The sequence below is a fragment of the Capra hircus genome, chromosome 29 (genome assembly GCF_001704415.2).
Source record: "Capra hircus breed San Clemente chromosome 29, ASM170441v1, whole genome shotgun sequence".
Taxonomy (NCBI): Eukaryota; Metazoa; Chordata; class Mammalia; order Artiodactyla; family Bovidae; genus Capra; species Capra hircus.
In genome coordinates, this window is record NC_030836.1 from 884,634 (window position 1) to 1,172,991 (window position 288,358).

The 288,358-nt window shown below is 40.8% G+C and overlaps 1 protein-coding gene across 4 annotated transcripts; it reads right to left on the reverse strand.

Annotated features, from left to right (window-relative positions):
• Window positions 23,145-148,798, reverse strand: DEUP1 (deuterosome assembly protein 1). Of its 4 annotated transcripts, XM_018043563.1 has the most exons (15): window positions 148,687-148,798; window positions 147,346-147,419; window positions 122,441-122,612; window positions 120,427-120,522; window positions 114,162-114,296; window positions 107,433-107,546; window positions 104,322-104,564; window positions 94,098-94,243; window positions 86,907-87,012; window positions 79,731-79,928; window positions 77,625-77,711; window positions 54,467-54,490; window positions 50,968-51,119; window positions 45,269-45,383; window positions 23,145-24,108 (listed from the first exon to the last, which is right to left on the reverse strand). In XM_018043563.1, the coding sequence occupies exons 2-15, from the start codon at window positions 147,390-147,392 to the stop codon at window positions 23,932-23,934; spliced, it is 1,812 nt and encodes a 603-aa protein (XP_017899052.1). In that variant the 5' UTR covers window positions 147,393-147,419; window positions 148,687-148,798; the 3' UTR covers window positions 23,145-23,931. The 4 variants fall into 4 exon arrangements, with proteins under 4 accessions (XP_017899052.1, XP_017899054.1, XP_017899055.1 ...); XM_018043565.1 differs by lacking the exon at window positions 79,731-79,928; XM_018043564.1 differs by lacking the exons at window positions 23,145-24,108; window positions 45,269-45,383 and adding an exon at window positions 50,384-50,529.

Here is a 288,358-nt window from a genome sequence, read left to right on the forward strand (position 1 = left end):
ATATAATGATCATGGATATGTATATTGCTGCCAATATAGCATCAAAATATATAAAGCAAGTGACTACAATCAACTAGAAAGAGATCAACAGTTTTAGTTGGAGATTTTTAAGTGGATAGATCAAAAGCTGAAAAAAACAAAGATACAGATTTGAATTACAATATTAACAAACTTAATCTAGTAGATAAATATAGATCTTTTCATTCAAGAGAGAATAATCAGTTTTTAAGAGCACACATGGGACAGAAATAAAAATTAGCTTAAAAATTTTCAAAAACAATGAAAAAAAGACTCAGAGATTCAAGAATTATAACAATTTAAAGCAAGATTAAACATAAAGAAGACCACACTTAGATATCTCAAGGTCAGATTTGTAAATAAGGTAGCCGTTGAAAGGTAAGAGAGTATAAATTTTTTCTTGAATGATCATAGCACATACATAAACAAAGGAAACAGTCATATACAGGAAGTTATTTTAAAACATTAGTGGAAAGACCACGTGTCATGTAAAATATGATGAAGAAAGCAAGACCAAATAGCTGTCATGTATGTAAATGTAAATGGTCCCAACACACTTAAAGAAAAAGACTCAAACTGGATTGTAAGGAAAATCCAAGTATACGCTATATAAAAAAAGATACACCTTGAAGTGATTCAGAACACCTGATGGGCAAAAAGTATGATATATCAATGATACATGTGGAAATAATGCCATTCAAGGAGTGTTGAGAGGAACGTTTACAGCTTTAAATACTTATATCTGTAATCATGAAAAAATGACATTGTCAGAGAAACAAAAGGGAGGCAGTGTTTACAGCCTCACTGTTCCAGGTGAATCGTAGCGAAAACCTAAGAGAAAGGACACATGGTGATGAAGTGTATAATTCACATGAAGATACAAAATTATAGACATGTGGAAAATCACATTTTTCTCAATAAAAATTACAGGAACTACAAAGGGTGGTAGAAGCCTATTAGTATTAATAAGTGGAGACTTCAGTTCACCATTTTCAGCTCATGACTGGGCAAGTAAATAAAAAATAAGGATTTAGAAGACCCAAACCACATAATAAAATATCAATAAATCTGACATATCAAATTCTGTCTGTAAAAACAGAGGCTGTCTTTTCAAGTTCCAGAAACATTTACAAAATTTATGTATCTTTGTCTACTTCCTGTAAATGATGAGCTCTGAGATGACCAGTAAAGAGCTCTGAACAAGCGAAAGAACGCAGTGCACAAGAGGGAAAAAACTAAATGGTTGATAAGGCCACGAGGGGAAAGGCACATCTTTATAAACAGAGGCATTCCTGTTCAAATAAAAGAATACCGTTTTACCTGTCAAACTGGCAAAACACACAAAATAACATGCTCTGAATCCTTGCTTTGTATATATAAATGCATACCCAGATACTGTGTCAACTCTGCGAAAGGTCAAGCAGAACAGATAACACGGACGGTTCTTCCCGGTTCCTGGTCTTCTCATGCAAGCGTCCAAGGTGAGCCCTGCCCCCGCGGAGACGTCCTGGCTGCGTTAGGTCCGGTTCTCACTGCCCCTTTCCTTCATCAGGGGGCCCCAGGCAGGACGGCGTGTTCCCCCGTAGGCTCACAGCTGTGCGCGTGTGTGCTTAGCTGCTGTCGTGTCTGATTCTTTATGACCCCATGGGCTGTAGCCCGCCCGTTTCCTCTGTCCATGGGATTCTCCAGGCAAGAACACTGGAGTAGGTTGCCATTTCCTACTGCAGAGGATCTTCCCAACCCTGGGACTGAACCTGAGTCTCCTGTGTCTCCTGCTCTGCAGGTGGATTCTTTGCCTGCTGAGCCACTGGGGAAGCCCAGGCCCACCGCTGGGGACCACCCGTTTCTGAAGAGCCCCCAGGAACTCCCTGCTGAGCTGCCCTCACCCAGCATGTGGAGTCTGGAGCTCTGCCCCAAGGCAGTGTGTCCCCTGCGCTGGCGTTTAGCCTGTTACTGGCATGTCAGGTTGCTACATGGAACTCAGAGCACATTTTCACAAATCCATAAAGGTACGTATTAGATGGTTAGATTTCCAGACCACCCCACAAAGAAACTATTTGAATTTCAGAAACTTAAAGCCAAAAGACCCATTTATAGACATTACTGGTGCAATCTCCTGCCTCCTCCTGGAACACCCTGATCCATTCTGATGAAGTATCTACGATTAGGAGGGCAGACAGCTGGGGAGGATGGGCCCCCAATCCTGGCATAATATTGACAAAACAAAAAGCAGGAGAAAAAAGGAGTTTGAAGAAGATGCCACATCCAAATACTTCCTCCTTCAAGTTAGGCTTGGGATTTGACTTCCCACCTTCTAGCCTAACCATATCTGGTGAAGAGAACTAATCTCAGCTATATCTAGAATGATCATTTGAGTCCATGTTCTTGACATAACTATGGGGCTGGGGGCAAGAATGATGACAAACTAAGACAGAAATTAACACACACACACAGAGAATGATGAAAAACCGAGACAGAAACGCACGCGCGCGTGCACACACACACACACACACACACACACAGAATGATGAGAAACCGAGACAGAAACGCATGCGTGCACACACACACACACACACACACACACACACGCAAAGACTGATGAGAAACCGAGACAGAAATGAACACACACACACACACACACAGTGATGACAAGCCCACGTGCCATGTTAAACCCTTCCTGCCATTTTAATTCCTCATGTGTTGGCAGATTATGATGATTTAAATGAAGACCTCTGGTTACTGATGGTGAGTCAAACACATGCTCTCTCCTGATGATAAGACAACAGTGAGGGAAAAAAAGAACTTCATCCCAGGATGAAGACAAAGTGAGCAGCTTCCCGCCCCCCCCCATATCTAGCACCCAGAATGTGTCAAGGAAGATGGAAAAGTAAAGTGTCTTATCCATGTAATTTAATAGACCCAGGAGAAAAGACCTAAGGACACGAATATTGTCAAAGAGTGATCTACTTGGGATTAACCTTCAGCAGAGCCCTTGGTCGGTAAGCTCCACAAAGCCTCACCCATGAGCACAGAGCTTTCTAGCACCCTACCCTTAGCACAGAGCTTTCTAGCACCCTACCCTTAAATGTAATCAGCTAAGGATCGTAATGCGTTGTTTTTTTTTTTTTTTTCAGCTGTGCCTCATGACTTGAGGAAATCTTAGCTCCCTGACTAGGGATTGAACCTGGGCCACAGCAGTGAAAGCACTGAGTCCCAACCACTGGACTGTCAGGGAATTCCCCACAATACAATTTTTAAAAAGAGAGGCCAATATAAATAATTACAGTGTGATACAAAGGAAACTGAGACCACAGTGAATGAATAATGATTATTGGAGCAAAGATTTTCTAATATGAATGTGAATATAGATACTTTGTGCCTGCATGCATGCTCAATTTTGTGTCTGACTTTTTGGAAGCCCATGGACTGTAGCCTGCCAGGCTCCTCTTTCTATGGAATTTTCCCAGGAACCCTATTGGAGTGGGTTGTCATTTCCTCCCCTAGGGGATCTTCCCAACCCAGGGATAGAACCTGTGTCGCCTGCATTGGCAGGCCAATTCTTTACCACTGAGCTACCTGGGAAGCCCTCACAGATGCTTTAATGGTGTTAATTGTGTGTGTGTGCCGCACAGTGGACAAAACAGAGATTGAAATGGAAACACTGAGAAAGTGAACACCAGTCTATGCAATTCAAACAAAACTCTTGTTCAAAGAATGATCATATTTACATAACCCACACCAGAGTTGAATAAAACACACACTTGTGTCCATGATGCAGTGAAAATCCAGGAGGTGGAAAAACAGGGGCAGCATATACCTGGAGAAGGTGAGCGTGTGATACTGATATGAGAGCAATGATAAGAGAAAGAGGATTTTGAAGATTCTAAAACCAGAGGGGTTACATATCTGCTGGTCTTATCCCCTTCAGGTTAGGTTGGGAATGGCCGCTTGCCATCTAGAAAAGCACTGCGTAATTATAAAAGCTAATAAAGACACATTTTAAGACCTCTAATTGTGTCCAGATCTCTCTACAGGTTTGACATCTAAGATGCCACTGAATGAACGTATAGTGTTTCTTGTTGTTTGCATTAAGCTGTATAAACTACTACAGCCTGTGGGCCAAATTCAGCCTACCACCTGTTTTTGAACAGACGGAGAGCTAGGAATAGCTACTTTTTAAAAACTAAGCCTTCTATTTTGAGATTATGTCAGATTCAAGGCAGTTGTGAGAAGTCATGCAGAGCGATCCTGTGCTCCCTCTCCCTCGCTCTGCCCAGGACTGACTTCAGACCCGTAGGACAAGGACCTAGCTCAGCTGGGATACTGACGTTGGCATGGTCCTGACGCAGAACAGAGGCCACAGGGTGCTCTGCCCCCTCTAGCGACTCCCACTTCCCTCTCGCCCTCACCGTCCCCACTGTCCCACAGCAACTGCTAACCGGGTCTCCGTTTCTGTGATCTTGTCACATCTGTTATTTTTCTATATAACAAAAATGTAGCCATTTGTGGTTGACTTTTCTGCTCAACGTAATTCTTTGGAGTGTCCTCTGGGTTGTCTTTGAATCAATTGTTTGCTCGTTTTTTAATTGCTGAGTGGTTATTTCATGATATTGATGTACCCTGTACCCGTTTCCCCATTTTTAATTATTCACGTGTTGAAGGACATCTGTGTTGTTTCCACTTTGGGGCTGTTATATATAAAGCTGCTATGAACATTCATGTATAGCTCTTTGTGTGAGAATATAAGTCCTTCTCTGGGATAAACACCAAAGAGTGCAATCGCTGGATCCTATGGTGGCTGCCAAACTGTTTTCCAGAGTCACAGTCCCACTTTACATTCCTACCAGCGATGCGATCCAGTTTCTGTGTGCTCTTGCCAGCATTTTGCGTCGTCGCTGTTTTAAAATTTTACCTATTCTGATAGATCTGTAGTGATATCTTATTGTGATTTTAATTTGCATTTCCCTAATGACTAATCATGTTGAACATCTTTTTGTATGTTTATTTGCAACCTGTATATTCCCTTCAGTGAATGTGTCTTCATATCTTTTACTCATACTCTAATTGGATTGTTTATTTTTTAACCTATTTTTCTGTTGAGTTTTGAGTTATTTGTACACACTCCAGATGCTAGTTCTTCTCTGGATATGTGGTTTGCAAATACTTTCTCCTGGTGGTAACTTTTTTCATTCTCCTATAAGAGCCCTTAGGGCTTCACAGGTGGCTCAGCAGTTAGACCTGCCTCCCAATGCAGGAGACTTGGGTTCAATCCCTGGATCAGGAAGATCTCTTAAAGAAGAAAACGACAGCCCCAAGCATGCTGCACCCTACGTCAGACATGGACTGGCGATTCAATTCTTACATGACAGTATACATGACCCAGAGAGATGTTGTGGGGAGGGAGGTGGGAGGGGTGTTCATGTTTGGGAACACATGTAAGAATTAAACATTTTAAAATTAAAAAAATAAAAAAAAATTTAAAAAAAAAAAAAAAAGAAGAAAACGACAACCCACTCCAGTATTCTTGCCTGGGAAATCCCGTGGACAGAGGAGCCTGGTGGGCTACAGTCCATGGGATCACAGAAGAGTCAGACACGACTTAGCGACTAAACAACAAAAAAACAGGGCCCTTAGCAGATCAAAAGTTTTTAATCTTTGATGACTTCCAATTTATCAGTTTTCCCTTGTATGGAACATTCTTTTCTTTCACATCAAAGAACTCTTGGCTTAGCCCTAGGTCTAGGGTTTTTTCCTCATAGATTTTTCCGATGTTTTTGTTCTAAAATGTTATAGCTTTACATTTAAGTCCATGCTCCATTTTTGTATAATTAATTTTATAATTTTTTAATTGCCAAAAATAATTATTGTATAAAGCCTGACAAATTCTCTTAGTTTTCCTTCACCCAAGAATATCTTGACTTCATTTTCTGAAGGACCTTTTCACTGTATAAGAGGTTCTTGGTTAACAGTTCTTTTCTTTCAGCCCTCAAAAATACTGTGCCATTTACTTCCGGTCTCCATGGTTTCTGATTAGACATTCGCTTTAATTAAAATTGTTTTCTCTTTATAGTTAAGGTGTTTTCTATTGCTGCTTTCAAGACTTTTTTGTTTTCAGTTTTCAGATGTTTGTAATACAGGCTTTCCCAGTTATCTAAAAGTAGAGAGTTCCTATGAACATTTTATATGCTGAAATGGTGTAAAGCAAAGAGGCAATTTTTTTTCATAAAAGCAAAAATTTTCTTCAGATTGCTTTCAGTTAGTGAAAACAGGTATAATGTAGGTCTTCTGTAGAAGTGAAGTGGTTTAAAGCAAATTTTTGAAAAGCAGGCAAAATCTGTGTGTAACAATACAGATTTCTTGGGTTTACCCTGTGGGCTTGCACAGACCCTCGGGAGGTTCACAGGCAGATCTTTGAGAACTTTCCAGTACTGCCCTCTCCCCGCTGTCCTTCCCAGAGCCCAGACGCAGCTCTTAGGTCCCTGTTATAGCGTCACATGTTCCTGAGAGCTGGTAGATTTTATTTATTCTATTATAATTTTATTCTATATTGGAGTATAGTTAATTAACAATGTTGCATTTGTTTTAGGTGTACAGCAAAGTGATTCAGCTCTACATATACATGTAGCTATTTTTTTTTTCAAATTCTTTCCCATTTAAATTGTTACATGATATTGAGCAGAGTTCTCTATGCTATAAAATAGGTCCTTGTTGGTTATCTATTTTAAATATAGCAGTTTGTACAAGTCAATCCAAGACTCACAGTCTATCCTTCCCCAACCTACCCTTCCTTCCTGGTAACCACAAGTTTGTTCTCTAAGTCTGTGAGCCTGTTTCCCCTTTGTAAATAAGTGCATTTGCTTCATTTTTTTTTTTTTTTTAGATTCCACATATAAGCAATATCATATGATATTTGTCTTTCTCTGACTTACTTCACTTAGTATGGTTATCTCCAGGTTCATCCATGTTGCTGAAAAGGCATTATTTCTTTCATTTTAATGGCTAAGTAAAATTCCATTGTATGTATGTACCAAATCTTCTTTACCCATTCATTTGTCAATGGACATTTAGGATGCTTCCATGTCTTGGTCATTGTAAACAGCACTGAAATGAACATCGGGGCATGCGTCCTTTCAAACTATGTTTTTCTCCAGATATATGCCCAGGAGTAGGATTGCTGATTATACAGCAGCTCCATTTTTAGTTTCTTAAGGAACTTCCATCTTTTTTTTCATAGTGGCTGCAGTAATTTACATTCCCACCACCAGTGTAGGAGGGTTCCCTTTTCTCTGTACCCTCTCCAGCATTTATTGTGTGTAGATTTTTTGATGACAGACATTCTGGCTGGTGTGAGGTAATATCTCAATGCAGTTTTGATTTGCATCTCTCTAATTTTAAATGTTGCTAAGCATCTTTTCATGTACTTTTTGGCCATCTGATGTCTTCCTTGAATATATGTCTACTTAGGTCTTCTGCCCATTTTTTGATTGGGTTTTTTGTTTTTTCATGTATAGAGCCCCATGGGCTGTTTGTAAATTTTGGAGACTAATCCTTTGTTGTTCAAATCATTTGCAAATATTTTCTCCCAGTCTCTGGGTTGTCTTTTCATTTTGTTTATGGTTTCCTTAGCTGTGCAAAAGCTTTTGAATTTATTTAGGTTTCACTTGTTTGTTTGTTTTTATTTTTTTATGGAAGGATAATTGCTTTACAGAATTTTGTTGTTTTCTGTCAAATTTCAATATGAATCAGCCCTAGGTATACATATATCCCCTTCCTCTGGAACCTCCCTCCCCTTTCCCTCCCTATCCCACCCCTCTAGGTTGATACAGAGCCTCTGTTTGAGTTTCCTGTCCCATACAGCAAATTCCCGTTGGCTATCTATTTTACACATGGTAATGTAAGTTTCCATGTTACTCTTTGCATTCTATTTATTTATTTTAGCTGGTAGATTTTAATTATCATTCTGTTTTTTCTGATTTCCAGGTTAATGGTAGTAGTGCTCAGTGACTCTTTGCGACCCCCATGATCACATAGCCCACCAGGCTCCTCTGTCCTTGGGATTTCCCAGGCAAGAATCCTGGAGTGGGTTGCCATTTCCTTCTCCAGGGGATCTTCCTGACCCAGGGATCGAACCTGCGTCTCTGTGTCTCCTGTGTCGGGTTCTTTGCCCCTGTGCCGCCTGGGAAGCCCAGTTCAATCTGGGTAGTCTCTGCTGTTCACTGATTGTTTCTTCCATCTCCTCCATTATGCTTGAGCTCCTCCACTGAGTTTTGATTTGATATTGTATTTTTCAATTCTGAGATTTCCACTCAGTTTTACTTTGCATCTTCTATTTCTTTGCTGAAACTTTCCATATTTTCATTTTCCCCCATTATGTTTCTGACTGCTTGCTGAATCATTTTATGATGGTAGCTTGAAACCTTTGTGGGCTCATTCTGACATCCATGTCACCTCAGTTTCCTGCACTGTCTTTCCTCATTCAAGCTGAGGTCATCCTGGTTCTTGGTATGACAAGTGAGTTTGAATATTTGGGGCATTTTATTCTGAGATTCTGGATCTTATCTAAGTTTTATATTTTGGAAGGCCTATTCTGACAGTGTCAGGTGGGGCATAGCAGCATTCCTGCAGATGGTAGTGGAAACCCCGGTTCTTGACTCAGCTTTTGCTGATGCCCAGGAAAGGGGCTCCTCATTACTGCTGGATGGGGGGAGTTCTGGCCCCCAGTAGTCTGTACTGATACCACCCTGGCTGAGAGGGGTGGGGTGCCCCATTGCTGCTTCCTCCATAGACTCGATCCCCACTGTGGGGCAAAGGAGGAGGACCTCATTACCCCTCAGCGGTGGTTAACATCCCGCCTGTCCTCTAGACCTCACTGACGCCGCAGTGGAGAGGGGAACGGATGCCTTGCTGCCTCCCCTGCTCTCCGCGCATTAGACTCCCCAGTGGGACTGCTGGGCTGATGCCTCCTCCTCTCCTGGCAGGGATGAAAGCGCTGCTGTCTTGCTGCCCTGCTCAGCCTTCCAGACACCACAGGGTTGGGATTGAGGCTGGAAATCTAGGTGCTCTGTCCACCTTTGCTGGTGTGGTTGGGGAGGGGCTACAGGTCGTGGTGTTTGAATGAGTGCTGTTGTCTAAAAGGTCTCTGCTTTGCTCTGCTGCCCCTTGCTCTGTCTTCTGTGGAGAGACAGCAGGCTCGGCTGTTTTTTTGTTTGCTTGTTTGGGCCCTTTGCTCTTTCAAGGTTGTCAGCTTTTTCAGCTCCAAGTAAGTGTTCGCCTTGGCTCCTGTATCAAAAGTGTCATAAACTGGGTGGCTTAAACCCAGACCCAAAATTTGGAGTGCCTTACACAACTAGCATAGTGTCTTCAATGAAATAAGTGCTTTTTCTCTAAAATGAAGCTGTTATGTTTGGCCATTAAGTCCTTTATTTCCTTAAATACTCATATTTTTAATATTCACAATAGTGACTAAAACTAAATTTTCTAAGCTCTGAGACTGTTCTTGACTCACATTCATTTTTGTAAACCACCATATTGAAATATGATTGATATATAAAAACTCTGTATGTTTAATGTATACAACTGGCTGCATCTGGAGATATGTAGACACCTGTGGCTCAGTGGTTAAAAACCTTCCTGCCAGTGCAGGAAATGTGGGTCCGGTCGGGAAGATCCCCTGGAGAAGGAAACGGCAACCCACTCCAGTATTCCTGCCTGGAAAATTCCATGGACAGAGGAGACTGGTGGGCTACAGTCCATGGGGTCACAAAGAGTCAGACATGACTTAGTGACTAAACAGCAACAGACAACAACAGTGATACATCTGTGAAACCACCTATGCCATTAATATTTCTGTCACCTCTAAAAGTTTTCTCCCTCTCTGTTTATTATTATTTTCAGAGCTTCATGTGTGTGTATATATGTAAGTATGTATATGTTGTTTACATATACATACATGTACACACACACACATGTATACATGTTTATTCTCCTAAGATTTTCTTGGGTGCAACTCTTGTTAATATAAAAACTTTTGGTTCAAAACTAAACTTTTTATGGAGCAACTGAAGCCAAAGAGCTGTTTTAGTTTGGTTACTTTTATTCATCAAAGTCATTTGGGAATGACTCATCAAATAATTTATCTCAGTCAAGAGATATGTTTGGGATTTGTAATGGTTTGAAATCAAACAGTACTGACTTTTGGAAGATTTTCCTAAAGCTGATGAATATGAGGAATTTCAAAGCTGTTCTTGTTTTCAGAAACAAACAACAACAACAAAGAAATCATACCAAAATGGGAAGAATGTTACTCAGTTACTCAGCTCTTTTCTGTTTTACTGCTTTAATGTATAAAATTTTCTGATAGAGGTCTGTTGTGTGCACCTTAAATACAACATATACAGTCCATGGGATTCTCTAGGCCAGAATACTGGAGTGGGTAGCCTTTCCCTTCTCCAGGGGATCTTCCCAATCCAGAGATCGAACCCTAAACTTGGAGGACTAGGGCTTCCACAAATAAATAAGGTTGTTTTTAGTGGTGACCCTGGTGGGTGGGGGCAACTTTAAGAAGCCCTATGTCTGTTTTGAGGCAGTGTGGCCTGGTAGAAGCAGCATGGACTTTGCAATCCCACCGACTGGTCAATTTCCAGATATCTGACATTGAGAGAAATCACTCAGCCTTTTAAGTTCAAAATAAAGCAGGCCTTATTCTTACTTTGTGGAGAAGGAAATGGCAGCCCACTCCAGTACTCTTGCCTGGAAAATCCCATGGATGGAGGAGCCTGGTAAGCTACAGTCCATGGGGTTGCGAAGAGTTGGACACGACTGAGCTACTTCACTTTCACTTTTCACTTTTGTGCATTGGAGAAGGAAATGGCAACCCACTCCAGTGTTCTTGCCTGGAGAATCCCAGGGAAGGGGGAGCCCGGTGGGCTGCCGTCTATGGGGCTGCACAGAGTCAGACACGACTGAAGTGACTTAGCAGCAGCAGCAGCCTTCTTACTTTGACGGATGATTATAAAGATTACATTGAACATAAAAATCAACAATCATCAAAAATGACTCAAGAAGAAATAGAAGACTGGAATAGATCTGTAAAAAGGAAAAACATTGATTTAGTAATTAAAATGTTCCCACAAAAAGCCCAGGCCTAGATTGTGGCACTAGTGCACTCGCATCAGATAACTGAAGAAGCAGTGCTAGTCCTTTACAAACTACCGGAAAAGAGAAGAGTAAGGGAAACTTACCAGTTTGTTTCATAATATAACTGATACCAAAGCCAGAAAAGATACGATGAGAAAACTGTAAACCATTGTTGCTTATGAATATAGACAAAGAAATCCTCAACAAAAGGTTAGGAAACTGAATCCAGCAAACATGTGAAAAAAATACTTCATGATCAAGTAGAATTTATCCTAAGAATGCAAAATTGGTTCATCCTAAAAGCAAGTTTATAGAGTGGTTTAGTTGCTAAATTGTGTCTGACTCTTGTAACCCTGTGGACTATAGCTCACTGGGCTCCTCTGTCCATGGAATTCTCTAGACAAGAATACTGGAGTGGGTAGCCTTTCCCTTCTCCAGGGGATCTTCCTGACCTAGGGATAGAACCCAGGTCTCCTACAGTGCAGGCAGATTCTTTACCAACTGAACCACCAGGGAAGCCCAGTATACTATATTAATAAAGAACAAAAACCACATGATCACCTCAATAGATTAAAAAGAAAAAGCATTTGACAAAATCTAATATCCAGTCATAAAAGCTTTCAACAAACCAGGAATAGATGGGAACTTCCTTAATCTAATAAAAAGCATATACAAAAAAAGAAAAGAAAAGAAAAGAAAAAAGCCTACAGCTAACATCATGGTTAATGGTAAAAGGAGAAATGTTTTTCATAAGCTCAGGAAAAAGGCAAACAATTTGCTTTCACTACTTCAAGCTGGAGTACTGGAGTTTCTAGCGAGTGCAATCAGGTAAGAAAAAGAAAGAAAATGCATCCAGAATGGAAAGGAAGAAGTACAAGCTATCTTTATTTAATGACAATATGATGCTTATGTAGAAAATTTTAAGAAACCACACTCAGAGTAAATAAGCTCAGCAGGGTCACAGATGGTAAAATTAATGCACAGAAATCAACTGTATTTCTATGTAATAGCAATGAATAATACAATAACAGAATTAAAACAATTTCATTCACAATAGTATCAGAGAGAATAAAGTGCTTAGGAATAAATATAAGAAAAGAACTCAAGACTTACACCTTGAAAACTGTACAGTATTTCTAAGAGAAACTAAAGAAGATCAGACGCAGCAGTTAAGAATCCACCTGCCAATGCAGGAGACGCAGGAGAAGCAGGTTTGATTCCTGGGCACGAAGATTCCCCTGGAGGAGGCAGTGGCAACCCACTTCTGTATTCTTGCCTGGGAAATCCCATGGACAGAGGAGCCTGGTGGGCTACAGCCATAGGGTCACAAAGAATGGGACACAACTGAGTACGCGTGGAAATAAATGGAGAGGTATTTTATGTTCACTGATTGATTGGATGACTCAATTATTAAGCTGGTAATTCTCCATAAATTTGGAGAGAATTGTCATTTTAATCCCTATCAAAAATTCCAGCAGGATATTTTTCCGGGGGGGGGGTGGTTAGTGGGTAAAAACTAAAAAGCTAACAAGCTAATCCTAAAACTTACCTGGAAATACAGAAGGCCCCAAATAGCAAAAGTAATCTTATAAGCTGGAGGATTTACACTTCCCAATATCAAAAGATACTACAAAGCAATAATTAAGACTATGTGGTGCTGGCCTAAGAATAAACCCATAGATCAATGGAAAAGAAGAGTCTAGAAATAAGGCCTTACATTTATATTCAGTTGATTTTTCAGCAAAACGTACCAAGACAATTCAATAGGGTAAAGAATAGTCTTTTCAACAAATGGTGCTGAGACAGTGGGATATCCATCTGCATGTAAAAAAAATGAATCTAGACCCTTACACTATACAAGAATGTTAAATCAAATTGGATCATAAACCTGGTGTAAAACCTAAAACTATAAAACCTTTAGAAGAAAATGTAGGAGAAAATATTTGTGATGTTGAGTGGGGCAAATATTTCTTAGATATGATACCAAAAATACAATCCTTTATGGAAAAAATTGATGAATTGTACTACATCAAAATTAAGAACTTCAGTGCTTCAAAGGACACCATTAAGAAAATGAAAACAGAAGCCACAGACTAGGAAAAAATACATGCAAATCATATACGTGATAAAGGACTTGTATCCAAAATATATAAAGAATTCTTATAACTCAGTAAAAGGAGAATTGATTATAACTTGGCAAAAGGTTTGAAAAGATGTGTCACCAAAAAAGATATATGAATGCTCAATAAACCCACAAAAGAGGCTCATATGATTAGTCATAGGGAAATGCAAATTAAAACTAGCCTGAAATACCACTTCACACACTTGTGAAATGGCTGTCACCAAAAAGATAGAGGATATGGAGAAATTGGAACTCTTAGACCTTGCTGGTAAGAAAATGGTGTAGCTACTTAGGAAAATACTTTGATAGAATTTCTCTTAAAAGTTAAATATACATTTACCATGTGAATCAGAAATTCTACTCATAGGAATGTACTCAATAAAAACAAGACATACCCACACACAGGCCTGTATGTAAGTGTTCTTAATAGCTTCATTCATAACAGCCCCAAACTGGAAACAACTCAAATGGCCTTCAACTAGTGAAACAGTAGTTAAAGAAAACATGATTTGTTAATACAACAGAAAACAACTCCTCGACAATGAAAAGAACAAAATATCAATACATGCTACCCTATGAACCACAAAAATATACCAAATGAAAGAAACCAGATGTAAAAACCCACAGAGTATCTGAGTGCATTTATATGAAATGTCCAGGTAAATCATACAGATAGAAAGTAGTTTAGTGGCTGCCTGGGCTGGGCCTGGGAAGGGGTGATGGCAAGCGGGCACTAGGGATCTTCTGAGAGATGATGGGAATGCTCTAACACTGGTTTGTGGTGATGTTTGCACAACTTCATAAATTTAGTAAAAATCATAGAGTTGTAGCCTTGAAATGGATGAATTTTATGGTATGTAAATTATTAATAGAACTGATAATGAGTAAAATGAGCTTATATTAGACAGGTTGGCACATGGTCCTCAATAAATGATAGTCTTATTCTTTCAGGATGTATTTCATCTTCTGAGCTCAGAGCTGATGCCTCCAGAGGCTGGGGATGGTAAATGCTCACAACTAGCATTTACTGACAGAATGTGGTCCACTAGAGAAGGGAATGGCAAACCACTTCAGTACTCTTGCCTTGAGAACCCCCATGAACAGTATGAAAAGGCAAAATGATAGGATACTGAAAGAGGAACTCCCCAGGTCAGTAGGTACCCAACATGCTACTGGAGATCAGTGGAGAAATAACTCCAGAAAGAATGATGGGATGGAGCCAAAGCAAAAACAATACCCAGCTGTGGATGTAACTGGTGATAGAAGCAAGGTCCGATGCTGTAAAGAGCAATATTGCATAGGAACCTGGAATGTCAGGTCCATGAATCAAGGCAAATTGGAAGTGGTCAAACAGGAGATGGCAAGAGTGAACGTCGACATTCTAGGAATCAGCAAACTAAAATAGACTGGAATGGGTGAATTTAGCTCAGATGACCATTATATCTACTACTGTGGGCAGGAATCCCTCAGAAGAAATGGAGTAGCCATCATGGTCAACAAAAGAGTCTGAAATGCAGTACTTGGATGCAATCTCAAAAACGACAGAATGATCTCTGTTCATTTCCAAGGCAAACAATTCAATATCAGAGTAATCCAAGTTTATGCCCCAACCAGTAACGCTGAAGAAGCTGAAGTTGAATGGTACTATGAAGACCTATAAGACCTTTTAGAACTAACACCCAAAAAAGATGTCCTTTTCATTGTAAGGGGCTGGAATGCAAAAGCAGGAAGTCAAGAAACACCTGGAGTAACCGGCAACTTTGGCCTTGGAATGCGGAATGAAGCAGGGCAAAGACTAATAGAGTTTTGCCAAGAAAATGCATTGGTCATAGCAAACACCCTCTTCCAACAACACAAGAGAAGACTCTACACGTGGACATCACCAGATGGTCAACACCGATATCAGATTGATTATATTCTCTGCAGCCAAAGATGGAGAAACTCTATACAGTCAAGAAAAACAAGACCAGGAGCTGACTGTGGCTCAGATCATGAACTCCTTATTACCAAATTCAGACTTAAATTGAAGAAAGTAGGGAAAACTGCTAGACCATTCAGGTATGACCTAAATCAAATCCCTTATGATTATACAGTGGAAGTGATAAATAGATTTAAGGGCCTAGATCTGATAACTAGAGTGCCTGATGAACTATGGAATGAGGTTCGTGACACTGTACAGGAGACAGGGATCAAGACCATCCCCATGGAAAAGAAATGCAAAAAAGCAAAATGGCTGTCTGGGGAGGCCTTACAAATAGCTGTGAAAAGAAGAGAGGTGAAAAGCAAAGGAGAAAAGGAAAGATATAAGCATCTGAATGCAGAGTTCCAAAGAGTAGCAAAAAGAGATAAGAAAGCCTTCTTCAGTGATCAATGCAAAGACATAGAGGAAAAGAACAGAATGGGAAAGACTAGAGATCTCTTCAGGAAAATTAGAGATACCAAGGGAACATTTCATGCAAAGATGGGCTCGATAAAGGACAGAAATGGTATGGACCTAACAGAAGCAGAAGAGATTAAGAAGAGGTGGCAACAATACACAGAACTGTACAAAAAAGATCTTCATGACCAAGATAATCATGATAGTGTGATCACTCATCTAGAGCCAGACATCCTGGAATGTGAAGTCAAGTGGGCCTTAGAAAGCATCACTACGAACAAAGCTAGTGGAGCTGATGGAATTCCAGTTGAGCTATTTCAAATCCTGAAAGATGATGCTGTGAAAGTGCTGTATTCAATATGTCAGCAAATTTGGAAAACTCAGCAGTGGCCACAGGACTGGAAAAGGTCAGTTTTCATTCCAATCCCAAAGAAACGCAATGCCAAAAAATGCTCAAACTATCACACAATTGCACTCATCTCACATGCTGGTAAAGTAATGCTCAAAATTCTCCATACTAGGCTTCAGCAATACATAAACCATGAACTTCCTGATGTTCAAGCTGGTTTTAGAAAAGGCAGAGGAACCAGAGATCAAATTGCCAACGTCTGCTGGATCATGGAAAAAGCAAGAGAGTTCCAGAAAAACATCTATTTCTGCTTTATTGACTATGCCAAAGCCTTTGACTGTGTGGATCACAATAAACTGTGGAATACTCTGAAAGAGATGGGAATACCAGACCTCCTGACCTGCTTCTTGAGAAATCTGTATGCATGTCAGGAAGCAACAGTTAGAACTGGACATGAAACAACAGACTGGTTTCAAATAGGAAAAGGATTATGTCAAGGCTATATATTGTCACCCTGCTTATTTAACTTATATTTAGAGTACATCATGAGAAATGCTGAACTGGAAGAAACACAAGCTGTAATCAAGATTTATGGGAGAAATATCAATAACTTCAGATATGCTGATGACACCACACCTGCCAAAGGATGACACCACATCATTTGGCAGGATGTGAAGAGGAACGAAAGAGCCTCTTGATGAAAGTGAAAGAGGAGAGTGAAAAAGTTGGCTTAAAGCTCAACATTCAGAGAACGAAGATCATGGCATCTTGTCCCATCACTTCATGGGAAATAGATGGGGAAACAGTGGAAACAGTGTCAGACTTTATTTTTTGGGCTCCAAAATCACTGCAGATGGTGACTGCAGCCATGAAATTAAAAGACGCTTACTCCCTGGAAGAAAAGTTATGACCAACCTAGATAGCATATTCAAAAGCAGAGACATTACTTTGCCAACTAAAGTCCGTCTGGTCAAGGCTGTGGTTTTTCCTGTGGTCATGTATGGATGTGAGATTTGGACTGTGAAGAAGGCTGAGTGCCAAAGAATTGATGCTTTTGAACTGTGGTGTTGGAGAAGACTCTTGAGAGTCCCTTGGACTGCAACGAGATCCAACCAATACATTCTGAAGGAGATCAGCCCTGGGATTTCTTTGGAAGGAATGATGCTAAAGCTGAAACTCCAGTACTTCGGCCACCTCATGTGAAGAATTGACTCATTGGAAAAGACTCTGATGCTGGGAGGGATTGGGGGCAGGAGGAGAAGGGGACGACAGAGGATGAAATGGCTGAATGGCATCACTGACTCGATGGACATGAGTCTGAGTGAACTTCGGGAGTTGGTGATGGACAGGGAGGCCTGTCGTGCTGCGACTCATGGGGTCACAAAGAGTCGGACACAACTGAGTGACTGGACTGAACTGAACTGAGCATTTACTGAGTACTCACCCTTGTAGCCTGGAGGATCCCATGGACAGAGGAGCCTGGAGGGCTACAGTCCATGGGGTCGCAGAGAGTTGTACACGACTAACTGACTAATACTCTTCCAAACTCTGTGCTACCAGCCTTCTTTAAGAATTCTCATAACAGTTCTCTGACACAGGTGGTAGTATGATGCCTGTTCTATAGGAAAGGAAATGGAAGGTTCGTTAAGGTCATGAGGTTGTGGCATGGCGAATCCCCTGTGTCCAGCACATCTAACCTGGCCAAACGTCCCGGGACCCTTTCAGTTCTGTTCAGTTCAGTTCACTCAGTCGTGTTTGACTCTTTGCGACCCCATGAATAGCAGCACGCCAGGCCTCCTTGTCCATCACTATCTCCTGGAGTTCACTGAAACTCACGTCCATTGAGTCGGTGATGCTATCCAGCCATCTCATCCTCTGTCGTCCCCTTTTCCTCCTGCCCTCTATTCCTCCCAGCATCAGAGTCTCTTCCAATGACTCACTCTTCGCATGAGGTGGCCAAAGTACTGGAGTTTCAGCTTCATCATCATTCCTTCCAAAGAACACCCAGGACTGATCTCCTTTAGAGTGGAATGGTTGGATCTCCTTGCAGTCCAAGGGACTCTCAAGAGTCTTCTCCAACACCACAGTTCAAAAGCATCAATTCTTCAGCACTCAGCTTTCTTCACAGTCCAACTCTCACATCCATACATAACCCTGGAAAAACCATAGCCTTGACTAAACGGACCTTTGTTGGCAAAGTAATGTCTCTGCTTTTGAATATGCTATCTAGGTTGGTCATAACTTTTCGTTCAAGGAGTAAGTGTCTTTTAATTTCATGGCTGCAGTCACCATCTGCAGTGATTTTGGAGCCCAAAAAGATAAAGTCTGACACCGTTTCCACTGTTTCCCCATCTATTTCCCATGAAGTGATGGGACCAGATGCCATGATCTTCGTTTTCTGAATGTTGAGCTTTAAGCCAACTTTTTCAGTCTCCTCTTTTACTTTCATCAAGAGGCTTTTTAGTTCCTCTTCACTAAGACCTAAGAATTTCTAGTCTGCTCGTGGGGCCGGCTAGGTGGTTAGAAGCATGTTCTTTGTTCTATACTCGGTCCTGCTGAAACCGTTGCTGTCTGAGGCCTGCTCTTCCAGGTTACCAGGCAGTTCTGCTCTGCAATGAGATTGTTGCTCACCGTAACAGTAATTGCCTGATTGGCCCTGACTCATGTTTCTCCTCGCCACAGGACTGTGACTATGACCCCTCTCTTTTTACGAGGTCAAATTCTGTTTTTAGTGAAGTACAGTTGATTTTGGTGGGCTGCAGCCCCTTGGGTCACAGAGAGTCAGACCCAGCTGAGTGACTGAGCAGACACGCACACACACAGCTGATTTTCAGTGTTACCTCAGTTTCAGATTCTTCTCTAGGTTATTACAAGATATTGAACTCGGCTCCCTATGATATACAGTCGGTTCCTGTTTATTTATAGTAGTGGGTATCTGTTAATCCCAAACTAATGTATCCCTCCACTGCCTTCCCCTTATGGTAAGCATGTGTTTGTTTTCCATGTCTGTGAGCCTTTTTTGTTTTGTAAATAAGTTCATTTGTACCATATTTTTAGGTTCCACATAAAAATGATACAGTATTTGTCTTTCTCTGACTTACTTCACTTGGTATGATAGTCTCTAGGTTCAACCATGTCACTGCAAATGGCATTCTTTCTTTTTTTATGCCTGAATAGTATTCCATTGTGTGTGTGTGTGTGTGTGTGTGTGTGTGTGTATAAAACACATCTTTTGGCCCATTCATTTTTGATGAACATTTAGGTAGCTTCCATGTCTTTGCTATTACAGGGCTGCTATGAACACTGGGGTGCGTATATCTTTCTGAATTAAGAGTTTTTGTCTTGTCTTTTCTGTATATATGCCCAGGAGTAAGACTGCTGAATCATATGATAACTCTATTTTTCGTTTTTTAAGGAACCTCCATACTTTTCTGTATAGTGGCTGCACCAATTTACCCTCCCACTAACAGTGTAGGAGGTTTTCTGCTTCTCCATAGCTTCTCCAGTATTTATTATTTGTAGATTTTTAAATGATGGCCATTCTGACAGGTGTGAGGTGGTACCTCATCGTGGTTTTGATTTGCATTTCTCTAATAATCTGTGATGTTGAGCATCTTTTCACGTGCCTGTTGGTCATTTGTATGTCTTCTTTGGAGAAATTCTGTTTAGGTCTTCTGTTTGTTTTTGATGGGGCTGTTTGTGGTTTGTTGTTGTTGCTGAGCTGTATGAGCCGCTGCGACCCCTCTTGACTCGTGTTGGAGGATGGTGATGTGTGGTGGGGAGCCTCTCAACACTGCTCACTGGGTTTCTGTGACTCAGGCCAGTGCTTCTGCCTCACGCCTGCCTTGGGAGTCCCTGAAGTTCACATTTCCTCAGGCTTTTCCCTCAGCCCATCGTCCATCCATTACCATCCTTAGGCCACAGTGCATCCTCTCTGTGGAAGAGCCTTTCATCAGTTTGGAATGGTTTATCCTTTAGGGTTCAGCTCTGGGTGATGCTCCAGGCTACAGGTTAGAGAGTGAGACAGTTTCAGGTGCTCACTGGGCCCAAATCCCTCTCACATTAACTACTGCATTCCTGGGATTCTAATGGTTCCTTTTGTTCTTCATTGGACTCCTATTAGACATTAGTTAAGACATGTAAAAGGAGTATGTAGACGCTCAGCTGGTCCTGTGTGAGGGTGGACATGAGTCAAATCTCCCACACCCACCAACATTCAGACAAATTCACAGTGTTGTGCTCTTTTCTGTAGCTGGCAGTCTGACGTGGCTAGGAGTTTGTCTTGTATCTAAACTGCCTCAAACTTCCTCCGCTTTTTGCCTTTGCGTTCCCATGTCTGGATTCATTGCACCCATTAATCACTACTTCTCAAATACCTGCCATGACCAAGACCTGTGCTGGGTGCACCGAGGAGGCAGAGAAGCCCTGCTGCTGCTGCTGCTGCTAAGTCGCTTCAGTCGTGTCTGACTCTGCGCGACCCCATAGACAGCAGCCCACCAGGCTCCGCCGTCCCCGGGATTCTCCAGGCAAGAACACTGGAGTGGGTTGCCATTTCCTTTTCCAATGCATGAAAGTGAAAGTGAAAGTGAAGTCACTCAGTCGTTAGCAACCCCACGGACTGCAGCCTACCAGGCTCCTCCGTCCATGGGATTTTCCAGGCAAGAGTACTGGAGTGGGGTGCCACTGCCTTCTCTGAGAGAAGCCCTAATGCTCCTCTTTTCCAGGGGCTTTCAGGCCAGTTGGAGAGACTGGAGGCACACGTGTAAGGAGAAATTGTACATTCCCTGAGCAAATGGGATGGGAAGAGGATAACCCCACAGCACGGAGTCAAGTTAACCATGGCTGAGACAGCGCAGGGATCCAGACAAACCCACCGCAGGGCAGGCCTCTGTTTGGGGAGCGAGATGCCGAGAGACGCTCTCCCACAGCGGCCGGCAGCGTCTCAGGACTGTCCTCCGCTGAGCCAGAGCAGTGCTGCAGACATGATCCAGAGTTGGCTATCATGGTAACGGAAACATGGGTGTTATCTGTTTTCCCAGCAGCCCTCACTCCCTCAAATTTGCTCAATTCTCAAACCAGTTTGCTCTTGGATAATTAAAAATAAGGGCTTCCCAGGTGGCTCAGTGGTAAAGAATCCACCTGCAATGCAGGAGACATGGGTTTGGTTCCTGGGTCGGAAAGATCCCCTGGAGAAGGAAATGGCAACCCACTCCAGTATCCTTGCCTGGAGAATCCCATGGACAGAGGAGCCTGACGGGCTACAGTCCCTGGGGTCACAAAGAGTCTGATGTGACTGAAGACGTATGCACAATCACTTAAGATGTAAAAATATATATTTGGATCATTACCAGGCCAAAGTTAACTCAAGTTCCACCTCCTCTTTGGAGGTGATTCCCAGCATTAGACGGCCTGATGAGTCTTCCTCAGACGGCCTGTGGCCCTCCTCCTCCTCCCTCCATCATGTTGTAGCTCAATCATGGGCTAAATAGACTTTTTTTTTATATTGGTTTAGCCTTTTCCTTTTTTTAGTTTTTAAATTTATTTTTTAATTGAAGGATAATTGCTTTACAGAATTTTGTCAGTGTCGTACAAAGGAGGTTATAACCACTCTTTGCTGATGTAATAACAGGACCTCTGCTTTTTGTTCACTCCCTCCCACAGCAACACCTGGGGCAATTGTGGCCTCCTGGATCTGGCGAGGGGGGAGGGGAAGAGGAGGGGGAGAGGGAGGAGGAGGGGAGGAGCAGCAGGCAGGCCTCACTCCTCTCCTTTCAATGTTCAACCAGAGCTGCTTGCTTTTTATCTCAACCATATATGTGTTGGGCCTCAGCCTATAATTTCTTTTGAATGTTGAAACCACTGTTTTAAGAAACTGAGTATGAAGAGGAAAGCTGAAATAGTGATTTAAAAGAAGCTTGCTTTGTAAAGCAACTGCACTCCAATAAAAAACAAACAAAAAACAAAGGCAAAGAAAGAAGTTTGCTTGTGGACTTGACAAAATGATCCGGAGAGGCAAGTGTACTGTCAGTCCTGGACATAGTCCATGTTCACGCTCTCTTGACTCTGGTGTGTGTGCGTGTGCGTGTGCGTGTGTGTGTGTGCGCGCACGCACTCAGTCATGTCCAACTCTCTTGTGACCCCCTAGACTGTGGGCTCCTCTGTCCATGGGGCTTCCCAGGCAAGAATGCTGGAGCAGGTTGCCATTTCCTTCTCCAGGGGATCTTTTCAACCCAGGGATCAAATCCTGAGACTCCTGCACTGCAGGCAGATTTTTTATCACTGAGCCCCACTGGAAGCCCCTTGACTTGGTTAGATTTTAAGATAATCGTCATCCAGATCTTTGTTTCCACATGCAGTTTCCAATCACATGTTAACCCTGAAGAGAATGAAGTGCATTCAGACGTAGCATGTTTTAAATTTTTGCATTGTTTGTATTTGCATTAGGGATATAAAGGTTTTAGAATTTGTCCATGGACTGTTCTTTTCCTAAACACAAATTTTCTTGCATCTTCTAAAGATAATGTTTCCCATCTTCTAAAGATAACACTGAAAAATATCCTTTGTGTCCAGGATAGAAATCAACTAAGTAGTTTAAGGAATGATAACTTGGGTTGTTTTCCTCATGTGAAACTTTGTACCCACCGATGTTCTGTCACGAAACGTGGTTTCCGTGGACACAGTGCTACTCACCACTTGCGTGCTCACAAGAGGCAGTGCTGGAAAGTGGTAAAAGCCAGAGCCGGTAGTCAGAGGCTGGCATTTCTCTCTTACTCACCATGATTCTAGTAAGTACTTAACAGCTTGAGTCCTAGGAACAAGGATACTAGCCTTGCTGACTTCCCAGGCTTGTCCTGGGTAGAAATAAATAATTCTCTGTGAAGCCTTTTTGCAAATATCAAGAGCTCTACAAATCCACGTGGCTGTGTCACTGAAGTGAACAGGGCTCTTCATTTCCCATGGCAATGACACTCATCTAAAGGACATCGTGACTTATCTCTCTGCATGTGGAGATTCAGTTTCCTCAAAGAGAAAAATAACACTATACAAGCTGTAGGGCTTACCTGGAATAATGACACAGGGATTTTTCATAATCTTTATATAAACGTCATTTTTAAAGAAAGAAAAATGAATTATCACTCTTGTTTATTTGTAACTTGAGTTTTATTGTTCGCTACCATGCTATTACTCTTCTATACAGACTTGGCATTTGCATTTTAAGTCCAAAGAATGTCTCATTTCTTTATTATATTTAAAACAGAGGTATTACAAAGGAGAAAGTAACAGTGATGCTTTCTATTTTATGTCCATGAAGTAATTAGTACATGAAGCATTAATCTTTGGCACATGTTTTAAGCATGCAGACAGTATGTGCCACATCTTTTTGCGTTAAAACAGAAAGACATTACAAAGATGAATGCAGAAACAGTAAGCTCTATGTTTTTTTCTAAAAGAAATTTTAGGATATTTACATAGTTTAAAATACTTAATATTTTTCATTTAAAAAAATCCTTGAATTTTCAAACCTAGTACAATGGAGCTGCACTTCCTGTGTTTATTCTTAGAATATCATGCAGCCCTTTCCCTCATCATGTGTTGTTACAGAGGAAATGGGTTCCCGTACACATTAAAGTGGGGAAAAGCTGCAATATTTAATTCCAAACAATTCCTTAGACTGGAGGGAACAAGTCTCTTTTGGAGTAGTCATGTTTATTTTACGGTAACTTTGTAGCTAAACAATTTATTATGTTAATACAGAAATACAAAGAGCTTTATCAAACAAAATACTTACTATTTTCTAGCTGCCTTACAGAAATGATTTACTCAAGAAAACAGAACAAAATTTCTCAGTTTCATTAATCAGCTGTGTAAATATTTTGCCAGAGCTTTGTTTTCCTGGGGTGGGGGAAGCAAATAAAAACGTTTAAAAGCTCATATGTGTCTACTGTGTTTTAGCTTGGTGTATTTATTAAGAGTAAATTCTGTGTGTCTTTGCAGTTCATCAATATGTGTATTGAGAAGTTTTTCAAGTTCTTTTGCTCGCTTCTCCTCCTCCAGAAGGAAATGCTGTGTAGCCAGAGAAGCCGGGAAGGATGTATCTGGGGGAGACTAAAGAGAGAAGAGAAAGTTAGATGAGTAACACAAGGGCTTTTACAAGCTTCGTGATTCTTGGCATGCGTCACCCCTGACAAGCTGCCAAACGCTGCAGCTCTTAATGAAAAATATATCTTAAGCTGAACTCTCTACACCAGTGTAATGTAGTCACTGCTAATGAAGTCCTCAAGGAACAAATTTAAAAACTGGCTTAAAAAGGGGGCTAATGGCTGCATGCAGTTAGCCAGATGAGGCGGGATAAAAGCATGATGTTTGGTAGGAGGGTCTGTCCAGTTGCAGCTGAGATCACCTCAGTGATGAGTGCCGGGTTGCACCCTTCATGTGGTGTGGAAGTGCTTAGTTACCTGTGATCTGTCTAGTGCTTATTTACACACACACACACACAATGTGTGACTGAGGAATAAAGAGCAATGATAGATAATTTTACAGTGCTTTGTTCAAAATTAATGTTTTAGGTTAATTAAAAAAAATAAGTTGGGGAAATTTTTACTTTTGTTTTTTAGTTCTGCAGCACCCCCAGACTCTTCTTCAACTTTTGTTTTATTAGAAGAATGGGATTTTTATAAAGCCTAAGAAGAATCCACGATCGGAACACAGTCCCCAAGCCTGGTCTCTGGCAGAGGCGTACGGACTGGGGCGGAGGACGGTGGCGTGCAGCCAACTCATGGGGCAGCCCCAGCGCAGCTGCCGGGCCAGGTACCACTTCTTCACTCAAAGAGAATATGACAGTCTGTGGGGCGTGGGACACTGCTGTTGATCTGGCAAATACATTCTTTTTAATACTCAGTAAGGAGGAAGGTCAGAAGTAGCTGGCATTCTTCTGGGACAGACAACATCCACGTTCTCACCCCAGCATGATGTTTTATGCTAATGGTGCTGTCATAACATACTCTGGAGGAGCCTGGATCAGCTGCACTTTCCAAAGACGCAGATACAGTAACACAAGCATCATGCTAAGACATGAGCAAGAATCGGTCAGCATGCTGAAGGCTTGGAAAGACAGAGGTACTTCAGAGAGTTAAGAGGGAAACCCCAGAAGCAATTCAGGGCTTGACACTCTGTTTGTAGGTGTCTGGAGATATGGAGCATGTCAGGACATCTTTTAAGGACAAATTAATGTACCTTGTACTTCTTATCAGTATGAAAGAAGCATAAAGCTTGGCAGGTCTCTTCAAGTTTTGGAGGCAGCATCTTCCACTCTGGGGAGGAATAAACTGAATCATTTATTATGTGACACAGAAGGCTGTTTTGTTTGTTTTTAAGAAGGGCCCAGAGCAAGAAAGGGCTCTGCAGTCAGCTGGGAGTGGGGCACAAGCTGTCTTGCTACTTGGGTGAAATGGCTTAGCAGATTTCATACTAGAAGTTGTGGTAGAGAAAAACGGTGGTAGGCGCTTTGTGAAGCCTCTGGCAAGTTTCAAAGGGGAAGCTGTATTACAATCCCTTCAGCCAGGCCATCTGCAGCAGAACATTGTATACTATTTGCAAGACAGTTCCTGTCATGCTCATGAGCCTTGGTTGAGACAGAGCATCTAAGACGCAGACAGGATGACTTGACCTAGCCTCTGATTTGGCTATTCCAATAGAATTATGCATGGGTCCACTAACACTGTCTCCCTTTACCCAGGTTCTTCTAGCTACTATTCCTGTTGAATGTCTGATCTGCTTGCAATAGAGACCAAAGCTGAGCTCCTGAGATAGCACCATCCCTCAAGGAGATCAACCAGACTCTTGGTGGTCCCTCAATCCTTGGAAAGGGCACAAAGGGCAATAAGCCATCCTTAATGGAACTGATGTGTATCCTACAGTCTGCATCTCCTGCCCGCAGGCCTTGGCCAGCACCACTGTCTAAGGGCTCACAGAGTAACTGATTGATCGACCTGAGATCCTGACTAATAATAAACAAACCTACTTTACAGCAGAGAAGTATGGCAGTGAGGACATGATCAGGTGTCCATTGGTTCCACCACATATGGCATATTTGTCTTCAGAGGGTGCTAACCTGACAGGCTTCCTCAAGGCATAGCTGAGGCGTTAGCGTGTCAACCATATCCTATGAGCATGGCAGCCATTCTTCAGGACATGGTGTGGACTTTAAACCAATGGCTGTCACAGGCTACTGCGTTTGTAACAGTGATCTGGGAACAGAAGGAGGACGTAGGAACGGCTTCATGCTCTGTTCACCCTCTTGGAGAATTTGTACCTTCTCTCTCTGTCTTTAGGCTCTCTTGGTCTACAGATCTTCGGTGTCAGAGAAGGAAAGCCTCTCACCAAGTGAGACCGTGGAGTCTCCCAAACTTAAAGCTTTGGCAGCATCTAGTCACAGGACTCTTCATGCTGACAGGTTGGAGGCACAGAAAAGAGGTGTGATACCGGCAGAGGCACCTGACCCCGAGCATCATCAGGGCTGAGACCGTCACTACACGGGGGCAGTGAAGACTACGTCTGGGACTCAGGTAATCCATGGAGGGGCTCTTTCAGTGCTTTAATGTCTAGTTTTAAGTACAGGTGCCAAACCACATCCTGCTAAGGGCATAGGAACCAGGGGCTTACCCCACAAGGCCAGCCATCTGGACCAACAGGCGTGTAGGTTGAGGGGGAAGGGAATCTAGAGAGGGTGAGGAGACTATGAGTGTCAGTTAAGTCCTAGAGATGGCATCAAGGGCTACTGGTTATTCCACTGACCCTCCTCCTGTAAGTTTTCCCAGAAATTATGACCAGTCAGAATCTTGGAGAAGCTAGGCCTGAATGGAATGAACAATGTGAAGAGAACATGGATCTGAGTGGTTCAAGCAGGGGACCATAATGGATGCTGCCCATGTCTACCCAGACCCCATCACCAGGCTGCACATCTATCTCCCAGCTGCCCTGGGTTTTGGCTGCTAACAGCTCACAGGTGGCCCCTTCTCTGAAGATCTGCCCGTGGCTGAACTGGAGCCTCCTGCCTCACCTGGGAAGTTGCAACCCCCCCTCTTCTCAGGGGCAGTGACTGATTGACATGGGGATACAAAACACCAGCGGGGAAGATGGTGGAGTAGACAGGCCCTGAGCTCACCTCCTCTCACAGGCATATCAGAATCACAACTGTCTGCAGAGCAACTATCATAGAAAAAGACTGGAATCTATCAGGAAAGATCTACAATGAACGACAGAAGAAGGAACCACAATAAGACAAGTAGGAAGAGTGGATCCATGATATGGTGAAATCTCACACCCCCTAGGGAGGCGGCTCACACATGGGAGAATAATTAAACTGTAGAGGTTCTCCCACAGCAGAGTCCTGAGCGCCACACCGAGCTCCCCAGCACAGGTTACAGCACTGGGAAGAGGAGCCTCCAGAGCATTTGGCTTTGAAGGCCATCAGGGCTTAATTGCAGGAGCCCCACAGGACTAGGGGAAAAAGACTTCACTCTTAAAGGGCTCACACAAAATCTCATGTATAAGAGGACCCAAGGCAAGAGCAGTAATTTGATAGGAGCCTAACTTCCTGATGTTCAAGCTGGTTTTAGAAAAGGCAGAGGAACCAGAGATCAAATTGCCAACATCCGCTGGATCATGGAAAAAGCAAGAGAGGTCCAGAAAAACATCTATTTCTGCTTTAGTGACTATGCCAAAGCCTGGCACTATGCAGATCACAACAAACTCTGGAAAATTCTGAAAGAGATGGAATACCAAACCACCTGACTTGCCTCTTGAGAAATCTGTATGCAGGTCAGGAAGCAACAGTTAGAACTGGACATGGAACAACGGACTGGTTCCAAATAGGAAAAGGAGTACGTCAAGGCTGTATATTGTCAGCCTGCTTATTTAACTCATATATGCAGAGTACACCATGAGAAATGCTGGACTGGAAGAAACACACACTGGAATCAAGATTTCCAGGAGAAATATCAATAACCTCAGATATGCAGATGACACCACCCTTATGGCAGAAAGTGAAGAGAAACTAAAAAGCCTCTTGATGAAAGTAAAAGAGGAGAGTGAAAAAGTTGGCTTAAAGCTCAACATTCAGAAAACGAAGATCATGGCATCCGGTCCCATCACTTCATGGGAAATAGATGGGGAAACAGTGGAAACAGTGTCAGACTTTAGTTTTTTGGGCTCCAAAATCACTGCAGTTGGTGACTGCAGCCATGAAATTAAAAGATGCTTACTCCTTGGAAGAAAAGTTATGACCAACCCAGATAGCATATTGAAAAGCAGAGACATTAGTTTGCTGACTAAGGTCCACCTAGTCAAGGCTATGGTTTTTCCAGTAGTCATGTATGGATGTGAGAGTTGGACTGTGAAGAAAGCTGAGCGCTGAAGAATTGATGCTTTTGAACTGTGGTGTTGGAGAAGACTCTTGAGATGCCTTGGACTGCAAGGAGATCCAACCAGTCCATTCTGAAAGAGATCAACCCTGGGGTTTCTTTGGAAGGAATGATGCTAAAGCTGAAACTCCAGTACTTTGGCCACCTCATGGGAAGAGCTGACTCATTGGAAAAGACTCTGATGCTAGGAGGGATTGCAGGCAGGAGGAGAAGGGGACAACCGAGAATGAGATGGCGGGATGGCATCACTGACTTGATGGACATGAATCTGAATGAACTCTGGGTTTGGTGATGGACAGGGAGGCCTGGCGTGCTGCGATTCATGGGGTCACAAAGAGTCGGACACGACTGAGCGACTGAACTGAACTGAACTGGGGCAGATCTACCTGGTGGCCTTGGAGAGTCTCCTGGAGAGGCAGGGAATGGCTGCAGCTCACCCTGGGGACAAAGACACCAGTGTCAGACATATTGGGGAATATTCAACTGCACGAACGCTCTTGGCAGCTGGCATCTTGGATCATCAGCGCCAAGACCTGGCCCCACCTAACAGCCTGCATGTGACAGTGCTGGGACACTTCAGGCAAAATAACTAAGTGGGGGAAACACAGCCCTCCCCATCAGCAGACAAGCTTCCTAAAGGCTAAAGGGCACACAGCCCCCTGTGGATACACCTAGACAGGGCCTGGACCACCAGAGGGCCAGGACCCAGCTCTACCTACCAGTGGGCAGGCATCAGCCTCTCTTTTTAGACAGCCTGCACAAACCTCTAGACCAGCCTCATCCACCAGGGAGCAGACACCAGAAGCAAGAAAACTATAATCTTGTAAGGCACGCCAGACCTTCTTGAGACTAGCTGGCCCTGGCCCTGACCACTAGCAGGCTAACACAACCTCCAGACACCTTAGTCCCCATACTCAACGGTATCATGAACTGCCTCCCCGACAATGATCTGAAATGAGCTCTGGGATCCCTGGGCCCTGCATCCAGACTCCAGGAACCAGGTCTGCCTGACAGTAGGCAGGCACTAATGCCAGGATCTGGCTTTACCTGCCAGTGAGTGGGCAAAAGCCTTAGTCTTTGGGACCCTGATCCTGCCCACCAGTGAGCCGGCACTAGCCCCAGCCTCCTTAGGATTCCATAACCAGGCACTTCATCACCATGCCCCACTGAACAGCAGCCAGCAAAGTCTGCACAAGACAGGGTCTGGCAACCATCCAGACTAGGGACCGACCAAGCTTCCTGGACACCCACACACCCTGCTGGACCCAAGCAGCCCTCTCAGGGGGAACCTCTAGCTTGGGTGACAACAGGGGAGTGCACTGCTTGGGGCAATACGATGCCTTCTCCAAGGTCAAGCAATGTTAACTGATCTGCTGTATGTATTAAAATACAAATAGCAACTTAGACAAAATGAGCTGGCGGAGGAGTACATTCCAAATGAAGGAATAAGATACATCTTTATAAGAAGAGCTAAGTGATGTGGAGATAGGCAATCTACCCAAGAAAGAGTTCAGAGTAATGATCATAAAGATACTCAAAGAACTCTGGAGAAGCATGGATGCACAGAGTGAGAAATTAGAAATTAAGAGTTAGAAGCTATAAGTAACAACCAAGCAGAGATGAGTAATACAACAACTCAAATGAAAAAATACACTACAAGCAATCAATAACAGAATAAAAATGATTCAAAAGAATGGATCACTGAGCTAGAAGACAGAGTAATGGAAATCACTGCTGTTGAACAGAAAACAGAATTAAAAGAAATGAGGACAGTGTAACAGACTTCTGGGACAATATCAAGTACACTAATATTTGCATTAAAGAAGTCCCAGGAGGAGAAGAGACAAAAGGGACCCAAGAAGATATCTGGAGATAATAGCTGAAAACCTCCCAAACCTGGGAAAGGAAATAGCTACCCATGTCCAGGAAGTACAGAGACTCCCAAACAGGATTAACCCACAGAGCAACACACGAAGACACACAGTAATCAAAATGAAAAAATTACCGAGAGAACACTAAAATCAGTAAGGGAAAAGCAAGAAATAAAATGCAAGGGAATTGCCAAGAGGCTATGAGCTGATTTTTGCAGCACAAACTCTGCAGTTCAGAAGGGAGTGGCAAGATAATATTTAAAGTGATGAAAGGGAAAAGCCTACAACCAAGAACATTCTGCCCAGCAAGGCTCTCATTCAGATTTGATGGAGAGATAAAAAACTCTGTAGACAAACAGAGGCTAAGAGAATTCAGCACCACCAAAGCAGCTTTACAAATATTAAAGGAACTTCTTTAGGCGAAAAAGGCCACAACTAGAAACAAGAAAATTATGGGAGGAAAAATCTCTCTAGTAAAGGAAAACATAAAATAAAGGTAGGAAATCATCCACACACAAAGCTAGCAGGGAGGTTAAAGGACAAAAGTAGTAAAATCATGTATTTCTACAATAAACAGTTAAGAGATACACAGAACAATTAGATATACACACAAAATATGCTAATACACACAAAAAAGAAAAAGGAATCTGGTCATAACAGTAAAGATAGTGATCAAATCATAAAAAATAAAGGAAATAAAAGACCTACAAAAATAAATCCAAAACAACTAACAAAATGGCATTGAGTACACACATATCAATAATCACCTTAAATATAAATGAACTAAATGCTCCAACCAAAACACACAGACTGTCTGAATGGATCAAAAGATCCAAGATCAAAAGACTGGCATATTGCTTCCTATAAGAGACCCATTTCAGATCTGGAGACACATACAAACTAAAAGTGGGGGGGATGGAAAAAGATTCTATGCAAAAGGAACTCAAAAGAAAGACAGACTTGCAATACTTATATCAGACAAAATAGACTTTAAAATAAAGACTGTTACAAGAGGCAAGGATACTACATAATGATTAAAGGATCAATCAAAGAAGAAGATATAACAACTGTTAATACATATGCACCCAACATAGAAGCATCTCAATATATAAGGCAGATGCCAACAGACATAAAAGGAGAAATTGACAGTAATACAATCTTCCAACAACACAAAAGCAAACTCTATACATGGACATCACCAGATAGGCAACACTGAAATCATATTGATTATATTCTTTGCAGCCAAAGATAGAGAAGCTCTATACAGTCAGCATAAACAAGACCGGGAGCTGACTGTGGCTCAGATCATGAACTCCTTATTGTCAGATTCAGACTTAAATTGAAGAAAGTAGGGAAAACCACTAGACCATTCAGGTATGACCTAAATCAAATCCGTTATAACTATACAGTGGAAATGAGAAATAGATTTAAGGGACTAGATATGATAGACAGAGTGCCTGATGAACTATGGACGGAGGTTTGTGACATTGTACAGGAGATAGGAATCAAGACAATCCCCAAGAAAAAGAAATGCGAAAAAGCAAAATGGCTATCTGAGGAGGCCTTACAAATTGCTGTGAAAAGAAGGGAAATGAAAAGCAAAGGAGAAAAGGAAAGATATACCCATTTGAATGCAGAGTTCCAAAGAATAGCAAGGAGAGATAAGAAAGCCTTCCTCAGTGATCAGTGCAAAGAAATAGAGGAAAACAATAGAATGGGAAAGACTAGAGATCTCCAAGAAAATTAGAGATATCAAGGGAACATTTCATGCAAAGATGGGCTCGATAAAGGACAGAAATGGTATGGACCTAACAGAAGCAGAAGAGATTAAGAAGAGGTGGCCAGAATACACAGAAGGACTGTACAAAAAAGATATTCACAACCCAGATAATTATGATGGTGTGATAACTCACACTCACCTAGAGCCAGACATCCTGGAATGTGAAGTCAAATGGGCCTTATGAAGCATCACTACAAACAAAGCTAGTGGAGGTGATGGAATTCCAGTTGAGCTGTTTCAAATCCTGAAAGATGATGACGTGAAAGCGCTATATTCAATATGTCAGCAAATTTTGAAAACTCAGCAGTGGCCACAGGACTGGAAAAGGTGAGTTTTCATTTCAATCCCAAAGAAAGGCAATGCCAAAGAATGCTCAAACTACTGCTCAAAATTCTCCACGCCAGGCCTCAGCAATACGTGAACTTGCAGATGTTCAAGCTGGTTTTAGAAAAGGCAGAGGAACCAGAGATCAAATTGCCAACATCTGCTGAATCACTGAAAAAGCAAGAGAGTTCCAGAAAAACATCTATTTCTGCTTTAGTGACTATGCCAAAACCTGGCACTATGCAGATCACAACAAACTCTGGAAAATTCTGAAAGAGGTGGGAATACCAGGCCACCTGACCTGCCTCTTAAGAAACCTGTATGCATGTCAGGAAGCAACAGTTAGAACTGGACATGGAACAACAGACTGGTTCCAAGTAGGAAAAGGAGTATGTCAAGGCTGTATATTGTCAGCCTGCTTATTTAACGTATATGCAGAGTACATCATGAGAAATGCTGGGTTGGAAGAAGCACAAGCTGGAATCAAGACTGCCGGGAGAAATATCAATAACCTCAGATATGCAGATGACACCACCCTTATGGCAGAACGTGAAGAACTAAAGAGCCTCTTGATGAAAGTGAAAGAGGAGAGTGAAAAAATTGGCTTAAAGCTCAACATTCAGAAAACTAAGATCATGGCATCCGGTCCCATCACTTCATGGGAAATAGATGGGGAAACAGTGGAAACAGTGGCTGACTTTATTTTTTTGGGCTCCAGAATCACTGTAGATGGTGATTGCAGCCATGAAATTAAAAGATGCTTACTCCTTGGAAGGAGAGTTATGACCAACCTAGATAGCATATTCAAAAGCAGAGCCATTACTTTGCCAACAAAGGTCCATCTAGTCAAGGCTAAGATTTTTCCAGTAGTCATGTATGGATGTGGGAGTTGGACTGTAACATAAGCTGAGCACCAAAGAATTGACGCTTTTGAACTGTGGCATTGGAGAAGACTCTTGAGAGTGCCTTGGACTGCAAGGAGATCCAACCAGTCCATCCTAAAGGAGATCAGTCCTGGGTATTCATTGGAAGGACTGATGCTGAAGGTGAAACTCCAATACTTTGGCCACCTGATGTGAAGAGGTGACTCATTTGAAAAGGCCCTGATGCTGGGAAAGATTGAGGGCAGGAGGAGAAAGGGACAACAGAGGGTGAGGTAGTTGGATGGCATCACCGACTCAATGGACCTGGGTTTGGGAGGACTCCGGGAGTTGGTGATGGACAGGGAGGCCTGGTGTGCTGCAGTTCATGGGGCTGCAAAGAGTCAGACACGACTGAGCGACTGGACTCAACTGAACTGACAATAATAGTGGGGCACTTTAACACCCCACTTACCTCAATGGACAAATTGTCCATACATAAAATCAATAAACACAGGTCTTACATACCACATTAGACCACATGAACTCAACTGATATTTTTGGACATTCCTTCCAAAAGCAGCAGAATACAGATTCTCTTGAAGTACACATGGAACATTCTCCAGGACAGATCACATGCTAGGCTGAAAAAGAAGCTTGATAAATTTAAGAAAACTGAAATCATGTCATGCATCTTTTCTGATCACAACACTATAAGACTAGAAATAACTATAAGAAAAAATTTGCAACAAACACAAAAATGTACAGGCTAAACAATAGGCTATTCAACAACCACTGAAGAAATCAGAGGAAATCAAAAAATACTAGAGACAAATGAAAATGCAAACGTGACAATCCAAAAACTTATGGGATGCAGCAAAAACAGTTCTAACAGGGACTTTTACAGCAATACAACCTTGCCTCAGAAATAAGCAACTCAACCTTACACCAAAAGCAGCTAGAGAAAGAAGAACAAAGTAAAAGTTAGAATAAGGAAAGAAATCATCAAGATCAGAGCAGAATTAAATGAAATAGAGGCTAAAAAACAACAGAAAAGATCAATGAAGATAAAATCCGGTTCTTTGAAAAAATATAATTAATAAACTTTATAGCCAGACTCATCAACAGAAAAAAAGAAAGAGCCCAACTCTTAGAAATGAAAAAGAAAAAGATACAAACAATACCACAAAAATACAAAGAACCATAAGAGACTATTAACAAGCAATTATATGCCAATAAAATGGAAAACCTAGAAAAAATTCTTAGAAAGGTACCATCTCTCAAGACTGAATGAGGAAGAAACAGAAGACACGAATAGACCAATTACAAGTACTGAAATTAAATCAGTAATTTTAAAGCTTCCAATAAATCAAAGTCCAGGACCAAATGGCTTCACCGGTAAATTCTACCAAACATTTAGGGAAGAATTAAGACCTATCCTTCTGAAACTGTTCCCCAAAAATTACAGAGGAAGGAACACTTCTGAACTCATTCTATGAGGCCACCATCACCCTGATACCAAAACCAGACAAAGATATCACAGAAAAAAAACAAAACTACAGGCCAATATCACTGATGAACTTATATGCAAAAATCCTCAACAAAACACTAGCAAACCAACTCCAGCAATATTCCACCATCAAGTAAGATTCATACCAGGGATACAAGAATTTTTCAATACATTCAAATCAACCAATGTGATTTACCACATTAACAAATTGAAGAATAAAAACCATATGATCATCCCAATAGATGCAGAAGGAGCTTTTGATAAAATTCAACATTCATCTATGATAAAAAGTCTCCAGAAAGTGAAAGAAACCTAAATGTCATAAGGGGCATACATGACAACCCCCCAGCTAACATCATACTAAATGCTGAGAAGCTGGAAGCATTCCCTGTAAGATCAGGAACAAGACAAGGATGTTCACTCTTGTCACATTTATGCAACATGGTTTTAGAAGTCCTAGCCACAGCAATGAGACAAAAAAAAAAAAAAAAAAGAAATAAAAGATTCCAAATTGGAAAGAAGTAAAACTGTCACTGTTTGTAGATGACATGACACTATACATAGGAAATCCTTCAGATGCTACCAGTAGACTAGAGCTCATTAATGAATTTCATAAGGTTTTAGGATATGAAATTAATATACAGAAATCTGTTGCATTTCTATGTATTAACAATGAAATATAAGAAAAAATTAAGGAAATAATCATATTTACTATCACATCAAAAAGAATAAACTACCTAGGAATAAACCTGCCTAAGGAGGCAAAAGAACTAGACTCCAAAAACTATAAGACAATAATGAAAGAATTGAAGATCACACAAACAGATGGAGAGATATACCATGTTCTTAGATTGGAAGAATGAACATTGTTAAAATTACCATACTACCCAAGGCAATCTACCAATTCAATGCAATTCCTATCAAGTTACTAATAGTGTTTTTGACATAACTAGAACAAAGAATTTTTAAAATTTGCATGGAAACACAAAAGTCTCCAAATAGCCAAAACAATCTTGAGAAAGAAGAATGGGGCTGGAGGAATCATACTCCCTATGAAGCTACCGTAATTAAGGCAGTATGGTACTGGCACAAAGACAGACACATAAATCAATGGAACGATAGAAAGCCCAGAAATAAATCCATACATTTATGATCAGTTAATCTATGACAAAGGAGGCAATAATATACAATGGATAAAAGATAGCCTCTTCATGATGCTAGGAAAACTAGACAGCTATAGGTAAAAGACTGAAATTAGAAGATTCTCTATCACTATATACAAAAATTAAAAATGGTTTAAAGATCTAAATGTAAAACCAGATACTATAAAACTCCTATAGGAAAACATAGGCAGAATACTCTACGAAATAAATTGCAACAATATCTTTTTGGATATATCTCCTAAAGCAATGGAACAAAAGAAAAAATAAATAAGTGGGACCTAATAAACCTTAAAAGCTTTCTCAGGAAAGGAAACAATGAAGAAAACGGAAATACAGCCTACAGAATGGGGGAAGATATTTGCAAGCAATGTGACCAACAAAGCCCTAATTTCTAAAATATCCAAACTACTTATACAGCTCAATGACAAAACAAACAAAAAATCAAAGCAAAAAATGAGTAGAAGACCTAGATAGACTTTTCTCCAAAGAAGACATACAGATGGTCACAAGCACACGAAGAGATGCTCAATATAGCTAATTATTTGTTGTTGTTTAGTTGTTAGGTCATGTAGATCTTTTTGTGACCCCATAGACTGCACTGCTAATTATTAGAGAAATGCAAATCAAAACTACAGTGAGGTACTACCTCACACAGGTCATAATGGCCATCAACAAAAAGTCTACAAATAATAAATGCTGGAGAGGGTGTGGAGAAAAGGGAACCGTCCTACACTGTTGGTGGGAATGTAACGGCGCAGCCATTGTGGAGAATAGTATTGAGGTTCCTTAAAAAACTAAAAGCAGGGTTACTATCTGATCTAGCAGTCCCATTCTTGGACATATATCTGGAAAAGATGAAAACTCTAATTTATAAAGACATATGCACCCCAGTGTTTATAGCAGCACTATAACAGTTTATAACAGTCAATACATAGAAGCAACCTAAGTAATGAATAGATAAAGAATATGTGTCATGTATCTACATACATACACACATAACACACGCAACGGAATACTACTCAGGCATAAAAAAGAATGAAATAATTCAATCTGTAGCAACATGGATGGATCTAGAGATTATCATACTAAGTGATGTAAGTCAGACAAAGACAGATGTTATATGTCACTTATTACTGAAATCTTTAAAAAAATGACATAAATGAATTCACTCAGAGCAGAAATAGACTCACAGACATAGAAAACAAACTTATGGTTATCAAAGAGGAAAGTGGGGGAGGGATAAATTGGGAATTTGGGATTAACAGATACAGACTACTTGTACAAAATAAACAACAACGACCTACTGTTTAGCACAGGGAACTATATTCAATATCTTGTAATAACCTATAATGGAAAAGAATCTAAAAAAAATAGACATGCATATATAACTGAATTACTCTGCGGTTCACTGGAAACACTGTAAATCAATATACTTCAATAGAAAACAAACAAACCCACACTGGCCAAACTTCTTATCTCCAGGGGAACCAACTCTTTTGTACAAGCCATGTTCCAAGCTCCTGGTGAGACCAGACTAAACTAATCTCTAATTAAGATCTCATCCTTATATAGCCTTCTTCCCCTCCCCTAGCCTGCTTCCCTCATTCCTTCAACTGAGAATACTCCCTTAGTAAACCACTTTTACAAGAATCTTCATCTCAGGTTCTAGGAAACCTGACTTCAGACCGATCAGTTCCTAGATTCTGCCTCGAGTGACTGGATGACATCAATGCTAGTTATGGAGGGACAAAGGAAAGACAGTAAAAGAGGCCCATTGAGGGTAATGTCTTAGTTACTTTTGATCTCCCAGATTCTAGCACAGGTATGCTTTCAATAACTTTTTGAATTAATATATTAATGAAGGAATATATTCAACTCTGAATAATGCTGAGTTAGAGGTGACTTGGGACACAGATTGTCAAGTAGACAGTGGGATATATCAGTCCTGATTTCAGAAGACAGGTGTGGACCAGAGCGGTGTATTTGGAAGTTATAGGTAATAATTAAAGCTGTGACTCTGATTGAAATCATCCAAGACCTGAAAATAAAAGAAGAGGAAGAAATGGAAAACTGGAATCTTGGGGAACACTTCAGTTTAGGCATCCACTCCCACGGTCACATTCTTGACACTGTCATCAGTGATAACTGCATTACTTACTAATAGAGATTTTATGTAACCCACCGAGTATGCTTCCAACTGACTTAGTCTGGTATTCTCACTCTCTCATATCTCTCTTTTCTAACTCTGCTCACATTCCATATCCATCATGACAGCCATTCAGCAACTTGTCCCTCCCTTTATTCTAGCTCCATGCTAGACACATGGTAAAACTTCAGGCCTAATTAAAACTGCTTGCACCAAGCATGTACCTGAGCGGTTGAATGCTGGGCAAGTGAATGGAGGGGAAATTACATCACACAGGGACTAGCATCACTTAAAATTCATGAGCACAAATTCACATGGTTAGTTAGCACTGCCTGGCTGTTCTGCACTTCCCTAGTGTGCTCACTTTCTTAATCACGGCCACGCAGCCTTGCCTGTTTCTCAGGACCTTCATCCCTCCGTGCCACTCGCACTTAGGGCCGTATTTTAGGCCACACTGTTTCAGAGACCCTTCCTTCTACCCACACTGTAGATTTTATTCCTTCTTACCTTCTCAATGACCTTGCTTCTATAAATAAACTTCACCCCTTGGGTCCCACTCCACCTCTTTCACCACCAGATGTTCCTCCTTCTTTGAAGATTCCCCCTGGAGCACTAAACATTATGGTCCAAGGCTTTGTCTTGGGACAGCATCTCCACTTCCACTCTTCTAAGTATTATCATCTAGTCTGACAGATTTAAGTATCAGCCTCGTGCTGATTAAAATGCCCCTTTTTAATTTCCAGCTCTGGTCTATTCCTTGAACACCAGATTCATATATCCTACTGCTTAAATTGCACGTTTAGTAAACACTTCAGTTTAAATGTCTAACCTGGAATTAATGAATTTTCTCTACTAACACTGCTCCTTCCTAGTCTTCCACATCAGAGACTGGTGCTACTATGTACCTGAGACTCAAGCAGAGATCCTTCGAGTCATCTCTGAGTCTTTTCTTTCCACCGCCAATCCACTGTCAAGTCTCATTTGCTCTCCAAAATATTTCCTGGACCCAGCACTCCTGGCTCTGCCTCCACTGTCACCAAGCCAGCAGTACCATCTCTTGCTTCGACTACTGAAGTCGCCTGACAGTTGCTCTCTCCACTTCTGCCTCTGCCCATCTATAATTTATTTGGCAGTCAAACGGATCTTCAAAAAAATTTAAAAGCAGATTATATTCTCTACCATTTGCAACGTTCTCATGGTTTCCCACTGCTTTAAAATAAACTCCCAATTGCTTCCTATGGCCACTGTCTCTACAGACCTGGAGTTCTCCTGCCTATCTCTCTGTCCCTATTTCATTACACACTTCTTAGCTCCAGACCACACACTTCCCCTTTTCTGGTTCTCAAACTTAATAAACTTTGTTTTGCCAAACAGATTTGACCCGGTCATTCCATCTGCCCAAAACTCTCTACTTCCAGATTTTTGTAAGGCTGGATCCTTTTTTGTTATTTAAGTTTCAACCTAAATGTTCCCTTCTCAGTAACCATTTTCCTAGCCACTTAACCTAAAGTCTTCCCCCACACTGTCATCACTTCCTATCACATCATTTGCTATCTTTTCATCAATTTTTATAGTATTTATAACTTTTTGATTTTTTGTTTCTAGTCATTAACTATTCCCTCTTTTTTGAGGTAAAATTTATATAAAGTAAGACTAACCATCTCAAAATGAACAATTTAGTGTGGATTTAGTATAGTCACAGTGTATTAAAACCACAACTCTATCTAGTTTCAAAGCATTTTCATCATCCCCAAAGGAAGCTGTACCCATCAAGCCTTGCTCCCTGGCTTTCCCATCCTCTTATACTCCTGGCAACCACCAACCTGCAATCTGTTTTAATCAATTTACCTGTTATGGGCATTTTTATGCAATATATAACCTTTTGTGCCTGGTTTCCTTCAGGTAGCATGATATTATCCAGGTTCATCCACGTTACAGCATGTATCAGCACTTCTCTCCTTTTCACGACTGAATACTATTCCACTGTGTATACACACCACTCTTTGTTTATCCATTCACCCACTGATGGAGTTCCCCTCTTTTTTCACCAGACTGTAGACTTGTCTGTCTCATCAATGAGTGTTTAGAACAGAACCTGCCATGTAGTGAGTGCTCAATACATGTTCACTCCATCAGTGACTGAGTGAATGATAAACACTAGTGGTTGAGGGACAGGTATACCGAGGGAGAACCTTGGAAGCAGACTGGGAAAGAGTGATCGGAAAGGCAACGGGACAATCAGCGGAGAATAGTGTCTTAGAAGTCAGAGAACGTGATATCAAGAGAAAAAGACTAAGGAAGATGAGTTCTTTAAACTGTCTATTTAATTAACAACGAGGATGTCATTGGTGGTCCGAGCAGGAAAAGCACCGATGCGGAATAAAGAATGCAACAGTGGGTGGAAGTCACTGGACTCAGAATGGCAGTCTGGGCCATGTCTTTCAGGAGCCTCCAGAGCTGCCATCACAGCCAAAGTTCCCTGTGCCCAGACCTACAACAGTAGAGAATTTTCTTTGCTGGATGACTCTGTAGTCATGAGCTCCTCAAGTAACAATGCAGAATTTTAGAGGTGGAAAGAAATCCAGCGTTCATTAAGTTATACAATAGACGCTCTTGCATGTCTTTTTTGTGCCTACTAGTGCCAGACATTATTTTAGGCGCTAGGGTTAAAACAGCAAACAAAAATAGAAAAAATCCTACTTTAATGGAGCTTAATTTCTAGAGGAAGGAGGCAAACAAAATGTTATAATTAAGTGCTATGGATAAAACAAAAAAAATAGAATATGATGAGGGAGGTGCTACTGTTCCTCAGGTGTTTCTGATGAGGTGATATTGAAGCAGAAACTAATCATCCTAAAGTCACCTGATATTAGAACAGTGAAGTCACATCACATGCATGCTCGGTCATGTCCGACTCTTCGCAACCCCATGGTCTGTAGCTCTTCTGTCCAGGGAATTTTTTCAGGCAAGAATACTGAAGTAAGTTGCAATGAAGGCTTTAGCAATTTATCACTTTTTTCCCCCCTCTTGCTGGGTTGGAGTATGTGTTTACTTTGGAGTCCTTAAAGAGAGAAGTTTTGTTGATACAGAACTTGCTAAGTCCTCTTGGAGGTTCCCTTAGCTTCAGTGAGGAAGTTTATTTACTTTATTGTTCTGGAATTTTATTCTGTTCAGATAATTTTGACATTTTATGTTGAGATGAAACAGTGGCTCAGTTGTGTCCGACTCTTTGCAACCCCATGAACCACAGCATGCCAGGCCTCCCTGTCCATCACCAACTCCTGGAGTCCACCCAAACCCATGTCCATTGAGTTGGTGACGCGATCCAACCATCTCATCCTCTGTCGTCCCCTTCTCCTCATGCCTTCAGTCTTTCTAGCATCAGAGTCTTCTCAAATGAGTCAGCTTTTCGCATCAGGTGGCCAAAGTACTGGAGTTTCAGCTTCAACATCAGTTCTTCCAATGAACACTCAGGACTGATCTCCTTTAGGATGAACTGGTTGAGATCTCGAAAACTTCCAGAGTTGATGGTTTTAAGTCTTCCTTTTCCACAACAGCTTAAATTTTACTACCAGCCTCTCCCAAAGCAGCTGACAGATTTCAGAAAGGCAGAGAAGTGTTCATGGCATGCCTCAACCAGCTCAAACATTTTCTGTTTTTTGTTGTTGTTATTGTTGTTTATTTTTATCACTTGTACCCAATATTGGTATATCATGGACAGGCAGTGAAAAATTACATAATATACTTTGAATACAAGTGAAGGTAACTGCAAGAGCATTACTAGTTTCTCAGATAAAAAACCTACGTATCTTTAAAATATGTGATTATGTTCAATAAATCAAATCACAAGGTAGAATATTTTAGCAAAGAACTGGAAACTAAAAAAAAAATTCAAATGAAAATTCAAGAACAGAAAAAAAAAATTTAACTTACAGTATGAGGCCACTTCCTCAAGGCTCTTTATACACAGAAAACAACACAGGAAAGAGAACAGGGAATGCAGAATTTAAAACCTTTCCCACCTGTTTTACCAGGACAGCTTAATTGGGTACCAAAGCTTGACAAGGATAACAGTGAAACATTACAGGCTAATGTCTCTCATGAACATAAAGCAAAACTCTAAACCAATATGAACAGATCAAATCCAGTGATTGAATGTGGTTTATTCTAAGAATTCCAAGGTTGGGTTAACAATCTAACATGAAAAAAAAAATGCCACATTAACAGATCAAAGGAGAAATTATATGGTCATTTCAACAGCACAGGAAAAAGCAATTGATAAATTCAATACTAACTTGTGAAAACAAATTTAGCAACCTAGGAATAAAAGGAACTTCCTAATCTTTTAATAAGAAACCTGTAAAATATTTACAGCAAATATTATGCACAACGGTGGCATATTGAATGTTTTCCCTTTGCCACTGAAAATGAGAGAAAGATGCTGGCCATATCACTTCTACTGCTTTACATTTACTAGAGGTCCTTGTGTACAATAAGGCAAGAAAAAGAAAAAACAGGTATAAATATTTGAAAGTAAGAAGTCTGCTGCTGCTGCTGCTAAGTCGGCTTCAGTCGTGTCCAACTCTGTGCAACCCCATAGACAGCAGCCCACCAGGCTCCTCCATCCCTGGGATGCTCCAGGCAAGAACACTGGAGTGAGTTGCCATTTCCTTCTCCAATGCATGAAAGTGAAAAGTGAAAGTGAAGTCGCTCAGTCGTGTCCGACTTTTAGCGACCCCATGGACTGCAGCCTACCAGGCTCCTCCATCCATGGGATTTTCCAGGCAAGAGTACTGGAGTGGGGTGCCATTGCCTTCTCTGAAAGTAGGAAGTCTAGCTATCATTATTTTGATTCTGAGCATAGAAAATCCAAAAGAATCTATAGAACTGGGAAACACTGTGCTTAGTCACTCAGTTGTGGCTGACTCTTTGCATTCCTATGGACTGTAGCCTGCCAGGCTCCTTTGTCCATGAGGATTCTCTAGGCAGGAATATTGGAGTGGGTTGCCATGCCCTCCTCCAGGGGATCTTCCTCACCCAGGGATCGAACGCAGGTCTCCTGCATTGCAGGTGGATTCTTTACCGTCCAAGCCACCAGGGAATTTTGATTCTAAGTAGAGAAAATCCAAAAGAATCTATAGAATTGGAAAGCATATATAAATCAAATTGAATATTTCCATGGGAAATGGGACTGAGGTTGTTCCTTGCACCATATGCAAAAATTGATTCCAGGTCTATACTTAAGTAAAAAAAAAAAAAGAGAGACAGAGAGAGCCAAAGCTTCTAAACGATAACATAGATACTATTTTTATAACTTTGGGACAGGCAAAAGTTGTAAATAAGACACCCAAAATATCAAGCATAAAGAAAAATATTTATAAGTATGAACACATTAAAATTAGGAACTTCTGGTTATCAAAACATTCTTTTAAGTGAGAAGGCAAGTATGAATGGGAGAAGATATTTGCAATCCCTATAACCTGTAACCACCAAAGGGTTTAAATCTAGAATATACAAAGAACTCCCATAAATCAATAAGACAATTCAATCGAAAATTAGACAAGCAAATCAAATAGATATCAAATATCAAAATAGTCAATAAATTTATAAAAAGGCACTCACCTCATTAGTCTCCAGGAAATAAGAATTAAAGTCACAATAAGATGTTACTATCCACTGACCAGGGGCTTCCCAGGTGGCGTTAGTGGTAAAGAACCTGCCTGTCAAATGCAGGAGATAGAGACCCCGATTCAATCCCTGGGTCAGGAAGATCCCCCGGAGGAGGGCATGGCAACCCACTGCAGTATTCTTGCCTGGAGAATCCCATGGACAGAGGAGCCTGCTGGGTTACAGTCCATGGGGTCACAAAGAGTCAGACACGACTGAAGCGACTTAGCATGCATGCATGCACCCACTGACCATAAAATTAAGGCCAATAACAGTTAAAAACTGTTGGAAAGAATACAGAAGAGGAGAATACTCATACACTACTTGTAGGGCTGTGAACTGACTCAAACAGGAAGAGAGCTTGACAGTACCTGCTAAAGCTGACCTTGTGCATATTCCATGACCTAGCAACTCTGAGTGAGGTGGTTCAGTGGTAAAGAATCCACCTGCCAATGTAGGAGACATTGGTTTGATCCCTGGGTCAGGAAGATCCCCTGGAGAAGGAAATGGCAACCCACTCCTGTATTCTAGCCTGGGAAATCCCATGCACAGAAGAGCCTGCCAGGCTATAGTCCATGGACTTGCAAAGACACAACTTAGCAACTAAACAACAACAATGACCTAGCAATTCCATTCTTAGGTATAGATCCGATGGAAACGTGTGCACATGTGCACCAAAGGACACTGACAAGAATGCTCTTAGGAAAAGTATTTGTAATCACCTCTGAGCAGGAAATAATTCAAATGTGCGTCAATAGTGGAATGGATAAATCATATCATTATGGATAATGGTGTCATTATATATGGTATTTATATATAGTGTAATACTAATACAGAAACAAAAATGGATAAACTACAGCCAACAATATCGATAATGACTCTCATCAAACAGTGTTGAAACAATGGTGGGAGAAAGAATCCATACAAGAGAACACATGCAGCGTGATACCATTTATCTAAAATTTACAAATGGCTACAACCAAGCTGACCTTAAAGGTCAGGACAGTGGCTATCTTGGGAGCAGGCTGGAGTGACTGCAAGGGCGTGGGAAGGGGGCCTCTGGACTACTAACGCTCTGTTCATCGCCTGGGCGGCAGCTGCACTGCCCTGCTGCCCTTCAATAATGCATCAAGCTGTCCAATCCTGATTTGTGCATCTTTCTGTATGTGTGTCAGAGTCGGTAAGAGAGATTTTTTTTAAACAGTCACAAAAAGATCACTTGCAGCTCTTTAAGATATACAGATCTTTGAGGCTCACGGAATGTCCAGAAGTGACTTGCATATTTAAACGTCACCAGTAATTTCAGCCTGTACTTGAGGAGAAATACTTCACAAAACATTATGGATGCTTTTCCTTCTATAGATAGTCACAGCTGAATTACTTGCAGACCCATCTTGGAGTCTTATTCAAAGAGCAATATATATTTTTTTAAACTACTGTGTACACATCAGTAACATCAGTATCAGTGTAGGAGTATTCACTCCATAAAGGAAAAAAATGGTAACCAATAATCAGCAACTCACCATGGGGAATACCTCATCATCACTAACCAAAGGACTGGCTATTTCTTTGGTTTGAAATGGCAAAGATGGCAATGGAGGTGTTGCACTTCTGTTTGGCTCACGATCGTGGTTAAATCTAAAAGAGAAGGACTAGTTGTCATTATTGCTACCAAGGACACCTGTTTATTTATGGAGCTAAGAATTTAAATTTCTCCAATTTCTAACTGTGAGGAAAGCACAACAAAATATTTGGGCTTGTTATCTGGGTATTTCTTTGAAAATAATTTTGCTGACAATTTCTATTCCACTTAAAAGACTTAGAATAATTAATAATGAAGCAGGAAACTTTCATAATTGTTAAAAATATTCTGCCATTCTTATTGCCTATATTGTTTCTCTTTCTGTGTTTTACTGTTTTGTCTCTTTGCTATTTAATTAAATAACATTAAGCCAGTTTGAGAAAAATTTTTAAACAGCTAACACAGCTGCCCTTGACAATTCTAAATAGATACTCTTTTTCTATTCTCATTTTACTTAACCTCACTGGCTTTCTTAACATAATTGTTGTTCTCTTTTTTTCACACTAGAATAAGTCTCTGTACAATAATAATAATTCTAATTTATGTAGAGCTTAATAATTTATAGTATATTTACAATTTACATTATCTCCTAAACTCCTCCACACTTAGTTGTATGACCTTGAGCAACAGGTAACTATATTTACCTGTAACTTTAATTTTTTCATTTATAAAAAAGGGTTGTTACAAGAATTGAACTCCACAGTTTGATGAAAAGCACAGTATAGAATTTGTTGTTTGTGCCAAAATATAGGGTAGAAGATTAGACTGAATAAAATACCAGTGGGATTTTAAACTTTGGTGTGCTGACTAAACAAATGAATAATAAAATAAACAAACCAACTTACCCTAAAATTTTACACAAAAAGGTCCTAACAGTATGGGCTGTTTGGAGCTAAATAAGTATCTTCTCTGAACATTAATTCATGAAAATGGGGTTTAATCAAAATCATCAAAGACCATGGAAATATAAAAATCCTTTCAATTTAAAGTTACTTATTTTTACTAACAATTCAAATTCTTTAAAGGTATTGATTAACCATTTTCAAAGTCTTCATATTTTAACTTTACACAGTTTAAAAAATTTACATTGTTTTTTCTGTTCTTATCCAAAGACTATCTACCTATATAGACTTCTTTTATTATGCAAACATTTTCAAAGCTATGCATACAAATAGCAATAAAAGTTAAGTGAGGCATCTGTAAACTAGTACATAAAAACAAACAAAACATGCTTTCCATTTTTACTTTCTTGAAATAGATCTTTTTTTTTAAATCCATTCTTCCAAACCATAATTACCATGGAAACAGAACAGCAAATTAAACTGAAATAACATGGCTTATGATGTGCAAAATAAAATGAAACATCCCACAATTCAAATAGAATTATAACAAATGCCTTGTACATCTGCATAGAATATTCAGTTGAACCTTTTAATCTGAATGAGTCCATCTATACTTCAAAGCACAGTAGAAAAAAATAAGATAATTATAGAAACGGTTCAAGAAATATACATCCCTCTGTAATCTCAATTATACAGAGATTTCAGGGAAAGTATTATTTGCCCTAAATTATCTAAATAATTACCTCAATTATCCATTTTGCTTTGGATGTATAGATACAACTTTATGGTCCTAATTACTAAAATTTATATATGAACATTTTCTTTATTGTAAGATCAATAAAGTGTGCAGAGAATGAAAGGAAAGACTACATTATAAAGCAAAGCACTTTTGTTTTAAATCATCTTTATATGACAGAAAAGTTCTTCTTCTAGAATACAGCTATTCAAATACCTCATAAAACCACCTTGCAAAAAAAATGCTAAGTATATCAATTTAAAACCTATCTTAAAAACTATTTCAGAAAGCTTTTGCTACCATCTCACAAGCTGGTCTGTTCAGTTAGCTCTTCCATAGACCCTATGGCAAGGCCTCTCCTTGCTTTGCCAGGAGGGCAGGAGCAGGCGTCTTTGTTGGAGAGAGCGCTACCCAACTCGAGCTGGCTTGAGGGCTGGGCCAACAGCACAGTTTACAGAGCCATCCGTCTACACAGCCATTCCTGGCCCTGCACTGAGTTTACAAGCCTCCCTGGGCTACATACAGCGTACCGTCTTCAGCATGAAAGGGGATCCCTTCACAAACTAAGCTGATTGACCACTTCTGGCCTCCCCTTCTAACACTCCACATAACACGCCTCATTCTATGCACCTTATTAACATGCCTTATTCCTAGCCTGGAACTCTTCAGGCTACTGTGTTTTTCTCTCCTGAGCGAGACCTGGTGCAAAATTGACTCAGCTTACTTTTTTGCTTCTAAATAAATAACTATCCATTCCTTGACAAGGGATCCTGTAGAGTGATTATGACAAACCTGACTCTGTGGTGTTTTAGTATTAGAAACTTTAACTTGCTGACTAGATCTGAAGCAATTTTATTGATTAGCTTGTGATTACCAATATCTTTCCAGTACATGATATAATTCTTAAAGCCATATATTCAGTTTTAAGTATGAACTGTATATAGAGATAAAACTCCATCATACACTACAAAACTGATTTGCCATTAAAATTAGTTATATTTAATAGTTCTGGATACCACTATTCTAAGTTAGCTTGCAAATGATCCTTAAACTTCAAAACTCTAACTTAATTCTAAAAACACTGAAAACATTGACTACCTCATTGCTAGATTCAGTCTCATCTCACTCACTAGTGTTGTTTGTGCGTTTCTGGTCCCATCACACCACTTGCAGGATCTCAGCTCCCTGACCAGGGACTGAACCTGGGCCACAGCAGTGACAGCCTGGAATCCTGACCATTAGGCCACCAAGGAACTCCATTAAGTCTTTTAAAGTGCTGAATAACTTTTTATTGGAAAAGAAATCCTTTGAAATATCCTAAAATGCTTCACATTTTAAGTGGATGAGCACAAAAATCTTATCACTTCTAACAGGAGTGAAAAGCAACAAAAACCGAGTTAACTTCCAAGTAGACAAAAGATTATTTTAATAATATATTATACAAATCTTCCTCAGTCACAAGCAAGAAGAGGTTAAAAATTAGACTACAGACTTTAAAATATTGTGGAACACTATGTTCCTATACCTTTATCTAAAAGCTTTTTCCTTTCTAAAATACTTTAATAAGACCTTATTGTATTAGCCATTGATATGTAAATATGACTGTATGTTTTTTTGATTATTTTCTTCCCAATAAATACATACAGCTTTTAGTATTTGAGTTCACTGAGCTGTGCTGTGAGAAGGAAAGGACATTGCCTTTTTCACTTGCTAAAATTAATAGATATGAGCTTTACAGTTCTCTACCAGTGAGTTCACAGTGTCCTTGCCTCTCAACAATTCTTTCCCCATAGTGGGTTTTACATGGTACTAATTTATTCAGAACATTTGAAATGCTGTTTCTTTTAGAAATCAGGTCACTGGAGAACATTGAAATCAGACAAGCCATTAAAGCAAATTTAATGAAACTTTCAACAAATGAGACTGGCAGGACAACAGGGCTCTGCGGTGGGGACAGTCGCCCAAGCTGCTTATTAAGACAGCCTCCTGCTGGGCGTTCCGCCTCTTACACTGCTCCAGGTCCCATGCTGCCTGCTTTCTGTTAGGCACTCTTAACACATTCCGTACTGCCCAAGCAATCCAAACAATACAAACACTGTTTACAGACAGTGAAAGGCAGAGAAACTGTCTTTCTGTTTAAAGAAGAACATCTAGTACCTTCACCTAAGGCTTTCCAAGTTATTCCCAACAAGCAAGAATAGGAAACAGTGTTAATCCCCCTCTGCATTAACAGGGGCGCCATACAGACCAGTGGCTGGAGAAGACACGGCGAAGACCCTTCACAACATCGCTGCAGTGCTGTTTTTCTCTTACAGAGAGAAAACCACATACAGGGGGTGGGGATGTGACCCATGGAGAAATGAATCCATGGGGAGAGAAGGGTGTTGTAAAGGGTTTATTCTATATTAGAAATTATATTCTTACTGCCAAATCAAGGTTAGATTTTCTGGACAGATTTTCAGTTACCCTGGCCAGTCAACATGGGGACACCCAGCACGGAGCTGCCCTCTGGCTGGGGCGCACGCCCCTCATCCTCTCCACATCCCTTTTGGACTCTTGCTGCACCTCCCCGAACATACCACCTTACCGACCGAGGAAGCACCCCTGTGGAGCAGCAGCAGGCTTCTCTCCTTCCCTCCCCTGACCACCTGAAGAGCTATTAGTTCAGCACTCCTGAGTGCTTGCTGTTTCTAACACTGGGTTAGAACGTATCCTTCCGGCACACACAGGGCTAGGGTGCTGAGAGTGGAGAGGATGTTTAGCACGAGGATGCTAAGCAGACGTTATCGAGTACGGCCCCTGGACTTACAGACTGTCTACCTGTAGCACTGGGCTACTTAGGGAGCCGGGCATCACCCTTCCCCAGCAGCACTATCTTTAGCGGAAATGTCAGATTCAGCCATTTGTTTATCCTCCAAAATATACTTTTTAGGTACTGGGAGTTGGAGAAGTATCAATATTATTGTAAATATTAACAATTTTGTTAGAATAATAATATCAATGATAATGTCTAACATTTAGGGAATTATACATTTTACAAAGAAATAGGTTTTCTCCTATAATCCTCAGAAAACCCTTATAATTATTTCCCTACTTGTCAGATGGGAAAATAAAGGTTAAATATTTGAATTCCCCAAAGCTGTAAATATTAATTATCTGTATGTGAAATTTTCATGCTAAGTATTACGAACTTTTAAACAAAAGTTGTATTGATGTTAGGTCTAGACCTATTGATTCACCATTTCTCAGCACCATGGAATGTTAATAAACCTGATATCAAATAAGTTTGGGGAATATTGCACACCATACCTGTTCCTGGAAACTCACAAAGTAACTAGCACATTAACGGCTTTGCAAAATCCTGTAGAAAAGAAATTTGTTTGTTTTGCTGAGCATTTTCCCAGGACTGGAAAATGGTGAAAGAACTCCAGAGACAGTTCTGACTCCAAACATATTTTATTAAAGTTGAAGAAATTACTCAAATGTTAAGGCTGATATGTTTACTTAAATTTTGAAGCAAGACATTTTAAAAAGCCTGGGGATAATGTGGGCAGCAGGTATTGGTTTTCCACGTGCTCCTCTCCACTCAGAGAAGACCCCTCTCTCACACCCACAGGTTCTCTCCTGTGAAAAGACCACAGTCTGTCACCACTGCTGCAGCGTCAGTAAAAAGTGTACAGATACCTGGAGTTAAGCCAGACATGCTACCTGCCTGCACTCTGACATAAAAAACGAAGACTACTTTTGTATACTCTGTATGCCACGTCAGGTTCTAAGAAAGTTCTGAACTGACAAAAATTCATTTTAACAGTCTACTCATTTCACTGTTATCCTTTGAAAGCTACTGAGACCATAGAATTTCATGTATCAGAGTATCTAGACTATTGACTTGTCCCCATAAACAAATTTTAAGCAGCTGAAGGGAAAGTGTATAAAATTACAATTTGATTATATAAAAACAAATTTCACTTGAATGTTTGTACATTTATATCCTTATATAAGTAGAGCTGGCATACCCATCTTCATTTTTACCCCACTTTTATTTGGCTTTGATAGGCGTACCTTCCTGCTTCTTCATAGGTATTTTGATTAGCCCATGTTGATTTTCCACTGGCATGAAGTTTTGCAAGATCACTTCGGAGCCTTTCATTCTCGTACTCCAGTTTGTTAATAGATGTGTGCCTTGAATGTTCCCTGTTAGTGAAGTCTACACTCTAGAGAATAAAATAAACTATCATTGAAAAAGTTGTTACTTACAAGAGATGCATATTTTCTGTGCATTTGGACACATGTTGGAAAGACCCTTTCATGTAAGTCGAGTCATGTGACTTTATTCCTGTGTACCTCCTAAATGTCTCTCTTCACCTCCCACCTTCTCACAACACAGGTCCTCAGTGACAGCTGCCACTGAACACATCACAGTGAAGGGGATGCGCATGCTCCAGCACAGAAAAGGCTCACTGCATGAGTTACTGTTCTCCGTAGCTAAAACAAATTGCTAGATTTAAGACTTTCTGTGTTAATAGGGTATGCCTTCTAGTGCTGATTAGTAATGGAACCAGAATTAACATATCTTTTAATTTTAAAAGATTTTTTTCCACATTAAAATAATATATGTCATTATAGAAAATCACATATCAACCCCTCACTGTTGGGTGATATGGAAAATTATATATTAAATCAATAAGATGGCAGTCTGATTCTGGGCCATTCTATACCAAGATCACTAGATCCTGGATGAGACTGTGCCAATAACACAGTCTTGAGCAATGCAGCATCATGAAAAAGTTTTATTGTCTGGTATGGGCAAGCCAATGGCTAATGTCATAAAAGAATAAGAAACATATTTAAATCATAACATGAAAAATTTAGAGCAAGATTAAAGATTTCTGATGCTATCTTAATTAAATGCTGTAAGAAGTTTCTTAGGGACAGTCTAAACTTTTTTTCTCCCAACATTTTAAAAAACAGGATATATTCTGACATGAAAACTCATGAAAATGCTTTAAATAACCCCATGAAGTCCTTTATAATAGAACTATGATTTGAATACCCATGAATTATGCTGATTAAACAACAGTTCTCTGCTTTCAGAAGAGTAATATTTTAGTACAAAAAGCATAACATGAGTAAAATATCTTTTTGAAGCTCCAATTTTCTATATTTAAAAGCTCATAAGACTATAGATGATTATGGCTTAGAATTGTCATTTTTTAAGTTTCTAAATTTAAGGCTTTGAGTGCCATTGCATATGGGCTGGCATGTGATAAAGTCACTCAAAAATTTCTGACTAAATTGCATGTTTAAAATTATTCATATACTATATTAATATTAATATTGATAAATTAGAATAGAAATATATATATTAAAGCATTAAAAGTGCTTACCTGTTTTATGTTTTGCTTCAGAGGCCAAATCTGTTCATTAAAACTTGTTTACTGCCTAATTATTATGTATGTGTGTTAGCCGCTCAGTAGTGTCCGACTCTTTGAGATCCCATGGAGTGTAGCCCACCAGGCTCCTCCGTCCATGGGATTCTCCAGGCAAGAATACTGGAGTGGGTGGCCATTCCCTTCTCCAGGGGATCTTCCCAACCCAGGGATCGAAACTAGGTCTCCCACATTGTGGGCAGATTCTTCACCGTCTGCGCCACCTATACTATCCTTTTACAGAAGTTTATAAATCTTTAGGAAGGTCTACTTTTGAAGGGAAAAAAATGCTCCAGGAGGTCAAACGTTCTCAAAACAATATTGGCCAATGTGACCTTTGGGAAAGAAGGGTCATTCAAGGTACTTCTCTGCTTGTTAGGCCCTTGCCTTTAGTATATGTTAACTTCGCTCATTTGAGACATACTAGTACAGATAAAAATGTAATCTATAATCTGCTTTAAAGGAGACAGGATTGCATATTCTAAAATTTGACCCCATTTGTGATAAATATAAAGAAGGTAGACCTAATATGATTTTCCTCTTCAAAGGAGAACACTCATGGGCAGATCTGTTTGAAAAACAATCTTGGAAAAGATTCAAAATTTTCTCCTAAAAAGACATCACCTAGTCAAAATATATAACTCTTGATAGTCTGCTGCTCTGCTACAATTTCATTCAAAAATTTTCTATAAAATTAGATTTCACCTGTGACTTTTTTGTCCAGTGTTGGTTTGAAGTATTTAAGAATGATAATAATGATTTTTTTAAAAACCCACAATTTTCTAAATGTACCATAATTAAGTAAGTATTGTAAGTATGATCTGAAAGAATTAAATAGGTAATGGATTTATACAATTTGTATTTAAAAACATTTTCCATTTTCCTGGATAGCATTTTTGGTGCTCTCTCATTTCATTTTTTCCTAAATACTTTCCAATGATTTCAAAAATATATTCTCTAGTAGGCAATGATTAAACTTTACCTATGTATTGTTGATGGGTTCTTTTTACAGGCCCAGTCAATTTCTTATTTCCTACCCCCCCAAATTTTAAGGTTTCATAGTTTTAACTGACTTTTCTTCTTGAAATGGCGAAACTTCATGGTGCCTGTTTACCTGAGCACACAGCTGGGTTACTGAACTGTCTGAATGATGGTATTTTATAAGAGTACTTTTTCTCTTAAATAATAGTTAGACTAAAAAAGTATCTCTATAGAAGGGCTGACTTTAATCACGTTTTAAGGTTAGTATATTAATTTATAGCATGTAAATGAATGTTTCAGATGCTTAAAGTTAGTCACATAGTCGAGTCCAACTCTTTGTGATCCCAAGGACTGTAGCCTGCCAGGCTCCTCTGTCCATGGGGATTCTCCGGGCAAGAATACTGGAGGGGATAGCCATTCCTTCTCCAGGGGATCTTCTTAACCCAGGGATCAAAACTGGGTCTCCTGCATTGCAGGCAGATTCTTTACCAACTGAGTCACTAGGGAAGTCCTTTAGATGCTTATGAGGATACTAATTTTTTATGCTGTTATTTTATTTAGCAAACTGTATGGATAGTGAAAGGCCAATTAGTCTTAAAAATTACTGTAAGTTCTGAGTTCTGACTAAATCTAATTTTATAACACCTTCCCTAAGTGGAAGAAAATTTAACAAATACAAATATATATATATATATATATAAGTCTAAGTAAATATGGAATCACAAAAAAGCCTATGATGATAAACTTGATTCTTTGTTAATTACCCAGGAGCAGAATAAAGATAAACCCCTCACTTTTCTCTACATAGTCGAGCTTTTTTTTTCTTACATTTTTCAAAGCAACAAAGAAACACCAAAAAATATCCAAATAAACCAAAAACCTCTTGCTAATTCTGGTCTTAAGTATGTCACTGAGGCCAGAGTAAAACTTACACGCCAGGCGGTTAGTCCCATTAGTAACTTCTCCAAAGGAAAATGGGGGCTGCCACAGCCCCAGGTATGCAGTAGGTGAAGGACTGAAAGCAAGACGGCTGCTTCTGCTGCTGGGTGGGCGTGAGCTTTCAACATTTTCTCCCTGGGCATAAATGGTCAGGGAGCTTCACACTTCAGCAGAAAAGTTATCAGAGCTCTAGTAATTCAGAAATGACCTACCTTTATATCAGTAACTCCACTTGTCTAGGAAGGAAAAAATAATTGTTATTTTAATACTATAGAAATACTACATATTTTAGAAGACTTAAAAATAATGATGTAAATATTATAGTTTTTATTGCCTGAGGTAAAATTTCAGCACAGATTATTTAATTATATGTTTACTTATTCATTCCAATTATTTTAGAGAGAATTAACTATCTAATTATGGGATTTTAACACATAACTGATATGAATTTTCTTTATGAAATCTTTAAACTAATAAGTGGTAAATAAATGACATAACAGATTATGAAAGCTTAAAAGAGACAAGAGTCATACGGAACTCTTTTTTATTATTCAGTAGACACTTGAGATTTTTCTCTTTGGGCAATGGCTTGACTATGTCAGTTAGCAAAGTTAATTCCAAATCTTCACATACAAAAAATGGAGAGCAGTTATAAAATCAACTTCCTAAAAGGGGGGAGTGTGTTCAAGATGGCATAGCATGGCACAGTAGGAAGACCCTGAACTCACCTGTTCCAGGGGCAAACCATAACTCCTTACACAGCAACTACCTGTGGGAACAACCTGAAGACTAGCAGAGAAGATTTTATGTGTCTAAAGTTATAAAGAAGGAACCATAATGAGATGAGTAGAACGGGGACTAAGAAGGGTGTAGTCAGAATCACATCCCTGGATCAGCAACTTTCAAACTGAAAGAATATCACAATTGCAGAGGTCCTCCCCAGGCAGCAAGGGATCTGAACCCCGCATCAGGCTCCCTAGCTTGGGGGTGTTGTACTGGGAAGATAAGCCTGTAAGATGTCTGGCTTTGAAAACTAGCAGGCCTTACCTTTGAGAAAGCCAAAGGGCTACAGGGAACAGAGACTCTACTCTTAAAGAACACACACAAAATTTCTCATGCTCTGAGTCTCAGCACAGAGGCAGCAGTTTTGAAAGGAGCCTACTTGCTCATCTTGGAGTCTCCTGGAGAGGGGAAGGGCAACTAGGATTCCCCTGGGGATGGAGGTACTGGTGGCAACCATTCTCGGGAGCTTATTCTACCATATGGACACCAGCACTGACAAGCACCATTTTGGAGACCTCCCTTTAACCTCTTTGTGCCAGAGGTTACCGGCCCACCAGCTGGTTGGCACCAGTCCCAGGACTTCATAGACTGCACACTCAGCTGTACCAGGATCCGGCCCCACCCACTAGAGGGTTGGCACCAGCCTTGGGCTTCACAGGCCCCATGATCAGCTATGCTGGGATCCAGCCCCACCCACCAGTGGGAAAGCAGCCAATACATGAGGCAGTGCTGGCAGCCACCTTTGCAAGGGGTCAGCCCTGCCAACGAGCATGCCCACAGTAGCTGGCCATGCCACAAGAGAAGGGTTTACATAGCCTACTCATGAGGCAACCCAAGAGCATCTGACTCCAGTGAACACAGGGAGTGCTTTGCTGAGCCCCATAGGATGTCTCCAACACAAGGCCACTTCTCCAAAATCAGAAATCATAACCAGACTACTTAGTATGAAGAAATAAAAAAGAAAATTGGGAAAATGAGGTGAGAGAGGTATAAATCCGTATGAAGAAGATGTAGGATGAGCAATCTACCCAGTGAAGAGTTAGAGGCAATGATGTTACGGATGTTCAGTGTACTCAGGAGAAAAATGGACGGACACAACAATAAGTTTAACAAAGAGAAAACACAAAGAAGAACCAAAAAAGAGCTTAATAATACAACAACTGAAATTAAAAAAACACATTACAAAGAATAAACAGTAGATTATATGATAGAAAAGAAGAGACCAGTGAACCAGAAGATAGAGTAGTGGAAACTACCCAAGAAGAGTTCATGCTGATCCTTTTCAAACTATTCCAAAATACTGAAGAGGATGGACTGCTTCTGAACTCACTCTAGGAGACCAGTATCAACATGATGCGAAAACCAGACAAAGACACCACGAAAAACAGTAACAGGTCAATATCACTGCTGAACACAGATGCAGGAGTTCCAACAAAATGTCGGCAAATCAAGCTTAGCAACACATTGAAGAGACTATACACTGTTATGTGGTTCAACAGCCACAAATCAACCAATGTGACATACCACATTAAAAAATTGAAGAATAAAAGCTATATGATCATCACAATAGATATAGGGAAAGGTTTTGACAAAATTTAACATCCATTTATGATAAAAGTTCTCCAGAAAGTGGGCATAGAGGGAACATGTCTCAACATAATAGACACCCTATATGACAAACACATAGCCAACATCATATTCAGCAGTGAAAAGCTGAAAACAGTTTCTCTAAGATTAGGATCAAGACAAGGATACTCTTTCCACTTACTTAATAGTACTATAAGTCCTAGCCACAGTAATGAGACAAGAAAAAGAAATAAAGAGATTTCAAACTGGAAAGGAAGAAGTAAAACGATCCATGTTTGTAGATGACATGAAACTATATAGAAAATCCTCAAGATGCCACCAAAAAACTATTAGACATAATAAATTGATTCAGTAAAGTTGTGGGATACAAAATTAATATACAGAAATCTTTTACATTCCTATATACTAACAATGAACTAGAAAGAGAAATTAGGAAAACAACCCTATTTACAATCACATTAAAATAATAAAATGCCTAAGAATAAATCTACATAAGGAGGTAAAAGACATATACCTGGACAATTATAAGACACTGATGAAAGAAACTGAAGATATCACAAACAAATGGAAAGATATGCTGTACTTATAAATTAGGAGAATCAATATTTTAAAACTGACCATACTCCCCAAGGCAATCGGCACACTCAATGCAATCCTTATCAAAATATCAATTGTATTTTTCATAGAACTAGCAGAAATAATTCTAAAATTTGTTCAAAAACACAAAAGACCTTGAATAACCAAAAAATATTGAGAAAGGATAAAAAAGCTGGATGTTTCAGGCCTCTCTGAGTTTAGACTGTTCTACAAAGCAAAAGGAAGAGTGGGCAGCAGAGGGTGAGATGGTTTGATAGTACCATCAACCCAATGGACATGAGTTTGAGCAAACTCAAGGAGACAATGGAGGACAGAGGACCCTGGCTTGCTACAGTCCATGAGGTTGCAAAGAGTCAGACATGACAACAAGAACAAAGCTACTCTAGCTGAAACAGTATGGCACTGGGGCAGAAACAGGACACTGACCAATGGGACAGACTGCAGCATCCAGAAGTAAATCCACACTTACCTGGCCAATTGATTTATGACAAAGGAGGCAAGAATATGCAATGGGAGAAACACAGCCTCTTCAGTAAACCTCTTCAGTAACCTCTTCAGGAAAATGGACAGCTACATGCAGAAGAATCAAACTAGACTACTCTCACACCATGCACAAAATAAACATAGGATGGATTAAAGACTTTTGTGTAAGGGCTTCCCTGGCAGTCCAGTGGTTAAAAATGGCAGGCCCACCTGCCAATGCAGGGGACACGCGTTCGGTCCCTGGTCTGGGAAGATTCCCAGACAACCCGTGTGTATCTTGGGACAAGATTCCACATATCTTGGGACAACAAAGCCTGTGGGCCACAATGACTGAGCCCGCACACCTAGAGTCCATGCTCTGCAACAGAAGAAGCCCACACACCACTACTGAAGAGCAGCCCCCGCCCGCCACAACTAGAGGAACCATGCGTAGCAATGAAGACCCAGCACAGCCAAAAATAAGTAAATAAACCTTTAAAAAGGACTTAAATCTAAGACCGGAAACCGAAGAACTCCTAGAAGGACACATAGTATACTTATCAGCACTGGTCTCAGTAACAGTTTTTTGGATCTGTCTCCTTAGGTAAGAATAAAAAGGCAAAAATAAACAAATGTGCTTGCATCAAACTAAAAAGTGGTTGCACAGAGAAGGAAACTATAAACAAAATAAAAAGGCAGCTTAACGAATGGGAGAAGATATTTGCAAATGATACCTCTGATGAAGGCTTAATATCCAAAATATAAAAGAACTGATACAACTCAACATAAAAAAAACTCACTAAAAATAAATAGAGGATATGAACAGACGTTTTTTCCAGTGAAGACATACGGATGACCAATGAAAGGATGCTCAATACTAATCAGAAAAGTAAAGCAAAACCGCAATGCGACCATTTTATACTTGTTAGAAAGGCTATCATAGAAAAGACAGTAATTACCAGTGTTGGTGAAGAGGTGGAGAAAAGCAGTGCTTGTGCCTTACTGGTGGGAATATAAATAGTACAGTTTCTACAGGAAAAACTACCCAGTTTCCTCAAAAACTTAACAATAGAACTGTTATATGATTTAGCAATTTCACATCTGTGTATTTATCTAAAGGAAACAAAAAGACTAACTTGAAAAGATACATATACCCCAATGTTCACTGAAGCATTATTTTCAACACCTGAGATATGGAAGCAACCTAAGTGTCCAACAAAAGACAAATGAATAAAAAAATGATATGGTATATATATACAAAGGAATATTACTCAGCCACAATAAAAAAATGAAATCTTGCTATTTGGGGCAACATGGATGAATCTAGAGGCTATCATGCTATGTGAAATTAGCCAGACTGAGAAGGACAAATATCATATAATCTCACTTATATGTGGAATCTAAAAAAAAACTAAACAGACTCAAGGATACAGAGGACAAACTGATAGCTGCCAGAGGCTGTTGGGGATAGGTAAAACAAGTGAAGGGGATTTAGGGTACAAACCTCCAGGTATAAAATAAATAAGCAATCATATGCACTATACAGCATATGGAATATGGTCAATAAAACTGAAATAACTTTATATGGGACAGATGGTTACTAAACTAATGTGGTGATCATTTCATAATACACATAAATGTTAAATCACTATGAGGTACACCTGAAACCAACACAATATTTTATGACAAGTAAATTTCAATTAAAAACACCTTCCTAGGCTTCTCTGGTGGCTCAGTGGCAAAGAGTCCACCTGTCAATGCAGGTGACATGGGTTTGGTCCCTGATCTGGGAGACCCCACGTGCCACAGGGCAGCTAAACCTGTGTGCCACAGCTACCGAGGCTGTGCCCCAGAGCCCGGGAGCCACAGCCACTGAGCCCGCGCGCCCTGAGCCCTGCAGCAGAGGACGCTGCAGTGAGACGTCTGCTCACCACAACCTGAGAAAGAGCCTGCACAGCGATGAAGACCCAGCACTGCCAAAGTAAATAAGCAAAACTACAGTAAAATGTTTTTAAAACACCTTCCTATACCAAGGATAATCCTCATAAACTATAAATGATTAAGTGCTACTTTAATAAGCATCACGTTGAAGGCTATAACATGGCATTCCATTTTATGACAGCCCATTAAGCAACCTTTAGACATATGTATTATGTATGTATATGTGTGTGCTAGTGTAAAAGTTCTACAGAGATAATCAAATATCAAAAAGTGACTCTGCCTTTATTGAAAATACAATAAAACTGAGTAGACTAAAGTGACATGCATGAAAGATAGTAAATAACATAGATATGATATAATTTATGTGTTAAATTATACTGCACCAAGTAGGAACCCAAATGTTTTTTGAATCAATCAATGTCAACAACTACTGGGACTGAGATCATGTAGGAAGTGAGATAAGACAAAGCTTTGGTTAACTTTTTAATTAGCAGTGGTTTCCTTGATAACGTATTCATGTCTCTTAGACAACAGGTAAGTCCCACAGATCCACAGGTATTCACTGAGCCTTGTGTATGTGTGTGAGTGCTCAGCTGCCCAGTCATGTCTGACTCTTTGGGACCCCATGGACTGTAGCCCACTAGGCTGCTCTGTGCATGGAATTTTCCAGGCAAAAACACTAGAATGGGTTACCATTTCCTACTTTCGGGTATATTTCCGACCCAGGGATGGGACCCAGGTCTCCTGCATTGCAGGCAGATTCTTTACTGTCTGAGCCACCAGGGAAGCCCCCATTGAGTCGTATACTATACCAAGTCTTATATGAAGAAAAAACATGAAATACAACCCCTTTCTCCCACAAGAAATATGACAGAGACAAACATACCCATAATAAAAAATAAAAGAAGACAATTCAAAACTGAGTGCCGAATTGTTATAACGAACACTGCTACAGAAAGTCAAAGAAAGGAAAACTAACTGGACCCCAGAGTAATGGTAGATGAATTCAAGGAGGAGATAAAATCTAATCTAGTCCCTTAAGCGACTGGTGGGATTGAATAAAGAAAGAGGTATTTCTTTACTTTGGTAAAGGAAAAGCACTCAGGTGGAAAACAAATGGACTGATGCATTCACTCATTCATTTGTTCATTTACTCATCAAACAAAATATTTTTCAGTGCCTTCCATACTCAGGCACTATATTAAGTGTTGAGGCACAGTGGCAAACTAGGACCATAACCTGTGAGCCTACTGGTAAGGGGATGGGTGGCTTACAAAAAACAGGCAATTGTAATACTGTGGGATGACAGATGCTAAGGAAAGGATGCTATGATGGCTTTGAGGAGTGACACTTAACAGAGGAAAATCAGAGCAGATTTTGGTATAGCATAAAATCTATGCAGATAGACTTGAAACATTAATAGGACACGCCATGTGAAGGAGGGAAAGGGAATTTTTTGGTAGAAGGAAAAGCATGTGCCAAGGTCAGGAAGTAAGAAAGAGCATGAGAAATGAGAATCACATACACAGACTGAGAATAAGCTGTTCCAGCTGTAGTGGAGGCTTTGTGTAGGTCTCCACAGGGAAACAGAGCAGGTGACCCAGGTTAAGGAAGCCTGGGATGTGAAGAGTTCTGACCTCCTGTGGGAAACTGAGCACATGTTCCACCAGGAAAGGTGACATTAGGAAAGCACACCTGGCGTGGAAAATGGACAATGTGGAAGCCATTCCGAAGAGAGAACCAGAAGCCATTCTATGATGCAGAAGAGAGAAGCTGCAGGTGCCTCTATCCTTCAAGGGGAAGCACTCAGCCAGAGTAGAGAACCAAGGACGAAATGCGGGGGCTGAGTAGGGGCAGCGATGGAAGGGCGGGGATCAGTGACAAGAACAGAAGGGGCAGGACCATGGGGTCTGACAGTCAACACTACGCATAGGGAGCTATCCGAGCCAGTCACAAGCTGTATGATCTTGGGCAAGTTACTCTAAAACTGAAAGATCTCATTTCTTTTTCTGTGGGGATAATAGTTCCTATCCCCAGCCCACCCCCCCCCCCAACACAGTATAAGGACATAGACATTAATGTATGAAAAGTATTTGGCAGACAGCAAGGCATATAGTAAACACGCAATGACCAGCAGCTCTTTGTTGTTACAAAATTCTACCAGTCTCCTTGACTTTCTGTCTCTTGTCTGCACATTATATTACCTTGTCTCCTCAGCCACTCAGTCATGTCTGATTCTTTGCGACCCAATGAACTGCAATCTGCCAGGCTCCTCTGTCCATGCAATTTTCCATTCAAGAATACTGGAGTGGGTTGTCATTTCCTTCCCCAGGGGATCTTCCTAACCCAGGAAATGAACCCACATCTCTTGGGTCTACTGAACTGGCAGGTGGATTCCTTACCACTGTAGCACCTGCATTATATCACCTTATCATGACTCCTTCCCACCACTGTCTGTCTGGCTAACTGTTCCTCAGAAGCCTTTTCTGATCCCAATACAGCATCAGGTAACCTCCACACAGCCCCTGCACTCCACAATCTCCTATCACTCTAGCATAACCATCCAGTTAGTTGTTTATATCCACTAATGTATGTTTATAGACACTAACGTTAATCTCCATGAGTTCAAGGATCTAGTCTGACTCATAATCCTAGCATTCTGCTAGACATATATCAGACATTCAACAAATAATTATAGAGTGAATGAAAACATTCTGTGCTGACTGTGGCATGTGACAAACGCAGAAAGGAGAATCTAGAAATTAACCCACCACGTGTAGGTCAACTAATCTTTAAAAAGGGCACCAAAAACAATGGGGAATGGGTGTTGTCTTTAATAATTGTTGTTGGAGAACTAGATATTCACAAGAACACAAGTAAAACTAGACCTCTATCCTAGACTACTCAAAATCTGACTCAAAATAGATGAAAGGCTTAAATGGAAGATCTGAAACTGTCACACTCCTAGAAGAAAACATGGGGAAATAGCTACTTAGCATTGCCCCTCGCAATGATCTTTTGGATATAACACCAAGGCACAGGCAACAAAAGCAAAAACAGACAAGTGGGATTACAACAAACTAAAAAGTTCTTTCACAGCAAAGGAAACCAATTAACAGAGTGAAGAGGCAATCTGTGGAATGGGAGAAAATATTTGTCAACTATATATCTAATAAGGGGTTAATTTCCACATTATATAACAAACACATATAACTTAACAGCAAAAATACAAACAACACAATTACAAATTGGGCAAAGGGCCTAAACAGATGTTTTTCTAAAGAAGACACACAGATGGCCACAGACACATGAGAAAGCTACCAACGTCACTAATCACCAAGGAAATGCTGACTGAAACCACAGTGAGGCACCACCTCAGACCTGCCAGGATGGTCTGCATCCAAATGGCGAAAGATAACAAGCGTTGGTGAGAATCTGGAGAAAAGCGAGCTCTCGCACACCACTGATGGGAATGAAGCTAGAGAAGCCACTGCGGGAAACAGCATGTGGGCTGCTGAAGGAATTAAACGCAGAGCCACCACGCTGAGCCAGCAGTCCCACATCCGGGCATGCATCAAAAGGAGACGGAACCAGTGTTTCAAGACATGTCTGCACTCCAGTGTGCTCACTGCAGTACTGTTCACCATAGCCAAGACGTGGAAAGTGTCCCTCAGTGGATGAGCAGGTAGAGGAAAGTCCACATACTACTACTCAGCCATAAAAGAAGGAAATCCTGCCACTTACGACAACATGGATGAACCCGGAGGACATTAGGTTAAGTGACATAATCCAGACAGAGAAAAGCAAATACTGTATGTTTGCACTTGTATCTGGAATTTTTAAAAAAGTCAAACCGACAGAAGCAGAAGGTAGAATGGTGGTTGTCAGGGGCAGTCTGGGTGGGGGGTTGGGGAGTGGAATGAGCAGATGTTGAACAAAAAAATGCCAACTTTCATTTATAAGATGAAGAAACCCACCACAGCCACGCACTACAACTAGAGAATAGCCCCCACTTGCCACAACTAGAGAAAGCCCGCAGACCGCAACAGAGACCCACAGCAGCCAAGAAACAGATAAACATATATACAATTTTTTAAAAAGGTATCAGACAAAGTGCAACAAAATAAAACAAACCAGGAAGAGGAAATTAATAAAAGGTAGCAATAATGAAATTAGGAAAGAGGAAATAATAAAGTCAATACTTTTAAATACTAATAAGCAATGCCTTTGTGTGCCAGACTTAAAAAAAGAGAGAGAGCTAAACTATACATGCTTAGAAATAAGAAAGAAAACATAAATACAGAATCTGGAAAGATGCAAAGAACTCTAGGATATTGCTAACTTTGGTAACAAGGAAACATTTGGAATGGGTAAAGTTTTTTTCCCAAGCAAAATAAGAATCACCAAAACAACCTAAGAACAAGTGAAATCTGAATATACCAAGTACCATAGAAGAGAACGGAAAGGTAACTGAGATCTGCCCACGAGACTTCAGCTACACATACATGTACACAGTTCAGTTCAGTTCACTCAGTCGTGTCCGACTCTTGGCAATCCCATGGACTGCAGCAGGCCAGGCCTCCCTGTCCATCACCAACTGCTGGAGCTTGCTCAAACTCATGCCCACTGACTCAGTGATACCTTCCAACCATCTCATCCTCTGTCATCCCCTTCTCCTCCTGCCTTCAATCTTTCCCAGCATTAGGGGCTTTTCCAGTGAGACAGTTCTTCCCGTCAGGTGGCCAAAGTATTGGAGTTTCAGCTTCATCATCAGTCCTTCCAGTGAATATTCAGGTCTGATTTCCTTTAGGATGGACTGGCTGGGTCTCCTTCCTGTCCAAGGGACTCTCAAGAGTCTTCTCCAACACCACAGTTCAAAAGCATCAATTCTTTAGTACTCAGCCTCCTTTATAGTCCAACTCTCATATCCATACATGACTACTGGAAAAACCATAGCTTTGACTAGACAGACCTTTGTTGGCAAAGTAATGTCTCTGCTTTTTAATATGCTGTCTAGGTTGGTCATAACTTTTCTTCCAAGAAGCAAGCGTCTTTTAATTTCATGGCTGCAGTCACCATGATTTTGGAACCCCTCAAAATAAAGTCTGTCACCGTTTCTAAGTTCCACATCTGTTTGCCACAAAGTGATGGGACTGGATGCCATGATCTTAGTTTTCTGAATGTTGAGTTTTAGGACAACTTTTTTACTCTCTTCTCTTTCACTTCCATCAAGAGACTCTTCTTCACTTTCTGCCATAAGGGTGGTTTCATCTGCATTTCTGAGGTTATTGATATTTCTCCCGGCAGCCTTAATTACAGCTTGTACTTCATCCAGCCCAGCATTTCTCATGATGTATTCTGCATAGAAGTTAAATAAGCAGGGTGACAATATAGTCTTGACGTACTCCTTTCCCAATTTGGAACCAGTCTGTGGTTCCATGTCCAGTTCTAACTGTTGCTTCCTGACCTGTATACGGTTTTCTCAAGAGGCAGGTCAGGTAGTCTGATATGCCCATCTCTTGAAGAATTTTCCACAGTTTATTGTGATCCACACAGTCAAAGGCTTTGGCATAGACAATAAAGCAGAAGTAAATGTTTTTCTGGAACTCTCTAGCTTTTTTGATGATCCAACAGATGTCGGCAATTTGATCTCTGGTTCCTCTGCCTTTTCTAAATCCAGCTTGAACAGTGAACTGAGAAGTTCACTGTCCACGTACTATTGAAGCCTTGCTTGGAGAATTTTGAGTATTACTTTACTAGCATGTAAGATGAGTACAATTGTGCAGTAGTTTGAACTTTCTTTGGCATTGCCTTTCTTTGGGATTGCAATGAAAACAGACCTTTTCCAGTCCTGTGGCCACTGCTGAGTTTTCCAAATTTGCTGGCTTATTGAGTGCAGCACTTTAACAGCATCAACTTTTAGGATTTGAAATAGCTCAACTGTAATTCATCACCGCCACTATCTTTGCTCGTAGTGATGCTTCCTAAGGACCACTTGACTTTGCATTCCAGGATGTCTGGCTCTAGGTAGGTGATCACACTATTGTGGTTATCTGGGTCATGAAGATCTTTGTGTATTGTTGCTACCTCTTCTTAATATCTTCTGCTTCTCTTAGGTCCCTACCATTTCTGTCCTTTATTGAGCCCATTTTTCCATGAAATGTTCCCTTGGTATCTCTAATTTTCTTGAAGCGATCTCTAGTCTTTCCCATTCTATTGTTTTCCTCTATTTCTTTGCACTGATCACTGAGGAAGGCTTTCTTATCTCTCCTTGCTATTCTTTGGAACTCTGCATTCAAATGGGTATATCTTTCCTTTTCTCCTTTGTCTTTTGCTTCTCTTCTTTTTTCAGCTATTTGTAAGTCCTCCTCAGAAAACCATTTTGCCTTTTTGCATTTCTTCTTCTTGGGGATGGTTTTGATCACCGCCTCCTGTACAATGTTATGAATCTCAGTCCATAGTTCTTCAGGCACTCTATAAGATCTAATCCATTGAATCTATTTGTCACTTCCACTGTATAATCGTAAGGGATCTGATTCAGGTCATACCTGAATGGTCTAGTGGTTTTCCGTACTTTCTTCAATTTAAATCCGAGTTTGGTTCATGATCTGAGCCACAGTCAGCTCCTGGTCTTGTTTTTGCTGACTGTATAGAACTTCTCCATCTCTGGCTGCAAAAAAAATTTAATCAATTTGATTTCAGTATTGACCATTTGGTGATGTCCATGTGTAGTCTTTTCTTGTGTTGTTGGAAGAGGGTGTTTGCTATGACCAGTGCGTTCTCTTGGCGAAACTCTATTAGCCTTTGCCCTGCTTTATTCTGTACTCCAAGGCCAGGTTTGCCTCTTACTCCAGGTATCTCTTGACTTCCTACTTTTGCATTCCATTCCCCTATAATAAAAGGACATCTTTTTTTGGTGTTAGTTCTAGAAGGTCTTGTAGGTCTTCATAGAACCTTTCAACTTCAGCTTCTTTAGCATTACTGGTTGGGGCACAGACTTGGATTACTGTGATATTGAATGGTTTGGCTTGGAAACGAACAGAGATCATTCTGTCGTTTTTGAGATTGCATCCAAGTACTGCATTTTGGACTCTTGTTGACGATGCTGCCAACTCCATTTCTTTCAAGGGATTCTTGTCCACAATAGTAGATATAAGGGTCATCTGAGTTAAATTCTCCCATTCCAGTCTATCTTAGTTCACTGATTCCTAAAATGTTGATGTTCACTCTTGGCATCTCCTGTTTGACCTCTTCCAATTTACCTTGATCCAGGAACCTAACATTTCAGGTTCCCATGCAATATTGTTCTTTATAGCATTGGACTTTACTTCCATCACCAACTTCCACATCAACAACTGGGTGTTGTTTTTGCTTTGGGTCTGTCTCTTCATTCTTTCTGTAGTTATTTCTCCACTCTTCTCCAGTAACTTATTGGGCACCTACTGACCTGGGGAGCTCATCTTTCAGTGTCATATCTTTTTGCCTTTTGATACTGTTCATGGGGTTCTTAAGAAAAGAATACTTCAGTGGTTTGCCATTCCCTTCTCCAGTGGACCATGTTTTGTCAGAACTCTCCACCATGACCTGTCCGTCTTGAGTGACCCTACACGGCATGGGTCATAGTTTCATTGAGTTGGACAAGGTTGTGGTCCATGTAATCAGACTGACTAGTTTTCTGTGATTGTGGTTTTTATTCTGTCTTCCCTCTGATGGAGAAGGATAGGAGGCTTATGGAAGCTTCTTGATGGGAGAGACTGACTGAGGGGGAAACTGAGTCTTGTCCTGATGGGCAGGGCCATGCTCAGTAAATCTGTAATCCAATTTTCTGTTGATGGGCAGGACTGTGTTCGCTCCCTGTTGTTTGACCTGAGCCCAAACTATGATGGAGGTAATGAAGAAAATGGCAACCTCCTTCAAATGGTCCCAAGCACACACTGCTGCACTCAGTGCCCCCAACCCTGCAGCAGGCCACCGATGACCCATGCCTCTGCCTCAGACTCTCAGACACTCACGGGCAAGTCTGGCTCAGTCTCTTGTGGGGTCACTGCTCCTTTCTCCTGGGTCCTGGTTTGCACAAAGTTTTGTTTGTGCCCTGCTAGAGTCTGTTTCCCTAGTCCTGTGTAAGTTCTGGTGGCTCTGTGGTGGGGTTATTGGTGACCTCCTCCAAGAGGGCTTATGCCACACCCAGGTCTGCTACACACAGAGACCCTGCCCCTGCGGCAGGCCATTGACAATCCATACTTCCGCAGGAGACACTCAAACACGCAAAGGCAGGTCTGGCTCAGTCTCTGCAGGGTCTTGTGGTGGTCACGAGGTTTTGTTTGAGCCTTCCGAGCATCTGTGGTGGGTTGGAGTTTGATTGTATACTTGATTTCATCCCTCCAACCATATTGGTGGTACTTCTCCTTTGCCCTTGGATGTGGGGTATCTTTTTTTGGTGGGATCCAACATTCTCCTGTCCATGGTTGTTCAAAAGTGAGTTGTAAAGAAAATGAGCACACGTCCTTCTATTCCGCCATCTTGGAGTGGTATCTATCTATCTATATATACACATTCTCCTTTATAGTCGTTTCCATTTTGGTTTATCTTCACTGGTTCAATATCAAGATGGTTTCATAGCTAAGTTCCCTCTAACCTTTAAAGACCTGTAATTCCAATATTATTTAAACTATGGCCGACCACTCATAAATATGGAAAACTCCTTATTTATGTTAGAAAGCCAACATTACTGTATAACAAGCTGGTAAAAAGAGAACTATATACAAATCTCATTTATATACACAGATCTTAATTTCTAAATAAAATATTACCACATAGAAGTCAGTAATATATTAAAACTGTTAAGAGTATGACTGTTATATGTTGAAGTCCCAGCCATTATTAATACCTTAGAATGTGATCTTATTTGTAAATAGGATCTTTACAGAGGTAACCAAATAAAGAATGAGGTCATTAAGGTGGACTCTAACCCAATATGACAGGGATTCTATAAAAAGGGGAAATTTGGACGCCAGAACAGACATACATAGAGGGAAGACGGTACGAAGAGACAAAGAGAAAGAAGGAAAGCTGGCCGTGTGAAGACAGGGCATTGGAGCAATACGTGCACAAGCCAAGGACTGACAGAGTGTTGGCAAATCACTAGAGGCTGTAAAGAGGCAAGCGTGAGTTCTCCCCCAAAGATTTCAGAGGGAGCACAGTCCTACTGAGACTTCCCTGGTGGCTCAGAGGGTAAAGCATCTGCCTACAATGCGAGAGACCCAGAAAGATCCTCTGGAGAAGGAACAGGCAACCCACTCCAGTACTCTTGCCTGGAAAACACCATGGATGGAGGACCGTAGTAGGCTACAGTCCATGGCGTTGCAAAGAATTAGACATGACTAAGCCAAAGTACTGGACTTTTAGCTTTAGCATCATTCCTTCCAAAGAACTCCCAGGGCTGATCTCCTTCAGAATGGACTGGTTGGATCTCCTTGCAGTCCAAGGGACTCTCAAGAGTCTTCTCCAGCACCACAGTTCCAAAGCATCAATTCTTTGGCGCTCAGCCTTCTTCACAGTCCAACTCTCACATCCATACATGACCACAGGAAAAACCATAGCCTTGACTAGACGGATCTTAGTCGGCAAAGTAATGTCTCTGCTTTTGAATATGCTGTCTAGGTTGGTCATAACTTTTCTTCCAAGGAGTAAGCAAAGAGTTGGACACAACTGAGCGACTGAACTGAACTGAACTGAAGCTACTCATGGGAAATAGATGGGGAAACAGTGGAAACAGTGTCAGACTTTATTCTTTGGGACTCTAAAATCACTGCAGATGGTGACTGCAGCCATGAAATTAAAAGACGCTTACTCCTTGGAAGAAAAGTTATGACCAACCTAGATACCATTTTCAAAAGCAGAGACATTACTTTGTCGACTAAGGTCCGTCTAGTCAAGGCTATGGTTTTTCCTGTGGTCATGTATGGGTGTGAGTTGGACTGTGAAGAAGGCTGAGTGCCGAAGAATTGATGCCTTTGAACTGTGGTGTTGGAGAAGACTCTTGAGAGTCCCTTGGAATGCAAGGAGATCCAACCAGTCCATTCTGAAGGAGATCAGCCCTGGGATTTCTTTGGAAGGAATGATGCTGAAGCTGAAACTCCAGTACTTTGGCCACCTCATGCAAAGAGTTGACTCATTGGAAAAGACTCTGATGCTGGGAGGGATTAGGGCAGGAGGAGAAGGGAACGACAGAGGATGAGATAGCTGGATGGCATCACTGACTTGATGGACGTGAGTCTGAGTGAACTCCGGGAGATGGTGATGGACAGGGAGGCCTGGCGTGCTGCGATTCATGGGGTTGCAAAGAGTTGGACACGACTGAGTGACTGAACTGAACTGAACTAAAGCTATTTTACTTTCTTTTTCTTTTCATAGTCCTATCAACACCTTGATTTTAGACTTCAAGCTTCCAGAACTATACTACAGTAAGTTTCTATTGTCTTCAGATACTCAGTTTGTGGCAGTGCGTTATGACACCACTCAAAAATGAATATAATAATCAAAAAGGTTTATTCCAGGAATTTAAAGGTGGATCAATATCAGGAAATCTATCAATCACAGTGTATTACACATCAGAAAACTAATGGACAAAAACTACATGATGTCATGTATGTTGAAAGGGCATTTGATAAAACAGAAGCAAATCTTTAAAACTCTAAGTAATTTCAGGAATAGAAAGACATAATAAAGACCATAAATCAAGAATATTATCCTAAATAGTAAAACTCCAAAATCAGAAATTAGACAAATTTGCCAATAATCACTATGATTACTTAATATTCTCTTGGAAATTTCAGCAAGTTCTATATGACACTAATTACTGGTATGAACAGTAGAAGAGATACAACTATTTTTGTTGATACAACTGCATATGTCAAAACACTTAAGGACCTCTAGTAAAAAGCCTACTAGAATTAAAAGATAGTTTGACTTTTTTTCTATATTTACAGTAAGTTTTTGGATATGGAAAAAGGAAAATATTCCACTTACAATAGTGACAGGAACTATAAAATACTTGAGAATAAGTTTAAAAAGAAAGGCACAGAAATTATATGAAGAAAACTGTAAGGTCTTATTGAAAAGCATAAAATAAGAGGTGAAAAAATAGAAAGCCATGCCATATTACTGGATAGGGAAATTTACTTTTATAGAAATGCCAATTCTTTCAAAGATAATATATAAGCTTAATTCAATTCCAAATAGAATCCAACAGGAAATTATCAGGAGAAACTGGATTAATTGAGCCTAACATTTATTATAAAAATCTTTAACTGGATTCCTATTTTATATTACATGCAAAAGTGTAATTCAAATGATTTAAAGATTTAGATGAAAATTATAAAAATCTTTGAAGAAATTATACATATTGTCCAGAAGTTAGAAGAACCATGTTACACAAGGAAGGAAATTCAGGAGCTATAAACAAAAAATTGTACATGTTTGACAAATAAAAGTTTAAAACATTTCATATGACAGATATAAAAGTTAGAAACAACAAATTAGAAAAATGCTGTTATAAACTGACAAGAAAAAAAGAAAGCCCCAATAAAATGAGCTTAAGCTTTGCCCAAGAAAAATGATCAAAAAATATAACTAAGTCATAGTATATTGCCAATAAATATGCAAAAATATGCCCTCTGCAGTCAGGGAAATGTAAATTAAAAGACTATTGATAAATCACTTTACACCCATCAAGTGAGCAAAAATTTAAAAGAGCAATAACACCTATTGCCAGTAAGGATGAAAGAAAAGGTTACTCTCTTACAGAGATGGTAGAAATATGACTTGACAATAAACATTTTAAAATTAAAAGATACATATCCTATGAATCAGCAATTGCATTCTCAGGAAGCTATTCCAAGATGTTTTTCACAGTATTGTATATCTGTGTAAAAATCTAGAGATAGATAGAGTTGTTAATTATGAATGAATTACAGTTAACCCCTGAACAACATGAGTTTGAACTGTGTGGATTTGTACACGGGTTTTTTCATTTTTCCTAAATATGCACTACAGCACTACACATCTGCAATTGGTTGAATCCTCAGATATGGAGGAAGGCTGGCTGTAAAGTTAGCTTCAGACTTTTGACTGCATGGAGTCAGTACCACTAACCCCAACTGTAATTCTAGAAAAATAGCTGAATTTTTTCATGAAAATCATGGGATATTCTTAAGCTACTATATATAACCAGATAAGACCTAAACCTGCTGACTTAGAAGGCTTAACAAAGGATATAAGACACAGAGGTGTACAAAATGCAATCTATTTTTTAAAAAAGTTAAAACCCCTGAATAGGTATATGACTACACACACACACACACACACACACACACACACACACACACATGAAAAAACATAAAACGATGCATACCGAAGAGTTAACATGTTATCTAATGGATTGGTTATGAGGTGGCTGGAGAAATGGAGGGAAGGGGAGAAACAAGAAAAAGAGTGACAACACTCAATAAAATCACTGGTATATGAGTTATGCTTCAATTCATTAAAATGTATATGTATTTTACATGAGTATATATGTTTTTTTCTGAAAAATTAAGAAAAATGAAAGATGTTTCTCTACTGACTTGTAGAGATATCCATGATATATAGTCAAAAGGCAGTTTAGAATAATGCATATATTGTTGCTATTGTAATCATCTAATCCCTTAGTCGTGTGTTCCTGTCATCATCTAATCACTTGGTCTATCTCTTTTGCGACCCCATGGACTGTAGCCTGAGAGGCTCCTCTGTCCATGGGATTCTCCAGGCAAGAATACTGGAGTGGGGGAGGGCAAGGGTGGGATGATTTGGGAGAATGGCATTGAAACATGTATAATATCATATGTGAAACGAATCGCCAGTCCAGGTTCGATGCATGATACAGGATGCTCGGGGCTGGTGCACTGGGATGGCCTAGAGGGATGGTATAGGAAGGGAGGTGGGAGGGGGGTTCAGGATGGGGAACACGTGTACACCCATAGCGGATTCATGTTGATGTATGGCAAAACCAATATAATATTGTAAAATAAAAAAAAATAATAAAATTTGAGTAAACCATAAAAAAAAAAAAAGAATACCGGAGTGAGTGCTATGCCCTCCTCCAGGGGATCTTCCCAGCCCAGAGATCAGACCTGAGTCTCCTGCATCTCCTGCACTGGCAGGCGGGGTCCTTACCACTGAGCCACCAGGGAAGGCCCAGTGTAAATGCTATGCATGTATTTCTGTGAAAGAACACTCAACCCATCCCATCTAAGTGTTTGCACAAGCAAGGAAAACGTTTTATAGAATGCAATACAGTAGTTGGTTAGCATTGAGGATCTCTGGAGTCCAAACTGGGATTGGGGATGGACACAGGGATAATTAGCAGCTTCTCTACACATCTTTCTGTGTTTTATTGCTTGAAAAATTGAAAACAAATAAGCAAATAGAGCCAAATGCCGACAGCAGTCAGAGTGAAGTGGCTTAGTGGGGGCTGTAATGAAGCAGAATGCACAACTACAGACATTCAGACTGAGATTATGAAAAATAACACAAAAACCACTTTTTTTGAGAGAAAGAGAGAAGAAAGACATAGATGAAGGCAGAAACCAATTTAACTTTTTTGTGTATGCAATTTAGGAAAAACAGTCCTTGCATCACATAGACTTTCTGGAACAGACAGGGGAATCCCACATCCCTTATTTTTATCTATACTCCAATGGGGCTTCCCTGGTGGCTCAGGCGGTAAAGATTCTGCCTGCAGTGAGGGAGACCTGGATTTGATCCCTGGGTTGGGAAGATCCCCTGGAGGAGGGCATGGCAACCCACTCCAGTATTCCTGCCCGGAGAATCCCCATGGACAGAGGAGCCTGGTGAGGTACAGTCCATGGGGTCCAAACAGTCAGACACAACTGAGTGACTAAGCATAGCACAGCACATACTCCAATCACAGGATCCATAACAAAGTGCAAAGAAGAATGCAGAAAGCTTCCAGAGTGATTCTATTCTTTGAGGCTAGATTGTGGACTATTAGGAGAATTAAGAACATGCTATCACAGAAATACAGTATCATCACAGAACTCTTTGATGCAAATTGTAGTGATATTTTTTGCATCTATCTCCGGAAGCACAACAAATAAAAGCAAAAATAAACAAATGTGACCTAATTAAAAGGAAAATCCTTGGAAGAAAAGTTATGACCAACCTAGATACCATTTTCAAAAGCAGAGACATTACTTTGTCGACTAAGGTCCATCTAGTCAAGGCTATGGTTTTACCTGTGGTCATGTATGGGTGTAAGAGTTGGACTATGAAGAAGGCTGAGCGCTGAAGAATTGATGCTTTTGAACTGTGGTATTGGAGAAGACTCTTGAGAGTCCCTTGGACTGCAAGGAGATCCAACCAGTCCATTCTGAAGGAGATCAGCCCTGGGATTTCTTTGGAAGGAATGATGCTAAAGCTGAAGCTCCAGTACTTTGGCCACCTCATGCAAAGAGTTGACTCATTGGAAAAGACTCTGATGCTGGGAAGGATTGGGGGCAGGAGGAGAAGGGGACGACAGAGGATGAGACGGCTGGATGGCATCACGGACTCGATGAACGTGAGTCTGAGTGAACTCCGGGAGATGGTGATGGACAGGGAGGCCTGGCGTGCTGCAATTCATGGGGTCGCAAAGAGTCGGACACGACTGAGCACTGAACTGAACTGAATGACAAACTGAAAAGACAACCTACTGCCAGCAAATCTGGAAAACTCAGCAGTGACCACAGGACTGGAAAAGGTCAGTTTTCATTCCAATCCCAAAGAAAGGCAATGCCAAAGAATGCTCAAACTACCACACAATTGCACTCATCTCACACGCTAGAGTAAAGAAATGCTCAAAATTCTCCAAGCCAGGCTTTAGCAATATGTGAACCATGAACTTCCAGATGTTCAAGCTGGTTTTAGAAAAGGTAGAGGAACCTACCTTTTCTAAGGCAGAGATCAAATTGCCAACATCCGCTGATCATCGAAAAAGCAAGAGAGTTCTAGAAAAACATCTATTTCTGCTTCATTGACTATGCCAAAGCCTTTGACTGTGTGGATCACAATAAACTGTGGAAAATTCTGAAAGAGATGGGCATACCAGACCACCTGACCTGCCTCTTGAGAAACCTATATGCAGGTCAGGAAGCAACAGTTAGAATTGGACACGGAACAACAGACTGGTTCCAAATAGGAAAAGGAGTACGTCAAAGCTGTATATTGTCACCCTGCTTATTTAACTTCTATGCAGAGTACATCATGAGAAATGCTGGGCTGGAAGAACCACAAGCTGGAATCAAGACTGCCGGGAGATATATCAATAATCTCAGATATACAGATGACACCACCCTTATGGCAGAAAGTGAAGAGGAACTAAAAAGCCTCTTGATGAAACTGAAAGAGCAGAGTGAAAAAGTTGGCTTAAAGCTCAACATTCGGAAAACGAAGATCATGGTATCTGGTCCCATCACTTCATGGGAAATAGATGGGGAAACAGTGGAAACAGTGTCAGACTTTATTTTTGGGGACTCCAAAATCACTGCAGATGGTGACTGCAGCCATGAAATTAAAAGATGCTTACTCCTTGGAAGGAAAGTTATGACCAACCTAGATTAGCATATTCAAAAGCAGAGACATTACTTTGCCAACAAAGGTCTGTCTATTCAAGGCTATGGTTTTTCCAGTAGTCATGTATGAATGAGAGAGTTGGACTGTGAAGAAAGCTGAGCTCCGAAGAATTGACGCTTTTGAACTGTGGTGTTGGAGAAGACTCTTGAGAATCCCTTGGACTGCAAGGAGATCCAACCAGTCCATTCTGAAGGAGATCAGTCCTGGGTGTTCTTTGGAAGGACTGATGCTGAAGCTGAAACTCCAATACTTTGGCCACCTGATGCAAAGAGTTGACTCATTGCAAAAGACTCTGATGCTGGGAGAGATTGGGGGCAGGAGGAGAAGGGGATGACAGAGGATGAGATGGCTGGATGGCATCACCAACTCGAGGAACATGAGTCTGAGTGAACTCTAGGAGTTGGTGATGGACAAGAAGGCCTGGCGTGCTGCAATTTATGGGGTCACAAAGAATAGGACATGACTGCGCGACTGAACTGACTGACTGAACGCAAGGAAATATTTGCAAATGATATGATCAATAGGGGTTAATATCAATAGTATGTAAACATCTCATACACTCAACATCAAAGAAACAAACAACCCGATTAAAAAAATAGATAAACTGAATAGATATTTTCCAAGGAGAACATTCAGGTGGCTAACAGGCACAAGAGATATTGCTCAACATTCTTAATCATCAGAGAAATGCAAATTGAAACCACAATGAGATGATCACCTCACACCTGTCAGAATGGCTATCATCAAAAAGAATACAAATAACCAAGCTGGTGAGAACATGGAGAAAACGAAATCCTCATACAGTTGATGGGAATGCAAATTGATGCAGCCACTGTGGAAAACAGTAAAGAAGTTTCTCAAAAAACTTAAGATAGAACTATCTTACGACCCAGCAATTTCACTCACGGGTATATAAATATCTGAAAAAAACAAAAACATGGTTCAAAAAGATATAAACACCCCAGTGTTCATAGCAACATTATTTACAGTTGATAAGATATGGAAGTAACCTAAGTGTCCATCAACAGATGAACAGATAACGATGGTGTGGTACATACACACACACACACACACACACACACACAATGGAATACTACTTAGCCATAAAAAGAATGAAATTTTGTCATGCGCAACAACATGGATGGACTTGAAGGGTATTATGCCAAGAGAAATAGGTCAGAGAAAGACAAATACTGTATGACACCCTTCTATGTATAATATAAAAAATATAACAAACAGTGAACATAACAAAAAAGAGATTCACAGGTATAGAGAGAGCAGGAGGGAATTAAGAGGTATAAATTATTATGTATAAAATAAATTATGAGGATATATTGTACAACACAGGGAATATAGCCAATATTTTATAATAACTATAAATAGAGAATAACCTTAAAAATTGTGAGTCACTAAGTAGTATACCTGTAACTTACATAATATTGTAAACCAGCTATACTTCAATTAAAAATTCAAAAATAAAAATACTGACAAAGAAAGAAAGACAGTATCCTGACTTAAGAAAGGACCATGGAGAATGCCTAATCCAACTTCATCACTTTACAGTGAGGAACCAGAGGCCAGGTTAAGCAATCACCTTACTTGGATCCCCTGAATTCCCTGCATTGGCAGAAAATTATTTTATATCAGAATTTTTACTCAAAACAAATAAATGATAAACAAGTAACTATGATATTTTATTAGTTCAATAAATAAACGTTCTCCTATTTCACACATAAAAGACCAAACCTCAACTGTTGTATTAAACAACTGAAAAGAAAGGCACACAACCTGTGTAAGTCGTCTTGTGTAAGCCTGTAAAGGCACCGGTTAAAAACCACAAGGTCAGCCCTCAATCGTTCACTGATCCATTCTTCTTAAGACTGTGCCCCTGACGCTGGGAGGCACTGGTGACACGTTAATAAGGCACCACTCGGTCCTTGTTCCCCATCTGGGGGGGAGTGACAAGCTATGAGACAAATCGGCCCAAGTGCGGCTGGAGCTACCTGTCCTGACCGGAGTCTCAGGGGCAGGGCATCAAGCGGAGCTGACGGGAGTCGGGCCATGCGGGGTGTAGGGGTCCAGATGAAAGGCAAGGACAGTAATATATATTTGAGGAAATAATTTGAATTGAGCCCAATTCAAGAAAAGAACAAGGAGAAAATCAGAAATTCAAATGGTCCAGCCTGCAGATAAAAGTAAATTCCATCCAAGTACGAGATACTTTGTCAGCCCGACTCCTGCACGCCTGACAGGCGGGAGGCGTTCAGTAAACAGTATCTGGCCAAGGAGGAAGCCCTCTGTTCAAGCTACTGAGCGGCGTCAGCACATTACCATGTACCGTCCGGGGTCCAGGTCTCCCATCATGCCTTTCAGGTGTGTGTTTTCAGTCCTGACAGCTTTGTACCTCGTATCCAACATCTGAAAGGAGATTAGTAGTTAAAGTGAATGTAAAATTCATAATAAGAGCCCACAATTCTATGAAAATTAATTTTACTTTGTTAATATAAATATTTTCTAAGAGTAGCAAAGGGATACACTTAGGCAGGCTCATCATAAATCGGGTGTTCTCATTCAGTTCTCTGATCTTCCACGGGACCCACTGCACCCTCCTTTCCTGGTTGCTGCCAAATTTAAAAAAACTATACTGATTGGTTACCCTTTCCCATTCCCAAATTCAATTTCTCACTTCTGTTTTTTTATGGTATGCAAATTATCACCAGAAAAAATCACAATTTTAAAAACATGCTTGAATAACACTGTCCATTAAGTTTCTTCATTACCTGATTAATTTTTACAACATGCAAACATGATTTCATGTTGTTTTGTTCTTCCTGATACTCCTGCCAAATTTCCTTCTTTTTTTTGTGACTACTGCATTTTGTCTCCTAATTTATTTTCTCCCTAATTTCTTCTACTTGACAGTACTTAGACACAGCATCTGCCCTTTTATTTATCTAGGGCTCATTTCTACATAAAGCACTTTCCTTAAAAAGATTTACTTTTGTAAATTACAAAATATATTCTCCTTGACAAAAGTCTAAAAATATAGAAGAGTATAAAGGTTAAAATGAAAACCATTCATAATCCAACCACCTTGATCACTTGCTGCTGCTGCTGCTGCTAAGTAGCTTTAGTCGTGTCCGACTCTGTGCGACCCCAGAGACGGCAGCCCACCAGGCTCCACCGTCCCTGGGATTCTCCAGGCAAGAACACTGGAGTGGGTTGCCATTTCCTTCTCTAATGCATGAAAGTGAAAAGTGAAAGGGAAGTCGCTCAGTCGTGTCTGACCCTCAGTGACCCAATGGACTGCAGCCTTCTAGGCTCCTCCATCCATGGGATTTTCCACTGTTAACACCTGTAAAATATCATTTCCTATACAGTGCAGCCAATGCTATCATCCCATCTATGTAATTTTCCTGCGTATTTTACAGGTTAATCACAGTTTAAGGCTTATAAGAGGGCAAAGCCAGAATATTTTCTTATTTTTACAATACATCGGATTTAAATAGCCCTGTTGTTGACTTTTTGCATGGACTGTAGCCCACCAGGTTCCTCTGTCCATGGAATTCTCAAGGGAAGAATACTGGAGTGGGTTGCCATTCCCTTCTCCAGGGGATCTTCCCGACCCAGGGATCAAACCTGGGTCTCTCGCATTGCAGGCAGATTCTTTACCATCTGAGCCACCAGGGAAGCCCCAGTAATTGTCATAGATCTAGAAAATTATTGAATGGTGCTCTCAAAAACTATATTTGGGGTAATGGACAGAGGAGCCTGGTGGGCTACAGTGCATAGGGTCGCAAAGAATTGGACACAACTAAACGACTAAACCACCACCGCCACCACAGGATTGAGGGAATTTCAAAATAAATAGGAGGGGAGGGAAGAAGGAAGGGAAGACTTAGAAGTCACTTGCAGTATCTGAACAGTAGGATGTTATAATTGCTGTTTTTTCCCCATGAACCATGCTATATGCATTAAGTGAATATTCCGTGTATATGAGCTAATCTTCATTTTCAATATCCATTTTTCAAAATTCTAAAATAAAGATATGAAATGGGAATGAGAAGTGTCCACGAAAAGCTGGAGCAAAAGCCCTTTTTAAGTTAAAAATGTTAATTGACGAGAACTAAGGAAAACAAATTCAGGAAGCAATCTGACTACTGCATGCTGCTGCTGTTGGGGGTGATCGCATGGGTCATAAGAAAACGATAGTCCGAGATTTACAGAAATTACCACGTGCTGTCACTTGCTTCCCTGGTTTCTGGTTGATGACACTTTGCGCTATCTCACCAAGGTGTTATGTGACTCCACAAGGCATTTCTGTGCTGCTAGACTCAGAAACCATAGAAGAAATAGAACGCTTTCCGTAATCAGTACGGAAGGTGACTCTGCACTGAACAAAGGTGACCTGGACAGGCACTCCTGCCCCCTGCATACCTGTTGTTTCGATAGCATTTTCTCTTTTATCTCTAGCTCCATTTTTAACTGTCTTTCCAGAAGGGCAGCTTTCTTCATGACAGTTGCTATAGTGATCTCCTTCTGATGAAGCTCCTGTGTTAGGTCAGAGATTTCATTCCTCATTCTTTCCTGCTCAGAGCTGTGGTACTCTTCCTCCTGATAGAGATGACTTCTTATCTGCAGCAGAGAAGGCAGCTGAAAGGGTTCACTGGCCATATGCTGTCTTTCTATCCTACCTTAAACTTAGGCAGACCCCACCTTACCCCTCTTTTCTGATCAATGCTGAATTTAAAAGATACTTACAATAACGATTCATTTACATTTTCCTTCCACTTTCAAAATTTCTTTTTCACTTCTACTTCCTATTGTATACAAGTCATCACCAACTACTAATACCACTTTGATGACTACTTTGACAGGAAGGTGGGGAATGTATTATCTAGCACTTTCCCCCTAGCTTCACTGATGTATACTTGGTATATGAAAAACTGCACACAGTTCATGGATAAAATCTGGTGAGTTTGGACATAGACATAATAATCATTACAGTTGTCTTTAAAAGTTTCTCTGTGTCCCTTTGTGGTTTTATGAATAATTTTGTGTGTGTGGTAAGAACACTTTTCTACCTTTCTAACAAATCTTTATCTGTACTGTTGACTGTTGCACTGTGTTGTGCAGCAGATGTGGAACTTACTTGTCTTGTATAACTTACTTTATACCCATTAAACCATCACTCTGGGCTTGGTGCCATGGAAGAGTGCTGGACCTTCCACCCAGAGACTGACAAACCAGTTCTTAGGGAGAAAAAAGTTGGCTCAGAGAAGGGACTTGCTCAAAGTCATAAAGCTATTAACTGGAACAACGAGGTATAGAACTTAGGACTGTTGGCTCTAAATTCCGTGCTTTTTTTTTTTTTTTGGACTAAATTGTGCTGTACTATTTGTGACTGAACACTGTGTGTTTCAGAATCATGTTATAATAAATTTCAAACTTCATGTGTTCATGAAAAAGCACCACCCACTTTTCTTAGCCTGTGGAATCTCATATTCTTAACCTCCCATGGTAGAAACTGCTGGGTCACCCTGGACTCCTCCCCTCCCTCATCCTCCCAAATCAAGTCAGGTAGGAAACATGGTCCTTCTGTTTCAGCCTCTCCTAAGTCCTGCCTCTGCTCTCCATTGCTACTACCTCTGTCTTAGTTCAGCCTCCTCTCATCTGCCTAGAAATCATCTGCACTCCTGTGGACCACAGGCTTCCAGGCTCCTCTGTCCATGGAATTTCCCAGGCAAGAACACTGGAGTGGGTTGCCATTTCCTTCTCCAGGGGGTTTTCCCGACCCAGGGATCAAATCCATGTCTCTTGCATCTCCTGCATTGCAGGCAGATTGTTTACCACTGAGCCATCTGGGAGGCCCTCAGAAATCCTTCACCATTTCTAATTCACTGTCTCTGATTCTTGAGGTTCTGAGATAAAGTACATAATTACTGCTCTCAAAAAAAAGAAAATCACAGTCCATTAGGGGAAGAAGGAAAATAAACAGTTACAACCGAGCGCAGCAACCAGTACCAGCAGCCTGTGGTGGAGCAGTGCTTACTCCAGCCGGTGGGCGTCAGGATAGGTCCCAGAGGAAGGGGCTTGGGACTGACATTGAGGGGTGAACAGAAGCCCAAGGGAAGAGAGAGGTGGGGATGGGCTCCCAGGCAACGAGGGCAGCGAAGGAAAGGGGTCAGAGGGAGGGGCACGCTCGGTGAGCCAGAAGCAGCCTGACGAGGCTGGACTCAGTGCGCTGTGAGAAGTAAGGCTGCAGGTTAAGCAGGGGCCATGCACAAAGAGATTTATATGAATTTACACCAGGGAACTTCCTTCAAAAACTTTTTTTCATTTCTTCTTTAAAAATTTCAAGACATAATCTCTAAAAGATTAAGAGTGTGCTCTCTCTCTTCAAACATAACCAGAATAATGTCTTAAAGATATTAACAACTCTTCAATATCATATAATACTCAGCCAGTATCAAATTTATATTTGTATTAGAGGTGTGATAAATGTTTTTCAAATTTATTTGTTTGAATAGAGATCTAAATGTGGTGCACGTATTGAGACCAGCTCCTATATTTTTAAAGCCTCTCTTTGTGCCTGCGTGCGTGTGTTCTCTAAATACTCTACATACATCATTTTACTTAATCCCCACAATCTCTATTTTCCAGATTAGATGGAAAATCAACATATGTAACTGTTCATAAGTCACATTCCTGGTAACAGGCAGTCCGATTACACTGTGCTATGTAACTTGTCTGAGTGGAGCCCTGGAATGTGGTTCCCACATTGGAAAAAAGCCAGAGTGGGATGACCTAACATGGAAAATACTTAGGTCGGAAAGGCAGGTGGTCCAGCTTCAGGCTTCATACCACCAATCTCTCACCTGGATCTATTCTTTACACTAACATTTTTAGAATTTCAGAGTTGGATGTAACCTTGGAAATCATGTGGTCTAACTCCATCATTTAAAAAAATAAATGAAAAAACAAAAAAAAGACTCTCAGGGAAGGAACTGGCTGGGTCTAAATTACCCAATCGTAAGAGCAGAAGCATAGACTAGGAGGCTGAAGTACAAGCATGCTCGTCCCAGGACAGTATTACACATCTTGTTTTGTCTCCCATCTCCTCTCTCCAATTTTTTTCCTTACAATTTATCTGATGAACACTGGGGTTGTTCTATAATGTGTCTCAATTGGATTTTATGAGCATCCTTCGGATGTAGAATACACTGAAGAACTATACAAAAAAGATCTTCATGACCCAGATAACCACGATGGTGTGATCACTCACCTAGAGTCAGACATCCTAGATTGTGAAGTCAAGTGGGCCTTAGGAAGCATCACTACGAACAAAGCTAGTGGAGGTGATGGAATGCCAGTTGAGCTATTTCAAACACTAAAAGATGATGCTGTTAAAATGCTGCCCTCAATATGCCAGCTAATTTGGAAAACTCAACAGGGGCCACAGGACTGGAAAAGGTCAGTTTTCATTCCAATCCCAAAGAAAGGCAATGCAAGAATGTTCAAACTACTGCACAATTGCACTCATCTCACACACTAGCAAAGTAATGCTCAAAATTCTCCAAGCAAGGCTTCTACAGTACATGAACAGTGAACTTCCAGATGTTCAAGCTGGATTTAGAAAGGGCAGAGGAACCAGAGATCAAATTGCCAACATCCGCTGGATCATCAAAAAAGCTAGAGAGTTACAGAGAAACATTAACTTCTGCTTTATTGACTATGCCAAAGCCTTCGACTGTGTGGATCATAATAAACTGTGGAAAATTCTTAAAGTAATGGGAATACCAGATCACCTGACCTGCCTCCTGAGAAATCTGTATGCAGGTCAAGAAGCAACAATTAGAACCGGACATGGAACAACAGACTGGTTTCAAATTGGTAAAGGAGTACATTAAGGCTGTATATTGTCATCCTGTTTATTTAACTTTTATGCAGAGCACATCAAGTGAAATATCACGTTGCATTAAGCACAAGCTGGAATCATGATTGCCGGGAGAAATATCAATAATCTCAGATACGCAGATGACACCACCTTTATGGCAGAATGTGAAGAAGAACGAAAGAGCCTCTTGATGAAAGAGAATGAGGAGAGTGAAAAAGTTAGCTTAAAGCTAAACATTCAGAAAACTAAGATTATGGTATCTGGTCCTATCACTTCATGGCAAATAGATGGGGAAACAATGGAAACAGTGACAGACTTTATTTTTGGGGCTCCAGATCACCGCAGATGGTGACTGCAGCCATGAAATTAACAGACGCTTACTCATTGGAAGAAAAGCTATGACCAACCTAGACAGCATATTAAAAAGCTGAGACATTACTTTTCTGACAAAGGTTCATCTAGTCAAAGCTATGGTTTTTCTAGTAGTCATGTATGGATGTGAGAGTTGGACTATTAAGAAAGCTGAGCACTGAAGAACTGATGCTTTTGAACTGTGGTGTTGGAGAAGACTCTTGAGAGTCCCTTGGACTGCAAGGAGATCCAACCAGTCCATCCTAAAGGAAATTAGTCCTGAATATTCATTGGAAGGACTGATGTTGAAGCTGAAACTCCAATACTTGACTACCTGATGCGAAGAACTGACTCTTTAGAAAAGACCCTGATGCTGAGAAAGATGGAACGCAGGAGGAGAAGGAGACGACAGAGGATGAAACAGTTGGATGGCATCACTGACTCCATGGACATCAGCTTGAGTAAGCTCCAGGAGATGTTTACGGACAGGGAAGCCTGGCGTACTGCAGTCCAGGGGGTCACAAAGAGTCAGACACGACTGAGCAAATGAACTGAACTGAACTGATGTAGCTTAACATGTTCTTAAAATAGCACTTCTAAAATGTGGGGAAGAATGAATATACTATCATGAAGAAGGAGTAAGGTTTTTTTTTATTATTTTCACAACATTTAGATATTAAAGCATGTTATAATGCAAAACTCTTTAAATGAGTTTAATTTACCTAGCTCTAAATGAGTTTCAGCTTTATTAAAACTGTCAATTTTATCACAAAGTGACTAAAAATCATTCTATATTGAAAAAAGAGAAAAATAAAATACTTGCAAGAGTCATAATATATGGCTATTGTTGGTTTTATTATAGAATGAAATGCTCTCTCCAAACACTTCCTGGAAACTATAGCTATTTATACACAATTTATTTGCTAGCTTTTCTGCACAGCAATGTGTCATCTAGAGGTCTCCCAGAGCCTGTGCAGAGATTTGTGCCTGGCATTCTCTCCCTCCATATCAAAACTAGGCAGAACCAGTAGATTCCATCTGTCACTAAGCTGTATTACTCTACCTAAATCTATAAGGTTAAGAACAGTATAACTATACTTTGGGAGGCTTTAATCAACCTTTTATCATAAGGTATTCACTGGAGTCTCCAGTAAAGAATAGTTTTACAAATATTTTAAAATATCAGTAAAATCAGTTCCAGGAGATTATGTGAAAAACATAAGAAAAATGTTCATTAATTCATAACAACTTTTTTATAATTAATAGTTGCCTCATAGTCAATTTTTCAGGAGATGGGACTTGTCTTTTACATTATTGTATTTCCTCAGAAATAAGCAGAATAGCACTAGTCCTGAAGTGAAGTGAAAGTCACTCAGTCATGTCCGGCTCTTTTCGAGCCCATGTCGTCCATGGAATTTTCTAGGCCAGAATACTGGAGGGGGCAGCCTTCTCCTACCAACCCAGGGATCAAACCCACATTTGATCCCTAAGGTCTCCTGCATTGTTGGTGGATTCTTTACCAGCTGAACCACCAGGGATCCTACTAGATACTCAATAAATGTTTGTTGAATTTATACAAACAACAGAATTTATGACCCTATACAATTATGGGAGCCCTCAGCGTTAATATTGATCTGGTTGCTAAATATTTCTTCTCCCTCACTGTGTTTAGGCACTGGGCACTGGATGATAATTCAAAGCCATGCCCAGGTTTTTCCTACTTTTAACTATTGTTTAGACTATACAATGATGAATATGCTGTGTAATCCTTAAACCTAAAGAATAGGGAAGTGAGCAGCAGCCACGATAAACTTATGGGGAAAAAAAGCTACTTTGGAATTTTACTAGAGGAAGAAGAGAAGGTAATTTTTTGTAGGAGAGTTGAAACCCACAGGGTCTTCCAGGGCAGTGTCCAGGTCTTATCCATGTTCCCAGCTGCTGGCAAAGTACTTGCCACATGTTCAGTGTAACCAACAGAAACAGCAGCGAACATCTATTAGGCGCTTCCCCTGAGCTAGGGAGGCCATGTTCTAAGCACTTAACTTGCATTATTTTCTGGATTTTAACTTAAAGGAAGAGTATGAACTCTAGAGCCAGATTGCCTGGATTCAGATCTGGCCTCTGCCACTTAAGAGCTATAATATTGGTGGAAATTACTGACCTTCTCTGTGGTTTAGTTTCCTTAAATATAAAACAGGATAGTATTAGTACCTACTTTATCAGATGGGAGGGCTTCCCTGGTAGCTCAGCTGGTAAAGAATCTGCCTGCAATGCAGAAGACCCAAGTTCAATTCCTGGGTTGGGAAGATCCCCTGGAGAAGGGAATGGTTACCCACTCCAGTATTCTGGCCTGGAGAATTCCATGGACTGTTTAGTCCATGGGCTCACAAAAAGTCGGACATGACTGAGCGACTTTCACTTTATCAGATGGTTGTGAGGAATGTAAGAATTAGGTTTTGCTAAGCCCTTAGAACAGCTTTTGGCACATGGCAAGAACAACTTAATGTTAGTTGCTCAGTTGTGTCCAGCTCTTTGCACCTCCGTGGACCAGGGCTCCCCGGGCTCCTCATTCCATGGAATTCTCCAGGCGAGAACCCTGGAGTGGATAGCCATTCCTTGCTTCAGGGGATCTTCCTGACCTAGAGATCGAACCAGAGTCGCCTGCATTGCAAGCAGATTCTTTACCCTCTGAGCCACCAGGGAAGTCCAAGAGTTGTTTAAGTAGCAGCTAGTATTAGCTCATTTACTCCTCATCATGACCTTATGAAGTGAACTGAAGTGAAATCAAAGTCGCTAAGTCATGTCTGACTCTTTGTGACCCCATGGACTATACAGTCTATGGAATTCTCCAGGCCAGAACACTGGAGTAGATAGCCTTTCCCTTCTCCAGAGGATCTCCTCAAACCAGGAATGGAACCCAGGTCTCCTGCATTGCAGGCGGATTCTTTGCCAGCTGAGCCACCAGGGAAGCCCATGGCCTTATGAGGCGGGACTAATTAGTCCAGCCCCACCCTGGAAGCAGGACCTCGAGCGGCCAGCATAGGCAGCCTCCTCGCCTATGCGCCTGGCATGCGGCTGAGTGCCCGGCCGAGCCATCGCTCTTGCCGCCAGCTGCCTCTCACGCAGCCTCCGCCCTCTGCCTGTCATGAGCAGCGTCCCAGCAGCACTGGTGGGTGACCTGAGTCTGTGCTCCCCACAGCTGCGTACTGAGAAGTGTCAGAATTAGCAGCTTGGTAGGTTATTGTCTTAGGAGAAAATACATCAATAGCAGGGGGAAGAAGGGAGTGAGAGGGAAGAATTTTTTCCCCTTTGAATTCAAAGATTTCAGATCTGCCTGGAAGAATGGAGCTCCTTATTTGCCATACCTTGTCCAACTCTTTTTCATGATCTGGTTGATCTGGGGTCACCGAAAATAGCTCTTTCCTTTTTTTTTCTGATTCTTTAATAGATGGTGAATAAGATGATTCAAGTCTACAAATTAAAATGAATAAAAATTAAACTTGATAAATTGTTATGATTACATTGTTAATTTAGGCCACCGTAGGCTGCAGAGACAGATTATTAATCTGCTGGAGACATTTCTAGTTACACACATGGAAAGTTCTAATACACTCAGGTCCCATAAGTATTTCCATGTTTAACTGAGTGCAAATAATAGTGTTAGTGAAAATAAAACACTGTAATTAATATGGAATTTCAATTATACATTAAATATTGGCTGAATACTCAATTTGCATATGTAGATAAGATTTTTATATAAGAAGAAAAAGACTGTTTCATATAATAAAATAGCTTGGGAGCCAGTATAAAAAAGGAAATACACCTGACCTGCTTCTACATTGTGGAAAGGAGCTATGTCAGGATATGTCCGAGGGGAGCAGCTACTCCATAAAAGTGATCCAAAATCATTAAATCTGACAGTCTACCCAGAGAAAGCTCAAATAGTCTATTCTTCAGCTGCTCAATTTATAAAATGGAATAGCAACCACATATGGGCACTAGAGAGGAAAGGCAGGGACTAGTATGAAAAGTACACTTTCCACAGGAAATCTGGAGAACTAGAAACAGGTAATGTTCATGTCCACATCAGGGAGAGTAGTAAAATAAAAAATCATTGAAACATGAAAAATAAAGATAACCATGCTGCCAAAGAACTAAACAGACATTTCTTCCAAGAAGACATGCAGATGGCTAACAAACACATGAAAAGATGCTCAACATCACTCATTATCAGAGAAATGCAAATCAAAACCACAACAAGGTACTGTCTCACACTGGTCAGAATAGCTACTATCAAAAAGTCTACAAACAATAACTGCTGGAGAGGGTGCAGAGGAAAAGGAACCCTCTTACACTGTTGGTGGGAATGCAAACTAGTACAGCCACTATGGAGAACAGTGTGGAGATTCCTTAAAAAACTGGAAATAGAACTGCCATATGATTCCCATTCTGTCATTTTCCTCTATTTCTTTGCATTGATCGCTGAGGAAGGCTTTCTTATCTCTTCTTGCTCTTCTTTGGAACTCTGCATTCAGATGCTTATATCTTTCCTTTTTTTCCTTGCTTTTTGCTTCTCTTCTTTTCACAGCTATTTGTAAGGCCTCCCCAGACAGCCATTTTTATATTTCTTTTCCATGGGGATGGTCTTGATCCCTGTCTCCTGTACAATGTCACGAACCTCCATCTATAGTCATCAGACACTCTATCATATCTAGTCTCTTAAATCTATTTCTCACTTCCACTGTATAATCATAAGGGATTTGATTTAGGTCATACCTGAATGGTCTAGTGGTTTTCCCTACTTTGTTCAATTTCAGTCTGAATTTGGCAATAAGGAGCTCATGATCTGAGCCACAGTCAGCTCCTGGTCTTGTTTTTGTTGACTGTATAGAGCTTCTCCATCTTCGGCTGCAAAGAATATAATCAATCTGATTTCGGTGTACCATCTGGTGATGTCCATGTGTAGAGTCTTCTCTTGTGTTTTTGGAAGAGGGTGTTTGCTATGACCAATGCAGTTTTCTTGGTCAAACTCTATTAGCCTTTGCCCTGCTTCATTCTGTATTCCAAGGCCAAATTTGCCTGTTACTCCACGTGTTTCTCGACTTCCTACTTTTGCATTCCAGCCCGCTATAATGAAAAGGACATCTTTTTTGGGTGTTAGTTCTAAAAGGTCTTGTAGGTCTTCATAGAACCGTTCAGCTTCAGCTTCTTCAGCTTTACTGGTTGGAGAATAGGCTTGGATTGCTGAAAGGAAATAGAGGAAAACAACAGAGTGGGAAAGATTAGAGATCTCTTCAAGAAAATCAGAGGTAACAAGGAAACACTTCATACAAAGATGGGCTCGATAAAGGACAGAAATGGTATGGACCTAACAGAAGCAGAAGAGATTAAGAAGAGGTGGCAAAAATACACAGGAGAACTGTACAAAACAGATCCGCATGACCAAGATAATCATGATGGTATGATCACTCACCTAGAGCAAGACATCCTGGAATGTGAAGTCAAGTGGCCTTAGAAAGCATCGCTACGAACAGAGCTAGTGGAGGTGATGGAATTCCAGTTGCGCTGTTTCAAATCCTGAAAGATGATGCTGTGAAAGCGCTGCACTCAATATGCCAGCAAATTTGGAAAACTCAGCAGGGGCCATAGGACTGGAAAAGGTCAGTTTTCATTCCAACCCCAAAGAAAGGCAATGCCAAAGAATGCTCAAACCACCGCACAATTGTACTCATCTCACATGCTAGTGAAGTAATGCTCAAAATTCTCCAAGCCAGGCTTCAGCAATACACTTCCAGATGTTCAAGCTGGTTTAAGAAAAGGCAGAGGAACCAGAGATCAAACTGCCAACATTCGCTGGATCATCAAAAACAGTAAGAGAGTTCCAGAAAAACATCTATTTCTGCATTATTGACTATGCCAAAGCCTTTGACTGTGCAGATCACAATAAACTGCGGAAAATTCTGAAAGAGACGGGAATACCAGACCACCTGACCTGCCTCTTGAGAAACCTGTATGCAGGTCAGGAAGTAACAGTTAGAACTGGACATGGAACTACAAACTGGTTGCAAATCGGAAAAGGAGTACGTCAAGGCTGTATATTGTCACCCTGCTTATTTAACTTATATGCAGAGTACATCATGAGAAACGCTGGGCTGGAAGAAGCACAAGCTGGAATCAAGATTGCCGGGAGAAATATGATAACCTCAGATATGCAGATGACACCACCCTTATGGCAGAAAGTGAAGAGGAACTAAAAAGCCTCTTGATGAAAGTGAGAGAGGAGAGTGAAAAAGTTGGCTTAAAGCTCAACATTCAGAAAACGAAGATCATAGCATCTGGTCCCATCACTTCATGGCAAATAGATGGGGAAACAGTGGAAACAGTGTCAGACTTTATTTCGGGGGCTCCAAAATCACTGCAGATGGTGACTGCAGCCATGAAATGAAAAGATGCTTACTCCTTGGAAGGAAAGTTATGACCAACCTAGATAGCATATTGAAAAGCAGAGACATTACTTTGCCGACTAAGTTCCATTTAGTCAAGGCTATGGTTTTTCCATTGGTCATATATGAATGTGAGAGTTGGACTGTGAAGAAAGCTGAGCGCCGAAGAATTGATGCTTTTGAACTGTGGTGCTGGAGAAGACTCTTGAGAGTCCCTTTGGACTGCAAGGAGATCCAACCAGTCCATTCTGAAGGAGATCAGCCCTGGGTATTCTTTGGAAGGAATGATGCTAAAGCTGAAACTCCAGTACTTTGGCCACCTCATGCGAAGAGTTGACTCATTGGAAAAGACTCTTATGCTGCAAAGGATTGGGGGCAGGAGGAGAAGGGGACGAAATGATGAGATGGCTGGATGGCATCACTGACTCGATGGATGTGAGTCTGAGTGAACTCCGGGAGTTGGTGATGGACAAGGAGGCCTGGTGTGCTGTGATTTATGGGGTCGCAAAGAGTTGGACACGACTGAGTGACTGAACTGAACTGACTGATGATCCAGCAATCCCACTGCTGGGCATACACACCGAGGAGACCAGAATTGAAAGAGACACATGTAACCCAATGTTCATCGCAACACTGTTTACAATAGCCAGGACTGGAAGCAACCTAGATAGCCATCGGAAGATGAATGGATAAGAAAGTTGTGGTATATATGCACAATGTAATATTACTCAGCCATTAAAAAGAATGCATTTGAATCAGTTCTAATGAGGTGGATGAAACTGGAGCTTATTATACAGAGTGAAACAAGTCAGAGAGAAAAACACTGATGTGGTATACTAACACATATATAGGGAATTTAGAAAGATGGTAACAATGACCCTATATGTGAGACAGCAAAAGAGACACAGATGTAAAGAACAGTCTTTTGGACTCTGGGAGAAGGTGAGGGTGGGATGATTTGAGAGTGCTGAAACGTGTATATTATCATATGTGAAGCGGATCACTGGTCCAGGTTCGATGCATGAGACAGGGCGCTCAGGGCTGGTGCACTGGGATGACCCTGAGGGATAGAATGGGGAGGGAGGTGCGACGGGGGTTCTGGATGGGGAACACATGTACACCTGTGGCTGATTCATGTCAATGTTTGGCAAAAGCCACTACTATATTGTAAGGTAATAAGCCTCCAATTAAAATAAATAAATTAATTAAAAAAAACTTTTTAAAAATAAAGATAACCATGCAAGAAACATAGCATGCTTTGCACTATTGCTGGGCTAACCTGATAGTGTCTGGGGTTTTGAGGAATGTACCTACCTGTAACTGAGCATGATTTTAGATTTCCAAAGAGCTTTTAAAATAGTTCCACAAATCAGAAACTTAAGCCACACATACAAACAAAGCAAAATCTGAGAGACGAGAGAAATAACTAATGAAAAGATGGAAAATAAAGGGCTCTTTTAAAATGTATAAATTATACATGTATCCATTCTCCCCCATACTCCCCTCCCATTCAGGCAGAGTTCCTGTCCTATACAGTAGAATCTTGTTGGCTATCCATTTTAATATAGCAGAGTGTATATAGATACATGTTTATGTATGGCTGAGTCCCTTTCCTGTCCACCTGAAACTATCACAATATTGTTAGCTGGCTACACTCCAATATAAAATAAAAAGTTTAAAAAATTAGAGGTATAAATTAATAGTGATATCCTTGAGGTGCATGTGTCTGGACTAGACTACTTTTTTTTTTGGTTATCAAACATACATGTTAACTCTGTAGAAAACAGAGTTTATCAGAGTATATATACTGCTATAAGTTGTCATCTAGGAAAAACCACTGTTAGCATTTTTTGTGTATACTGTCTTTTTTGTCTATGCATATGTGTATAAACACATGTTTCCCATACCATTAGCATGTACTGTACACACTACTTTTCAGGCCCCTTTTGTTTCCCCTCAGTAATATATTGTGAGCATTTTATCCAATATTCTCCTAAAACATTATTTTAGGATCAATCTTAAATTTGTCTTCTTTACTATGATTTTAAAATGGTGAAAAATGAAATTTCCTATTTTTAATTCTTTCTAAGCAATTCAGGGAGTGGAATGCTGAACTGAATGGTAAAAACCTCATAATGATCTTAAATTTCAGTGAGTGAGTGGAACAAACATCAAGCTTCAATGTGGACAAGCTCAAGAAGAAAATAATAATCATGTTAACATAAAGACATAAAGGAACTGTCATTTATCGTGTAAGAAGGGAAGGTAGGAATTATTTTTAATAACTCTCAGAACATCTCAGCCCAAGATGCTTCTATAAGTAAAGAAAAGAAAAAGCTAACAAAATCTTGGCATTAATGAGAAAAGTTTTGAAAATAAATAAAAACATTACAATGCTACTGTTATAAAACTATTGTGTGTTTACACTCAGTAGCCTTGGCTGCTTCACCCTAATACAACTGTAAAAAAGAAACAGAATTAAAAAAAAAAAAAAAGAGGACAGAATCATGTTCAAATGAAAACAAACTAAAAGGATTAGAAATTTTCAATGGGAAAGATGAAGGCTGAGAAGACTATGCCCGAAGTCTAAAATACAATAGAAGCTGTTAAAAGGTAAATACCTATTTTTCATCAAATCTCAGAATACTAGAACTGAAGACTATCTCCAAATGAGAAAGATGTAGTTTGGAGACCAAAATATATACCAGCTTAAATAGAAAATGGTAAGCAGGCATAAGTATTGGCCAAACATGCAAATAACTACAAGATTTTAGATTAAATCATATATTCAAGGAATATTGGCCATGTCTGGAATTAAAAATTGACTGTGTGAGATAGAGCTCCAGAGAAAATACCTACAATGCTCTTCATAAACCAAAGCTAGACCTGGGCTGAATGGTTTGCTCTTCTAGGAAATTTCTTATGTCTTTAGGCATATACATTCCATATGTGAAGACATTTTTCACCAACTCACCACACCGGAACAGTGTCTTGCACATAATATATTTCCAGTGGATTTATTAATGATCAGTGGTGATGACATACAGCTTGTATATCTGACCACTCTAAAGCTCATACTGGCTAATATGCATTCTACCACTATTGGTTAGATGGACAAGAGATTACTTTGGGGAATATTAATTTGCCATTTGAAACCTCAAAGGAAAGCTAGCAGGCCCTACAGCTTTGAAAAAATAATGCTTCCCTTGGTGGCTCAGATAGTAAAGAGCCTGCCTGCAATGTGGGAGACCCCAGTTCGATCGCTGGGTCAGGGAGATCCCCTGGAGGAGGGCATGGCAACCCACTCCAGTACTCTCACCTGGAGAATCCCATGGTCAGAGGAGCCTGGTGGGCTACAGTCTATGGGGTCACAAGGAGTTGAACATGACTGAGCAACTAACACTTTAAAACAATGTAATCATCTTTCACTAAATATCTATCATCGTTTGGCTATTCAGTTTCTGAAGTCCTATCACTGATCTGGCATTAGCCTTCAGATGTGAGAAGGACTCAAGGTCTACTGAGAACTGGAAGAGCAGGGAGTAGTTAGAACAGTCTTATTCACAAACATAAACATTTAATAATCCTTAGCAGTACCATTTCCTTTGTGGTTACATGGTACATAATTCCTGACTTTAAAAGAGGAAACAACATCTGCTCTAACAAAACTCTTAATGGAACTGACAAGGTGATGAGTTTGGAGGCCAAAATAAATAAAACATTTATAAGTGAAAAGTTGAAGCTTAAGGCCATCAACATAAAAACATTTGAAAAACATGTAGTAAATCTTATTTATAAACACTGATAATTAAATATTAGCTCTATACTATTATTCATACAATATTCTGAAGAATAAAAGTTCTAAGAAAGTCTTTGACTTCATAAGTATCCATAATATCAGAACATGCTATAATATTCCAGGTAAGTAAAAACATTGATTTTAAAGATAAAATAATCACTACTTTTATTTTTAATATCTAATATTACTTAATAATTAATAGCATAATAATATAAAACAGACTTTTAATTCCAATTTCAAACATAAAACTCTCAAAATACTTAAGCATAATGTTTTGAACAGTTCTTCTCAGGTTGCTGAATATAACAATATACCTTTTCTTGTTTTCTTGAGTACTTTGGGACTCTCCTAGTTTTAACAGTTCTCTGTGCAACTGCAATCGTTCCATTTCTATAATTCTCAAGAGATCATCACGTGACTGTAACTCACTTTTCACTTCTGAGAGTCCTGCTTCCATGGCCTAAATAAAAACATCAAAAATTTTCAATGCTCACATTTGGATATCATGATGTATGCAATACATTTTAAAATATTTAATATCTATGAAGCATCCTAATTTCAAATGACCTGATACCTAGTCCTTTGCTGGCTCAGTCTTACAGAATTTCATTCATTTATTCAACAAATATTTACTGAGCTCTTAATTCTGCTCAGCGCTGAGGATACAGACACAGGATCTGTCCTCATGAGCTCATAGTCTAGTGATAAAGAATCATCCACATAGGTCCATACTATATGAAAGAGGGAAACATAAAAGCATGAGTACCAATGCATAAAATTTGGATTAATGCAAATAATTGTGAATGGCCAAGAAAAACCTAATTTCAAACCTGGCCAACAATGTGAATTATAAACTGTGGTCTATGGTTCCATTATTGCCCAACAGTAGCCCAACTTTAGCTGGTAACTAGAAACACCAGCAATCCTGTGAGCCCCGTGTTTTATTTGGATAATAGCAGAGGCTTGAGAAACTTTAGAAGCTGTTGGGAAGGATCCAGCTGGGACAGAGAAGGGTTAATACTGATGGTGTCATGGTGGGTGAGAAGGTGGGTGAGGTGGGTCCCAAAGCACAAGTGAAAGAACTGCCAAAAGGAAAAGAGTCCCACTGCCCTTTCAACAGGAAAGAAGGAAGGAAGATGGAAAGGAGACAACTTCTTGGGAAGGGGGGGCTAGGAGAGGGGCTATCTGTTGGCTTGTATTTCCCTTGTGAAAGACAAAGGCAATGCCAGTGGAAGGAGAGGTGGAAGTGGGTTTGGGAAGGGAACTTCTGAAAGTGACGAAGGTTCGAGATGGTCTGCAGTGAATCAGTCATCAAATCCATTGCCATTTTTCTGTTCAGTTCAGTGGTTCAGTCGTGTCGGACTCTTTGCAACCCCATGAATCGCAGAACGCCAGGCCTCCCTGTCCATCACCAACTCCTGGAGTTTACTCAAACTCATGTCCATCGAGTCCGTGATGCCATCCAACCATCTCATCCTCGGTCGTCCCCTTCTCCTCCTGCCCCCAATCCCTCCTAGTTTCAGAGTCTTTTCCAATGAGTCAACTCTTCACATGAGGTAGCCAAAGTATTGGAGTTTCAGCTTTAGCATCATTCCTTCCAAAGAACACCCAGGACCGATTTCCTTTAGAATGGACTGGTTGGATCTCCTTGCAGTCTAGGGGACTCTCAGGAGTCTTCTCCAACACCAAAGTTCAAAAGCATCAATTCTTCGGTGCTCAGCTTTCTTCACAGTCCAATTCTCACATCCATACATGACCACTGGAGAAACCATAGCCTTGACTAAATGGACCTTAGTCGGCAAAGTAATATCTCTGCTTTTCAATATGCTACCTAGGTTGGTCATAACTTTCCTTTCAAGGAGTAAGCGTCTTTTAATTTCATGGCTGCAGTCACCATCTGCAGTGATTTTAGAGCCCCGCAAAATAAAGTCTGACACTGTTTCCACTGTTTCCCATCTATTTCCCATAAAGTGATGGGACCAGATGCCATGATCTTCGTTTTCTGAATGCTGGACCTCATGTATTGCATGGACTTGGTAGCTGGAGAAAACAGACCGGTAGCTTATTGGTAAAGATTGGGGCAGGGCTGCTTTTTGGGCACTGCTAATAAAGACGCTTACTCCTTTGAAGTAAAGTTAGGACCAATCTAGACAGTATATTGAAAAAGCAGAGACATTAGTTTGTCAACAAAGGTCTGTCTAGTCAAGGCTATGGTTTTCCCAGTGGTCATGTATGGATGTGAGAGCTGGACTATAAAGAAAGCTGAGCGTCAAAGAATTGATGCTTTTGAACTGTGGTGTTGGAGAATACTCTTGAGAGTCCCTTGGACTGCAAGGAGATCCAACCAGTCCATCCTAAAGGAGATCAGTCTTGGGTGTTCATTGGAAGGACTGATGCTGACGCTTAAACTCCAATACTTTGGCCCCCTGGTGTTAAGAACTGACTCATTTGAAAGACACTGATGCTGGGAAAGATTGAGGGTAGGAGGAGAAGGGGACGACAGAGGATGAGATGGTTGGATGGCATCACCGACTCGATGGACATGGGTCTGAGTGGACCCCAGGAGTTGGTGATGGACAGGGAGGCGGCGATGGACAGGGAGGCCTGGCGTGCTGTGGTTCATGCAGTCGCAAAGAGTCGGAAATGACTGAGCAACTGAACTGAACTGAATAAAGACCATAAAAAACACTATTGATATCTTCAAAAGGTCATTTTTAATAATTCTTTATACATCAATAACATTCATTCAAATATAACCCATATATCATAATATTCACCCACTTAAAGTGTACAGTTGAGTGGATTCGAGCATATTCACAAAGTTGTGCAAGTATCATCACAGCTTAATTCCAGACTATTTTCATCACAATCGCATTAGCAACCACGCCTCATTTTCCCTTCCTTCTCACCCCCAGAAACCACTAATGGATGTTTTGTCTCTATGGAATTACCTATTCTGCACAATTTAGACAAATAGAATCATACAATATGCGGCCTTTTCGTGACTGGTTTCTTTCTCTTGTTATAATGCTTTCAAGGTTCATCCATGTTGTAGCATGTAAAGTACTTCATTCCTTTTATTGGCTAATAATTCTTAACTGTATAGATATACCATTTTGTTTGTTCATAAGCTGATAGACATTTGGATGTTTCATCTTTTTACTATTATGAATAATGCTGTTATGAAATTCATGTATAAGCTTTCATGTGGATATATGTCTTCTTATTCTTATTCAAAATTTCACAGCTTAGAATTATAATTGTCTAGAGAGTATAGGACATATGAGGTCCCATATAAATATTTTTTTAAAACCAAAGTCTTAAATATAATATATTGTTTTCCAGGAGACCTAGAGATATTCCTAGCCCCAGATATTTCTAGCTGATTTGGAAATAAGTAGGAAAATATATTCAAATAGATGATTTAATAAACTTCCTGTCTCAAACAGTGCAGATTTTTCAGATGAGATACAATTCCAAAATAAACAAAAGAAATATGAAATAAGAGATTAACAAACAGACATATAAACTTTAGGCCTTAGGAAGCATCACTATGAACAAAGCTAGTGGAGGTGATGGAATTTCAGTTGAGCTATTTCAAATCCTGAAAGATGATGCTGTGAAAGTGCTGTACTCTATATGCCAGCAAATTTGGAAAACTCAGCAGTGGCCACAGGACTGGAAAAGGTCAGTTTTCATTCCAACCCCAAAGAAAGGCAACACCAAAGAATGCTCAAACTACCGCACAATTGTACTCATCTCACACGCTAGTAAAGTAATGCTCAAAATTCTCCAAGTCAGACCTCAGCCATGGTTATTTAACCATGAACTTCCTGATGTTCAAGATGGTTTGAGAAAAGGCAGAGGAACCAGAGATCAAATTGCCAATATCCGCTGGATCGTCAAAAAAGCAAGAGAGTTCCAGAAAAACATCTATTTCTGCATTATTGACTATGCCAAAGCCTTGACTGTGTGGATCACAATAAACTGTGGAAAATTTTGAAAGAGATGGGAATACCAGACCATCTGACCTGCCTCTTGAGAAACCTGTATGCAGGTCAGGAAGCAACAGTTAGAACTGGACATGGAACAACAGACTGGTTCCAAATAGGAAAAAGAGTTTGTCAAGGCTGTATATTGTCACCCTGCTTATTTAACTTATATGCAGAGTACATGATGAGAAACGCCAGGCTGGAAGAAGCACAAGCTGGAATCAAGATTGCTGGAAGAAATATCAATAACCTCAGATATGCAGATGACACCACCCTTATGGCAGAAAGTGAGGAAGAACTAAAGAGCCTCTTGATGAAAGTGAAAGAGGAGAGTGAAAAAGTTGGCCTAAAGCTCAACATTCAGAAAACGAAGATCATGGCATCTGGTCCCATCACTTCATGACAAATAGATAGGGAAACAGTGGAAACAGTGGCTGACTTTATTTTGGGGGGCTCCTAAATCACTGCAGATGGTGACTGCAGCCATGAAATTAAAAGACGCTTACTCCTTGGAAGGAAAGTTATGACCAACCTAGACAGCATATTCAAAAGCAGAGACATTACTTTGCCAACAGAGGTCTGTCTAGTCAAGGCTATGGTTTTTCCAGTGGTCATGTATGGACAAGAGTGCTGGACTATAAAGAAAGCTGAGCACCGAAAAACTGATGCTTTTGAACTGTGGTGTTGGAGAAGACTCTTGAGAGTCCCTTGGACTGCAAGAAGATCCAACCAGTCCATCCTAAGGGAGATCAATCCTGGGTGTTCATTGGAAGGACTGATGTTGAAGCTGAAACTCCAGTACTTTGGCCACCTGACGCGAAGAGCTGACTCATTTGAAAAGACCCTGATGTTGGGAAAGATTGAGGACAGGAGGAGAAGGGGACGACAGAGGATCAGATGGTTGGATGGTAACACTGACTCAGTGGATATGAGTTTGGGTGGACTCCGGGAGTTGGTTATGGACAGGGAGGCCTGGCGTGCTGTGGTTCATGGGGTCACAAAGAGTCGGACATGATTGAGCAACTGAACTGAACTGAACTGAAATAAAGTTTATGTGGATGTCATGCATTACTTTACCCAAATTAAGATATTCTCTGGGCTTCCTGCATTGCAAATTTGCCACCAGGGAGCAATCGAACATGAAACTGCATGTAGAGGAGTGGGCCTGCCTTCCTTGGGGAAGAGGGGTCACAAGAGGGTTCTAACTCCAGAACAGCAAAATGTAGTATCACCATGGGTGAGAACTGATAAAAATTCTGTAAAATCTGATAATAATGGAGTCTATTTATGTACTGTCATTAGACAATAATACCTAAAAGCATGACATTTGGAGATATCATTAAGGGATAAAAGGCTTATTTGTGATCCAGCGACACAGATAAGAGAAGCTAAAACTGAAACTTACAATAAATAATGATTTGACATGTTTTTCTAACATGTAGGAATATATGAAAGTTTTTAATTGACAGCCTTATGTAAATTTACTATAGAGTATAAGAAAAGAAGCTTTACTGATATTGATAAATTGAGTTGCTTTTTTGACTTACGTAATTTGAATTTAAAGTCAATAGTACAGAGTTGACACAAAAATTGGGGATTTCACTTAGATGTAGTTTTAAAATTTGCATGCTTTTGTATAAAAAGTCAAATCAGTTATTTGCCAATGTGGATGCAAATATTCAGGAAAATGATTATTTGGTACTTGATTCAGTTATTGGAACACTGTCAAGTTTATTTGGGACAACTTGTGTGTGTATGCAAGTCTAAAATTTTAACTGTAAATTTTATAAAGTCTAAAGACAGATCAGGTATTCCCAGTGATACTTAATATCCAAATTGAGATGTGCTACAAGTGTAACACAGACACTGGATTTTGAAGGCTAATTATTAAAAGAAATGTAAAATATCTCATTAAAATTTTTTTGACATTGATTGTATGTTGAAATGATAACACTTTGGATATGTGTTGTGCTGAATAAAATTTATTACTATTATATATTAATTTTACCCATTTCTTATGATGTTTTTTAATATGGTTACTAGTAAAGTTTAAATTACATTTGTGTCTTATATTTCTATAGGACTGTGTGGCTCTAATACCTTAATGACACATTAACGAGCAAACAAAAACAGGTCATATTTTTTGGTATACCTATTAGAAAAAATACAGAACAATTTATTTGTGCCATTGACTACCAAAGGGAAATAGTGCACACTTTCAAAATGTGACTGTAGTGCAACACAGAAAATCAATATATGTAATGGAATAGATGTGTCTGCTGACACATTTCAAGGTTGTAGAAAAACAAGTGAGAAGATGTGATTCTGTGAAAATTCAGATGCAGCTGGCATTAAAGTGTGTTGTAAACAAAAGAGAATTTTATATACAATAAGTGACAGTAATTCAGGCTGAAACGGTTGTCTTTTTAAATGTATGTGCAAGATGTGGAGCACTAACATATGACAGTTTTGCAAAAAGAGACGAGAAACTTGTTTCTAAAAACATGCACTGGTTATAATGATCATTCACCTCTAATTATTCCCATTTGGTAAAACATAATTTTTGTAAAACAAGTTTAAGGCCCATCTGTTTAGTTATAAAATTTTTAGACATCTTGAAGGTTTTGAAGCAAATTATTTCTCAAAAGTCTTTTCATTAGAACTATAACACTTTTTTATGTGTGAAACTTAATCCAGAATAATTTGAATTGTTTTTTTAAGCAAGTGAATCCCTTGTAAAGTATAAAATGGAGATGTTTAAATTTACTAATGATCCTAGATCCAAGGATAAATAAATTAGTTTTTACATGAACAAAAATCTGTAAAACTAATTTTGGGAAACTTTCTCATAGAAATTGGTGGATTATAAATGAATAAATTCCAGTCACAGTAAAATTTATCATTAACTCTGGAAAATATCACAAATATACTTACAGAATTACTGGTGAAGTCTATGAGAAAAATAACATTTTAAAATTTAAAGCCAGGTTTCTCAGCCTCAGCAAAATTTACAATTTGGTCTGCATAATTCTTTGTTGTGGGGTTTATCTTGTGCATTGTGAGACTGTTTAGATGTTTAGCAACAACCCAGACCTCTACCCACTAAATGCCAATAACACCCCTCTTCTCTGTAGTGATAACCAAAAATGTATTCAAGCATTGCCAATTATCACTGGCGAAGCAAAATCACCTCAGTAGAGGATCACTGATCTAAAGGAACATCTGCTTCCCTGGTGGCTCATGGCTGAGATGGTTAAGAATCTTCCTGCAATGCAGGAGACCTGGGTTCGATCCCAGGGTCAGGAAGATCCCCAGGAGAAGGGAATGGCAACCCACTCCAGTATTCTTGCCTGGGGAATCCCATGGACAGAGGAGCCTGGCAGGCTACAGCCCATGGGATTTCAAAGAGGCAAACACGACTGAGCAACTAACACTTTTGTTTCAGAACAGTTAGGCAATTAAGATAGTTATATTTATAAACTTTAGTATAAGTATCAATCAAAATATTTTATAATTATATTGACTTCTATGAGTAGTTGGGTTTTTATTTTGTTGGTATATATTTAGGAATGTTAATAAATTAAATACATTAATAAATATTTACAAGGAAAAGTCAAAGTGGGTGACATGGACTTTCATTTTTTTTAAAATTTTATTGTTGGAATATAATTGCCTTATAATGCTGTTAGTTTCTGCTGTATAACAACATGAATCAGCTATATGTATACATAGAGCCCCTCCCTCTTGAGCCTCTCTCCCAGCCACCCCCATCCCGTCCGTCCAGATCCTCACAGCGCCGAGCTGAGCTCCCTGAGCTACACAGCAGCTTCCCACCAGCTGTTTATCTTATACGTGGTACTGTATATACGGCAACATTCCTCTCCCAGTCTGTCCCACCCTCCCTTTCCCCTGCGGGGTCCAGGAGTTCGTTCTCTACATCTGTGTCTCTATTGCTAACGTGGACCTTCCTTAGCCCAGACAACCTACAGAGCCTTCTCAGGAGTACAGGTAAGCCCCCCACTCCAACCCTGCAAGTCTGTAAAGATCTTGAGTGAGGGATGAGTCATGGGTTAGAAGGGTCAATCAATATGACAGTCGTGCTGAAGGATGGATACCATGGCCTTGGCCATCAGGAGGTTCACGTCCTCTACCTCCCGGTGATGTGTTCACTCTCAGGCTGCACTTTCTCACTTGTGCACAGGAGCCCGGGTGTGACAGGGTGAGCAGCACAGGCTTATGGTGCTTGTGCAGAGAGAGCAGGGGTTGTGATCTGGACCGGGAATGTTAATTTATTAATGCTTCTCAGTGCACACACCTCCTCCATTTGCAGTCTTCTTTAACAAGATTCTTCAGTGTACTTCTTGGAAAAGTATAAAAGATGAAGTTCTGAGAAGGAGAAAAGTGCGGCTGATGAAGGAAAGCATTACAGAGAAAGTCAGTCACGCTGCCGTGAAAGGGGAACAGAACCTCTTCCTAGAATACTGGGTAAGAATAGGGATTACTATTCCACATGTGAGCCAAGAACCCAAAGCCGAGTCTGCATCTATAAAAGACAATGTTCTTGGGCTGTAATAAGTCCGAAAAGAACTCTTTGGGGGGAGATTAAAAGGAATTAATGTTCTTAAAGAATCAGGATCTCACTAAAAGGTAGAACCAAGCTTCATAACTAGAGCTAGGGAAGAAATATGTTTCAGGCAAACCAATGAAAACAGAACAAAATAGGTCAGAGTAGAAAACAGATTCCTAGGGACCAGAGCCAAAAACACCTCAAGAAGGGGCAAAGAGAAGTCCTCAGTCTGAGCAGGATAACCTGAAACAAGGGGAGAATATTCAGGTAATACCCAGAAAAACAATTTCATTTATCGACTGTGTCCCTGGTGCAGGATCCAACCAGTGCAAAGACAGCTGCTGCTGCTGCTGCTAAGTCACTTCAGTCATGTCCAACTCTGTGCGACGCCATAGACGGAAGCCCACCAGGCTCCCCCATCCCTGGGCCATTTCCTCCTCCAGTGCATGAAAGTGAAAAGTAAAAGTGAAGTCGCTCAGTCGTGTCTGACTCCTAGCGGCTCCTCCATTCATGGGATTTTCCAGGCAAGAGTACTGAAGTGGGGTGCCATTGCCTTCTCTGACAAAGACAGCTACAAAGATGTAAATATAAGTTGCCTTTAATGCAGGGCCAGAGGTGTGACCAGTGGCTCCTACCCTGGGAGATGAAGGGGAAGCAGGCCCCGAGGTGAAGGGGAGCCCGTGAGAACTGCATGAACCGCAAACCCAGCTCTGCCAGCACTGCGGGGCTGACGGTGAGCTGAACACCAGACGAGCCCTAGACCAGAAGAGGAGGTGCTCGTCTCATTCACCTTCTAGAGAAGCCAGAGAAAACAGCATCAATGTCTTTTCTGTTTCTAGAAACTGTGAGTTCCTCAGCATTTAGTAGTTGTGGTTTAGCTTGGCTCACCTGTTTACGTCTTTCTCCCGCGCATTAGAATAACACCCCTCCTCCAATGGAGCTGGAGTTAGGGGTGGGGAGCTTCTCTGAGAAATGCCACAGGGCTGGAGAAGCTGGGAGTCTGTGTTCTGACAGAAGACGGATGTAGAGAAAGAAGGGCAAGGATGAGGCCCACGTGTCATCTCACAGAGTGTCATCTCACAGCGCGGCAGGAGGAGGGAGGCAGCTGACCCAACACTGAGAAATGGCCCTGGAAGAAGAGCCTGAGGCGGAGTATCTTAGAGAAGCGCTCAGGTGGTGACCTGGGGCCGCGATCACCACCTGGGGAGGAAGAGAGACTCAGAAATGGGCTGACACCGAGGAATCGGTAGAAAGAGGCTGAAGATTTGCAGGAGGGAGGTCTGATGGAGACTGGGAGAGAAAACCATTGAACGTCTCAAGTGACTGGGACAGCCATGAATATCAAGTACACACTTAGGCAAGAAGTTGGTGATGAAGAATTTTAACGAATGCTACATAACCTTCTTAGTGGTTCCAAGAGAGAGACCAAAAAAAAAAAAAAGAAATATATTTGAGTTAAAAAAATTAATCCTTGGAAAAACCATTGATCATATCTATTAATATGGAGTCACCTAAAAAAACAAAACTCTGGGCTACCATTTGGTAAACCGTTATGATAAACCTAACAGTGATAAATCACAGGGAACAATCTGCATGCCTTTCACCGAGGTGATTAGGGTCAAACCCTTATGGTTTCCTGAGAGTCAGAGGCACAAGGGTCAGAGAACAAACACTGGGTTCAGAGGGTGTGCAGTGGCTAAAGAGCCACGGCGTTTAGGAACAGAGGTCTGTGAGAGATCCCTGTCCCACTGCGCTGGTAATCACTACTGCATTGCTGAAGATCCCAAGAGCACCTAGCGGGGGACAGTACTCACAGGATCACTAAATTCACTCACCAAGTAGGAATTACTTATTAAGAGGAAATGTGAACTGAACTTACATGTGTAATAAAAAAATTAGCTTTCTAATCCATATACCTGTTGAATCATCATTTGTATAACACAAGGGCAGTATCAGTTGAAAAATAAATAAATCTTTACCTGGCACTGTCTTTGGTACATTTTCAGTTCTTGTAAAAGCTTCTGATTTTCATCTTGTAACTTATTCCTGCTTAGCGCTATTTCACTCACAGCTGATTTTAATTTTTCAATAATGAATTCATCTCTTTCACTGGTTTCACAAGTGGAATCCGGTTCACATACCAGCCGCGGAATTTCAGGGCTGCTGTCTTCTATGCTCTGTTTCTTACCATTTAGCTGAGTGTGGTAACTTTGTGCCTGTTTCTGAGAAATTTGAAACCTGTGTCAGTTAAGTGGGGAATATCTAAGCTTATATATAAAGTTCAAGAGTGACAGAAAAAATTTGGAAAAAATCTTTAAATATATTATTAGATAATGAAGCTCTGTCCTTCATAATTCAGACTTCTATTTATTCTAAAACCTCAATTTCAGATGGCATAAAGAGAAGTCATATTTCTATAATCTCAGAGCAAAGATGCAGAGTAGGGTAGAGGGCTTTGAGTAGGAAATGCTTATTCAGCAAAAAATAAAATACAGAAGATATGAAAACGGGGAAAAAAGTATGGATGTAATTATGCAATAGTTGAAAATGTCTCTATGACCAAAAATAAACAAACAAATCTGGATTGTAGAAAAAAGGTGTCAACACATATAACAACACATGTAATTCCCAAAGCACAAAAACTTCTACACATCATAAGAAAAAGACAAAGATCAGAAAAGAAAAGTGGGCAAAGTTTGTGCACAGGCAATTCACAGAACAGGAAATGAAAAAGGCTAAGAAACACATGAAGAGATGCTCGACCTCACACACAGCCAGAGAAACATAAAGCAAATCGAGCCAACATAACCATCAGCATCTCAAGCTGGTAGAAATCAAAAGACTGATATTCCATATTGGCAAGACAGGAACAGTCTTTGACTGTTCATGAATTGTAAATTGCTATAATTTTTTTTATAAAACATTTGATAATATTTATTAGAAATTTGAATGAACACACCCTTTGGCTCAACAAACACTTCTAAGATTTTTATTTAACAAAATGAGAGTATTGGTATTACAGATGTTTATACAAGGACACTTGTTACAATACTGTGTGACAGCAGAAAACTGGGAACAACCTGAGTGTTCATTAATAAAGAAATGTTTGAAAGAATTATGGTATATCTACTATATACTGTGGTGTATATGATATATATATATCAAATACTATGAAATATAATTAAGCCGTGACTCAAAAGGCTATGCATAGCTTATTAAGTGAAAAAGCAAAATTTTAAAAAGAAACATATATAATTTCCATGCAAACAGATTTTCATATGTGAACAAACAAAAGAAAAATTATGTGAAGATAAACACCTAGTTGTTTACAGTGTTTGTATTAAATGGATAAGAATGGAGTAGAGGATGAGGTTAGCAATTTTGTCAGATTATTTTGTGGTGTTGAATTCAGGGAACATGTATAACATATTGAAGTAACTTAAAGAAAGAATGAAAAGGAAGTATATACGAAACAAACAAAACAGTGTCTTCACTTCAGTTCAGTTCAGTCACTCAGTCGTGTCCAACTCTTTGCGATCCCATGAATTGCAGCACGCCAGGAATACCAGAGCACCTGACCTGCCTCTTGAGAAACCTGTATGCAGGTCAGGAAGCAACAGTTAGAACTGAATATGGAACAACAGACTGGTTCCAAATAGGAAAAAGAGTACGTCAAGGCTGTATATAGTCACCGGCTTATTTAACTTATATGTAGAGTACATCATGAGAAACGCTGCGCTGGAAGAACCACAAGCTGGAATCAAGATTGCCGGGGGAAATATCAATAACCTCAGATATGCAGATGACACCACCCTTATGGCAGAAAGTGAAGAGGAGCTAAAAAGCCTCTTGATGAAAGTGAAAGAGGAGAGCGAAAAGTTGGCTGAAAGCTCAACATTCAGAAAACGAAGATCTTGGCATCTGGTCGCATCACTTCATGGGAAATAGATGGGGAAACAGTGGAAACAGTGTCAGACTTTATTTTTTTGGGCTCCAAAATCACTGCAGATGGTGATTGTAGCCATGAAATTAAAAGACGCTTATTCCTTGGAAGGAAAGTTATGACCAACCTAGATAGCATATTCAAAAGCAGAGACATTACTTTGCCAACAAAGGTCCATCTAGTCAAGGCTATGGTTTTCCCGGTGGTCATGTATGGATGTGAGAGTTGGAATATAAAGAAAGATGAGCACCGAAGAATTGATGCTTTTGAACTGTGGTGTTGGAGAAGACTCTTGAGAGTCTTTTGGACTGCAAGGAGATCCAACCAGTTCATTCTGAAGGAGATCAGCCCTGGGATTTCTTTGGAGGGAATGATGCTAAAGCTGAAACTCCAGTACTCTGGCCACTTCATCTGAAGAGCTGACTCACTGGAAAAGACTCTGATGCTGGGAGAGATTGGGGGCAGGAGGAGAAGGGGACGACAGAGGATGAGATGGCTGGATGGCATCACCGACTCGATGGACGTGAATCTGAGTGAACTCCAGGAATTGGTGATGGACAGGGAGGCCTGGCGTGCTGCGATGCATGGGGTCGCAAATAGTCGGACACGACTGAGCGACTGAACTGAACTGAGGCCTCCCTGTCCATTCTCTCCTGTCTCAAAATACCTCCCTTCTTAAGGTCCACGCTTCGTTCCACCCCTGCTGGAGGATGTTTTCTGACTATCTCAGTTCAAATTTTTCTCTTATTCCTGTTACCTCAAAAAGGATTTGAATTCTTTCCATTTACTTGTCATTAACTATTTTCGACCTGTACCTGTATTATCTCTGTGTCTAGACTGTAAAGTGCTAGGGGGCAGGGACCAAGCCTTCTTTAAATTAAATGACTTGCCCACAGGCATGCAAAACACGCTGTATCCTGACATAATAACAATGGAGACTTAATAGCACCACCGTCTGGGACATAAAAAGTCATTAAGGATATTTCATGCACCTGTAACTCTTCCTAGCGTTGGACCTACTCTGGTTATTTTCCGTTGCTTGGTATTTCTATCTGTAGAAAGGTTACATGCTGAATGGTGAAAAGAGTAACAGTGTTTAACCTCTAATTTATTCTAACTTAGTATTAGACAGTATTAGAAAACGTACCTGAAATTGATTACACTTCTCAGATAATATTTTTTGTTGAGCATCTAAAGAAACCAGATGAGTCTGATACAGTATCTCTTGCTTGTCCCATTCTCTTGACTTTGCTCTAAATTCCTTTAATAGAGAAATAGAAGCTAAAAAATGATTCATTTTAAAACACAATAAATAAGACCTTTCATTTGCACCTTTGTTCTGAGAAAAAAGTATGGAACTTAATCTGCATTTTTTTTAAAAATAAGGATTTTGTTAAGAAATTTTTTCTTGTAACAAATACTTGTTACTAATAATGGAGTTTCAAACAATTCTTTGCATCAACCATTTCTTCCTTTTATTTCCTAAGCTGACACCAGAAGGTTTTTTTTCCTTTCTTTATACTCAGTCAACAAACCTGCTACCTTGCGTGTGAGGGGTGGGGCTTGGGCTAATTCAGTGACTTTGTCCCCTGTGGCTTTCAGCGGAAGCCAAGAGCAATCTGTTCTCAAAAATGGAGGCACCGTCTCAGGCCTCCCTTCATTTCAGTTCAGTTGCTCAGTCATGTCCAACTCTTTGTAACCCCATGAACCACAGCACACCAGGCCTCCCTGTCCATCACCAACTCCTGGAGTCCACCCAAACCCACGTCCATTGACTTGGTGATGTCATCCAACCATCTCATCCTCTGTCGTCCCCTTCTCCTCCTGCCCTCAATCTTTCCCAGCATCAGGGTCTTTTCAAATGAGTCAGCTCTTTGCATCAGGTGGCCAAAGTACTGGAGTTTCAGCTTCAGCATCATTACTTCCAATGAATATTCAGGACTGATCTCCTTTAGAATGGACTGGTTGGATCTCCTTGCAGTCCAAGGGACTCTCAAGAGTCTTCTCCAACACCACAGTTCAAATCCGTCAATTCTTTGGCGTTCAGTTTTCTTCACAGTCCAACTCTCACATCCATACATGACCACTGGAAAAACTATAGCCTTGACTAGACGACCTTTGTTGGCAAAGTAATGTCTCTGCTTTTTCAATATGCTGTCGAGGTTGGTCATAACTTTTCTTCCAAGGAGTAAGCATCTTTTAATTTCATGGCTGCGATCACCATCTGCAGTGATTTAGGAGCCCCCCAAAATAAAGTCTGTCACTGTTTCCACTGTTTCCCCCATCTATTTGCCATGAAGTGATGGGACCGGATGCCGTGATCTTAGTTTTCTGAATGTTGAGCTTTAAGCCAACTTTTTCACTCTCCTCTTTCACTTTCATCAACAGGCTCTTTAGTTATTCCTCACTTTCTACTATAAGGATGGTGTCATCTGCATATCTGAGTTTATTGATATTTCTCCCGGCAATCTTGATTCCTGCCTGTGCTTCTTCAGCCCAGCGTTTCTCATGATGTACTCTGTATATAAGTTAAATAAGCAGGCTGAGAACATATAGCCTTGACGCACTCTTTTTCCTACTTGGAACCAGTCTGTTGTTCCATGTCCAGTTCTAACTGTTGCTTCCTGACCTGCATATAGGTTTCTCAAGAGGCAGGTCAGGTGGTCTGGTATTCCCATCTCTTGAAGAATTTTCCACAGTTTATTATGATCCACACAATCAAAGGTTTTGGCATAGTCACTAAAGCAGAAATAGGTGTTTTTCTGGAACTCTCTTGCTTTTTCCATGATCCAGCAGATGTTGGCAATTTGATCTCTGGTTCCTCTGCCTTTTCTACAACCAGCTTGAACATCTGGAAGCTCACAGTTCATGTATTGCTGAAGCCTGGCTTGGATAATTATAAGCATTACTTAGGCGGAACCAACTGGGCTGAGCTGGGAAAGAGGTGACACTCAGTTCTTCACGCTTTTGCTCAAGTTGTGTCTTCATGGAGAATGATTATCTGTTCACAGATTTACAAGACAAAGGGATGTGGCTTTGGGGACCCTGAAGAAAACTTCACAGCTTCAGGCTTCCCTGGTGGCTCAGCTGGTAAAGAATCAGCCTGCAATGTGGGAGACGTGGGTTCAGTCCCTGGGTTGGGAAGATCCCCTGGAGAAGGGCATGGCTATCCACTCCAGGATTCTTGTCTGGCAAATTCCATGGACTGTATGGTCCATGGGGTTGCAAAGAGTTAGAAACGACTGAGCAACTTTCACTTTCTCTGTTTTGCCTACGGCTGGCCATTATATCTTCTCTTTCTGTCCAGGCTGTAAGCAACTTAAGACTAAGTACTACCAATATCACTACTTTTGTATAGCTCACAGTGCCTGACAAAGTGACAGGCACCACTTAGATTTCTTGAATGTACAAAGAAAAGCACAGTATTAGTATTTCCAGAAATGTAAACATTTCTCACTAAATTTTGCAAAGAAAATAACACAGCTGGAAAAAAACTCTATAGCTACTGAGTCTATATGAGATATTACTGAATATAGATATATGGCATGAACATATTGATGTCTCCAATCATCAATTCAGTAGCATTAAGCATCTAGTGTCCAGCAGGTACTGTGGAAAGAGGAGGATTTAAAAATAATACATGTTTAAAAGAAACAAATTTTTGAAAGAAAAAAAAAAAAACAAAGAACAAGGACTGAGGGCTTCCCAGGTGGCTCACTGGTAGAGAATCTGCCTGCTGATACAGGAGATCCAGGAGATGCGGGTTTGATCCCTAGGTTAGGAAGATTCCCTGGAGGAGGGCGCTGGCAACCTACTCCAGTAGTCCTGCCTGGAGAATCCCATGGAGAGAGGAGCCTGGAGGGCTACAGTCCCTGGGGTCACAAAGAGTCAGACACGACTGAGCACACATGCACCTAATCAAGTAGGGAAATGTACCTGTAAACAAATGATCTTACAGTACTAGTACAATAACAGTGCCACAAAAAAGTCATTCAGATGATGCCACCATTATCTCAGCCATTTCCAATAATACATCAAATTGGAAAACAGTTCACTTGAACTATTTTGAGAGATTGGTGGTATTCCAAAGACGGCTGAAATGGCTGGATTGGCTATGCAGGAAAATAAATAGACTAATAGAGAGAATGAAAGCTATATCTTGTTTAAGATGAGAATACGGCATTTCACATTTTCTACAGAGTAACGATTTTAAAGAATTTCGGGGGAAATCTTCATTTTATAAATCCACAAGCTCCCAAATAATCACTGAGGGAAGACTTCAGTACTAAATTAGTAGGCTTTTATAGTAATTAGAAGTGACCTGAAATTGAGTGGTGATAATAAAGTTGGAAACAAAGATCATGGCATCTGGTCCCATCACTTCATGGGAAATAGATGGGGAAACAGCAGAAACAGTGTTAGACTTTATTTTTTGGGCTCCAAAATCACTGCAGATGGTGACTGCAGCCATGAAATTGAAAGACGCTCACTCTTTGGAAGAAAAGTTATGACCAACCTAGATAGCATATTCAAAAGCAGAGATATTACTTTGCCAACAAAGGTCTGTCTAGTCAAGGCTATGGTTTTTCCATTGGTCATGTATGGATGTGAGAGTTGGACTATAAAGAAAGCTGAGTGCTGAAGAATTGATGCTTTTGAACTGTGGTGTTGGAGAAAACTCTTAAGAGTCCCTTGGACTGCAAGGAGATCCAACCAGTCCATTCTGAAGGAGATCAGCCCTGGGATTTCTTTGGAAGTAATGATGCTGAAGCTGAAACTCCAGTACTTCAGCCACCTCATGTGAAGAGTTGACTCAATGGAAAAGACTCTAATGTTGGGAGGGGTTGGGGGCAGGAGAAGGGGATGACAGAGGATGAGATGGCTGGATGGCATCACTGACTTGATGGACATGAGTCTGAGTGAACTCCAGGAGTTGGTGATGGACAGGGAGGCCTGGCGTGCTGTGATTCATGGGGTCGCAAATAGTTGGACACGACTGAGCGACTGAACTGAAAGGAACTGAATAAAGTTGGAGAAATATAGATAGACTCTGTTTTAAATGTGTAATAATACCCTGATAGACTATATGTATTAAGATAAATGGAGACAGTTCATTTAAAGTAACTGACTTTGATTTTGACATTTGACAGTTTTAAATAAGGTACATGAAAACAAGGTCTTCAGAAATAGTGACAATTTTACAAAACTAATTTAAAAAATAGGTTAACATTTCAAATCAATACAAGGTGGATTATCAGTTCAGTTCAGTTCAGTTGCTCAGTTGTGTCGTTGTGAGTGCATCAGAGGCATTAAAATCAGTTTATAGCAGAAGTTACATTGTTAAATATATATTTTAGTCCCTCTACTAAATCTTGAAAGGTAGAATGAACATTTCTTTAGTGATTACTACAGGTCAGGGACTCTATGAACCTTCATTTGTAAGATAGTTTTAACTTTTTCTTATAAAAATTTTCTTACTTATATAAAAGCAGATAGTAAAACAAACTCCCATGTACCCTTCACCCAGTTTAACTCCTGTCAAATCAGACCATTTGTATCTCATCTCTGCCTTTTTCACTGAAGTATTTTACGGCAACTTTCAGACCTCATGTGTTTTTACCCCAGATGCTTCAGAGAGCATCTAAACACACATACACAAACATATTTTCCTCTTCCATACCACAATGTCACTTATAAGATAATCTTAGCCCCCATTTATTGGTGAAAAATGTAATCTCTGCGAGGTCATCAGCTTGTCCAAAGGTCACAGGGCAAATAAGAGAGACAGTCAGGCCCTATTTTAAGTTGTAAACTGTCAAGTTCTTTCACTGGAGCAAGCTGTTTCCCACTGTTCAAACACTGTATCAGTGTATTAAATGTTTGTCCCAAAGGAGAAACATGCTTAGATGTAGGCTAAAACTAGAACAGTCCATCTCCTACACATTAATTTTTCAGCTGCCTCTAAACAAAGACAGGTACATGAAGTGTTTCCTTTATGATACAGATGAAACTATATTGACATATTATGCTTAAAAAAATTTTGTATAAATACAAATATATCACATATTTGCTACTAATTTTCCCTATAATTTCAGAGGTACATTTTACATATTTAGATCTCTAAATGTAAAGTGTGTACACTGTTGGAACAATTTATATGAAAGTAGTTCTCCCACTAATCCCCATGAGAAGTCAATCAAATGAAGAGTCAGTGATTTAACAGCATTTTCAGTGAAAGCCTATGTATATTATATCACAATCTTTGGGCATTTTCTGTGAGACCAGAATATTCTAAAAATCAGTCTAGTTACACCATTGCAAGAGGCAGGAAGTTATACACAGTGCATTTTCCTAGAGGGTCATCCTTACTTAGTGGTAGTAATTTTATATTTTTAAAAATATATGTTCCTTATGTAGTACAATATAAAATTTACAGGAATTTAAAAACTAAAACCAAACAGTTTCAACAAAATTCTTGCAATAGGCTAGTTTTAGGGCTGTGGTTCCAGTTTTTTTTTTGTTTTTTTTTTCCTGCTCTGAAAAATATTTTGGAGGAAAAGTTTGAGAAGGGTAGTCAATTGAAGAGTTAGATGACAAAGATAAAGAAGTATAAAACAGGACAATGGCAGTTAGGAGGAAGACAGAGATAAGAGGCATTAGATACAGAAAAGGGGCAAATCTGGGCTGGAATAGGAGTAAGAAAGGAACAGATCAAAGATTCCTAAGAGGTTTCTACCTGGGTGATTGAGACGCACAGTCAGTGAAGTCAAAGTTGCTCAGTCGTGTCCGACTCTGCAGGCCCATGGAATTCTCCAGGCCAAAATACTGGAGTGGGTGGCTCTTCCCTTCTCCAGGGGATCTTCCCAACCCAGGGACTGAACCCAGGTCTCCTGCATTGCAGGTTGATTCTTTACCATCTGAGCCACCAGGGAGTCCAAGAATATTGGAGTGGATAGCCTATCCCTTCTCCAGTGGATCTTCCTGACCCAGGAACTGAACTGGGGTCTCCTGCACTGCAGGCAGATTCTTTACCAGCTGAGCTATCAGGGACATAGAGAGCCATTAACTATGAACAAAGCAGAAAAAACTGAAATCACTGGCTGGCTGTGGGGAGAAACCATTGTTTAGGGCTTGAGAACACTGGAGGGGGAAAAAATGAGTGGAATAACATGATAGGGGTCAATTTGAGGTCAATTAGAAAACAATAATTGAGCCACAGTGGGAATTTAGCTAAGGTTAGAAAAGGAACCCACAGTAGACTCTATCTGCTGTTACGTGGCCAGTAGCAGGAATGCACAAGCGCACAAGGAGGAAAAATAGCGTATTTATTTTTTCCAAGGTTAGAAAGTTAAGGGGATTGAAATAAGTGTTTCTATGACATGGTTAACCTTTTCAGGGACTGAGATTTTAGGAGTTCTGGGTGACACAGGGTCACTGTATTGGAGTGAAACTACCTCTTTAAAGAAAAGATCCTGAAACTTCAAGCTGTGTTCTGAAAATTGCTACGAGTCCTCATCAGGACTTAAGCACCTATAGTTAAATAGCCATTAAAAGATTTATTAGACACTCACTTTAACTGACCCCAGGGATGTCCTTCAATTTCACTCAACAGCTGCAGTTTCTTTGAACAATTTTTTGCTCTCCAAAACGCTGATATGTATAAAAGATGTATAAATCAAAGTGATGTTTTAATTCACTAAGTGCCTGAAGGAGGGTGCACTAAGAAAATATCTTCAATGGAAAGCAGGTTTCTAATGGTGCTTTGTTACCACAGTGGTACACGCCACTGTGCATTCTGGAGACAAATAGCCCTCAACAACAACGACAAAAACCAATCTTAATACATATAGGGATAAACTAAGACAATAGAGCTTACCTCTAATTTCTGGTTCAAATTGTTCAGTTCAAGGGGCATTTCTTCTTTGAGGTGTGGTACTTCTTTTCGTCGAAATTTATTTTGTTTCATCTGGTGTAATCTCAGTTTTTCAAAGCTATTAGTTAGTTTGGAAAACTGTAAATAATAGAGAATGCTAACATTTTACTATCGGTTATTTCTAACTTGATTTCATGATAGTTCTCTTGCATACCTCTTTCAAAATTTAAGGCATGATTAGGAAATGAAGTAAAGCTTAAATATTCCAATTAGAGAAGATAGAACTAGTTATTAAAACTAAATTGTTGAAGCTGAACACAATTCAGCTTTCAAGTAAATTTGGAACTTCATTGACTGCACAGTTTAACAACAGTCCACTTGATAATACGTTTTGTTCAGTTTTATCTTAACCATATATAGAAAAGCTCACAATTTAAAACGACCACGTTTTTTTTCTTACTTTTATTTAGTGCCATCTTGTGTTCACAATTTTAATTTCAGTAACTCAATCTGTAAAATGACCAACTTACACTTCTTTTAAGGAAATGGAGGACTTAACAGAAAAAATACAAACATACTTATGTTGATGTAAGTTTAAATAAAATTAAATATAAAACTTGATATAATCTTTCTCTTATCAGTAATTGTTATAACTTAGACTGTAATTTTTTTCTCTTATTCTGCCTTCATATAATAGATTAAAAGCAGCATGGTCTGTCAACATCTGTTAGGAAATTTCTAAATAACTTAACAAAATTTGTTTTTCTTTTTTCTTTTGAAATAAATATAGATTCACAAGAAGCTGCAAAGATATTACAGAGAGATTCTGGGTTCTCTCTACCCAGTTTCCCCCAATATTTACATCTTATTGAATTTTGTACAGTGTCAGACTCAGGAAATTGATGTCAGTACAGTATGTGATCAATGTATCAATAGTTCACTCCTTTTTATTGCTCAGTATAATACCATGGTATAGATGTAACCACAGTTTGTTTGACCATTCACATATTGAGATATTTTTGGTTGTTTCCAGTTTTTTACTATTACAAAGAAAGCTATGAACAGTTGTGTCTATTTTATATCTGACAGTAATATAGTCATTTCAGCTTCCTTTTTCTTTCTCACACAGTTTTTAAAATGGAGATACAATTCACCTACCATAAAATTTAGAGTATTACTTCATTGGTTTTTAGGATATTCAGTTGGGTAACCGTCACACTATCTAATTTCAGAATACTTTCATCATCTCCAAAGGAAACCCTGCATGTATTAGCAGTGACTACACATCTCAGAGCCTAACGCGTCTGCCTGGAATGCAGGAGGCCCAGGTTCGATCCCTGGGTCAGGAAGATCCCCTGGAGAAGGAAATGGCAACCCACTCCAGTACTCTTGCCTGGAGAATCCCACGGAGGGAGGAGCGTGGTAGGTTACAGTCCATGGGGTCGCAAAGAGTCGGACATGACTGAGCGACTTCACTTTCACACAGTTCCTCCTTCTTCAAGGCCCTAGAAACAACTAATCTCTGTTTCTATAGAGTTACCTATTCTGATCATTTCATATAATGGAATCATACAATATGCAATCCTTCGTGTCTGGTTTCCTAAAAGCATAATGCTTTTAAGGTTCATCCATGCTGTAGCTTGGGTCAATATTTCATTCCTTTTAATGGCGGAACAATACTTCATTGCATGGATATACCATGCTTTGTTTATTCATTCATCAGTTGATGGACATGTAGATTGTTTCCACTTTTTCAGTATTATGGGGAAATGCTGCTATGAACATTTGTGTAGAAGATTTTGTGTGGATGTAGGTTTTTATTTCTCTTGGTTATATATACCTGGGAGTAGAATAGCTGAAACTAGAAACTGAAGTGTAGAAACTGTAAGTTTAACTTTTTAATGAACTGCCAGACAGTTTTCCAAAGTGGCTGCACCATGTTCCCCTTTTCAGTGGTGATGTATAGGGCTCCAGTTTCTCCATATCCTTACCAATGCTTGCTTTTAGCCATCATTTGACTACAGCAATTAGCAGGTGTGAAGGGGTATCTCATTATGGTTTTGATTTGCATTTCCCTAATGACTAATGACATTTAGCACTTTTTCACATGGTTATTTCGCCATTATACATCTCCTTTGGAGAAATGCCTATTTATACCTATGCCCATTTTAAAACTTGGTCATTTGTCTTTTTTTATTGACTACTAACAGTTTTTTTTTTAAAATTCTAGATATGAGTACCTTATTAAATATATGATTTTCAAATGTTTTCTCCCACTTTGTGAGTTGTCTTTTTGTTGTTGTTGTTTTTGGTGTGTTTTGAAGCACAAAGGTTGTTAACATTTTGATGAAATCAAGTTTATCTAATTTTTCTTATACTTTTAGTACTAAATCTAAGAAACTGTCCCTAACCCAAAACCATGAGGATTTACTCCTATGTTTTCTTCTAAGAGTTTTACCGATCTAGTTTTTTACATTTAGGTCTTTGATTCGTTTTGTGTTATTTTTTGTCTATGGTTTAGGTAAGGGCCCAATCTAGTTCTTTTTCGTGTGGATATCCAATTGTCCTGTCACTGTTTGTTGAAAAGACTATTCCTTTTCCACTGAATTATTTTTGGACTACTTCTGCTTTCTTTTGATTAGTATTTGCAGGGTATATTTTTTGTATTTTTTTCTATCTTTTTACTTTCAACTTACATACGCAGTTATATTTGAAGCGAGTTCCTAGAACAAAGCATACAGTGAGTGATATATCTTTTATTTACTCCACAAATCTCTTTTAACTAGTATATTTAGACCATTTTCATTTAATGTAATTATTGTTATATTAGCGTTTAAGCCTGACTTTGTTTCACGTTTGTTGCCTAGTTGTTGGCTTATCTGTTTTAGCTTTCCTATCTTCCTCTGGGTTCTTTGAACATTTTTTAAAATGTCATTTTGATGTATCTATAGTATTTCTGAATGTATTTATTTGTTTAGCTTTTTTTAGTTATTGCTCTAGGTATAAGATTATACATACATAGCTTATTACAGTCTACTGGTATTGACATTTTACCAGTTCAAGTGAAGTTTAGAATCTTAGTTCTCTTTGCCAAGACCCATTTCTGACATCTCTATCTTCATTATTTTCTCAGTATACATTAAGAACCACTTTATCATTATAATTTTTGCTTCAGTTGTAAAAAAATTTAGAAAACTCAGGAGAAGTAAACTCTACTGCATTTATCCATGCTTTCACTTTTCCAATTTTTTCTTATCATTTCCTTTTTACCAAGGAGAAATTCCTTTAGCTATTCTTTTAGGGTAGATCTACTGGTAACAAAACCTGTTTGTCATTGTCCAGTCGCTAAGTCATATCCGACTCTTTGCGACCCCATGAACTGCAGCATGCCAGGTTTCCCTGTCTTTCACTATCTCCTTGAGTTTGCTCAAACTCATGTCCATTGAGTCAGTGATGTCATCCAACCAGCTCAGCCTCTGTTGCCCCTTCTCCTCTTGCCCGCAGTCTTTCCCAGCATCAGTGTCTTCTCCAATGAGTCAGCTCTTTGCATCAGGTGGCCAAAGTATTGGAGCTTCAGCTGCAGTATCAGTCCTTCCAATGAATATTCAGGGTTAATTTCCTTTAGGATGGATTGGTCGGATCTCCTTGCAGTCCAAGGGACTCTCAAGAGTCTTCTCCAACACCACAGTTCAAAAGCATCAATTCTTCAGTGCTCAGCTTTCTTTGTAGCCCAACTTTCACATTCATACATGACCACTGGAAAAACCATAGCCTTGACTAGACAGACCTTTGTTGGTAAAGTAATGTTTCTGCTTTTCAACGTGCTGTCTAGGTTGTCTTGGTTGCTTTTTAACATGCTGTTCAGATTGGGTAATTTCTATTGTGATACGTTCAAGTTCACTCATTGTGTATGTCTTCTATCCTCTCTGTTCTGCTTTTGAACCCATCTATTGAATTTTTTAGTTTGGTTATTGTATTTTTAAGTTTTAAAATTTCTAGCTGCTTGTTCTTTATAGTTTTGTTTGCTAAAACATTCTAATTTAATTTGTTTCAAGCATGTTTGTAATGGCTCATTGAAGCATTTTTATAACAGCTACTTTAAACTCCTTGTCAGGTAATTCTAACATCTATATCAACTCATTGTTTGTGTTTAATTGACTTTTCTCATTCAAGTTGAGATCTTCCTTGTTTTTGCTATGATGAGTGAGTTTTTTTTTTAATTGAAACCACTTTGGGATATTGTGATGTGACTCCAGAGTTTATAGAAATCCTGTGTTTTAGCAGTCCTCTTCTGACAATGCTCCAGCAGGGAAATGTGCAATGGCGCCTCATTGCTGCCTTGCGGTAGTGAAAGTCTGTCTTCACTTGGCCTCAGCTGGTAACTGGGAGGAGGTCGGTGTTCCTCGTTACTGCTGAGCGGGAGTGGGAGCTCAGGACCCGCACCTCTTCCACGGGCACCACGTTGAGCGAAGGGGCACAGATGCCACATGACTGCTTCTCACACGGCCTTCAACGGCACCGTGGTGAGGGAAGGAACCCGGTTACCACGGAGGGGCTGAATGTCCAGACCCTTGTTAGGCTTCCCCAGACGCCGCTGCAGAGAGAAGGACGCCACACCACCGCAGAGGCGCAGGGAAGCCCAGGTTCCGCTACGGCCGCCCCGACGCCACGGGCTGCGTTTCCACTCAGTCTGCTCCGACTCCCCGGAGGCTGGGGCCCGGACTACCTCATTACAGAAGGCGAGGGCGCAGCCGAGGCTGTCTGCTGGGTCTCTGCTGGTGAAGTGGGTTTGCAGCTATGGTCCTTTTCTGTGCCCTTTGGCTACAGTCAGCAGTTATTATCAAAAAGCGTTTAATCTTGGTAGGCTGTCTTTCTTCAGGTCTTTCCATTGCAAGGCAGAGGCTTTCTTCCTCTTTTGGTTTGTTTGTGCCCACTGGAGAGTCAGGCCTGCTGGCTTCTCTGTTATCCAGTCTATGATATAAGAGGCCAAAAGAAATTCCAGGAACTCAATACCATGTTTGCCTTGGGACCCAAGGTCCTAGTTGGTCTGTCTTTCCTCTCCACTTCTCAGTCTTACGCTGTTTTATAAATAACGTCCAGGATTTCTAGTTGCATTTAGCAGGAGGAACAGGGGAAAGTGCATTCACTCCACCCTTCCAGAAGAATAAATCTCAAATGCATATAATATAATTATAGTTTTATAATTTTAGAAGGAAAAGAAAACACACCATTTTAAAAAAGGAAGCAATTTCAAAAGAAAGTTTTGCCAGAGTTTTTTAAGGCAAAATGTGGTAAAACATATCCTTAAGGTATTTTAGGAAAATGAGGTTGTGAAGAGAATGAATAAATGAAGAATTTCAAAGAAGGAAGCAGTAGAGTAAACTAGCAGCAACAAAAGCACATTTGCCACAAGGTATCATTTTCTGGTTAGAAAAAATGACATCAGTTCAGTTCAGTTCAGTTCATTTCAGTTGCTCAGTCATATCCAACTCTTTGCGCCCCCATGAATCACAGCACACCAGGCCTCCCTGTCCATCATCAACTCCTGGAGTTCACTCAAACTCATGTCCATCGAGTCGGTGATGCCATCCAGCCATTTCATTCTCTGTTGTCTCCTTCTCCTCCTGCCCCCAATCCCTCCCAGCATCATAGTCTTTTCTAATTAGTCAACTCTTTGCATGAGGTGGCCAAAGTACTGGAGCTTCAGCCTCAGCATCAGTCCTTCCAAAGAACACCCAGGACTGATCTCCTTTAGAATGGACTGGTTGGATCTCCTTGCAGTCCAAGGGACTCTCAAGAGTCTTCTCCAACACCACAGTTCAAAAGCATCAATTCTTTGGTGCTCAGCTTTCTTCACAGTCCAACTCTCACATCCATACATGACCACTGGAAAAACCATAGCCTTGACCAGACAGATCTTTGTTGGCAAAGTAATGTCTCTGCTTTTCAATATGGTACCTAGGTTGGTCATAACTTTCCTTCCAAGGAGTAAGCGTCTTTTATTTTCATGGCTGCAATCACCATCTGCAGTGATTTTGGAGCCCCCCAAAATAAAGTCAGCCACTGTTTCCACTGTTTCCCCATCTCTTTGTCATGAAGTGATGGGACCAGATGCCATGATCTTCGTTTTCTGAATGTTGAGCTTTAGGCCAACTTTTTCACTCTCCTCTTTCACTTTCATCAAGAGGCTCTTTAACAAAATTAACACAATTTTATAGGTCAAAACACATATCAAAACATGATATTAAATTGTAATGAGTTTCCTTACTTGAGCTTTCAGGGTTTGTAGTTGTCCTTCATAATTTTGAGTCATTGCTAAGTTACATTTTTCCAAACTGTCCAACTTCTGTCGAAGTAACCCCACCTGCATTAAGAATAAAATTTAATTTTTCTAAATTTTGCCTGACAAAATCTTAGAATAGTTATTAATAATTAAACTCACAAAAACCAGATGCTGCTAGGGCTATTCCACTGGGTACACTTTAGGACAGTATGGTATGGATGTCGAGCCTTCTTACTGGCACATTAAAGCAAGATTTAAAATCTACTTCGCATTGTCTTTTTGGGAGAGTTATGTCATCACTTTTGGGCAGAAACCCTGCCAACACGTTTCAGCCTTTATTTTAGGCTCTGCTGCCTTCAACGGGAGCTCGGTTTTAGTGGTGTTATGGAATAATTGTTACCTTTTTTAAAAAATAAAAACTAACAAATTGAAGAGAAAAATAGGACTTCCCTGGTGGTGTGGTGGGTAAGAATCCACCAGCCAATGCAGGGAACATGGGTTCGACTCCTGGTCTGGAAAAATTCCACGTGCTGCAGAGTAACTAAACCCCTGGGCCACAACTACTGAGCCCATACTCGAGACCCCAGGCTCTGCAATTACTAAAGCCCGTGGGCCTAGGGGCTGTGCCCTGCAACAGGAGCAGACACCACAATGAGTAACTGCAGAGCCTCATGCTGCAGTTACTGAAGCCCATGGGCTAGGGGCTGTGCCCTGCAACAGGAGCAGACACCACAATGAGAAGCCGGTGCAGCCAAGAGTAGCCCCTGCTCACCACAGCTAGAAATAGCCCCGGAGCAGCAAAAAAGACCCAGCAGAGTAAAAAATATAAAAAGAAAAAAATGTCTAAGAGGAGTTCATAGGGATTTGGCTTACAGAATTTGTCTGCTTAAACAGCATGTGAGGGTTCTGTTTGCACATCTGGGTTGTGACAGGACCAAAAGTCAGAAAGTAGCCCCTTGCATGTGCAGTCTCATGACCTGCCTCTACTGATAACCACGTTAACTGGGCCAAACAACAACACAGTTAACCAAGACAAGAAGTTAAGTTCCACTGAGTCCAGCAGAGGTAGAAAAACAGCTGCGGAACAAGTTGACTGTTGACGTTTTAGTTATTAGCATATGATCAGTAAACCTGCCTTATGCCTGGTCCCAAAGAAAATTCACAGACATGAAAGTCCATGTCAGGTGAAGCGTATGACTTTGCTGAACTCTGCAGCAGGCGCGAGAGCACTCAGACATCCCTCTAGCTTCACCAGCTTGGCTGCAAGCGGACTCCCTGGGACCAGGACGCTCCTCCTGGGTGGTGCATGTGCTCAGTCACTCAGTCAGGTCTGACTCTTTGCAACTCTATGGACTGTATGTAGCCCGCCAGGCTCCTCTGTCCATGGGATTCTCTAGGCAAGAATACTGGAGTGGGTTGCCATTTTCTATTCCAGGGGATCCTCCCAGCCCAGGGATCAAACCTGCGTCTCTTGTGTCTCGTGCGTTGGCAGGCAGGTTCTGTATCACTGAGCCATGTGGACACCCAGGCATACATATACCCCCCTCCCTGAACTCTCTTCTTTCTTGACCTACAATCAAGGCTTTATCTGTCCCCTTCTTTTAGTCAAGACTTTTTAGCAGGTGAGAAAAGGCAAATGATCCTGAACTCTGTCTGCTCCAAAGGCACAGCTCTGATGGCTACTTTGTTTCTGTAGCAACAAAAGCAGTGACATCCTTGCTTGAAAACAGTATTTCACATACATGTCAAATGTTTACTTTCCTAGACAGCATCTACTGGACTCTGTCTGCATCGACAAATTACTATAGGTTTAGGCTCTGCTTGCCACTTATTTGATAGAACACGTACATTTAGCACACTGTGACAGAATTTCAGGGCATTTCAAGCTATTGCTGATGCCTATACAAAATATGTGTAATGAAAAATACATTCTGATGGAACTAGCACTATTTATAACAGTCTGAGGAATGCACAATTTAGAAACACAGCTCCGCAGTACCTCTTGACCTTTCTGTTCCAGACACGTCTGTGCATTTGCCAACTCTTGATCCCGAAGATCTAATCGTGTCTCCAGAGCCCGCATCTTCCTTTCCCAGTCCAATTTTTTGTTGTTTACCATGATGTCAATTTGCTCCATTAATTCCTGGAGCTCTGCCTCACAAGGAGAAGCTCTGGCAATTGTAGAAGAGTGAAATATATTTTAAAAGACTGAAATGTGAGAACAAGAAAGCTTATGATTTTGCTTTGAATATCTTGATCATTATTTTCTCAAAATTTTCAATTATTTAAATAGGAAGAATTCTGAAAACTAGAGGCTAACATTTTAAATTAAAACTAAAAGCTAATTTCAGAGCTAACAGAGTATATACTTCTCACTGGTATTTTAAAAAGCAAAGCTGTGCCATAATATAATGCATTATATTATATATAGTTATATATATTATATATACAGTTATAATCTGCATTTTTCTTCCTATGTATCACGTGGATTACATCAGAAATAAGGCCACAGGAAATAAAGTTAATTTGAAGAATTGATGCTTTTGAACTGTGGTGTTGGAGAAGACTCTTGAGAGTCCCTTGGACTGCAAGGAGATCCAACCAGTCCACTCTAAAAGAGACCAGTCCCGGGTGTTCATTGGAAGGACTCATGCTGAGGCTGAAACTCCAATACTTTGGCCACCTCATGCGAAGAATTGACCCATTGGAAAAGACCCTGATGTTGGGAGGGATTGGGGGCAGGAGGAGAAGGGGATGACAGAGGATGAGATGGCTGGATGGCATCACTGACTCGATGCACATGAATTTGGGTGAACTCCAGGAGTTGGTGATGGATAAGGAGGCCTGGTGTGCTGTGATTCATGGGGTCGCAAAGAGTTGGACAAGACTGAGTGACTGAACTGAACTGAACTGAAAAATAATAAATTTTAGAGTGGGTTAATTTGAGGAAAATTCTAATTATAACAAATAATCCCAGGGAATTTGCTTGTGGTCCAGTGGTTAAGAATCCATCTTGCAATGCAGGGGATGCGAGTGCAATCCCTGGTCTGGGAACTAAGATCTCACATACAGCAGGGCTACTAAGCCCACGAATCACAACTACTGAGACTTCATGGTGCAACTAAGACCTAATGCAGCCAAAAACAAACACATAAATATTTAAAAAATAATTCCATCCTCTTACAGGTACATATACATATGCCTATGTGCTTATCATAACCTGAGCAGGTCTGATGGCAGGCTAAGTGGGGCTTCACAGGGCCTGCCAGGGGCTGAGGAACAGACCCAGGCGAGGCAGGACCAGGTTCACAGGCACCTGGGCTACACTGCTGCTCCTTCAGGACAGAAGCCTGATGCCACCTGGCCGGTGATGTCTGCTGGAAGAAAGCTGATTGGGCAGATGTGGGCAGAGTAAGATAAGATTTTAGACTGCAGATATTAGCCAGAAAAGTAGGAATAGTTGGTCCTAGGAAGGTCTATGGTGTTTGAAACAGGACCCTTGGTGCAAACTAGCATTATGGAGGCTGAGAGTTGCTGAGTTGTGTGTGCTCCCGGGGCAGGGCTCTCCTTCCGAGAAGCGCAGCACTCCCCGAGGACCTGGTGTCAGTTCACTCATTCAGTCCAGATGAGCAGGTAGACATTGAGGTCCCAGGCTTCAGCTTAAGGCACGCACAAACGTCCAGGTTAGAGAAGCAAGTTGCTTCATTATCCATCTGTTCAGTGGTGATGGGGTTTCTGATGTACTTGTAGCTGAGAGGAAGGCAGGAGAGGTAAGTGTAAAATGACACCATTTCCTCCATCTACTTTCACTGAATGAGAATTTTAGGGCTAATTAAGGATCATTTAGCATTAAAAAAAAAACTGAAGCCCAGACCCATTGAAGTCACACACTGATTAATGGAAGAGCCAGAACTAGATCCTAGACAGCCGCTTCTAAATTAAGTGCCTTCCTGTATCCACAGCAAAAGACAGGGTTTTTTTCTTCTTCCTCTCTCTGTTTAGTTATGGCTTTGTTTGTAACGCAACGTGCAAAGCTGACATCTTCCATTCTCTCTACTAAAGTGTTGAGGACAGAGGAGGTAAGGAGCGCTGGCAGCAGGGCTGGTGGACTCATTTTGTTACTATTGCAGTTACTGCATGGTCTACATTAATAACATCTTCATGTTTTGAATAAGAACTTCCTTGACAAATGTAGTGCCAATGAGCTCTGTTGTGATACGGTTCGAAATAGGTACATGAACTCAAAGGACTCAGAACTTCTAGAATCCCTTTCTAAAATACCCAGAGTCAACCTGAACAAGGGATGTCCCTTTGACTGGCTTATTCAACAGCCTTCATACCAGTTGTGACACCAGAGCGGTTTTAAGTACAAAAATGCATCCTGAAGTCATCCACTATTCCTGGGCTAAGGCCCAAAGGCTCTCAGTTTTGACTTAAAACCTAAAACCAGTCTGAGGAGAGGAATTACTATTTCGTCTATGAATAACCTGACTGGATTTTAATTGGAATTCTGATGTGGGGAAAAAGAACAGAACAAAAAGAATGGTTTTCACACCATTTTCTTTTTCATAACAACATGTATCAGCTTTACTGTAAACACAATTGGTTTCTTTTTTCTGCTGGTGTAAACTCTGAAGGGAAGGGGCTCTGTCAGTCTTGCTCATCAACACCTCACCCAGCTGAGCACAGTGCCGTAGTACATGGCAGGTGCTCAGTGAATCTCTGAGTCAACAAACAAGTGTTCTCCATTACTATCTCCTGGGCATTCAGGAGCGAGCCACGCCTGTGGAAGGAAACACAGGCCCAAAGAAGAACGAGGCATTGCTATGAGCCACTCAACCAATACTGTGAAATAAATGAATGGAGGGCTTACTTCCTGGGTATGACTATGCTATACAAAAGTAAGAATATTAGACTTCAGGGTGGGAGGACTTTTACGAGTCATCTAGCTCAACGACCCACTCGGTGTTTGCATACCTTGCACAGATTGGAGAGAATCGTCTATCACACCCCCACTGATCAGATTCAGCAAGTCTAGGACAGACACCAGGTTCTGCACTGGTAACAAAGGCATCAAGTACATGCCCTTTGGTGCTGGTTAGCCGCTAAGTCGTGTCCAACTCTGGCGACCCCATGGACTGTAGCCCATCAGGCTCCTCTGTCCATGGGATTTCCCAGGCAAGAATACTGGAGTGGGTTGTTATTTCCTTCTTTAGGGGATCTTCCCCACCCAGGGATCAGACCCCTGTCACCCTCATTGCAGAACGTCTCTGGCATTGCAGGCGGATTTGTTAACATTAAGCCACCAGGGAAGCCCCCTCAGTACCAATATTTGCTCCTAAATCTAGTGAACTTTAAAATAAAAGACAAAAGACTTAGTTTAGCCTCCTTCATTATCTGGACACTGACATTTGTATCTTCATTTCTTTCTTTAGCTAAATGCTGACACTACGCTAACTACTCTGCTGTACTTCTTCTCATGAATCTTCACAATATCCCATAAAGCAGATTGAGGAGCTGAAGGAGGAAAAAAAAAAAAAACATTTCTCTAAGCCTTTCAGCACTGGAGACTGGGTGGATTGTGTCTAATACACTACATAAGAGAAGTAAACCCTTGCCCTAACTATTGGGTTTATCTGTGGGAGAAATTCACAAGCGCCAGATTCTGAGAAAGGCTAGAGGTCTAAATGCATTAAGCCAGAAAGGAAGGGGCACACTGAGACTTGTAGGGTAACACACCAGTCTGAGGAGCCTAGAGTTAAAAAATCAGGACATCATTACTTGGAGACGGAGAGCAAAATAGAAAGCTGATGATATAAACGGAGGAAGTGGGGCAAGTGTGTCAGGGAGGAATGGCAGGGGGATGGATGTGGAGAGAGGCACTCAGAGAAACAGGAGCTGGGGTAGGACTCATGGACATGCCTGTCACTCCAGAGTCCTTTAACAGTGGCTGAGGGGCTGGTTCTTATAAGGCAGAACTTAATCAGACAGATAGCTATGGTGACATATGATTTGTTATTAACCCAGGATAATTTTAAAAGTGAAAGGGTAGCTATTAATTATTATTTCAGGACAACAGATACAAACAGCGACAGTTCTAGGCAAGCTGAAATGTAGGGCTAGTCCACCCACCAACAAGTGGGAAAGCAGAAGTGGATATCAGGTTGCTTATTTAAAAAAAGAGAGAGCTTAGTTCAGGACACGAGAGATATCTGACAGAGATGGATTTTTAGCTTGGGAGAGAGAAGAGGGGATTTGGCTTAAAAGACAAACATAGAAGTCACCATGGAGAAAGGGGAGAGGGGAAAGGAAGCATAAGAAAGAATAAAGAGGAGACTGCCTCATGCATCATGGATGAGCCTAAGAAAATGAGTTTCCAAAAATCTGATGGGCAATCCTATCAGGTTAACTTTTCAAAAATGTTTCAATAAAACTCATTTTTAAACTGTATTAACATATTATTTGTCTTAGGTAGATTACTATTATTTAACTGTACTATTATATAATGGTACAATATATTCGAAGTAGTGAAGGAAAAAATTTTCAATAAAGAAAACTAACTGGCAGAGTTATCATTCATAAAAGACACAGAGTTTTCCAGAAAAGCTAAAGGAATTCATCACCATTAAACTGACCTGACAGGAAATGTTAAAGGAAATTCTTTAAGCTGAAAAGAAAGGGTACTGATCACTAACAAGTACACATCTGAAATAATAAATCTCACTGGAAAGGTAAATATATAGTAAAGGTAGTGGGTTAATCACTTATAAAGCTAGCATGAAGATTTAAAAACACAAACCATAAAAATATGATTTTGATAATTAAGGGATAGACAAGATGAAAAAATGTGAACTGTGACATCAAAAACATGAAATGCAGCCGAGGGAAGAGTATGAAGGTTAAGCTTTAGAGTGGTACCAAACTTAAGTTATTTACAACTTTATATCAACTGTTACAGATATAAATTGTTAATATGCAAACCTCATGGTAACCACAAAGCAAAAAAACTACAGTAAATACATAAAAGGTAAAGAAATATAAGCATACCGCTAAACCTAGATGGCATATTCAAAAGCAGACACATCACTTTGCCAACAAAGGTCCATCTAGTCAAGGCTATGGTTTTTCCAATAGTCATCTATGGATGTGAGAGTTGGACTGTGAAGAAAGCTGAGCACCAAAGAACTGATGCTTTTGAACTGTGGTGTTGAAGAAGACTCTTGAGAGTCCCTTGGACAGCAAGAAGATCCAACCAGTCCATTCTGAAGGAGATCAGCCCTAGGTGTTCTTCGGAAGGAATGATGCTAAAGCTGAAGCTCCAGTACTTTGGCCACCTCATGCAAAGAGTTGACTCATTGGAAAAGACTCTGATGCTGGGAGGGATTGGGGGCAGGAGGAGAAGGGGACGACAGAGGATGACATGGCTGGATGGCATCACTGACTCGATGGACATGAGTTTGAGTGAACTCCGGAAGTTGGTGATGGACAGGGAGGCCTGGCGTGCTGCAGTTCATGGAGTCGCAAAGAGTTGGACACAGCTGAGCCACTGAACTGAACTGAAAGAAAGTCATCAAATCAAAAAAGGAAAAGAGCAAAAGAAGAAGAAAGGAACAGACAGGAAACACAAAAACAGCCAGAAAACTATTAACAAAATGACAGTATATGCACAGCTATCAATAATTACTTTAAATGCAAATGGACTAAATTCTCTTATCCAAAGACACAGAGTGAAGAGAAAAAGAAAGAGTGGAGAAAAAAAGACACAGAGTGGATGAATAGATAAGAAAATAAGACCCATCTACACGCTGCCTACAAGAGACTCACTTTGGATGTAAGGACACACATAGACTGAGAGTGAAGGGATGGAAAAAGAGATCTCATGCAAATGGAAACTACAAAAAAAAAAAAGTTGGAATAGCTGTATTTTTATCAGACAAAATAGACTTCAAAACAAAGACTGTAACAAGAGACAAAGGAGGGCATTATATAATGATAAAGACATCAACCCAACAAGAAGTTGTAATGTTTGTAAATATTTACACAGCCAACAAAGGAGCATCTAACTAAAGCAAATATCAACAGATCTAAAGGAGAAATTGACAGCAACAACAGCAGGAGACTATAATACTCTACATTTATATCAACGGATACACAGGACAGATAATCACCTAAAACACATCAGCTTTTAACAACATTTGAGATCACAAATATTTATAAAACACTCAATCCAAAAGCAACAGAAATGCATTCTTCTCAATATTTCCCAAGCTATATTATATGTTAGGCCACAGAACAAGCTCACTACATTTAAAGAGACTGAAATCACATCAAGCAGCTTTTCTGACCACAGTGGTATGAAACTCAAAATTTATTACACAAGGAAAACTGGAAAATTCACAAATATGTGGACATTATACTATACAAGATGCTACTTGACAGTCAAAGGTTCAAAGAAGACATAAAAAGAGAAATTTTAAAAAAATTACCTTGAGACAAACAAAAATGGATTATGTAACACACCAAACTTTATGGGATGCAGCAAAAGTAGTTCTAAGAAGGAAGTTTACTGTGATAAATACTTAGCTTCAAGAAACAACAAGGCTCAAATAAATAGTCTAACTTTACACCTCAAGGAACTAGAGAAAAAAAAACTAGAAAAAATAAAATAAAAAGATTAGAGCAGAAATAAGTAAAATAAGGGTTAAAAGACAGTAAGTAAATAAGATCAATGAAACTAAGAGCTGGTTCTTTGAAAAGATAAATAAAATTGGCAAACCTCTAGTTAGATTCACCAACAAAAAGGAGAGGGACTCAAATAAAATCAGAAATGAAAGAGGAGCTATTACAACAGGAATTACAACAGATATTGTGAAGTGAAGTGAGTGAAAGTCGCTCAGTCGTGTCCAACTCTTTGCGACCATGGACTATACAGTCCATGGAGTTCTCCAGGCCAGAATATTGGAGTGGGTAGCCTTTCCCTTCTCCAGGGGATCTTCCCAACTTAGGGATCGAACTCAGCTCTCCCATGTTGCAGTCAGATTCTTTCCCAGCTGAGCCACAAGAGAAGCCCAATAACAGATATTATACAGAAATAAATAGATCATAAGAGACTACTATGAACAATTATAAATTAGCAAATTGGACAACCTAGATGAAATAGATAAATTCCTAGAAACATACAATCTACCAAGACTGAATCATAATGAAATAAAAAAGCTAAACGGACTGACTGCTAATAAGGAGACTGGATCAGTAATCCAAAACCTCCCAACAAACAAGAGTCTGGAACCAGACTGCTTCACTGGTGACATTTACCAAACAGTCAAAGAATACCATCATTCTCAAACTCTTAAAAAATAAAAGGACGGAACTCTTCCAAACTCATTTATGAAGCCAGCATTACCCTGGTACTGAAACCAGGTAAGAATGCCACAAGAAAATAAAATTACCTGGTGAACGCAGATGCAAAAATCCTCAACAAAACATTAACTTCAACAGGCATACACTGTGATCAGCGAGATGCAAGGATGGTTCAATAGCCACAGACCAGTCATTGTGACATGTCACATAGACAAAATAAAGGACAAAAATCATGTGATCATCTCAATAGACAGATGCAGAAAAAGCATTTGACAGCATTTGACAAAATTCAACATCCATTTATGAAAAAAATCCCTCAACAAAGTGGGTATAGAGGGAACATACAAAAGTACTTCAACGTAGTAAAGGCCACATATGATAAGCCTACATCATGCTCAAAGGTGAAAAACTGAAATATTTTCCTCTAAGATCAGGAATGGAAGTCCTAGCCAGAGCAATTAGGCAAGAAAGAGAAATAAAAGGCATCCAAATTGGAAAAGAAGAAGTAAAACTATTACTATATTCATATGACATAATATGTTTATGTGTGTGTATATATATATATGTATATATATATATATATATATATATAAAACCCTAAAGACTACATCAAAAACTAACAAATTTGGTAAAGTTGCAGTATGCAACATCAATACACAAGAACTTGCTTATTTAAATAAACTAATAATGAAATATTAGAAAGAGAAGTAAACAATTCCATTTATGATTACATCAAAAAGAAGAAAATACCTAGCAATAAATTTATCAAGGAGGTGGAAGATCTGTATATTTTAAACTATAAAACATTAAAGAAATTGAAAACAATACAAATAAATGGACAGATATCCCATGCTCACAAATTGGAAGGATGAATATTGTTAAAATGGCCATACCACCCAAATCAATCTACAGATGTAATGCAATCCCTATCAAAATCCCCATACCTATGGAATTTTTCACATAAATAGGACAAATAATCCTAAAATGTATATAGAACCATAAGAGACCCCTTAAATAGCTAAGTCAGTCTTGAGAAAGAATAAAATTGAAGGTATCATACTCTCAAATTTCAAAGTATGTTACAAGCAATAATAATTTAAACAGTATGATATTCACAGGAAAGCAGACACACAGATCAATGGAACAAAATAGAGAGCCCAGAAATAAACCCACATATATATGGTCAAAGAATGGGGAGAGAACAGTCTTTTCAATAAATGGTGTTGGGAAAATTGGAGAGCCACATGCAAAAGATTGAAACTGGACCAACACTGTAACACCATGAACAAAAATCAACTTAAAATGAATTAAAGACTTGGGTGTAACACCTGAAACCATAAAGTTCCTAAAAGAAAACATAGGTGGTAAAGCTCCTTGACATATGCCTTGATGATGATTTTTGGAATCTCACACCAAATGCAAAAATAAACAAATGGGGCTACAACAAACTAGAAAGTTTCTGTATTGCAAAGGAAATCAACAAAAGAAAAAGGGAGGAAATATTTGCAAATACTCAAAATAAATCAAGAACTCAGACAACTTAATACACAAAAAGTGATTAAAAAATGAGAAGATCTGAATAGACACTTTTCCAAAAACAGACATACAGATGCCCAAAAGACACATGAAAAGATGCTCTACATCATTAGTCATTAAACATAATGCAAATTAAAAACATAATGAGATGATCACCTCATGTGCTAGAATGGCTACTATCCAAAAGACTAGAAATAAAAAGTACTGACAAGGATATGGAGAAAAGAACCCTTGCATACTGTTGGTGGAAATGTAAATTGGTACAGTTTCTACGGAAGACAGTATGAGGTTTCCTCAAAAAATTAGAAATAGAACTATCATACAATTTAGCAATTCTATTTCTGGCCATTTATCTGAGGAAAATGACAATACTAAATTGAAAAGATACACACATCCTCATGTTCATGAAAACATTATTTGCAATAGCCAAATTATGGAAAAACCTAAATGTCCATTGGTGGATAGACAGATAAAGAAAATGAGGTATGCATGTGTATACATGTGTGTGTGTTCACATACACACACACATGGAATATTACTCAGTCACAAAAAAGAATGATATCCTGTCATTTATAACAACCTGAATGAAACTTGAGGGTATTATGTTAAGTGAAATAAGTCAGGCACTGGAAGACAAATACCATATATACTCTCTTATATGTGGAATCTAAGATACAGATATGAAAATGAAAGTGTAAGACAGTCAGGTCCAACTCCTTGTGGCCCCATGGACTATACAGTCCATGGAATTCTCCAGGCCAGAATACTGGAATGGATAGCCATTCCCTTCTCCAGGGGATCTTCTCAACCCAGGGATCGAACCCAGGTCTCCTGCATTGCAGGCAGATTCTTTACCAGCTGAGCCACCAGGGAAGCCCAAGAACACTGGAGTGGGTAGCCTCTCCCTTCTCCAGCGGATCTTCCTGACCCAGGAATGTAGATATATATTTAAAAAATCAGGTTCATAGATACAGATAACAGACTCATGGCTGCCAGAGGCTAGGAGAAATGGGTAAAAATAATAACAAACAAATAGAATTTAGCTCTCCTCTGGTGGCTCACAGACCCCACGTGAACATCACACACTGTACTGCAGAAACATGATTAGAGCCCGAGGGAGAGGCTCCAGGAGAGCTCCCGGAACCCATTTTCACAAACGTGTCTGTGCTCTCAGTCTGTCCTTTAGCCAACCCTCCCTCCTCAAACAGTAAAGGAAAAATTTATCACCTCATGATTTTCAGGCCATAGCTTCATGGTTGCCCTTGGTCCAAATTAATTATTAAATTCTAGTTAAAGTAACTTTTTCTCAAGCACTTTTTTTGTTGTCCAAAAAATATAATTTATTGTCACCATGAGGTTTGCTGACATAGAGGCGTTGCAGTGCCTATTTTTACTGTATACCCAAGGTGGGAGCTCATATTCAGTCCATCCTTCACTCTCATTTGTGATGAGCTTAGTGCTAGGATGTGGAGGAAGTATATATCCCCTATTCCAATAAAGCATGCCTAAATGTACCTATAATGGCTTTATCCTAAAGCCTTCATCATAATAATCAAAGAAAGAAGTTTATAGAAATAAAATGCAATGTCACAACTTTCAAGTCTCTATCAATGTTTTTAAGAAGTCTAAGTCTCATTCTTAAGTTCTAAAGAGAATGGAAGTTCTGTTAAAAAGCCTTCATTACAGATAAAGTTTTTCTTGAAACTTCTCTATAATTATTCACATTCTAAGTAACATCTTGGTTCACAGATCAAATGAGGTAAACAGTGAAATGTTAGCAAGCAATAACCCTCTTTCTTCAGAATGATCTCTATAATCACCTAAAAGTTTAAATAATTATCTGAAAAACAATTTCATGTTAATACATAGAAACATATGGTACAATTAATAGTAGATAAATGCTTACACATGCATTAGCTTAGATTCCTTTTTGTTTTTTATATTTCCTTTCTTAAGCCTATGGGAGAGGCTGAAATTAAAGTATATCTAGACATCTTATTAAGCCACTGAAAAAGAATAAACTCCAAATCTAATTTGTATCTAAAGTATACAGTTATCCCATTTTCAAAATCTAAAATTACCCTTGGTACTTTTTTTGATTACTTACACATTTAATTATTGATTTCCACCAATAACCATCGCTTGGAATCCATAAGCCAATCTCTAAGTTAATTAAAATTCCCCCCTGCCAAAAGGTCTATTTAATGAAAGACTATAGAGTTAGTACATATGAGGACCGTCATTTTACTCTTTTTCTATTACAACTACAGCCAGCTATTTCACTAGATCCTAAAAGTAGAGTATTAGGCAAACACTGATAAAATCTGTTTTTCCAATGCTAGAAAACTAAGAAATACACTGTTTCCTAAATAGTGGAAATTTCTAATGAAACTTGAGTGCCAGCTTGTTCCGATAACTTCCTAATCAGTATCCGCAGAGCTGCTGAACTCTGGGCTTCTCTATCCAAATACCTAGTCAACACTGACATTCCCACAGGGTATCTATACACATCTCAGTCTTTACAAGTTCAAAACAGAGTGAGAGACTCCTTGTGCCACAAACCTGCTCCCACTCCAGTCCATCCATCTCTTTAATTGACACCACTGCTACAGTTGCTCCAGATAAAAACCCTTCATGATCCTGGATTTGTGTTTTCCTCAAACTCCAGAACAACAGTTTCATCGGCACTGCCTCCAGTATTCTAAATCCTGACCACTTCTCACCATATCCAGTGATAAAACCCTAGTCTGAGTCATCCTTACCACGTGTCTGCCTCCATCCCTATCGCCTATGTGGCTGGCTGTCTCCTCAACCTCCCTCCTCCCTTTCCTCCATGCTAACAGAGCTCCAGTGTGCTATTCAGTATGGAACTATGTCTGGCTGAGGATATGGCTACATTTCCCAGTTTCCCCTGAAGCTGTGCTTGGCCATGTAACAAAAGCTGGCCTATGAAATCTAAGTGGAAATTATCACGAAGCTGTTGAAAGAGGCCACAGCAGTTGCTGTTGATGTCCCACACATCCCTCATGCTCACCACTTCCGGGCACTAAGCCTGATTTCCAGCGGATAGAACCTGCATTTCTTTGCCTGAGTGGTTCTCTTCCTCTTTGACTCCTGTGTGATAGACAGGTCAGAAGTGATGGGGAATTGAAGCCCTTCTGGGAGCAACCTTCAACCAACAACTGTTGGCTACTGGTGTATAATCTCTCACCTGCTTCTTGGATGGAATAACTCTAAGGGGTGTGCCTTATACAGTGTTTCAGAATTTCCCCATCAGGGTTTTGCCCCAGTTACCCTCAGCCATAACTTGGTTTGATAACTTGCCCTTCCTTGTTTCAGTTCCTCAATCCTGTAGGTGATAGGCTGAAAAATGGCCTACAAAGATATCAGATCTGAATCCCTGAAACCTATAAATGTTATTTATTTGGAAGAAAGTTATTTGTCTGAATTAAGTGTCCTGAGATGGGGAGATTATCCTATATCATCTGGGTGGGCCCTAAGAAAGAGGCAGAGGGAAATCTGACACACCCAGGAGAAGGGGCCATGAAGATGAACCCGAGAGAGAGGTGGAGGTGCTGGCCTTAAGGATCAGAGTGATGTAGCCACAAGCTAAGGAATGCTGGCAGTTACCCGAAGCTTGAAGAAGCAAGGAACAGCTTCTCCCTAGAGCACTCAGAGGGAATGTAGTCCTGTTGACACCATGATTTTAGCCCAGTGATACTGACTTCAGATCTTTGGACCACAGAACTGCGACTGAATAAGTTTTGATTGTTTTAAACCACCAAGTTTGTGATACAGCAGTCATAGGAAACTAATAGTCCATACTTTCATCTCCCAAATAAACAACTTGTATCCACATCTTTATTTCACAGCTCTGGCTTCCGTAGGAGCTTCAAATTAAATGCTGGCAGTGCTCTTCTGCATTTACTCACCGCCCTTCCTCTGCTCCCTTCCTCGAGGCAGATGTGCGGCTGGAGGCTGTTCAACCATCTTGCAATCATAAGGTGATGCCAAACAATAAAGCCACACACTGGGGGTAATAAAGCGGGAAGATACATCTAGACCTGCACATACAGCTAATTATCTGAGCTTCACTTGGATATAACAGGCATCTCCAACCAAGCTTGCATTTTCTCGTCTCCCTTATTTTAATAAATGACAATCTTATTATTCCAATTGATGGGCCAGAAGTCCACTATCTCATTTCCTTCCTGCTCACCCCATATCCAGTCTATGATTTCTAAATATTATCAGCTCTTCTGTCACAGCCTCCCCATTTGTCACTATTTCTACCAACCTGATCCAAATCACTGCCATCTCCCACTGAGTTGGTCCAATTTGTCTTTTTCTCCTGCCCTTGCTTTGCAACAGCCTAGTCTTCACATAGCAACCAGAGCGAGCCTTTCAAAACATTAAGTCAGAAAATGTCACTGCTTTACTCAAAGTCTTTCAAGGACTTCCCATCCCACACAGTGAAATCTAAAGTCTTTACCAGGTCTGCAAAGGCCTATTTGCCTCTCTGATGTTCCTCCTCCAAACACGCTGGCCTTTTTGTTGTTGTTGTTCCTTCAAAAGACTAAGCATGCTCCTGCCCCAGAACCTTTGCTTTTGCTATTCCCTCTGTCTGGAAGGCCACCCCCAGGATGTCCGTACAAAGACAGTTCTCTTCAAATGTCACCTTACCAGGTTTACTTTGTAACTCTCTAGCCCCATAACCTGCAGAACCTTTCCTCAGAGCAGTCACCACCACCCTCTGATAGAATATACCCTCTTTGATGGGTGATAATCTGTCCCCCTGCTCCATCGTGAGCTGCACAAATCCCTGATGGTACCCTACAGCCACAGCATAGCTGTGAACTGCCAACCTCCAGAAAGATAAAACCCCTAATGTGTTTGTGTACTGTGTTCTAAGACTCTGGGTCTTATTTGAATGCTGTGTTTAACGCCTTTCCTGAGGAGGCTCCGGCAGAGGAGTGGGTACCACCTCATCACTGCCAGGCAGGGAACCCCATGCCGCTGCCTGCACCTCTGCTGCTACTTGGGGACGGGACTCGCGTCCCTACTAGGTGGTGGGATTCAGGCGGCCCCCTGGCCAGGGGCCAACACCAGCACAGCAGACGGCAGGGTGCCTCCAGGGCCCCAGGGACACTGCAGAAGGCGGGCGGCCTTGTTACCATCCACCCCTCAGAGGGCCCTGCTGTTCCTTGCCACTGTGAGTGTGTACGACGCTGCAGATCTCCCCTGGGACTGTCCATGAGCTGAGATCCAATGTGGGCGTCCAGGGCTCCAGGGTCACAGCACCCCACTCTGCAGCTTCTCGCCTGATGGGGACAGACCACAACCGTACTCTGACCGGCTGTCCTTACGAGTCAGCTATTTTGCTGATCCACCCAGTTTTCATATTCTTGAACTTTTTAAAAGTAGTATATAACTTGAAAACAATAGGATTAGCATAAGATATTTGCATTTATTTCTCTTTTATTAGAGAAAAACTGGAAGCCATTTCCCTGCATGATTCTATAAGGCAGCTGGCTCTGTTAAGCTCTTTTTGTGCATAGCTTTTACATGAATGCTGTCTAATGAAACCACTTCCTCCCCCCACACCCCTACCAGGGAAGAGAACTAACAAGCTTCTGTCCCCACCCCCTTCATGTTCTGGCACCTCTCTGTTTCACCAATTCCCTGACAAGAGGTTCACAAGCATTCCAAAGTGCCAGGTCACTGAATGCCTGGAATGTCAGGTCAGGCTGAGTGTGCCCAGGTCCTGATAGATATGCCTGGGTTTACACATATCATGGCTTTGTCCTTTTTTTTAAAAGAAAAATGTAACTTGTAACTAATACAATTAATGTTTTGTAAACACTGTCCTATAAAAAGTACTGTCTCACAGAGAGGTAATTTTTAACCTTTGCCTTAACAGGAGCTTAACAATTCTTTCAGACGAATCTTTCTCTCCCCTCCCTTTCCTTCCTCCCTCTATTGCCTTCCTTCCCTCCCCTTCTGAAGTGTTTTCCTCTCCTTTCAAAATCACTCACTGAATTCTTACAATCACTTACCACTTTGCTAACATTTCAGGATCTAACTTCAAACTCTGAGATATCAAAATTTTATTCTAGGTTGGGCTTCCCTGGCAGCTCAGACTGTAAAGAATCCGCCTGACATCAGGAGACCAGGGTTCGATCCTTGGGTCGGGAAGATCCCCTGGAGGAGATGGTTACCCACTCCAGTATTCTTGCCTGGAGAATCCCATGGACAGAGGAGCCTGGCAGGCTACAGTTCATGGAGTCGCAAAGAATCAGACATGACTGATTGATTAACACTTTCACTTTTTCACCACTTTGCTTTGCTTCTTCAGAGAAATAAGAAAGAAGAACTTGTCAAATATGATTACTCTGGAAAGGAATATGTGCATTTTGTGGGAAATAAAGTATGATGGAGGGAGAATAAGATACCACGAGAGTCAATCAAATTAGAAAGAATTTTCAGTATGCAAAAATAATACATTACAATTTACTCAACTACAAGTATATATTGACTAATATTAGAATTTTTACAAACTAATTAAAACTGTATTTGACTCATAGGAAACAGGCAAGTAAAGTTGTGATTATGAATATTTCTCAGAGGGAAAGGACACTCTGAAGGTTTAGAAAGTTGTTCACATAGAAGAACAATCCTTTGAAGGGTTTTTCTGAACTGATGTGAGAACGTGCTTTAATATTCATCTGCCTTGGTCTCTGAAAATATGACTTTCACAGCAGATAAAAAATTTTGGTAAATCGTGTAGCACCTAGATTTTTAGAAAGGATTTGACAAGATTCTATGAACAAGATCAATGAATAAGATATAAGTCACAGAGTAAAAAGAAATAAATGATTCAGTAGAGAAAATGAGACTCTTGATTGAAGATGGAGGAACAAACAAATTTTGCTTCCTTCCCAAATCCTACTAAAATAAAGCAAAAGAATATTTTTAACCTAAAAGGTTAGACCTACAAGGACAAAACAAAGGAGCTGGTACTGGAGAAAACCAAGAAGCAACCTATTAAGTATTTCTGGAAGTCAGGGGTGAATGCTGGCTGCCCAACTTACACCCTGTAAGCAGAAGAATTTAGAATCATGTTCTCTGGAAACTGAGCAGCCTGAGACAGAGAGACTAGCCTAATGACCAGACAGCAAAGACCCTGGTCAACAAGCCCTTCTCATGTATACTGGGGCTTCTTGTCAGCTTTTGATGCCATTATTCTTAAATAGAAGCAAGCAGTCAGAGATCACAGACATCTGATGAAAGCGGTTCACACAGCGAGGTCTTATACAAGTGGAAAGACATTATTTGAAGAAAATTACACAGAAAGGGGAAAAGTTCAAAAAATTTTATAATTAAGATACTAGAAGTATTATCTCCAGGAAAAAAACAAAATGTGCAAGAAAGGAAAAGCAATCATGGTATACTGTGATATATGGCTCAGAGGTGAAGAGTATTTACAAAGCTGCTGCTGCTGCTGCTGCTGCTGCTAAGTCGCTTCAGTCGTGTCCAACTCTGTGCGACCCCACAGACAGCAGCCCACCAGGCTCCCCCGTCCCTGGCATTCTCCAGGCAAGAACACTGGAGTGGGTTGCCATTTCCTTTTCCAATGCATGAAAGTGAAGTCTCTTCAGTCGTGTCCGAGTCTGCAAACCCACAGACAGCAGCCCACCAGGCTCTGCTATCCCTGGGATTCTCCAGGCAAGAACACTGGAGTGGGTGCCATTTCCTTCTCCACTGTGTGAAAGTGAAGTCACTCAGTCATGTCAGACTCGTAGCGACCCCGGAGAATGGAGGAAAGGGAAGTGAGTGTGTGTCTGTATGTGCACATGTGCCCATGTTCGCACATGTGCCCATGTTCACACACGCAGCAGGTAAGATTATGAAAAATAAGTATTGTGGATGTCAACAGATTATGATCAAAACTGAAATATCAAGAAGTAGCAACTTAAGGTTGTTATTTAGAGATATGGAATAAATATCAAAAGAGTCAGCCAAAAGAACTGAAAGTGGTTGCTTCTGGGGAGTGGAAAACTGGGGCAGGAACAGGGGACTGCATTTTTTCTTTTTTGGTAACAGTGATAACAAAATGGTTTTTTAAATCACATACATGAACAACTAAGTAAAGGGAAAATCTAGATAAGTGTTTTTCAGTTAGAAAAGGTATTTTAAAGAAAAAATCCATCATATGTGCATTCACTTATACAAGGAAATGATATTTTTTCAAAACGTCACTCCAAAATTCAGACATTTGGAGACTCTACGTATGTGTCTTTATTGACCTTAGCATTGCTCAATACATTTGTAGAATTCCTATCTAGAAATTACCTTCAGAGATAAGTTTATTAAACACGAGATTTAATCATCTCAAATATATTAGACTACACAGCACATTGGATGTGGTTGTGCTGAGCCCTCAGGAAGTTGTAGCTGCACTGTAATTGGTGGACTGATTTCTTGGGAAAACCTAACTGATTTCTCTTTGAGAGCAGCAGAGGTTGGGCGAAAGGCTGGGCTGCGGAGCAGTTGGGGTTTGGAAAGCGACAAATTGAAAGATGTAAAGAGCTATACCCACAGAATGACTGACTAAAGGAGTTAGCATAAGAAGCAAGAGATCACTTCAAACACTTCTACTTGTATTTTTAATGAGTCAATAGTGTATTATATTAATAAAGAAAAGCAATTTACTAAGTAAAAGGAACAATGAAATAAACATACAAAAAATATTGGAAATAAAAACATTGTTGTCAATACTCAAAATCGCAAGAGAAGCAATTAAAAGAAAACAAACGAATGCAATCATTGCTGAAATAAAAATGAGAAAATGGAAGAAATTCCTCCAGAATGTAGAACAAAAGATAAAATGAAGATGGAAATTATGAAAAAAAGGAAAAAGATATAGGTGTTCTAGGAGATGAGAATGAAACAAGATGGGGAGAATCATTAACCAAAGAAACAGAGGAAAAATTCACTGAAAAGCTTTGAATCTTTAATAATAAAAGTGCTCACCAAATGCTTTGAAGGGATTGAAATGGATCTATACCAAGAAAGTTATCCTGGTAAATTTGTAGATTCCAAGGATAAACAGAAATCCCATAATTCTCAAGATGCTAAAAAAGAAAGAAAGAAAGGAAAAAACAAAAAAAAACCTGAGAGAGAATGAGACTGGTATTGGACTTTCCATGTAACACTTCACACTTCAAGGCCATGGGACTAATAACTCTTACAGAGTTCCTGTATGAGAGGAACAAGAAGACATCTGGACATGAAAAAAATTAAGAGGTATACCACCTCTGGTCATTTCTATTAAAAGACTACCTAGGAAGTACTTCAGTCAAATTAAAAATGAATTTTAAAAAGTTTAAACTGAGAACAAGGAAGATTCTATAAAATAGTAATAATCAATGCAATAAAAATGTATAGCTGCTAAAGAGAATTCTTAAAAGAGGAATAAAATAATTAACATTATCCTATATGTAATCATTTATACACAAGTTAATAGTCATCAGGACTAGAAATCCAGATTACTTCTTGTAGGTGGAATAAGCAAGTGCAGAAGCAAAAACAGTACTAAAGGTGAAGTCTTACCAGGGTTGAGAGAGGTCAAAGTTACAGTTAAAATTTGGGAAGCCAGAAGAGGAATCCAATTTTAAATGTTTGTAAAAACTGTAAATTAACAATGTGTAAAATAGGATATAGAACTTGTAAGAGAATAAGAAGAAAACTAGATAAGACTAGTGAATATTGGAAAAGCAAAACAGATTCAATGTTAATATATTAATGATTATAAAACCCTCTCTTTAATGGGGAGGGAGGTGGGAGAGGGATTCAGGATGGGGAACACATGTACATTCATGTCTGATTCATGTCAATATATGGCAAAAACCACTACAATATTGTAAAGTAATTAGCCTCCAATTAAAATAAATAAATTAAAAAATATTAAATCCTCTTTAATTGCAAAGACCTTCCAACTGAGGGGTATACATGCATTAATCTAACTATATGCTACTTATAAGAGACACATATGATATTTTAAAAATGACTGAAAATGAGGCCATGAGATAACAGAAAATATATATTAGTCTCTATACCTGGTTCTGCCACAGAGCTCCTAAAACCATTGTAGTTTCCTAAGTGACAAGAACACTAGGGGCAACTTTTGCTCCAATATTGGTCTTAGACCTTGGTTCTTGACACCTGAGTAATTTTCTGGGTGACAGGAGTTTCTTTTGATCTGATGAGGCAACTCTGGGCAGGCTCCTAGATGATTCCTGGCTTACGTCTGGTCACCTGAAAGACCAAGTCATTATGAGAGGTTTGGAATTTTCAGTCCCACCTCTCCCTGCTCCATTCTCTTGTACAGGGAGATGGGCTGAAAAAGGAATTAATAATCAATCATGGCTACATGATGAAGCCTCCATGAAAATCTCCAAAGTATAGGGTTTAGAAGCAACAGTTAGAATTGGACGTGGAACAATGGACTGGTTCCAAATTGGGAAAGGAGTACGTCAAGGCTGTATATTGTCACCCTGTTTATTTAACTTATATGCAGGATATATCATGAGAAATACCAGGCTGGATGAAGCACAAGCTGGAATCAAGATTTCTGGGAGAAATATCAATAACCTCAGATAAACAGATGACACCACCCTTATGGCAGAAAGCAATGAGGAACTAAAGAGCCTCTTGATGAAAGTGAAAGAGGAGAGTGAAAATGTTGGCTTAAAACTCAACATTCAAAAAATGAAGATCACAGCATCTGGTCCCATCACTTCATGGCAAATAGATGGGGAAACAGTGGAAACAGTGACAGACTTTATTTCGGGGGGCTCCAAAATCACTGCAGATGGTGACTGCAGCCATGAAATTAAAAGACGCTTACTCATTGGAAGAAAAGCTATGACCAACCTAGACAGCATATTAAAAAGCTGAGACATTTCTTTGCTAACAAAGGTCCATCTAGTCAAAGCTAAGGTTTTTCCAGTAGTCATGTACAGATGTAACAGTTGGACTATAAAGAAGGTTGAGTACTGAAGAATTGATGCTTTTGAACTGTGGTGTTAGAAAAGACTCTTGAGAGTCCCTTGGACTGGAAGGAGATCCAACCAGTCCATTCTAAAGGAAATCAGTCCTGAATACTCATTGGAAGGGCTGATGCTGAAGCTGAAACTCCAATACTTTGGCCACCTGATGTGAAGAACTGACTCCTTGGAAAAGACCCTGATGCTGGGAAAAACTGAAGGCAGGAGGAGAAGGGGTCGAGAGGATGAGATGGTTGGATGGCATCACCGACTCCATGAACATGAGTTTGAGCAAGCTACAGGAGTTGGTGATGGACAGGCAAGCCTAGTGTGCTGCAGTCCATGGGGTCACAAAGAGTCAGACACAACTGAGCGACTGAACTGAACGGGTTTAGTGACCTCTTGGGTCGGTGAGCAGGTGGAGGTGCTGGGACAGCAGTATACCCCTTTCCACGTACCTTATCCTATGCACCCTTTCCATCTGGATGCTCATCTGTACCCTTTAAATAAACTGGATGAAAGTAAGACTTTAAAGGTTAAGTGTTTCCCCGAGTTATGTGAGCTACTCTAGCAAATTAATCCTATCCAAGGAGGGGGTTATCTATAACTGTTTGGTCAGAAGCACAGGTGACAACCTGGACTTGCAACTGGAGTTTGAAGAGGGTGGCAGGAAGTCTTGTAGGATCAAGCCCTCAGCCTGTTGGGTCTGGTGATATTTCTGCACAGACAGTGTCAGAATTGAGCTGAATTGTAGGACTCCCAGCTTGTGTTCCAGAGAATTGCTTGGTTGGATCAGAAACCTCCACATATATGGTGACCACAAGTATCAGACGTGAAGTGTTTCTATGAAGGTAAAGGAGGCTCACAGAGAAGAAAGACACAGGTTTTTCCCTACAAAGGGAGGAAAAGACTGAATATTTTCCCTTTATAAAAGGGATGAACAAGGCTATTACAGGCTAAAGCAAGTTAAAAAGAAAACAGATGGCAATATCAGCAACAAAAAAGTAAAATTCAAATAGAAACCATTCACTCATATTTGTGAGATATTCTATATGGCTAAATCATACAATACACCTAGAAGATATAACATCCGTGAACCTCAATATATTGAGCAACAAAATACCGAAATACATAAAATAAAAACTATCTGAAATACAAGAAGAATTGGACAAAAATCACAATTATAGTAAAGATCTTTCTTAAAACGTGACAGCTCAAATACACAAAAAAGGTAATAATGAATTTGAAAGGCACACAGTTTGAACATAATAATTAAACAGTTTGATTATATATGTAAAACTTTTAAAACCTTTTTCCTTAAGCAAAAGAGAATATATATTTGCTTTCAATGCCTAAAGGACATTTATGAAAGTTGCTCACACAACAAATCATAAGAATAATCTTTATGAAACCAAAATAGCATACAGGTCATATTCTATGACCATAGATGTAGGGGGTTTAAAAAGTAATGAATAAAAAAATAATTAAAACCTGAAGTTGTATCTGGAAATTACATCTCCCAAATATCTACTGAGTCAAAGAGGAAGTCAAAGTTGAAATAATAGACAATTTAAGAAAATGAGAGTGGGTACATTAATTCTATGGGCTGCAGCAAAGCTGAGCCCAAGAGGAACTCCACCTTTAAATGCTTATATTAGTCAAAGAAATCATGAAATCCAGAAATCATGAAAATAACTGAATCATATTTTCAACTCAGAAATCAGATCAAGATAAGTAAAATAAAACATAAAATGACAAAGTAGCAAGAGTAGAAATTCAGGAATAATAGAAAAAGAGAAGAATGTAGACGTGGTTCTCTTATTAAAAGCAGATTCTTTACTCATCCTATAATCATTTATGTTCTGGGCACACCACTCAAAAAACAAAACGGTCAAACTTGCTTAAATGTGATCATTCCATTTAGAAGGCGGTCACGCTGACTATTATGGTACAAACAGCTATACTGGGGAGGAAGTCTTGGATAAACAAAAACCAAACCCTGTTATAAGCCAGAGGTCAGAGAATAAGGGCTCACCCATGTCATAAATGCTCTGTGTAAGAGCTCCCATCTGAGGCCTTTGCATTTTCTGTTCCTCCTGTTGGGAACTTTCTTCTCACAGACATAAAGCTCTGCTCGAACACCACCTTACCCGGGAATCCGTGTGTGACCAGCCCATTCACAGGCCACTCCTCCGTCCTCAGCCTGCTTATTCTTCCTCCTATCGCCACATGAAACATGTTTATATCTCCCACTAATGTACAAAGCCCTTGAAGGAGAGTTCTCTGCTTTGTTCACCACTGTCCTCCTGGTGCTTAGACCAGTGACTGGCTCATCATAGACTTTAGATAAATGTCAAATGAAGGTTGCCCCATGAAACACCTACTGTTATGTAGGCGACACCATTTGATATGCACATACTACATCCCTGATGAATGAGGTTTCATTATCTTCAAGATCTAAATTTTTACATATTTCTCAGTAGTGCACGGGACAGAGGCAAAGCCAACCTGGTTCTTCATCCTTTGGAGACCATGCTCAAGAAGGTGTGCTCCCGTGTCTGTTGCGGTGAGCTGTGGCTTCCACATGGAAACCTGCAGTAATTCTCATTCACTTCTGGTTTGCAACTACCCTGTACCCAAACAAGCTCTATGGTTTCCTACTAAGTTTTGAGTTCCTTAAAGGCCTTTGTATGAGTCAGAGAGCTTAGTGTTGTGCCTGGCATACGGTCAGTCTTCCATACCTTTTCCCAAAGGAATGAATGATGAGAAACAGCAGTCTCCACGGCCTCAGATTTGCAGGAGTGAAGTGCTATCTGATACCCAGCCCGAGGTTTAAGACCTTCGGTCTGTATCTTAGTCTTCAGTGCCATTGTCATACCAGAGGTCTACCCTCTCAACCCAGAATCCTAGTCTGGCTGTGCTACGGACACCAGGCAGGCCACTCCCCACGTCTTTCTGCCATCCATTTACAGTGCAGCAAGGAATGCTGGGATTGGAGCCGGACTTATCTGAAATCAAATCCTACCTCCTCCAGTAACCCAGCTGTGTATTCTAGGACAAGTTCCTGCTTTATTTCTCTTTCTTTCTACCTTTCTAAATTCAGTGTGACGGAGGCTGCCAGTTGTCCACTAATATCCATTCTTCTTCCTTTCACTGTGTGTGTGCGTGCTCAGTTGCTCAGTAGTGCTCAGCTCTTTGCAGCCCCATGGACTATAGCCTGCTAGGCTCCTCTGTGCATGGAATTTTCTAGGGAAGAATACTGGAGTGGGTTGCCATCTCTCACTCCTTTCATTACAGTTCCTCTAAACTTTAACTGACTACACAGCCGCCCAGTTAGAGACGACATTTCTCAGCCTTCCTTGCAGCTAGGTCTTGCCCAGGGCTACGCTCTGGCCAATGGGAAGTGAACAGAAGTGAGGCTTGCCACTTCCAGGTCACACTTCTAGGAGGACTGGTCTTCCTCTCTCCTCCTGCTCTTCCCTCTTCCCTCCGGCAGGAGCACGGTCATGATGATGGGACCTAAAGCAATCATTTTGGTCCCAGAGTTGGAAATCATGTAGGGAGGTGGGCAGAGCTGCCCTACCAACCCTGGTCTGTTCATCTCTGACTTTGTATGTAAAACAGAAATACCCTTCAGTCATTTTTAAACCCCCGTATTTGGGGGTCTCTTTGTCAACAAGAAGTTAGAGCATACCAACCTCTAATACACTCAATTCTATTAGTTGTAGAATGAGGGCTGTTCTGAGGAGGAGTATGCTGTAGAAGCTTATAAGGTATAGCTTATTATCCAGACTTGTGCAGCTTTGCTTTAGCCTGATGTCAAAGTCATGGTCTGAGCAGAATAACTGAAAGTGAGATACGTGAAGTGGTTTGACTAGTGCCGTGGTCACAGTCGATATCAAGCATACAGTAACCACGATCCCACCCTCACTTTCTCTGCTTCCCCCCACCCTCCAAGTTCTGGGGGCTCAACCAGTGGTCACTTGGCTAATGAAACAGTAGAAAGAGGAACCTTTATGATGCTGGTGGCAAGGAAGGGGTCAGGACAGACATTTGTCAAAAAGAATTTACTTTTTTACAATGGCAGATGTCATACAAACTCTCTTCCTTATTGCTTCCTGAAACTTTTGAGAAAATACCCAGTTCATGCTGCAGTTTTGAAGAGCTTCCTGGTGGCTTAGTTGGTAAAGAATTTGCCTGCGATGCAGAAGACCCAGCTTCAGTCCCTGGGTTGGGAAGATCCCCTGGAGAAGGGCATGATAACCCACTCGAGTATTCTTGCCTGGAGAATCCTGTGGACAGAGGAGCCTGCCCCATGAGATCACAGAGTCCAACACAACTGAGTGACCAACACACACACAAAACTGTCTGGAAGCTGTGCTTAAGTTTTGAGTCCAGTTTCAAAAGCAAACTTCCCTTGTGGCTCAGCTGATAAAGAATCTGACTGCAATGCAGGAGACCTGGGTTCAATCCCTGGGTTGGAAAGAACCCCTGGAGAGCGAAAAGGCTACCCACTCCAGTATTCTGACCTGGAGAATTCCATGGAGTCACAAAGAGTCAGACATGATTGAGCGACTTTCATTTTCACTTTGTCAAGGGCAAGCCTAGAGGGTGCCTGGACACTCAGTACAGCAGAAAAGGAGCAAGTCAGCCAGAAGCTGTTGCACTGTGGACACGCAAGAGCATGTGAGGCCCATGTGGGTATCCATCACCCCAAAACACTGAAAAAAATCACTAAAAGATGGAAAATGGTGATTTCTTAGTACAGATCCATAGTCAAAACTGGAAAGACTCAAACCATAGATTCTTAATTAAAGTCACTTGAATTTCTCTCAACCTCCTCACCAAAAATAATTGCTACATCCTCCATTAATACTAAATTTCCAAATTCACATGCCATCAGGGAGATTTTGGCATTGTTAAGCACCAACTCATTAAAAAGAAATGTCACCCTACTTACCCCAATGTATTATGGGTTTGGTTCTCCATGTCAAGAAACTGCTGCATCTGGTTTGTATTTCTTGATTTTTAAACCTGTGAGGGGGAAAAATGATCTAGATTCCTTAAGTGCTTACATTATTAACCTCTAAAACAAGAAAATTTGGCTACTGGCAAACCATGTTGTTCTATGAGTTTTTCTGAGTATTGGTTCCAACAAAGTGTAGAAACTTGCACACGTGTGTGTGGGTGTGTGTGTCACATGTATTTATGACACTGGCTTAGTGGTGAGTTGAAATAGATCCTACTGACTGAGATGAACATTCATTTACTACCTACTGAACAACAGCTTGGTGCCAGGTACTCTGCAAAGAGCCAGCACATGAGGTGAGTAAAACCAATTCCTGCTCCAGACCACTCTGAGCTGAAGTACTCAAGATTTCCTTCCTTGTGGGTCCTCTAAGTGAAGTGAGTGAAGTCGCTCAGTCCTTTCCGAGTCTTTGCGGGTCATGGACTGTAGCCTACCAGGCTCCTCCCTCCATGGGATTCTCCAGGCAAGAGTACTGGAGTGGGGTGCAGTCTCCCTCTCCAGGGGATCTTCCCAACCCAGGGATCGAACCCAGGTCTCCCGCATTCCAGGCAGACGCTTTAACCTCTGAGCCACCGGGGAAGCCCAGGTCCTCTGAAGGTTTGCCTTTGTTTACTGCCGCTGCCTGGGTTTGGTTACAGTGAGTATACCATGAGGTTTAGGACAAAAAGGTTAAGAACTGCTTATAGACCGAAATCTTCCAGTTCCTCAGTGGCTTTGTAGGCACTGCTCACCCTTTTAACAAAATAAGGATGTTAGTACTTGCCTAAAGTGAAAGAAAAAAGTTTTCCTCAGCAACAAAGTTTAAATTAAAACATAACCTATGAGGATAAATAGTCAAGTATTGAAATGCACTTCAACTTCTCTGAATGAAAGTTAAACCGCATTCAAGGCGGTAGAAAGAGAAAACTTGCAGGCTTAAGCCACCCTGAAAGGAATTTAAGAGAGATCCAAAACTGCGAGGGAGCGCAAGGGCAAGGAGTAGAAATGGGAACAGAAACTCGACCAGTACGTTCAAGTGAATGAGTTGATTTTCTAGGTTCTGAAATCCTTCACTTTAACATCAGGGAAAGTCAGGACAGACGAGCCAGGTGACTCGCCCAAAGTCACACACCTAGAATCACCTTCCAGATTCCAGAGCGAATCTGTCCTGAACTCGCAAGGCCGGGCGGAGCCTGTCTCCACCCGCCCCGCGCCCGCGTCCCCACCGCAAGCCCGGCCAGCCCGTTAGGGCCCCGGGACAAGCTGGGCCGGGCCGGGCTCTGGGGGGATTACCTGCGCCGCGCCGCGCTCTCCGGGTCTGAGGCCCCTCGAGTGGCAGCGCCTGGGCCTCTGGCAGCCGCGAGGGCCCGCACCCGCCTCCGGGCCCGCCTCGGCCCGCCGCCCGCGGTCGCCATGGAGACGCGGCCGCGAACCGCCGCGAGGAGGGGGAGGGGCCGGGGGGGAGGGGACGAGAGAGGGAGGGGAGGGGGAGGAGAGGGGAGGGGAGGGGGAGGAGAGGGGAGGGGAGGGGAGGGGAGGAGAGGGGAGGGGAGGGGGAGGAGAGGGGAGGGGAGGGGAGGGGAGGGGAGGGGAGAAAGGGAACGCGGCGGACGCGCGGAGCCCGCGCCGCCCGCGGTCCTGGTTTGGTGCTGGCTCAGTAGCCGCGGGGCTTCCCGGGGTCGCCCTCTCGGTCCTTTCCTCTCCATGGGCCGCACGGCCGAGCCAAGTGTCCGGTACCCGACAGGAGTACAGGGAGGGCTTGTCGGATGAATGAATGAACCAAGGATCAGAGGAGCAAAGTTTAAACAGCTGCGGGCAGGGGGGTTCTGCATCCAAGCTCCTTAAATCCCTCTGGCCTCTCCCCTGCCCCCTCACCCCCTTGAGTTTCCCTTGTGGCTCAGCTGGTAAAGAACCCAGGTTCCATCCCTGAGAGGAAGGAACAGCTACCCATTCCAGTATTCTGGCCTGGAGAATTCCATGGACGTTGCAGTCCGTGGGGTCGCAAAGACTTGGACACGACTGAGCGACTTTCACTTCACTTCTCTTCCCCTCTCTTAACCACTTTTGAGATGACCGAAAATAGACTTAGGACAAAGAGAGTTGCCTTTCTAGTCACCGAAGTGTCCTCCAGCTGGGAAGAGCTGGATTTACTTTAACTGCATTGCTCAGTGCTCAGCTACTCTGGTCACTCTAACAGAAGCAACTGCATCTGTCTTTCCAGTGGAGCACATTGGTCCCTCCAACAACTTCCAATAAGCCAGAGTAGACAATGTTACCTCCCTTTGAGGGAGAAGGAAATAGCTCCTAGTGGGGTAACCCAAACAGAACTCTGAGTGATTGATTCTAAATTCTTTTGTTCACTAGATTCTGAGAATAAGTGATGACTTGAGAAACCGATCATTCAAGGATGTCACAGTCGTGAACATGTGAATTTCTGAGCCATAAAGGCAACCAGGAAGGAAAACAATACATGTAATACTGCAGCCATTAGGCTGCAACCACTCCCTAAGATGAGCACTGAGCAAAAAAAAAACACACACAAAACCCCCCCCCCCCCACACACACACACAGGATACTGGGCCCAGATACCTGAGATGCACATGAAAGAAATGAGTTCAGTGAGCCCAGACTGTTAACATCTTCCCATATATAGGAAAGCACTAAATTCCTTAACTTGGGAGATATGGTTTCATTTCATTAACAATAATCTCTTGATGGGGGCTTCCCTGGTGGCTCAGTGGTAAATAATCTGCCCGCCAATGCAGGAGACATAAGAGACTCATTTGATCCCTGGGTGGGAAAGATGAGGAAATGGTAACCCACTCCAGGATACTTGCCTGGGAAATCCCATGGACAGAGGAGACTGGCAGGCTACAGTCCATGGAATCACAAAACAGTCAGACTTGACTTAGCAACAAAAACAGCAAAATCTCTTGATGTTCATTTAGGATGCTGTCACCCAGGCTTGAGGTCCTAAAAATTCTCACCAAATAAAACATAACTCTCAACTTTTAGGTTCTGATTATTTTTTAAAGTTGACAACAGAAGCTCTGTCGCATGGTTCTGATGTCGAAGAAATGATAGGAAAGAATACACACATACACTGTACATACATATACACACAGTTCAGTTCAGTTCAGTGGCTCAGTCGTGTCCGACTCTTTGCGACCTCATGAATCCCAGCACGCCAGGCCTCCCTGTCCATCACAAACTCCCAGAGTTCACTCAGACTCACGTCCATCGAGTCAGTGATGCCATCCAGCCATCTCATCCTCTGTCATCCCTTCTCCTCCTGCCCCCAATCCCTCCCAGCATCAGAGGCTTTCCAGTGAGTCAACTCTGCATGAGATGTCCAAAGTACTGGAGTTTCAGCTTCAGAATCATTCCTTCCAAAGAAATCCCAGGGCTGATCTCCTTCAGAATGGACTAGTTGGATCTCCTTGCAGTCCAAGGGACTCTCAAGAGTCTTCTCCAACACCACAGTTCAAAAGCATCAGTTCTTCGGTGCTCAGCTTTCTTCACAGTCCAACTCTCACATCCATACATGACTACTGGAAAAACCATAGCCTTGACTAGACAGACCTTAGTCGGCAAAGCAATGTCTCTGCTTTTGAATATGCTGTCTAGGTTGGTCATAACTTTCCTTCCAAGGAGTAAGAGTCTTTTAATTTCATGGCTGCAGTCACCATCTGCAGTGATTTTGGGGCCCCCAAAAATAAAATCTGACACTGTTTCCACTGTTTCCCCATCTATTTCCCATGGACCGGATGCCATGATCTTCATTTTCTGAATGGTGAGCTTTAAGCCAACTTTTTCACTCTCCTCTTTCACTTTCATCAAGAGGCTTTTTAGATCCTCTTCACTTTCTGCCATAAGGGTGGTGTCATCTGCATATCTGAGGTTATTGATATTTCTCCCGGCAATCTTGATTCCAGCTTGTGCTTCTTCCAGTCCAGCGTTTCTCATGATGTACTCTGCATATAAGTTAAATAAGCAGGGTGACAATATGCAGCCTTGACGTACTCCTTTTCCTATTTGGAACCAGTCTGTTGTTCCATGTCCAGTTCTAACTGTTGCTTCCTGACCTGCATACAGATTTCTCAAGAGGCAGGTCAGGCGGTCTGGTATTCCCATCTCTCTCAGTATTTTCCACAGTTTATTGTGATCCACACAGTCAAAGCCTTCGGCATAGTCACTAAAGCAGAAATAGATGTTTTTCTGGAACTCTCTTGCTTCTTCCATGATCTAGCGGATGTTGGCAATTTGATCTCTGGTTCCTCTGCCTTTTCTAAAACCAGCTTGAACATCAGGGAGTTCACGGTTCACGTATTGCTGAAGCCTGGCTTGGAGAATTTTGAGCATTACTTTACTAGCATGTGAGATGAATGCAATATACACATTTTTCCCACTGATTTACCATGAGTGATATTTTAAGCAATTAAATTTTATGTTTAAAAAATATTCTAGCATCTATTTTAAGGACAGAATTCCTTCCCAGTTCTTTCAGTTGATTAATCTCTAATCCTTAAAGTTTTGTTCGCACTCCACTTTCATAATATTAACATTAATTGGCTACTTTAATATTGTTGTTGTTTAGTTGCTAAGTTGTGTCCCACTCTTTTACAACCCCATGGACTAGAGCCTGCCAGGCTCCTCTTCCGTGGGATTTCCCAGGCAAGAACACTGGAGTGGGTTGCCAGTTCCTCCTCCAGGAAACCTGCCAACTCAGGGATCGAACCCTCATCTCCTGCACTGGCAGGCAGATCCTTTACCACTGCGCCCAAGATTTTAATAATTATTAAATATTACAATAACATTAATTTAATCCTGACACAAATTCCTCCATCCAATTCCACCTCAATTTCAAAAAACCATTTGCTGTTTCTTGACAAATTGAGCTTCATAAATGAACTGTGTAGGGTAACTCAGGTTATTAATTCTAATAAAGTGTTTCATAGCTTTCATTATGATTGAATGAAGAAAGTGATCATTTTATTTTAACTTGAGATGTTCCATTATTCTGTAAATCTTAGTCATATTCTCTATTCTGGTCTAAACTGAACAGGTCAATGTTTTATTCTGACCCAAGGAAGGGGAAAATAAAACTAGGAATGAAATTTAATGAAGTTTCAGGATGTCTAATATCATTCATACTGTGATTTTTTACCATTGGTAAGTATTTTCAGGATCATTGTTTCCTTATCTGCTCAGGTGTACCACGTGACACATGTGTAACAGGTGTTATTACAGTTCCTCTTAGCAGATTAGGAACCTAAGGCTTAGAAAAAAAAATGTCCAAGAAGATGCATCTGGTTCAGTTCAAGTGCAGCTAAATTATGAATCAAGTTCATCTCACTTCAAGTCCAGTGCTCTTCAAACTCTATCCAAAAATTAAGGTGGAGTGGGTTTCTTTAGCAGTCAGACTCTTGCATAGGTAACTGTAGATGTGTTTAAAGCCATATTTTCACAGGAAAGAATGAATGTGAGCAGGACTTGCAAAGCATAGGTATATGAGAGTTCACATACTATGACAGAGTCTAAGAAAATTTCAATATAGTTTAGAAATACCATGTTCAATTTAATAGGAATAAAGTTTTCCTTTTAAGGTGAGACTTAAGGCTTAAAGTGCAAAGATCTTAAAGTGCACTCCTTTCCCCACCACTCCATGACTCCCTGCTATCAAGTTCAGTTCAGTTCAGTCGCTCAGTCGTGTCCGACTCTTTGCGACCCCACGAATCGCAGCACGACAGGCCTCCCTGTCCATCACCATCTCCCGGAGTTCACTCAGACTCATGTCCATCGAGTCCGTGATGCCATCCAGCCATCCCATCCTCGGTGGTCCCCTTCTCCTACTGCCCCCAATCCCTCCCAGCATCAGAGTCTTTTCCAATGAGTCAACTCTTCGCATGAGGTGGCCAAAGTACTGGAGTTTCAGCTTTAGCATCATTCCCTCCAAAGAAATCCCAGGGCTGATCTCCTTCAGAATGGACTGGTTGGATCTCCTTGCAGTCCAAGGGACTCTCAAGAGTCTTCTCCAACACCACAGTTCAAATCCGTCAATTCTTCAGTGCTCAGCCTTCTTCACAGTCCAACTCTCACATCCATACATGAACACAGGAAAAACCATAGCCTTGACTAGACGGACCTTTGTTGACAAAGTAATGTCTCTGCTTTTGAATATGCTGTCTAGATTGGTCACAACTTTTCTTCCAAGGAGTAAGCGTCTTTTAATTTCATGTCTGCAGTCACCATCTGCAGTGATTTTAGAGCCAGAAAAAATAAAGTCTGACACTTTTTTCACTGTTTCCCCATCTATTTCCCATGAAGTGATGGGACTGGATGCCATGATCTTCGTTTTCTAAATGTTGAGCTTTAAGCCAACTTTTTCACTCTCCTCTTTCACTTTCATCAAGAGGCTTTTTAGCTCCTCTTTGCTTTCTGCCATAAGGGTGGTGTCATCTGCATATCTGAGGTTATTGATATTTCTCCTGGCAGTCTTGATTCCAGCTTGTGCCTCTTCCAGTCCAGCATTTCTCATGATGTACTCTGCATATAAGTTAAATAAGCAGGTTGACAATATACAGCCTTGACGTACTCCTTTTCCTATTTGGAACCAGTCCGTTGTTCCATGTCCAGTTTTAACTGTTGCTTCCTGACCTGCATACAGGTTTCTCAAGGGGCAGGTTAGGTGGTCTGGTATTCCCATCTCTTTCAGAATTTTCCACAGATTCTTGTGATCCACACAGTCAAAGGCTTTGACAAAGTCACTAAAGCAGAAATAGATGTTTTTCTGGAACTCTCTTGCTTTTTCTATGATCCAGCGGATGTTGGCAATTTGATCTCTGGTTCCTCTGCCTTTTCTAAAACCAGTTTGAACATCAAGAAGTTCACGGTTCATGTATTGCTGAAGCCTGGCTTGGAGAATTTTGAGCATTACTTTACTAGCATGTGAGATGAGTGCAATTGTGTGGTAGTTTGAGCATTCTTTGGCATTGCCTTTCTTTGGGATTGGAATGAATACTGACCTTTTCCAGTCCTGTGGCCACTGCTGAGTTTTCCAAATTTGCTGGCATATTGAGTACAGCACTTTCACAGCATCGTCTTTCAGGATTTGAAATAGCTCAACTGGAATTCCATCACCTCCACTAGCTTTGTTCATAGTGATGCTTTCTAAGGCCCACTTGACTTCACATTCCAGGATGTCTGGCTCTAGATGAGTGATCACAGCATCATGATTATCTGGGTCGTGAAGATCTTTTTTGTACAGTCCTTCTGTGTATTCTTGCCACCTCTTTTTAATATCTTCTGCTTCTGTTAAGAACTTCAAAAACTTGAATTTACCCTGAAATGTACCTTTCTTATATCTTTTCAGGTGAACCTGTTTTGAAAAGGATGAGGAGAGGATCAAGGGATAGTCTATGGAAAAAAATTGCCATAGACTGAACTTTAAAAATGGAAAATCCTTCATTAACACAGTTTTCACGCAAAATGTGTAATGTGGGTGTGTGTGCTCAGTTGCTTCAGTCATGTCTAACTCTTTGCGACCTTATGGACCTTAGCTTGCCAGACTCCTCTGTCCATGGAATTCTCCAGGCAAGAATATTGGAGTGGGTTGCCATTTCCTTCTCCAGGAGAACTTCCTGACCCAGGGATTGAATCTACATTTCTTGTGTCTCCTGCACTGGTAGGTGGATTCTTTACCATTGTGCCATCTGGGAAGCCCAAAGACAAAAATAGAGATTGGAATTCAGGTTTTTTCTGTATGTTTCCACTTCTGTAAGTAGAAGCAGGTTGAGGGAGTTCTCTGGAGATGGTTCAATGCATATTCCAGTTGAGAAAATAGCCATTCAGGAAAAGGAGATTCAGTCTTTAGAAACAACACCACCTTAGAGATAGCATTGTCCCACAGAAATATAATATGCACCACCTATCCACCTATGTAATTTAATTCTAGTAGTCAAATTTAAAAAGTAAACTAGTGAAGTTAATTTTAATAGTTTATTTAACCCAATATATCCAAAATATGTTTTCAACATACAGTTAGCATAAAAAATTGAGATAGTTTACATTCTTTTTTTCTATACCAATTCTTCAAAATCTGGCCTGTAGTTTATACTTTCAGCACAATTAGCTCATAGAGTCATATTCAAGTGCTCAATAGCAACACATGGCTGGTGGCTACCATACTGGACAGCATAGGCTTGAAATTTGGGTGCTTGGTCAATGTAATAAAGCCTTTTGTTAAGTGTGAAGGGTCATACAATGAAAAGGATTCTAAGTAATTTGGGTATGATTTGAAAGGGACTATGAGAGTCTCCTCCCTCAAAATCCTTATTAACCTTCTCTTTGATGGGAAAGGGTTAAAGAAAAGCATAACTGGGCCCCCTACCCAGGCAGGGTGAAGCATTTGACTACATCATGACTCACAGTCCATTCGGGCTGCTTTTCCAAAGACAATTTAGAAAATTCAGGTTTGAGGGGAGGGCTTTACTTCTTATTATCACCTGGCCAGGGGCCCATGGATGCATATCCTCCTGATGGAAATTAGGAACACCAGAACTCATTTTAGGTTCAGTAAACAAAACTAAATTCTCTAGACAATGGGCATCATGTTTTTTCATTATACTTTTCCTTCTTAGAGGTCCATAGATTTTTACTTTGTAGTTGTTAAAGCATCATCTTCTCTTGGAGATTGTAAGTGCTGTGCTCACTCACTTCAGTCACGTGAGTGACCCCGTGGACTGTAGCCCAGCAGGCTCCTCCATGCATGGAATTCTCCAGGCAAGAATACTGGCAATGACTGCCGTTTCCTTCTCCAGGGGATCTTCCCAACTCCGGGCTGAGCTTATGTCTCTCGCGTCTGCTGCACTGGCAGGCAGATCCTTCGCCACGGCACCGGCTGGACAGGGCAGCTGGAAGCCCCGTCTTGGGTATTAAGGGAACCAAAGATTCTCTATAGTCTTGGATTAGAGTTTCACGGATGAAATAGCTTATTTCCCAGAATCAAGCATGGCAGGGTTAATACTGAAGTGACAAGTTCCCAGTGCGAAAAACAAATTTGGAACCAGGGACTAACTCTTTCCAAGAGCTCCTAAAGCCTTTCAGGTCCTGAACTAACACAATAGTGAGAAACTATTGGGTTAAATATTGTTTTACTCTATTTCTTTGCATAGAAGTAGATCATGCAAGGAAATAGAGGAAAGCAATAGAATGGGAAAGACTAAAAATCTCTTTAAGAAAATTAGAGGTACCAAGGGAATATTTCATGCAAAGATGGCAACAATAAAGGACAAAAATGGTATGGACCTAACAGAAGCAGAAGATATTAAGAAGAGGTGGCAACAATACACAGAAGAACTATGCAAAAAAAGATCTTAATAGATAACTAGATAACCACAATGATGTGATCACTTGCATAGAACCAGACATCCTAGAATGCAAAGTCAAGTGGGCCTTAGGAAGAATTACTACAAACAAAGTTAGTGGAGGTGATGGAATTCCAGTTGAGCTATTTCAAATCCTGAAAGATGATGCTGTGAAAGTGCTGCACTCAATATGCCAGCAAATTTGGAAAACTCAGCAGTGGCCACAGGACTGGAAAAGGTCAGTATTCATTCCAATCCCAAAGAAAGGCAACGCCAAAGAATGCTCAAACTATTGTGCAATTGCACTCATCTCACATGCTAGCAAAGTGATGCTCAAAATTCTCCAAGGCAGGCTTTAGCAATACATGAAACGAGAACTTCTAGATGTTCAAGCTGGATTTAGTAAAGGCAGAGGAACCAGAGATCAAATTGCCAACATCCACTGGATCATTGAAAAAGCAGGAGAGTTCCAGAAAAACATCTATTTCTGCTTTATTGACTTTACTAAAGCCTTTGACCGTGTGGATCAGAACAAACTCTGGAAAATTCTTAAAGAGATGGAAATACCAGACCACTTGACTTGCCTCTTGAGAAATTTGTATGCAGGTCAAGAAAAACCAGTTAGAACTGGACATGGAGCAACAGACTGGTCCCAAATAGGGAAAGGAATACATCACGGCTGTATATTGTCACCCTGCTTATTGTGAAATGCTGGGCTGGAGGAAGCACAAGCTGGAATCAAGATTGCCGGGAGAAATATCAACAACCTCAGATATGCAGATGATACCACCCTTATGGCAGAAAGTGAAGAACTAAAGAGCCTGTTGATGAAAATGAAAGAGGAGAGTGAAAAAGTTGGCTTTAAAGCTCACCATTCAGAAAACTAAGATCATGGCATATGGTCCCATCACTTCCTGGCAAATAGATGGGGAAACAGGGGAAACAGTGACAGACTATTTTGGGGGGCTTCAAAAATCACTGCAGATGGTGACTGCAGCCATGAAATTAAAATACACTTACTCCTTGGAAGAAAAGTTATGACCAACCTAGACAGCGTATTAAAAAGCAGAGATATTACTTTGCCAAAGGTTTGTCTAGTCAAGACTATGGTTTTTCTAGTAGTCATGTATGAATGTGAGAGTTGAACTATAAAGAAAACTGAGCGCTGAAGAAATGATGCTTTTGAACTGTGTTGTTGGAGAAGACTCTTGAGAGTCCCTTGGACAGCACGGAGATCCAACCAGTCCATCCTTAAGGAAATCAGTCCTGAATATTCATTGAAAGACTGATCCAGAAGCTGAAGCTCCAGTACTTTGGCCACCTGATGTGAAGAACTGACTCACTGGAAAAGCCCCTGATGCTGGGAAAGATTGAAGGCAGGAGGAGAAGGGGACAACAGAGGATGAGATGGTTGGATGGCATCACCGGGTTGATGGATATGAGTTTGGGCAGGCCCCAGGAGTTGGCGATGGACAGGGAAGCCTGGCTTGCTGCAGTCCATGGGGTCTAAATGAGTCGAACACGACTGAACTGACCTGATTGGGCTAAAATCTATAAAAGGCAAGAATCTACAGAAGCAAGCCCTGAACTCTATGCTGCTTTTGCTTGGAAGGCATTTAATGCTCTGGAGGAATAGCCACAAAACTGAGCAGCATTTCTGGTAATCTTGCAAAGCAAAGGGGCCAAAATACAAAGCCTGGGCTCATGCCAGATAAGGATTCAACAAATACCTCTGCCTTAAGCTGGAACCCCATAAAGCTTTGTTCTCAGGAGATAGTGATGTGGAAATAAATCAGTCCTCTCACCGACTTGCAGCCCATGTTTGGATCACCAAAGTAATTCACGACAATCTCAGTCTTTGTGCATGGATGAGGCAGTGCTGGGCTGGTAGATTAAGATACCTGGAGGAAGGAGGCAAAGATTTTCTCTGCTGAAGATTAAACTCATTTAGTCCTCAAAATCTTCCTAAGGAGAACTTCTCAAATACAATGATCAGAACACACTGAAATATAATCCAGAACCATGAAGCAATATACCATTAGGGAAAACCAATAGAAAGTAATGACTACAGAAATAGGACCACAGAAGCTTTATATATTGGAATCAGACAGAGGTTTCAAAAATATGAATAATATGTTTAAAGAAATAATAAGATTGAAAAAATCTGTAGGGAACACTCAATGTAAAAAGTGACTTAGCATTTTTGAAAAAGGATCAAATAGAAATTCTAAAACTGAAAACAAAAATGAAATTTAAGAACATAGAGTAGTGTGTAACATTAAATTTAATATAGATACAGAGAGGATTTGTGAAATGGAAAATAGATCAGAAAAAATTTTCAAGAAGTAAGGAAAACACAAAATATTGGAAAATATTTTATGATGGTTTATAACGTTTTTACTTATTAACATAATTATTTATTGTTTTGAAAATTAAACTTGCTAATATATATGAAAGTATCTACTACACGCCTTTGCATATAGTGGGCACTCAAGAAGTATTTGTTGAATTTGAAATTATAGAAAAGTTAATTTTGTTTTTTCACAAATCATCTTTGTCATTTTTTACAACTTCAATTTCTTTGATAAATTATTAAGTCTTCTCTTTTCATTTTAGACATTTTCTATTGTGACTAATCATAGTCATTTCCTATTTTGTGTCTTGTAATTTCAATCTCTGAAATTTTGGGAGCTATTAATCTTACCATATTATCTTATTTTCTTGTGTGTTTTATGGTTTTTTACTCTAAGATAATTTGGAGGGGGAATTTATTTCTGAGACATCTTTGAGCATAGTTCAGTTCAGTTCAGTTCATTTCAGTCAGTCAGGTATGTCAGACTCTTTGAAACCCCATGCACACCAGGCTTCCCTGTCCATCACCAACTCACACAGCTTGCTCAAACGCATGTCCATCAACTTGGTGATACCATCCGACCATCTCATCCTCTGTTGTCCCCTTCTCCTCCCACCTTTAATCTTTCCCAGCATCATGGTCTTTTCAAATGAGTCAGTTCTTCACATCAGGTGGCCAAAGGATTAGAGTTTCAGCTTCAGGATCAGTCTTTCCAATGAATATTCAGGACTGATTTCCTTTAGTTTAGACTGCTTGGATCTCCTTGCAGTCCAAGGGACTCTCAAGAGTCTCCTCCAATACCACAGGTCAAAGCATCAGTTCTTTGTTGCTCACATTTCTTTATAGTCCAACTCTCACATCCACACATGACCACTGGAAAAACCATAGCCTTGGCTAGACAGACCTTTGTCGGCAAAGTAATGTCTCTGCTTTCTAATATGCTCTCTAGGTTGGTCATAACTTTTCTTCCAAGGGTAGAACTGAGGTAAAATTCTTCCAGAAGATTTGCATTTGTTTTTGAGAGTTGCCTTAGGGCATAACCAATCCCAAATTACCTTAAATTAAATTTTTGACAGGAGATTTTCCAGACAATACAGGTACTATGAATGAATGAAAAAGAAGTATAGGGATAACTTATGATACAGACTTCCAGAGAGAGAATTTTCCTTCAATCAGGGTCAAACTTGAGATAGGTATGTGTTCTGCTGTTCCATTTTTGTGACTTCAAAAATAAATGTCTTGTATTTTAGAATAGTTTTAGATTTACATGAAAATTGTGAAGATAATACGGAGAGTTTCCATATACCCCACACACAGTAGCCCTTATTATTGACATCTTACATTAGTATGGTCCATATGTTGCAGTTAGTAAACAAATGCTGATATATTATTGTTAGCTACAGTTTGTTCTTTACTCAGATTTCCTTAGTTTTTACCTAACATCTTTTTTCTTCCTGTTGCAACATCTCATCCGGGATAACACATTACCTTTAGTTATCATGTCTCCTTAGGTATCTCTTGGCTATGACGCTTTCTAAAAATTTCCTTGTTTTTGACGATCTAGACAATTTTGAGAAGTGCTGGTCAGGTATTTTGTAGAATATCCTTCAGCTGTTATTTGCCTTGTGTTTTTCTCATGCCTTAGACTGAGTTCATGGGTTTGAGGGAAGACGATCACAGAAGTAAACCGCCATTTTCATCACGTGGTATCAGGGTACATACTATCAGCACAGCTTACGGCTGTGGAAGTTGCTTTTGGTCATCTGGTTGAGACAGTGGCAGGTTTCCCCTGTAAAGCTACTCTTCTCTCCTTTCCCATTCTGTTCTCTTTATGTGGAAGTCATGGTGTACAGTCCGCACTTAAGGAGCAAGAAGCTTTGCTCCAGCACCTCCCTAAGGGCAGAGTAGCTATATAAGTTATTTGAAATTCTTCTGCATGGAAGGTTTGAATCCCATCTCACCCACTTATTTATATCAGTATGGACTCATGGATGTTTATTTTATGCTTTGAACTATAATCCAAAGCTATTTTGTTTATTTATTTTCTCAAATTCAGAATTCTTTCAGTTAACTTCTGTGTCCCTTTGACATACCCTCATCATTGTGGGCTTTAGTCAACTTTGTTTTGGAGCACTTCATTACTTTGTGACATTATGAGATGTCCCAGGGAACTTCCCGACCCAGGAATTGAACCCGGGTCTCTGCATTGCAGGCAGATGCTTTACCGTCTGAGCCACCAGGGAAGCCTCTGTATCTATAAGTATCTATAAATATTTCTCCATGTAACCATTTGTTTTTTTATTAGGCTAAACCTGAGTTCGCCTTGTAATCACCAGCCCTAACCTATTACTCAGGTGGATCATTCTGACCTGCTCCCCTTGCTTATGTGTAAACATCTACTCCAACAGGAAAAAAACCGGCTGCCACTATCCAACTTACATTTACTTAATTATCCAACTGCATTAGTATATAGGTATGACAGTATTGAAAGTGTTAGCTTGTACCCTCTGAAAAGCAACTTTATCTATTGCTGTACAGTGCTTATGACAGTTAACTTTATGGACTTAGTGTACTTTACTTATGACAGTTAATTTTAACCTTTGTCTTTACAGATTCTATTCACATTCAAAGACAGAGCAGTGCCTTCTCCTCTTATCTCTTCATACATTTGTAGTACACTTATGTGCTATGTTACATTCTGCATTCCATCCTGGGATCCTTTAACCTTCTAAATCACTTTTTAAAAATTTATATGCATTAAGGTTCACTTTCTGTCTCTCATTTACTTCTATTGTGAGAACAGCTTTTGGGGATCCCAGTTTAATGCAGAGGTCTTCTAAAGGAATCCTTACCTTGACTGGTTCTGGGCTTATATCCCATTGTTCTTCTGTCCATAGCTGTTCTACTGGAAGAAGAAACACGTAGGGCAAAGCTGCTTTTAGCATTCACTCCCTTGTTAGAGGTCTTGTTTTTGCTTGGGTTTATAAATCTACTCATTCCATTCTGTCTTTCCAATTCAACAATATATTTATATTTTATGTGATATTTTGTTTTGATAAGGAGTATTGTTCAGTATACCTAATCAAACATGCTGCCTGAAATGAAAGTCATTTTTACATTATTTTAAGTTTTTTCCTATACCATTATATATAAATGTTATTTATGTTTCTTCAGCTCTTTAATTTTAGAAACAGAAAAGGTAAAAATTATGGATGGCTTAAATAAATAATGCTTCAGTATCAGTCCACATCTGCTGTCAAGAGTGTTGTGAGTGAGAAATTAAAGAATACAATAGCCATTTATAAAATAAGAGAATATGTCTTTAAAATATATTTAGAACACAGGATTGTATATTAGGAAATTCAATTGTTTTTATTTAATTTTATTGAAATGACTTCTGTGAATTGAGAATGACTTTCTGTATATTTCTGAGTGTCATGTTTCCTAGTTATCCTATAAACAGTGGTTAATGGGCAGTTGGCTGAATTAAACTGAGTTAACATGGATGACCCAGAGAGATGTTATGGGGAGGGACGTGGGAGGGAGGTTCATGTTTGGGAACGCATGTAAGAATTAAAGATTTTAAAATTAAAAAAAAAAAGAATGAAAAAAATAAATAAAATAAACTGAGTTAACATGAAGAAACAAATTGTAATGCAGAAACATTCTGTCATCACCGTGCGAGACTGCAGCACCTGTTTAGAGAGATACTAGAGTTTCATCTATTTCAGTGTCACCCTTCAGTGAGCATGTGAAACAACACGCAGGCTGAAGAAAAACGACTCCCGGTGCCCGCATTTCTTAGGCTTGTGTTGCAAGACTACTCATCATGTTGCCACCATTATGCCTCTTTTTGTTCCTGGTATAAAGCATTTTGGCTGTGCCACTGTTGCCACCGAATATGAGTTGTTATGCCTACAATAAAACGCTATTCCAAGAGGCATCTGAGTTCAGCATTGAGAGAGCATGAGTTTGCCACATTCAATAGGAAAAAAGAAAGCTAAAACATTTTCTCTTTTCTTTTTCCTGACAAAAAGGATGAAACCTCTTAGATATGTCTCAGGAAAGGCAGCAGAGAAACATGTACCATGAAACCTAATTCCCAGTGCCCTTGCGCACAGAGTCACGTACCCGCACCTGCTTGCATTCTACAGCACTTGATTCTACAGAAGGCTTGTTAGGAAAACAATTTTTGGCAACTTGGGGAGTGACCATCTCTAGGAAATACATTTGCATCATTCTGATGGAACATTTTGGAATGTTATCTGATAAATAAACTCACCTTCGTGTGTGCTTAATCACTGAGTCGTGTCCGACTCTTTGTGACCCTTTGGATTGTAGCCCTCCAGTTTCCTCTGTCCACGGGATTTTTCAGGCAAGAAAAACCCAACCTGGTGTGGGTTGCCATTTCCTTCTCCAAGCTCAGCATCCAGAAAACCAAATTATCACTGAAATTTTGTGAATTGCTTTGTAAAGAAGCCATCAATCCCATTATCCTGGTGTTGTGTTGAAATTCATTATGCAGTTCTCTATTTCTAAACTGACTGAGAGAATTTTCTCAGCCTGCCGTAAATCCTTAGATGATAGAGACTGATGATCTTTGTGAGAAGAAGACACATTTTCTTTTTTTCTCTTTCATCGTTATAAACGTTTCAATTATATTTCTCACTTTAACTGAGTCTAAGCCAACACTTCATGGGAAATAGATGGGGAATCAGTGGAAACAGTGTCAGACTTTATTTTTCTGGGCTCCAAAATCACTTCAGGTGGTGATTGCAGCCATGAAATTAAAAGATGCTTACTCCTTGGAAGGAAAGTTATGACCAACCTAGATAGCATATTCAAAAGCAGAGACATTACTTTGCCAACAAAGGTCCATATAGTCAAGGCTATGGTTTTTCCAGTGGTCATGTATGGATGTGAGAGTTGGACTGTGAAGAAGGCTGAGCGCCGAAGAGTTGATGCTTTTGAACTGTGGTGTTGGAGAAGACTCTTGAGAGTCCCTTGGACTGCAAGGAGATCAGCCCTGGGTATTCTTTGGAAGGAATGATGCTAAAGCTGAAACTCCAGTACTTTGGCTACCTCATGCGAAGAGTTGACTCATTGGAAAGGACTCTGATGCTGGGAGGGACTGAGGGCAGGAGGAAAAGGGGACAACAGAGGATGAGATGGCTGGATGGCATCACTGACTCGATGGACATGAGTTTGAGTGAACTCTGGGAGTTGGTGATGGACAGGGAGGCCTGGCGTGCTGTGATTCATTGGGTGGCAAATAGTTGGACACGACTGAGCAACTGAACTGAACTGAACTGAAGTCACTTACCCATTAATGGCTGAATTAGTTTGTTAACAATGAAGAAAAGAAAAATTCATTGTTCTTAAAAGAGAATTTTCCCCTTCAGGAAGGGAAAAGTATAATTTCAGTGTTCATCATTTAAAACTGTGGAATTCTTTTCTTTAGCCCTCCTTTTTCTTTGGACATACAATATGAGAATACAACTATACAAATGATTTTATATCTGAGAAATTCAGCTAAGAGTTTAGAAAGAAGATTGACTTTGAATTCAAACAGACACGAGTTTGAATCCCAACTCATTTAATAGCTGTATGACCATAGCTGACGTATTTAATCTCATTGAATGTTAGTTTCCCCATTTCTGTAGTGGTAAATAACAATAGTTACAGGGCTGTCACTCAGTAGGTACCCAAAAATATTGGAATCAGCATCATTATATTGTTGTTTCTATTATAATAATATTATTGTTATATAACTATCCTGCTATGTTTTAAATATTCAGAGTGGAAAAGTATATTTTTAGAGGCAAATTAGCTTGAACAAGTTAAACTAAAGAGCTTAGAGAACACTTGAATGATAATTAAATATTGATAAAGGTAAAGGGAACGATAAATTAATTGGTTGCTAAGGTAATTTTCCCCAATTAAAAGTCAGTCCCATGGGGTTAAAAAAGACTGCATCAGAGTTTCATTTACTGTTCCATCAACCATCCATTTAAAAATAGCACATCTATGTAGTGTAAACTGTGTGCCAGGTATTGTGGAAGAAGACAGATCAAGGGATAGGAGCATGCAAAGAAAAATTCATCTGAAATAAGAAAGGTGCTTTTTCCAAATAATAAATATACAGAAAGATGCTCATCCTCACCAAAAAAGAATACAAGTTAATAAAACTATCCAAAAGATTGAGAAAAATTAGAAAGACTAATAACAGAATTGGAAAAGATAAAGAGAACTCTCATACACTGGGTATAAATTATTGCAATTATTTGGGGAGCCAATTTGATAAAATCTACCTAAATTTAAAATGTGCAAGCCTGAAGTTCCAATATTTAGTATTTATCCTACAAAAATAATATCATGAGGACATAAAGATATACACACAAAGAGGTTTTGTTGTAGTATTGTTTATAATAGCAAAAAGGGTAGGGGGAAGCAACAGAATACCTTATGCCTGTATTAGGTATATATTGCCATGTAACAAATTATCCCCCAAATTATTACCTGAAAATAACAAATATCTATTATCTCACATTTCTTTAAGGGTCATGAATTTGGTTTTTGGCTTAGTTGGGCAGTTTTGGCTTAGGGTTTCTCAGAAAATTACAGTCAAGATGTTGACCAGGACTGGAGTCTTTGAAAGCTTGACTGAACTCCTCTGCTTCCAAGATGACTCACTTATGTTTATTGGCAGAGAATCTCAGTCAGTCTCAACATGGACTATATGACCTTTCCCGGGAGTTGCTTGAGCATCCTCGTGGCATGGAGGCTGGCTTCGCTCAGGGAAAATGGTCTAAAAGAGAGCAAGAAGGAAGCTGCAGTGCCTTTTATGAACTAGTCTTGGAGATCACACATCATGGCTTCTATATCATTCTGTTCCTTAGCGCCGAGTCACCAAATCCAGTCTAAGCTCAAGGGAAAGTGAATTAGGCTTGTTAGTGGATTTTTGGAGGGAAGGGTGTTGGATGATTTTTAGACTTATTTTTACAACTGTTTAACTTGTTTTCTGGCTACAGATTAAAAATACTTTCACATCGAAAATATGCTCATTCCCTTTCAACACGCCCCCACCAACCCTGTTTCAACCGTTTACAGCATCAGCTTAAAGCCCAGAAACATATCAACTTAATCAGATCCAGGTGAGGCTTCAACTTCTCAGGTGTCATTCCTTAAGTATGAACTTTTTGGCCAACCACATACACACACACACGCACGTGTATAGGGGACAGGCACAGGGTAACCACTCTAGACATTCTAAAAGAGGGAAAATGGAATGCCCAAAGTAGTCACTGTTCTAGAGCAATTCTGAATCCATTCAGCTACATGTTAGGTTTCTTGATTCAAATATATTCCTACTCCTGCTCGGGAATGATTTTCCATCGCTCTCGGCTTCAACCCACCTCTGGGTTCTTCGTCTCCTTTTGTGATTCATTCTTTTTTCTTTTCTGATTCATTCTTTCTTTCTCTTAAAAGTGAACCTATTTTAGAGCTGTGTAGTTTTCCCAGTAAAATTTAGTAATTCCAATGCCTGTTTTCATTGTGTACTATCTATTTCCTTCAGTTGCTGTTATTTCTATAATTACTTTCAGAAACTTTGTGGGCCTTCTATGAATCTTATCAGGGTTCACTTCATTAGGGAAAAGCCATACCCATAAATCTCTTCAGGGTAAATTCTTCTCTACCTTGAGCTTCTGCTGAGCTATGGGACAGTATCCTAAGTTTCTTTAAAGTGCTGTTGTTTAAGCAGTTCTCTGAGGCCCCATCTTAGCTCTTTCTGAGGGCATACAGTATTTTACAGCTAGACTTGGCCTTATCTCTAGACCTGGCTTTCTTGCCAGTGGCCTGGAATTGATCTTTGCTGCAAATCTGTTTCTTGTTTTATGTGCCATCAGGAAAAATTGGAAATTTTTAAAACCACCCAATTCTGGCTTCTTCATATTTAACAATCCTTCCTTTGGTTTATCTCTTTCCTCTTATTTTTTCCCCGTTTTTCTTAATTTATTGAAGTATTACTGACTTACATTAGTTTTAGGTATACGACATAGTGATAAGGCAATAGCACCCCAGTCCAGTACTCTTGCCTGGAAAATCCATGGATGGAGGAGCCTGGTAGGCTGCAGTCCATAGGGTCACTAAGAGTCAGACATGACTGAGCAACTTCATTTTCACTTTTTACTTTCATGCTTTGGAGAAGGAAATGGCAACCCACTCCAGTGTTCTTGCCTGGAGATTCCCAGGGACAGGGAAGCCTGGTGGGCTGCCGTCTCTGGGGTCGCACAGAGTCGGACACGACTGAAGTGACTTAGCAGCATAGTGATAATACTAATTCAATATTTTCATAGATTATAAAACCATACAAATTTGTTATAAAATATTGACTATATTCCCTGTTCTCTTCACAACATCCTATGACATATTTATTTTATAGCTGGCAGTTTGTACCTCTTAATCCCATTGACCTTTTTTGGCCCTCTCCCACCCATCTTTCCCTGGTAATCACAAGTGTCTTCTCTGCGTCTGTGAGCCTGTTTCTGTTTTGTTATATTTCTTTGTTTCTTTCATTAGATTCCACATATCAGTGAAAACACACGGCACACACTGCTTCCCTTTTCTCCATATCCGCACCAGCACTAGTCGTTATCTTTCACAATAGCCGTTCTGATGGGTTTTAGGTGAGCTCTCCTTGTGGTTTTCATTTGCGTTTGTTTGATTATTAGGGATGTTGATATTTAATATTTATTCATGTGTTGGCCTTCTGTATTTCTTCTTTGGAAACATGTCTATTCAGGTCTTCCCATTTTTGAAATCAGGTTGCTTGTTTTCTTGCTACTGAGTTGTATGAGTTCTTTATATATTTTGGATATTAACTTCTTATTGGACATGTTATTTGCAAATATCTTTTCCCATTCATTAGGTTGCCTTTTTGTTTTGTTGGTTTCTTTTCTTTTCTTTTGCTGTGCAAAGCTTTTTAGTTTGAATAGATCCTTTTTTTTTTTTAATTGGAAGATGATTGCTTTACAATATTGTGCTGGTTCCTGCCATACGTCAACATGAGTCAGCCACAGGTACACACAGGTCCCCTCCCTCCTGAACTGCCCTCTCATCTCCCACCCCATCCCACCCCTCACATGTTATTGCCACCAGCAAGAGGAAACCAGGGGGCACTGTCGGCACCTGGACACGAGCTGGCCCACCTGGCCCATCGGGTACATTCTCTACTTTCCACATCACCGCAGGGGACGCCCGCTAAACTTTCTGCCATCGTGAATGAAGGATCTCCTTTTATCCAGTTTCCCTAGTTTGCCCTCTCTTCGTTAAGATCTCACCACAGCCTCTCTATCACAACCAAGCTTCTATTAACAATTTCTGACACTCTTCCTCAAAGCCCCTATAGCCTTTACCTGCTACCCAGTTTCAAAGTCATTTCCACATTTGTAGGTACTTATTACGGTAGCACCCTACTTCCAGGTATCAAAATCAGTATCAGTTATTTACTGCTGTGTAACAAATTACTCCTTAACGTAAGCAGCTTATCACAACTATTTATTCCATCACAGTTGCTGCAGATCAAGAATCAGGAAGCAACTTACTGGGTGGCTTTGGCTCAGGGTCTCTCATGAGACTGGGTTTCCCAGGTGGCTCAGTGGTAGAGAATCCACCTGCCAACACAGGAGACACAGGAGACACAAGCTCGATCCCTGGGCCAAGAGGATCCCCCGAAGGAGGAAATGGTAACTCCAATATTCTTGCCTGGAGAATCCCATGGACAGAGGAGGCTGGTGGGCTACAGTCCATAGGGTCACAAAGAGTAGGACACAACTGAAGACACCTAGTATGCACACACGCACAGCAATGATATGTATAACATGATTATCTGGGAGAAGTAAAAAGCTAATCTTGCATATGTATGTATAAACATAAAGATTTCTAGAATCCTACAGATCAAAATGTTGATGATGCATACAGAGGGATAGTAGATGGTTTGAAATGAGCCTAGTAGACTGAAGAGGACTGAGTTTTACATATTACGTTGAAAAAGAGGTATAATTATAAGCGATCAACCAAAGATGAAAATGAGAAAAATAAACTATTTCCACTTGGGAGATACCTAATGAAATGCTGTATTCTACTCAATTATCCTCCAGTGAAGCCCAATCTTTAATAAATTGACTCTTTCTCTCACAATTTTAAGGCTTCTTTCTTAAATATGAGCAAAATAAAAATGACAAGAGATTTGGGAAAAAACTTTAAACATCAGAGAGACTAAAACAAATAGAAAAAGGTAGCACAGATGAAACAACATAGGTAGCAGAAAAAAAAAACACTACAATTATCTTCAGGGGTGAATACATCCTTGCATTACATCCATGACATATGCATATAAACATTATAAAAAGAACATTTAGAAAACAAAATAGACCTCTTAGATATTTTAAAATATGATACAAAAAATTACAGTTCCAAAGAAGACATACAGATGGCTAACAAACACATAAAAAGATGCTCAACATCACTCATTATCAGAGAAATGCAAATCAAAACCACAATGAGGTAGCATCTCACGCCGGTCAGAATGGCTGCTATCAAAAAGTCTACAAACAATAAATGCTAGAGAGGGTGTGGAGAAAAGGGAACCCTCTTACACTGTTGGTGGGAATGCATACTAGTACAGCCACTATGGAGAACAGTGTGGAGATTCCTTAAAAAACTGGAAATAGAACTGCCATATGACCCAGCAATCCCACTGCTGGGCATACGCACCAAGGAAACCAGAATTGAAAGAGACACGTGGACCCCAATGTTCATTGCAGCACTGTTTACAATAGCCAGGACATGGAAGCAGCCTAGATGTCCATTGGCAGATGAATGGATAAGAAAGCTGTGGTACATGTACACAGTGGAATATTATTCAGCTATTTAAGAGCACACATTTGAGTACGTTCTAATGAGGTGGATGAAACTGGAGCCTATTATACAGAGTGAAGTAAGTCAGAAAGAAAAACACCAGTACAGTATATTAACACACATATATGGAATTTAGAAAGATGGTAATGATGACCCTATATGCAAGATGGCAAAAGAGACACAGATGTAAAAAACAGACTTTTGGACTCAGAGAAGGCGAGAGGGGGATGATTTGAGAGAATAGCATTGAAACATGTTACCATAGGTGGGATAGATCACCAGTCCAAGTTTGATGCATGAAACAGGGCACTCACAGCTGGTGCACTGGGATGACCCTGAGGGATGGGATGGGGAGGGAGGAGGGAGGGGGGTTTGGGATGGGGGGCCACATGTACACCTGTGGCTGATTCATGTCACTGTGTGCCAAAAACCAGCGCAATATTGTAAAATAATCAGCCTCCAATTAAAATTTTAAAATTAATTAATTTTAAAAAAGGAAATTACAATTTTAGAATAAAGTTTAGAATGCATTCATGGTAGGTATGCAGGAAGGTGGGGCTTCCCAGGTGGCTCAGTGGTAAAGAACTGCCTGCCAATGCAAGAGACAGAGGTTTGATCCCTGGGTCAGGAAGATCCCCTGGGGGAGGGCATGGCAGCCCACTCCAGTACTCTTGCCTGGAGAATCCCAGGGACAGAGGAGCCCCCAGGGCTACAGTCCATAGGGTATCAAACTGTCGGACATGACTGAAGTGACTTAGCATGCATGCGTACATATAGAAAGATACCAAATGAAAATGTTTAACTATTAATTCCAGGGAAAACATAACATTATATAAGGAAAAATATAACAACGTATTTGGCTAAGATAAAAATAATGTCCACGTGGACAAATACTGATCTATTTTAAAATATGATATAACTAAAGTTATGGGTAGATGAAGGAGGAGTCTGAGTGGTGTCCATGGGAATTATGATGTATCTTCAACAGGTCGGGAAAGCCTAGAAATTATCTAAAATATAAAATGAATAAATAGTAGAATCAACTTGTGCATTAGAAATCTGTGGTAGGGGCTGCCTTGGTGGTTCAGTGGTTAAGAAACTGCCGGCCAGTGCCAAGGACACAGGTTCGATCCCTACTGCAGTAAGATTCCACATGTTAAGGGGAAATGAAGCTCATGTGCCTAGAGCCCATGCTCTGCAAAGAGAGAAGCCACTGCAGTGAGAAGCCGCCACTTACCATGTGTAGAGAAAGCCCCTGTGCAGCAACAGAGATCCATCAAAGTCAAAAAAAAAAAAAAAATCTAAAAAAAAAATCTTTCCTGACTTAGTCTTCCAAAAAAGAAAGCAAGCAAGCTGTGGTTGACATTTGCCATTTCTTTTCATGCTGTGCAGGTCCTTTTGAACGGCATATTCTTTTATTTGGGGAATTTACTTCCATATGAACTCTGTATCCCCAAAATAAACTCTCAAAGTCTCCTCCAGTGTTCTTTGCAGCTAGCACAGACACATGTGACCTGGGCTCTGCCAGCCGACTCACTCACATGAGATTTTGACCTAGAAGTGTGTGACTTGAGGAAGCTGGTCCCATACAGGAAGGGTTGGCTGGTGAGGGCTGCGGCAGAGTCAGCCGGCTTGGGAGGGTGGCCCCAAGACTGAGTTCCAGGGTGGAACTGGCATCTGTGGAGCGTGTGGTGGGGGAAAGTCTTTCTTTCTTCAGGGCAGGCTGCTGTGTGGTTTAAGCATCGTTCCTGGAAGTTTAGCATCCCTGTGAGCTAAGTAACATCTGGAGTTAGTCTGTGGCTTGCAATTACATAACCACACTCAGAACTACAGAGGCTAAAGAACAGCTAAAGAACCTCAAATGGTTCCCTCTGGGAGTGAAAATCAAGGATGGCAAGGGGTTGATCAGGAAACTACTGTTTTTCATTATAAGACTTTGTCCTCTTGGGCTTTTAAACCATGACTATTTGACTTTCTAGCTATACAGCTACATAAGTTTGATAAAAATTAAAACGGAAACAAAAGAGAGCAAAAGACAATAAAGAACTATCTTTTGGAGAGTATAAAGGCACTGTACCACAGTGTCTCCTCTCCTTTTTCTGTCTATAGGAGATTCACTAACTAATAAGAGCTCTCATTCTCTCTAGACCTGGAAACAGACTCATAGTCCCTCCCAATACCTATTTCCATGTATACTGGACTCAGGTCTTCAGCTGAAAACTCTTTGCCATTCTTGGCTTAAGAGGAAACGCTCAGTCTGGTATAGGCCTCAACTTGCATTCTGAACTTGAGTGAAACCAAACCTGGTATAGGCCTAACTTTGTATTCTGGACTTGAGTGAAAGCAAAACCCAGAATATGTTTTATGGTACACAGATTTAAAACTTATATCCTGGTACACCTGATTTTGACAAATACCTTAATTAGAGAATACAAGTCAGCACTATAGAACTCTATTATTCCAGTGAAATTGCTACAGTTGATAGAAGTCATTTAGGTTTCTGAACATTAACATGAAGATATACTTTGAAGTTTCATAGCACTATGATTAATAGAATTTTATTACCTGAGAGTTTTCAAAGGAGCTTAATCGCTTCACTAGCAGCAGTGGCGTAGCATTTTATAAGAAAACCATGTCATTTTGAGTCAACATGTAGTTAATTCACATTTGGAGATGAAGCTACCATGACAACATGACAATTTAATGAGGTTTGAGCACCTTCAGAAAAGGAATTATTAAAAGGAAGAGAACAGAAATGCTTTGTGATAGAAAAAGAGAATACTAGAATTACCTGGACAGTTTGTAACCTTCATTTGCAAGGACTTATTGTCCCTCTTTTATCATGGTTTTCTTTCCTCCTTTCTTTCATTCCTATGACTACAGAGGTAGGATTCTTTGCTGCATAATGAATTTGATTTTCGGTACAAGATTCAAGAAGCATACTTAAATCCATCAAGCACAGCATCTGTTAAAATCTCCTGCATTAAAGAAAATGTTTAACTGGATTTATTTCCAACCTTTTCAGGCAAGTAGAAAAAGTTAGAACTAATTAGAGATCTAATAACCCTCCCTACAGTTTCTACAGTTTGTACTACTGCTTTATGTAGAGAGAAGTATATGAAAAATAATCACTTCCGAAACAGTTTTAGGGTGAACAGCTCTTCAGTCCCTTCCTACTGGCAACCACCTATTTGTTTTTGTATATGTAGGTCCATTTCTGTTTCGTTTGCGCATTTGTTTTGCATTTTAGATTCCGCATATACGTGAAATTAGAAAATATTTGTCTTTATCTGACTCACTACGCTTAGCATAATACCTCTAACTGCCTCTATGCTGTCACAAATGGAAAAATGTTATTCTTTTCTTCCTGCTGAGAAATAGTCAATTGTATATGTATGTGTGTGTGTAAGGTTTCATTGTCTGTTCATCTATCCATGGGATTACAGTTGCTTCCATATCTTAGCTCTTGTAAATAATGCTGCAGTGAATACTGTCATTTAGTCACCGAGTCATGTCCAACACTTTTGTGAAACCATGGGCTGCTGCCCACCAGGCTCCTCCGTCCATGGAATTTCCCAGGCAAGAACACTGGAGTGGGTTGCAATTTCCTTCTCCAGGAGATTTTCCTGACCCAGGGATCAAACCTATGACTCCTGCATTGGCAGGCTGATTCTTTACCACTGAGACACTTCAGGGAAGCCCTGCAATAAATACAGGGGTGCATATATCTTTTCATATATATAACAGTTCCGTTCAGTTGCTCAGTCATGTCTGACTCTTTGAAGCCCCAAAGACTGCAGTATGCCAGGCTTCCCTGTCCATAACCAACTCACGGAGCTTACTCAAACTCATGTCCATCTCCTCCTCTGTCATCCCTTTCTCCTCCTGCCTTCAATCTTTCTCAGCATCAGGGTCTTTTCATTTGAGTCAGTTCTTCCTACCAGGTAGTCAAAATATTGGAGTTTCAGCTTCAGAGTCAATCCTTGCAATTAATATTCAAAACTGATTTCCTTTAGGATGATCTTGGCAGTGGCTGAGAGTAGCTACCCCATGTCTGAGGTCAGGTGTGGTGGCTGAGAGGAGCAACCCCACATCCAAGGAGTGGCGGCTGCATGGGCTCAGGAGGGCCAAGAGGAGCTACGCCATGTTCAAGATCAGGAGGGGAGACTCGTCCAAGGTAAGGATCAGCGGCTGCACTTTACCGGAGCAGCCGTGAAGAGATACCCCACGTCCAAGGTAAGAGAAACCCAAGTAAGACAGTAGGTGTTGTGAGAGGGTATCTGAGGGCAGACACACTGAAACCATAATCACAGAAAACTAGTCAATCTAATCACACTAGGACCACAGCCTTGTCTAACTCAGTGAAACTAAGCCACGCTGTGTGGGGCCACCCAAGACGGGAGGGTCATGGTGGAGAGGTCTGACAGAATGTGGTCCACTGGAGAAGGGAATGGCAAACTATTTCAGTATTCTTGTTTTGAGAACGCCATGAACAGTATGAAAAGGCAAAATGATAGGACTGAAAAAGGAACTCCCCAGGTCAGTAGGTGCCCAATATGCTACTGGAGATTAGCGGAGAAATAACTCCAGAAAGAATGAAGGCATGGAGCCAAAGCGAAAACAATACCCAGCTGTGGATGTGACTAGTGATAGAAGCAAGGTCCAATGCTATAAAGAGCAATATTGCATAGGAACCTGGAATGTCAGGTCCATGAATCAAGGCAAATTGGAAGAGGTCAAACAGTAGATGGCAAGGGTGAACATTGACATTCTAGGAATCAGAGAACTAAAATGGACTGGAATGGGTGAATTTAACTCAGATGACCATTATATCTAATCCTATGAACAGGAATCCCTTAGAAGAAATGGAGTAGCCATCATGATCAACAAAAGAGTCTGAAATGCAGTACTTGCATGCAGTCTTAAAAAAGACAGAATGATATCTCTGTTTCTGTGGCAAACCATTCAATATCACAGTAATCCAAGTCTATGCCCCAACCAGTAACACTGAAGAAGCTGAAGTTGAATGGTTCTATGAAGACCTACAAGACCTTTTAGAACAAACACCCGAAAAAGATGTCCTTTCGTTATAGGGGACTGGAATGCAAAAGTAGGAAGTCAAGAAACACCTGGAGTAACCAGCAAATTTGGCCTTGGAGTATGGAATGGAGCAGGGCAAAGGCTAACAGAGTTTTGCCAAGAGAACACATTGGTCATAGCAAACACCCTCTTCCAACAACACAAGAGAAGACTCTACACATGGACATCAGCAGATGGTCAACACCAAAATCAGATTGATTATATTCTCTGCAGCCAGAGATGGAGAAGCAGTATACAGTCAGCAAAAACAAGACCAGGAGCTGACTGTGGCTCAGATCATGAACTCCTTATTGCCAAATTCAGACTGAAATTGAACAAAGTAGGGAGAACCACTAGACTATGCATGTATGACCTAAATAAAACCCCTTATGATTATACAGTGGAAGTGAGAAATAGATTTAAGGGACTAGATCTGATAGAGCGCCTGATGAACTATGGACGGAGGTTCGTGACATTGTACAGGAGACTGGGCTCAAGAGCATCCCCATGGAAAAGAAATGCAAAAAAGCAAAATGGCTGTCTGAGGAGGCTTTACAAATAGCTGTGAAAAGAAGAGAAGCAAAGCAAAGGAGAAAAGGAAAGATAAGCATCTGAGTGCAGGGTTCCAAAGAATAGCAAGGAGAGATAAGAAAGCCTTCCCCAGCTATCAATGCAAAAAAAGAGAGGAACAGAATGGGAAAGACTAGAGAGATCTCTTCAAGAAAATTAGAGATACTGAGGGAACATTTCATGCAAAGATGGGCTCAATAAAGGACAGAAAAGGTAGGGACCTAAGAGAAGCAGAAGATATTAAGAAGAGGTGGCAAAAATACATAGAAGAGCTGTACAAAAAAGGCCTTCACGACCCAGATAATCACGATGGTGTGACCACTCACCTAGAGCCAGACATCCTGGAATGTGAAGTCAAGTGAGCCTTAGAAAGCATCACTACAAACAAAGCTAGTGGAGATGATGGAATTCCAGTTGAGTTATTTCAAATCCTGAAAGATGATGCTGTGGAAGTGCTGCACTCAATATGCCAGCAAATTTGGAAAACTCAGCAGTGGCCACAGGACTGGAAAAGGTCAGTTTTCATTCCAATCCCAAAGAAAGGCAATGCCAAAGAATGCTCAAACTACCACACAATTGCACTCATCTCACATGCTAGTAAAGCAATGCTCAAAATTCCCCAAGCCAGGCTTCAGCAGTATGTGAACCGTGAAATTCCAGATGTTCAAGCTGGTTTTAGAAAAGGCAGAGGAACCAGAGATCAAATTGCCAACATCCGCTGGATCATGGAGAAAGCAAGAGAGTTCCAGAAAAACATCTATTTCTGCTTTATTGACTATGCCAAAGCCTTTGACTATGTAGATCACAATAAACTGTGGAAAGTTCTGAGAGAGATGGGAATACCAGACCACCTGACCTGTCTCCTGAGAAACCTGTATGCAGGTCAGGAAGCAACAGTTAGAACTGGACATGGAACAACAGACTGGTTCCAAACAGGAAAAGGAGTACGTCAAGGGTGTATATTGTCACCCAGCTTATTTAAACTATATGCAGAGTACATCATGAGAAACGCTGGGCTGGAAGAAGCACAAGCTGGAATCAAGATTGCTGGGAGAAATATCAATAACCTCAGATATGCAGATGACACCACCCTTATGGCAGAAAGTGAAGAGGAACTAAAAAGCCTCTTGATGAAAGTGAAAGAGAAGAGTGAAAAAGTTGGCTTAAAGCTCAACATTCAGAAAACGAAGATCATGGCATCTGGTCCCATCACTTCATGGGAAATAGAAGGGGAAACAGTGAAAACCGTGTCAGACTTCATTTTTTTGGGCTCCAAAAATCACTGCAGATGGTGACTGCAGCCATGAAATTAAAAGACTCTTACTCCTTGGAAGGAAAGTTATGACCAACCTAGATAGCATATTCAAAAGCAGAGACATTACTTTGCCAGCACAGGTCCATCTAGTCAAGGCTATGGTTTCTTCAGTGGTCATGTATGGATGTGAGAGTTGGACTGTGCAGAAAGCTGAGCACCGAAGAACTGATGCTTTTGAACTGTGGTGTTGGAGAAGACACTTGAGAGTCTCTTGGACTGCAAGGAGATCCGACCAGTCCATCCTAAAGAACACCAGTCCTGAGTGTTCACATTGGAAGGACTGACACTAAGGCTGAAGCTCCAGTACTTTGGCCACCTCATGCGAAGAGTTGACTCATTGGAAAAGACTCTGATGCTGGGAGGGATTGGGGGCAGGAGGAGAAGGGGATGACAGAGAATGAGATGGCTGGATGACATCACCGAATCAATGGACATGTGTTTGGGTAAACTCCGGGAGTTGACGATGGACAGGGAGGCCTGGCATGCAGCAATTCATGGGATCGCAAAGAGTTGGACACAACTGAGTGCCTGAACTGACTGAGGATCCACTGATTGGATCTCCTTGCAGTCCAAAGGACTCTCAGGAGTCTTCTTCAACACCACAGTTCAAAAGCATCAATTGTTCAGTGCTCAGCTTTCTTTATAGTCCAACTCTCAGATCCATACATGACTGCTGGAAAAACCATAGCTTTGACTCGATAGACCTTTGTTGGCAAAGTAATGTCTCTTCTTTTCAGAGTTCAAGACAAGTAGAGTTCACACAGGAATCCCTTTGAGTAGTTTTAAGGTTGCTATAATTACATTTAGTGAGAAAAAGGTGAGTTTAGTGAGAAGCTGAGTATAAAGTATCTTTATTAGAATTATCTATAGAAAGAGCAAAGCTTCAAGAATAATGAAAACTAAACTCCCTCAAGGCAGAAAGTGACTCATATGTTTTTAGTTGTTTGGGGACAATGTGTGGAAAGGAATAGTATCCTTTTTTGATAAGGAGACTTGGTTTGGTAGGGCATGGAGGATGTGCAATCAAGTCACAGCCTTAGCTGTATCTCACAAATTTGGGCAAATTAACTATTTTTCTTCATTTCTGATTTATCATCTGTTAAATTTTGAAGGTCTAGTGTTTATGTTTTAGTACTGTATAAAGGAACATAATTCAGCAGAGTGGTCAGAAGGCAAAGACTCTAGAGTCAGACAGAACTGGATTTAAATACCAGTTCTATTAATTCCCATGTGTCTGTAGGAAAATGAAGTAATCTCCCTGAGCTCAATTTGCTTAGCAGGGCAAAGACTAATAGAGTTTTGCCAAGAAAATGCACTGGTCGTAGCAAACACACTTTTCCAACAACACAAGAGAAGACTCTACACATGGACATCAGCAGATGGTCAACATCGAAATCAGATTGATTATTTTCTTTGCAGCCAAAGATGGAGAAGCTGTATACAGTCAACAAAAACAAGACCAGGAACTGACTGTGGCTCAGATCATGAACTCCTTATTACCAAATTCAGACTTAAATTGAAGAAAGTAGGGAAAACCGCTAGACCATTCAGGTATGACCTAAATCAAATCCCTTATGATTATACAATGGAAGTGAGAGATAGATTTAAGGGACTAGATCTGATAGATAGAGTGCCTGATGAACTATGGAATGAGGTTCGTGACATTGTACCTGAGACAGGGATCAAGACCATCCCTGTGGAAAAGAAATGCAAAAAAGCAAAATGGCTGTCTGGGGAGGCCTTACAAATAGCTGTGAAAAGAAGAGAAGCGAAAAGCAAAGGAGGAAAGGAAAGATATAAGCATCTGAATGCAGAGTTTCAAAGAATAGCAAGAAGAGATAAGAAAGCTCTCCTCAGCAATCAATGCAAAGAAATAGAGGAAAAGAACAGAATGGGAAAGACTAGAGATCTCTTCAAGAAAATTAGAGATACCAAGGGAACATTTCATGCAAGGATGAGCTCGATAAAGGACAGAAATGGTATGGACCTAACAGAAGCAGAAGAGATTAAGAAGAGGTAGCAAGAATACACGGAAGAACTGTACAAAAAAGATCTTGACTACCCAGATAATCATGATGATGTAATCAGTAATCTAGAGCCAGGCATCTTGGAAAGTGAAGTCAAGTGGGCCTTAAAAAGCATCACTATGAACAAAACTAGTGGAGGTGATGGAATTCCAGTTGAGCTGTTTCAAATCCTGAAAGATGAAGCTGTGAAAGTGCTGCACTCAATATGCCAGCAAATTTGGAAAACTCAGCAGTGGTCACAGGACTGGAAAAGGTCAGTTTTCATTCCAATCCCAAAGAAAGGCAATGCCAAAGAATGCTCAAACTACCGCACACTTGCACTCATCTCACACAGTAGTAAAGCAATGCTCAAAATTCTCCAAGCCAAGCTTCAGCAATATGTGAACCATGAACTCCCTGATGTTCAAGCTGGTTTTAGAAAAGGCAGAGGAATCAGAGATCAAATTGCCAACATCTGCTGGATCATGGAAAAAGCAAGAGAGTTCCAGAGAAACATCTATTTCTGCTTTATTGACTATGCCAAAGCCTTTGACTGAATGGATCACAATAAACTGTGGAAAATTCTGAAAGAGATGGGAATATCAGACCATCTGACCTGCCTCTTGAGAAATCTGTATGCAGGTCAGGAAGCAACAGTTAGAACTGGACATGGAACAACAGACTGGTTCCAAATAGGAAAAGGAGTACGTCAAGGCTGTATATTGTCACCCTGCTTATTTAACTTACATGCAGAGTACATCATGAGAAATGCTGGACTGGAAGAAACACAAGCTGGAATCAAGATTGCCGGGAGAAATATCAATAACCTCAGAGATGCAGATGACACCACCCTTATGGCAGAAAGTGAAGAGGAGCTAACAAGCCTCTTGATGAAAGTGAAAGAGGAGAGTGAAAAAGTTGGCTTAAAGCTCAACCTTCAGAAAACGAAGATCATGGCATCCAGTCCCATCACTTCCTGGCAAATAGATGGGGAAACAGTGGAAACAGTGTCAGACTTTATTTTTTTGGGCTCCAAAATCACTGCAGATGGTGATTGCAGCCATGAAATTAAAAGACGCTTACTCCTTGGAAGAAAAGTTATGACCAACCTAGATAGCATATTCAAAAGCAGAGACATTACTTTGACGACTAAGGTCCGTCTAGTCAAGGCTATGGTTTTTCCATTGGTCATGTATGGATGTGAGAGTTGGACTGTGAAGAAGGCTGAGCGCCGAAGAATTTTTGCTTTTGAACTGTGGTGTTGGAGAAGACTCTTGAGAGTCCCTTGGACTGCAAGGACATCCAACCAGTCCGTTCTGAAGGAGCTCAACCCTGGGATTTCTTTGGAAGGAATGATGCTAAGGCTGAAACTCCAGTACTTTGGCCACCTCATGTGAAGAGTTGACTCATTGGGAAAGACTCTGATGCTGAGAGGGACTGGGCGCAGGAGGAGAAGGGGACGACAGAGGATGAGATGGCTGGATGGCATCACTGAATCTATGGCTGTGAGTCTGAGTGAACTCCGGGGATGGTGATGGATAGGGAGGCCTGGTGTGCTGCGATTCATGGGGTCGCAAAGAGTTGGACACGACCTAGTGACTGAACTGAACTGAACAGAAATCTCCGTTTTTGCCTACCAGGCATTTCCCCCCTTCTTTTGGAACCCTTCTCTCCTGAAGGGACACTCACTCCATGTGGTTAGTTCAATAAAGGCTGAATCCATTCTGCCCAATTCACATGGGAGGATATGACCTAGGTGTGGCCAACCACATTACCCATTTCACTAACCAATCCGAACGTCAGGGAGAGGCATAACATCCAAGGCAACCAATCAGAAAACTCCCTGGGAGTTTATCCAAAAAGCTGTGGGGAAGATCCTTCCTGTCTTCCACATTGATAGACTCAATGCGGGGAAGACAGGAAGTCTTCAATGCCCACCATGATTGCTCTAGAAAGAGAGGCTTTTGGAGAGAGAGGTAGAGAAAAGGATGGTGCATGTGTGCACGCTCATTCCTGTCCAACTCTTTGTGACCTCATGGGCTGCAGTCTGCCAGATGCCTCTGTCCATGGAATTTTCTAGGCAGGAATACTGGAGTGGGTGGCCATTTCCTCCTCTAGGAGATCTTCCCAACCCAGGGAATTCATGTCTTCTGCATTGGCAGGCAGATTCTTTACCACTGTGCCACCTGGGGAGCTCAGAGGTAGGACAGGAAGATAAATAAGGATCAAGATAGAGGTGAGTATAGAGACACAAGTGAGGAGAGGAGTAGTGTTGGGGATGGGAACACAATTGGCAGTAGAGATAGGGTCAGAGTGGGAGGAAGGGACAGGGACAAAGATGAGGTTACAGATGGGGTGGAAATAGCACCTTGATGGCACGTTAGAGCCCCAGATCCAGCTGAACCACCACCTTCAGATCTCTTGGCTGATTGAGCCAGGAAATTTCTTTTGCTTAAACTAATTTGACTCTGTTCCTATCATTTACAACTAAAGGAGTTTGAACACAATACAAACTAATGGGTTATGGCAAAAAAATAATTAAATAGGACAAAGCATGGAAAGTAAACACCACCACACTTGGCAGAGACAAGTTGCCACTATAAGATGCTAAACACTCAGTAGCCATTATCAGTTCAGTTCAGTCGCTCAGTCGTGTCCGACTCTTTGCGACCCCATGAATCACAGCACGCCAGGCCTCCCTGTCCATCACCAACTCCAGAGTTCACTCAGACTCAAGTCCATTGAGTCTGTGATGACATCCAGCCATCTCATCCTGGGTCGTTCCCTTCTCCTCCTGCCCCCAGTCCCTCCCAGCATCAGAGTCTTTTCCAATGAGTCAACTCTTCGCATGAGGTGGCCAAAGTACTGGAGCTTCAGCTTTAGCATCATTCCTTCCAAAGAAATCCCAGTGTTGATCTCCTTCACAATGGACCGGTAATTAAATACAAGTGTGCTTATTTATACTCCTACTCCACTTTTACCCCCAAAATACTCAAGATGAAAAAGGTAAAGCATTAAAAAATAAACAGTAGGCTATAAAATTCTAATATCATTTTTAAAGCATTGATGATTTGTAACCTAGGCAACTAGGAATTGGGATTAGATTACTTAAAGTGGAATGGGATTCCCAGGTGGCACTAAGTTCAGTTCAGTTGCTCAGTCATGTCCGACTCTTTGCGACCTCATGAATCCCAGCACGCCAGGCCTCCCTATCCATCACCAACTCCAGAGTTCACTCAAACTCGTCCATCGAGTCAGTGATGCCATCCAGCCATCTCATCCTCTGTTGTCCCATTTTCCTCCTGCCCTCAATCCCTCCCAGCATCAGTCTTTTCCATTGAGTCAACTCTTCGCATGAGGTGGCCAAAGTACTGGAGTTTCAGCTTTAGCATCATTCCTTCCAAAGAAATCCCAGGGTTGATCTCCTTCAGAATGGACTGGTGGGATCTCCTTGCAGTCCAAGGGACTCTCAAGAGTCTTCCCCAGCACCACAGTTCAAAAGCGTCAATTCTTCGGCGCTGAGCTTTCTTCACAGTCCAACACTCGCATCCATACATGACCACTGGAAAAAACATGGCCTTGACTAGACAGACCTTTGTTGGCAAAGTAATGTTCTCTGCTTTTGAATATGCTATCTAGGTTGGTCATAACTTTCCTTCCAAGGAGTAAGCATCTTTTAATTTCATGGCTGCAATCACCATCTGCAGTGATTTTGGAGTCCCCAAAAATAAAGTCTGACACTGTTTCCACTGTTTCCCCATCTATTTGTCAGGAAGTGATGGGACTGGATGCCATGATCTTCGTTTTCTAAATGTTGAGCTTTAAGCCAACTTTTTCACTCTCCTCTTTCACTTTCATCAAGAGGCTTGTTAGCTCCTCTTCACTTTCTGCCATAAGGGTGGTGTCATCTGCATCTCTGAGGTTATTGATATTTCTCCCTGCAATATTGATTCCAGCTTGTGCTTCCTCCAGCCCAACGTTTCTCATGATGTACTCTGCATGTAAGTTAAATAAGCAGGGTGACAATATACAGCCTTCACGTACTCCTTTTCCTATTTGGAACCAGTCTGTTGTTCCATGTCCAGTTCTAAGTGTTGCCTCCTGACCTGCAATAGGTTTCTCAGGAGGCAGGTCTGGTGGTCTGGTATTCCCATCTCTTTCAGAATTTTCCACAGTTTCTTGTGATCCATTCAGTCAAAGGCTTTGGCATAGTCAATAAAGCAGAAATAGATGGTTTTCTGGAACTCTCTTGCTTTTTCCATGATCCAGCGGATGTTGGCAATTTGATCTCTGGTTCCTCTGCCTTCTCTAAAACCAGCTTGAACATCTGGAAGTTCACGGTTCATGTATTGCTGAAACTTGGCTTGGAGAATTTTGAGCATTACTTTACTAGTATGTGAGATGAATGCAATTGTGCAGTAGTTTGAGCATTCTTTGGCATTCCCTTTCTTTGGGATTGGAATGAAAACTGACCTTTTCCAGTCCTGTGGCCACTGCTGAGTTTTCCAAATTTGCTGGCATATTGAGTGCAGCACTTTCACAGCATCATCTTTCAGGATTTGAAATAGCTCAACTGGAATTCCATCACCTCCACTAGCTTTGTTTGTAGTGATGCTTTCTAAGGCCCACTTGACTTCACATTCCAGGATGTCTGGCTCCAGGTGAGTGATCACACCATCGTGATTATCTTGTTTTTGAAGATCTTTTTTGTACGGTTCTTCTGTGTATTCCTGCCACTTCTTCTTAATATCTTCTGCTTCTGTTATGTCCATACCATTTCTGTCCTTTATTGAGCCCATCTTTGCATGAAATGTTCCCTTGGTATCTCTGATTTTCTTGAAGAGATCTCTAGTCTTTCCCATTCTATTGTTTTCCTCTATTTCTTTGCATTGATCACTGAGGAAGGCTTTCTTATCTCTTCTTGTTATTCTTTGGAACTCTGCTTTCAGATGCTTATATCTTTCCTTTTCTCCTTTGCTTTTCGCTTCTCTTCTTTTCACAGCTATTTGTAAGGCCTCCCCAGGCAGCCATTTTGCTTTTTTGCATTTCTTTTCCACGGGGATGGTCTTGATCCCTCTCTCCTGTACAATGTCAGGAACTTCTGTCCATAGTTCATCAGGCACTCTATCTATCAGATCTAGCCCCTTAAATCTATTTCTCACTTCCACTGTATAATCATAAGGGATTTGATTTAGGTCATACCTGAATGGTCTATTAGCTTTCCGTACTTTCTTCAATTTCAGTCTGAATTTGGTAATAAGGAGTTCATGATCTGAGCCACAGTCAGCTCCTGGTCTTGTTTTTGCTGATTGTATAGAGCTTCTCCATCTTTGGCTGCAAAGAATATAATCAATCTGATTTCGATGTTGACCATCTGCTGATGTCCATGTGTAGAATCTTCTCTTGTGTTGTTGGAAGAGGGTGTTTGCTATGACCAGTATGTTTTCTTGGCAAAGCTCTTATTAGCCTTAGCCCTGCTTTATTTTGTATTCCAAGGCCAAATTTGCCTGTTACTCCAGGTGTTTCTTGACTTTCTACTTTTGCATTCCAGTCCCCTATAATGAAAAGGACATCTTTTTGGGGTGTTCATTCTAAAAGTTCTTGTAGGTCTTCATAGAACTGTTCAACTTCAGCATCTTCAGCATTACTGGTTGGGACATAGACTTGGATTACTGTGATACTGAATGGTTTGCCTTGGAAATGAACAGAGATCATTCTGTCATTTTTGAGATTGCATCCAAGTACTGCATTTCAGACTCTTTTGCCGACCATGATGGCTACTCCATTTCGCCTAAGGGATTCCTGCCCACAGTAGTAGATATAATGGTCATCTGAGTTAAATTCACCCATTCCAGTCCATTTTAGTTCGCTGATTCCTAGAATGTAAACGTTCACCCTTGCCATCTCCTGTTTGACCACTTCCAATTTGCCTTGATTCATGGACCTGACATTCCAGGTTCCTATGCAATATTGCTCTTTGCAGCATCGGACCTTGCTTCTATCACCTGTCACATCCACAGCTGGGTATGGTTTTTGCTTTGGCTCCATCCCTTCATTCTTTCTGGAGTTATTACTCCACTGATCTCCAGTAGCATATTGGGCACCTACGGACCTGGGGAGTTCCTCTTTCAGTATCCTATCATTTAACCTTTTCATACTGTTCATGGGGTTCTCAAGGCAAGAATACTGAAGTGGTTTGCCATTCCCTTCTCCAGCGGACCGCATTCTGTCTGACCGCTCCACCATGACCCGCCCGTCTTGGGTGGCACCACAGTGCATGGCTTAGTTTCACGGAGTTAGACAAGGCTGTGGTCCTAGTGTGATTAAATTGACTAGTTTTCTGTGAGTATGGTTTCAGTGTGTCTGCCCTCTGATGCCCTTTTGCAACACCTATGGTCTTACTTTGATTTCTCTTACCTTGGACGAGGAGTATCTCCTCACCACCATCCCTCCTGACCTTGAACGTGGAGTAGCTCCTCTAGGCCCTCCTGCGTCCGTGCAGCCACCGCTGCTTGGACTTGGGGTTGCTTGTCTCGGCCCTGCAGGTGGCATTAGTGATAAACAAACACCCACCAATGCAGGAGACGTAAGAGATGAGGGTTCAGTCCCTGGGTCAGGAAGATCCCCTGGAGTACGAAATGGCGACCCGCTCCAGCATTCTTTTGCCTGGGAAATCCCATGGGCAGAGGAGCCTGGCGAGTTACAGTCCATGGCGTCACAAAGAGTCAGACACATCTGAGCATGTATTTAAAGCGAGGAGAGTACTTCCTAGCAGCATAGGCCCCGTGGGACCAATGGAGGATGTTCTTGCTTGGGAAATCTCATGGGCAGAAGAGCTGGGTGGGCTACAGTCCACAGAGCCGCAGAATGATTTGGACGCGACTTAGGAACTGAAAAACAGCAAAAACCTCATGTGTATCATCAACAGCTCCTGGAGCAGATGGAAATTTAATGGTGTCATAGATTTCATAAGTTAGTTCTTTGCTGATGCTAAGATCCCACTGGACTATTTATTTTAATGACCTGTTCTCTTGGGAGTCTGAAAACCAGTCTCTGACTGACAGATACACACAGTGTCTAAAACAGTGATTTAATGGCTATCCTTAGTTGGCTATTACCTCAAATACTGAAATCTTAGCTCTTAAAAATTTCCAAATCCCTCAAAACCCTTTGGCATAGTAGAATATTCAGTGTTCCCTTGGTCTTGAAAACCTTTGTAAGGAATACAGTCTGGAGTTTATGCTAAAAACTATTTCTGAAGCTGTTTCTGGTTTTACTATTATTAAAAAGAAAGCTGAATCATCTGGATTTTGGAATTGACAGAATTGCTTCATGTTTATTATTAATCTCTGTGACCAACCTACTTGGAACTGTGTACAATATTTTTGATCCATTGTGTAGTGTGTGCATGTAAGTATGTGTGTGTACATGTATGTACACACATGTGCACGTGTACAGATCTTTATGGAAAAAGCAAATGTACTAGTGAATGCATGAGTGTGGGCTTGTCCTTGTGATCATTGTTGCTTGCACAAGTCAACCTGTTTTTGCTTACTCCCTTTAGCAATGACAGGAGTCTGCACTCAGCTCTATCCCTGTCACATTGCTACACCCCCTAGAGGCCTGGGTCAGCACTACAAGTCGTTTCCCAAAGCACTTTTTATCCCATTCTAGCAGAGTACATCATGAGAAACGCTGGGCTGGAAGAAGCACAAGCTGGAATCAAGATTGCCGGGAGAAATATCAATAACCTCAGAGATGCAGATGACACCACCCTTATGGCAGAAAGTGAAGAGGAGCTAACAAGCCTCTTGATGAAAGTGAAAGAGGAGAGTGAAAAAGTTGGCTTAAAGCTCAACATTCAGAAAACGAAGATCGTGGCATCCAATACCATCACTTCATGGTAAATAGATGGGGAAACAGTGGAAACAGTGTCAGACTTTATTTTTTGGGCTCCAAAGTCACTGCAGATGGTGACTGCAGCCATGAAATTAAAAGATGCTTACGCCTTGGAAGAAAAGTTATGACCAACCTAGATAGCATATTCAAAAGCAGAGACATTACTATGCCAACAAAGGTCCATCTAGTCAAGGCTTTGATTTTTCCAGTGGTCATGTATGGATGTGAGAGTTGGACTGTGAAGAAGGCTGAGCGCCGAAGAATTGATTCTTTTGAACTGTGGTGTTGGAGAAGACTCTTATGAGTCCCTTGGACTGCAAGGAGATCCCACCAGTCCATTCTGAAGGAGATCAGCCCTGGGATTTCTTTGGAAGGAATGATGCTAAAGCTGAAACTCCAGTACTTTGGCCACCTCATGCGAAGAGTTGACTCATTGGAAAAGACTCTGATGCTGGGAAGGATTGGGGGCAGGAGGAGAAGGGGACGACAGAGGATGAGATGGCTGGATGGCATCACTGAATCTATGGCTGTGAGTCTGAGTGAACTCTGGGAGTTGGTGATGGACAGGGAGGCCTGGTGCGCTGTGACTCATGGGTTCGCAAAGAGTCGGACATGACTGAGTGACTGAACTGAACTGTACTGAAGGAGTATCATGCTGAATTTTAGCAGGATACACTGCTGCCACTCAAATATACATTTTACAGTCTGTTTTGTAGCTATGTGTGGACAAATGAGGTCATTCTGGACAAGACATAAATGGAACTGAGTGGAGTGCACACTCTACCTTCTTGGACTCCTTGCATCAACCTGCTGCCTAGAACACAACTTGATGACTCAGGCGCCAGTGGAGGGAGTTGCCATTTTCTTCTCCAGGGGATCTTCTCCCACTCAGGGATCGAACCTGATCTCCTTCTTTGCAGGCAGATTCTTTACCACTGAGACATTTGGTTATCCAGGCTCTGTTTCAAAATGATATGAGTCGTTGGGACTGTTAATCATTTGCAGACTCACTTTGTGAGGAAGACACAAGCCAGGTGCAAAGCAGCAGATGCAGTCTCCAATTTACCAGGTTCCTGTCACAGTTCATTCCCGTTACGGCAGCCTGGTGCTCAAAATCTGCTCTCAGCTAGACAAACATATGCTGGATGGTTTCATGTTTCTCAGGCTCATATATTATACCTAGCAGGTTGCTGGATAAATTAATTTATTCCTGATCTGCAAGAAGCATTTGGAATTGTCTCTGGACCTCAGTGTCAAAACCTTAAAGTGCTTGAGACTCAACCAGGATGAAACTCACAGGCTTGCCAGGATGATGACAGCCTTCCGCATTTGATGCTAATACAATTGTAAAGTATGTGCTAATGAATCACAAGTGGTGTCGCACAGTCTCTGCACCTTGTCATATTAATTCAAGATTTCAGAATTTCAAAATGCATTTTCAACATGATTCAAGTGTATAAATATTAAGGAGGCATTAACCTTTATCAAAATGATTTTTTCTTGTGTTAAAAAGATCAAGATTTAACATAACAGGACATACAGTTTGACTGTGCTGTAAAGTGGTTGATGAGGAGAACTGTTTCGGCCCCCAAATTATTCACATGAGGACTGTGAGACCTTTCATTTGCAGGGTTTTTTTTGGGGGGAATGGCAGAAGTGGGGATGGGAACTGGGGGAGAAAGAAGAATATTGCAAGTAGTGAGAAAAGAGTAAATCGAAGGATATCAGTTCTGTAATTAACACGCTGCTTGTCATCTTTAGCGCAGAGAATCACAAAACCCTGCAGGCGCTAAATAAAATGAGTTTTTGAGAGGTTTCTCGTCTTAGGCAACCTACAGAGCTTGTGTCAATTTGGAGTCACTGATGCAAACATTTTGTTCAAATACATTATTATTTGCTAGCTGCATGACATTCATAAGAATGGTTTCAAGGTCAAGTGAATATTTTGAAAAGCCAGAGTGTCGGTTCTATGAACTGGGCTTCTTGAGGTTGATCAGGGACTTAATGAAGCAAATCGCAGCTTAACCTCAAGTCCCCAGACCACCGACACACTAACACAGCTATCAGTTCCCTTTTTTAAAAAAAGGAAAAAAAAAGCACTTTGGCTCCAGCAGGATCTACAACTAGAGTCAATCAGTTCTAGCCTCAGGGAAGCCCAGACGAGAAGGAAATCAAACAGAACAAGTCCTTAGTTTTGTCTTACCTTTTCAGAATCTTCACTTTCAGGGGCAAATGTTTTGGGCAGCTTTATGTCCACTGCATCGTTCCCCACGCCACCAGGGCCGCAATCACGCAGAACTTGTTTACTGCCGGGTCCCCATTTCCTGTCTCAGTGCCCGACACATAGCAAGTACTCAGTAAATATTTGTTGAATAAAAAAAGAGATTCAAAGGTCACATTATTAAACTATCTCTTCAAGCTATCTTAGGAAACATCACAGGGAGTTTTAAGCAGTAATTAAAATCTTATATTTATGACTCATTTCCCATAAACTTCTTAAGGGACTTGTGAAATTCTAATATGCTAACTTCTCAGTTTTTAAATAATTTTAGTTTGTGCTTGTGGTTGCTGTTGTTGTTCAGTCTTTAAATCCTGTCCAACTGTTTGTGACCCCATGGATGGTAGCATGTCAGGCTCCTCCTCTACTATCTCCCAGAGTTTGCTCAAGTTCATGTCCATTGAGTCAGTGAAGCCATCCAACCATCTAATCCTTTGCTGTCCCCTTCTCCTCCTGCCTTCAATCTTACCCAGCATCAGGGTCTTTTCCAATGAGTCAGCTCTTCAAATCAGGTGGCCAAAGTACTTGAACTTCAGCTACAGCCCTTCCAATGAGTATTCAAGGTTGATTTTCTTTAGGATGTACTAGTTTGATCTCCTTGCTGTCCAAGGGACTCTCAAGAGTCTTCTCCAGCACCACGATTTGAAAGCATCCATTCTTTGGTGCTCAGCCTTCATTATGGTTCAACTCTCACATCCGTATATGACTGCTGGAAAAACCATAGCTTTCACTATATGGACCTTTGTTGGCAAAGTGATGTCTCTGCTTTTTAAAACCCTGTCTTGCTTTATCATAGCTTTCCTTCTAAGGAGCAGGAGTCTTTAATTGTGCTTGTAGACTTACATGCAAACAGATAATTGAAGTATTTATCAACTCAAAACTGTAGAAAATGAGTCTAAACTGTAGGAGCTTTCCGTATTAAAACACATCCCCCTCAAAAAAGATGTACTCTTTGGGGGAATAACATAATTGTTAGACATTTTGAATTGTGATTCGATCACCCCATGGAAGAATTTTATCTAACATTTTCATCTCTTTCATTGGGAAGGGAAGTCCTTTCATGAAAACAGCTTACACAGCAGCCACGACGGGACATCATTTGTGTCATAGCGTTGGATACCTGTGCTCCATCATACGGAACAGCACCTTAATATGGGCGTCTTGGGTTGAACTCTGGAGAGTTCCCATGGGTTTATTTGGGAGAAAAGGGAGAGAGCTAAGTAATGAGCTCCCTCTAAGGAAAAACACAGTGGGACTTCCGTTCGCCATTCCCAACTACTGTCATCGCTAATCAAATCAGTTTCATATTGTCACTTGCTGGGTACTTCCTAATGTGAATATTTCATACTTAATTTCGTTTTTATTTTATTTTTTTTTGTATTTAAATTTTTATTTTTATTTTACTTTACAATACTGTATTGGTTTTTAATTTCGTTTTTAAATGGTTGCTGTGGCACTGACGGCTTGCTATTGCTGCATATGTTATATAAATGAAAATGAATTATATAAACATGTTATAAAAGATGGTCCTAGTGTATTGACCCGTGGGGTGTTTATCACTTCACTACAGGTTGAGATCTATTAGTTAAAAAGCTTATTAGCATCACACTCAAAATTTTATACACCCAGTTATTTTAAAAATAGCCCCAGTAAGCAGATTTTGGGGTTTCCCTTGTAGCTCAGTCAGTAAAGAATCTGCCTGCAATGCAGGAGATCCAGGTTTGATCCCTGGGTCGGGAAGACTCCCCAGAGAAGGAAATGGCAACTCACTCCAGTATTCTTGCCTGGGAAATGCCATGGGCCGAGGAGGCAGGCTAGTCCGTGGGGTTTCAAGAGTCGGACATGACTTAGTGACTAAACCATCACCAAGCAGGTTTATAGCCTTTTAAAACCTGATTGCTTTGTATACCCTGTGATACCTAACCCAACATCTGGTGTCATGATAAGCTAGAGCCCAGTGGTTATAAGATCACAAGCTGCAGCAGGAGAGAGCGCAGGAAGAACTGAGAGAGAAGTACTGAAATACATGAATCACCACATGCAAAATGGATGGCTAGTGGGAAGTCTCTGTATAACACAGGGAGCTCAACCTGGTGGTCTGCAACGACCTAGAGGGGCAGGATAGGGTGAGAGGTAGGAGGAGGCTCAAGAGGGAGGGAGCATATGTGTACCTGGGGCTGATTCATGTTGACCAACAAATCAACATGTAAACAAATACAACCAATACAACATTGTAAAGCAATTTTTGTTGTTCCTTGTTCAGTCGCTCAATCGTGTCCGATTCTTTGTGACTCCATGGATGGCCGCATGCCAGGCTTCCTTGTCCTTCACTATCTCCTGGAATTTGCTCAAACTCACGTCTGTTATAAAGTCAGTGATGCCATCCAATCATCTCATCTTCTGTCATCCCCTTCTCTTCCTACCTTCAATCTTTCCCAGCATCAGGGTCTTTTCCAGTAAGACAGTTCTTCGCATAACGTGGCCAAAGGATTGGAGTTTCAGCTTCAGCAACAGTCCTTCGATGAATATTCAGGGTTGATTCTCTTTAGGATTGACTGATTTGATCTCCTTGCAGTCCAAGAGACTCTCAAAAGTCTTCTCCAACACCACAGTTCAAAAGCATCAATTCTTTGGCACTCAGCCTTCATTATAGTCCAACTGTCACATCCACACACGACTACTGGAAAAGCCATAGCTTTTACTCTATGGACCTTAATTGGTAAAGTGATGTCTCTGCTTTTTAATGCACTGTCTAGGTTTTTCATAGCTTTTCTTCCAAGGAGCAAGCCTTGTCTTTTAATTTCATGGCTGCAGTCACTCTCTGCAGTGATTTTGGAGCCCAAGAAAATAAAGTCTGTCACAATTTCCATTGTTTTCCCATCTATTTGCCATGAAGTGATGGGAAGTAATGGGATAAAGCAATTATCCTCCAGTTAGAAATAAATACATTAAAAAAAAAATCCCAAGCTGCTATGGCCCTTTGGAGCTCTCTGACCCAGACACTTATCACCTCTCTTACCATCCTCACCTCTGAGGTCCCTTTCCCTCATCTGCCCCACACTGTAGACTCTCAAATTTCTCCAACACTGATGGACTTCTCTTCTCACACAATCTTGCTAAAGTACTACCCATGTGGGTTTGTGCTAAGTGGCTTCAGTTGAGTCTGACTCTGTGTGACCCCATGGACTGTACCCTGTCAGACTCCGCTGTCCATGGGATTCTCCAAGAAGAATACTGGAGTGGGTTGCCATTTCCTCCTCCAGGGATCTTCCCAACCCAGGGATCGAAACAGCACCTCTTGTATCTCCTGCACTGGCGCCCCCTGGGAAGCCCGTGTGAGAACAGAGCAGGAAGACAGCTGTCTGTAATTGGAAGTGGGTCCTTACCAGACACCAAGTCTGCCAGTGCCTTGATCGAGGACTTCTCAGACTTCAGAACTGTGAGAAGTCAAAGTTTGTTGTTGAAGCCACCCAGTCTATGATACTTTTGTTGCAGCATCCCAAACGAACTAAGACAACAGTCATCAGAGGAGAAGGATCACAGCTGAGGCTCAGAGAGGTGGAAGCTGGAAGTCTAACTGGGGAACAGCAAACAGTCCAGTGGGTTATGTCATACAGTGCATGAAGCCAAAGATATGGAGAAAAGTTTGAAAAATGTATTCAGGTCACATTAGAGCTAAGCCCTTAAACAACAGGGCCCTGAATACCATTGGTTTTGGCTGGTGGTAAAGGGTCCCTAAAGGCTCTTGAGTGAGACAGTGATGTGATGGGAGCTGTGTACCTGCAGGATGTATCTGGAAACAGTGTGAAGACTGGACCGGAGACAGGAAAGGCAGGAGATTAAAATGATACCGCTTCAGTGGCTTTGTAGTAATCCAGCAAGATAATGAAAGTCTGAACTAAAGTGGTGGAGGGGGAAGAGACAAGAAACTTTCAGGAGGCTATTGATCATTTCTCTAACCGTAATACAGATGATGCTATCCTAAGTGTCTCATTCCTGTCTATTTTTATCATTACTGCTATAGGTAGCCAGAGTGCCACAAAGTGGCATTGCTTATAGCCTGATCATATTTATTCACATTGAGCACATCAAAATACTCACACAGACATCCTGAGCTTCCCAGAAATACAGAGTGCATAGGTAATTTACCAAAAGGATAGAACTGGATACTCTAATAGAATAAAAACAAAATGGTTAACTAAAGAGCCTTGTTGGCTGGAAACAGCAATTTCCCATAAAGACATTTATTTAATTAAAAATGAAGTTTATAAGTTCATGTGTGGATTTGGTATCTTTCTATAAAATACACTTGCATTTTTCAAAATACTTGTCTCATAAATTAATAAAATATAGGTTTTAATTATTTTGTTGGGAAGGAAATAATCAAGCATAGCGGATTTCTGCAATACATCTGAAGCAATTATCTCAAGTAATTTTAATTGCCCAGGTGCTGCTAACAGGGTGAAGACAATTGGGACATTAAAGTTGGAGCTATAATGGAAAATTATTTCAGAAGTTACTTTCAAATGCTTTTGTCTCTTAGTTTCTGTGGAGTGTCTGCCTCTCTGGCAGTTCTTTTACCTCTTCCTCTTTCCCCAAGTATGGAGCAGTCCTTCAGCTCTGGAAAGTCACTTGGAAGAAACAAGTGACCTTTGCTATTCTAATTATTGTTTTCCATCACCGTATGTTTCCATTTCCACAGGTTTAGCACTCATGATCTGAAACAGGGAATCTATAGAAGATCACTAACTTTTGTTGTTAACAAAAACTTTAACTCAAACTGGCTAAAATATCAATAATAAGGACAATTATTTTCTCTTGGAACAAGAAGTCTAAAAGGAGAGCAATCCCAGCCATATCATGATAAGGGCTCCAAGTCTCAGCTTCCCCTCTTCCACAGGTTGGTATTGTCCTCAGGATGTTTTCCCTCATGATCACAAAAAGGCTGCCAGTAGCAACTACCACAACACACTTCCTTTCTCATACCAAGCAGGTGAAATAGAGAGGGAAACTCTTTGTCTTTTGATAAAACTGGGCTAATTTAGGATGTAAGCTTAACCTGAGATAATAAGACCAGAATATTTTCCCAATTAGCGCAAACCTTAGTTCCTAATTCAATCATTGATAGGAGGGTAAAAATATTATTGGATTATACTAACCAAGATCCATGTCAGGAACTAGAGATGGGATGAAGGGATGAATACCTCTCCCCAAACCCCTGAAAGCAATGTTCTAGAAATGGAAGAAGTTAGAGGAGGGGAGAGATGAATTCTGGTGCAAAAGATGTTAAAAATGCATTATCAACCAAGGCAACAATACAATCATGAGTTGCAAAACTAATTACTCTGCAGAAATGTTAATGTAGGTAGCAGAAGTGGCATCGAACTGATTAGATGAGTCACTCCTATCAAGGACTTAAATGGTTAGAGGGTTGATATTGAGAGGGGATTTAGTGTGCAGGATTTTTTAAGAGATGCTCGTGTGTCATGAGTCCCTAAGGGGGAAGAGTGTCTCCTTCTCTGGGTCGAAAGAGTGTCACCTGCACTTCAGTTAACAAAGAATGTTGCCTGACATCAAGCTGTCAGCCTTTGCTGGGATACCAGCCCCCACCCCACGGTGTGCCCTGGAGAGAATTCTGATGGAGAAAAATGCATATTATCCCTAGATAGTTAAGATGCATATCAAAAGAATAATTTCAATGAGCCTAGGCTCTTGAATTTTCCTATACTTAGAAAAGCACTAAAATTATTAACTTGAGATATCTGTTTTTGTGGTTAGAAGTAATCTTTTGATGTTCAACTGCATTTCTTTTTTCCTGCAAAAACTCCTATATTTCTTGGCTTCTCTCCCTAACCTCACTGGAGTAGTTCCTCAGATCTGACTGAAAGCTTATCCCCCGAGTACAGTCCTCAGTAAGGTCTCAGAATAAATAAGTTGTGTGGATTTTTTCTTTCTTTCTTTCTTTTTTTTTTTTTTTTTGTCAATATCTAACACAGACTAGGAAGGGCCTCAAGGGACTCATTTGGGTAGCTTACTGTTTCCCCTGCAGTTAGAGAATCAGTATGGCTGTTGCTTGACTCCTCCTGGAAATCCAAAGGCTGGAGATGGGCTGGCAAACTGTGCAGGCAGCAGAGAGAAGGAGGGTTGCTGCTATGCTATGATAGACCTGCGCTCACAGTGTTCGGGGGCTGGGATGTGGGCTATGTGTGTGAACTTGAGAGTCAGGGGGAGAACCACCTTTGATGCTTTCCATTGGGATCAGCAGAGGAACAAAGAGACCTTAATAGAACTGATACTGAGGTGGATCACCATTCCCTAGAGTTTGCAGAGGAAGGAGGTGCAGAAAGAGCACGTTTGCCCAGAGAGGAGAAACCGCAGGTCAACAACTGTCGTGATGTCAAGGTCTGTAAAGAACCTCCAACAGCAAGTAAACTTGAAACATCGGCCAGATGCAGAAAGTGTGAAGCCGTGTTATAAAGTGCTGGTCAAATGAGAACTCTCCTCTCCCGCTTCCTGTCTAGCCTCTGTAATCTCCACTCTCCAAAGAGATTGTGCACTGAAAACCAAACTGGATAAAGTAGAACAAGGAAAGAAAGAAGGGTCATATATGGAGTCCCCTGCAAGTGGCCAGCCCACAGCAGGACCTGGCTTTGTTGACTTTAAATCACATTTAGAGGACACTATATTTTTTAATTAATTGATTAATTAATTTTGGCTGCCCTGGGTCTTCACTGCTGCACAAGGGTCTCTCAAGCTGTGTCTGGGGTGGCGGCTGCCCTTCAGTTGCGGCATGCGGTCTTCTCACTGCCCCGCTGCTCTTATTGCAGAGCCTGGGCGCTAGGATACGCTGGCTTCAGGAGTTTTGGCCGGTGGGCTCAATAGTTGTGCATCCCAGGTTTAGTTGCCCAGAGGCATGCGGGATCTTACCGGACCAGGGGTCAAACCTGTATCCCTTGCACTGGCAGGTGAGTGGTCCTGGACAATTCTTAACCACTGGACCACCAGGGAAGTCCCTGGTGAATATTTTAAATGACTAAATTGACACGTCTTTGCATTCTAAAGTGACTTTTGAACCTTGTATGAGTTAAGGGAGATTCTCCAAATCATGTTCTCCAAGAGTTTTCACCCTGGAACCACTGTATGTTGGCCACAATCTGCATGAGCAAAAGGGACCTTCTGCACTATGCCTTCAATGTCCAGGAAGCTAGTGACCAGACTCTAGGATCTTTGCTATAGCTGCCACAAAGAAGCAAGTGCTTTGACAATAGTGCTTGCAAAGATCAGCAAAGTGTGGCTTCTTATGCATCATCATGTCACTTCCTCCCAAATCCGGCCGGGGCCATCTGCTGGGAGTCTCTAGATCAGGGGAGCCTGGGCGTGTCGTCTCAGCTTTCCTAGGCTCTGGCCTGAGGCAAGCACACTCCTGTCAGGTGTCGGCATGGAGTCGTGGAAACCAGCCTGCAGCATCTGCCACTGTGCCCCCACCACCTGCCTGGTAGTCCGTGTCCTGAGCAGTTTCACTGCATGAATGTATCTGCTCAAGAGATGGGGTTCATAAGAAGGTGCTTCATAGCTTCACCCTGCGCTTGGAAGCTCACTGCCATCCAAGAATGAGCTCCAGAGCCAGGTGACACCCAGGTGGACCCCTCACTCTCTCCTGCCAAGTGGCCACACTTCTCCTGGATTTTCCTTTTCCTTGAGAAATGAAGCTTCTTCCCAGAGGTCTCTTCAGAGACTCTTCACATCTTACCCAGCCTCTGAAGGGCCACCTCCCCCAGAAGTCTTTCCTTAGTTTTCCAGGCTCCTCTGAGTTCCCTCTTTTTCTGTAATTTCCAGCACTTCCTGTCCAGGACAACATTTTTTACATGCTTTATTGTATTATATAAGCCTGAGATTCATCTGCTAATTCATTCATTCAACAGATGTTTAAGGAGTCCATACAACATGCTTTGTTGGATGCCAGGTGGTGAACAAGACAGACATGGTCGCTGTCTTCTTAAAGCTTACGGACTACTGTGGAGGAAACAGACATTAAACTCATAAACAACATGTAAATATAGAGCTACAGGCTGTCATCAAAGCTATGAAAGAAAGCTTTTAGATGTGCTGAGAGAGTAAATCAGTGGTCTGTCTTAAGCTAAGCGGTCAAAGAAGCTGTCCCTGAGGAAGTGAAATCTGAAATAAGTGGCCTAAGTAGGGGCTAGCTGGGTGAACAGGGGGAGAAAAAATATTCCAGGCACAAGGAACCATATGTTTAAAGACTTTGAGTCAGGAAGAGATGAAAGCACCTTAGGAACTGAGAGGACAGTGTGTTTGGGACATTGTGGCAGGGTGCAGGTGGCAGGAGTGAATTTATGTTAGAAATAAAATCTGATCACGGGACTTCCCTGGTGGCTCAGCGGTAAAGAATCTGCCTGCAATGCAGGAGCTGCAAGAGACATGGATTCTATCCCTGGGTCGGGAAGATCGCCTGGAGGAGGGCATGGTAACCCACTCCAGTATTCTTGCCAGAAGAATTCCACGGACAAAGGAGTCTGGGTGGCAACAGTCCATGGGGTCGAAAGAGTCGGACATGACTGAAGAGACATGGCGTGTGTGCATGCGTAACCTGATGACATGGGTCTTTCCTTGTTGTGTTAGGAACTTTGGACTTAAAGCTAAGGATATTGGAAATTTTTTGCAAGAAATTATAGCAGAGCAATAATATGACCCAATTAAAATTTTTAAAGAATGCCCTTGTTCATTAATGGAAAATGGATTTCAGGAGAACAAGAGCAGAAAAAGAGGAAATTAGCCAGGGAGCAATACAAAAGCCCAGATGAAAAGTCATAGTGGTTGGCCACTACTGATGGTTGCAGAGGAGATGGGAAGAATGGTTGATAATTGAGATCATAAGCTTTGCATCTTTGCTGCATCCCAGGCATCTGGCTTAGTGAAAACCCTGTAGCTGTACTCAGTAAGTACATATAATAAATCAATACAGTAATTAGTTAATTAATTACATGCTGTTTTAACCTTTAAAAAAGAGAAACTGATCTATATTGTTAACTGGATCAAACATTTCACAGCAGCTGAGAAAGCAATTATGTAGACACATAGTCAATCTGGTTTGTTTATTAAGTCAGTCTGGTTACTTTGGCCATATTAACAACTGACTAATATAGACCATATGGTTATCCAGAGTTCTGCTTAGTCACTGTAAGTCCAAGATGATATCAATTCTGTTTCAGTTGTTTTCACTGTTCATTAGATAATGCTTTGAATGCACAGCTTAGAATTTATTGTCTATAAGGGTGATCCCTAAACACTTTTTGTGCCATAAACCGATGTTTTTTTCAAATATTGGGGGAACTGCTTAATGTGCTCCCTTTTAGGTTGTCAGAAATGTGTATTAGAACAAACAAATAACTACTCACACAGCAAGGATTCTTAGCTGCAAGCAATAGAAGCTAATTCTGTCGGGCTTAAGGAGGAAAGAATTTATGACAAGAGTTCTGTGTGGTTCACAGAATCACAAGGAGGGCTAGATTCTTAGAGCCAAGTTATTGAGAACATTGTTCAACTCTGTGATGTGACGAACACCCCAGAGCCCCTGCAGCCCCTTTAAGGAGTAGATGCCATAGCTTAACCACGAAGATCACCAGTGCTGTGGCAGGGAGGTACAAGAACTGACACGTGGCTAGAAGCAGATACAGCCTCTGCTGATGCTGGGCAGTCCTTGCTTCAATAATGCTCTTCCAGTTCAAAGACTGGTGTGAACTTACATTTCATGAAGCAAAGTTCAGGGGCTTGTTTCCTCACTACAAGGAAGTTGCGGAAGTGAGCTTCCAGGGCTGGAGGTAGGCAGAGGTTCCTACTGAGCTCTGTAAAGTGCAGGATTTTCTAAATATAGGAATAAAGTTTGGTTATTAGGATCCTAAAAGAGAGCGACAACTCCCATTTATTATCCCCATCAGTTCATAAGAGAAAAATTAAACATTTAGTTCTAAATTACAGTATATAGAATAGCTTATGAATGGAATAAAGTTTTTTTAATAGATAAGTCACCAAATTGTCTTTATTATTTTCTTACCTTTGTTGTTGTTTAATTGCTAAATCATGTCTGACTCTTTGCGATCCCACGGACTGTGCAATCCCATGGACTATAACCCATCAGGCTCCTCTGTTCATGCAATTCTCCAGGTAAGAACATTGGAGTGTGTTACCATTCCCTTCTCTGGGGGATCTTTCCAACCCAGGGACTGAACCTGGGTCTCCTGCATTCAGTTCAGTCCAGTAGCTCAATTGTGTCCAACTCTTTGTAACCCCATGAATTGCAACACACTAGGCCTCCCAGTCCATCACCAACTCCCGGAGCTTACTCAAACTCATGTCCATTGAGTCGGTGATGCCATCCAGCCATCTCATCCTCTGTCGTCCCCTTCTCCTCCTGCCCCCAATCCCTCCCAGCATCAGAGTCTTTTCCAATGAGTCAACTCTTCACATGAGGTGGCCAAAGTATTGGAGTTTCAGCTTCAGCATCAGTCCTTCCAACGAACACTCAGGACTGATCTCCTTTAGGATGGACTGGTTGGATCTCCTTGCAGTCCAAGGGACTCTCAAGAGTCTTCTCCAACAACACAGTTCAAAAGCATCAATTCTTTGGCACTCAGCTTTCTTTATAGTCCAACTCTCACAACCATACATGACTGCTGGAAAAACCATAGCCTTGACTAGACAGATCTTTGTTGGCAAAGTAATGTCTCTGCTTCTTAATGTGCTGTCTAGGCTGGCCATAGCTTTTCTTCCAAGGAGCAAGTGTCTTAATTTCATGGCTGCAGTCGCCATCTGCAGTAGATTTGGAGCCCCCAAAATAAAGTCTGACACTGTTTCCACTGTTTCCCCATCTATTTCCCATGAAGTGATGGGACCAGATGCCATGATCTTCGTTTTCTGAATGTTGAGTTTTAAGTCAACTTTTTCACTCTCTTATTTCACTTTCATCAAGAGGTTCTTTAGTTCCTCTTCACTTTCTGCCATAAGGGTGGTGTCATCTGCATATCTGAGGTTATTGATATTTCTCCTGGAAATCTTGATTCTAGCTTGTGCTTTATCCAGCCTGGCATTTCACATGATGTACTCTGCATATAAGTTAAATAAGCAGGTTGACAATATACAGCCTTGGCGAACTCCTTTCCCTATTTGGAACCAGCCTGTTGTTCCATGTCCAGTCCTAACTGTTGCTTCCTGACCTGCATACAGATTTCTTAGGAGGCAGGTCAGGTGGTTTGGTATTTCCATCTCTTGAAGAATTTTCCATAGTTTGTTGTGACCCACAGTCAAAGGCTTTGGTATAGTCAATAAAAAAGAAATAGATGTTTTTCTAGAACTCTCTTGCTTTCTTGATGATCCAAGGGATGTTGGCAATTGATCTCTGGTTCCTCTGCCTTTTCTAAATCCACCTTGAACATCTAGAAGTTCACAGTCCACGTGTTGTTGAAGGCTGGCTTGGAGAATTGTGAGCATTACTTTGCTAGTGTGTGAGATGACTGCATTGGCACTCCTGCATTGGCAGGCAGATGCTTTACCAGTGAGCCACCTGGGAAGCCCAATGGGAAAATTTTGTCTTGAGGCAGCTTGATCCACAGAACAATTTGATCCACAGAATTCATGTATGTAGATGACATAGGCTTTGTTAATAAACTTGGTCTTTGCATTTCAGCTCTACCACTTAACTTAGCAGTTGTATAATCTTAGGTAAATTAGATCTGAGATTCAAGGTCATCCTTTGTAAAATGCAGATAATAGTTCCAAACTTTGAGATTGCTGGGGGAGTATACATATAATGTATGTAAATGTTTAACAGGACCTGGAAGGGCCCAGAAGTAGATACTCCTCTTCTGTTCTTCCCATTTTGTGCTGGGAGGAGTCAGCATCCTGCACTAAAACCCGGACCTGTTAGCCTTTCCAGGCATGGACCGAGCTAGGGTTGTTAGCTGTTGAGATCATAGCACAATGCCTGTGTTAAAAGTGCTCAGTGACTGCTTCCCAAATAGACAAGTAGCTCTTACTTTAATCATTACTAATTATGTGAAGTAATAATGCAAAACACATGACATCATTCTTGGCACAGAGCAGGTATTAAGTATAAATTTGAGTTCATGACTTCCATTTCCAGTAATAATCAACGAGTTTCTTAGGATCAATCCTCCTCCTAGAATTTTTTTCAATGCGGTAAAATACATATAATGTAAAACTTACCATCTAAAGCATTTTTAAATGTATATATATTTCAGCGGTATTAAGTATATTCACGTCATTGTGTAATCATCAACATCATCCATTTCCAGAATTCTTTGTTTCTAACTTTAAAATTTTATTTTTTTAGGGATGTCCCTGGTGGTCCAATGGTTAAGACTCTGTGCTGCCAATGCAGGGGGCACAGGTTCAATCCCTGGCTGGGGAACTGAGACCCCACATGCATGTGGCACAGTAAAAAAGTACCATTATATTTTAGAGAAATTTTAGGTTTATAATAAACTTGCATAGTCTCTCCCATTATCAGCATCACTCACCAGAATGGTATGTTTCTTACCAAGGATGAACCTACATGACCTCCAAAGCCCTTAGGGTTTACCTTAGGATTCACTCTTGTGTTGTATATTCTATGGGTTTGGACAAATATATCATTACATATATCCACCATTATACTATACAGAGTGTTTTCACTACCCTGAAAAGTCCTCTGTGCTCTGCTTCTCACCTCTTCCCCTCACTCACCTCTCCCCTCACCCCCTCTGCAACCACCAACCTTTTTTACTGTCTCCAGTGCTTTGCCTTTTCCAGAATGTCAAGTAGTTTGAATAACAGTGTGTTGCTTTCTTAGATTGGCTTCTTTCACTTAGTAATATGTATTTAAGATTTCTCTGTGTCTTTTTATATCTCAATTAACTCATATCTTTTTAGCATTAAGTAATATTTCAATCAGGGAGGACAGTGGCAACCCACTCCAGTACTTTTGCCTGGAAAATCCCATGGATGGAGGAGCCTGGTGGGCTGCAGTCCATGGGGTCGCTAAGAGTCGGACACGACTAAGCGACTTCACTTTCACTTTTCACTTTCATGCATTGGAGAAGGAAATGGCAACCCACTCCAGTATTCTTGCCTGGAGAATCTCAGGGACGGGGGGTGCCTGGTGGGCTGCCGTCTATGGGGTCGCACAGAGTCAGACACGACTGAAGCGACTTAGCAGCAGCAGCAGCAGCAGCAATATTCCAATATCTAGACATATCACAGTTTATCCATTTATCTACCAAAGGATATCTTGGTTGCTTCCCAGTTTTCACAATTATGAATAAACTTCTGTAAATATCAACGTGCATGGTTTTATGTGAATGTAAGTTTTCAGCTACTTGAGGTAAATGCCAAGGAGCATGATTGCTAGACCATATGTAAGAGTAGGTTTAGTTTTATAAGAAACCTCCAAACATTCTGCCCAAGTGGCTGTACCATTAGCAATAAATGAGAGTTCCTTTTACTTCACATCTTTGCCATTTGGTGTTGTCAGGGTTCTGAATTTCTACAGCTGTTCTAATAGGTGTGTGGTGGTGTCTAGCTTTAATTTGCATTTCTATGATGACATGTGTGGAGCATCTTCTCATATGCTTATTTGTCATCTTCTTCATTGAGATGTCTGTTAAGGTGTTTGATTCATTTTTAAATTGGTTTGTCTGTTCTCTTATTGTTGAGCTTTAAGAATTTTTTGGATAATTGCTTTTATCAGATGAGTCTTTTGCAAATATTTTCTCCCTACTATATCTTGTCTTCTGTTCTTGATATTGTCTTTCATAGACCAGAAGTTTTACAATTTAACTAAGTTAAGCTTATCAATTATTCCATTGAGCATGTCTTTGGTGTTGAATCTAAAAAGATATCACCATACACAGGATCATATAGGTTTTCGCCTATATTTTTTCTAGGAGATTTATATTTTTGCATTTTACATTTAGGTCTATCTGCTATCCATTTTTGAGTTAATTTTTGTGAAGGGTATAAGGTGTGTATCTAGATTAATTTTTTTGCATGTGGATGCCCAGTTGTTTTAGCACCATTTGTTGAAGAGACTATTTTGGCTCCATTGTATTGCCTTTCCTCCTTGGTCAAATATAAGTTGACTATTATGGGGATCTATTTCTGAGCCCTCTACTCTGTTCTATTGATTGATTTGTATATTATTTCATCAATATCACTCTTTTTCTTTTTTACTGTAGCTTTATAGCAATGGTAGTGAAAGTTCTCTCTGATTTAATTTTTCTCCTTCAGTTTTGTATTACTATTCTGGGTCTTCTGCCTCTCCATATAAACTTTAGAATTAGTTTGCTAATATCCATAAAACAATTTGCTGGGATTTTGATTGTGGATCACACTGAATCCATAAATCAAGTTGGGAAGATCTGATATCCTGACAATATTAAGTATTCCATGAACATGGAATATTTCTCCATTTATTTATTTATTTTTTAAATTTTTTCATAAAAAACTACAGTACCATGTTTTCTCATATAGATCTTACAAATATTTTGTTAGGTTTATACTTAAGTGATGGAATTCCAGTGGAGCTATTTCAAATTCTGAAAGATAATGCTGTGAAAGTGCTGCACTCAATATGCCAGCACATTTGGAAAACTCAGCAGTGGCCACAGGACTGGAAAAGGTCAGTTTTCATTCCAATCCCTAAGAAAGTCAATGCCAAAGAATGCTCAAACTATTGCACTCATCTCACATGCTAGCAAAGTAATGCACAAAATTCTCCAAGCCAGGCTTCAACAATATGTGAACCATGAACTTCCAGATGTTCAAGTTGGTTTTAAAAAAGGCAGAAGAACCAGAGATCAAATTGCCAACATCTGCTGGATCACCGAAAAAGCAAGAGAGTTCCAGAAAATCCTCTATTTCTGCTTCAAAGCCTTTGACTGCTCCAAAGCCTTTGACTGTAGAAAATTCTGAAAGAGATGGGAATACCAGACCACCTGACCTGCCTCTTGAGAAATCTGTGCAGGTCAGGAAACAACAGAACTAGACATAGAACAATAGACTGGTTCTAAATAGTAAAAGGAGTATGTCAAGGCTGTATACTGTCACCTTGCTTATTTTATACGCAGAGTACATCATGAGAAACGCTGAGCTGGATGAAGCACAAGCTGGAATCAAGATTGCCGGGAGAAATATCAATAACCTCAGATATGCAGATGACACCACTCTTATGGCAGAAAGTAAAGAAGAACTAAAGAACCTCTTGATGAAACTGAAAGAGGAGAGTGAACAAGTTGGCTTAAAGCTCAACATTCAGAAAACTAAGATCATGGCATCTGGGCCCATCATTTCATGGCAAATAGACAGATAAACAGTGTCAGACTTTATTTTTGGTGGCTACAAAATCACTACAGATGGAGACTGTAGCGATGGAATAAAAAGACTCTTGCTCCTTGAAAGAAAGGCTATGACCAACTTAGACAGCATATTGAAAAGCTGAGACATTACTTTGCCAACAAAGGTCCATTTCGTCAAGGCTATGGTTTTTCCAGTGGTCATGTATGGATGTGAGAGTTGGACTATAAAGAAAGATGAGCACCAAAGAATGGATGGTTTTGAACTGTGTTGTTGGAGAAGACTCTTGAGAGTCCCTTGGACTGCAAGGAGATCCAACCAGTCCAACCTAAAGGAAATTGGTCCTGAGTGCTCATTGAGGACTGATGTTGAAGCTGAAACTTCAAACTTTGGCCACCTGATGCAAAGAACTGACTCATTTGAAAAGACCATGATGCTGGGAAAGTTTGAAGGCAACAGGAGAAGGGGAAACAGAGAATTAGATAGCTAGATGACATCACCGACTCAATGGACATGAGTTTGAGTAAACCCTGGGAGTTGGTGATGGACAGGGAGACCTGGCATGCTGCAGTCCATGGGGTTGCAAAGAGTTGGATATGACTGAGTGACTGAACTGAACTGGTTTAAATTTTAGGGATAATAATGTACATAGTATCATATTTTTAATTTCAAATTCTATTTGTTCATTGTGCTGTGTAGGAAAGCAATTGACTTTTATATGATAATCTTGCAACTTGCAAAATTACCATAATCACTTATTAGTTCCAGGAGTTTTTTGTTTGTTGGGTTTGTTCATTATTTTGGGATTCCCATATGGACAACCATGTCATCTGCAAATGAGGACAGTTTTATATCTTCCTTTCCAGTCTGTGTACCTTTTATTTCCTTTTCTTACCTTATTGAGTTAGCAATTACTTCCAGTATGATGTTGAAAAGCAAGAATGAGAGGCAATATCCTCACCTTATATATAATCTTAATGGGAAAGCTTCAAGTCTCTCATCACTAAGCATGATGTTAGCTGTAGATAGCCTCAGTCAGTTTGAGGTTTCCCTCTATTCCTGGTTTACTTAGAATTTTTACATGATGGATGTTGGCTTTCCAGAACCTTTTTATCTGGCAAAACTAGAATTATTTGCACATTGAACATCAACTCCCCATTCCTTTCTCCCCCTAGCTGCTGACAATCACCATTCTACTTTCTGTAGAAAGTGTGAATCTGAATATTCATATATGCTTCATATAAATGGAATCACACAGTTTTTGTCCTTTTTGACTGATTTATTTCACTTGGCACAATGTCTTCAAGATTCATCCATTTTGTAGCAAATGTCACAATATCTTTCCTCTTTAAAACTGAACAAATCCCATTCTATGTATAAACCACATTTTGTTTAGCTATTCATTATGTCAGTGAGCACCTGGGTTGCTTCTACTTTCTGGCTGTTATGAATAATACCACTAGACATGAAGAAATGAAAATATCTCTTTGAGACCCTGCTTTCAATTATTTTGGATATATACCCAGAAGTAGAATTCTGGATCATGTGATAGTTCTATTTTTAGGTTTTTGAAGAGTTGCCATAATTTTTTACACTATAGCTGCACAATTTTGCGTTCCTACTAAACAGTCTCCAAGGGTTCCAATTTCTTCAGATCCTTGCCAACTTGTTCTTTTGCTTTTTGATAGCAGGCATTCTGATAGGTATGAAATGGTACAGTAGACCCCTCCCCTTATGTGCAGTGTTGCTTTCTGAGGCTTCATTTACCTGAGGACAACCAGGTTGGAAAAAGTCAAATGAAAAATTCCAGAAATAAATAATTTCTAAATTTTAAATTTCATGCTCTTCTGAACAGCATAATGACATCTTGTGCTGTCCTTCTCAGTCCCACCCTGGACGTGAATCATCTCTTTGTCCAGTGTCAGTTCAGTTCAGTAGCTCAGTCGTGTCCGACTCTTTGCGACCCCACGAATTGCAGCACGCCAGGCCTCCCTGTCCATCACCAACTCCCAGAGTTCACTCAGACTCACGTCCATCGAGTCCGTGATGCCACCCAGCCATTTCATCCTCTGTCTTTCCCTTCTCCTCCTGCCCCCAATCCTTCCCACCATCAGAGTCTTTTCCAATGAGTCAACTCTTCACATGAGGTGGCCAAAGTACTGGAGTTTCAGCTTTAGCATCATTTCTTCCAAAGAAATCCCAGGCCTGATTTCCTTCAGAATGGACTAGTTGGATCTCCTTGCAGTCCAAGGGACTCTCAAGAGTCTCCTCCAACACCATAGTTCAAAAGCATCAATTCTTCAGTGCTCAGCCTTCTTCACAGTCTAACTCTCACATCCATACATGATTACTGGAAAAACCGCAGCCTTGACTAGACAGACCTTAGTCGGCAAAGTAATGTCTCTGCTTTTGTTTTTTTTTTTTTTCATTAGAAACAAAGTTTTATTTAAGGTAGACACAACAGTGCAGAACAAAAACACCATTTCACTTTTACCTATAGACATAGCAGCCTTGGTGTTCAGCCTTTCAACTCTCCTTAAATATCAGCATGGTCAGAAGGCAGGGTGTGGACAGGTGACTTATGTAGAAATATGAAACAGAATGGTGATAATCACCCAAATACAGAGTTTTCAAGGCTCTTGGTTTTCAACAGTCACTTTCTAAGACTGTAATTTGTTCCCATCCTTCAATCTCTGTGGAATAGAAACCAAATCATTCTTACCAAATGACACGGAAAGGAAAAAAAAAAAGCCACATATTTTTCTTTAAAAGGTTTGAAGAAATGTCTCTGCTTTTGAATATGCTATCTAGGTTGGTCATAACTTTTCCTCCAAGGAGTAAGTGTCTTTTAATTTCATGGCTGCATTCACCATCTGCAGTGATTTTGGAGCCCCCCAAAATAAAGTCTGACACTGTTTCCACTGTTTCCCCATCTATTTCCCATGAAGTGATGGGACCGGATGCCATGATCTTCGTTTTCTGAATGTTGAGCTTTAAGCCAACTTGTTCACTCTCCTCTTTCATTTTCATCAAGAGGCTCTTTAGTTCCTCTTCACTTTCTGCCATAAGAGTGGTGTCATCTGCATATCTGAGGTTATTGATATTTCTCCCGGCAATCTTGATTCCAGCTTGTGTTTCTTCCAGTCCAGTGTATTCCGCCCTTAATCATTTAACTGTTGTCTTGGTTTTCAAATCAATAGTCAAGGGATTCCATTACTTAACAGTGGCTCCAAAGTGCAGAAGTAGCAGTGCTTGCAATTCAGACATGCCAAAGAGAAGCTGCAAAGTGCTTTTATTAAGTGAAAAGGGGAACATTCTTGACTTACAAGGGAAGAAAAGCAATTACATGCTGAAGTTGCTATGATCTATGGCAAAGACACGTATTCTGTTTGTGAAATTATGAAGAAGGAAAAAGAAATTCATGCTAGTTTTTCTATTGCAACTCATACTGCAAAAGTTATGGCCAGAGTGTGTGATAAGTGCCTGGTTAAGATGGGAAAGTCATTAACTTTGTATAACAAGATATTGAGAGAGAGGCGGGGGGAGACCACATTCACATAATTTTTATTGTTAAAATTGTTCATATTGCTATAATTGTTTTATTTATTATTAATGACTGTTAACATATTTCTTTAATGGTAACTTTGTATAACAAGATATTGAGAGAGAGGTGGGGGGAGACCACATTCACATAATTTTTATTGTTAAAATTGTTCATATTGCTATAATTGTTTTATTTATTATTAATGACTGTTACATATTTCTTTAACAGTAACTATGTATTTATTTTTGGCTGTGCTGGGTCTTGATTGCTGTGTGTGGGATTTCTCTAGTTACAGAGAGCAGAGACTACTCTCTAGCTGTAGTTTGCAGGCTTCTTATTGTGACGGCTTCTCTCCTTGTGGAGCGCAGGCTCTAGGGCTCAACGGGCTTCAGTAGCTGTGGTGCGTGAGCTTAGTTACCCCATGGCATGTAGAATCTTCCCAGAACAGAGATCTAATTTGTGTCCCCTGCATTGGCAGACAGATTGTTAAGCACTGGACCACCAGGAAAGTCCTATTGTTAATCTCTTACTGTGCCTAATTTATAAATTAAACTTTGTCATAGGTAAGTAAGGATAGGGAAAACATAATATTTAGAGAGTTCGGTACTATCCATGGTTTGAGGCATTCACTGATGCTCTTGGAATGTATTCCTTGTGAAAAAGAGAAGACTGCTGTAGCTTATTCCTCTTTGAATTTTAAATGCCAGATTAAAAATAACCTTCTTAACGGCATAAAAAAGCAGTCACTCATAAAAAGTTATTTACTAAGTCAAAATCTAAGACAAGTTAAACTTAGGGAGAACTTCAAGTCACTTTCACCCAGATTATTTTTATTGATTCAGAAGAAACAAGTCTTTAAAAATGAGCCTCAGTTCTGATAGCTTTGCATTCCAGTGGGGAAGAAATTTCATGTCTTCTGCCTGAGGCAGGGAGCCTGAAGGTTATCCCCACGCACATAAGCGAGAAGGGCTACACCCATGGGCTCAAGGTGAAAGTGTCATGATCCTGGCCTCAGAGGCTAGTGAAATTTAAGCTTAGAAGCCTCTCCTTAATATCAGCCTCTTCTAAGAGAGCCTTGGATATGTTTTAAATTGAGAACAAAGAAAGGTTCCCATACTCTTACATAAAAACTGGTTGTTCTGCAGTCTTTGTGGCAAGAAGCCATCAGAACTGGCTTTGAACCCCTGTTGCATAGACCAAGGACACTTGTCTCAGTGAAAGTCAGTCATTGGTGTCAGTCACTTACTCTTGAAAATCAGCCCATCAGGGACTTCCTCCAGTGACCATGCCTCTGAATGTCAACTAAGCAACAAGAATCTTACCCAGTAACCATCTCTACAGATGATCTCAGTCCCCTTACCCCCTGAAAATCACCAGTACCAGAACTCTACCCTTATCAAAGCCCTATGTAGATCATCTGTCTGCCCTGCTCAGAGAGGATGTGCCTGGTTATAGTAAGCAATAAATTTAGTGTGTGTGTGTGTGCACACATACCTGCCTCTGTGCAGGCTCTCTTTCAAATGTTGAGTGGTGGTTTCACCCTTTGATAACATAATCATGTGTTTTTGTAAAATTTGCAAAAGTAAGATATTTTAACTGTAAACAGGTAAGACTGTGGTCTCTTTTTAGTCCTGCTCCTCTGTCAAACTTCTTATTTGGGGCTTCTACTGGCCACATTGTTTATATGGCTTGAGGCTATAGGGGTGCTCATATACTAGGGATGCATGTATGGCAAGTCACTTGTTTTATGTTTTGTGTATCTTAACATGTGTTGTGTGCTCAATCATGTCCAACTCTTTGTGACCCCACAGGCTGTAGCCCAACAGGCTCCTCTGTCCATGGGATTCTCCAGGCAAGAATACTGGAGTGGGTTGCCACGCCCTTCTCCCTGGATCTTCCCAAAGCAGGGATCAAAACTGCATCTCCTGCACTGCAGGCGAATTCTTTACTGCTGAGCCATCAGGGAAGCCCCATATGTTAAGAATATTGACTGCATAAAACTATAATAGTACTGCCAAGTGAACTAAAAAATGTAGCAATTATGATATTCAAGGGCAATCCACTCCAGTATTCTTGTCATGGACAAGAACATTTGAAGGCAAATATAGAACATCTGAAGGCAAAAGCTTGGGGAAATATATACCTTGCAAAATTACTCACTAAAGAAAGCTGGTGTAGCTACATTAATATTAGAAAAAATAAACTTTATGGCAAAACAACTACCAAAGATGGGGGGTAATTTCATATTGCTAAAAATATTCACTTCTTTAGAGTATACAATAATTATAAATTAATGTGTGCTAATTCAGCACACTATTTAAAGACATAAAGCTAACACTGGAGCACTACAAAGAGAGAAACACAAAAGTACTATCAGAGTGGCTGATTTTAATCCATTTCTCTCAGTAAATAAGCAAATAAACCAAAAAAAAAAAAAACAGAAAAAGTAAGAATACAGAATATTTATAGACACAATGAACAAACTAGACTTAAAGTATACAGAACACAGATATTAACTGTTTATATAGGAATTTTAATGAAGAATACCAATAAATTTTAAAAATTAGAACAACTCTTAGAAAAATGTTACCAAACTTACTCAAAAAGGAAGAGAAGTTAAAAGCCTGAATTTAGGTATGTGATCAAAAGTTTTTCCCAAAGAAGTTTTTCACAAACTGCTGTCCCAAATGGTTTTTTTAGTGAGTGAAGCCATGAAAACTGATATGTTTCTACCAAACATTTAAGGAAAAAATAAGTGCAATCTTTTGCAAGGTTAAAATTTTAGAAGAGGGTTTACTCCCCTGTGCTTTTATGAAATGAGCAAAACTTTGAAACCAAAACTTGACAAGGAGAGAATCAGGAAAGAATATTACAGGCCAATTCACATACGAACTTGGATATAATTAAAAATGAACAAAATATATAATGAAAAAGATATTATTACCAATTGGTTTAGATCAAGAATGGACCAAAAAAAAAAAGAATGGACAATTATTTTAATAATAAGGGGTAATTTTATATTGCTAAAAATATTCAGTTCATATTGTTTTCATGTTGATAAAAATATTATTTAATACCTATTTAATAATAGAATAACAATTCATATGATCATCTCAACAGTTGCAGAAAAAACATATGATAAAATTCATTTACCAGTCATGTTGAAACTCTTATTTACATCATTTATAATCCACCCCCCAAACTTATGAGATTATAAGAGAACTTCATTTTGGTAAAAAATATTCTGATATTTAAAAACCCACAAAAATTTTTAGTAAACTTCATACCTGGTAATCAGACCTAATAGTTGAAGAAAGTCTATCCTGGTGGCTCAGGGGTAAAGGCTTCCCCAGTGGGTCAGGGGTAAAGAATCTGCCTGCCAACTCAGGAGACTCATACGAGCTCAGTCCCTGGGTTGAGAAGATCTCCTGCAGGAGGAAACGGCAACCCACTCCCATATTCTTGCCTGGGAAGAATAGCGGACTACAGTCCATGGGGTCATAAAACAGTTGGACGTGATTTAGCCACTAAAACAACAACAACAAATTTCCAGGAGGTAAAGAATCCTTCTGCCAAAGCAGGAGACACAGATTTGACCTCTGATCTGGGAGGATCCCACATGCCGAGGAGCAGGTTAAGTCCATGTACCACAACTACCGAGCCTGCGCTCTAGAGCTTGGGAGCTACAAGTACTGAAGCCTGAAAGCCCTAGAGCCCGTGCTCCTCAAGAAAAGTCACGGCCAGAAGAAGCGTGCGCCCTGCGCCTGGAGAGCAGCTCCCACTCGCGGACCTGGAGAAGAGCCCGAGCAGCAGTGAGGACCCAGCGCAGTCAGCAGTAGACACATAAACAAATAGAAACTATGAAAAAAGTCAGTACATGAGAGCAGTGATATTATAGAATGGATAAATTATACAATAGTCATGTATTGGTTTATATACAGCAATAAAAAAGAAGAAATTATAAGCATACACATTTATAGATGTATTTTATAAATATAACATTGAAAAAAATGCAAGATTCAAAAGAATCATAACGTACATTATGATTCTATTCATATACAGTTCAAAATCAGACATATATTATATTAATGAAAGAAACCAGTATGTAATGTATGGTTCCACTTACATAAAAGTCTATTGGATGCCAAACTAATCTATCGAGATAGAAAGCAAGTCTGTGGCAGCCTGGGGTTAGGACTGGGGGGATTTATTGCAAGAGGACACAAGGAAGCTTGAAGTGATGGAAATTCTGTGTCTTGATTGGGGTGGTGATAACATAGGTACATATATGTGCAAAACTCACTAAGCTGTATTCTTTATATGGTGTACACGTGCTAAGTCACTTCAGTCATGTCCAACTCTGCGACACCATGAACTGTAGCTCAGGGTCCTTGTCTATGGGGTTCTCCAGGCAAGAATACTGGAGTGGGTTGCCATTTCCTTCTTCAATGGTGATATAGTTACACATAGATTATGCCACCATTCATGTAGCAAATATTAAAATAAACACAGTGTTAAAACTACAAGGAAAAGTAAGAAAAGGATTATCTCCAAAGTTAGGCCAGTAATTTTCTCCAGCTAGATGAATATACAGTGGGTGGGGAGGGAAATGTCTAGTATCTTGGCAGTGTTCTATTTCTTGGCCTGAGTAGTAGCTATATCAGTTTCACTTTATATAGTGTTTTGTTGTTGTTCTTAAACTAAATATATGTTTCCTGTACTTTATGCGTATGTATGTATATGTTTCACAGTAAAACAAAAAATGAAACATAACTAAATTAATTTTAAAAAGGTGTTTCCTTCTTTTGCACTCATGGAGTGGAAAATCACGAGGCAATTCTCAGTTCCATTCAGTTAGGTAAATGGTACAGTGAACACAACACGTTACAGTGATCATGCTGATGGAAGATCTTAAGCACATATATTTGAAACAATGTATAGCAAATGCTTTGCTTAAAAAATATTTTTGTTGGGTGTAATTTCCTTCTGATGTAGGTACAGAAGTACAGGATTTGGCCCCTGCTTCAGTGCCAAATACAAGAGAAATTTCTCTAGGTTTTGAGAAGACATAGGGCAGATTTAACATCCCTATGAAGTAAACTAGATTCTCTGTAGTGTGGTTGGATTCTCAGGTGTGTAATTTTCAGATAACTGTTGTGTTGCTATTGTTCATGGTTTTGGTTTTGATTATTACCATGTTATTCCCAGGAATTGCCGTATTTTTTCCCAGAAATGAGTTGGTGATTTTATCAGTCAGGATAAGTTATAGATTGTTGTTGTTGTTCAGTAGCCAAGTCGTGTCTGACTCTGCGACCCTGTGGACTGCAGCACGTCAGGCCTCCCTGTCCCTCACCACCTCCCGGAGTTTGCCCAAGTTCATGTGCATTGAATCAGTGATGCCATCCAACCATTTCATCCTCTGACACCCTCTTTTTCTGCTGTCAATCCTTCCTAGCATCAGGGTCTTCTCCAATGAGTCTGCTCCTCACATCAGGCCAAAGTACTCAGCCTCTGCATCGCCCTTTCAGTGGTTTGTTCTCCTTGCTTATGCCATGGTAATAAAACATGGCAAAATCTCAGCGGATTAATAGAATGCATGTTTATTTTTCAGTCATGCTAAGTCTCCTTTTGGTCTGGACAGCTCTGCGGACAGATGTTCTCCACATGGTACAAGGTTACGTTGTCCGGCTGGGTCAATCTCAGGGCACCACCGTGTCAGCAGGCACCTCCAGGACCACCACATGGGGAAAGAAGACCTGGGCACTCAAGCAAGAGCAACCAGATGCTTCCACATGCGAGTGACGCATGCCGCACATTTCACGGGAGGAAGCAAACCACGCGTTTATTCCTATGTTCCAGGGAGAGTGGGGGTGGAGGGCACAGGTAAGTGTAATTCTCCCACGTGGCCAGAAAGAGCGGTGCGTTGGTGTGTTAGCAGTATAATGCCCACCTCCATTACACAGCAGAATTAAGCCCAAATAAATTTTGTATTTTGTAAAAGTGATTGGAGTCCTAGTTAAATGGCAAGCATAATGATAAGGATAATATCTTCCTTTTGTTTAATACTTTGAAATTCATGAAGCACTTTCTTAACACATTTTTAAATTCATTTATTCAGCTGACTTTAAAGCACCAGTTACGGACAAGGTGCTTCGCTAAATACAGAATATGTGAATAAGATATAGACTCTGCCCTTCAGCCTGGTGATGCCATGTGGCAACCGCAGTATAAAAGCCTAGATGGGCACAATGATGCCTGGGAGGAGAGTGCTCAGACCACCAGGGAAGGAATGAAGAAGACTTCTTACATGAAGTAACACTTAAGCCAGGATTTCAAAGGTAAATAGAATTTTATAAGCAGAAGAAATGGGGAGATGGGAAAGACAATGCAGGGAATGAGAAAAGCAAGTAAAAAGGTGTGGAGAGTTATCTCTGAGACTCTCCCAAACTCCTAGGAATTAGGCACTTGACACTCTTGAAATTTTATAGGTAAGGAAACCTATCACAAAGAAGGAAATTACTTTCTCAGCTCTTAAGCTTACTACAAGACAGAATAGAACTTAAGTCATTTAACTCCAAATCCTTTGTTCTAGACACACATCATTATTATCTAAATATTTCATACATATTAATGGCTGGCATACGATCAATATTCAGTGATGGATGGTAATTGTAAAGCTCTAGATGACTGCATACTATGCACCAGGTATTTCTGCTCTACATGGGCATCTCTTTTTATTAAATTGAGATATAATTGATATGTAACTATATTAGTTTCAGGTATGCAATGTAATGAGTCAAACTTGTATATACTGAATATACCTAGTGCCTTGCCATCATAAGTCTAGTCGGTATTCGTCACCACACATAGCTAAAAATGTATTTCTTGTGATTACTTTGAAAATTTACTTTTTTAGCAACTTTCAAATATACAGTACAGTATTTATTAACTACAGTCACCATGCTGTACATTACATCTCCCTGACATTTATTTTATATAACTGGCAATTTGTACTTCCATATGTCCCTTCTTTATCATCATATGTGTGATTTCAAGTAAGTATCTGATACATGATAGGTTGTTTATAAACATTTGTGGAAGGAAGGGAGAGAGGGAGGGGGGAAGGATGGAAGGAAGGAAGGATGGAAGCAATCTCTAAGCCCTTATCCTTAAACTAATGGGAAAAATTTCCTTAATCTACTTGAGCACTAATATAATTCCTCACGTTGCATGCAAAGACCTTCCAGTCCATCATATGTTTTTGTCAGACATTGTGAGACACTATGACTTGTAGCAATGAGAACAGAGAAGCATGGGTCACAGGGAAAGAGCCCAATGCAGGGCTTAACTATTCCCTACGCGTACATTGAATGGCTGGCTGAATGGCAAAATCATATTTGTCATTATTCATCTGAAATAACACATCTGTGTGGTTTAAACCTTCAGAGACTAGAGATTTATAATACATCAGCAATTACTTCAAACATTGGAGATTAATGAGGCATGAGAGATTACTTCAGACTTTAGTGATCTCAGGAGTTTAGTAAACATGACAAACTCTCCAGTCGGTACTGGAAGGTCTGATGGGGCCACAGCAGGGCTTATTTATAGAAACTCTGGTTCTGCACCAGTGATGCATCTGTCCTTTTTGCTGTAAGAGAAGATTCAAAAGATGGTCTAGGTGATCGCACATCAGTACTTCTCTCAGTGGTATATCAAAATGTGCCAGGAGTCACCTTCAGGTTTAACCATCTCCATGTGGCTATTCATACAGCCCTCTAGCCAAAAACACAGAGGCTAAAGGCCACCTATCAGTCAGCAAGGAGTTTTAATAACTTCTTTTGGTTGTTTTAGTTGCTAAGTCATATCCGACTCTTTTGTGACCCCATAGATTGTAGCCCGCCAGGCTCCTCTGTCCATGGAATTTTCAAGGCAAGAATACTAGAGAGGGTTGTCATTTTCTTCTCCATAGGATCTTTCCGACCCAGGAATTGAACTTGTGTCTCTTGCTTGGCAGGTAGATTCTTTACCCTGGGCCACCAGTGGTATGAATATTAGGGAACGGCTACTAGAGAAACAAAGGGAAGGCATATCCTTTGCTCTTAAAAAGGATGCAAACCAGTTGGGGTCATATAAGGAAATATTGAAAGAAGTCTTGAATTGAGTGCCAAATAATTGGGCAATAGATGTACAAGGAAGGAGAGATCACCGGGTACCAGGAAGACTTAATGGACAGGACAGAACAGAACTTGAAGCTGTATCATTTTGGAAGTCACTCCTGCCTGCAGACTCCCAGGGTCCAGACACACAGTATTCCACCTCATGTGGAATACACACGTGTACCTCCTGTGACATGTAAGAAATTACAGGCATCATGAAGTTATTCATGGGCTGCTCACACTGCCTAGAATATTTTTCCCCTACTTTTCTGCCCTGCTGAATCCCTCTTCAAGGTCTCGTTCAAAGCCGACTCCTTCCCCGGAGCCCTCTCCACCTCCTTTGGCACATGGGCAAGAGTCAGCCACTCCTTCCTTTGCGCTCCCACGGCCCTCTGTACAGGTGTGGGTGCTCTGATGCAGCACTCACCACACCACACTGTAATGGATTGTTTACCCGTCTGCTTCCCCACTCCATGCTGCGGGCCAAGGTGTGAGCCCTCCAAAATACTGCTTATGTGGGTAGATTAATAAATTAACTGGAGGAGAGTTTTCAAATTGGAGGGCAGTGGGAGGTCTGGTAAGATGGGTTCAGACTTTGAAGCACCTTTTAAATACAAGCCAGAGAAGAGGGGGAAAGGAAGGAAAGAAGGAAGAAAAAGATAAGTATAAAAGTTAAGGGAAAAGATTGGAGCTGGATAATTTTTTAATTAATTTATTTTTTACTGAAGGATAATTGCTTTATAGAATTTTGCTGTTTTTCTGTCAAACCTCAGCATAAATCAGCCATAGGTATACACACACCCCTCCCTTTTGAAACTCCCCTCCCATCTCTCTCCCCATCCCACCCAGTAGGTTGATATAGAGTCCCTGTTTAAGTTTCCTGAGTGATACAGCAAATTCCCATTTGCCACCTATTTTACATATGGTAATGTAAGTTTCCATGTTACTCTTTCCATACATCTCACCCTCTCCTCCCCTCTCCCCATGTCCATAAGTCTATTCTCTATTACTGCTTCTCCACTGTTGTCCTGTAAATAAATTTTTCAGTACCATTTTTCTAGATTCTATATATGTGTGTTAGAATACTGTGTTTATCTTTCTCTTTCTGACTCATTTCACTCTGTATAATAGGTTCTAGGTTCATCCACCTCATCAGAACTGATCCACATTCATTCCTTTTTATGGCTGAGTAACATTCCATTGTGTATATGTACCACAGCTTGTTTATCCATTCATCTGTCGATGGACATCTAGGTTGCTTCCATGCTCTAACTACTCTAAATAGTGCTGCAATGAACAATGGGATACATGTGTCTCTTTCAATTTTGGTTTCCTCAGGGTACATGCCCAAGAGTGAGATTGCTGGGTCACATGGTGGTTTTATTCCTAGTTTTTTAAGGAATCTCTGTACCGTCTTCTGCTGGCGATGGAATGAAACACCAACACTGCAAAGTGGTTTGAATCTTTATATTTTAACCTCCTTGCTTCTTACAGCTGCTTTATTTTATATCCCTTGCACAACAACCTACAGAGCAAGTTGCCAAGCACTATGATTCAGAGACTATACAGTGCGCAGGTGCAGGGCGAGATAACCTTTACCTTGACTTATTTACTGCAGCTAAGACTTTGTTTTGGGGAACTTCCTTATCAACTTAGAATCCGTTTTGTCCCTGAGTCTGTTCCTTTTGAGGAATCAGAGAAACATCCTTGTGTGCAAGAAATGTTCTTTTCCCACGGGAACAAACAGGATTCTTAGCTGAACATCTCGTTTGCAAGAATGAGAGTCTCGTTTGCAAGCACTTCTCAACCTTCTTTATACCTTGTTCCCTACAGTCTTCCATAGCGGCTGAATCAATTTACATTCCCACCAACAGTGCAACAGCATTCCCTTTTCTTCACGCCCTCTCCAGCATAGACATTTTGATGATGGCCATTCTGACTGGTGTGAGGTGCTATCTCATTGCAGTTTTGATTTGCATTTCTCTAGTACTCTGGCCACCTCATGCAAAGAGTTGACTCATTGGAAAAGACTCTGATGCTGGGAGGGATTGGGGGCAGGAGGAGAAGGGGACAACAGAGGATGAGATGGCTGGATGGCATCACTGACTCGATGGACGTGAGTCTGAGTGAACTCCGGGAGTTGATGATGGACAGGGAGGCCTGGCGTGCTGTGATTCATGGGGTCACAAAGTCGGACACAACTGAGCGACTGAACTGAAATGAACTGAACTGAATAATGAGCATTGCTGAGCATCTTTTCATGTATTTGTTAGCCATCTGTATGTCTTCTTTGGAGAAATGTCTGTTTAGGTCTTTTCCCTAAACTTTTTGATTGGGTTGTTTATTTTTCTGGTATTGAGTTGTATGAGCTGCTTATATATTTTGGAAATTCTTTTTCGGTTGTTTCATTTGCTATTAGTTTCCCCAATTCTGAGGGTTGTCTTTTCACCTTACTAATAGTTTCCTTTGCTGTGCAAAAGCTTTTAAGTTTAATCAGGTGTCACTTGTCTACTTTTGTTTTTATTTCCATTACTCTAAGAGGTAGGTGGGTCATAGAGTATTTTGCTTTGATTAAAGTCATCGAGTGTTCTGCCTATGTTTTCCTCTAAGAGTTTTATAGTTTCTGGCCTCAAATTTAGGTCTTTAATCCATTTTGAGTTTATTTTTATGTATGGTGTTAGAAAGTGTTCTAATTTCATTCTTTTGCAGGTAGCTGTCCAGTTTTCCCAAGACCATTTATTAAAGAGGCTATCTTTGCCCCATTGTATGTTCTTGCTTCCTTTGTCAAAAATAAGGCACCCATAGGTACATGAGTTTATTTCTGGGCTTTCTATCTTGTCCATTGGTCTATAATTCTGTTTTTGTGCCAGTACTGTACTGTCTTGATGACTGTAGCTTTGTAGTATAATCTGAAGCCAGGAAGGTTGATTCCTCCAGCTCTGTTCCTCTTTCTCAAGACTGCTTTGGCTATTCGGGGTCTTTTGTGTTTCCATATGAATTGTGAATTTTTTTGTTCTAGTTCTGTAAAAAATGCCATTTGTAATTTGATAAGGATCACATTGAATCTGTAGATTGCTTTTGGCAGGATAGTCATTTTCACAATATTGATTCTTCCTACCCAGGAACATGGAATATCCCTCTATCTATTTATGTCATCTTTGATTTCTTTCATGAGTGTCTTTCTGTGTAAAATTCTTTTGTCTCCTTAGATAGGTTTGTTCCTAGATATTTAATTCTTTCTGTTGCAATATTGAATGGGATTAATTCCTTAACTTCTCTTTCTGATTTTTCATTGTCAGTATATAGAAATGCAAGTGACTTCTGTGTATTGATTTTGTATCCTGCAACTTTGCTAAATTTACTGATTAGCTCTAGTAATTTTCTGATACTATCTTTAGGGTTTTCTATGTACAGTGTCATGTCATCTGCAAACAGTGAGAGCTTTACTTCTTCTTCTCCAGTCTGGATTCCTTTTATTTCTTTTTCTTCTCTGATTGCTGTAGCTAGGACTTCCAGAACTATGTTGAATAACAGTGGTGAAATTGGGCACCTTTGTCTTGTTCCTGATCTTAGGGGGAATGCTTTCAGCTTTTCACCATTGAGAATAATGTTTGCTGTAGACTTATCATATATGACCTTTACTATGTTGAGGTAGGTTCCTTCTATACCCATTTTTTGAAGAGTTTTAATCATAAATGGGTGCTGAATTTTGTCAAAGGCTTTTTCTGCATCTATTGAGATGATCATATGGTTTTTATCTTTCAATTTGTTAATATGGTATATCACATTGATTGATTTCCATATATTGAAGAATCCTTGCATCTCTGGAATAAACCCAACTTGAGCATGGTGTATCAGCTTTTCGATGTATTGTTGAATTCTGTTTGCTAAACTTTTGTTGATGATTTTTGCATCTATGTTCATCAGTGATATTGGCCTGTAGTTTTCTTTTTCTGTGTTGTCTTTGTCTGGTTTTTGTATCAGGGTGATGGGCCTCATAGACTGAGTTTGGAAGTTCCTTCCTCTGCAATTTTTTGAAAGAGTTTTAGAAGGATAGGCATTAGCTCTTCTCTAAATGTTTGATAGAATTCTCCTGTGAAACCAAATGATCTTGGGCTTTTGTTTTTTGGGAAATTTTTGATCACAGCTTCAATTATAAGACTTGCAATTGGGTTGTTCATAATTTCTATTTCTTCCTGGTTCAGTCTTGGAAGATTGAACTTTTCTAAGAATTTGTCCATTTCTTCCCGGTTATCCATTTTATTGTCATATAGTTGTTCATAATAGTCTCTTAGAATCCTTTTTATTTCTGCACTGTCTGTTGTAACCTCTCCTTTTGCACTTCTAATTTTGTTGATTTGATTCTTCTCTCTTTTTTTCTTGATGAATCTGGCTAAAGGTTTGTCAATTTTGTTTATTTTCTCAAAGAACCAGCTTTTAGTTTTATTAATCTTTACTATTGTTTCTTTCATTTCTTTTTCACTTATTTCTGCTCAGATCTGTATGATTTCTTTCCTGCTACTAATTTTGGGATTTTTTCCCTTCTTTTCCCAGTTGTTTTAGGTGTAAAATTAGGTTGTCTATTCTATATATTTCTTGTTTCTTGAGGTATCATTATAAACTTCCCTCTTAGAACTTCTTTTGTTGTATCCCATAGGTTTTGAGTTGCCATGTTTTCATCGTCATTTGTTAATTTTTTTTTTATTTCCCTTTTGATTTCTTCAGTAACAAGTTGGTTATTTAGAAACATGTTGTTTAGTCTCTATGTGTTTGTGTTTTTTACACTTTTTTTCTTGTAATTGATATCTAGTCTCATAGCATTGTGGTCAGAGAAGATGCTTGATACAATTTAAATTTTCTTAAATTGACTGAGGTGCAATTTGTGACCCAAGATGTGGTCTATCCTGGAGAATGTTCCATGTGCACTTGAGAAAAAGGTGTATTCTTCTGCATTTGTATGGAATGTCCTGAAGATATCAATGAGATCCATCTCATCTAATGTGTCACATAAGAGTCATGTTTCCTTATTAATTTTCTGTGTTGATGATCTGTCCATTGGTGTGAGTGGGGTTTTAAAGTCTCCTACTCTTATTGTGTTACTGTCATTTTCTCCTTTTGTCTGTTTGTGTTTGTCTTATGTATTGAGGTGCTCCTATGTTGGGTGCACAGATATTTACAATTGTTATATCTTCCTCCTGGACTGATTCCCTTGATCATTATATAATGTCCTTCCTTATCTCTTGTAATCTTCTTTATTTTAAGGTCTATTTTGCCTGATATGAGGATTGCTACTCCAGCTTTCTCTTGTTTCCTGTTTGCATGAAAAATATTTTTCCATCCTCTCACTTTCAGTCTATATATTTCTTGAGTTCTGAAGTGGGTTTCTTATAGACTGCATATATATAAGTCTTGTTTTTGTAGCCATTCAACCAGTCTGTATCTTTTGGTTGGAGCATTTAACCCATTTACATTTAAAGTAATTATTGATATATATGTTCCTATTGCAATTTTCTTAATTGTTTGGGGCTGATTTTGTAGATCTTTTTTCTTCTTTTGTATTTCTTGACTAAAATTCCCTTTAAAATTTGTTGTAGAGCTGGTTTGGTGGTACTAAATTCTCTTAACTGTTACTTGTCTGAAAAGCTTTTAATTTCTCCATTGATTTTGAATGAGATCCTTGCTGGATACAGTAATCTTCGTTGTAGATTTTTCCCTTTCAGTACTTTAAATATATCCTACCATTCCCTTCTGGCCTGCAGAGTTTCTGCAGAAAGATCAGCTGTTAAGTATATGGGGTTTCCCTTGTATGTTACTTGTTGCTTCTCCCTTGCTGCTTTTAATATTCTTTTTTTGTGTTTAGTCTTTGTTAGTTTGATTAGTGTGTATTTTGGCATTTTTCTCCTTAGGTTTATCCTGTATGGGACTCTTTGTGCCTCTTGGACTTGATTGACTATTTCCCTTTCCACGTTGGGGAAATTTTCAACTATAATCTCTTTAAAAGTTTTCTTATACCCTTTCTTTTTCTCTTCTTCTTCTGGAACCCCTATAATCCAAATGTTAGTGTGTTTGATATGGTCCCAGAGGTCTCTGAGACTGTTCTCAGGTCTTTTAATTCTTTTTACTTTATTCTGCTCTTCAGAAGTTATTTCCACCGTTTTATCATTCAGCTCACTGATTCGTTCTTCTGCTTCAGATATTCTGCTATTGATTTCTCCTAGAGTATTTTAAGTTTCAGTAATTGTGTTGCTTTCCCCTGTATGTTTATTCTTTAATTCTTCTATGTCTTTCTTAATTGATTGTTGCATTTTCTCCATTTTGTTTTCAAGGTTTTTGATCATGTTTACTATCATTTTTCTGAATTCTTTTTCAGATAGCTTGCCTATTTCCTCTTCATTTGTTTGGACATCTGTGTTTCTAGTTTATTCCTTCATTTGTGCAGTATTTCTCTGCCTTTTTTTAAATTTTTTTAAGTTACTCTGTTTGAGGTCTCCTTTCCCAGACTACAAGGAAAGTTGAATTCTTTCCTTTAAGAAGGTTGAATTCCTTCTTCCTTTTGGCTTCTGTCCTCCTAGCATTGGTCCAGTGGTTTGGGTTAGCTTCACATAGGGTGAGATTTGTGATGAGTTTTTGTTTGTTTGTTTTTCCTTTGATTAACAAGGCTGAGTGAAGTGGTACTCCTGTCTGCTGATGATTGGGTTTGTATTTGTCTGATGATGTTTTGTTTGTTGTTTAGATGAGGCATCCTACACAGAGTGCTACTGGTGGCTGGGTGATGCAGGGTCTTGTATTGAAGTGGTTTCTTTTGTGTGAGTTCTCACTATTTGATACTCTTAAGAGTTAGTTCTCTGGTAGTCTAGGGTCTTGGAGTCACTGCTCCTACTCTAAAGGCTCTGGGCTTGATCTCTGATCAGGAACAAAGATTCCACAAGTGGTTTGCTATGGCCTTAAGTGAGATTAAAACAAATATCCCAAAATTCGAAACCAGAGATGAATCCCAGAAATATGGCAATTGCAAAATCAGGCAAATAATGATTAAAATAATGGAATATACACATATTTATATACACCCATGAGCAAAGTGCAAACAGTCCAACGAAAATAAAGTACAGTGGACTGACTTGGTGAACAAAGGAAATAAAAATTTTATTTACCGGTTAAGAACAAAGCTAATTTAAGCACAAACTGGAAAATAAAACTAAAGCAAGGTGCCAAGTGGGGAATGAAGCAATGAAAACAAAACTAACAAATATGTTGAGAGGAAAAGAAAGAATAGATATGCAAAGTTAAATAGAGGTAGATGGAGAAGATTTATACGCATTAAAGATAACTGCAAGGGAAAAAGAACAGTAGGAAAGGCAAACAAAGGAATAAATATAGAAAAATACAACAGGTTAAAAAATTAAAAATTAAAAGTATAAAAAAGAGAAAAAAATAGAAGAAGAAAGAAAAAAGGGAAAACTAAAGGAAAACACAGAACTGCAAAAACCCAATGTAGAGGCAGAGGTTTATAACAACAATACAAAGTGTGACTGAATATACACAGATACATATACACCCATAAGCAAAATCAAAACAGTCCAACAAAAATAAAGTGCAGTAGCCTGACCCAGCAAACAAAGGAAACCGAAAATTATATCTATTAGAACAAAACTAATTAAAACACAAACTAGAAAACAAAACTAAATCAAGGTGCCAATTGGGGAATAAAGCAATGAAAATAAGACTAACAAATATGTTAAGAGCAAAGGAGAGAAAGAAAAGAAAGAAAGAATAGATATGTAAAGTTAAATAGAGGTACATAAAGAAGATTTATATATGTTAAAGATTAACTGCAAGGGGAAAAGAACAATAGGAAAAGTGAACAAAGGAATAAATGTAGAAAAAATAATAATAGGTTTTAAAATTTTTAATTGAAAAAAGTGATAAAAAGAAAAAAGAAGAAATCTCCACAGAACTGCAAAAGCCAATGTAGATGCAGAGGTTTATGACAACAATAAAAATTGTGACTGAGAAAAAAAAAAACCACTCAAAATCTTAATTGGATTTCTTAGTGCCAGTAAAATCAACAAGTACAACAGAGGGGAAACAAAAGGAAAAGAAAAAGAATCCAAAGGAATCTACGGAACAAGTCAAAACATAAGAGTCATAAATGTTTTTATTGAGTCACTGCTGTCAGAGTCCTTTCCCTTGCTGGGAGTCACAGTCCATCTCACCTCCCTAGGATGCCCTCCAACATTGAACTGGTCTCTGGACCTGTTGTGCAGGCAGTTCATATTCTAATCTGGTCCTACTCCTGTGTGTTCTTACCTCCAATGTCCACAGCTATCAGAGCTAGTGAGTTTTCTTTTGTCGGAGCTCTCAATAGCATTTTATATATTCCATAAACACAGAGTGCCTAGTTGATTGTGTGAATTTAATCTGCAAATTATACAGCTGGTGCAAAGGTTTTGTGTCAGGAGCCACATTAGGCATTACTGACAAAATGGAGGCACAGCCCTAAACCCCCTCCCTTTGTTCCATAGGCACGGACCCAGAATTAAAGAGTTAGGTTTTGTGATTCTGATTTGTTTTTTCCTTTCCTCGGCTGAGTTGACTGAGGAGAATATTAAGGTGCTTATTGTTTTTGAGAGGCGCATGAGAAGGCATAAAGCCTTCTGCAGCTGTGCTCAAAGAATAATTCATAAAGTTAATCATCGACATTTGTTCAAGGACTTTTACAAAAGAGTGTTCCAGGGTGAGCACAGAGGCTGCAGCTTGAGACCATGGGAGGGATTGCTATCTGAAGCCTATTTGTGAGGAAAGTGTTTATGGCAAAGGAGTTTGCTGAATTTAGGGCTTAGGAGTAATTAAAATAGTTAGAAGCTAAAGATTTAAGGGATGCTGTAATGTTAGCATATTCTACTATAGCTTATAGAGATTAGGGACTTTAGAGATATTTATAGCTAGAAGCCCTTTCTTAGAAATAGTGAGCTTAGGATACTAGGGGCAAACAGGACTTAGAAAAATAAGAATTAAACTGAGGAATGTGGATGCAGCCCAGACATTAGCATGAGCTACAGTGTATTCACAAGGACACATGAAAAAAGTAAATAAGAGAATCAGTGAGGAAGGAACTCCTTTTGAGGGGCAACAATGATTTTTGGAGAAAAATAAATCTGGGTCAATGGGAACTAAAAATATCAAACCTCTGACCTAATGCTTTTGTAAAAGTATAAAAGAGAATCATAAGCTTGAAATAAACAGGCCGTCCAAGAAAACTGAGAGGCTGCCTCAGTTTCTCACCGACACCGCTCACCCCTTCAGGTGGAATCCCTGGCTTCTGGAGCTGGACTCCGGCAGTTTTGGGTCTTCTTCCTTAGCCACACTGTCCCTGAGTTTCAATTGTGGATTTATTTCCACCTCTGCATGTGGGTTGTCCACTAGGGTTTGCTCCTGAGGCTGCTCTGGAGAACTTGGGTCTGCACCAGTGAAGGAGGTGGTGCAGCTGCTTGGGTCACAGGGGTTCTGGCAGCACTAGGTACTCAGAGGGGTTGGCAGCTGCAGGAAATATAGTGTTCTAGAAAGGTATAGTGAAGAAGGCAATGGCAACCCACTCCAGTACTCTTGCCTGGAAAATCCCATGGACGGAGGGGCCTGGTGGGCTGCAGTCCATGGGGTCGCTAGGAGTCGGACACAACTGAGCAACTTCACTTTCAATTTTCACTTTCATGCATTGGAGAAGAATATGGCAACCCACTCCAGTGTTCTTGCCTGGAAAATCCCAGGGACGGGGGAGCCTGGTGGGCTGCCGTCTATGGGGTCGCACATAATTGGACACGACTGAAGCGACTTAGCAGCAGCAGCAGATGGGTATGGCAACCAGTATTGGCCAATATACTCCAGTATTCTTGCCTGGAGAACCCCCTCTCTGACAGAGATGCCTGGCAGGCCACATTTCACAGGGTTGCAAAGGGTCAGACATGACCAAAGCGACCCTGTGCGCATAGATGCAAGACTTTTTTTTTTTTTTTCCTGTGGCAGCTCTGCCCCAGTGAGGGTTGAACGTGAAGGTGGCATAGCTGCTTGGCTTGCGGGGACCCTGGAGGCACCAAGTGTGCAGGGACTCGGACTGCCTCCACCGCAGGAGTTATGGCCCAATCAGTCTTTTTTTCAGCCTCTTGTAGCTGGTGATCAGAAGGCGTCTTTGGCCAGTATTTCTCTATAGCTCCACCCATTCGGACGCTTAGAGGGCTCCCTTGCCTGGGGTCCTTCTCTGTAGTTTAGTGCGTCACGCACATAGAGGGGACCCTGGCTGGGGTCCTACTCTGTACTTCAGTGCATCAGTCACATAGAGGGTGCGCCCTGAGCAGGATCCTACCCTGTAGTTCAGTGCGTCGGGCGCTCGATGGGCCAGCCCCTCTATTGTTCAGCTGCCAGTGCTGGCTTGTGGGGGGAGAGAGGCCATGGTGATGGCTCCCCCCCTACATGTGACTCAGCAGTATCACCTTGTTTCCATGGTGCCTGGCTTTCTTCCACCCACATTTCCCACCACAATCTCCTCCCTCACATCCCCTGGATACTTCTCTCCCCAGTCAACACCAGCTCTCGCCTTGGGATTGCTCTACAATCCCTAAACTGCAGCTCCCAGCTGCTGCACCTTCTAGGGGACCTGTGTCCCTGTCCGGGGTATGTATGGCTCTGGCAAGGACTGTCTGATTCTCATTCCATTTAGGCTGCCACAGGTCAGCTGTTTCACTCTCAGCCTTAAATATTTCTCCTCTGACTCAGACAATTGCCCTGATGTGGGGATCGGACCCTGGCTTCAGTTCCCCCACCCGCTGAGGGCAGGTCCAGACCTACTAACACTCCTGTTTTTCCCCTAGTTCCTTTGGCCTACCGAGTTTTGTGTGGGTCTATATATTCTTTTCCGCTGGTCAGGTCCTCCTGCTTGTCTCAGCTGATGTTCTGCCTGCACTTCTGTGTCTGAAGGTGTGTTCCTGATGTATCCGTGGAGAGAGATGTACTCCATGTCCACCTACTCCTCTGTCATCTTGTTCGCCTCCTGGATTTTTTTTTTAGAAGACCCAGAAAATAAAAGGCCTCCAAATTCCCACTTCTCAGTGTTGTCTACTATCAAAATTATTTGTGCGTCCCTAGCAGTTTTTCTATGTATATAAATACAGCGTCAAATTTCCCTACAATTCATATTCCCACTATTCATGTAGAAAGAAAGTGAAAGTGAAAGTTGCTCAGTCGTTTCCGACTCTTTGCAACCCTATGAACTCTACAGTCCATGGAATTCTCCAGGCCAGAATACTGGAGTGGATAGCCCTTCCCTTCTCTAGGGGATCTTCCCAACCCAGGAATCAAACCCAGGTCTCCCGCATTGCAGGCAGATTCTTTACCAGCTGAGACACAAGGGAAACCCAAGAATACTGGAGTGGGTAGCCTATCCCTTCTCCAGCGGATCTTCCCGACCCAGGAATTGAACTGGAGTCTCCTGCATAGCAGGCGTGTCCTCTACCGATGTAGAAGAGTGTCCAAAGGTCCAGCCAGGCGACAAATACTGGCTGTGTGCTTATGACTTATTGTATAATTGTAGACAAACCCGACATTATCCCTGCCTTCCATGATTTTATAGTAGAGTGGATAAAACAGCACATAAAAAATTGTATATGTTAAGTAAACGATTAAAATGTGTAAAGATTTATCCCCACCATTGCTTTGGATGTTTTCAACAGAGGTATGATATGATAAAAGCAGTGCTATGAATGATGAGTTGGCAGCAGAGTAGATTGAAAAGAGTTGTTATGAAAATCTGGGCATGAATACTGGCAATGAAAATAGAGGGAAACAAAGTGAAATCAAGAAATATTTTAAAGCAATAAAATATTGGTGGACTAACTGGGGCTACAAGGATAATCCAAACTTTGTTAGGATTTTTGTGGGCTACAGTCCAGGGAGTCACGAAAGAGTCGCACACATGAAATAGCCCCTCCAGTGAGCAGTTTTTAGAATGCAAGGAGGAGCCAGATTATAAACTTTAGAAAATTTGGAGACTTTGAGTCTAAATTTTTCTGATTATCAAAAATGTGGGCTCATTTTCTTCAAATATTAAAAGCAGATGTAGCGGGTGGGGGCGGGAGGAAGAAAGAGAGGAAAGCTGAATGGGAGAATGGAGACAGGCAAGAAGACTCCCAAAGGCCTTCAAGTTCTGGGCACCTACGAGTGGACATGAATCACAGCGACTGAGGAAACTGTCACACTTGGCCGGGAGTCAGGGAGGGAGCTTAAGACTGATCACAAATGATAATACAGAGTTGCAAAGACACCCTAAAAAGATTGAAAGAAGTTGTAAAAAGCCATATATGTATCTCACTGCCAGACCATGTAGTTAATCTGTCAGTTAATGTATTTAGCTTATGTATTTTCTCCTTTTCTTTTTATAATTTTGAGAATAAACTCTAGAAATACTATAAACTGACCATTAGATTATTTTTGTTATACTTCCTTCATTCATTAATATTTGTATATATTTTTAATCATCTTAGAAATAATAGAGCTATATTGCATTGCTTTTGTGTTTTATAGTCTTCTTTTGACTTAGAATTGTTTTAATGCACAAAGAAATGGAAGTGGCCAGGGCCTCTATTGTTTTCTAAGTAATCATTAAGGTCTGTTAAGTTGCTGTGATAAAAGTGGTGGAAAAGGGCACCTCAGGCTAGGAGGGAATGGCACTTTCAAAGGACGCCAAGAGAATTTCTGCTCCAGTCATACCTTGAAAGTGATAAAAAAGAAATAAAGTGTCAACTACAAATTGGCACTTGCCATTGGCATTTACCGTCTGCCTGCAAGGATTAAACTTGAGCTCCTACAGCTGCTGACTTTCAGTACCCAGTGAAAGGAGTTCAGGGTGGAGAGCAGGAATGGGGCACTCTGTGCTCAGGGGAGAGAGGGAACTGGCAGGACAGGTCTTCATAGAGTTAGATGTTTTCAGGAGATGATTTTATAAGCCCAATCCTTGTATCCCCTCATATCTAGAAAAGCACTAAAATCCTGCATGGTGATTTTCATGACTAATAGTAACCTTCATGAAACTAGCAGAAACCTTTCATTAAAAAAAAATATATATATATATATATGTATATATATATATATATATGCTTGATTGCATACACTCCCCCTATACCAAAATCACATATATATGACCTTCCCCTGAACCTCTTTGGAGTGGTTCCTCAGAGCTATCTGAGGTGCTGTCTCCCAGGATGCAGCCTTCATTTTGCCCCAAATAAAACAACTCACAGCTCTCACGTGGGTACTTTTTTAAGTTGGAGAAAGAAAGAAGGAGAGAGAGGGAGAGAGGGAAAAAGATAGATGCAGGTTATTTGTGTTTAATTATCTTCAATAAGACAGGTCACCAGTGCGTATTGAGAATCTATTGTTTATTTGGGAAATAAAAAGAAATTTAAAAGTATGGTTTTCTGTTCCCAAGTTCCCAATCTAACTGTGGCATCAAGATTTCTGTCTAGGAAATAATTATGAAATAAAAGTACACAAATCCTGGACAATCCCTCAGGATGTTGTTTTCTTGGTTCTTTCTTTTTATGGTCAGGGAGGACAGTTTGTAATAATGTCTGTAATTTTTTAAAGCCCAAACTATATCTTCCAGGCTTCTGATGCTAAATGCATCCCCTTTCCCAAACACAACGTGTAAGACGCTAAGCAAATGCCATGACCATTGTCCCTTTCAGGGAAAAAAGTTTCCTTGTCTCCAAAGCTACCTGAATTAGGGACATGTGACCCTGTTACTTGGCCAAAATGGATTGAACCAGAAATCAGGGTCAAAAGTAATTGTCAAGAGCTGAGCATAGGAATAAGAACTAAATATTTAACGAGCACTTGAATCTGTGAGTCAAAGGCTACACTGAGGCCTCCACTGGATTGTTTTATTTAATCTTCACAAGTCCTATGAGATTGGCTGAAATATTGTCAAATGCAGCTTAATAATAATACACATAGTTACAGAGACACCCTGACAGGATTCAGAATGTTGTCAATAACCATCCAGCTTTGACTACATGTTTCATGAGCAGCCCACCTCATCACAGAGGCATAGTAACTGGCCCAATGTCACAGGCTGGTAAGTGGGGCTTCTGGGGCTTGAATTCAGTCTCTTTCTGTTTGCCTGCTTCTACAGACATTACTCCTCACCCGTAGCCTGAGTGGTCAGCTGAGTCTGCTCAACAGGGGTACTCCACATTGGATGATTCTACTCAATCAAATCCTCTCTCACTAGAGGGTGTGTTGAATGTGACATTTTTAGGCAGAGAGTATAGAAGTAACAGAAATATAAAAGAAGTGGAAATAGAGAGAAAAGGCTTAGGAGACTGAGCATTAGCCGAAACCAGGGAGATTGAGATGATGTCATTAGTGCTAAAGCAAGAAGGTCACAGAAACGCTGGACACACTCAGTTCAGTCCAGTTCAGTCGCTCAGTTGTGTCCAACTCTTTGCGACCCCATGAATCGCAGCACGCCAGGCCTCCCTGTCCATCACCAACTCCCGGAGTTCACTCAAACTCATGTCCATTGAGTCAGTGATGCCATGCAGCCATCTCATCCTCTGTCGTCCCCTTTTCCTCCTGCCCCCAATCCCTCCCAGCACCAGAGTCTTCCAATGAGTCAACTGTTCGCATGAGGTGGCCAAAGTACTGCTTTAGCATCATTCCTTCCAAAGAAATCCCAGGGCTGATCTCCTTTAGAATGGACTAGTTAGATCTCCTTGCAGTCCAGCTGGACACACTAACTGACCCTAAAATAAGTTCATTTGTATCATTTTTTAATTTGTCTTTCTATATACTTCACCTAGTATGACAGTCTCCAGGTCCATCCATATAGATGAAATGCCATTACATCATTTTTAATGGCTGAGTAATATATACCACATATATACAATATATCCACATATATACAATATATACCACATCTTCTTTATCCATTCATCTGTTGATGGATATTTAGGTTGCGTCCATGTCTTGGTTACTGTAAATAGTGCTGCAGTGGTCATTGTGGTGCATGTATCTTTTCAAATCATGTTTTTCTCTAGATACGTGCCCAGGAGTGGGACTGCTGGGTCATATGGTAGCTCTAGAGAACAAACTTATGGTTACCAGTGGGGATGGGTGGGGGAGAGAATAGATCAGGAGTTTTGGATGGGCATGTACACACTGCTTTGTTTAAAACAGATAACCAACAAGGACCTACTGTATAGCACAGGGAACTCTGCTCGATATTCTGTAATAGCCTGAAGGTGGTAAGAATTTGAAAAAGAATAGAACATGTATATGTATAACTGGATCACTTTACTGTATATCTGAAACTAACACAACATTTTTAGTCAACTATGCTCCAATATAAAACAAAAATTAAAAAAAGAAGATTAAACAAATTGTTGTTGTTGTTTGGTTGCTAGGTTGTGACTGACTCTTGGTGACCCCATGGACTGCAGCACACCAGGCTTCCCTGTCCTTCACTATCGCCTGAGTTTGCTCAGACTCATGTCCATTGATTTAGTGATGCCATCCAACCATCTCATTCTCTGTCTCCCCCTTCTTCTCCTGCCTTCAATCTTTCCCAGCATCAGGATCTTTTCCAATGAATCGGCTCTTCTTCCCATCAGGTGGCCAAAGTATAGGAGCTTCAGCTTCAGCATCAGTCCTTCCAATGAATATTCAGGACTGATCTCCTTTAGGATGGACTGCTTGGATATCCTTGCAGTCCAAGGGACTCTCAAGAGTCTTCTCCAACACCACAGTTCAAAAGCATCAATTCTTTGGTGCTCAGCTTTCTTTATGGTCCACCTCTCATATCCATACATGACCACTGGAAAAAACATAGCTTTGACTAGATGGATCTTTGTTGGAAAAGTGATGTCTGCTTTTTAATACACTGTCTAGGTTTGTCACAGCTTTTCTTCCATAGTTTAAAAAAAATGGCACCAAAAGATAGTCAGCATTCTAGCTTTCCTTAGACCTGACAGTGCGACATTAACTCAAAGAAGTCACTCCGCACATCTCCGTCCTTGCCCCCTGAGCACAGAGAGTGACACAGAAATGGTCTCCTGCTTGGGCGGCACTAAGCTTCCTAAGAAAGGTAACTCTGGCACCTAAAACACATGCAGTACTCTTTAACCAATGACATAGACTGCCAGCAATTCAAGAGAATTTAAGAACTAATTTGACCATGAATTGAGACCTGTTAAAAGCTTCCTTAAAGCAGTTTCTGAGCCTGAGCCTGAGGGTCTTGCTAGTTTTTCAACCCTTCAGCTCCTTGAAACTCTCTCCCAGCATTAAATCAGGCCACCATAGAGTGAAGATTTAATATTATAGTTTTTGCTCTAATGGAGAGAGTCATGTAAAGGACCATAATTTGAAATAATAAATTCATTTTGTTTCACTGGGAGGAAAAGTTCATTTTTCCAGGTGAATAACTTATGCTTCCCCTAATTATAAAGAGAAATTTAATAACAGAATAAGTTTTCTGCCTTTTCATAGCTGCCAGGAAACTCACAGTATAAAGCACAAAGGCAGTAACTGATGGATCTCAGAAGCCTGGGACATTTATATAGCTGCTGTTTCAAGTACCCTTTATTCTTACTTTTAAAAAAATGACCTGTTTTATATGCCTTACTATAATAAGTTATCCCTGGACATTTTTAAAGTGTTAGGTTGAACCATCTGAAGTTGCCAATAGTCCATCAATTTTAGCTTTCAGAAGGAGCAATCCCAATCCCAATATAAATCAAAAGTAACTATTTTGCATGTACGTGCACAGGGTAAATGGCAGTAGGACGATATATGCTTTTTATTTTTATTCCCTGCTTTTTGTCTTCCCTAAATTTTCTATTGCTTCTACTTTACTCAACAACATTGTTGTTTCTCTTTACTTCTGTCATAGATTGTGCCTTAATACCCTGTGCCTACAGTCCTGCATTTATTACCCTGCACTTACTATCCACATTGACTGCCCTGCACTTATTACTTTGTGTTGCACTTTTTAAAAAGAAAAAAGCCTATGTATCTCTTCTGTGAATTTCTTTAGAGTAAGACTGTGTCTTATTTACCATTATAATCACTGTACCTGTACCTGGCACATAGGAGGGATTCAACTAATGTTTTACCAGTTGAATGAATAAATGTATCCATGTCTGGCTTAACTAAATTAGAACACAATTCATATATAGTTTTTTTCAAGTAATTGATTTCTTTCTAAAAATAACTGAATAAAATTTCATAATGACTTCTCATATTTTACATCTTCTATTAATGTGCTAACCTTTGGATGACATACATTCTTATATTATATTCAGGTGACATTTACATTTCTTTTCAGCTTATTCTGACCCAGTAGTAGCTTTAGCATTGCCTGACTATAGCTCTAAGATCATACTTGGATGTTTTCCAGATTTCTTGAATTGAATAGAGGCCATGTTCAACAGATGTCCTTGACTCCTGTCCTTCTTGGCTTTGGGTTGTTTCTTTTAATGAACCTAAGATCTATCCTATTCCTACAGTAGATAACCTTGAGGGCAGTGTAACTCAGAGCTTTCATCTGTGTTTTACATTAGTCAGCTTGTATAATTTACAGCTTTTTTTAAGAGTGACCAGTTTCAGATCATAATGATGCCCTGGGTCTGAAATGTATCAGCATCTCCACTCTCCCATGTATACGGAGGTGATAGGCTGCGATAAAATCTGATGCTTCTCAAAATTTAATGTGCATGCAAGTTATCTGGGAAATATGGATTCTGACTCAGTTGCTTTGGAGGGGGAATGAGGTTCTGCTTTCTAACAAAGTGCTGTTGGTCTGAGCCCCACAGTTTGAATAGGAAGACTATAAACCCTTTTGTATAGCCCTTGGTATACATAAGAAGAGGTGGCAAAAATACATGGAAGAACTGTACAAAAAAGATCTTCATGACCCAGATAATCATGATGATGTGATCACTAATCTAGAGCCAGACATCCTGGAATGTAAAGTCAAGTGGGCCTTAGAAAGCATCACTACGAACAAAGCTAGTAGAGGTGATGGAATTCCAGTTGAGCTGTTTCAAATCCTGAAAGATGGTGCTGTGAAAGTGCTGCACTCAATATGCCAGCAAGTTTGGAAAACTCAGCAGTGACCACAGGACTGGAAAAGGTCAGTTTTCATTCCAATCCCAAAGAAAGGCAATGCCAAAGAATGCTCAAACTACTGCACAATTGCACTCATCTCACATGCTAGTAAAGTAATGCTCAAAATTCTCCAAGCCAGGCTTCAGCAATACGTGAACCGTGAACTCCCTGATGTTCAAGCTGGTTTTAGAAAAGGCAGAGGAACCAGAGATCCAATTGCCAACATCCACTGGATCATGGAAAAAGCAAGAAAGTTCCAGAAAAACATCTATTTCTGCTTTATTGACTATGCCAAAGCCTTTGACTGTGTGGATCACAAGAAACTGTGAAAAATTCTGAAAGAGATGGGAATATCAGACCACCTGACCTGACTCTTGAGAAATCTGTATGCAGGTCAGGAAGCAACAGTTAGAACTGGACATGGAACAACAGACTGGTTCCAAATAGGAAAAGGAGTACATCAAGGCTGTATATTGTCACCCTGCTTATTTAACTTCTATGCAGAGTACATCATGAGAAACGCTGGACTGGAAGAAACCCAAGCTGGAATCAAGATTGCCAGGAGAAAAATCAATAACCTCAGATATGTAGATGACACCACCCTTATGGCAGAAAGTGAAGAGGAGCTAAAAAGTCTCTTGATGAAAGTGAAAGAGGAGAGCGAAATATTTGGCTTAAAGCTCAACATTCAGAAAACGAAGATCATGGCATCTTGTCCCATCACTTCATGGGAAATAGATGGGCAAACAGTGGAAACAGTGTCAGATTTTATTTTGGGGGCTCCAAAATCACTGCAGATGGTGATTGCAGCCATGAAATTAAAAGACGCTTACTCCTTGGAAGGAAAGTTATGACCAACCTAGACAGTATATTCAAAAGCAGAGACATTACTTTGCCGACTAAGGTCCGTCTAGTCAAGGCTATGGTTTTTCCTGTGGTCATGTATGGATGTGAGAATTGGACTGTGAAGAAGGCTGAGCGCCGAAGAATTGATGCTTTTGAACTGTGGTGTTGGAGAAGACTCTTGAGAGTCCCTTGGACTGCAAGGAGATCCAACTAGTCCATTCTGAAGGAGATCAGCCCTGGGATTTCTTTGGAAGGAATGATGCTAAAGCTGAAACTCCAATACTTTGGCCACCTCATGAGAAGAGTTGACTCATTGGAGAAGACTCTGATGCTGGGAGGGATTGTGGGCAGGGGGAGAAGGGGACCACCGTGGATGAGATGGCTGGCTGGCATCACGGACTCGATGGACGTGAGTCTGAGTGAACTCCGGGAGATGATGATGAACAGGGAGGGCTGGCATGCTGCAGTTCATGGGGTCTCAAAGAGTTGGACACGGCTGAGTGACTGAACTGAACTGATACATAAGAACTCCAACTCGGAGTTGGAAGAAGTCTCACTTCTAGTAAATATGAAAGTCCATACACTGGTGGCATTACATTTAAGGTCTGCTCCAGTTTAGCTAAGGTTTTGTGGTGGCGGGGTTTGGGGGGGGTGGTGTCCTGTGGGGTGTGGGGTTGGTGGTGTCCTTCATTCCCCCCCATCCTTCTAAATGCCCTCTGTCTCCCGGCAGCTTAGGATCCTCACTGTGGCTTTCTCCCTGCACATCCGTAGCCGTTCTGTATGCGAACAGTCCTGTCACTCATCCAGTCAATCTAAGTTCCCACTTGAAGCTGATCTAAAGAACTGATGCTCAGTAACGTGTCAGCACACAACACTGGTGATTTCAGTTTGAAAACCAGTCTTTGGTTTTCACCCTTGCTCTGCGTTCATCAGCTATGTATCTCAGTAAGTCATTTAGCACCTGTGGTAGGTCAAATAATGCCTCCCAAAGATGTCCACGTCCTAACCCCTGGAACCCTTGACTTTTACCTTGAAGGGCAAAAGGGACTTGGCAGAGGTGATTACATTAGGATCTTGAGATAGGGAGATGACACTGATGATCTCGGTGTGCCTAGTGTAATCACAGGAACCCTGTGTGAGAGGGAGGCTTGACAATAAAGTGGGAGAAGGCAATGTGAAGATGGAAACAGAGATGGGAGTGGTGCAGCCATAAGCCAAGAAGTCTCTAGAACCTGGAAGGGAAAAGGAACAGACTCCCCTGGAGTCTTCAGAAAGAACCAGCCCTTCTGACTGATTTTAGTCTCATAAAGCTAATTTTAGATTTCTGGCCTCCAGAATTGTAGGAAAATAAATTGTATTGTTTTAAGCCACTAGTTGTCATTTAGTCACTAAGTCATGTCTGACTCTTTGCAACACCATGGACTGTAGCCCACCAGGCTGCTCTGTCCACGAGATTCTGCAGGTAAAGACTGCAGTGGATTGCCATTTCCTTCTCCAGGGAACATTCCTGACCCAGGGATCAAATTTGCATCTCCTACACTGGCAGGTGAATTCTTTACCAAGGAGCCACCAAGGAAGCGCTTTGAGGTGCTAGATCTGTGGTAATTTCTAAAAGCAGCATTGGGAAATTAATGCAGTTTCTGTTTCTTAGTTTGTAAGACGAGGCTGTTGATAGCAAGGCTAATAGAAGCATTGGTGTGAGTTTTTAAAGGATGCCTTCCTAACTGAGGACATCTGAACCGAATGCTCCTTGTCGATGGAAGCAGTGCTCTGAGAAGAGGGTAACAGATTTTAGAGCAAAAATAAATCTTAGTTGAAACTTTATTTTGTGTTAGGCACTAAGTTTCTGTTTTGAAAAAACTCACAATGAGCTGGGCATAGACACAGAGCAGTTGCAGGAACACGGGTAAAGTCTCTAAAATACTAGAAGAGTCTTAGTAGGAGTAAGAATAGCCAATGTTACAGTGCTATTGGCCTTCCTTGGTGGCTCAGCAGTGGAAAAAAAAAAAATCAGCCTGCAATACAGGAGACTTGGGTTCAGTCCCTCAGTTCAGAAGATCCCCTGGAGGAGGGCATGGCAACCCATCCTGGTATTCTTGCCTGGGAAATCCCATGGACAGAGGAGCCTGGTGGGCTATCTTCCATAGAGTTGCAAAGAGTTGGACATGACTGAAGCAACTACACACGCATACGTGGTGCTACTAACAACTTTAAAGCGTCTATTGCTATGCCTTGTACCTTTCCTTAAAGATGCCTGTCCATCATAGTGTTATATGAGCCCATAGGGGACAGCTAATTCTGCTTGAGGATGGTCAGTATCTACTTTTATGTACCAATTTGACCCAATCATGGGGTGCTCAGATAGATGGTTGGATGGCATCACCGACTCCATGGGCATGAGTTTGAGTAAACTCTGGGAGTTGGTGATGGACAGGGAGGCCTGGCGTGCTGCAGTCCATGGGATCGCAAAGAGTCGGACACGACTGAGCAACTGAACTGAAGTATTTTGAATGTGTCCACGAAGATGTTTCAGGATGAGTTTACCGCTTCACTTAGTAGATTGAGCAAAGCAGCTTGCCCTCCCTAATGCGGATGGACCCTATCCAATTAACTGAAGGCTAGAATAGAACAAAAAGGGGGGCCTTCCCAAGATAAGGGGGAATTCCTCCTCTTTGACAGCTTTGAGCTGGAACACTGATATCTTTTCTCACCTTCTGGCTCTGTCTGAGACATTGATTCAAGCCTGCTGGCCTTCAGGCTAGAATTACACCATCATCTCTCCGGGTCTCCAGCTACTGACTGTAAACCTTGAACTCGCCAGTCTCCATGGTTGCATGAACTGATTTCTCATGATCAGTCAATCAACCTCTCTCTATCTCTGTCTCTATATACACTTCCTATTGGTCCTTTTTTTTTTCTGGAAACTCTAACACAGATGCATATCTGGAAAGGCTTCACAGAGGAGGTCACTTTTTAGAGAGATGTTGATACCATAGATGATCTATTTCTAAATATGAACTTCATAATTATAAATTGTCAATTCCTCTGCCATTCATCCATATCAATACGCATTTAGGGTTGAGATGAACTTAGTGAATGCTTCCTGTCTTCCAGGCACTCAGAAAGGCACAGAGTTTGGGTCAAAGAAGACCTCAGCACTGTCCCTACAGTGAGGGAGTGAGGCTCAAAGGCTAAACACGACAGGGCAGTATTGCGTGTACACATGGTCATTTGAAAGTGGCAGTCCCATCCTTACAAAGAAAAACATGCTGCCCAGTTAAGATTGCCAGGTAAAATACTGCACGGTTCATGCAATTATTTGTTATTCATCCGAATTTCAGGTTTAGCTGGGCATCCTGCATTTTTAATGGCTATATCTGGCAACTCAATGTCCAGTTCTCCCCCTGTATGCAGAGTAGTGCAGAGATTGGGAAAACATAGCTTTCCTTGGGGCTTAGAAAGGAAGATGCCCTTCTCTTCTCTTCTCTTCTAGATTGCTACATTCAGCCCTGCCCCCTCTGCCTGGGACTTTCACTGCAGATATTGTCCTTCACAGTTGCTGACAGAGCAAATCCCCTCTATGATCTTTCAGCAATGGTGGCGAGAAGTCCCATGGGACACGGGAGTGCTGGGAGTGGAAAGGCCCTGCCTGCCCTGACTGTAATTCTGCTTTCCCCAAAGCCCTGCCCTCCTGGACCTCGCTCCTGAAGGCACTTTTAGTTAGTTAAGGTCAGGGCCAGGCTGGGAAAGATGCAATCGCTCCTCAGCAGAGGTGGAAAGCAGGGGGTCTGGAGTCACCCAGCCAGCATTTGAATCCTTACACTGTCACTTCTTGCTCTATGAACCTGCGCAGGTGACTTAACCTTCCTAAGCCTCGGTTTCTTCAGTGACAACGTGGGGACCATCTCTCTGCTGTGAGGATAAAACACACTGATGTACATAAGGACCATGCCTGGATGTAAGGCATGTATGTGTGCTGAATCATGTCTGACTCTATGAAGCTTCATGGACTGCAGCCCACCAGGCTCCTCTGTCCATGGAATTCTCCAGGCAAGAATCCTGGAGAAGGTTGCCACTTCCTACTCCAAGGGACCTTTCTGAGCCAGGGGTCAAACCATGTCTCTTGCGTCTCCTGCATTGGCAGGCAATTCTTTACCACTAGCACCATATGGGAAGGATATGTGGTCAGTAAATTACTAATGCGCTTTTACATCTAGTTTAGTACTAGTTTTTTTGTTTGTTTCAAATATGCTAATACAAACATTTTTGTGCACTTGATTTCTTTAAGTTTTGAGTTTGTTTCTTTGAATAAATGTCTAAGAGTGGGATTATTAGGTCATATCAGAGTGTAGACACTGAGCAAAGACTCTGGAGCAGCCCACCTGGAATCAAGTCCCAGCTGTCCCACTTCCTGGCTGTGTGAGTTGAGACAGGTTCCTTCACTTCTCTGTGCTATGGTGTTGAACTAATGTCAGTTGTTATTTTGACTATATGATGGATCTTAGTACATATGGGTAGGTTATCTTCAAAAATGACAATAATCCAACGACCTATTTTAACTATCCCACCAGCGTTAGAGCAAACCTTATTTGTGTCTATCACTTTATTAAAAATATTTCCACGTTCTTTCTCTGCTTTCTTTCTCTTATTTTTGTTTTTTATTGTACACTTTACTTGTTTTTCGCTTGATCTGTCTTCTCTACTATAAAATTTTCCATTGCTTCAAGGGTAAAAGATTATACTCCATTTAATTCATCTAAATGACTGATTTGGCACTTTGGAAAGCAAATGGGGAAGGTCTCTGGGGAACAGGAAGCCTTTCTTGAAGGTTTATTATTTATGTGCCTTGTGTTCTGGCCGTGCTGGGCTCTGTGGCTGCTCAGAGGCCTCCTCTGGCTGTGGTGTGTGTTCTCCTACAGCACAGCGCAGCTCTAGGCTCAGCGGCTGCACCACAAGGGCTCAGCAGTTGCGGTGCATGGGCTTAGCTGCCCTGCAGCATGTGGGGTTTCCCCAGAACAGGGGTCAAAACCGAGACCCCTGCAGTGGTAGGCAGACTCTCAGCCACTGGGAAGCCCGGGAAGCCTCTTTAGTATGATCTTTGGCAGGTGGACAAAATGTCTTCTGGTCTAGAGCAAGTCATTCTTAGACAATGTTTAAAAAATTTGCCTACAAACCCATATACTGTCATCTAATCAAGCACCGTGTAGCAAAAACACTTAAAAATCAAGGAAAGAAGGTATTCTTGTAATTTGGGTGATATGATCGTAAAAGAGTAGAAATGGTATTGATTGTTCAGTGACGTGTATTTCTACCCCTGGCGCTAGGGTAGCCCCCCTAGGGAGGAGGCATTTTTATTTCTGTGATGAATAGAAATGCATGTCACGATTTTTCCGGGGCCAGTTGAATCCCACTTTTCCTAACCCACAAGCGCTGTGAAAGTAGGCAGGCCTGGGTCTCAGGGTTTGTCCTGATGATGTAGACGTGGCAGGAATGACTGCGGAGCTTCTGTGGAGCTCGTCTCCTGTCACGCTGCCCCAGACGTTGTCCACCAGATGCTGGGTGACCTTCCACGGGTCCGCCCGCACACCTTGGCAACATCAGACACGGAGGCATGCTTCTCATTGGTTTATTTCTCCTCACACCCAGTCAGAAGAGCAAGGGTCTGATTTTCATTGGCTCACAGTTTTTATCTGTTCAGGAAGACAGGGTTAATGAAGCATACCATCTCCTGGATGACTTAAGTTACCTGATTCTCAACAGAGTTTTAAGCCCTAACATACTTACTGCCTGAATTTTAAACACATTCACATGCATTTTATTTCTCTTTCCAGAGGTAATGTATAAAATAATGTCAGGAATAAAAAGTTCCCAAACATAGAGTGCTATCTGTTTTACCTTTTCACATTCTTCAGGGTTCAGTTCAGTTCAGTTCAGTCGCTCAGTCGTGTCCGACTCTTTGCCACCCCATGAATCGCAGCATGCCAGGCCTCCCTGTCCATCACCAACTCCCGGAGTTCACTCAGACTCACGTCCATCGAGTCTGTGATGCCATCCAGCCATCTCATCCTCGGTTGTCCCCTTCTCCTCCTGCCTGGATAACTACAAATGAAATTTAAAGAAATACTCTAAACAAGTATGCTAGCTCTCTAAGATTCCATTTTCTCACTATAACACAGGGTTAATAGTAATCCCTATCCCTACCTGCCAGAGTTGTTATGTCTTAAAAGATATAGTGTGTATAAAATAATTTTGTAAACCACTAAACAGTTTACAAACATTAGTTAGTATTTTTATTAGTTTCAAAATCTAAGCCATAATTGTACTCAATACTAGCATAACCAAAGACAAATATTCAGAAACAGTAAAGGATGAGAACACATGATTCACTTATACTGATAGTTATTTCAGTTCAAACAGGTTCTTAAAGCTCTACATTTTTTTTTCATTCCTTACCCGCATTTTGTGTTTTGTCACCATGTTTTATATCTTTATGTCTATCCTTTAACTGCTTATTGTTATTTTAGTTGATTTTACAATTTTTGTCTTTTAACCTTTGTATTAGCTTATTTAGGTGGTTGATCCAATGCCTTTAGTATATATTTGCCTTTATCTGGGGGAGTTTTTCCTTCCTATAATTTCTTATTTCTTATTGTAGACTCTTATTTTTCACTTTTTTCACTCAGAGAAGACCATTTATCATGTCTTTTAGTGTCAGTTAAGCATTGGTGAACTCTTAGTTTTTGCTTATTTAAGAAGTCCTTTATCTCTCCTTTACTTAAGAATAATAACATTTCTGGGTAGAGTATCCTAGATTGTAGGTCTTTTGCCTTTTAGCATCCTACACATATCATACCGCTCCCTACTGGCCTGCAACTTTTCTGCTGAAAAGTCAACCAATACCCTTTCGAAGAAGTCCTTTATCTCTCCTTTACTTAAGAATAATAACATTTCTGGGTAGAGTATCCTAGATTGTAGGTCTTTTGCCTTTTAGCATCCTACACATATCATACCGCTCCCTACTGGCCTGCAACTTTTCTGCTGAAAAGTCAACCAATACCCTTTCGGGGGTTCCCTTGTATGACTCTTCATTTTTCTCCTTTAACCTTTAGAAGTCTTTCTTTATCTCTAACTTTCCAATTTTTATTATGCCATATCTTGGTGTGGTCTCTTTGTGTTCATCTTGTTTGGAACTCTGTGTTTCCTGGACTTGAATATCTGTTTCCTTCTTCAGATTCAGAAAGTTTTCAGACACAATTTCATCAAATACATTTTTTATTCCTCTCTCACTCTCTTTTCTTTCAGGGACCCATATAACGTGGATGTTAGTGTGCTCATTCATTATTGCTTAATAATGAAAGAATTTAAAAATACCAATTTACCTCTGAGCATACATTCGGCCATATTGCAAGTATTTGATATGTAGTGTTATGATTGCTGTTTTCTAAGTAGTCTATAATTACAGCTGAATTTCTCCTTTGCTCTAAGTTTTGTGGAGAGAGTTTATTTTCAGGAAGGTGCATTCTTTTGGTTCATATTTCCATTAATAATTTCTATCTCTATTGCATGTTGACCACAGGAGATTAATGGTAAATTCTCAGTTAATTTATAGAGAGTTATTTTGTGGTTTCCTATATAATCAATTTCTGTAAATAATCCTCTGAGCACATGAAAAGGAAAAGTGCAGTATTTTAATTTTTTAGGTGTAGAATTCTACATATACATTTATTTAATTACCTCACAATTAAAATATTTCTCTTCTCTGTATTAAGTTTTTTTTTTTTTTTTTTTAATGCATGATCCATGGATGAGCCTCAGGAGATGTGTGTGCACCTCTTTTTAGGAGAAAGCTCATGGGTCTTTCAAGTCCTCAAAGGGATATGATACCCAAAACATTCAGAAAATTTTCTCCATCTTGATCTGTCAGAGTAAGAATGAAGAGCTCAATTTCTAAATATTAATATAACTTAAAATCAACATTAACAATATTTTTTAATAAATAAAAATTATAATTACTAACATACTGGATTCCTGCAAGTGATATTGATATTTACTACTTATCCTTCCTATAAATAGTGCTAAGTGGCATTTCTTGTTTTATTCCAGGCTCTTGAATGAGATTCACAAGGAAACTAGGTTTCTATAGGGCATCAGAAAAAGGGCTGAGTCCCTTTATCAAAATTTACTCTGGAACAAGTTGCTCAGATGTATTCCATTTTGTCTGTGAGGTTTGTACGCAGTCTTCTTGCAATCTCCTTGATGCATTCAGGCCTTCCCTGGTGACTCTGGCGGTAAAGAATCTGCCTGCAACGCAGGAGATTTCCTGTAATGCGGGAGACACAGATTTGATCCCTGAGTCTGAAAGTTTCCCTGGAGAAGGAAATGACAATCCACTCCAGTGTTCTTGCCTGGAAAATTCCATGGACAGAGGGGCCTGGCGGGCTATAGTCCATGGGACTGCAAGTCAGACACAACTTAGGGACTAAACTACCGCCACCACTCATGAATTCATCTCTTCTTTTAATACTCCTCTTCAGTTAGTGCTCTGAGGAAACAGTCCCAATTTTGCAAGCTAATCATGTCCTTAAGGGGACTCAGTTCAAAGTCATGTGCTTCCTGAAGTGAGGCAGAGAGGTAAAGGCATCAATTTCTAGAACGAGAATGACAGCTGCTTAAAACCCGACAGCCAAATTACCAACTTACAGATGTACATGGAAGCAAAGTATGTGCTGACAAGCAAGTCGTGCATTTTAAACAATGTACATGGAGAATGTAAAGTCCACCTTAAAAGAAAAATTGAAGAGGTCTTCAGAGGAAGAGTGAAGACTGAAGTTATGACTTAGGCTCTTCAAAATTCCCTATACCTAATCCTTAGAAGTATTAGAAATTCTTGGGGCTGATGTATCCAAAAGCTTCTATGCACGATACTTTCAGGGCCCATGAAAATATCTCAATTTTAATTTTCTTTAAAAGCTGAAGAAAAATGACATAATAAAATATATTATATACATGTATTGTACATATAATAACAATAACAATGTATATATAATAATGAATCCAGCATGGATTATATTTGCCTTTATTCTAATGTAGTCATAAATATAACTCATAAATATATATTATATATAATATACACACATATATATTTATATCATGGATCCCATTTCTTTTTTTATAGAAGAAAAGACCCATGAAGGCCAAAGTGCCTACTTCCCATGAAAATCAAACAGGGCCATGGGATTAATGATCTGCTCAACATGGTGAATGACCAGTATCTAAGGAGATGCCTTGGCGAAGGTTTTTGATGTGTGCTTATAACTGTGGTATTGGAGAAGACTCTTGAGAGTCCCTTGGACTGCAAGGAGATTCAACCAGTCCATTCTAAAGGAGATCAGCCCTGGGTGTTCTTTGGAAGGAATGATGCTAACTCCAGTACTGATGAAACTCCAGTAGTTTGGCCACCTGATGCGAAGAGATGATTCATTGGAAAAGACTCTGATGCTGGGAGGGATTGGGGGCAGGAGGAGAAGCGGGCAACAGAGGATAAGATGGCTGGATGGCATCACCAACTTGATAGACGTGAGTTTGAGTGAAATCCGGGAGTTGGTGATGGACAGGGAGGCCTGGCGTGCTGCGATTCATGGGGTCACAAAGAGTTGGACATGACTGAGCGACTGAACTGAATTGAACTATAAATGGTTTTGAGGCTTTTCTTTGATTATATTCTCTTAGCACAATGAAAGTTGAGACTGTGTGGTCTCTTTACTTCTGTGCTTCTTTTTTCCTGTTTGCTTCACTCTAGCTCTTTCCATTCATTGGAAAACTGACACTGAAGCTGATGTTCCAATACTTTAGCCACCTGATGTGAAGAACTGACTCATTGGAAAAGACCCTGACACTGGGAAAGACTGAAGGCGGGAGGAGAAGGGGACGACAGAGGATGAGATGTTTGGATGGCGTCACTGACTCAATGGACATGAGTTTGAGTAAGCTCCAGGAGCTGGTGATGGACAGGGAGGCCTGATATGCTGCAGTCCATGGGGTCGCAAAGAGTCAGACATGACTGAGTGACTGAACAGAGTTTTTCCCACAAACTTCTTTAATTGCTTAGCTCTTGCACACAGCTCAACAGTCCCTAGCCCCAACTCAGTATCAGATATGCATACCACTGATGTTTGTTTTTTGCAGATCTGAGTTCAAATTTTCTGCTACAGCAGCTTCTAGTCAGGTGTTCACCATATATCCAATCAGCTGTAGCTAATCTTTCCCCTCTCCTTCTTCCCTCCACACTCTTGCATGCCCTTCAACCCTCATATTTTGTATGGCTGGCCCTCCTTCAAGCTGTGGTGGGGCAGCTAATGACATGTCTTCTACTGTACAGTTTTAATATAACTCAATTATACTCACAGCAGAAAACAGTTACAGGAAAAATGAGCCTAGTAGTAAGTAGTGGTCTACTATAATTATGCTATTATACATTCTCAGGCCCTGACTGTCATTTTGCCACCTACTCAGCACATGGAAGTTTCCTCCCCAGGAAAGGCCACTTGCAGCGACTATGTCTAATCTAGGCATCCATGAAGAGCCACATTTCATAATCAAGCAGGACTCCTGCCTTGAGACTAAATCATTCTCTGAAGATTTACAGATATCCTTCTAAGTCCCATTTTTGCTGGATGAGTGACCTATATGAATAAGTATTCGTATCGCATACACTTCCTATCACTTTGGGATTGTAAAAAGCCTTCTTCATTAATGGTTATGTATTAGGAACATCTGAGTAGGTATGACTTTAATAGAAATTTAAACTTTATTTAATTATCACAGTGTCACACACCTTTCTATCTTTGTGGAATTTTAATACTCAATAAGCACAGTATTGTTTCACTATAAAGAAGTATGATAGGTGCATAACAATTTGGTATTACTAAGACATATATTGTCTATCTGAAATAAGATGAACAACTATGAGATACAAAATTTTCATCTGTCATATTTTCCATTTATAAGTGTCACTTGTATTTAAATTGAAGGACAGGAAAGCTTATGGTCCTTCTTGATAAGAAGAAAGCCTCGAGCAGAAAAGAACCAATCAATGACAGGTTTTTTTTTTTCATTTCATAAAATCTTACTTCTAGAAGTAAGAAAGTTTCTGTAATGGATATTGTATCAGCCATGATTAAGTTCTGAAGAGCAGAATCTCTTCAACAAGTTTAAGAGAAAGGAATTTTTGTGGTTTACTGTACCACTGGGAGGCCAAAACAGCTGCCCTTTTTTTTGAGGGCTGAACTTCCAAGGTCAACTCCCAAGATGAAAATATGGAACTAGGTCAACAGAGCAGTTGCTTTTGCATTGGTCAAGAGACTTCCTGCATTTTCAGGAAGCTGACACCCTAGCTGCCTGCCCCTGGACACACTGCCTCTCGGCCACTGCTACTGTCCATACCAGCCAAGTGGTGTGCCAACTTGTCTCTCTTCCCATACTGCTTAGTTATGAATCAAGTCTCATTTGACTACACTCACATGAAGCCCTAGCTGCAAAGAGGTCTGAGAAGTGTGGTTTTTAGCTTTCTGAATTCTGCATGTTAAAGGGGGACTGAAATGGGGGTTGAATGAGTCAATTTAGGGTACTAACCATGGGTATGTGGTTGTGTAATATTGAAAACTGGAGTGACATTGAAGGTGCAAATCAGACATGACCATCTGTGGGGTTTATTTTTCTCCTTTCAGGACTGAAATAGTATTCATCACACTCTGTTTTATGACACTCTCATATTGGTGACATATGTATGGACCTCAAATTTCTTAGTAGAATAACAAACATAACAGACCCATCCACCACCAAAATAAAAGCTAGGTCCTTGACAATAACCTGTTGCTGCTGTTGTAACCAAATATCCCCTGATACGCCCATATTCTAGGAACTCATCACTCTGAATTTCACATTTTATTGCATCTGTATGCATGACTACAAAATGCCTTTTTAGAAATTTTAGTAATTTCTATACTATAGAAATTACTATTTTAGTATTTCTATTGCTATAAAAATACAATCAAACCCAATGCAACATTTGATTCTTACTTTTTTCACTGAATATCCCATTACTAGATTCATCCATATTTTAAAATTTCACTGTAGTTCATTTCAACTGTTGTATTCTATTGCTGAATATGACAATACCCATTATGTGAATATTCATCCATTTTTCTCTTAAAGGACGTTTGGACTGCTTCAAAAATGTTTTAAAATTTCTTCTTGACTGTGCTGGGTCTTTCTTGCTGTGTAAGGCTTTCTCTCCTTGCAGTGAGCAGGAGCATTCTTTGTTGAGGGGCACAGGCTTCCTGCTGAGGTGGCTTCTCTGTTGCAGAGCACAGACTCCAGGCATGCAGTCTTCAGTAACTGGGGCGCACAGGCTTGGTAGCTGCGGCACCAAGGCACAGGCTTGGTAGCTGCGGTTTGCGGGCTCTGGAGCACGGGTTCAGTAGTCGTGGTACATGGGCTTAGTTGCTCTGTATCATGTGGATTCTTCCCTGGCCAAGGATGGAACCCATGTCCTCGGCGTTGGCAGGTGGATTCTTAGCTACAGCACCACCAGGGAAGCCCTGCTTCAAAATTTTGATGCGGCAAATAGTGCTGCCATAAACATCCTTTTGTAGGTACAAGAGTGTTTACTGGAGTATTTACTGAAGATGGAATTACTGGGTCATGGGAATTTTTCAGTGTGAAGTTCTATATGTTGAAGGTCATCAAAATATAATGTAATTTTCAGCCACATCTGGTTTAAAGGTAAGAAATCAACATAATCATTAAAAGATATGAAGGACTTAGACTTTTCTTTTTTCCTAAAAAGCCTATATTCCATTGGAAGAAACAATTAAAATGTTTGCTTTGGTATTTTTTGGTACCTACTCATCTTCTTAAATACTTTTTTACCCAGGGGTCCAACACACCTTTCCTACTCTCAGTTGAGAGTGATCAACTAATAGAGGTTCCTTGATACTCAATAAGCAATCATCCTTCTTAGATCACAACCTTAGGACCATGATCTCTGTTTCTTCTATTTCTTCAAAACCTTTTCCTATTCACAGTATATTCCCTTAGCCACTGAAGCCCGAAGCCATTCTGTCATACTGTAGGGAAATCTGGGGGTTCCAACCACATTAGTAGGAAATTGATAAGGACACAGAGTGTCCATTAATTCTAGGTTGATTTAGTGTAACATAATCATCAGAGTGTGATCAGGCTTTCAATTTACATCAGGCTGCCTAAGCTCTAGAGAGAAGCTTTATTTCATATCTGTCATAGGAAAAAGACTCTGATACCAAGATGTATGTGCATGTGTTTTATTGGGAGGACTTTCAGTTATAACAGCTGTCACAGAGTGAGGAAAGCAGAACTGAGCAAGAAAAGTTGACCCACAGCACAGTTGCAGGGAGACAGCTGGATTCCTGGGTAACTCAGACACTGAGGTGGACCTTCAGAGACGTCCTGAACTCAGCACGGGGCTAAGACCTTTGTCCTCCATATTGACTAGTTACAGGATACATGCTGCCTTTGGGAAGGGGTGTAGGCTTGAGTGAGTCAGCTCCCTCTGATCAGAGGTGATTCATAAGGAGGGCCTCTTGTCAGTTGAGAGGATAACTACTCAGTCCTGAAAAGGGGTCTGTGGAGAATATCACCGCATCCACAAGAGTCCATCTCCTGAGCTATATGGATCCATTTGCTTCTTACAAATTTACCCCATCTTGGAACAACAACCTGAGGATCCTTGTTGGTCTGTTTCCTTGGGGAAAGCCACAAAAGGAAAGTTACTGGAACTTATGGGCATAACAGTTCAAGTGATGCTCCCTCCTCTACCTCCCATTCCAAATTCCCCACACCCCAGCTAGCACCTCTGCTGGCCTGGTGTCTGACCTAGTGGGGCAATTCAGACTCTCATTCCCATGGGATGTGAACCCCTAGTTAACATGCAATTCTTAGGCCATGGCTACTAATTAAAATTAGATAAGACAATAACAAGGGACACTTCAGTGGTTCATCTGGTTGCTACGCATATCCTTTCTCACTCCTATTGCATAAGAACAGCCCTCTCTCCTCCTGATGATAAGGGTCAATTATTCCTGGCAGGCTGGTGACTCCTTTCCTTGTCTTCTGGACCTCGCAAAACCCCAAAGAAGTTGGATGACACGCATAACTTAAAATTTGATGGGACTCCTACTTATCACCTGGTGAAAGCATTCTATAGCTGGGAATATGAACCTCTATACATGTAGAACCTAGAGCTGTGAAGATAAAAGAGTAAATTACTCCAATGCACCACTGGGGGTGATGATAATTGGGACTGCTTCTATGTCTACTCCTTCCTGGAACTGGGTAACACAATGGGTCCAGTACCTTATAACGATCATTGGTTAAGCATATGTGTGGTTGCTGTTTAGTCACTAAGTCGTGTCCGACTCTTTTGCGACTCTATGGACTATAGCCTGCTAAGGTGGCTCAGAGGTTAAAGCATCTTTCTGCAATGCAGGAGACCCAGGTTCAATCCCTGGGTTGGGAAGATTCCCTGGAGAAGGAAATGGCAACCCACTCCAGTATTCTTGCCTGGAGAATCCCATGGACAGAGAAGCCTGGTGGGCTACAGTCCATGGGGTCACAAAGAATCGGACATGACTAAGCAACTTCACTTACTTACTTAAGGCTCCTCTGTTCATGGAACTCTCCAGGCAAGAATAACAAACAACTCCAGGATGGAGTGGTTTGCCATTTTCCTCTCCAGGGGATCTTCCTGACCCAGGGATCCAACCCACGGATCTGTGTCTCCCTGTCTGTGTATTGTAGGTGTATTCTTTACCACTGAGCTACCGGTGAATACCTGTAGCATATATATTGTGCCTTAAAGAATGGTACACCATACTCAGAAAGCATCATCACCAATCTGGCGTCTCAACTGTGCCTTCAAAGAGCTGTTCCATTGTTCTATCAGGCCAGCATCCTTTGGGTGGTACCCTGTGGAAAAGGACCATTGGATCTCATGGAATGAGTCCCTGTGCCGTGAATCAGGTCTCCACGTTATGCGGGATCCCATGTAAACAGATCAGCTAATCCGTGAGCCTTCAGATAGTATGGCTGAAGACGTGCAGGTAGGAAAGGCAAACCCACACCCAGAATATGGGGTCGCACAGAGTCGGACACGACTGAAGCGACTTAGTAGTAACAGTAGTAGTCAAGATGAAGTGCCAGGGTTGAAGTGATCTCATTTAATCATTTTGACATCGAATGGCAGGTTAGTCTCTCCTAGGAATGGTGTAATATCAAGAGCTCAATCCTGGCCTCTGTTGTGGCCAGGTTAGATGCTTCACAGCAGTCGTGGTTGTGCTGGTCTTGGCGGGTGGGAACCGGTGTTGTGCGGACCGCGCGCAGCCTGTGTCTGTGAGGACAGGCTCCTCCTCCCGGGCACTCACTGCGCTGCTCCTGCGCTGCTGAGTCGCCCTATCTGCACGGCGGTTCAGTGCCTCTTTCACGGCAGAAGTCTTCAGTGTGGCTTAGCACGTCATATGAAAACCTTCATGCTTTTCATCCCCTCCCCAGGTCCATGGACATGCATGCCTCTTTCCCAGTCCTCCTGGGCTGCACACTTTTAATCTTTCTCCTTCTAAGCCCCTGACCGTGAGTTTGTACAGATGCACACATACACATACATGGACCTCAAGACCTCTGTCTCTCCACACGAAGTGTCTGATCAGGCATGTTTTCTGAAACTTTGCTCTTGGGGAGAATTTCCCTTCGCCGTTGCCCATTGTGCCATTCTTGACTGGGGCTGCCATGCATAGTAGCCTAGTTTCCTCACTGATGTATTGAGCTGGCTCACCAACAAACCAATTCACTCCATCTCCTCTTTCATCAGCAGGTCCATTGTGACCTGGCAGTCTGAGCCCCTAGTCACCATGCAATTCTTAGGCCATGACTACCGGTAAAATTAGAGAAGGCAGTACAAGGGACACTGCAGTGGCTTATCTAGATGCTAAACACACTCCTTCTTGCTCCTATAGTGTAAGAACAGACCCTAAGATGGCTCTGGCATGGCCCATCTTAGCAGAGCTGAGGAAGGGGAGCCAGCGCCACAGTGGGGCTGGCACAGGAGTCTACGTGGCCCCATCATGCAGCTCACCTGTGCCCCTTGGCCCGTTTGGGCTAGCTTCTCCTGCTAGTACCTTATTAGCATGTGGCTGCTTTCCTTTTCTCAAAACTTGCCCTACAGAATAATAATACGAACAGGTGTCCATCAAAAAGAATTCCACAAGCCAACAGTTGACGAAGTGTGGCCTACCTGATGCTGCTCTTGCTGGCTCAGAAAGCGCCGTAACATACTAAAGTCTCTGAGGTGACTGGCAGTATAACACATTGTTTCCTACTGTCAGCATACCTAAAACTTTTCTTCTTTTAACAGTCCATGCAGCTAGAACTCTGGAGAACAAACTTTGGCCGGAGCTATTTAATGCTTAAAAAGATTTGTCTTGGCCTCCAGCTTTCAAGGATTTTTCTAATTGATTGCTCTTCAATCACATACTGAATGTATGCCTTGCTTTCCATTCCCATTGGTCTCAGCCTGGTCTAAGTCATTAAGATCCCAAACACCTAGACCACTGCGATTGTCTCCACCAGGGACCTTTCCTTAAGTTTCTCTTACTTTCAATTTTTCACACGAACCCAAGTAAAATCAATGACCTAGAAATACACTCTCCAATAAGTGGCCACTAGCCACAGGAGGGAAATAAAGCATGCACAGATGAAGCAACTTGAATTAACTGGCAAATAATAGATCAACCGCAGCACGTACTTAAAATAGCCTATAACAGCGTGATTCAACTTGCATACATCAAGGCAGAGGAAAAGAACTCTGGCTTCCCCAGCGTTGTGTACACAGTTTCAAAGCTGGAGGTCAGAGGACTGTTTTGTGATGACTGGCCACCTTGCCCAACAATACGCCAGATGGAGACTTAAGAAATTTAGATCACTTTCTAACACCATACACAAAAATAAACTCAAAATGGATTAAAGATCTAAATGTAAGGTCAGAAACTATAAAACTCCTAGAGGAGAACATAGGCAAAACACTCTCAGACATAAATCACAGCAGGATCCTCTATGATCCACCTCCCAGAATTCTGGAAATAAAAGCAAAAATAAACAAATGGGATCTAATTAAAATTAAAAGCTTCTGCACAACAAAGGAAAATATAAGCAAGGTGAAAAGACAGCCTTCTGAATGGGAGAAAATAATAGCAAATGAAGCAACTGACAAACAACTAATCTCAAAAATATACAAGCAACTTATGCAGCTCAATTCCAGAAAAATAAACGACCCAATCAAAAAATGGGCCAAAGAACTAAATAGACATTTCTCCAAAGAAGACATACGGATGGCTAACAAACACATGAAAAGATGCTCAACATCACTCATTATTAGAGAAATGCAAATCAAAACCACAATGAGGTACCACTTCACACCAGTCAGAATGGCTGCGATCCAAAAATCTGCAAGCAATAAATGCTGGAGAGGGTGTGGAGAAAAGGGAACCCTCCTACACTGTTGGTGGGAATGCAAACTAGTACAGCCACTATGGAGAACAGTGTGGAGATTCCTTAAAAAATTGCAAATAGAACTACCTTATGACCCAGCAATCCCACTGCTGGGCATACACACCGAAGAAACCAGAATTGAAAGAGACACATGTACCCCAATGTTCATTGCAGCACTGTTTATAATAGCCAGGACATGGAAACAACCTAGATGTCCATCAGCAGATGAATGGATAAGAAAGCTGTGGTACATATACACAATGGAGTATTACTCAGCCGTTAAAAAGAATTCATTTGAATCAGTTCTGATGAGATGGATGAAACTGGAGCCAATTATACAGAGTGAAGTAAGCCAGAAAGAAAAACACCAATACAGTATACTAACACATATATATGGAATTTAGGAAGATGGCAATGACGACCTTGTATGCAAGACAGGAAAAAAGACACAGATGTGTATAATGGACTTTTGGACTCAGAGGGAGAGGGAGAGGGTGGGATGATTTGGGAGAATGGGAATTCTAACATGTATACTATCATGTAAGAATTGAATCGCCAGTCCATGTCTGACACAGGGTGCAGCATGCTTGGGGCTGGTGCATGGGGATGACCCAGAGAGATGTTGTGGGGAGGGAGGTGGGAGGGGGGTTCATGTTTGGGAACGCATGTAAGAATTAAAGATTTTAAAATTTAAAAAATAAAAAATAAAATTAAAAAAAAAAAAAGAAATTGTCTCTCAGTTCTAAAATAGTAACACTGGCAAGCTGAACCCGCCTCCTCTGATTTATCAATGGTTAGGGAATAAGCAGGGGATCAAAGTCAGACTTTTTAAAAAGGATTACCTGGAGTGATAATGTTTCAAATAAAGATCACATGAAATAAACACCAAGGTTAATAAAAGAAATAAAAGTCTCTCAGTTTCCTATATTGCAGGAAGGTAACTACCAAACCCAGGTAACTTCCTTAGCCTATGCAAAGGATAATATAAATCCCTGAAATTCATAAAAAGACCATGGCACTCTCTCCAGAAGTTATAGGTCTCAGGGTAAATGATGGTTTGTGGACTTCCCAACAGCCAAACATTCGTGCCATCGAAATTGGATAAAAGGAACACAGTTTTAGCTTCGAGAGGAAACCGAAGGGAAAGGGGTGCAAGCGGGCAAGAGGCAGCCTGAGGGGTGAGGGGCTGCAGATGCCAAACCCCGGCCACGGCTCCATGTGCCAGTTAAATGTCTAGACGGAGATGCAGAGAACAGTGAGCAGAGCAGCCGCAGGCAACAGAGACAAGGCAAGTGGTAGAGCGAGAGAAAGGGAAGCCTCAGACGCTGTGCTTCCAAGTAAGCGAGGCAACAGAGGGCTTGAGGCCAGGACAGCTAGAAAGTGCATGCCCCGTCTAAGGAGGGGACAGCCCCTCCACACCGGTCAGTTGTTGCCAAATGGAAACTAAGGTCTTGAGTTGGCAGAGCTTCTGATTTTATGAGAGAAATGTTTGTGTGACATTGTAAGAGAAATATATGAAATATCCTGGGGAGAAGTTGTAGGGGTGAGGGAGAGGTCTAGTATATCTGACTCTAGAACTGTTTTCATGGCTCACATTTTGAGCTTTACTGACTGGTAACGACGTCCTTCACTGAGGCTACCTTGAAGAGGTTGATGTGATCAGCACTGGTTGTTTAAATGAGTCACACATAAAACAAGCCTCAAGATATCATCAAGATTTAAAAAAATAATTTTCTTTATTTATTTGACTGTGCTGGGTCTTTGTTGCCGTGTGGTGAGCAGGAGCTAGTCTCTAGTTGTGGTGCGCCGGTTTCTCATTGCAGCAGCTTCTCCTGTTGCAGAGTGGAAGCCCTAGGGCACGCATTCTTTAGTAGTTGCTGTATGTAGGTTCAGAGGCACAATAGTTACGGTACACAGATTTAGTTGCTCCATGGTATGTGGGATCTTCCTGAATCAGGGATCGAACCTGTGTCCCTTGCATTGGCAAGCAGGTTCTTTACTACTGAGCCACTAGAGAAGTCCCTATCAGTCTAGATTTAACATGTGTGTATGTGTGCTAAGTCGCTTCGGTCATGTTTGACTCTTTGTGACCCTCTGGATGGTGACCCTCTGGATGGTAACCCCCCAGGCTCCTCTGTCCATGGATTCTTCAAGCAAGAATACTAAAGTGAGTTGCCATGCCCTCCTCCAGGGAATCTTCCCAACTCAGGGATCAAACCCAAGTATCTTATGTCTCCTGCACTGGCTGGCGGGTTCTTTACCACTAGTGCCACCTGGGAAGCCTGGATTTAACATATAATTCGTAAGTGCGAAATCTGCATCTTTGTAATTCAGGGATGACACTGAGAATGGTTTCCTCAGTCAGGTGCCCCATAATTCTCTCCAGAGTCAAGGAAAATAAGCCTTGGAAATGACCTTTGTCTCTTTCCCAACGTTAAGTGAAATGAAGTTGCTTGGTCATGTCCGACTCTTTGCGACCCCATGGACTGTAGGCTACCAGGTTCCTCCATCCATGGGATTTTCCAGGCAAGAGTACTGGAGTGGGTTGCCATTTCCTTCTCCAGAGCATCTTCTAGACCCAGGGATCGAACCCGAGTCTCCCCAATGTTAAGCCCTTCAGAAATACATGCTGCTGTTGAGATCATAGGTGCCTAGTGAATCCTGGAAATATCTAAAAGGCAGAAATCTTTACAAACAAGCACAGCTTTTATCTTCCTCATTCAGACAGTTGCCTGACATCACAAGGGCAAAATCATGCTGTAACACAGTGTTTTGATGTTGCATGTGAAGTCGCTCAGTCGTGTCCGACTCTCTGTGACCCCATGGACTGTAGCCTACCAGGCTCCTCTGTCCGTGGGATTTTCCAGGCAATAGTACTGGAGTGGATTGCCATTTCCTTCCCCAGGGGATCTTCCCGACCCAGGGATCGAACCCGGGTCTCCCACATTGTAGACAGACGCGTTATTGTCTCAGCCACCAGGGAAGTCCTTGATGTTGCTTAGATGTTGCCATTATACAGATAGCTGCCTACAAAGGTTCATGGCTCACCATTGATTCCACTGTGATTTCCTGCTTATATTAGAGTCAGGAAAATGTTGTTCAAGTGCCCTTTCTCCCATAAGAAAGTTCCAGAAAGGCTGTTTTGTATTTTTATCTTAAGCACCATGAAGTCTTCCCTTTAACCTAACTAGACCTTTACAGACCTTAAAGTCACTGATGGTGACAGTATCCTGCACTGATGGAGAGGAAGCAGGAGCCCCGTAAGTCATCAGAGAGCAGCTATGGAATGGCCCTCAGGTCTGAGGTACAGTTGTGCCAAGAAAGCTCTGGATGGGAAAGTAGAGGAAAGAAACCTGAACCCCTATCAGTGGCTACTTTCAGAGCTATTAATAATTGCAGGGCTGTGATCAGGCTTAATCTCATAGCCATAGCAACAATTGCTCTGCAGAGCAGAGAAAAACAGAGGGATTGTTCTAGATGTCACTTTTTGGGGAGCGAGGGAAGTGGGGAGGCTAGAAGATAAAATGTAATTAGGGTAAGAATCAAAAATTCAGAAATTTTATAGGCAGGAAAAATCTCCCTGCTTTTCCAGCTAACCCTATCAGTCCATCAGTTGTCTGTCTGTGATAACCACAGGCTACATTATTCCTAACTCCAGCTTGCTGTTTCCTATTTAATTCCTTTGAAAAAATGACACCAATATTGTTCATTTTAACTAAATTTTACCTATATACACACTGTGATTGGAGCAAGGGGGAAGAAACCCACAGGGAGTTCAAATATTGAAATTATCAAACAGGGATAATTAAGCAACTATACTGACTTTTCTATTTATTTTTATTTTTATTAATTTGTATTGGAGTATAGTTGATTTTCAATGTTATGTTAGTTTCTGCGGTACAGCAAAGTGAATCATATATATATATACACACACACACACATATATGTATATCCACTCTTTTTTAGACTCCACATATATGTATATCCACTCTTTTTTAGACTCTTTGGTCATATAGGTCATTACAGAGTACTGAGCAGAGTTCTCTGTGCTACCTAGTAGGTTCTTATTAGTTACGTATTTCATATATAGCAATGTGTATGCTGACCTTTCTAAAAGAAACAAAAGACAGAAACTATGAAAAGTGATCTGACACATTTGAAAAAGACCTAAAAAGAACTTCTAGAAATTGCATATATGTGTATACATATATTTGATATTAGAAGCTCAGTGTAGGAACTTAGAATATGGAAAGAGTGAAAGATAACATTAGTAAACTGGGAGATACACCTGAAGAAATGAAAAGGAATGAAGCGCTTATGGATAAAAAATGAAAATATCAAAGAGGAATTAAGAAACATGAAGAGTAAAATGATACATTAATTATATCTCAAAAAAGGAAGGTCAAACATACATTATTTGGAGTTTCAGAAAAGAGGGTCAAGAAAGTGAGCTGAAAATAATAGCTAAGAATTTTCCAAAACTGAAGAAAACAATATACGGTTTTAAGAAGCATAGACAATCTTAAGAAAGAAAAATAGGAAAAAAAAATCATAGAGAAATCAAAGTGAAATCACAGAGTACAGAGAAAAATCTTAAAAACTGACACAAATAAAATACTACTTTTAAAAGAGCAACAGTTGGACCAAAAGCTGACTTCTCAGCCACAAAATGGAACACAGAATATCTTAATGGTGCTGAAAATAACTGCTGATCAAGTATATTATAGCCACTTAATTTTATTTCAAAAATGAGGAGAAAAGAAATATTTTTAGCTCAAGGACATCAGACAGAGTTTACTATGAGCAGACCCTAACTAAAGGAAATGCTAAATAATATACTTCAACTAGAAGAAAAATAATCCTAGATGAAAGGTCTGAGAAGCAAAAAGAGATCAAGAGCAAACAAAGTGATAATTGAGTATAAAAATACAATAATGCATTAAGTTAAAAGCACAGAAAGAATGAAAATACATGAAAGTTGTGTTGGTGAGACAAATGGATTAAATTTTTTCTAAGGTTTTAATATTATAATATGAAGGGAGCAAAGTATAAAGCAATTTGAGAGTTTTATAATTTAGATGTAAATGTTGTAATATTTAGGATACCACTAGAAGAATGGAAACAGAAGGTACATATTCTAAGCTTATAGAAATAAAAATAGAAAGATGAAAAATATTCAATCCAAAAAAGTCCAGAAAAGGGGATAATAATAAAGAGGACTGGTAGGACAAATAGCAGCACAAAATAAGGTGGTAAATTTAAATCAAAACATTATCAGTAATCACGTGAAATAGATACATTAACTAAATGCTTTTGTTAAACGTGTGTTACACCACATTAGAAACGATTTAAATGTCATCTACGATGGAATGGATAACAATAGTATAGACACAGTATGGAATATTACACTTCAAAAAATAAAGGTAAAAACTATTTTAGAAACCTGCAGCTATGCAACAGCGTGGATGAATCATGCAGATTTAATACTGAGCAAGAAATGAAACACAAAGGATGCATATGATACACTCCATTTAAACAGAGTTCAAAAACAGGCAACGTTAAATTACCTGGTTTAGGGATGCACATACAGAAGGAAGTGCTGTTTTAGAAGTGATGATGTGATTATCATCACAGCTTGGACAAGTTTACCTTTGGGGAAAGAGGGGTGTTTGTGATCAGGACATGACGCATCGGAGGGAGAGGAGGTCTGGAAGGCTGACAACGTCCTCTTTCTTATTTTGCAAGTGAATACAGGGTGTTCGCTTTATAAATATTTGGGAAAATGTACATCTTTGCACTTGTATGAATGTAGATTACATTTGACAATAAAATGGTTTTAAATCATAAATTTAAAATGGTGAGGAAAGGATTATTTTACTCTCCTATTCTCATGAATATGATTTATTGTCAGCATTGTATTCTATTCATTACATAATTTTGAATGCTCTGCATGTACTCATGCAAGGGGACAGATTTTTACCTTCAAGAAATTTATATCTGTACAGGGGTCTCCAACCTTTCCAAGTGTAATGGTACATTTTTAATATAAAGAAATTTCCAGCCTCAGGAATTAGGCATTTTTGTAGCTGTTACTTAGAGATCTGTTAAGGGGAGGTAAGAAGCTTTTATTAAATCAATAAAATCTTTTAGTAAATTTTTATTTTATTAATCACAGCAGCATCTATCTATTTGTCAAAGAGTTGAATATATTTGCATGAGTCAAATATTTCATGTGTAATTTCATTGGTAATGCTTTATGTGCATATTCATTCATTCACAAAGCCTTATTGAGATCTACTTCTAGCTCGAGACCGTGACTGGGCTTCCTGGGTTGTGCAAGAGACATAGGAGACGTGGATTCAATCCCTGAATTGGAAAGATCCTTTGAAGAAGAAAATGACGTTAGTATACTTTATTGGTGTATTTCTTTCTGGCTTACTTCACTCTGTATAATCGGCTCTAGTTTCATCCACCTCATTAGAACTGATTCAAATGTATTCTTTTTAATGGCTGGGTAATACTCCATTGTGTATATGTACCACTGCTTTCTTATCCATTCATCTGCTGATGGACATCTAGGTTGCTTCCATGTCCTGGCTATTATAAACAGTGCTGCAATGAACATCGGGGTACACGTGTCTCTTTCAATTCTGGTTTCCTCAGTGTTTATGCCCAGCAGTGGGGTTACTGGGTCATAAGGCAGATCTAGTTCTAGTTTTTTAAGGAATCTCCACACTGTTCTCCACAGTGGTTGTACTAGTTTGCATTTCCACCAACACTGTAAGAGGGTTCCCTTTTTTCCACACCCTCTCCAGCATTTATTGCTTGTAGACTTTTGGATTGCAGCCTTTCTGACTGGTGTGAAATGGTACCTCATGGTGGTTTTAACTTGCATTTCTCTGATAATGAGTGATGTTGAGCATCTTTTCATGTGTTAGTTAGCCATCTGTATGTCTTCTTTGGAGAAATATCTGTTTAGTTCTTTTGTCCATTTTTTGATTGGGTCATTTATTTTTCTGGAATTGAGCTGCAGGAGTTGCTTGTATAGTTTTGAGATTAGTTGTTTGTCAGTTGCTTCATTTGCTATTGTTTTCTCCCATTCTGAAGGCTGTCTTTTCACCTTGCTTACAGTTTCCTTTGTTGTGCAGAAGCTTTTAATTTAATTAGGTCCCATTTGTTTATTTTTGTTTTTATTTCGAATATTCTGGGAGGTGGGTCATAGAGGATCCTGCTGTGATATATGTTGGAGAGTGTTCTGCCTATGTTCTCCTCTAGGAGTTTTATAGTTTCTGGTCTTACATTTAGATCTTTAATCCATTTTGAGTTTATTTTTGTGTAATGGTGTTAGAAAGTATTCTAGTTTCATTCTTTTACAAGTGGTTGACCAATTTTCCCAGCACCACTTGTTAAAGAGATTGTCTTTAATCCATTGTATATTCTTGCCTCCTTTGTCAAAGATAAGGTGTCCATAGGTGTGTGGATTTATCTCTGGGCTTTCTGTTTTGTTCCGTTGATCTATTCTGTCTTTGTGCCAGTACCATACTGTCTTGATGACTGTGGCTTTGTGGTAGAGCCTGAAGTCAGGCAGGTTGATTCCTCCAGTTCCATTCTTCTTTCTCAAGATTGTTTTGGCTATTCAAGATTTTTTGTATTTCCATACAAATTGTGAAATTACTTGCTCTAGCTCTGAAACGAGAAGGCAATGGCAACCCACTCCAATACTCTTGCCTGGAAAATCCCATGGATGGAGAAGCCTGGTAGGCTAAGGTCCATGGGGTCACTAAGACTTGGACATGACTGAGCAGCTTCACTCTCACTTTTCATTTTCATGCATTGGAGAGGGAGATGGCAATCCACTCCGATGTTCTTGCCCGCAAAATCCCAGGGACGGGGGAGCCTGGTGGGCTGCCATCTATGAGGTCACACAAAGTCGGACACTACTGAAGTGACTTAGCAGCAGCAGCAGCAGCTCTGAAAAGTACCGTTGGTAGCTTGATAGGGATTTCATTGAATCTATAGATTGCTTTGGGTAGTATACTCATTTTCACTATATTGATTCTTCCAATCCATGAACATGGCATATTTCTGCATCTATTAGTGTCGTCTTGAATTTCTTTCACCAGTGTTTTATAGTTTTCTATATATAGGTCTTTAGTTTCTTTAGGTAGATATGTTCCTAAGTATTTTATTCTTTTCGTTGCAATGGTGAATGGAATTGTTTCCTTAATTTCTCTTTCTATTTTCTCATTATTAGTGTATAGGAATGCAAGGGATTTCTGTGTGTTGATTTTATATCCTGCAACTTTACTATATTCATTGATTAGCTCTAGTAATTTTCTGGTGGAGTCTTTAGGGTTTTCTATGTAGAGGATCATGTCATCTGCAAACAGTGAGAGTTTTACTTCTTCTTTTCCAATTAGGATTCCTTTTATTTCTTTTTCGGCTCTGATTGCTGTGGCCAAAACTTCCAAAACTATGTTGAATAGTAGTGGTGAAAGTGGGCACCCTTGTCTTGTTCTTGACTTTAGGACAAATGCTTTCAATTTTTCACCATTGAGGATAATGTTTGCTGTGGGTATGTCATATATAGCTTTTATTATGTTGAGGTATGTTCCTTCCTTTCCTGTTTTCTGGAGAGTTTTTATTATAAATGGATGTTGAATTTTGTCAAAGGCCTTCTCTGCATCTATTGAGATAATCATATGGCTTTTATTTTCAATTTGTTAATGTGGCGAATTACATTGATTGATTTGCAGATGTTGAAGAATCCCTGCATCCCTGGGATAAAGCCCATTTGGTCATGTCCAGGTTCGATGCATGATACTGGATGCTTGGGGCTGGTGCACTGAGACAACCCAGAGGGATGGTACGGGGAGGGAGAAGGGAGGGGGGTTCAGAATGGGGAACATGTGTATACCTGTGGCAGATTCATATTGACTATGGCAAAGCCAGCACAATATTGTAAAGGAATTAACCTCCAATTAAAATAAATAAATTTATATTTAAAAAAAAGAGAGAGAAGAAAATGGCAACTCACTCCAGTATTCTTGTCTGGGAAACCCCATGGAGAGAGGAGCCTGGCAGGCTACAGTCCATGTGGTTGCAGAAGAGTCAACCACAACTTTGAAAATAAACAATAACAGACACTATAACTATGTGTTCATGGACCCAAGGCAATATTTCTAAGTCCCCTCTGCATAGATCTGTGGTACCCAGGTTGAGAATCATTGATTTATATCACTTCATCATAGTAATGTCTTTACAGTGGTCTCTATGCTGAGAAGGCAATGGCACCCCACTCTAGTACTCTTGCCTGGAAAATCCCATGGATAGAGGAACCTGGTGGGCTGCAGTCCATGGGGTTGCTAAGAGTCGGACACAAGTGAGCGACTTCATTTTCACTTTTCACTTTCATGCATTGGAGAAGGAAATGGCAACCCACTCCAGTGTTCTTGCCTGGAGAATCCCAGGGACGGGGGAGCCTGGTGGGCTGCCGTCTCTGGGGTCACACAGAGTCGGACACGACTGAAGCGACTTAGCAGCAGCAGCAGCAGTATGCTGAGAAATTCACACACAAAAATTTAAAGGGACATAGATCTTGCAACGCCAGATACAAAGCATCGGAAGCAAAGGTACACAGATCCCCAGAAGGAACAAATTAGTATGTTTGTTTCAGGTTATTATCCCTTTTATTTCTCTCACAGCCATTATTTGCCTAGGATTCATCACAAACGCTGAACATTGCCCTGCTTCTTAAGTCTGTTTTATTTTTATTAATTCTAATCTTATATGTTTCACTCAATTCATCTCCAGATCGGCCCCATCCTACAGTGCAACATGGGAAGTCAGAGCATGGGCTCCGGGCTGTCTGCTCTGACTTCCGCAAGTCAGCGATCTCCCGGTGTTAGTGAAGAGCCTCTGGGATGCGAGCATCGGAAAACCTAGCTGGAACTGTATTGTTCCAAGTCAGGATCTGTCTGGCTCAGGCACGGCTGGATCCCAGCCCCGCTTTCCCCAGGATATCACACAGCACGTCTTGAACACTCCTCTCTGCTTCTCCTGACTGCGCTTTCTTCTCCCTGCCCTCAAGGAGCTTGCACTCTGGCAGAGAAACTCCGTGATAGCCGAAGCCAGGTGCCCAGCGTCCTGCCTGCGCGGCTCCTGGTCTGTGGCTTGTTCTCTCGCACCCTGCTGGTAGCTTTTGTTCCTGCCTTCCACTCTAAGCGCTCGCCTATCCCAGTCCACACTAGCCTGCTTGCAGGGAGCTGCGTTCCTAAAATCCAGCCATTTTTCCAGAGTTCCCATACTTTGTGCCTGCGGTGGCTGAAACCTCAGACTTTGTCACTGTAACTACACACGTTTCATCACATGTAGTTTTCTTCCTTCAGTCCTGTCCGGTGTCGCAATGGTAGAACCCCCATAATGCAGGCTCAGTGTCCCTCAAGTATGAATGCATTCTGAAAACAGTGCTTTCTGCACCTGAGCACCTTCTACAAAATATCCTGTTCTCCAAGAGGAGGGCTATTATAGGCTTTCTTGAATTCAAATGAAAAAAGAATATATATTTTTTTAAATTATAGATTGAAGATATCCTGATTGGCCAGAAATTGTTTTTCCTATGATCTCATTATTGAATATATCTCATGTATTATAGCTATTAAATCCCTGCCCTCTGTGTTAAAAAGTTTCCTTTTACATGCTAGGCATATACCCAACACAAATTTTGCGCTCTTTTTAACTGAAAGACATGTAGAAGGATATTTATAGTGGTACTACTCATAATAGGTTCAAGCTAAAAGCAGCCCAAATGTTCATCAGCAGTAGGACAGATAAACAGATTGTGGTCTATTCATATGATGGGATTCTCTATATTCCTGAAAGTAGCAAATCAAACTACATCAAAGCAAATTGAATGAATCTCACAAGCTAATAATAAGCAAAAAAAGCCAGAGACACAAACATGCACAAGGTATAACTCCTTTTATATAAAGTTCAGCACTAGGCAAAGATAATGCAGACTTTTGAAGTGGTTTGCTTTAGGGCAGGAAGGAAGGACAGCATTTGGAGGAGGGCAGGGTGACTTTTAGGTGTTCGTAACATTCTATACCGTGACCTAGGTTCATAGCTAGGTTCATTTTGTGATCATTCATTGAGCTATAAATTTATGATGTGGATACTGTTTTTTAACTAAAAAGAGTGTTTGTTAACAAAAGTTGAATATTTGCTGCATTGCTAAAATTTTGTGTGAATCCAACTTCTGCTTCTCTCAGGCAAGTCCTGGGCTGGGAGTGTTGTTTCCCTAAGTAGTTGCAAGACTCTGTGTGTGTGTGTGTGTGTGTGTGTGTGTGTGTGTGTGTGTTTGCACATGGATCTGTGAGCCAGAATCCTGGGGTTGATATCCCAGATCCGCTAGTTTCTGCTTCACCTTGGGGAGGTTACTGAAACTGTGCGTCAGTACCTTTATTCAGGGAATGCGCATAAAAAGTCAGAGTATGATACTTGTCAAGCACTCCTATCCATGCTTGTTCCCTGGAGGGAACTCAGCACATATTAGCCATAGTTACTACTCCATCAGCACCTGCTTTGCTTTCACAATCCATATGACCAGCACTCCCGAGTTTTACTGGAATCCAGGGAGACACCAACCTCTCCCTCCCAATCCAAGCTCTGAAGTTCCCACAGGAAACATCTTCCTTGGACATGAAGCTGTGACTAGAAAACAGAGACACATTGTAAAAAATGGCCACTCACACCAAATTATATGAATTATTGTTTGGTTGCTCAGTCATGTCCAACTCTTTGCGACCCCATGGGCTGTAGAACACTAGGCTCCTCTGTCCATGGGATTTCCCAGGCAGGAATACTAGAATGGGTTGCCATTTCCTTCTCCAGGGAATCTTCCCAACCCAGGGATGGAACCTGTGCCTCCTGCATTGTGGGCAGATTCTTTACCACTGAGCCACCAGGGAAGCCCAAACTATGCAAATTAGGGGTCATAATTCAAAAACAGGGGAGCAAGTCAGTTTCCAAAACAACAGAAGTAAGGAATAACTTGGGAGATAATGTTAAGAGTACAGCATAAATAGCCCATTGATGGGCCGCCTTTGCTCAAAATTAAACCAACCCCTCTTATACACAATGCCAAAGTGTGCATTAAACCTGAGTATCTGTCCCAGATTTAACTGTGTGCTTAGCCAAGTCAAAATTTATATTTCTGTGGTTAGGGAAAAAAAAAAAAAAAGAACAGATCCCACTCCATGAGAACAACACTTTTATTTTGTATCTCACTGGGGTTTTTTCCCCCCCTGTGGTTTTTCTTTCAATGCTCTGCTTCTGTTTTATCTCAGAGTTTCTGAATGTTCTCCAACAACCAATATAAACACAGTAAACAATGTAACAGTCAAGAAACTTGATATAGAAGTGGAAACACATTAACAGCAAGACATCCAAGGACGCCAGGATAAAGCAGAGAACAGCACAACGTAGCTGTGAGCTGGACTCTGAATGAAGAATGTACGTGGTGGGGATTGCGGTGTGGGGAGAGGACTGAGAGCTGAAGTCAGCTGTTAAATTTCAGGTGTTATCAGAATATTACACAGGTATGTTAGTGGCCAATTATAAATCTAAGGAATGCTTAGAATGGCATTATAAACAGCTGCTGCTGCTAAGTTGCTTCAGTTGTGTCTGACTCTGTGCGACCCCAGAGATGGCAGCCTACCAGGCTCCCGCATCTCTGGGATTCTCCAGGCAAGAACACTGAAGTGGGTTGCCATTTCCTTCTCCAATGCATGAAAGTGAAAAGTGAAAGGGAAGTCACTCAGTCATGTCTGACTCTTAGTGACCCCATGGACTGCATCCTACCAGGCTCATCTGTCCATGGGATTTTCCAGGCAAGTGTATAAACAGAGCAAGTGCTAAATAAATATTATTCAAATGATTGTAGGAATGAATGAAAGAAGTAAAGAAAAATCAGACTTTTTCTATCATTTGCATATAGGCATTTGGATAAATCATAGAATCTTAGATTTAAATGAGACCCAATATTGCCTTGATCTGAATGGGAAGGAAGTTCAAAAGGGAGGGGATATATGTATATACGTGGCTGATTCATCTTGCTGTAGAGTAGAAACTAATACAACATTCTAAAGCCACTATATTCCAATAAAAATTAATTTAAAAAATAAAAATAAAATGAGCCCCCAAAGTCCCTTTGTCTATTCCCCTCACAAGTGGTTTCAGCTCAGGGTTTTTACTTTTATTTTTTAAGGAAATATAGGCTGTTCTAGAATAATGGATCACTGAAAAACAGTTTTTAGCAAAAAAACTATCATGGGAGAATTGAAACGGACCCCAAAGGGATAATTTAACCTGTCATCTCTTCTCAAACTGCAAAATACAAAAATCATTAGTTAATACCAACATTCTACATTTGTATAGTACTTTTGGTTCCCAAAGTGCTTTCAAAGACATTATCTTCTTTAATCTTCACCAGAAGTAGGTATACTTTCCTGAGGTCAAAAGAAATTACTAGCCTAGCAGAAATGGGTGCTTATTGACTTATCGGTGCACAGTTGCCTGAACACAGAAATGTGGTTTGCCCTTATAAAACTCAGCTTCACAAAAATATACATTCATTTATTTGGTAACAGGGAGAGTTGGAGTTAATTGGCATCTTGTCTTCTTGAAGCTGTAAATTTGTCAGTATGCATCTGGTATTTTTCTCTTCCCCTCCCAAGACCATAGGATGGAGAGCCACAAAGTTGCTTTTGCTGTCTGAGTGGGGAGGGTAGGGAATGTAGGGAGTGGTCCCGCCCTCATGAATGTTTCTCAGGGGCTGGGGAGGGTGTGTGTGTCCTGGGCCTCACCATGTACTTGTACACCACTCACAGGAAATGGTGGAAAGGGTAGGGCTTAAATGGGGATGCCTCTGGCAGGGGTCAGAATGACAGGGGTTAAGGATTTAGCATAACTCTTCCAGAGCAGGGACCCCAGTTTAGTTCAGTTCAGTCGCTCAGTCATGTCCCATTCTTTGAGACCCCATGAACCACAGCACGCCAGGCCTCCCTGTCCATCACCAACTCCCCGAGTTTACCCAGACTCATGTCCATTGAGTCGGTGATGCCATCCAACCATCTCATCCTCTGTCGTCCCCTTCTCCTCCTGCCTTAAATCTTTCCCAGCATCAAGGTCTTTTCAAATGAGTCAGTTCTTTGCATCAAGTGGCCACAGTATTGGAGTTTCAGCTTCAACATCAGCCCTTCCAATGAAAACCCAGGACTGATCTCCTTTAGGATGGACTGGTTGGATCTCCTTGCTGTCCAAGGTACTCTCAAGAGTCTTCTCCAACACCACAGTTCAAAAGCATCAATTCTTCAGTGGCCCCAGGTGGTAGCAAAAGACCAGAGCGCAACAGCTGCATTATATAGCACAAAAGGCCATTTGCCTCCATTTCCCTGAGCTGCATAATGTTGTAAGCCTGGAATTTTGGTATGAACCATAGAAGGTGGAGGGCATTTTTTAAAATAAGAAATTAATATTGGACTTGTTACTAACCTTGGTAAATTGTATTTGATTTGACTCAGAAATATAAAGTTGCTGTTTAATTTAGAAATATATATGTGATTCATATGTAGTGGAATATTACTCAGCCACTAAAAAGAATGAAATAATATCATTTGCAGCAACATGGATGGACCTGGAGATTATCATACTAAGTAAAGTAAGTTAAATAGGGAAAGACAAATATCATATGACACTGTTTATATGTGGAATCTAAAAGAATGGTACAAATGAGCATTTTAATAGTTACAAAGCAGAAGCAGACTCACATACTTAGATAATGAACTTGTGATTACCTGGTGTGGGGGATTGACATGTACACACTCTGTTTTAAAATATATAATCAGCAAGGACATACTGTATAGCCCAGGGAACTCCGCTCAATACTCTGTAATAACCTAAATGGTTGAAAAGAATTTGAAAAAGAATAGATACATATATAAAAAACACCGAATCACTTTGCTGTACACCTGAAACACAACATTTTAATCAACTATACTCCAATATAAAATAAAAATTAAACAAAGAACTATAAAGATGTAATGTTTCTTGCAGTTGAGTGTCATGGAACAATTGTGGTTGGGTAAGTTTTCATTCAATAAGCACTTATTGAGCTCCTACTGGGAATGTGAACCTGCTTTAGGATACCAAAGCACTTGTTTCTCACTACATTGGGGCTGTTCAGTTCAGTTCAGTCACTCAGTCGTGTCTGACTCTTTGTGACCCCATGAATTGCAGCATGCCAGGCCTCCCTCTCCATCACCAACTCCCGGAGTTCACTCAAACTCACGTCCGTTGAGTCGGTGATGCCATCCAGCCATCTCATCCTGTGTCATCCCCTTCTCCTCCTGCTCCCAATCCCTCCCAGCATCAGAGTCTTTTCCAATGAGTCAACTCTTCACATGAGGTGGCCAAAGTACTGGAGTTTCAGCTTTAGCATCATTCCTTCCAAAGAACACCCAGGACTGATCTCCTTTAGAATGGACTGTTGGATCTCCTTGCAGTCCAAGGGACTCTCAAGAGTCTTTTCCAACACCACAGTTCAAAAACATCAATTCTTCAGCACTCAGCTTTCTTCACAGTCCAACTCACATCCATACATGACCACTGGAAAAAGTGAGAGACAAAACTGCAATGGTCCCTGTCCCTGAGAAGCTGGTTCCATCAATCAGGAAAGACAAACAAGGAATAACACTGTGGTGTGCTATTACAATAGAGCAGATATAGGCTCCCAGACACCATACACTGGGGCTCTGTAACCTGGTCCGGCTGCCTGGGAAGGCAAGCCTGCAAAAGCAACATTGAAGCAGAGGCCTGAAGGGTTCTGACCTACATTACACAATGCAACATTCTACTATTACCATATTAAGCACTTACTACAGTTACAGGGTATTTGCCATTTTCAAATCTCTCACTCAGTATTGTGCCCCAGCAGGTCTTGGAGCATGATGTAAAACTGTTTTTAGTACAACTTTCCAAAACTGAACTAGGAAGAAATAGAAAATCTTAACAGACCCATCACAAACACAGAATTGAAATTGTAATCAGAAATCTTCCAGCAAACAAAAGTCCAAGTCCAGATGGCTTCACAGCTGAATTCTACCAAAAATTTAGAGAAGAGCTAACACCTATCCTCAAACTCTTCCAGAAAATTGCAGAGGAAGGTAAACTTCCAAACTCATTCTATGAGGCCAACATCACCCTAATATCAAAACCTGACAAAATTGCCACACACACACACAAAGGAAAACTACAGGCCAATATCACTGATGAACATAGATGCAAAAATTCTTAACTAAATTCTAGCAATCAGAATCCAACAACACATTAAAAGGATCATACACCATGACCAAGTGAGCTTTATCCCAGGGATGCAAGGATTCTTCAACATCCACAAATCAATCAATGTAATTTACCACATTAACAAATTGAAAAATAAAAACCATAAGATTATCTCAATAGATGCAGAGAAAGCCTTTGACAAAATTCAACATCCATTTATGATAAAAACTCTCCAGAAAGCAGGAAAAGAAGAAACATACCTCAACATAATAAAAGCTATATATGACATACCCACAGCAAACATTATCCTCAATGGTGAAAAATTGAAAGCATTTCCCCTACAGTCAGGAACAAGACAAGGGTGCCCACTTTCACCACTACTATTCAACATAGTTCTGGAAGTTTTGGCCACAGCAATCAGAGCAGAAAAAGAAATAAAAGGAATCCAAATTGGAAAAGAAGAAGTAAAACTCTCATTGTTTGCAGATGACATGATCCTCTACATAGAAAACCCCAAAGACTCCACCAGAAAATTACTAGAGCTAATCAATGAATATAGTAAAGTTGCAGGACATAAAATCAACACACAGAAATCCCTTGCATTCCTATACACTAATAATGAGAAAATAGAAAGAGAAATTAAGGAAACAATTCCATTCACCATTGCAACGAAAAGAATAAAATACTTAGGAACATATCTACCTAAAGAAACTAAAGACCTATATACAGAAAACTATAAAACACTGGTGAAAGAAATTCAAGACAACACTAATAGATGCAGAAATATGCCATGTTCATGGATTGGAAGAGTCAATATAGTGAAAATGAGTATACTACCCAAAGCAATCTATAGATTCAATGAAATCCCTATCAAGCTACTAACGCTACTTTTCACAGAGTTAGAACAAACAATTTCACAATTTGTACGGAAATACAAAAAATCTCGAATAGCCAAAGCAATCTTGAGAAAGAAGAATGGAACTGGAGGAATCAACCCGCCTGACTTCAGGCTCTACTACAAAGCCGCAGTCATCAAGACAGTATGGTACTGGCACAAAGACAGAAATATAGATCAATGGAACAAAATAGAAAGCCCAGAGATAAATCCACACACCTATGGACACCTTATCTTTGACAAAGGAGGCAAGAATATACAATGGATTAAAGACAATCTCTTTAACAAGTGGTGCTGGGAAAATTGGTCAACCACTTGTAAAAGAATGAAACTAGAACACTTTCTAACACCATACACAAAAATAAACTCAAAATGGATTAAAGATCTAAATGTAAGACCAGAAACTATAAAACTCCTAGAGGAGAACATAGGGAGAACACTTGCTGACATACATCACAGCAGGATCCTCTATGACCCACCTCCCAGAATATTCGAAATAAAAACAAAAATAAACAAATGGGACCTAATTAAAAGCTTCTGCACAACAAAGGAAACTGTAAGCAAGGTGAAAAGACAGCCTTCAGAATGGGAGAAAACAATAGCAAATGAAGCAACTGACAAACAACTAATCTCAAAACTATACAAGCAACTCCTGCAGCTCAATTCCAGAAAAATAAATGACCCAATCAAAAAATGGGCAAAAGAACTAAACAGACATTTCTCCAAAGAAGACATACAGATGGCTAACTAACACATGAAAAGATGCTCAACATCACTCATTATCAGAGAAATGCAAGTTAAAACCACCATGAGGTACCATTTCACACCAGTCAGAAAGGCTGCAATCCAAAAGTCTACAAGCAATAAATGCTGGAGAGGGTGTGGAGAAAAGGGAACCCTCTTACAGTGTTGGTGGAAATGCAAACTAGTACAACCACTGTGGAGAACAGTGTGGAGATTCCTTAAAAAACTGGACTAGATCTGCCTTATGACCCAGTAACCCCACTGCTGGGCATACACACTGAGGAAACCAGAATTGAAAGAGACACGTGTACCCCAAAGTTCATTGCAGCACTGTTTATAATAGCCAGGACATGGAAGCAACCTAGATGTCCATCAGCAGATGAATGGAGAAGAAAGATGTGGTACCTATACACAATGCAGTATTATCAGCCATCAAAAAGAATACATTTGAATCAGTTCTAATGAGGTGGATGAAACCAGAGCCTTTTATACAGAGTAAAGTAAGCCAGAAAGAAAAACACCAATACAGTATACTAACACATATATATGGAATTTAGAAAGATGGTAACAATAACCCTGTATGCGAGACAGCAAAAAAGACACAGATGTATAGAACAATCTTTTGGACTCTGTGGGAGAGGGCGAGGGTGGGATGATTTGGGAGAATGGCATTGAAACATGTATAGTATCATATATGAAACGAATTGCCAGTCCAGGTTCGATGCAGGATGCAGGATGCTTGGGGCTGGTGCAAGGGATGGTATGGGGAGGGAGGTGGGAGGGGGTTCAGGATGGGGAACACGTGTACACCCATGGTGGATGCATGTTGATGTATGGCAAAACCAATACAATATTGTAAAGTAAAAAAAAGAAAAGAAAAAAACAGAGCCCTTGCAAATAGTAAACATTATATATGCGTGTATATATGTATATACATATGATTTTGTCTATGCTTTTATCTTTGACCGTGCTGGGCCTTCCCTGGTGCACACGTGCTTTCTCCAGCTGTGGTGCGCAGGCTTCTCACTGTGGGGACTTCTCTTGTGAAGCACAGGCCCTGGGTCACCGGGTCTTCGGTCGCTGAGGTTCGCGGGCTCTGGAGACAAGCTCAACAGTTGCCGCTCATGGGCTTAGCTACTCCCCAGCACATGGGATCCTCCCAGCCCAGGGACTAAACTTGCGTCTCCTGCCTTGGCAGGCGGATTCTTACCCACTGAGCCACCAAGGAAGCCCAAATAGTCGGGTTTCAATCAATGCTTGAGAGCTACAGAAAAAAAAGAAAGAAAAAGGAATAAATCGATGATTTAAATGAATGAGTGAATAAAGAATGGCTGGAGTATTAATCACACTATATAAGAGCAGTGCTTGTGTTTATCTGGAAAGGGCCCAGGCTGATGCGGCGTCCTAGCTAAGTGCCCGGAGAGGCCCCTTCCTGCAGCCGGTGAGAAGCGTCCGCTAACTAAGGCTGCGCTGCCGCTGTGCGGCCGCCGAGCGCAGTGCCGGGGCGGGGGGCCCTGGAGCGCGGCTCGGCCCTCGGCCCGGCTGTGAAAGTGGGCGGGGCCGGGGCTGTCCCCGTCCCCCGACCCCCCTCCACCGCGGACAGCCACCTGCCCTCCCGCAGGGCGCGGGCGCGCAGTGCCGGGAGACCCGCAGCCCGGTGAGCAAGTGGAGCTGCGTTCTCACGGCGCGGCTTCGGCTAAACAGAGAAGCAGTCGCATCCCTCCTCATATGTACCTCCCGCCCCTTCCACGGCCCAGAAGAGCCCCTTGTTGACCACTGACTCAGCTCAAGTTGCTTTGACCAGAGTAAAGCACAGGCTCGCTCAAACAACAGAAACGTGTTTCTCACTGCTCCCGAGGCTGGAAATCTGAAATCAGGGAACCACGACAGAGTCGGGTGAGAACCCACTTCCTGGTTTGCAGCTGGCTGCCTTCCTGCTGTGTCCTCGCATGGAGAGAGAGATGACCTCTTCTAGGTCTCCTCTTCTAAGAACACTGATGCCTCTCCTGAGGCCTCCACCCATGGGACGGAATCATCTCCCAAGGCCCCACCTCCAAAAATCATCCCACTGGGGACTAGGACCCCAGCACATGGGCTGAGGAGGAGCGCAGCCATCTCGGGTTAAGGTGGCGCTAGTGCACTGTCCCATCGCAGGGTCTGTTGTTCTGTAGCCACTAAGTCGTGTCTGACTTTTTTGCGACTCCATGGACTGCAGCCCACCAGCTCGTCTGTTCATGGGATTTCCCCGGCAAGTATACTGGAGTGGGTTGCCATTCCCTTCTCCAGGGGATCTACCTGACCTAGAAATCAAACCCGGGCCTCCTGCATTGGCAGGCAGATTCTTTACCACGGAGCCACCAGGAAAGCCGTATCTCAGGACCTGTGCATGCATGCTCAGGCACGTCCCACTCCTTGTGACCCCATGGACTGTAGCCTGCCAGACTCCTCTGTCCATGGGATTCTCCAGGCAAGATTACTGGAATGTGTTGCCATGTCCTCCTCCAGGGAATCTTCCCAACCCAGGTATTTTGAACCTGCATCTCCTGTGGCTTCCGCATTGCAGGCCTATTCTTTACACTGAACCACCAGGGGAGACCTTTCTCCTGTGCAGAAGGCTTTAAATGCGGTTAAGCTCTTATCACCATCCCTGGAAGGAATAATGTGCCGGCTTCTTCCTCATGGAGTCTCCTGGCCAGTCCCCCAGACCACTGCTGGGTGGCCTGAGGCACTGGGAGCCAGGACACCTGGGTTCTAACCCCAACTCAGGTCATTCCATGCATCTAACCCCAGGTTAGCTGATTAATGTATTTGAACCTTAGTTAACTCATCTGTAAAATAAACATGAAAATACCCTACCTGTCTAACACAACTGCTGAAGGAATCATATGGTATATATATTGACTGTCCTTTATAAACTTTAGTGCACTATACACATACAAAGTATTAGTCTCATTAAGTCCTACATGTCTGAAAAATGTATGAAACAGCAATTTTAAAATGTGCTTTCGTGTTGTGGAATCCTTGCTCTTTGCTTGTCACCCACAAAACCCAAGGAATGACAAACCTGTGTCCTTTTCTTTCTTTCTTTCATTTCCTTCTAAGTAGATCATTGAAACAATAGTTATGAGCAAAGTCTAGCAACAAAAAATATTTATTTAGTGCCTATGATGTGCCAGGAATGGTTCCAGCTGCTGGAGATACTAGAGATGAAAGCAAACAGGTTCCTGCCCTCATACATGTGGGCTCAAGCAAGGGGGTGAAACAGATGGTCCTTGCCCTCAGGAGCTTAAAGTTTAGAGAGGGAAGTGGGATTTAAACAATTCAGTTCAGTTCAGTGACTCAGCCGTGTCCGACTCTTTGCGACACCATGAATCGCAGAATGCCAGGCCTTCCTGTCCATCACCAACTCCTGGACTTCACTCATATTCAGGTCCATCGAGTCAGTGATGCCATCCAGCCATCTCATCCTGTGTCATCTGCTTCTCCTCCTGCCCACAATCCCTCCCAGCATCAGAGTCTTTTCCAATGAGTCAACTCTTCGCATGAGGTGGCCAAAGTACTGGAGTTTTAGCTTTAGCATCATTCCTTCCAAAGAAATCCCAGAGCTGATCTCCTTCAGATGGACTGGTTAGATCTCCCTGCAGTCCAAGGGACTCTCAAGAGGCTTCTCCAACACCACAGTTCAAAAGCATCAATTCTTCAGTGCTCAGCCTTCTTCACAGTCCAACTCTCACATCCATAGACGACTACTGGAAAAACCATAGCCTTGACTAGACGGATCTTAGTCAGCAAAGTAATGTCTCTGCTTTTGAATATGCTATCTAGGTTGGTCATAACTTTCCTTCCAAGGAGTAAGTGTCTTTTAATTTCATGGCTGCAGTCACCATCTGCAGTGATTTTGGAGCCCCCAAAAATGAAGTCTGACACTGTTTCCACTGTTTCCCCATCTATTTCCCATGAAGTGATGGGATCAGATGCCATGATCTTCGTTTTCGGAATGTTGAGCTTTAAGCCAACTTTTTCACTCTCCTCTTTCACTTTCATCAAGAGGCTTTTTAGTTCCTCTTCACTGTCTGCTATAAGCGTGGTGTTATCTGCACATATGAGGTTATTGATATTTCTCCCAGCAATCTTGATTCCAGCTTGTGTTTCTTCCAGCCCAGCATTTCTCATGATGTACTCTGCATATAAGTTAAATAAGCAGCCTTGACGTACTCCTTTTCCTATTTGGAACCAGTCTGTTTTTCCATGTCCAGTTCTAACTGTTGCTTCCTGACCTGCATATAGGTTTCTCAAGAGGCAGGTCAGGTGGTCTGGTATTCCCATCTCTCTCAGAATTTTCCACAGTTTATTGTGATCCACACAGTCAAAGGCTTTGGAATAGTCAATAAAGCAGAAGTAAATGTTTTTCTGGAACTCTCTTGCTTTTTCCATGATCCAGCAGATGTTGGCAATTTGATCTCTGGTTCCTCTGCCTTTTTTGAAACCAGCTTGAACATCAGGGAGTTCACGGTTCACGTATTGCTGAAGCCTGGCTTGGAGAATTTTGAGCATTACTTTACTAGCATGTGAGATGAGTACAGTTGTGCAGTAGTTTGAGCATCCTTTGGCATTGCCTTTCTTTGGGATTGGAATGAAAACTGACCTTTTCCAGTCCTATGGTCACTGCTGTGTTTTCCAAATTTGCTGCCATACTGAGTGAAGCACTTTCACAACATCATCTTTCAGGATTTGAAATAGCTCTACTGGAATTCCATCAGCTCCACTAGCTTTGTTCATAGTGATGCTCTCTAAGGCCCACTTGACTTCACATTCCAGGATGTCTGGCTCTAGATGAGTAATCACACCATCATGATTATCCGGATCGTGAAGATCTTGTTTGTACAGTTCTTCTGTGTATTCTTGCCACCTCTTCTTAATATCTTCTTCTTCTGTTAGGTCCATACCATTTCTGTCCTTTATCGAGCCCATCCTTGAATCAAATGTTCCCTTGTTATCTCTAATTTTCTTGAAGAGATCTCTAGTCTTTCCCATTCTGTTCTTTTCCTCTATTTCTTTGCATAGATCGCTGAGGAAGGCTTTCTTATCTCTTCTTGCTATTCTTTTTTTTTTCTTTTTTTTAAATTTTTTATTTTTTTTAAATTTTAAAATCTTTAATTCTTACATGCGTTCCCAAACATGAACCCCCCTCCCACCTCCCTCCCCACAACATCTCCCTGGGTCATCCCCATGCACCAGCCCCAAGCAAGCTGCACCCTACGTCAGACATGGACTGGCGATTCAATTCTTACATGACAGTATACATGTTAGAATTCCCATTCTCCCAAATCATCCCACCCTCTCCCTCTCCCTCTGAGTCCAAAAGTCTGGTATACACATCTGTGTCTTTTTTTCCTGTCTTGCATACAGGGTCGTCATTGCCATCTTCCTAAATTCCATATATATGTGTTAGTATACTGTATTGGTGTTTTTCTTTCTGGCTTACTTCACTCTGTATAATTGGCTCCAGTTTCACCCATCTCATCAGAACTGATTCAAATGAATTCTTTTTAACGGCTGAGTAATACTCCATTGTGTATATGTACCACAGCTTTCTTATCCATTCATCTGCTGATGGACATCTAGGTTGTTTCCATGTCCTGGCTATTATAAACAGTGCTGCGATGAACATTGGGGTACATGTGTCTCTTTCAATTCTGGTTTCCTCGGTGTGTATGCCCAGAAGTGGGATTGCTGGGTCATAAGGTAGGCTATTCTTTGGAACTCTGCATTCAGATGCTTATATCTTTCCTTTTCTCCTTTGCTTTTCACCTCTCTTCTCTTCACAGCTATTTGTAAGGTCTCCCCAGACAGCCATTTTGCTTTTTTGCATTTCTTTTCCATGGGGATGGTCTTGATTCCTGTCTCCTGTACAATGTCATGAACCTCATTCCATAGTTCATCAGGCACTCTATCAGATCTAGTCCCTTAAATCTATTTCTTACTTCAACTGTATAATCATAAGGGATTTGATTTAGGTCATACCTGAATGGTCTAGCAGTTTTCCCTACTTTCTTCAATTTCAGTCTGAATTTGGCAATAAGGAGTTCATGATCTGAGCCACAGTCAGCTCCTGGTCTTGTTTTTGTTGACTGTATAGAGCTTCTCCATCTCTGGCTGCAAAGAATATAATCAGTCTGATTTTGGTGTTGACCATCTGGTGATGTCCATGTGTAGAGTCTTCTCTTGTGTTGTTGGGAGAGGGTGTTTGCTATGACCAGTGCATTTTCTTGGCAAAACTCAATTAGTCTTTGCCCTGCTTCTTTCCACATTCCAAGGCCAAATTTGCCTGTTCCTCCAGGTGTTTCTTGGCTTCCTACTTTGCATTCCACTCCCCCATAATGAAAAGGACATCTTTTTTGGGTGTTAGTTCTAAAAGGTCTTGTAGGTCTTCATAGAACCATTCAGCTTCAGTTTCTTCAGCGTTACTGGTTGGGGCATAAACTTGGATTACCATGATATTGAATGATTTGCCTTGGAGACGAACAGAGATCATTCTGTCGTTTTTGAGATTGCATCCAAGTACTGCATTTCAGACTCTTTTGTTGACCATGATGGCTACTCCATTTCTTCTGAGGGATTCCTGTCCGCAGTAGTAGATGTAATGGTCATCTGAGTTAAATTCACCCATTCCAGTCCATTTTAGTTCGCTGATTCCTAGAAAGTTGATGTTCACTCTTTCCCTCTTTTGTTTGACCACTTCCAATTTGCTTTGATTCATGGACCTGACATTCCAGGTTCCTATGCAATATTGCTTGTTACAGCATCGGATCTTGCTTCTATCGCCAGTAACATCCACAGCTGGGTATTGTCTTTGCTTTGGCTCCATCCCTTCATTCTTTCTGGAGTTATTTCTCCACTGATCTCCAGTAGCATGTTGGGCACCTACTGACCTGGGGAGTTCTTCTTTCAGTATCCTATCATTTTGCCTTTTCATACTGTTCATGGCGTTCTCAAGGCAAGAATACGGAAGTGGTTTGCCATTCCCTTCTCCAGTGGACCACATTCTGTCAGACCTCTCCACCATGACCCCCTCGTCTTGGGTTGCCCAGCAGGCATGGCTTAGTTTCATTGAGTTCGACAAGGCTGTGGTCCTAGTGTGATTAGATTGACTAGTTTTCTGTGAGAATGGTTTCAGTGTGTCTGCCCTCTGATTCCCTCTTGCAACACCTACCATCTTACTTGGGTTTCTCTTACCTTGGGCATGGGGTATCTCTTCGTGGCTGCTCCAGCAAAGTGCCGCCGCTGCTCCTTACCTTGGACGAAGGGTATCTTCTCACCACCACCCTTCCTGACCTTCAACGTGGGATAGCTCCTCTAGGCCCTCCTCTGCCCATGCAGCCACTGCTCCTTGGAGGTGGGGTTGTTCCTCCCAGCAGCCTCCCCTGGCCTCGGGCGAGGGGTGGTTCCTCCCGGCCATTGCCCCTGGCTACTCAGCCATAAGAAGGACAAACTAATGCCATTAGTTGAAAAATTCTGTGGAAAAATTCTCTGGAAAATTCTGAAAGAGAGGTGAATACCAGACCACCTATCCTGCCTCTTGAGAAATCTGTATGCAGGTCAGGATGCAACAGTTAGAACTGGACATGGAACAACAGACTGGTTTCAAATACGAAAAGGAGTATGTCAAGGCTGTATATTGTCATTCTGCTTATTTAACTTATATGCAGAGTACATCATGAGAAACGCTGGGCTGGAAGAAGCACAAGCTGGAATCAAGATTTCCAGGAGAAATATCAATAACCTCAGATATGCAGATGACACCACCCTTATGGGAGAAAGTGAAGAAGAACTAAGGAGTCTCTTGATGAAAGTGAAAGAGGAGAGTGAAAAAGTTGGCTTAAAGCTCAACATTCAGAAAACTAAGATCATGGCATCCGGTCCCATTACTTCATGGCAAATAGATGGAGAAACAGTGGAAACAGTGACAAACTATTTTGGGGGCTCCAAAATCACTGCAGATGGTGACTGCAGCCATGAAATTAAAAGACGCTTGCTCCTTGGAAGGAAAGTTATAACCAACCTAGAGAGCATATTAAAAAGCAGAGACATTACTTTGCCAACAAAGGTCTGTCTAGTCAAGGCTATGGTTTTTCCAGTAGTCATGTGTGGATGTGAGATTTGGACTATAAAGAAAGCTGAGTGCCAGAGAATTGATGCTTTTGAACTGTGGTATTGGAGAAGACTCTTGAGAGTCCCTTGGACTGCAAGGAGATCCAACCAGCCCATCCTAAAGGAGATCAGTCCTGAGTATTCATTGGAAGGACTGATGCTGAAGCTGAAACTCCAATACTTTGGCCACTTTATGCGCTGAACTGACTCATTTGAAAAGACCCTGATGTTGGGAAAGATTGAAGGCAGAAGGAGAAGGGGACAACAGATGATGAGATGGTTGGATGGCATCACCGACTCGATGGACATGAGTTTGGGTAAACTCTGGGAGTTGGTGATGGACTGGGAGGCCTGGTGTCCATGGGGTCATGCAGAGTTGGACATGACTGAGTGACTGAACTGAACTAAACTGAATGCCATTTGCAGCAACATGATGGACCTAGAGATTATCATACTAGGTGAAGTAAGTCAAACAGGAAAAGACAAATATCATATGATAATCACTCATTTAAATGATAGTAATGAACTTATTTACAAAACAGAAAGACTCCCAGACATAGCGAACAATGTTATGGCTTAATATGGGGGATAGATGGGAGGGGTAAATTAGGAGTTTGGGATTAACAGATACACACTGCTACCTATAAAACAGATAGATAACAAGACCTACTGTGTAGCACAGGGAACTATATTCAATATCTTGTAATAAGTTAAATGGAAAAGAACCTGAAAAGAATACATAGATAGACTGAATCACTTCACTGTTCACCTGAACTAACAGAACAATGTATAAGCTAACCATACTTCAGTTTCAAAATGTACCCCATAATGGGACATGTGAAAAAGAAGAGGAAGAAGCATGAATGGGTTTCTACTGGTCAAATCATTGACAATTTGAGCAAAATAATAATAAAGAATAATGATAGTAATGGATTATAATACATTGGGGAAAAAATCAGCCAAGAATCCAGGAGTCCTTAATGATACTAAAAAAAAAAGAAAAACAAAAAGAAACAAAGAAATAAATAATAAGGATAACAAGAAGCCTTTCTTTATAGTACTATAGAACATCAACTAGTAAATGTGGAAAGAATAATAGAAAATCACTGTTTTAAAATCATCATACTAATATTTGGTTTAGATAAGAATTATCAAGAAATGTTAAAACCATTAGGTGGAAGTTTGTTGAGTAAATTTCTCCTCCGAGCTCATTAACTATAAGAAAAAAAATGTGCTTTAACAGTAGGCAGCACTATAGCTAAATAATCATAGTCAACAGGATAAGCTGGTATCACACGTTTCCTGATAAGATGAGCTGAAGGACACAACATCATTTAGGCAACATTGCCTGCCAAAAGTGTATAACCAGAATTTAATCATGAGGAAACTATCAGCAAAATCTAAATACAAGGAAAAGCCACAAGCAAGTTGTTTATGCTTTACAAAAATATCAATGTCAGAGGAGACAAAGAAAGGCTGGGGAACCATTTCAGATGAAAGGACATTAAAAGAACTATGGCAACTAAACACAGGCGTGATTGGTTCTCTCTTGGATGAACAATTAGGAAAACATCTCCACGGTGGCGTGAAGATCTCCAGATTATTGGGATAGCTGCTAAACATTTTTATCTGGGTGCCTAGTACATAGTATTATATCATAGAATTATGATAAAAAAGAATTATGATATAATTCTAAATCATTATTGGTCCATGTAAAACAATGTCTCTCTCCTCAAAGATAGATGCTAAAGTATTTAGGAGTAGACACTTGTGGTGTCTGCAACTTGCTCTCAAATGGTTCATCAATAAAATAACAATATACATACAAATATATGGAGAGAGAGAAAGCAAATGTGGCAAAGTATTAGCAACTGGGGAATTTTAGTCACAGATTTATCATAATTTATTGCTGTAATTTTGCAATTTTTCTACAAACTTAAAACTTTGGCAAAAGAAAAGGTGAAACAATTTTTTTTTCTTTAGGTGAAGTTCTCTCCCCAACTAGATGAAATAGAAAATCATTTCCCCATTAAGCCCAGAGGTCTTCCATTAATCCTTTTCACTATTACACTTTTCTGTTGATAACTCTTCTGCCTCTGGCTTGTACAAGTGGAGAGAAGGTGAGGGGCACAATTCTGATTCAGTACATTTACAGCATCTCTGGGATATCCAGTGAGACTCAGAGGAGATGTTTAGGCTGAGACATGAATCAAGTGTCAGGTGGTGACATGCCTTTGGGAGTCTTTCTTGGGGGAACTTGAGGAATAGAGTATCACAATGGAGAAGACCAAGAAGTGGGACCCATGAAGGGCAAACCCGGGAACGCCATGTCTCAGGAGGTTTGGCAGGATAGAATTTCAGTTATGGAGGCCGTGGGCAACAGTGTGAATGCTCCGAGGAGTAAAGCAGACATCTGAAAAGTTGACCAGATTTGACAGTCAGGTGGTCCCGGGGGACCTGGGCAAAGCAGTTTCCAGAGGGGGGCGACAGTGGGGTTGGTGTCGAAACTATGGTTGGGTGCCATGAAGAGTCATTGTAGGAATGAAATTACTGAGTCTATAATCCTGCTAAGCCTACTTTGAAGACTAGGAGAGCAATGCTAGAGAATCTTAGTGACTGTTGGGTAAAGGCAGATTGATATTGTTGGTTTTTAAAGTTGGAAGGGATTTGCCTGTGGAGAGCGGAGTTTTGGAGAGCTGACACAGAGGGATTCCTAGATCAGCAACAGCCCAGAGGAATCCACGGGCTTCCCAGGAGGCGCTAGCAGTAAAGAACCCACTTGCCCGTGCAGGAGACCAGGGGATGCAGGTTCGATTCGTGGATCAGGGAGATCTCCTGGAGGAGGGCGTGGCAACCTACTCCAGTATTCCTGCCTGGAGAATATCATGGACAGAGGAGCCTGGCAGGCAACAGTCCACAGGGTCGCTCACACAGAGGAATCCACAGGCAGGGGAGCTCAGCATGGTGGCGGAGCCAGCTCTGACGAGGTGAGAGACGTAGCTTTTCCTAGCAGTTGCCTGTGGTCTTCAGAGTCTTGCCTTCTGTCCTGGGTGCCCTTTGTCTTCTATAAGGTTTACCTCTCCTCTCTCAAAAGCAAACCAGAGCATTGCCTCCTTTGCTAATATCTCCCCTGATGAGCCACCCACAGCCTCACAGGATCCCACAAAGCAGAGGACTGATATGGGTAGGACTCAGAATTTGGAGTCAGAAGACAGCTTTGTTTTTGTTTTTTTGGCTTGACATACTGCGTTATCCTTCCCAAGCAGCAATTTCCTCATCTTTAAAATGGGAAAATATACTCTATTTCATAGGTTTTTCTGAGAATATCTTAATATATGAAGACACTTTGAAAACTCTACAGGAAATGTGATTAAGTAGCTTCCATTTTTCATTTTTTGTTGTGTGTATATGTGTTTGCTTATTTCAGTCTATTTGTTATTATTGTGGCAAAGATTCATCCTGCAGTTATTTATCAAAGGCTCACCTTGTGCCCGACCCTCTTCTCTCAGGATCCAGCAATGTTCCAGTGACCAGGAGACCTGAAATTGTCAAGAACGTTCTCTACAGCCACTGGTTTCTGACTGAGCAGCTTCACACGGATCATGTGCCTTTGCTTTTTCGGGGTGTAAACTTAAAATATGAAAAATATACTTAAAATATTAAGAATATTCACAGCTTAAAAGTTCAGAGTCACATTTTATTCCGTGGGAATTTTTAGGACTTAGGCCCAGGAGGCAGCATCTTAAGTAACCCTGAGAGGACTGCTCTGAGGAGGCAAGGGGGGAGGGGCTAGGTTATGTAGAAGTTTTACAGCAAAGGTAGTCTGAATATCAAGAGATGATTGTTAAAGAAAGCCAGGTACCCCAGGTAAAGGAGTTCAGTGTTTTTAACAGAGGAACCTAGAGTGCTACAGTCCATTGGGTCGCGGAGTTGGACGGCACAACTTAGCAACTCAACAACAAGCACAAAATGTATGCGGAGATGGAACAAACTCCCTAAAACCATTTCTCTCATCTGCACCTCAGCTATCTGGGGCCAGTGTCCTGTATTTTCACATCCTGAGTTTCCTCAGGGCTCACTGTAAGGAACTGGCTGCAGGGAATTGCTAAATTGTGTCCAACTCTGTGCAACCCTACGGATGGTAGCCCACCAGGCTCCTCTGTCCATGGGATGTCCCAGGCAAGAATACTAGTGTGGGTTGCCAGTCCCTTCGGCAGAGGATTTTCCCAATCCAGGGATCAGACCTGAAACTGCTAGATGGTAGGTATTCCTTTCGTTTCTGAATTCCCTCAGGCTCACTGGCTCATATTGGAGAACTGCGATCGCTGTGACATCTTTGTTTCCTGATATGGCAGGGAATATTCCAATTTTCAGGGAGGATAAGAAAAAAGGCGTGTCAGCACAGACATGGACTCTGTTCTTGGTTTGAAAGTGTGAAGAACTATATAGTGCAAGTCAGTGGGAGCTATTATCACAATGAGGTTGTAACTGAGAACAGCTTATAATAATCCAATTTTCCACTAGGTGACAGCAGAGCCCATGGTATTACCTTAATCACTGTTTCCCCCAACAACTAGGTTTGAGAATCTTCTGGAAGAAGATCCTGCCGTTCTGGAGGGAGTAATTACTGCTAAAACGATGATACATGGCTTTGAGATGTCACGGTTGGTCTCTTGAGAGAGCTAAACTCCAGACTTTAAAAAAATGAATTTTAGCTTTTGACACTCTAAGTCACTTGAATTTATGGAAACAACTACAACAATAATTTTAAAAGCTAACATTTATTAAACATTTGCTACATGTCGAGCATTGTTACAAGGCTCCGGAGCCCTTGAGACAACTCTACTTCCTAAGGCTTCTCAGGGACAGAAAATCCCTCCTTTAATGAAGAGCTAAGCCTTTCCCAAGCTGCTCCTGTAACCATAGCACTAACCACACAAACATGTCCCCACAGTTTAAGTCCCCTGCCTGGGAGAGGAGGAGTTCGGTTAAGCATTTTACAGCTTAATCAAGAGCGCTTTACAAGGTTGTATAAACAATTTCAATTATAACTGGTGTTTCTCAGAGCATTTGTCTTCTTTTTTATAAACATTTTTTTCCCTTGGTTGGATTGTTAACCCTTGGCTGGTGGCCCATCTGGAGAGTGGAGGTGAATTTCTAAGCGACTCAAAGGAATCTTCTAAGAAGCCAGACAGAATGAGTTTGACTCACCACAGCACAAAGCCTTAAGCATCAGCAGGAAGAAGGAATTAGAGCAAGTGGCTGCCCTTTGACTGTCCCTTAAATGACTCCTACGTGCTGGTCTTGGGCCCGAACAGAGCAAGGACTAAAAATTAAAGTGCCAGGGCTGTTCTGGAACACACTGACGCACAGCATGCAAACCAGAGAGCCATTCTAGCTGACTCCTACACAGCTACCTGCACGGCTATTTGGTTGTTTGGACTTTTTCTCTATCTGAAAGAATTGTAAGTATAGACAAAGTCTCAAAAGGCACAACAGGGCATAGTTAAAAAGGTTAAGTTTTCCCTCCCACACTTGTTCCCCACAGGTACCCACTGTGACTACAGTTTTCAGTTTTCAATGCTGTGTCACTTTGGCACCCAGAGAGAACTGCTATGCTCAGCAGAGTCACAGGAGAGATGCCAGCTCCTGACAAATCAGCTAGAGGCAGCTCAGATAGCAGAGTCTGTTAACATATGAACATCTCCTGTTGGTTCTTAGAGGCTAGTGGATATTGGAATGTGGGGAAATGAGCCAGAGAAAACTGGCAGTTAATGAGAAAATAGCCTTATTAGTACACACAGACTGATGTGCCTTGGGAAAATTCAGTGTACTATTCCTATGGAAATGGCATGTTTTTAGATGAAGGTTTAAAAATACAGGTAAGTATATCTTCTCTGTAAATACATGTAAACACATACATAAGTGCACAGGTGTGTGTGTGCTTAGTTATTCAGTTATGTGTGACTCTTTGAGACCCTTTGGATTATAGTGCACCAGTCCCTTTGGTCCATGGAATTCTCCAGGCAAGAATACTAGAGTGAGTAGTCATTCCCATTTCCAGGAGATCTTCCCAACCCAGGGATCAAACCCGCGTCTCCTGTGTCTCCTGCATCGCAGGGGGATTCTTTACCTGCTGAGCCATCAGAGAAGCTGAAAGTGCATATAGTATTTGTTAATATATATTTGATGCAGTTCTTCCCTACATTGTGAACCCAAGAATTAACAAGCAATATCTCCAGGAGAGAAAAGCTGAGGTTCCTAGGTTTTACCAGGAGCCTGATCCCAGAAGGTCAGGCGGAACCACGAGAAGGCGCAGCCACTGCCGAGTAGCAGCCAGGCTGGTCACACACACCCCAGTGAGCACATTCGCTGGTGGACCACGTAGTTGACTCTTGGCATAATTATAGAGTCCTGCTTGAGCCTCAAAAAATGTCTCAAGTTTGTCAGTAAATTATTTTGTTGTTTTGTTACTAGGTCATATCTGACTCTTTGCAACCCATGGGCTGTATCCCAGTGGGTTCCTCTGTCTGTGGAATTTCCCAGGCAAATGTACTGGAGTAGGTTGGCATTTCCTCCTCCAGAGGACCTTCTGACCCAGGAATCAAACCTGTGTCTCTGTGTTGGCAGGTGGATTCTTTACTGCTGAGCCACAAGGGAAGCCCATCAGTAAATTATAGGATCACGTTAAACACAATCTTCTGTGCCTCATCTTTCCCAGCACAGCTCCTTCTGGGAGCTGGAGTGATTATGGACCTCTGAGGGCAAGTCCAGGGGTCTAGCAACTTACAGATCCCAAGCTGCAACCACTTTCTCTCCTGGGGCCTCTTTTGGATCTAACAGTTCCCAATTTCTGGGGTTCTCGAACATAAAAAAGCTAATTCTACCTCTAGTCCAGTCAATAAAACTCCTTACCCTCCTTCTAAGATTGGTTGTCCCAAATGCCTGTACAGTAAGTCCCCTATATATGAATGAATTCCAGTCTGAGAGCATGCTCATTAAGTACCAATTTGTTCATAAGTCCAACAAAGTTAGCCTAGGTACCCAACTAACACAATCAGCTACACAGTACTATACTGCAATAGTATTTTTGACACAAATAATATGTAATAAACAAACAAAAAAATAAAATATTTTGAATCTTACAGTACAGTACCTTGGCAAGTATAGTAGTCCAGTATGACAGGTGGCATACAGGGGACATTCACATCTTTGAAAGTTCACTAAGTTTTATATGTGGGAGACTTACTGTATTACCTTTCTTAAATGAACTGCCCTCAGTAACACTGAGGAAAGTCACTGCTCATAAGGGTGTCTCAGGATAATTCTTTTGGACCCCTTCGAATCCCTAGCATGTCAACTGTAGCACAAAAAAGAAGAAAATAAAACTCCCCTGTAACACTCAACTGGAAATATTTCTAGTGGTTATTCTTCTGGATATATAGGTAAAATCTTTTATTAGAGCTAGCAATAATTCATTTGAAAACCTTTTGCGGGTAGACAATCATGATTTTTATTTATCTATTTAATCTTTTAAATATTCTTATTTTACAGTCTAAAACTTCTAGGATGAAATTAAATAATAACAGTGGTAGTTGGCATGTCTCCCTCCGATGTGTGCTATGGATTTAGGATAGGAATTTGTATGTAGGGAGTATCTTCCTATTCTAAGTTTATCAGTTGCTTTGGTTGTAATTTATAGAATAAATTGTAAGTCTCTTGATTTTCATTTCTGCCCACATGGATGACACTGGAACTAGACCTTGACTAGGGAATAATAATGTTAATCTCATGGCATTGCTGCGTTACCTTATCAAGCTGCCTAGAATGTAGCAGCTGATCAATGAACACATTATTATAGCTATTGTTAATAATTCTGTCCTTGAATGGGATCATAGTGAAAAGTCTCCTTAAAAAGGACTTGTGAACGATTACAAGTGTTAAATCTCTCATTATTAGAGAAATGCAAATCAAAACTACAATGAGATATATCACTTCACACCGGTTAGAATGGCCATCATAAAAATCCACAAACAATAAATGCTGGAGAGGGAGAAAAGGGAACACTCTTGCACTGTTGGTGGGAATGTAAATTGATACAGCCACTATGGAAGACGGTATGGAGATTCCTCAAAAAACTGGGAGTAGAACCACCATATGACCCAGCAATCCCATTACTTGGAATATACCCTGAGGAAACCAAAATTGGTAAAGGCACATGTACCCGAATGTTCATTGCAGCATGATTTATGATAGCTAGGACATGGGAGAAATCTAGATGTCCATCATCAGATGAATGGATAAAAAACTGTGGTACATATATACAGTGGAATATGACTCAACCGTAGAAACAAACACATTTGAATCAGTTCTAATGAGGTGGATGAACCTAGAGCCTATTACAGAGTGAAGTGAGTCAGAAAGAAAAACAATTATCATATATTTATATGTGTATATGAAATCTAGAAAGATGGCAGTGATGAACCTATTTACAGGGCAACAGCAGAGACTCAGACCCAGAGAACAGACTTACGGATGTGGCCTGGGGGAGGAGGGAGAGGCTGGGACAGATGGAGAGAGTAACACGGAAGCATATACACTACCATGTGTAAAATAGAGCCAGTGGGGACTTGCTGCATGACTCAGGGGACTCAAACCAGGGATCTTAACAACCTGAAGAGGTAGGAAGGGCTGAAAGGTGGGAGGGAGGTTCAAGAGGCAGGGGACACATGTATACCTATGGGTGACATGTTGATGTATGACAGAGGGCAATACAATATTGGGAAGCAATTTTCCTTCAATTAAAAATAAATAAGCTTTGGGTGGGGGAGTGTTAAATCTAAGGCTATCTAATAAACAGTCTAAGGCCACTGCACACTTTTTTCTTTTCTGACAGCAAGAGCCATTTATTTAGTAGCTACTCGATGTCAGTAGCTTTTCTTTTAAACTTTCTTAAATATTATTTCTTTTAAACTTTCTAACTGTAATATAAAAATATTATTATATTTACAATTTTTATTTTGTTTTGGGGGTATAGCCAATTAACAAACAATGTTGTGATAATTTTTTTTTTCTTTTCTTTGAACACTTTATTCCTTTCCTTTACAGAGTAGTTATTCCAATCAGAGGATAAAGTAACAACTTAAAATGCAGTCTCCAGTGAAAATCAGGCCAAGCAATTGAAATAAATTTATTTATTTATTTAAGATTTAAAATGTTTTATTTTTTATTTTTTTTAAATTTTAAAATCTTTAATTCTTACATGCGTTCCCAAACATGAACCCCCCTCCCACCTCCCTCCCCATAACACCTCTCTGGGTCATCCCCATGCACCAGCTCCAAGCATGCTGTATCCTGCATCAGACATAGACTGGCGATTCAATTCTTACATGATAGTATACATG

Excerpts from the sequence above, each read along its gene's own strand:
- DEUP1 (XM_018043563.1), bottom strand. The coding sequence starts at position 147,392 with ATGCAGCAGTTTCTTGACATGGAGAACCAAACCCATAATACATTGGG. Across the intron at positions 122,613-147,345 it reads CAAACCCATAATACATTGGG|AGCTTCTCCTTGTGAGGCAG; the intron begins GTAAGTAGGGTG and ends TACAATTGCCAG. Across the intron at positions 104,565-107,432 it reads AGAAGTGTAATCAATTTCAG|AAACAGGCACAAAGTTACCA; the intron begins GTACGTTTTCTA and ends CAAATTTCTCAG.